At 44.5% G+C, this 245835-nt stretch overlaps 34 protein-coding genes and 1 non-coding gene across 57 annotated transcripts in view; 23 read left to right on the plus strand and 12 right to left on the minus strand.

The window, feature by feature from the left end:
* Positions 1 to 682: 682 nt before the first annotated feature.
* On the minus strand, positions 683 to 6870 carry anxa4 (annexin A4). The gene is made up of 13 exons (XM_086135691.1): positions 6764 to 6870; positions 5158 to 5208; positions 4687 to 4774; positions 4173 to 4267; positions 3357 to 3470; positions 3114 to 3204; positions 2947 to 3026; positions 2731 to 2787; positions 2560 to 2653; positions 2001 to 2096; positions 1864 to 1922; positions 1675 to 1797; positions 683 to 931 (listed from the first exon to the last, which is right to left on the minus strand). The coding sequence occupies exons 2-13, from the start codon at positions 5164 to 5166 to the stop codon at positions 875 to 877; spliced, it is 963 nt and encodes a 320-aa protein (XP_085991817.1). The 5' UTR covers positions 5167 to 5208; positions 6764 to 6870; the 3' UTR covers positions 683 to 874.
* Positions 6063 to 37679, plus strand: aak1b (AP2 associated kinase 1b). Of its 4 annotated transcripts, XR_015103570.1 has the most exons (22): positions 6930 to 8236; positions 10569 to 10687; positions 11360 to 11468; positions 11903 to 12045; positions 12302 to 12423; positions 12536 to 12617; positions 13477 to 13609; positions 13774 to 13877; positions 14137 to 14219; positions 14347 to 14507; positions 14750 to 14871; positions 14961 to 15305; positions 15461 to 15588; positions 15672 to 15844; positions 15915 to 16004; positions 16096 to 16191; positions 16537 to 16644; positions 16739 to 16909; positions 17692 to 17799; positions 22614 to 23159; positions 30455 to 30512; positions 37634 to 37679. XR_015103570.1 is itself a non-coding variant. In XM_086135680.1 (21 exons), the coding sequence occupies exons 3-21, from the start codon at positions 10631 to 10633 to the stop codon at positions 23150 to 23152; spliced, it is 2874 nt and encodes a 957-aa protein (XP_085991806.1). In that variant the 5' UTR covers positions 6063 to 6157; positions 8079 to 8236; positions 10569 to 10630; the 3' UTR covers positions 23153 to 23929. The 4 variants fall into 4 exon arrangements, 3 of the variants coding, with proteins under 3 accessions (XP_085991806.1, XP_085991804.1, XP_085991807.1); XM_086135680.1 differs by lacking the exons at positions 30455 to 30512; positions 37634 to 37679 and adding an exon at positions 6063 to 6157 and having other exon boundaries at positions 8079 to 8236; positions 22614 to 23929; XM_086135678.1 differs by lacking the exons at positions 30455 to 30512; positions 37634 to 37679 and having other exon boundaries at positions 22614 to 23929.
* On the minus strand, positions 25025 to 35918 carry antxr1b (ANTXR cell adhesion molecule 1b). The gene is made up of 18 exons (XM_086135695.1): positions 35626 to 35918; positions 33972 to 34043; positions 33831 to 33902; positions 33668 to 33749; positions 33540 to 33573; positions 33049 to 33128; positions 32253 to 32321; positions 32095 to 32175; positions 31941 to 32001; positions 31604 to 31702; positions 30433 to 30502; positions 30222 to 30300; positions 29542 to 29637; positions 29210 to 29254; positions 28822 to 28914; positions 27367 to 27531; positions 27088 to 27168; positions 25025 to 26247 (listed from the first exon to the last, which is right to left on the minus strand). Exons 1-18 carry the CDS (start codon positions 35778 to 35780, stop codon positions 25930 to 25932), a joined length of 1752 nt encoding a protein of 583 aa, XP_085991821.1. The 5' UTR covers positions 35781 to 35918; the 3' UTR covers positions 25025 to 25929.
* Positions 35904 to 49692, plus strand: LOC147191559 (bone morphogenetic protein 1-like). 4 transcript variants are annotated; one of them, XM_086135682.1, is made up of 22 exons: positions 35904 to 37420; positions 37634 to 37683; positions 39246 to 39340; positions 41048 to 41146; positions 41372 to 41518; positions 41588 to 41705; positions 41819 to 41997; positions 42086 to 42191; positions 42994 to 43118; positions 43217 to 43332; positions 44081 to 44183; positions 44266 to 44382; positions 44462 to 44607; positions 44916 to 45111; positions 45204 to 45329; positions 45843 to 46006; positions 46083 to 46263; positions 46451 to 46576; positions 46943 to 47070; positions 47167 to 47380; positions 47500 to 47750; positions 48733 to 49692. In XM_086135682.1, exons 1-22 carry the CDS (start codon positions 37385 to 37387, stop codon positions 48865 to 48867), a joined length of 2958 nt encoding a protein of 985 aa, XP_085991808.1. In that variant the 5' UTR covers positions 35904 to 37384; the 3' UTR covers positions 48868 to 49692. The 4 variants fall into 4 exon arrangements, with proteins under 4 accessions (XP_085991808.1, XP_085991809.1, XP_085991810.1 ...); XM_086135683.1 differs by having other exon boundaries at positions 45846 to 46006; XM_086135684.1 differs by lacking the exons at positions 35904 to 37420; positions 37634 to 37683 and having other exon boundaries at positions 39196 to 39340; positions 47461 to 47750.
* trnag-ucc (transfer RNA glycine (anticodon UCC)) lies at positions 45640 to 45711 on the plus strand. The gene has a single exon. It is a non-coding gene; the product is annotated as a tRNA-Gly (tRNA).
* Positions 49693 to 49814: 122 nt separating the features above from the next.
* On the minus strand, positions 49815 to 53629 carry trim69 (tripartite motif containing 69). Its single transcript, XM_086135686.1, has 6 exons — positions 52820 to 53629; positions 52635 to 52730; positions 51546 to 51779; positions 51028 to 51050; positions 50836 to 50951; positions 49815 to 50516 (listed from the first exon to the last, which is right to left on the minus strand). The coding sequence occupies exons 1-6, from the start codon at positions 53450 to 53452 to the stop codon at positions 49972 to 49974; spliced, it is 1647 nt and encodes a 548-aa protein (XP_085991812.1). The 5' UTR covers positions 53453 to 53629; the 3' UTR covers positions 49815 to 49971.
* Positions 53630 to 54521: 892 nt separating this feature from the next.
* LOC147191562 (calsenilin-like) lies at positions 54522 to 64704 on the plus strand. Of its 2 annotated transcripts, none has more exons than XM_086135693.1 (9): positions 54522 to 57709; positions 58948 to 59116; positions 62195 to 62319; positions 62868 to 62937; positions 63076 to 63146; positions 63217 to 63324; positions 63707 to 63811; positions 63878 to 63940; positions 64014 to 64704. In XM_086135693.1, exons 1-9 carry the CDS (start codon positions 57704 to 57706, stop codon positions 64059 to 64061), a joined length of 765 nt encoding a protein of 254 aa, XP_085991819.1. In that variant the 5' UTR covers positions 54522 to 57703; the 3' UTR covers positions 64062 to 64704. The 2 variants fall into 2 exon arrangements, with proteins under 2 accessions (XP_085991819.1, XP_085991818.1); XM_086135692.1 differs by having other exon boundaries at positions 54529 to 57709; positions 58948 to 59119.
* Positions 64705 to 65846: 1142 nt separating this feature from the next.
* Positions 65847 to 67446, plus strand: LOC147191563 (uncharacterized). The gene is made up of 2 exons (XM_086135694.1): positions 65847 to 66032; positions 66947 to 67446. Exons 1-2 carry the CDS (start codon positions 65847 to 65849, stop codon positions 67406 to 67408), a joined length of 648 nt encoding a protein of 215 aa, XP_085991820.1. The 3' UTR covers positions 67409 to 67446.
* A 709-nt stretch (positions 67447 to 68155) lies between these two features.
* LOC147191564 (uncharacterized) lies at positions 68156 to 71719 on the minus strand. The gene is made up of 2 exons (XM_086135687.1): positions 71499 to 71719; positions 68156 to 71411 (listed from the first exon to the last, which is right to left on the minus strand). The coding sequence occupies exons 1-2, from the start codon at positions 71513 to 71515 to the stop codon at positions 69911 to 69913; spliced, it is 1518 nt and encodes a 505-aa protein (XP_085991813.1). The 5' UTR covers positions 71516 to 71719; the 3' UTR covers positions 68156 to 69910.
* Positions 71720 to 72252: 533 nt separating this feature from the next.
* On the plus strand, positions 72253 to 78323 carry LOC147191565 (protein phosphatase PTC7 homolog). The gene is made up of 6 exons (XM_086135459.1): positions 72253 to 72747; positions 74006 to 74185; positions 74594 to 74792; positions 75036 to 75159; positions 75244 to 75373; positions 75659 to 78323. Exons 1-6 carry the CDS (start codon positions 72546 to 72548, stop codon positions 75715 to 75717), a joined length of 894 nt encoding a protein of 297 aa, XP_085991585.1. The 5' UTR covers positions 72253 to 72545; the 3' UTR covers positions 75718 to 78323.
* Positions 78324 to 78742: 419 nt separating this feature from the next.
* On the plus strand, positions 78743 to 85282 carry LOC147191566 (TBC1 domain family member 10A-like). Of its 5 annotated transcripts, none has more exons than XM_086134379.1 (10): positions 78743 to 78846; positions 79344 to 79520; positions 79991 to 80090; positions 80307 to 80414; positions 80611 to 80717; positions 80908 to 81022; positions 81284 to 81349; positions 81944 to 82133; positions 82229 to 82383; positions 82481 to 84555. In XM_086134379.1, exons 3-10 carry the CDS (start codon positions 80046 to 80048, stop codon positions 82862 to 82864), a joined length of 1170 nt encoding a protein of 389 aa, XP_085990505.1. In that variant the 5' UTR covers positions 78743 to 78846; positions 79344 to 79520; positions 79991 to 80045; the 3' UTR covers positions 82865 to 84555. The 5 variants fall into 5 exon arrangements, with proteins under 5 accessions (XP_085990505.1, XP_085990503.1, XP_085990504.1 ...); XM_086134377.1 differs by adding an exon at positions 84635 to 85282 and having other exon boundaries at positions 78751 to 79520; positions 82481 to 82804; XM_086134378.1 differs by adding an exon at positions 84635 to 85282 and having other exon boundaries at positions 78751 to 79520; positions 82481 to 82780.
* A 9130-nt stretch (positions 85283 to 94412) lies between these two features.
* On the plus strand, positions 94413 to 96813 carry LOC147191567 (apelin receptor B-like). Its single transcript, XM_086134383.1, has one exon. The coding sequence runs from the start codon at positions 94492 to 94494 to the stop codon at positions 95566 to 95568; it is 1077 nt and encodes a 358-aa protein (XP_085990509.1). The 5' UTR covers positions 94413 to 94491; the 3' UTR covers positions 95569 to 96813.
* A 2701-nt stretch (positions 96814 to 99514) lies between these two features.
* On the plus strand, positions 99515 to 101747 carry nfkbil1 (nuclear factor of kappa light polypeptide gene enhancer in B-cells inhibitor-like 1). The gene is made up of 4 exons (XM_086134382.1): positions 99515 to 100300; positions 100572 to 100684; positions 100862 to 100976; positions 101076 to 101747. The coding sequence occupies exons 1-4, from the start codon at positions 100027 to 100029 to the stop codon at positions 101648 to 101650; spliced, it is 1077 nt and encodes a 358-aa protein (XP_085990508.1). The 5' UTR covers positions 99515 to 100026; the 3' UTR covers positions 101651 to 101747.
* Positions 101748 to 101956: 209 nt separating this feature from the next.
* On the plus strand, positions 101957 to 110101 carry atp6v0a2a (ATPase H+ transporting V0 subunit a2a). The gene is made up of 21 exons (XM_086134704.1): positions 101957 to 102079; positions 102422 to 103084; positions 104117 to 104195; positions 104271 to 104368; positions 104758 to 104895; positions 104998 to 105095; positions 105197 to 105323; positions 105447 to 105529; positions 105599 to 105692; positions 105767 to 105979; positions 106069 to 106219; positions 106427 to 106566; positions 106643 to 106800; positions 107450 to 107540; positions 107620 to 107738; positions 107827 to 108037; positions 108166 to 108285; positions 108395 to 108511; positions 108685 to 108802; positions 108952 to 109123; positions 109253 to 110101. Exons 2-21 carry the CDS (start codon positions 102974 to 102976, stop codon positions 109353 to 109355), a joined length of 2541 nt encoding a protein of 846 aa, XP_085990830.1. The 5' UTR covers positions 101957 to 102079; positions 102422 to 102973; the 3' UTR covers positions 109356 to 110101.
* A 560-nt stretch (positions 110102 to 110661) lies between these two features.
* Positions 110662 to 119432, plus strand: osbp2a (oxysterol binding protein 2a). The gene is made up of 14 exons (XM_086134705.1): positions 110662 to 110969; positions 111658 to 111863; positions 114262 to 114515; positions 114618 to 114786; positions 114850 to 114958; positions 115036 to 115102; positions 115195 to 115332; positions 115418 to 115663; positions 115826 to 115946; positions 116030 to 116133; positions 116233 to 116328; positions 116407 to 116591; positions 116679 to 116899; positions 117538 to 119432. Exons 1-14 carry the CDS (start codon positions 110809 to 110811, stop codon positions 117678 to 117680), a joined length of 2220 nt encoding a protein of 739 aa, XP_085990831.1. The 5' UTR covers positions 110662 to 110808; the 3' UTR covers positions 117681 to 119432.
* A 1012-nt stretch (positions 119433 to 120444) lies between these two features.
* On the plus strand, positions 120445 to 126913 carry slc35e4 (solute carrier family 35 member E4). Its single transcript, XM_086135511.1, has 3 exons — positions 120445 to 120714; positions 121685 to 122295; positions 123006 to 126913. The coding sequence occupies exons 2-3, from the start codon at positions 121704 to 121706 to the stop codon at positions 123494 to 123496; spliced, it is 1083 nt and encodes a 360-aa protein (XP_085991637.1). The 5' UTR covers positions 120445 to 120714; positions 121685 to 121703; the 3' UTR covers positions 123497 to 126913.
* A 1343-nt stretch (positions 126914 to 128256) lies between these two features.
* On the plus strand, positions 128257 to 131305 carry LOC147191572 (smoothelin-like protein 1). Its single transcript, XM_086135904.1, has 7 exons — positions 128257 to 128510; positions 129012 to 129087; positions 129741 to 129872; positions 129960 to 129990; positions 130533 to 130647; positions 130720 to 130871; positions 130975 to 131305. Exons 1-7 carry the CDS (start codon positions 128415 to 128417, stop codon positions 131120 to 131122), a joined length of 750 nt encoding a protein of 249 aa, XP_085992030.1. The 5' UTR covers positions 128257 to 128414; the 3' UTR covers positions 131123 to 131305.
* On the minus strand, positions 130355 to 133829 carry LOC147191573 (uncharacterized). The gene is made up of 4 exons (XM_086135905.1): positions 133713 to 133829; positions 133229 to 133391; positions 131824 to 132592; positions 130355 to 131095 (listed from the first exon to the last, which is right to left on the minus strand). The coding sequence occupies exon 3, from the start codon at positions 132571 to 132573 to the stop codon at positions 132034 to 132036; it is 540 nt and encodes a 179-aa protein (XP_085992031.1). The 5' UTR covers positions 132574 to 132592; positions 133229 to 133391; positions 133713 to 133829; the 3' UTR covers positions 130355 to 131095; positions 131824 to 132033.
* On the plus strand, positions 133536 to 135216 carry LOC147191574 (smoothelin-like protein 1). The gene is given in 5 exon segments (XM_086135613.1): positions 133536 to 133563; positions 134616 to 134743; positions 134817 to 134968; positions 135074 to 135181; positions 135183 to 135216. Coding segments are annotated over 5 exon segments (450 nt in total).
* On the minus strand, positions 134956 to 137329 carry LOC147191575 (putative CENPB DNA-binding domain-containing protein 1). Its single transcript, XM_086135966.1, has 2 exons — positions 135942 to 137329; positions 134956 to 135189 (listed from the first exon to the last, which is right to left on the minus strand). Exon 1 carries the CDS (start codon positions 137095 to 137097, stop codon positions 136135 to 136137), a length of 963 nt encoding a protein of 320 aa, XP_085992092.1. The 5' UTR covers positions 137098 to 137329; the 3' UTR covers positions 134956 to 135189; positions 135942 to 136134.
* A 2627-nt stretch (positions 137330 to 139956) lies between these two features.
* Positions 139957 to 147605, plus strand: inpp5ja (inositol polyphosphate-5-phosphatase Ja). Its single transcript, XM_086135799.1, has 13 exons — positions 139957 to 140180; positions 141140 to 141622; positions 142593 to 142700; positions 142807 to 142915; positions 143539 to 143655; positions 144134 to 144309; positions 144388 to 144499; positions 144869 to 144978; positions 145084 to 145294; positions 145649 to 145786; positions 145854 to 145919; positions 145987 to 146091; positions 146504 to 147605. Exons 2-13 carry the CDS (start codon positions 141144 to 141146, stop codon positions 146969 to 146971), a joined length of 2199 nt encoding a protein of 732 aa, XP_085991925.1. The 5' UTR covers positions 139957 to 140180; positions 141140 to 141143; the 3' UTR covers positions 146972 to 147605.
* A 1125-nt stretch (positions 147606 to 148730) lies between these two features.
* On the plus strand, positions 148731 to 156370 carry mat2aa (methionine adenosyltransferase 2Aa). Its single transcript, XM_086135050.1, has 9 exons — positions 148731 to 149081; positions 150471 to 150548; positions 151193 to 151315; positions 152399 to 152511; positions 152577 to 152720; positions 152983 to 153201; positions 153837 to 154019; positions 154092 to 154225; positions 154308 to 156370. The coding sequence occupies exons 1-9, from the start codon at positions 148988 to 148990 to the stop codon at positions 154408 to 154410; spliced, it is 1191 nt and encodes a 396-aa protein (XP_085991176.1). The 5' UTR covers positions 148731 to 148987; the 3' UTR covers positions 154411 to 156370.
* A 163-nt stretch (positions 156371 to 156533) lies between these two features.
* On the minus strand, positions 156534 to 159875 carry sftpba (surfactant protein Ba). Of its 2 annotated transcripts, none has more exons than XM_086135052.1 (10): positions 159732 to 159875; positions 159591 to 159646; positions 159283 to 159357; positions 158449 to 158577; positions 158256 to 158366; positions 158099 to 158179; positions 157754 to 157934; positions 157275 to 157333; positions 156922 to 156989; positions 156534 to 156829 (listed from the first exon to the last, which is right to left on the minus strand). In XM_086135052.1, exons 1-9 carry the CDS (start codon positions 159781 to 159783, stop codon positions 156933 to 156935), a joined length of 801 nt encoding a protein of 266 aa, XP_085991178.1. In that variant the 5' UTR covers positions 159784 to 159875; the 3' UTR covers positions 156534 to 156829; positions 156922 to 156932. The 2 variants fall into 2 exon arrangements, with proteins under 2 accessions (XP_085991178.1, XP_085991177.1); XM_086135051.1 differs by having other exon boundaries at positions 157754 to 157937.
* Positions 159876 to 163629: 3754 nt separating this feature from the next.
* On the plus strand, positions 163630 to 170375 carry mpx (myeloid-specific peroxidase). Its single transcript, XM_086135344.1, has 17 exons — positions 163630 to 163794; positions 163902 to 163967; positions 164048 to 164132; positions 165217 to 165392; positions 165474 to 165606; positions 165927 to 166056; positions 166135 to 166341; positions 166421 to 166781; positions 167238 to 167398; positions 167482 to 167740; positions 167826 to 167996; positions 168119 to 168356; positions 168461 to 168678; positions 168856 to 168902; positions 168992 to 169039; positions 169270 to 169296; positions 169941 to 170375. The coding sequence occupies exons 2-17, from the start codon at positions 163904 to 163906 to the stop codon at positions 169959 to 169961; spliced, it is 2346 nt and encodes a 781-aa protein (XP_085991470.1). The 5' UTR covers positions 163630 to 163794; positions 163902 to 163903; the 3' UTR covers positions 169962 to 170375.
* A 4821-nt stretch (positions 170376 to 175196) lies between these two features.
* On the plus strand, positions 175197 to 179893 carry loxa (lysyl oxidase a). Its single transcript, XM_086135806.1, has 7 exons — positions 175197 to 176031; positions 176953 to 177061; positions 177440 to 177571; positions 178588 to 178744; positions 179061 to 179156; positions 179242 to 179357; positions 179433 to 179893. Exons 1-7 carry the CDS (start codon positions 175419 to 175421, stop codon positions 179437 to 179439), a joined length of 1230 nt encoding a protein of 409 aa, XP_085991932.1. The 5' UTR covers positions 175197 to 175418; the 3' UTR covers positions 179440 to 179893.
* Positions 179894 to 180620: 727 nt separating this feature from the next.
* Positions 180621 to 184739, plus strand: snx24 (sorting nexin 24). Its single transcript, XM_086134501.1, has 7 exons — positions 180621 to 180918; positions 181700 to 181783; positions 182440 to 182544; positions 182974 to 183068; positions 183190 to 183219; positions 183318 to 183382; positions 183468 to 184739. The coding sequence occupies exons 1-7, from the start codon at positions 180769 to 180771 to the stop codon at positions 183536 to 183538; spliced, it is 600 nt and encodes a 199-aa protein (XP_085990627.1). The 5' UTR covers positions 180621 to 180768; the 3' UTR covers positions 183539 to 184739.
* ggcx (gamma-glutamyl carboxylase) lies at positions 184733 to 190452 on the minus strand. The gene is made up of 15 exons (XM_086134490.1): positions 190253 to 190452; positions 189837 to 190040; positions 189576 to 189734; positions 189266 to 189431; positions 189128 to 189206; positions 188953 to 189059; positions 188719 to 188882; positions 188145 to 188440; positions 187814 to 187945; positions 187416 to 187567; positions 187118 to 187287; positions 186894 to 187024; positions 186647 to 186794; positions 185944 to 186148; positions 184733 to 185650 (listed from the first exon to the last, which is right to left on the minus strand). Exons 1-15 carry the CDS (start codon positions 190275 to 190277, stop codon positions 185491 to 185493), a joined length of 2298 nt encoding a protein of 765 aa, XP_085990616.1. The 5' UTR covers positions 190278 to 190452; the 3' UTR covers positions 184733 to 185490.
* gmcl1 (germ cell-less, spermatogenesis associated) lies at positions 188845 to 196298 on the plus strand. Of its 3 annotated transcripts, none has more exons than XM_086134497.1 (15): positions 188845 to 188984; positions 191690 to 191860; positions 191951 to 192070; positions 192277 to 192373; positions 192594 to 192691; positions 192792 to 192904; positions 193057 to 193122; positions 193304 to 193388; positions 193494 to 193584; positions 193664 to 193804; positions 193898 to 193967; positions 194032 to 194107; positions 194369 to 194514; positions 195021 to 195108; positions 195178 to 196298. In XM_086134497.1, exons 2-15 carry the CDS (start codon positions 191696 to 191698, stop codon positions 195316 to 195318), a joined length of 1497 nt encoding a protein of 498 aa, XP_085990623.1. In that variant the 5' UTR covers positions 188845 to 188984; positions 191690 to 191695; the 3' UTR covers positions 195319 to 196298. The 3 variants fall into 3 exon arrangements, with proteins under 3 accessions (XP_085990623.1, XP_085990622.1, XP_085990620.1); XM_086134496.1 differs by lacking the exon at positions 188845 to 188984 and adding an exon at positions 190535 to 190628; XM_086134494.1 differs by lacking the exon at positions 188845 to 188984 and adding an exon at positions 190743 to 191293.
* Positions 196299 to 197067: 769 nt separating this feature from the next.
* Positions 197068 to 198148, minus strand: timcc (TIM double twin CX3C motif chaperone). The gene is made up of 3 exons (XM_086134503.1): positions 197886 to 198148; positions 197677 to 197817; positions 197068 to 197491 (listed from the first exon to the last, which is right to left on the minus strand). Exons 1-3 carry the CDS (start codon positions 197970 to 197972, stop codon positions 197303 to 197305), a joined length of 417 nt encoding a protein of 138 aa, XP_085990629.1. The 5' UTR covers positions 197973 to 198148; the 3' UTR covers positions 197068 to 197302.
* Positions 198149 to 198159: 11 nt separating this feature from the next.
* Positions 198160 to 203412, plus strand: pcyox1 (prenylcysteine oxidase 1). Its single transcript, XM_086134493.1, has 7 exons — positions 198160 to 198620; positions 198897 to 199026; positions 199251 to 199457; positions 199615 to 199789; positions 199865 to 200076; positions 200144 to 200296; positions 200992 to 203412. The coding sequence occupies exons 2-7, from the start codon at positions 198897 to 198899 to the stop codon at positions 201660 to 201662; spliced, it is 1548 nt and encodes a 515-aa protein (XP_085990619.1). The 5' UTR covers positions 198160 to 198620; the 3' UTR covers positions 201663 to 203412.
* Positions 203413 to 203592: 180 nt separating this feature from the next.
* Positions 203593 to 218418, plus strand: LOC147191586 (uncharacterized). The gene is made up of 15 exons (XM_086134502.1): positions 203593 to 203733; positions 203836 to 203886; positions 203978 to 204004; positions 204340 to 204390; positions 204497 to 204532; positions 204616 to 204636; positions 204716 to 204754; positions 206170 to 206205; positions 206319 to 206360; positions 206440 to 206478; positions 206553 to 206603; positions 207148 to 207177; positions 208073 to 210186; positions 213240 to 213396; positions 217441 to 218418. Exons 1-13 carry the CDS (start codon positions 203679 to 203681, stop codon positions 208084 to 208086), a joined length of 492 nt encoding a protein of 163 aa, XP_085990628.1. The 5' UTR covers positions 203593 to 203678; the 3' UTR covers positions 208087 to 210186; positions 213240 to 213396; positions 217441 to 218418.
* slc20a1b (solute carrier family 20 member 1b) lies at positions 208463 to 217892 on the minus strand. 2 transcript variants are annotated; one of them, XM_086134492.1, is made up of 10 exons: positions 217544 to 217892; positions 216911 to 217051; positions 216370 to 216455; positions 216136 to 216232; positions 213221 to 213340; positions 211664 to 211936; positions 210929 to 211493; positions 210663 to 210848; positions 210082 to 210166; positions 208463 to 209989 (listed from the first exon to the last, which is right to left on the minus strand). In XM_086134492.1, the coding sequence occupies exons 1-10, from the start codon at positions 217890 to 217892 to the stop codon at positions 209825 to 209827; spliced, it is 2067 nt and encodes a 688-aa protein (XP_085990618.1). In that variant the 3' UTR covers positions 208463 to 209824. The 2 variants fall into 2 exon arrangements, with proteins under 2 accessions (XP_085990618.1, XP_085990617.1); XM_086134491.1 differs by having other exon boundaries at positions 208463 to 210166.
* Positions 218419 to 220847: 2429 nt separating the features above from the next.
* stard7 (StAR related lipid transfer domain containing 7) lies at positions 220848 to 224992 on the plus strand. 3 transcript variants are annotated; one of them, XM_086134500.1, is made up of 9 exons: positions 220884 to 220928; positions 221302 to 221720; positions 222038 to 222201; positions 222283 to 222332; positions 222835 to 222945; positions 223231 to 223313; positions 223462 to 223561; positions 223672 to 223756; positions 224052 to 224992. In XM_086134500.1, the coding sequence occupies exons 2-9, from the start codon at positions 221488 to 221490 to the stop codon at positions 224231 to 224233; spliced, it is 1008 nt and encodes a 335-aa protein (XP_085990626.1). In that variant the 5' UTR covers positions 220884 to 220928; positions 221302 to 221487; the 3' UTR covers positions 224234 to 224992. The 3 variants fall into 3 exon arrangements, with proteins under 3 accessions (XP_085990624.1, XP_085990625.1, XP_085990626.1); XM_086134498.1 differs by having other exon boundaries at positions 220848 to 221720; XM_086134499.1 differs by having other exon boundaries at positions 220848 to 221720; positions 222835 to 222921.
* A 9334-nt stretch (positions 224993 to 234326) lies between these two features.
* On the minus strand, positions 234327 to 238822 carry drg1 (developmentally regulated GTP binding protein 1). The gene is made up of 9 exons (XM_086134929.1): positions 238635 to 238822; positions 237477 to 237600; positions 237137 to 237312; positions 236975 to 237044; positions 236441 to 236610; positions 236011 to 236141; positions 235435 to 235602; positions 235206 to 235328; positions 234327 to 234704 (listed from the first exon to the last, which is right to left on the minus strand). The coding sequence occupies exons 1-9, from the start codon at positions 238671 to 238673 to the stop codon at positions 234605 to 234607; spliced, it is 1101 nt and encodes a 366-aa protein (XP_085991055.1). The 5' UTR covers positions 238674 to 238822; the 3' UTR covers positions 234327 to 234604.
* Positions 238823 to 239308: 486 nt separating this feature from the next.
* kcnn2 (potassium calcium-activated channel subfamily N member 2) overlaps positions 239309 to 245835 on the minus strand; it is a 23159-nt gene continuing 16632 nt past the window's right edge. For 3 of the 6 annotated variants that reach the window (XM_086134927.1, XM_086134925.1, XM_086134928.1), the window contains 2 exons: positions 243303 to 243372; positions 239309 to 242250 (listed from right to left, as the gene is read on the minus strand). In XM_086134927.1, the coding sequence (XP_085991053.1) occupies positions 241975 to 242250; positions 243303 to 243372 (346 nt within the window). In that variant the 3' untranslated portion in view covers positions 239309 to 241974. The remainder of the gene's footprint in view (positions 242251 to 243302; positions 243373 to 245835) is intronic. The other 3 variants (XM_086134924.1, XR_015103494.1, XR_015103493.1) reach the window with 3 other exon arrangements.

The raw sequence follows: 245835 nt of genomic DNA on the forward strand, positions 1-245835 counted from the left end.
TGTTGTCTTCTACTGTGATCAAAACAATGTGCCCCCTAGCGGATAATCCACGAATTGCATTTAATTTAAAATATTCATTCTGTGTCTTGAATGCATTTTTTTAACTTTTCAATGATCCCACGGGCCGGATTGAACCTCCTTGGGGCTGGTTCCGGCCCGCGGGCCGTATGTTTGACGCCCCTGATTTAGCATATTGTTGTCTTTCATGCCAACACTTCTATGATGCACTTTGCAACGTTATTCACTCTCAAGGCTGCAGATGAACCACGTTTTCTTTGCGGCCTCAATAACGTGACATTGAAGATAGCTATAATTGCTTCCAACTTTTCAGAGTTGTGCTGGTGCCCCACAGTGGCCGAAGCGGCAACGACGACACCGCGCTTCCCCAACAACCTCTGGCTGAGACTGGCGTTTGAGGAAAAGGGACCTCCTCCTTAACTTGATTAGATTAGACGTTACCGTCTAAAATTGCAGCACGGATCCGGTTAATGTAATTGAGGGGGCTGACTCAACGCATAAAGAACGGCTTCAATTAAACAAATGGACTTCGGTGGGCGGTAACAAGACAAGAGCCCGATACCATTCATCTTTTGTGTCAGTAAAGACGAGGAGGCACGTATTAGAACTATTATCGCACGTAAATCCTTAAAGACGGGATCGATAAGAAAAACACAGGCATGTGTTAAAGGACACTGGTCTTTGGTTTAATCGGTCATAGAGACAGTAAAACAAGGCACTGTGGTCAGTTGCAGTTGAGAAATGTAAAATCCAGAGAAGATCAGGAAGAGTGAGGGTCATCCACACACAGGAAGGCTGATGACGTACTCCGCACAACAACACGTGGATGGCTGATCTCTCTCCGTGGTGTTTCTTTTTAGTCTCCTCCACACAGTTCCAGAAGGATTTTGCGGTAGTCACCTGATGTATCTCCCTAAGGAAAGGAAGGAAACCAATGAAGAGGAGGGGAACTGCAGTCCGTACCATCTATTAAAGACATAAAGGTAACACGATTTCCATAATCTGCCAATTAAAAAGGGGACATATAGAAACTTTTCATGCTTGCATACAAATAGTTAGGTCTCTGAAATTTTTTTACGAAGTATCTCCGCTACATGCCCCAATTGCACAGATCTGCATCCTAATTAACACATCTATAAGTTGTAATGTGAAGAAGTGAAGTGCTGCTCCTACATGCGAAAATGCTTTGTATGTCTTGACGGGCACTTACTTATTTTTTTTCGACGCTCTGAGTTTCGCTTGTTTAAGCGGAGAGGCGGCCTTGGCGGAAGCCGCTAACCTTGTAGCAACTACCAAAAACGCCGGTCGTCATGGGAACAAAAGCCAAACTCACCGTCTTGGCTAAGGCTTTGACAGTCATCGGTTCTGTGACCAAACTTGTAACTCTGTTCATATTTCAAATGAATATTTCCATTGAAATGTATTGAAATTCTATTCATCCGTTCGTGTCTCCGAAAACAGCGCGTAAATCTTTCCCGGTGTTTTGAAAAAAAACCAAGTCGTACTGTATTGCAAAGTACAAGTACTTCAGTTGTAAATGACATTTGGACTCAAATGGATGGATGGATAGAAAGTCATGGATAGCTAGACTTCATTCCAGCATTAGTGCATTGCTGAGTGAGTGATTGATAGGTTGACTGATCGATTGACAATTACCTGAATGAACGAGTGTAGAGACTTGCCATACATCTTCAGGAATTGCGCCTTGATGTCCAACATGTCGATCTCGGCCCTTGACACCATGATCCTCATGAGCACGGTGTCTGTGGTGCCCAGACCCTGCCCACACGCACTCGATGTCAGCTTGAATTTTTAATGTTCCGAACCCAAGCACGGGGTATTCACCTTCATTGATTTGTACAGACGCTCCGCAAAGAAGGCATGCTTGTTCTTCATGCATTTTACTGGAGAAGACAACACAAAGTCAACATTTGGGCCTGCCATCAACACCTATCGCATTGTTAGCGGTGGAACCGACTCACCTATGGCCAGGAAGACATCCGCCAGGGAACCTGACATTTCCCTCTTGATGCTATCCTCAATGTCTCTCCCGGATATTTTGTTGTACTCTCCGAACACTGAGAATTTTTTTTTTTAAATTGAGTTCAATTTCACAGGCCATACCTAAACCTGATGACCACCAAATTTGTTGTATCAAGAAATCACATAAATAGAATCTGTCCGACAAAGTGAAATAGGCTACAAGATCTCAAGAAACAAACGCATCATGCCATGAGCCAAAGAAATTCAAGAAGAAATTTGAAAAACATGGAACTATTATCAACCTGGAAAGGTTAAAAAGCTTCAGCAAACTGGGAAGAGTGGCACGCATTCCCGGGAGTGGTTGACCAGGTAAAATTACTTCAAGAGTGTGACGACGACTCGTCCAGGAGGTCACACGAACGTAGATCAACATCCAAAAAACTCTAGGCCTCGCTGGACCCAGGTCAGGTCAGTGTTCATGACTCATCCAGAAGAAATATGGTGGCCAAAAATGGCTACCATGAGAGAGTTTAGCATTTTGCATTTCCTTGTGAATACCTCGTAACAAATGCTTCTGGTTCCTGACGCAAAGCACAGTCAGGAATTTCACCTCGTCCGTGCCCCATCGAGCTTCCCCTGCCTCGTAGATATCCTGCAAGCGCAGCGTTGATCCATTGACGACTTCCATTTTTAAAACAGTTTTGTCTGCAGATCTCAACAAATCCTTGCCTTGGCGTCCTGCACAACCTGGCCCTCGTCCACTGCGTCGCTTTCGTTACGTCCGGCCTGCGTGAGTCACAACAATACGTTCATTTGAAAACAAAACATTTGTCTCATTGAATTTGGTTGGTTTGGTAGGCGGGTAGCACGCTGAGCGACAACGAGCACTCTCGAAAATGGGTGGGTGAATTGAATGGATGGTTTAGTATGTCGGGAATATCTTACTGTGAGCAAAGAGATCAAAACCCTCTGGAACATTCCCGACGTGTCTCCGCGCACGTCATCCTCCAGGTCCTTCCCGTATTCTGCCAGGACACAGATAAGACAAACAACAAGGCCATTATGCAGGGGGAAAAAAAATGATGGCCGTTGATGGGAAAATTGCCCCTTACGCGTCTTGTAAGTTGCATTGATGGTTTTGATCTCAGCATTAGACCTGGAAGCCAGAATATCGATGAGGCACGCTTCCTCTGTTCCAGCCCCCTATAGTCATACCACATACAATATGCGATGACAGCCGCAGAACATGTTTTAAAAAAAATCGAGGCCTATGACAATAGCATCCGATCACATTCATTTCAGTCCAATCTTTTTCATGTTGTTAGCAGCACCAAACTTCCCAAAGCAACTCTGACCTTCATGGCGGTCATCAGCTCGTGGGCGTCATAAACAGGCGCCAGCATGAGAAGACCCAGCACCACGTTCCGGAAGTTCCCGCTCAGCTCGGAAGACAGCTCGTCAGCCAGGTCCTGAGGAGGTGGGAGACCCTCCAGTTCAAAACACTACCGGGAATAATTCTGCTTTGTCTGGCTGCAAATCGGTAATTGTCGATGTGGTGGGGTCGGGGTAGAAATAGGCAGTCCACTAAGATTGACTTGTTTATTTCTTTTCAAATTTGATGAATGAGTAAGCACGACGAGGCCCGAGAAATTTGTTTCCAATTTTCCACAATGTGTCCACTTCAAATCTGGAATCAATTTGAACAACACTGATCTGGCGGGGGACATGCAGTGTCATCGCAGTATGATTTTCACTTCCTTGATCTTTCCCAGCGCCACAGTCTGATGATCATGTCATAATCAATGTGGCAAACATCAGCATTCTTCTCATTTCGTTAAGATACGATCTCAGTGAGTGTGTAACACACTTGGCGGCCGTCTACTTTTTATCGATTCTATCGCATAGCGCGATCGTCCGCCTTGCAGATGACAAAAGGTCTCGCTATTCACGTTCCTGTTTTTGTATCCGTTTCTGTTTTCTTTGCAGTAATGATTAACAATCACGTGAGCAGCGCCATGGCAACAAAGCCCAAGTCTGCCTTTGCACTCAGAAAAAAAAATCACAACAAGTGAGATACGTCGACATCTGTTTTCCAACTCTGCAGCTGCCTCCTTTTCTTTCTTTGTATAATTAAGATGGTGGGGGTCGGGGGGGATTTTGTTCACTCTCACCTTGCCCACCGCCTGTTTGAAGGCCTCCTTGATGCGCTGCCTCTGGGCGATGGTGCGATGTGCTAATATCTCAGTGATAACAGCCTCATCGGTGCCTGCGAGACATTTTTTTCCCCCCGCATTAAAAATAAGACTGATCATTTTCAGTTGCTCCGCGTGAGGCATCCGTCTCGTGATTTGGTCACAAAAATCAGGGAAAAGCAAGTTAGCCTCCACACAGAAAGCATCTGTTTGGCATCGAGTCAGGGGAGGATGATTCAGCTTGCTAACAAAATCAACATTCCCATTCATAAAGTCGTCGACAGAAACTTGATCGTGGCTGCTATACAGGCCTGAATGCTTTGCTGCAATACATAGCTGTCAAAACGCACGCACAGAAAATGAGTCAAAGCACTCTACGACATCAGCATGAACCGGTCATGAAGAAAACCTGAGCAAGATGGAATTTCTTACTTTCCCCAAGAGTAGGAGGAGGAGTTTGTTTTTCCATGGACACGCTATTTTGTGAACTCACCAGTTCCCTTCATGGCCTCGCGAAGTTTCTGGGCGTCTGCCTCTGGGTGGAACCCAGACGCCTCCTTTACTGTTCCACGGTTTCCAATCTAGTTGTTTAAAAAAAAAAAGAACTCGGTAAAGAACAGTGAGGGAAAACTGATGTAGGAGAGTGTGGCAATGCGGAAACCAGTTGGACAAATTACTTTTCTGGAATCTTTTGAAGTCGCTTTCTGTAGGAGTTTTCTAACGTCAAAATATGCAGAAAAACATTTGACAAACTGTTTTTTCGGGAAACTTTGTCCACAATTTGAGGTTAACGTGCACATGACATGTTATTGCATCTGTTATGCACTTTAAAAAAAAAAAAAAAGGTGATTGACGCAGGCTTTTTTTTGTATTGTTTGCAACGAAGAAAAGCACCATAATTGTACTTCAGCGTTTAGCCCTATCCGACACAAAATCCGTAAAGGTGAACTAAAGGTAGACTTACCGCTGCCATTTTGAGATGTATGGAGATCTCGTTAGCGGAGTGAAGAGAAAGCTGCAAAATAATATGGCCCAGTTAATAACATGAAAGCTGTAGCATCATTTTTTTTTTTATTGTTCATGGTGACCCTCATTAACCCCCATCTCAGTAATGCATGGGCTTCATCCTCCCATGGAGACGCTCACTCATACATATTTGCCTGTTGCCGAGGTCTCCCAAATCCAGGCTAATCCCATTAAGAGGTTTTGTTTTTTGTTTTTGAACACACCTGTAATTAAATCAACCGCGCTGCACAGCTCAGTTTCCTGCCTGCGTGGACATTGAAAGGGCCACGTGATGTCCTCCCATACTCCCTCTTGTTGTCGGCCATTGTAGATTTCATTCAGTTTCTTTTACCCATCCATTTTTTTAAAATTCAACATTTTATTTAATGGATACTTTTACTGATCATACTGTCTCTAGTCTGTACAATCGCAGGGCATAGTTTAATTTGAATGTGATTTTCGTGTTTTTTAATTATTTTATTGATGACAATCCCTCCAAACAGTGACAGACATAATTGAACTTAGTCGCTATTTTTGAATTAAATTACATTTATTAATTTAAACTTGTTAATTAGATGTTCATAACTGATTCCATCAAGGGGAAATTAAACAAGACAAACATTAGGTGATCAAACATTGCAACTCCTAAAATGAAGTTCTGCTGTGTACAGAACAGATGGACTCGGGGGGTGCCTCTGGGGTGTATTGGCGCCATTGAGTGTCGTCATCACAAATTTGACTCCTTTGAGTGTGTAAATACACACATGGGTGTGTGATTGCTGTCCTACGACTACCACTATTACTACAGTACCGTTGTTCAATTTATTCCCATTGTTCATCCATATTTTAAAACACTTGTCTTCATTTAGGGTCATATGTGAGCTGGAGCACATTCGCAGATGATTTTCAACTTGGGGCCCAAGGTGGGGTACATCCTGGTGATTGCAAGGCACATATAGGTAAACGCAAAGTCTTCAATTAACCTCACATGCATGTTTTGGGAATATGGGAGGAATAATCATACATTTTATTTATAAGCGCCTTTCAAAACACTGAAGGACACCAAAGCACGCAGAGAACATGTTAACTTAACACAGGAAGGCCGGAGCTGAACCCACAACCTCAGAACGAGGGAGGCTGGCCTGCTAACCACTTTGGTGCTGCTTCTTATTTCAACCATGCATTCTTTCAGCCCTAAACAAGCCTGCATGACTCGATGATTTTATGGTGTAGAATTCTGTAGCACCGCTTATGTAATAACGATGCAGTTACGGTATAAGAATTGAGCAACAGGATTGGAAAATGTGATGTGTGCACAAACCAAACTATCTTACTTCCGAACTCCGAGAGGCATTGCTCAATTCAATCGATTTGAAGTAGCGGCATGTTGGCCGAGATTTTAAAAAGCAACCGTTACCTTTCATTAAATTGGGCACACCCAGAAGGGATCGAGTGTCCCAACCGTGCCGCAGTTTCAACTCTATTGCGTCAAATTCAAACACCGTAAAAAAAGTGTTCTATATTGCTCGAAACATATCTCGTCGCAAACAGAACAAAACCCCTACCTGTGCCGGTGACCGTGCAATCTGTACGTAAACCAAAAGACAGCGTAAACCAGGAAACTGGAGGGTTTTATCACTCAGCTGGCCGCAAGTCCCACCTACTCTGGTATTGCCTTTATTTATTTATTTTTTATTTTTTGCAGGAGCATTCATGTTATGCTGATGCGTTCAGGTACCGCTGCAAAACGGGAAATCGTGCTTTTCAACTTTCGCAATTTCGAAAGAGCGACAAACGCTTCTTTCGAAAGACGTATTCAATCCTTTCTGGGAATAGTAATCTCTCGACACTGTTGCATTCAAGACTTTAATTGCATTTGGTCATTTACATTACTTCGACGTAACACAAAGCTCTGCTAGCATTGCTGCTGTTTTGCTACCAGTCTATATTAATTTTAATTCATTCGATTGAAGTATAAACGGTTTTATTACCCTGCGTGTAATTGAGCGATAATCAAACAAGCTGACGAGGGCGTAAACCATTTATCACTGGTGTTTTTTGGTCTCACCCACTGGCGTGAACGTCGCTATGACCACGTACTCAACGAGGGAGGAGAATCGGCAGCTGCGTTTGCTGCACTACATTACCCACAATCCCGCGCTATGAACTGCAACAGCTAGGGATGTTGCGATATGCTTGGCAGCCAGAGAACGCTGTGGTTGCAGAGATCGGAGCAGAGGGCTGACCAAAAGAAAAAAAAAAAACTCCGGCCGCTCTTTACTCATTTTTAGGGACGTGTCACGTTTGGAGCTTTATTCAAAATCGTGTGTTTGACGAGGATCTGTTCGCGAAGTAACACCCCAAAAATCAGTTAGATCCTCAGCTGATCTGATTAAATGGCTACCCGCGCGGATACGTGCCACCGAACGGCCGCACAGCTCGACTGAGGATGGAAATATTGGTCGAGCAAGGCTGTTTTCCAGCGCACTCGAAGCCCCTCAACGTGAGAGGATAATCGGTTAACCTTAAACACGAAATGTCATAGCGCGTGAGGAGCTAGCAGTTAGCTAGCTGCGACGAGAGATGGAAGAGAACGCTGATGTTTTCGTCGGATAAAACGAGCTAAATAGCTACAAAAAGGGAATTGGTGTGCGTTACCCGGAGGATGCTACTATAGCCTCCCCGCTGGTACCTAATTCAATTACATAACAGCTAGGCGCAACCGTGTACGTCGTGCCAATTTTCATTTTGCCTCCACAAATCTATGATTTGGCGTCAGTGACACTTGATTTCCGCGTTTGGATGCTGCAAATAGAAACAACGACAAAGCATCCCCAGTAAGCCCCAAATCTGTTATCCTGTCGTTTTTGACGCCATGAGGAAGTTTTTCGATTCCCGTCGGGAATTGGTCAGCTCCGGACCGGGTTCCGGAGGAGGTGGCAGCAGCTCCGGGTCCAGCCACGCCGGGGGGAACTTCATCGGGCGAGCCTTCGCTGTGGGCCGCCACCAAGTCACCGTGGAGGAGATCATAGCCGAAGGTGAAGGGGTGTGTGTATGAGAAGGGGGGGGGGGGGGGGGGTATTTGTTGTCACTTGTCTGGTGTGTTGTCAGTGTTTACCAACCTTCAGTCGAGCCATGAGCCGAGGCACACATTTAACTTTTCAAAAATCACATTGCACATCCATGCCCTGTACTGCAAACATTGTGAATAGTGGAATACATTTCCCGAGCTCGAGAAAGCCTTTAAAATATCCCCCTAGCCTTATTATCCAGCAATTAAATAATCTTAATGCTTTCAAATTGGAACTGATAAAACCATGAAATCAACATTTCAAAATGGTGCACTATTTTGACCACTTTAATGTGTCTCTTGTTGTTGTCTCTCCCGTTCGTCTGCATGCTCCTTGTCACTGAGAAAAGGTTCAAACATTTGGTAGTTATAATGAAAACCATTCGACTCTCGCCTCCCCTTTTCCACTCCACTGAGATAACTTCACCTCTTTGTAGCCATTCATTCGGTATCGGTAGTTGTCGTATTCCCAGGACTTTATCCGACTAGTATAGATATTGTGCATGTTAAATTGCTCCATGTACAGCACTTTGTATGCAGCGATGGCTGTTTGAAAGTGCTCTATAAATACTGTTGACTTGACTTGACTTGACATCACTCACTAAACACAGCATTTAAGTACACGTGTCTAATTTGACAGTGGGACATTTATAGTCTACTAAAGTGGTTTGGACTGGTCGCCAGAATAACAACTCACAACGAGCCGAGATTCATCCATAGAAGTGCGAACAACGAACGCAATGTGATGGAACTAGTATTTGATGATTACACGTTTTTAATAACCGTGCTCCACCGAGGTTTTATTTGTTTCTAGAATTGCACCGCGGGCTGAATCTAATGCTTGGGGGGGCTGTAGCTTCCTTCCCCCTGCTGTATTAGATCGAGTGGCTCAAAACTGACTCCCTATGGTTTCCCTTTTGAGGTAAATGACCCAAGAAGCGAGCTCCATCATCGATTGCGAGAATGAAATGAAATTAAAAACTGACTGGTAAGATAATTTCATTTTGTGCGACTGAGGTGGGAGGATAAGACAACATAAAATCCACTTTGCCTGCTTATGAGATTAAGACAGTATAAACATCTATTTTCCATGTAAATTGCGCTCCCTGTGCCCTCATTAAATGGAGAGAGCCGCTACGAAAGCAGTGTCGGAAATATCACTGAGTCGATGCTTTGTTTTGATTGCTACTGTCAAAGACAATGCTCTGTTAATTGTTAACAGGTTGCATACTGAGAGGTGTTTTTCCTACTTGATAAATGAGATCATTAAAATCATCTTTGAAAAGTATTGGCTTGTCAATAAAGTCATATTTGATAGGGAGTAAGATTTTTTTTTCTGCATGCTCTTGTGCTGGATTCCATCCAAGGCTTCTCATACTGATGTTCTAAAACCTTTTAAACCATCATCCAATTTGAAAATTGCTCTTCGATGTAGGAATTTTGTAATAAGGTGTACTTAAATAACGATTCACTTAAAATTTATGGCACATAAAAGTTTCAACAAATTGTACATGAATAATGTCAAAACAAACAGTTTTAAACGATAAGTGTGAGAGTCTTGAATTCAAGCGAAATACAACTGAAACTGCATGATCTCGCCAGCCACTAGAGGGAGACTGCATACGCCTCTTGGTACTTATACCACACTTTGAGAAGCTTCGTCATACTGATCCCTGTGGATTGTGCATATTTTTAGCCCCGCGTTTATTCCCTTGCAGAGTATTGCTCTAACTGCCTGGTAATGCGTCCATGCATCAAATAACAGGAAACTTGTCGAGTGTTCCATTTGGCATATGGGATACATGGGCCATTACCCTGCTGCTATGGCATAAAGTTACAGTCGTGTGAAGCTTCACAACAGCTCTTGAGTCGGTTCTTTCTCGGAGGTGCAGAGGTACCTCATGTTGTGGCTGAACTTACTTTACATTTGGCTGTATGGGAATGTCACGCAGTTTTCAGGCACCGCACTGTTGTATAATTCAATATTGCACGCCGAGGTAAGCGCGAAACATCAGCCTGAAATCGAAGACAAGCCATCCAGCCCGAACGCCGCAAAGTGAATTTGCGGCCTGAGCTGCAGCAGATGGTAAGGCCGCCATGTCGGCCTGTACAGTATATCAACCCTGCAGCAAAGACATGACTAATGCATAACACTGTAAGGGCCTCAGCCATTTGTTCTGAGTCCCGACCATGTTCATTGAGAGTATTTGAACGCGCTTTGTATGCCTTGATCAATGCCGCATCCAGTTCACACGCCTTGAAAATTGACGGCCGCTATTGTTGTGCGCGTGTCTTCACAGGTGGCTTTGCAATCGTGTTCCTGGTGAAAACAAACCAGGGCGTGCGCTGCGCCCTCAAGAGGATGTACGTCAACAATGAGTACGACCTGCAGGTGTGCAAATGCGAGATTCAGATCATGGTGAGTCGATGAAAATTGATGGGAAAAATCTTCTGTTGAAACATGCGAAAGTCTGTCAACATGCACACGCACTCACATAACACGCCTGTGAGTACGGTAAATTAATTGACTTGGTAGTATGCTGCTGGTGTTTTCTCAGTTTTGTTGCTTTTGTACCACCCTCCTCCCCCCCCGACTGATTTTAATATTCACGCAAATTTTGACCTGACTGTTCTCTTGTCACCCGTAAGCTGTTTCGGCTGAGAAACACGACACCGAGCTGAAAGTTTGGAGTCCCCGTCTGACATGTTTTATCTGCCGGGCTCCACCCTGCAGTGTTTTCTTTTAAAAACCAACATTGACTCACATTCTCTGTGGGCGACGTTATCTCAACATTCTGCCTCATTCCTTTTCTCTGCACATTGCGACGCTCACTTTGTTAGTGTACTGGGGCTGCACACGTGCATTTAGTCTAGACTGCCTCAGCTGGAGTGTTGGTAGTTTACACCTTTCCTCACCGTGCATTAAAAAAAAAAAGTACACAACCCTGTAAGTGTCCTGTGAATAGCCTTGCAATCCACGCTCACTCATTGCTTCCAAACTTTCTTGTTGGTGATAATTGGCATGTCTCGCGCAAAGTTCCTGTGGGCTGACGTTGCTCTATTTGTGTCGCGGCTTTTTGCGATTTCGCAGAAGGACCTCGTGGGCCACAAGAATATTGTGAGCTATCTGGACTCCAGCATCACAGCCATGGGGTCAAGGGACGTGTGGGAGGTCTTTATACTGATGGACTACTGCAAGGGTAAGTGCCAATGCATAGTCTGACTTTTGTTACCATGACGACAAGAGGCAGAGCGCTAGGAGGTGGCTACCTGTTGAGGCTTGTATTAAAAATAAAAAAGGTGAGCGTGACGTAAATGCGTGTGAGCCCCCCACGGCTTTTGCTTGTCTTTTCACCGATGAAGGCAGCAATTCCCCAACAAGCCTCCGAATTACACTTGTCAAATAGGGTCGCGGATCTGTGCATGTGGCGCATGGAGCGGACACATCGCCAAACACGAATAAATCTGGTTTGGTAGAAGGTGCCGGGGGAACCTAATGAAGCGTGAAGAGGATATTTTATCAGCATGACCCACTTGAACACGCTTTTAAATCACCAGAAAAGAGTTATCTATCTATCTATGCAGAGCTATAGATAATATATGCGTTTGCATCTTGCATATGATTATTTTGCAGGCGGCCAGGTTGTTAATTTGATGAATCAAAGGCTGCAGACGGGCTTCACAGAGACGGAGGTGCTTCAGATCTTTTGCGACACCTGCGACGCCGTGTCTCGCCTGCACCAGCGCAAGACACCTATCGTCCACCGAGACCTTAAGGTGACACATTCACAAGAAAATGGTTGCAATATGTCCAAACATACTCGCTTTTTGCACTTTCTATTTTGGTGTTCCTATTACAACACCAAGAATGTGTCGCAAAGATGAACTGAATTCTAATTGACACCATGTGAAGTTGAGTTTTTTTTTTTTTTTTTCCTTTCATTACGCAAAGTGCCAGAGAAGGTCCGTCGCTGAACCACTTTGGCGGTTGCCTCTAAGTGTCCCTGTCAAGTGTCATCTCTTATGCGTATAGGTGGAGAACATCCTCCTGCACGACAAAGGTCATTACGTGCTCTGTGACTTTGGCAGCGCCACTAACAAGTCCCTGAGTCCACAGACTGAAGGCGTGGCCGCTGTGGAGGAAGAGATTAAAAAGTGAGCGTGTGTGTCTGTGTTCATGATTATTTTTCGGGTCATGTAACTGGGACTTAATGTTGTATGATTTTTGTAAGGTTCACTACATATTTTTTCTGTTTTGCCCCCCCAGATACACCACTTTGTCATATCGCGCACCTGAGATGGTGAACCTCTACAACAACAAAATCATCACCACCAAAGCGGATATCTGGGTCGGTAAAGATAGCACGCATCACGGTGACAAATGACAATGATTTGGCAAGGAGACGTCAAACCTGAAAATATGCCGCACAAAGATTTGCAATCAGTAATATTGGCGTAACATTAACGATTGTCGTGCCCGACCATTGTCCAAGCTGATCGGGAAAGAAAAATATTTAGCACACTACAAACAGACTAATCGGTCAAAATATCTGCGAGACACCCAAGAATTGGGCTGCTGTTTACTTCAAACAACACACACCACCCGATGATCAGGATAATCGTTAAGAGACATCCAACAATCAGGCTTTTTTTTGACAGATTGGAAAATAGAGGGTAAAAAAGCTTTAATGAGGCCTGGTTATCTGTTTGTGTGTGCACCGCTTTAGATTCAGAGATGCTTAGTTGCATCATTTCCTCGATGAAAGATTGCCCTGGTTACATTGTGTCACTCATAGGGGAGCCATGCATTCAAAGCAGCCACCGGATAATCTATTATTAGACATCTGTGCATTGGACCTGGAATTTCTCCCCCTTCTGGACACCCAAGGGTGTGTTACGGAATAGCTTCGCTTATTAAACAGCAGAGGCTTTCTGCTCTGCCGTCGTAAAACAATTCAACGTTGCAGCCTGCGTTTCGGTCAACACGAATGAATTTATTGAAACGCAATTCATCCAAATTGTGCTTTGAGAACGATTGTGATCGATGACACGCGTTGGATATATTTAACAAGCTAACAGCCTCTCGTCCGGTGTTTGCTGTGTGCTGGGCTGTGGTGTTTTGATCGCTCCTCTCGTCTGGATTTGGTGATTTTTTAATTTTTTTTTTTTTTGGTGTGACGGGGCGTGCATGTGGTGTTCCTTTTCCAGGCGCTGGGCTGTTTGCTCTACAAGTTGTGCTTCTTCACTCTGCCCTTTGGTGAAAGCCAGGTGGCCATATGCGATGGCAGTTTCACCATTCCGGACAACTCCCGCTACTCTTACGATCTCCACTGCCTCATTCGTTAGTCTCTCTTAACACTTTTTTATGATGCAACAGTTGCTATGCAATTTGTGCTCTCACAAAGCCACGGTCTTCTGACTCAGTAGCTTCTCTCTCTCTCTCTCTTTGTTTATTTATGTATCTATTTATTTGGGGGCGTGACCCTCTGTGTTGTGTTTTTGCAGGCTACATGCTGGAGCCTGACCCGGACAAAAGGCCAGATATCTACCAGGTGTCCTACTTTGCCTTCAAACTGGCGCAGCGTACTTGTCCTGTTCAGAATCTAAAGGTCTGTAATGATTTTCCTTTTCGTTCCGCCATCTATGATTGATTTTCACATGCTTTTTACTAAGCGTGACCCACGAAAGCAGATAATTCGGTTACAACATAATGAAAGGGTACCAATCCAGTCACATGATAACATTGCTGTATGTGTACTAAAGGTAAACTGTCAACTGGCTGCATTGCCTGTTCCCCCCCCCCCCCCCCCCCCCCGCTTTGTTGTGATTGAAAAGTTTAATAAAATCCCTTCTCCACTCTGCTTCAAGAATTCTGCAATTCCTTCCAAACTTCCCGAGCCAATCAAAGCGAGCGAAGCTGCTGCAGCCAAGAAAAGTCAGGCCAAGCCCAGGTAGATCTCACCTTCTTGGATTACCGTTTAAAATGTGCTAATATTTGTAACGGACACCGGCTTAATAATTGTAAGGTCCCTGTCATGACATACAATCAGGCTAACTAACCCCCATCTTTGTCGCCAGACTGACCGACCCGATCCCAACCACTGAAACGTCCATCACCCCTCGCCAGAGGCCCAAAGCAGCTCACACTCAGGCCACTGCCGGCATCCTTCCCATTCAGCCCGCTGCCCTTACCCCTCGCAAGCGGGCTAATCTCTCCGGTGGGACAGCTCAGCCTGTTGGTATGTGGCGGAACTCCTCCTTTCTCCTCCTACTCGTTACAGAGCAGTGGAATAAAAATGCGTGCCAAGACTGCGGTCCCTCAAGTCCATTGTGCGCCGTTCTCAATTGAAACAGATCAAAAACACATGTCAGAAGATGGGATTAAAGGCAGTCGTATTAGAAATGAGATTCTCTTGACTGGTGCCCTTATGTGCTACTTGGGTTGCGTTGGGAGATAGAAATCACTTCATATCTCCCGTAGGAGTCAGCTTGGACCTCTCGCAGCCAGCTGCGGCCCTGCAGTCGCAGAAGGCGCAGACCTGTGCTTTGCCTCTCATCCAATCACAAAACAACTCCAGCCAGGCTGCAGTGGCACAGAAGCAGGTACTGCACACACAGATGGGGGACCCTTCGCTGAGGTGTTTCCCTGACGACGCGTGTAATTTACTTTTATTTGTCTTTGTACCGTGCAGCTTGCTCCAGCAGCGGAAGGCACAGCCGCTGCCGCCGTAGCGGCACCTGTTTCCAAAGCAGATGTCCAAGCGCAGCCGCCGTCGGCCCAGCAAATGGCTCCGCCTCCGTCCGCGACCGCTGCCACCTCGCAGCAGGCGGCGCAGTGTCCGTCCAGTCCGGCCGCACCTCAGCGCCCCGCTCGGCGCAAGCTGCCCGTCCAGGCTCAGACGCCCGCAGCTCAGCCGCAGCCCGGCAAATCAGTCGCCGGTCACTCAGCTGCCGAGCAACCGCAGCAAACAAGTCAACCTTCGACCATCCAGGCTCAGTTGCCTGCTACGGAAGTCAGGGAAAAAGCAGCCGAGACGGTAAGAAATACAGTCGACAACACCTCAGACAGCCAAGTTGTCTGAGGTGGGATAAGAATATTGCCTTGCATCAATGCTGTCGCGGAGCTCTAACGCAAACAAAGGACTCCCTTATGTGACTGAGCGCTTCTAAGAGACTGTCTCTCTCAAATCAGACTCCTCCTGCTTCCCCAAAGACAGCAGAGGTGCAAAGCCACAAACGTGTCCCAAGTGACTTCACAGCGAGCACCACCAACGGAGCCAATGAAGACTCCTCACAGGCAGCAGAAGAAGACACCGTCCAGTAAGTTACTGTCATCTCAAATCCTGAAAACTGAACGACATCAAACTCCCTCACCCAATCAGTTGTCGATGTTCTGTTTCTAGTCCTCAAGTTGGCTCCATCCAGCCTCATGGCGACCTCGTCCTGGACCAAAAGAACGTCCCCGCCTCCAGCGGCGACATCACTGCGGCGCCTGTCTGGAACCCGTTCGACGACAATGACGGCTTCTCTGGCTTTACCGCCGATGAAGTCAAACCCAAGGACGCAAAGCCTAGCGGTAAATCATGCGTACTGACTTGAAAGAGGCTTTCTTGAGTCGTTAAAATCTGGATGACAATGGTTTGCAGACCCGCCCTCAGAGTGTGAAACGCCGTGTGGGGAGCTGATACCAGGCTTGCAGGCTTCAGACGGAGAAAATGCAGAACAAGACTCACAAGGTGCCCGTTGCACAAATACATACAAATCCATTTGGCTTCTTTTTAGGATTAAAAAAAAAAAAGAAGTGAAAAATAAATCTTTCTGTCGTAGCTGAACGACCGTCAGCCATCACTGACACTGAATCGGGAGCATCACTGTTGGTCGTCCCAGATCCATTCCATACACTTGAACTGTCCAATGCGCCAGGTAAACGTGCTTTTATGCATTCGGAACACTTTAGTCATGGTACAAAATATACTCCAAAATTACTAATAAAATATATTCGAACTATATATAAGATGATCAGGATCCTTTGAAAAATATCAGATTCCTCCCGCCCTCCAGCAACAAAATAATCCTCACGTTTTGCCAATTGCCAGCAGTAGATTAGTTTCATACTCCACAGTGATGCATTCTAAAGTCATGTGATGGAGTGAAAAAGAAAAAGATATTAACCCCCCCAAAGAAAAGGTGACCATCGTGTTTAGGGGTGAGTTGATTAAGATTTGGAGCAACACACGTCTCGTTTTTGAATTCCTTGTTTTCCCTCAGAGAAGCTCATCGAGGGACTCAAATCTCCAGACGTGTCTTCGCTCATGCTTCCCGACCTGCTGTCTTTGTCTGATCCTTTTGGCAGTTCTGTGGAAGACTCTGAGAAAGGTAACTTGCAATTATCCATCCGGTCCCAATGAGGTCATGATAACCGTTTGGGGAAAAATGGCGAACCGCTGTGCATGGTTCCGCCTTCACTCAGATCACATCATGGCAGACGCCTCTCTGCTGGGCTGTTCCCTGATATCCGGTCCGTCCGCGCCTCCGGCAGCCGCAAGCAGCGCCGCCTCCTCGGTGTCCTCCGCCTCCGCTGCGTCTGCTTTGGACGAATTTGGTCTGCTGTCTGGAGACTCCGCGCAGCCCAAAACATCAGGTGGGTGTGTAAAATTTCCCGAGTGGGCACTGAAGAGTCCTACTTATGAGCACAGAAAGATACATGGATGACAGATCGTCATGCAGTGGAACCTCCCAATTGGTCTAATTTGAAATTCAACCCAGATTTTTTATGAGTGACAAAGAAAATATGGATTTCAAAATCTCATCGTGCGTGACCCCGATAAATCTCCTGAGACATCGCCACAGCGACCAGACAAGAAGCGGAATCGTCGGAGTGGTTCAAGCGCAGCTGGCCTTTAGTCGTCGGCCCGCTGAACGAAAGCGTTTGACTGTCGCCGTCTGAGGCGACTGTGAATCAGAGCAGAAGTGTCTGTCGGGCCACCTGCTGCGTGATGCTAAATCAATGCGCTGGAGGCGCTGTGACACGGTAACGACTCATCAAGCAGCCTTTGTGCGCTCGTCCCTGCGGTCGCTGCTAATTTGAAATTGCTGTGGGCGCCGTGGAAGGAGAGGCGCTAATCGCCGTAGAGTGCACCAATAGCTCGAGTAAACAACCTTCATGGATGATTGAGCAAATAGATAATCCACTGCGTGAATGCAATCTGCTTTTTATGTGAAGCTTAACGCCTGCATTTTGGCATTGCCAGTGGAACGGTGATTCTATCAAAATTTTTCGAATGCCTCGGGGAAACTATCCATCCATCCCTAGTCGGGAAAAGCCTGAGTTCATCGAAGGCATTTTCTGTTCTGTCAATTTTTCCACATCAACGTGGCTTTTGATTGCCTGAGGTGACCACTTTTTTTTTTTTTTTGCTGCAGATTCGTCCCTCCTCATCTCAGACTTCGAGCCGCAGCAAAGCAGCGCTGAGGCTGCCACGGAGGACGAGTTTGACCCCATCCCCGTGACCGGCCGAAAGAACTCCCAAGGTACATTTCTAAAAAGGGGTTGCTGTACCTCAAGTTGGGAAGGGTTACAGGATCAGCTGCATGCGCTTTTCTCACATAGTTGCCTAAGAATGTTTAAAAAAAAAAATTAAAAAAGCATCAGCGCTTTAAAAAGCTCAATTCTGCTTTCTCTTTCTCTCTCCTCCGTCCTCCACCCTCTCTGCCTTTCCCTCCCCAACTTGTTTGCCCCGACCGCCCGCCCGACACCCTCCCCACCGTGTCTCTTTGGGCCAGTTTCAGGAGGCCACTCGCGCAGTAACAGTGGCGGCTCTGAATCCAGCCTGCCCAGCTTGGCCCGCTCCCTTCTGCTGGTGGACCAGCTCATCGACTTGTAGGCCGTAACCCGGCTACCCCCCAACCCCACACACCCGCCGCTATTCTATAGATGCCGTAACACTGAATTCCAGTCGAGCCATGGCTCACTTACGGCTGCCATTTTCATTCTAGCGCGTGCTCCGTCCCTCGCCATCCGCTCATTTCCCATCCCATCCCTGCCCGGCCACTTAAGTGGCTTTGCCAACTCACCATTCTCTCATCTTTTTCCTCTCCATCTCCATATCTTCACCCTTTTTCAATCTTAACCCTTTGAATATTACATGATGTCTGATAGCGAAAACAATAGCTCATTGTCGTCACGTACAATAAGCCTCGTGCTAAGTGGTCGTAGTTCATTGTGCACAAGTGACTTTGTCGTCGTTTGCCTTGATCGGATTCCCCTCCCGCCCTGTTTTATTTGTATATATATATTTTTAAGAGGTTAAAATTCATGTTTTCCCCCAAAAAGGCATACATATCTATGACAAGAGAGAAATGGGAACTGTCGATTTCTTTTGCCCTTCTAAAGAATGAATGATACTTAACCGCCATATTTCCACAAAGGAGAAGCAATAAATTGTCAGAAGGCAACATCGGAGATCAAGTCTTCAGAAACGAGCCTTGTTTAGCACCTTAGCTTGTCTGTCAAGCATCCAGACTGAAAGAAAAGTCACTTCTTTACATCTGCAGCTTTATAATCGCAGCTGTCACTCAAACCAGGCACCAACTCACCCCCCCAGGGAGATAGAATTGAGATTTTCTCATCGTACAGTTCACAAATAAATGAAAGCCACGCCACAGTTTTTGCGAACATGAATTAAACTACACAATTTAAGAGTTTTGTGTGATGAAATGATAACTTTATTTCTCGGTTCATTTTCATTGTGGCTCTAATATTCATTTTCGTAATTAACTGACTTCATGAAATAGCCATTTTGTTCTATAAAAATATCGGTGCCCTGTTGGAACATGTTATCCTTCCAGCTGCTTCGAAATTAGCCATAGCCACATATCCTGCATTTGTAAAGCTCCCGAGGGGGGGCCGGGGGAGGGGGGGGGAATCTAAACTTTAGTGTGCCATCAAATGATATGTGAACCACAGTGGAAATGTGAAAAAAAAAAGACGACAAAAAAAATTCCCTAGATGACGCTATAGTCTGTGATTATCATCTTTAGTTTCAAAATTAGCAATAGATTGCTCGAAAATGGTCAATGCGGTTTAGCAGTGTGCCATATCAACTCTAAGACGCATGTTTCTGCTTTTGCATCAGTGGGTGAATAACCGTAGAACCGTAGTGCATAAATGGGGCAACTATTAATATTCAGGAAATTTTCACACATTCTCCTGAGAATTTAGTAGGAAATGATTCAAAAAAAAGGTTGGCACTGTATTGTATGTTTAAGACTGGACTGGTTTTCTTATTTTTTTTAATATTATACAGTATAATCCCCCCCCCCCCCAGTCTACAACAGTACTGTCCATTGTGCGAGATTGGGTAAACATGCCGTTTTGACGCCTTTTTCGTTACCCTGACAACCGGGAGCGGCGCCAGACGTGACAAAGCGAATGACTCGTTAGTGTTGCCGTTTGAAATTTTTCGACCGGAAGTGACCTATGTGATCCCTGTAGTGACGACAGCTGCCCCCTACCCTTAAGAAATCCACAAGCAACAAATCTGACTTTTTGCGGCGAAAACTCTCCACAACAGGGGGATGGCCAGATCGCCCTTCTGCATCCAGACTGTAAAGGAATGGCTCTCACCCAAAACCACCGCTTGCTCATTCAAATTTCTCCATGTCCCCTTTCGCAAAGTCTGTTTAATCTCAATGCGTCGTTGGACTTGACTTGGAAATGCGGTGCCCAAATTTTCTTGCACCAATCCTACCAAATGCTCGGGAGAACAGGCCAGACATTTAACACTTCTTCTCATCCATTCCCATTTTCTTGAGCTCATTCAAACGCATTTCTGACATCCCTCCCAATTAGTGTAAATACAGTAGTCAACCCCTCCCCATTGTACAGAACGAAGTCACTGTCATATAGATTTCCTGTTGATATATACATATATGATATATATGACTTTGTTTCCTGTCCATAAATGTTAATATGAATAGAGTGGTAGAGAATGAATGTAAGAAATGAATAGTAGTCTCAAAAATATCTAGAATGACATATATCCGTCAGATAATATTGAAAGAATATATGAATATTTCATTCCTCTTTGTGGACTGTGTGTGCGTGCGTGTGTGTGTGTGTGTGTGTGTGTGTGTGTGTGTGTGTGTGTGTGTGTGTGTGTGTGTGTGTGTGTGTGTGTGTGTGTGAGTGTGTGTGTGTGTGTGCGTGGATGGGGCTGGGGGTGCTGTTTTGTGTTTCTCTAATAATATGATATGATATGTTAGCTGTGGGAATCCTGTTCAGTCCCTGCTCCTCTTCCTTTGTACAAACGTTTTTGTGTGTTTACATGGACTGATATGAAGGACTATATTTTTATTCCAAAAAAAACAAAACAAAAACGTTTTATTGCCAGGTCGGGGGTCTTTTCTTTCTGTGTGTGCGTGTGCGCGTGCGTGCTTCTTGTTTCATTCCATCTGCCGAGCGGAAAAAAAAAACGTGCTTTTTAGGGGGTAATGTTTAGCTTCGCTTTGTCAATTTTTGTTGTTTTGGAAAAGCATGGCAGTGTCATTGAGTGTTTGTGTTGGTGTCCTGTGTGTGTGTGCGTGTGTGAGTTCCGGTACCCGTGTTTCTGCAAATAATTTGAGGGTTACTCTCCTGGAAGCACAGTGTTGTCTCAGGTGGAACACTACTCTGAGTCACATGACTTTGTTGGTCAAAACGCACTCCAAGGGGGAAAATGTCTGGAAGGCAAAAGTAGCATTATATCTGGGGAACCAAACGGCCACCGTGACAATTCTAAAAACATGTTAAAGCTTCATCCCTCACCGACTTATGATTTGGGGAAATTCCCCCCCAGTATGACTTTATCAAAATGCACACCCTGGAATGATCCCAAAATGGCCGCTTCAAACCAAAATGGCAGACTTGGTGTTCAGGATCTTTGAGACGTCCTGTTATTATGGACATTTTGGGGGTCCCTTTATGGACCACAGGCTGTAGGTTACCCAAAGGTTGCGCTTTATGGACGAAGGTATTGGAACATGTGGCCATACAGAAAGCAGGCACATAGTAGCAATGTTTTGCTAACTGCAACCTTCTTGCTGAATTAAGTCTGCACGCGCACAGGATAGAAGACGGAATAGTCCATTCCATGAGAATGGAGGGGGGGGGGCTGTCAAAACGACCATGATCGTTTGAATCATTTCGACGTTTATTCAAACATGACAAAAAAATGTTTCAAATAGAAGACAACTGTCCATTTTTATGAGGGACTTGGCGCCCCAGGCCATTGCCTTGTTTTCGCCTGCTTAGCCTCTGTCAAGAAGTCAAAAACAGAACCCCCCCCCCCCAAAAAAAAACTATAGTTGGTCTCCTTATGGCACTTGCGCCAAACTGTTCCCACAAAGTTGGAAGCATATCATTCTCCACAATGTCTCGGTATTAGTTGAAGAACCATTTTCCTCCATATTTGACAAATGTATTTCAAGAACTAAAATGTGTTGTCCTGCCTCAAGTTGTTCAATCCAAACAGCAGAGACTTCTTTGTTGCCCTCCATCTTGTCGAGAGTGCAGTCATTTCGTAGTTTGAACCTATGCAACTCCCGAGCTTGGCGCTAAAAGCACGCAAGCGACAAGCAGGCAGTGCGATCCACATTGAAGTAGAATCAGCTGATGTTTTCCTCCAGCCTCCTTGCTTGTGTTCATGGCCCACAAACCCACACCAATCAGAGCTGTGCTATCTTTTCTTGTGCTCCTTCTATTTTTTGTGACATCATTCGAAAGGGATGGCCAAATAAAATGCAAATGTGAACGTCCGCTTGCAGGCTGGTGATTGATTAACACTCATTTGTCATTATTCTTTTTGATGTCAATGTTTTGGAATACCGCCATTGGCTGGCAACGCGTTCAGGGTGTCCCCCGCCTAATGACAGCAGTCACAGACAGATAGTGGATGGACAGATATATTGTACATGTCACAGTCAAATGAACATTTTATTTATTTTTTGTTATGGTCTACAAAACATACTTAGTAAATTCCAAATGTTGTACTTATTTGCAAATTGTGAAAAATGTTTCTCATAAAATATGTGCCGGGCTTCAAATTAATGTTTGGGAAATATTGTTTTAATGCGCAAATTAACATTTATTTTATCCAGAGAGCTGATACTTTCTAATCAGGTAAGAATAAACGTTAAGGGTACTTAAAGTGACAGTCCTCTTTTTTGTTTCTTTTTATTTTGTTGCTGTTTTTTTTTTTTTTTTGGGTGTATGTGTTTTGAGTCATTCTTCTGTGTCTCTTCAATGTGTAGGCAAATGAAAAAGGTGGCAACTCTCCAGCTTACTTGTCCATTATTTTGATACACAGACCACCAGGTGGCGCTGTCCACTAACACGCAAGGTGACGCAGGTGGGACATTGGCGTCTGCTCTGGTCACCAAAGAGACGCAGGAGAAAGCAGCTGAATGTATGATTCCCCCGGAGAAGTGCAGCGGAACCTCTGCCAGCCCGGGAGCAAAACCTGCCACCGCGCAGAATCAACCCCCTGCCAGCCCCCCCACGCCCGACATCTTCCTGCTGGCCCCTTTTAAAAACAAGACGGCGGCAAGTAACACCTTCTTTGCCCCCGAGCTACCCGAGTCGTCACCCGACGTTTTCCTCCAGGCGCCGTTCGGCAAGAGGAGGGAGCACGCGGAGGCCGGCCGACGGCACCGCCCGAGCCGGCCGACGCCTCTGCCGCAGCAGCCAGTGGCGGTGCTCCGCGTGGTGTCCCGGGTGGGACGGCAGGCCGCTGTAGGCTCGGTAGCCGTGGGGCCGCTGCACTCTTGGTCCATCGGGGGGCGGAGTCTGGACGACCCGTTTAGCGTGGCGCCGTTTCGCCCCAGGTGCTCCCAACACAGACCTTGATTAGCAGGTCAGTAGGTAGGATTTTGTACAAAATTACTGCACTGGAATTAGTCCAAAGGTGACATATTTTGTGGTTTCTTCTTCTGGTTTTTGCCATTACACAGATGAAGGAAAACCCACTCACGTTTAGTGCTTAGTCCCCACCCTTTTTTGGGTTAGTTTTTTTTTAATATATATTTTTTTAAGTTTTATGTGTCATTCGTCAGCAAAATGGCGTCCGTCACTGACATATCTTCTGTCTGTAGAGATGGAATGCCCACCTCTGGACATACTGTACTGTATAAGTGTTACTGTATAAATCTCACCAAAGGGTGAATATGGACAGTAGTTTAGGGAGGTTTTAGTGGCTTTAAAGTATGTAGCGGTACCTGCCTAAAGTATATGTCGGCGTCTTCGTTGTGGCCGTGAAGCTTGCACACCAAAGGAAGTTGTCAACATAAATGTAATAATCCAAAAATCACGCACGTTTTGGGAGGAGTTTAAAGCACTGCCTACAATTTCTACTTTTGTCGAGTCTTGTAAAATGATCCAAACTGGAAATTCTTCAAGGGTTTCAGGCTCATCCCAGCTGCTTTAGAATTGCTTGACTTAACTTTGAACCTCTCGCTACAACCACTGAAACCTATCACGTCTTTGACAAGCAAAGGTTAGTCACGTACTAAAGTTATGTAATGTACTTTGTCTATGTAATATCTGCTTCACGGTAGTTTCCAAAGTGACTGTTACACTTTGTGTTCGATTAAAAGGGACATTTTTGGGGGGGGTTTACGCACCCACGCTTCCAATGTCAGTTTGTTATTCTGTTAGCCATCCAAGTCACCAATTTCTAGTTTCCCTTGTGGTCGTGAGGACAAGATAAAAGATAAAATATGTGCGGGGGTGGGGGGGGGGGGGGGGGGACATAAAAATAAAGCCCAAGCTGCTGCTGTTTTCATGAGCACTTACGTAAAAAGCCAATAAATGAAGACAAACCCCGCTTAATCTTCCATTTGAAAAGCTAAAAAAGAAGATGTGGAACAACTGTGAAAGATGATCTGCCCCATTTGAGTCAAGTGCACGTCAAGTGTCACGCACTCAATGTTTCATTTTTGAGCGGTGTCGACAGCAAATGGAAACATTTGGACTGGAGTTCGGTCGTGAGCGGTGTCGCGCAGTAATGCGTTACGAGTAGCGTTTCATGGAGAGTGAAGGCGTGAGCGAGACTAATTGCAAAGTGTCGGGTGGTAAACCGGTGGGAAACTCAACAACACGTTTGACTTTGTGGCAATGGGAGCCCACCAAATTCAACGTGACCAAAAGTGAGTCTTGCCTCGCAGTCAAAATGGCTACTTTGGACATTTCAAAACAAATGACCGTGTTTTCCCGCACTATAAGGTTAGAATTTGGATTGTGGTGACTTTTTAGGAAAAGCCATTGAGACAAAGCGTTCTGACACTGACCCCAAAAAAAGAAATGGTTTCCCTGACAGCTTTTGGAGACTTCAAACTACTGGTCGTTATGTCACATCTTTCCTAAATCGGAAATAACTTCTCCCGTTCAGTACCCAAAGCTAATACATTCTAATTTGGTTTGTTTTGAAATCCAACTCTTGGCAAATGTCGTATTAGCTTGCTGATCACCAACTTTGAGACAGAAAGGGAGCAAGCAGGTCAGAGAAGCTGCTCTTTCTGAAGCCATCCGTCACAACTTCCAGACCCTGCATCGAATTCAGCCTCCCTGCGATTTTTTTCTTTTCCAGACGGACAAACCGCAAAAATCTTGTGACGTCAAACTCCCGTGTATTTATTTATTTAATTGTGCCGTTAATGGCAGCTTGGGAGATTGATGCCCTGCTTCTCTCGTGCATCGAGTCAAATGAAAATGCTCCAATGGTTATTCGTCATTAACGCCTTTTATTTTGTTGTAGTTTCCACACAAAAATATATAGATTGTCACATCAAATATTACTACTGTATTAGGGGATTCCATTTAGATATTTACACCTGAGAGTTCCCCTTTGTAGAACACACGTTTAAACAACAACTAAAAATGGGATTATTATGGAACACATTTCTAACCGTTCAAAAAGACTTAATGATCATTCCCCTCTCATAGTAGCTGTCTTGATTATTTGAACCACTCAGACCTATTAGGGGCTAACTCCATTGCCATTTTTTTAAGTGAAGCGCAGAACTGATTAAGAAAAGGTCTATCTTTCAAAAGAATCATTCTAAATCAAGTTTGTTTTTTTTTCGATTGGGCCAGACCATATTTGCACTCAGCACCTTTCCTGATCCATAAGCGCAACACTGGGCCAACTCCTAAGATGGCAACACCCTTGAAACGAGGGTTCACCTCAGTCTTTGTGTCGTGAAATGTGGGAAAGGCAACTTTCACAACAGCAAAACCACTCTACTGTTTTTGCTTTTCATTACACGGCAATGCAAAACAAGATCATCTTTCACTGTACAAAGCATTGACAGAGGAAAAGACTGAACTGTAATAAGTAATAATCTGTAATAATTACACTGCAATATACTTAGTCTAGTCTGGGGGTAGACAAGTCCGGTCCTAGAGAGCCGCTGTCCTGCCAGTTTTTGAAGTTTCCCTCCTTCACGCACCCGATTCAAAAGATCAGGTTCGTTATCAAGCCTCTACGGCGCTTGCCTACCCCTGCTCTCGTCTAATATCGTGAAAAACAATTCATTGCACATAGGCCCATGTGAAAAAAAAAAAATACAAATGTTTTCCCTGTTCAGAAGAACGTGTGCTCAGGTTTCCATCTGACTCGGGATGCATCAGTAGTCCTCGTGGCTGGGGCGTGGCGGTGGGCGGGACGGAGGCGGGGCTCTACACGGTGGCAAACCCTGAGGCGCAGGCGGCGCGCAGACTGAGGACAGAGTTCTGCAGGGAGGGGGCGTGTAGGAGGGCGGCGGAGGCGACTGGGGCAGCGCGGGAAGGGTAGTGGTGGGCGAGGGGGGCAAGTCCAAAACGTCGGCAGACGGGCGACGTTGGGTGCTGTAGGGCAGCGTATAGATATGCATGGAGGGGTGCTTGTAGATGGGGTAGCGGGGGGCGGCGTAGGATTTGCTTCGTGTGAAGTTGATACACTTGCCCTTGAATAAGAACAGTGGCACGATTAGAAATATATCTTGGTTGCCGAAGCGAAGTCAGAAATATGATACTGGCAGCATCTGCTGGCCTTTGGACACATCACGGACCGTCATGTAAAATGCCCCAGTGAGTGATGATCACAGATGAACAAAACATTCCTGCCAGAGCTGGAGGAGCCACTTGTTTAATGACTTCTACAGACCAAAGTACTCCTGAGGAAAATCATGAAGCTATTGTTTTAAAAAATATATATATATATTATTATTAATAACAAGCTCTATATTAATTATCTGTTAGTGGATTCCAAGAGTCACAGTCTGCTGATTAAAGAGAATGCAGCTGACACTCTTCATTTGAAGGCTTTTCATTGTCCACGTTGGATTTGTTTGGATCCCCCAAACTAAATTTCCCACTGCGAAATGAATCTAATTTATTGGCAACTGAGATTGAGGGGAATTCACTTTTTTTTGTTCACATTCTTAGTTGTTATGCAAGTGTAAAAAAATGTTATGTAAATAGTGACGTGGAACAAAAACAATTTTAGTCTGAGGCTGGATTTAAATTACATTGCCTAATTCTAATTTAACGCCATTTACAGGGTTCCCCCCAAATCTGTGAGTGATTAACGCACTCTTCTCCCTTGCCATCAAATACGTTTGTAATTGCTTATAGAATCCGGAAGATGGTAGCAAATCACTGCATGAAGCTCCTCAAGTCACTTCAACAGCAGTTTGGCCAAATTGTATGAATTAAAGGAAATCAGCTACAGAGATTCCAATTGAAAATATTTGTATTTTATTTCTTTATTTGTTTTTTTTTTGTTTTTTTACATAATGCCTCACCTTGTCTCCAGGATGAGGTCGCATGACAGACACTCTGTCATATCCTCTTCTCAGGAAAACCCAGAGAGCATCCAGTTTGCCCTGTACAACGATGACACACATGACAGTAAACTGACTGAGGAGTGCGTTGTTTGTTTTTTTAAATCCGGATGCCTCACGGCAAATTGACTGTTGGAGACGAAAACACAAAAAAATGTTCTCGGTTCATGTCTGCTCATTGAATCGTATATTTAATCTCGGGAATGCGCATTTGACAACAGACTGAGATAATGGGAGCACCTTGATGGGAGAATACCACTTCTGGGGGTGAACGGGTCTTTTCACGTGGTAGCGCGGCCGCGATGGAGGTGGCTCGGGTTCCTCCTCGGGTATCACAACTCGAGCGTTCTTGGCTTTTTCCAGCTTTGCGCCCTCCTCGGTGGAGCCCTTATCACCCCAACGGACCTGAAATTAAGACGCGTCAAACTGTTGGCTCAGCGGAAGCTAGCGATCGTGACCTCGACAAGTCAAAGTCAAATTGACCTTGAGTGTCCATTCCGCAAATCTAGTCCTGTACCGCTGCCACGGACAAGTCATGAAATCTTCAACCTGGCGGCAAGGGATTTCAAACAAAGACGTGCATAGTTTCCATCGCTCTGGTTGCGAGATCCCCCGAGAGTTCACCCCCCTCGTGTGCTTTTCCGTTATCTCCTTGACTTTCATCATGGACGACAGATGTGAATCGTGAACCCACCTAACCTCTTGGCCACGTTCGTTTGTGTGGTTCAAGCACTCGGCAATCAAGTGAAAGCCTTGCTGTCGGTTGTGATAAAGCACAGCAACGCATTCGGTCGGACTGCATTTTTGTGACCTCGCCGCGAACGTGCTTCAGCTCCCTTTTAACCAGGAAGAGTCTGTAAATGCTGACAGATGCTGTGGCTGAGCGAAAATGAAATTAATTTCAGAGTGCAACGTTTGTTTAATAAGTCGTGGCTTTTCATACCATTCGTGTTATGCAAATACGCCATCTAGTGGCTGTGAGCGGCATACAGATGACATCAGAGCACTCCAAAAATAGTATGTTGATTAATGTTCTGGCAATGTTGTGACATTTTGGCATCTCTGTCAATAAACGCGCCTTTCCCTTCAATATTTTGGAGCCCATGCACGTTTGGATGAACGCACATGTCACGGGCGAGGCTGATTTTGTGCTATCGTCTTTAAAACAAGTGCGATTTCTCTGGAAACTGCGTGAATGCCGAGGAGCTGACGTTGAACTGTGTAAATGTTGAAATGGAGAATATAGCACGAACACAATGAGAGCAGCAAGAAAGTATGAAGAGTTCGGGAAAGAGCAGATGCCAGGAATGAGCTGAACAGTTGGAATGAGTTGAGATATCTTTAAAAAGAAGAAGAAGAAAAGAAGTACATTTGCAAAAATGTTTCCATTAATTTGGGATTTATTCCAAGGAAAATGTGGAAAAAGTAATCTTGGAGCGTGTGGGGAAGAAAATGTCCCAATACGTTCTGAGCAAGTGGAACATTTTGACGTCGGACTGTTTTGAATCGGTTGCGAAATTTGGAAGGACATTTGCAGTGCGGGTCATTTCGTAAACTGGCTACGTTCATTGTGGAAAGTGGTCATGGAAAAATTGGAATTCTGTGAAATGTTTTGAGTGCAGAGGCAAGTTCTTTAATGTGGGTCTCGACAATGCGACATGAATACTTTGCTTTCACGATCGCCGTTTCGTATACCTCCATCCTTTTAATGCCTCCGACTCCTCGGCCTCCGTAGTATGAGGCATCCACGGTGGGCCATCTTCTCTTGTGAAAATCGTCCTCGTCGTCCTAGACCAGAGGGAAACCTTTCATACAGAGTCCACGACTGCACAATTCCAGCATCGCAACACAGCAAGTTCGAATTTTGTAATGTCCAACACGGCCTCAAAACCAGCCTCGTATTTGCCTCCTCAGGTAAAAAAAAAAAACAGGAATCCATTTTCTACCCGTTATTGTGTTGTCGTTTTTTTTCTTCTTCGGGAACCTCCCATTGAATATTGCACGTGTGTGATGAATTAAGCAAGCGTGCAATTGTGCTCTCACAAGTACACGCACGGATTCTTTTTTTTTTTTAATTACTTACAGAAAAGTCCTCTTCTGTCGGTGGTGGAGGTAACTCATGAATGACCTGCATGTCAATGAGAACAGAGTGAAATATGTATTAGTTTTTTTTTCAGCAACGGTCCAAAGATGTAATGTTGTTGCATGTCATAAAATTGGGGGTCCCCAGTTTAGGACAGAGTTCCATTCCTTCAGCAGCAACATAACGCGCGAGTCGGAAACGAGCTGTACTCTTTTGACTAACCTAAGCAAACATTGGTAGTCTAGTTCGGATTCCAGTAAATATTTCTATTCGCGTGACAACACTTGTCGGCCGCAAGTATAAGAAGTACGTCCATGAGTACATCATCTTACCACAGTGCAGCACAGAGGCCAGAACCACCAGAGCAGAAGAAAGATGAGCAGGAGCAGCAGGATGAGGAGAGCGATGGCCACAAAGGTGCCATCCGACTGGCCAAGAATAATATATTTGCATCATTCAGTGTATCGACATGTCTACACATCCTCTACCCCTTTATGTCCGTGAGGAGGAGTCAATGGGATGTTCTGGACACAGTCCGAACCCCCATCTCCCCCCAGCAAAAACTGGAGAATGCGTCTGTTTTCAACCAGAAACCATTAGGGGGGGTTGTCATCAAATCATGTGTAGAATGAATTGCAGAAATGGACACAAAGGATTCGACCTGCTGTCTGCGATTGATGATGAAAATATATTTCTTCATTCCAATTGGCGCCCACGGTGACAGCTCAGCTGGCCTGAGCTTCGAGGGGGGGCCGAATTTAATTTCCGAGGTATTGGCGGTAAAGCGAGGCACTTTTTTAAGGGGCGTGTGCACGAAAGTTAACTTTGAAATCACACTTTGGATTGTTTTCTAGGTCAAACTTGTCGGTTGAAATGCGGTAACATAAAGCAGGAGGTGTATAGTATGTGTGACAGATGTTTTTCATCTCATGATCAGCGGAAGTAAAATGGAACAGAACCCCCCCTCCTCACCCATTGGACTTTTCTTTCTTCTCGTCTTCAACATACTCACACAAGTGACGGCGGTAATTGTAACGGAGCTGGATATGAAACTCAGGCCGTTGTTCATGCTGACGTGAAGCGTGGCGGCCCTGCAGAGAAAAGCGAACGCATGAATTAAGACCAATGACATTTTGCCAACAACGTTGGCCAGATAATGAGCGTACACCTGTAGTTCCTTATGCATTGTGCCCTTTATCTTGGATTTTGTACATTTCACTTACGTTCCTTCTTTGTCCAAAACAGGAGCTGGGCACAGCAGGTAGGTGTCTCTCACCACCAGAGGTCTTTTCACTACGCAATGGTAAGTACAATGTGCGTTAAATATCTATATATTTCCTCTCATTTGCTGTAAAAGCGGATTTTGCTTGAATTTGACGTATTTAAACCCCGAATTGCAAATATCGTACCAACTTTGCGAACGTTGGAGTGATACGTTTGTGAAATGATGAAACCATCACGGGGTTCAAGACTTAGCGCTTTCCTGCACTTCCTCACTTGCAAGTGAGAAACGAGGCCAATGAGCAGGCCTGCGGTTTATTTACACTGGCCAAGAAGGCGAGCGTCAAACGTGTGTGCAAAGACGCCGCTCCACCTCGATGGGATCCGCTTTCCGTACTCGGACATCTGAGAAGGTTTGAGCTTTATACCAGCTGATCCTAAGCAGAGTGAGGGGATGCCGATGTGGTCTTCTTTTTTTGGGGGGGGGGGGTGGTTGGAATCATATCATGGGCCAAAACAGCGGAGTGGCTTCAATTTCCGTCACAACGAATATTTGGGCTGCTGAATGCTATTTTAAAACGGATTTGATGGACGCAATTTTAGCATAATCACTCAACGTCACGGACAATTTTTTTTTTTGGGATGTTATCTACGTACTTGGGTGTTTCCTCTGCCTCTGTCCGTTGTTTACAACCACAGCAACAGGATGCAGTACGCCCATGAAAGAGTCTTTTCGGGTATTTTATTTCCCCTGTTAAGTTGATTCACACTCACGTCTGCAGAATAAATGGGCAGCGTGAGACTTGAATGTGCCTCGCCAAACTTCTGGGAAATCTATCTGCCTCTTCTTAAAGTTTTTTTTTTTTTTTTAAACCAGCCACTTTACCCGACAACTATGCTGGGAACTAGGGCTTGGTTTGGCTCGTCATGGCGGGGATTTATATAAGACCCGCTTCATGGCGTCTTAATTCATGAGGGTTTTTTTTTTTCTTCACACTGGAAATTTTAGCTACTCCGAGCCAAACCATTTTTGCGATTTTATGTATAGCCTACGCCCGCAGCCTTGAGGCTCATTAAATGTTTCTGACCCCTAATAGGCAATCAAAATATTAGACACGCCCCCAAGATGCCTTTCCATATATGTCAGTTGGAGTATTTTGAGCGGGTACTTACTCAAAGTCACTGTGTCATTGATGCGGAAGCTGCAGAGGACTTTCTGAACGTCACGGGCATGAAAGAAACCGTTTCCCCGGATCACCACCTGGAACGATTCTGACGTAGCACCGAAGTGATTCACTCGCTTAACGGGTACAAGTGTCATCACCCTGTTCAAAGGGGTCATGTTTTCATCATGCGGCAATTCCGTTGGCGGCAATTTGGTCCGTCTCCAACATGCAACCTCGCGTAGAACAGGCAAGATTAACAATACAAATGCACTCTATGGAGAGCCAGACGACGGGAACAATATTATTGGCGAATCACGGAATCATAAAAATAAGTGGGGCACTACCTCCTGCGCAGATGTTCGAGGGCTCGACGGCCAGAATCTCAATGCACGACCTTTTCAGGATCTAGAGCCATATTAAAACATCAAACCACACAATAAGACACTTAACCACGAGTACGTTCGCCCGAATGGGAGCGCGCGGCGCATGATATCATACGGAGTCAATGATCACATGCAGCGTGTGAAAACCGTCCGTCACGGGGAAGACGTGGTCCTCGCTGTCGGCGATGGTTGACAGCTGCGGAGAGATTGTTGTCATCACCTTTGTGTGACACTTCTCTTTTTTCGCACGTCACATGAGCCGACTAGGTTCACCTGGGTCTCATTGAAGTCCTTCACTCCCACGCAGTAAACGGTGGCACCCAACTGCCGCGCTCTGCTCGCCTGAGTTTAAGGACAATAAACAACAAGTATGGGTGGACCTTAAAGGTCAGGTCACTGAAAAGTGCAGCTGGAGCGTCTCTTTGGGGATGGAACACATCTGTTGGGATTGTCACCACACAGACGTGGTCGCAAGCCAATAGCGAGTTACACCCGTACGGATGATCGCGCTGAATTTGAGCATGTCTCACCCTTGACACCGGTGGAATGTTCTGACACACCCAAAGTGAAATCTGTCCACGCGTTATACCGGACTACCGTATTTTCCGCACTGTGAGGCGCACCTAAAAGCATTCCGTTTTCTCAAAAGCCGACAGTGCGCCTTATAATCCGATATATATGGATCAATATTCTGATTTCTTGGCCGTAGGATTTTAAATGTTCTGTAAAGCGCTTTGTTACGGCTGCAGCGGTTGTGAAAGCTCGATATAAATAAAGCGGTATTGTATTCCTTTAGCGCAGCTCCATCTAGTGGATGCATAACGCAACCGCAGCCACTACTGTAACTTCTATTTTGTGCGGCTTATAATGCGGTGTGCCCTATGTACTGTATGAAAACAATTTTAAAATCGGCCATTCATTGAAGGTGCACCTTATACTCCCAAGCGCCTTATAGTGCGGAAAATACAGTGCATTCTTATCATGTACTGAAACGTGTGTGTGTGTTTCAGTTGTGTAATGTGAGTTTCAGAAGTGTTTGGGCGAGGTTAAGATGTCAGAAGGTTCTTGCCTCTCTTTGAGCCAGGTCGAATTGATTTTCCCTCAATTCGCCATCCGTCAAAGCAATTATGACGCTGGCTGTGCGGTAGCCTGATGGCAGAAAGAAAGCGGAAATGAGCACAGCAATCAAAGCATACTTGTAGAGCCTAAAAATGAAAAGTATTCAATCTGTGTGAATGTAACAACGTGTATTTGTTGTCACTCATACAAATGTTGACTGTAAAAGTAACTTGAATACCGGGGTTGGCAAAACGTGCGGATGACAAAAGTGTTGTGACTTAAAAGAAATTTGAGATACGTTGCCGCTGTAACGCAAGGAGTTCCCATATATGCTACATACGCTCGTTTATCAGCATGACAAAAACAGGCAGCTGTGGTTGCAGGTCGCTTTCGCTGCGGCTGATGGTTCCGCCAGATGGCTGAACTAAGTTGCAATGGATGGATTGATGCAAGGACTCCGCAGGAAAAGTACATGATTCACTGTGAAAAAGTCAAACTCACCATCCCCTGTGCCGTAGTAAATTTGCTCACTGGCCTGCACGGGAAATCAACGGGAATGCATTTCAACCGATCTAAAATTTGATAGTTTTCAGGATTGTTTTAGCTGGAGGAGAAAACAGAGGACTCACCTTGGACAAACCGAGGTGCATGTAGGTGTCCCCACCCGGCTGGACCATGCTGAGCTTCTCCAAGCCAGCTCGTATTTGCTCTCTGGATGAAGAATACAAATAATCAAATCAAGACAGAAGCCAAATGAAAATCCCAAATGAAGTGTGCCGATGCGGCCGGCACCTGTCTTCTGTCAGCGCCATGAGAATTCGTCCTTCTGTCGAAAAGACGATAAAAGACATCCGTAGCTGAGGACTGACAGTAAAAAAGAGATGGTTAGCCGCCTTTAGTTGAAACCGGCCGAACAAAGTCTGCGCAGCCCACCTGATAAACTTGTACGCCAGGTTGTCCACAAAGTAATAAATTTCATTCCAGTAATGTTGCACACTGCCAGATCTGAAAATGGAAAACCGACATTTTCACGAGTGAATATGGAATCGAGCAAAGAGTAAAAAAGAGAAATAATTACGCCGGCACAAATTATGAGCGTTCGCATTCCGAACGATCCGTTTTGAACAGGGAAGGTTCGCGGAAGCTAATGAACACCCACGTTTGAACGTTTTTCAAAGTGTGGGTCCACCCAAGAAAACCCCACTGAGACTACGGGTGCCTCGCAGCTTTTATTCATGAGGTTTTTTTGGGGGGTTTTTTGAGTGATAAATTCAAGTTTGAGACCAGATCCCAATTTTCCAGAAACTGAAAACACAAGACTTGAAGAATCAAGCGAGTGAATCAAGAGAAGGCTCTGCGAGCCTCTTTCCGCTTCTGCTTTCATTTATCTTCCTGCGTTGTGAGTCCCCGGCGCCGGCGCAGCCAGACGCTCTTTGGAACAGCTGGCTCTCATGGAGAAAGGGTTCGCTGGGACCGAGACGACGGCCGCAGCTGCCATCAGTGACGCGTGGCTGCAGTTTGACGAGGCAAATGCATCGTGTTTGATGATCAAATGAGCATCTTGGATTCTCATTGCTCCGCGCTTTCTAAGACACCCCCCCCCCCCAAAAAAAATGCTGTCGACTGATTTGCGAGACGCGCGTGCACGAACGGCAACGTTTATCGACTGGACCGAGGAGTGTTTGTTTGACATGGAGGCATTTATTTGAAATGGGGCATTTAATGCTCGCGCAACGGGAGGTACAAGCCACGTAAGATTTTCAACACCGGATTTTGGTGTGGACCGCTCACATAAGGATTTGCAATCACAAATATTAAACGGTTAACATTTTGATTGTTGGCCAGACCGTTTTCCCAATGGATCTGAAGAGGGGGGAGGGGGGGGGGATCTTCATATCTTTACACACCCGACACCGCAAGATCACCATCGCTCAGGATAATCTTTTCGGGGCATCTGACGATCTGGCCTTTTCTGAATTTAACCCAAAGGGGGAGGAGCAGCTCCAATTTGGTGCGATTGTTGGTCAATATGGACTTTACTTCAAGGTGGCGCGAGACATGTTGCCCGTTGGTTGATCAGCAATTGTGTCGGAATTATTTGAGGCCGCCATTTCGATGCAGAGAATGTGTCGGACGTCAAACAACAGAAGTGAAGATGCGGCGAAGCTCTGGCGGGATTCAGCGTGACAACCGTTTGGATTCGCCCCGACTTGACTTGCTTGACCGTTCCACGGACGTTGAAACCGAATACACCCGTCAGCTCTGCCTTTTACGCCAGAAAGTAAACGCGATCTTTCTCAAACATACGGCCGCACGTTGTTCCAAACATCCATACCAAAGTTAAAAAATTAACGCGGGAATATTTTTTCACATTGACTTTGCCGTCTAAATCTCAATCCAATGTACCGTTCAATGCGTCGTATTTTGTTCTGGCTTTTCATAACACAAATTCTCCTCTACGAAGTAGAACGTGACACCTGTTCAGTGCTTGAATTGTCACAAACTAGCAGACGAGGAGCATCCGAATGTCCCGTCTTCTCCGGCATTGTTTTCCATCTCATCAAGACGTAAAGACAAAAGCACTCACTTGTCTAAAACAAAGTACAGGTCAAATCCTCCGTAGCAGGACGACCCAGCTTCTCTCCCATCGTAGCTCTGTCCCGCAGTGCCGACCACAAGCGCCACCACAACAATACCCACTTCCACGCCAAGCAGGACCTGCCTGCACCAGCGCCGGGACATTCCTCAGAATTTGGAGAAGAAGAAAAAAAAAAAGCCTCGTCCTGTGTATCACTTTAGGAGGATGTAAACATGAGTGCGCTCCCAAGGTTTTGTCCCTCAACTTCAATCAGCGGCAAGCGCGGACGCAACCCGTCATGCTGTAAAAGTATGAAAGCGTCTGGAGGCAGGCTCCCATCTCCTCAGCAACAGATGTGAGCAGGACGAAGGGGGAGTGACTCGCCCATCCTCCCTTCTCTCCCGCACACGATCCTGTCAACATGAGTGCCATAACCTCACGCCACCTTACATAATGCATAACAGTAACACACATTTCATCTCGTAAGAATAAAACACGGCACTTCCTTGTATTTCAATTGACTGTTTTATATTTGGAGCCTCCATGTTATTTTCTTCCACGTTTATTTGTAGGGCGGCCCGGTGGGGCGACTGGTTAGCGCGTTGGCCTCACGGTGCAGAGGTGCAGGGTTTGATTCCTGCCTTCCTGTGTGGAGTTTGCATGTTCTCCGTGTGCCTGCGTGGGTTTTCTCCGGGTACTCCGTTTCCTCCTACGTTCTAAAAGCATGCATGGCAAGTTAGTGGCACGCTAAATTGTCCGTAGGTATGAGTGTGAGCACGGATGGTTGTTCGTCTCTGTGTGCTTTGCGATTGGCTGGCAACCAGTTCAGGGTGTAACCCACCTACTGCCCGAAGACAGCTGCAATAGACTTAAGCACACCCCGCGACCCTTGTGAGAGTAAGTGGATCAAAAAATGGATGTATAGAAGTTTAGCCTGTTGCTATTCATACTACAGGATAAATCATGGCTTCCTGCGAGTATATTGGCGTTTAAATGCCCATATTTTGTCATGTAAAATTGGAGGGTTCCCTCAATCAATGTTCTGAGACACTGGGGAAATACACATTATTTTAATTTTGTTCAGCAAGATGTCTCAACTCATCCTTAGTCTTTAGTGCCACTCAGTGGTGAAAATGTAAATTGCAATTCATCACACCTGACGGTGTACCGTATTCACACCCAAAAAAAATGTCCTTTGGTGCGTAGGTTCGAGCAAAAAGACCCCCCCCCCCCCCCCCTCCGGTTCATATTCATCACTCTACTTTTTGTAAGTGAACTCTATTCTGTTCACAAATCGACACGTATGACGATCTCTTTGGGCAGAACCAAAAGCGCAAACCCGGAAATTGAGAAGTATATAATTCCTACGTGCTCCCTTCTTTCTCTGGATTTTTCTGCTGTTATTACAGCTGCAAAATATTTTGGAATGTCAAGAGCAGGTCATTCGGTGCACGTTTTGCGTCGCTATTTTTTTCCCCTCATCACAGCGTCGCCGAATGCGTGCAGGAACCCGCAGGAGAGTGTGATCTGCATGCAAACCCGCCGACCACTATAATCAATAAGATATCACGAGTCCTAATCGTTACATCGTGCATTTTCCACGATGTGTCAATTCATTTTTAATCGGCGTACGGGCTGTCAGTTGCTTGCTTTTGACCCCTGAGGATTAGCCAAATAATTTTAATGCTCTATCCAAATCGCCATGTCAGCAACCAGCTGGCGGAACATTTTCTAATTGCTGATGGAAAACCACCCGAAACAATTATAAATGTTATCGAAACAGACGTTCAAACTCCCACTTAAGGTAATCTTCCCACCAAATTGACCATGGACACGTTTAAAAACAAGTTTGACGCAACCTTGGTTCACGTTCATTTTCAACACGGTATTTTATGTTGAAGGGTGGGAGCACATTTTCTGCTGGTTATATTTATTTTAGGATCATTTATCATACCCGCTAACTCTTAATCACAAATAACCAATGTTTAATTTAATGACCTGTGTTTTTTGTTTATAGGTACGCCGTGGCTGTTCATCGTCTGAAACTGTCTTCCCCCCCCCAACAAGGTAAAAAAAAAAAAAAAGCAAACTAAGCTACAGATATGAAATCGCTTTTTTTTTTTAAATTACTCGGTCAGCACCGGGGAAAATCCATAAAAAGTGCCTACACAGCAAGTAGAAGATGAAAAACTGATGTTGTGTCTTCCGCAGCTCAATATCTGTTTACATCTGTAGTCCTTGTTCCAAGAGTTGCGGAAAAACAGATGTTAGTGATCGCTTTGGAACCAGAGTATATTTGCTTTCGAATCGGACCGTTTTGCTTCTACATTAAGCTAACAGTGATTTTGTATTTCTTCGTTGGATTTTTTTTTTCCTCTCGTGAGTGACTTTGTGGTGAACTTTATGCAACGTATTTGAACATTGCTTTGTTCGAATCGTGCATTTCAGTTTCAAGATAGCTCTGCCGTGAATTTATGTGCACATTTTAAAATTAGAATGGCTGAATTAAAGCAAAATTTTACCCTTCCGGTCAAAGTTAGTGAAAGCCCAATTATCTTGTGTCTCTCGAAGATTCCCCCCCTCCCCCCATGTTGTTGAATGTGATATGCTCAGAAAATTGTCTGGCCTATAATTGTGAGCTGTTTTGGGGGGTTCTTTTCCACTCGTGACTTCCTTTAATTTGAAAGACACAGCACAGCTCTTCTCTCCGGTAGTTGCCTGGAGACTGGAGGTCACTGAGGCCAAGCTGAAGCAGTGGCGGGGCGCCTGTAAAATGCCTCTGACTTCAAAAGTACACTGCTGAGTCGACATTAATTTACACTCACCATTTGCATGAGTGAATTCACTGAGAGAAAGAAAATGGCCCATTCTATTCTTTTTTTTTTTTTTTTCTTCCATTGAGACTTTCCACCACCTCGGCACACACTGCAAATGCGACATGAAATATGTTTCCATCTCAATTGTGTTTGTCAGGCATCCTGAACGGGTGATTAGTTTTACTTTTATTGAAATTATTTTCACACTTCCAGAAGGTTTAAAATTTTACTTTTAATGCCTGGATGGTTAAGACACCATCTCTCGAATTATAACAACTAACATTTTGGACAAACCGGCAGCCTGAATTGAGAAAAACAGTTCATTATTTTCCAAATCGTGAAAAGAATTCATCATTGTGCTTTAGTCATGATTCTTTCGCCTTTGTGTCCCTAAACAGTATGTCCTTAGAAAAATTTTACTGACACCAAATTTTGATTATTCAGATTTTATTCAGTATTTTGCTCATATCATTGCCATTCAACACTTTTTTGTTTGTTGTTACTCTGCTTACATGTCATCTGACAGTAGGTGACATCAGATGCGTGTTTGGCAATGAAGGGTGGCATGTGTGTGTATGTGCGCACGAGCATGCACTCGGTCCTGAATGTCCACTAATCTCTGCAGCCGCATGGAGATCTGAAAGAGGATAAAAAAAAGTAGCTCTTAAAAAAAAAAAACTAAATAAATCACATTGTCGAGGAACTCTTGCCGTGAATTTTCCCCCTTTAGCAATCTACTTTTTGTTTGAATTCCGCTTGAGTTTTTCCTTTTTAAATAATGCTCTTTGCTTTTGCATACCTTTTTTTGTTCAGTTTGCGGGTCTCTCATACGGCCGATGGGGACGACCTGGAAGCAAAACTTCAGTACGTGGACGATGAGATTGATTACAAGGATCCCTGCAAAGCCGGTAAAAGCATTTGATCTCCTCTTTCAGTTTCATATGTATTTTTACTTGTGTATTTATTTATTGCAACAAGGTTGACGGTTCATAGTTGTATCCATCTACTCAGGCATTGAGTCATTTAAGACCAACTCTTTGAATTGAAAATTGAATAATATTAAGTATTCAATCATTTTTCTAGTTGTAAAAACATGATCGACTTTACCTCCATTCGGTACACCTTCGGATTCTATTGAGATTCTCTATAAGTGCTGCCGCACATATTTTAGCCTTTAGAAAGAAGGTAATGCTCCGTTTTGATTGACGCTTTAAGTATGCATGGGTGTTCATTCATAAGGCTGGGCGATACGGCCCAGAAATCATTTTGCGGTTTCAATTGCACCCCTTCACGGTAATTGAATATATCACGATGCAGCATGATGGTTAAAAATATTCTTCATGAACAATAATAAACCATTTCATTTTATTAATTGCGTCGTCCTAAAGTGATCAGATAAATAACAATGACGGCGCGAATATTAATCGGGATAACATTCGTCATGCAAATCTCAAATCAGAATTAAGTTAGCGCTCCCCGGTGCAAAATAGTGCAAATAAAAAGAATGCAGCTGATATTTGAAACGAAAACGGTCGGCAATAGGCTTTCCGTTTAGTTTCCCGGTATACATTCAAATATCTGTGTCGTCGCAGCAGTATTTACATAAAACTCACATCAATGATGACTACGAAGTTGTCACTAATAGTCAGTGAATTGTCAACAAGTTAAAGCACCACAAGAAATGTTTATGGTCTCATGGGCCGAGTAATTAATTGGTCAATTATGGAGTCTCAAGTTGTTTTGGGGTTCCTTTCCACTCGTGACTTCCTGTCAAAGCCAACACACACCAGCACTCTTCTCCACAGTAGTTGCCAGGAGACTGGAGGTCGTTGAGGCCACACTGGAGCAGCGGTGGGTGCCTCTGGCTTCAAGGGGTGGGGCTCACACGGCAGGATTGAAGGGGTAGGGGGGGGGGGCATTTGCACATAACATTTGCATGAGTGAATTCCTTAAATAAAAAGGTCCATTATGTCTTTTCATTGTGACGTTCCACCTTTCCAAAGGTTGTTAGCGCACACTGCAAAATGGACTATTGGTATTCCTCAAGCAACATGACGTCTTTATTCTTCAGGATGTGCGGTCACATGAGTGGAAATAAATGTTAATCACACAGAGTGCACTTATGACACTCAGGGAGACGTGTGCAACTTGATAGATCCAATATAAGAGCTGGATAGAAAAATTCTGCCTTTACTAAAATGATACGACGCAAATTGTGGGTAACCTTCAGAAAAGCGTGTCCAGAGTATCCACTTACTCGGCTCCAGAGAGCCCCGTGTGTGTTTTAAGAGAGAGTTACAGTAGGTAAGGGGTGAACATGCATTTTTCATGTAGCGCTCACTTAAATTGTATTTAGAAAAATGACACGATAATGTAAATTGTATGGACAATGTTCTCTCGCTACTTTACGGTTTGGTTATTGAGGATGCACACCATTGCAGATTTTTATTTTTATTTTTTCGAACTTCCCCTGTAAGAAAATACGGTTGTGATTAAAGGGCATCACCTCACCTAGTGCTGTTCCTAATATTTTGCCTCAAAGACATGGAATGTGTCCATTGAAGGGTCTGTTATGTGTGGCTGTGATATACATTTTCCCACCTGCCCTTTTGAAGCTGCCTTTTTGGGAGACATTGCCTTGGACGAAGAAGAACTCCTCATATTCAAAGATGCTCTCAGAACAGAAAGCGCCCGACTAAATAACGCCGCATCAGGTATCGCGACACTGCACATTTGTTGGTTGGATGTGATGTAATGTCATGAGCGAGTACCGGTACTTGGTATCGGTCAGCACTGAATTCTCAAGTATGGTACTCGGTCTGATCAAAGTGATATCGGTGCATTCCTAATAATATTTTATGGTGGACCACAATATCGTTTCTAGTTGTGTTGCCGATCCCTTTCACGATGTCTTAACATCTCCACTCTCATCGCCATAGTCGGAAGTAAGCGAGCAGCAGTTAGGCAAAGCTCCCGTCAGCATCCCAGCGGACGGAGGAGGAGGAGGAGGAGGGCGGCCACTTCCAGATCTGAGCGGATTTGGCCCGACAGCCTCATCCCGTATGTGATCAGCGGTAATTTCAGCGGTAGGTTCCGCCTGACGATGACCGCCACATCTTGAAGCAGTCAAACTCTGATTCATAGTTTCTTTGCAGGTAGTCAGCGAGCCATTTTCCGCCAGGCCATGCGTCACTGGGAGAAGCACACTTGTGTAACGTTCATGGAGAGGACGACTGAGGAGAGCTACATTGTTTTCACATACAGACCTTGCGGGTGAAGTGGATGACTTCTTATTTATCAGAGTGAAAAGCGGGGCATTTTGGGGAGGGCGGGGTTTAATGGAGATGCTGGGGCACTGAACAGTGTCTCCCCCCCCCCCCCTGCAGGTGTTGCTCTTATGTGGGAAGAAGAGGCGGTGGTCCCCAGGCCATCTCTATCGGGAAAAACTGTGATAAGTTTGGCATCGTGGTGCACGAACTTGGCCATGTGATCGGTTTCTGGCACGAACACACAAGACCAGACCGGGACGAGCATGTGAGCATCAACAGGGACAACATTCAACAAGGTATTGAATCACGAGTTGAGTGCAATAAAAGGGAACCTGACCATCTCGACGTTCCCACAATGTCCGCTGACGGTCTGTCCATCAACAGGGCAGGAATACAATTTCCTGAAAATGGAACCTGGCGAGGTTGACTCACTCGGTGAGCTGTATGACTTTGGCAGTGTCATGCATTACGCCAAGAATACGTTCTCAAGGTTTGCACAACATTCTGCTGAAAGTTGCATCGATGCGGCGGTTCTCACACTTTTTACACCAAGTACCACCTCCAAAATCTTGAGCTCCCTCGCGCGCTAACATTGTGGGCCAACTTTCAAAGACGGTAGCGTAGTCGGCCTAGGTGTTCATCATATTTGCTTTGTTGTAAGCGACTGTAACATGCACATTTGAACATCAACAGTGAACCTTGAATGTAGTTCAACTCACTAATCAACAACCCCCCCACCCCCTCCCCACCAAAAAAAGGAATGGCAGCATAATGTACACCAGTTGACCGTTATAGCCACTAGCTTCACTTTGTCTAATGTACAGTATTTATCTTCATGGCCAATTTTCACTTCTGTTCATGTCTATCAAGTACGTTTATTTATTTTTTTCCCCCCTCCCTGTTGCTTTCCTGTCTTTTTTTTTGGGGGGGGGGGGTAATGACTCATGGAGGCAAGCCAGGTTGCATAAAAGCACCGCATTGCAGGCTTTGTTGAATAATTTGAGCTGGACTGGCCGTTTGTACTCCTGGCATTCAGGCGCGCGCTCCGCTGATTAGGCGACCAAAAGCCCCCCACCCCATTCAGAGCGCTGTGTTTGCACATGCCTGCCATTCGCGGGTGTATCACCATGGGAACCGCACGTGTGAGCCCTGAACCCACTGAGAGATGATCAAAAGATTATCAATAACTCAACCAGGGCCTCTGCATGTTAAAACACGGATCGCTTTTTTTGGTTTAAACTCTGTTAATTACTCACTTTGTTGTTATTATTTATTCTATTTGATTGACACAGAAGGGTTTTCTTGGACACAATTCTGCCCCGTTATGATGTTAATGGAGTGCGACCCTCTATTGGACAGCGGCTCAAACTTAGCAAAGGAGACATTACACAAGCACGAAAACTCTACAAATGCGCAAGTGAGATGCATTTTGTTGTGCTTTTAAAAAAAGAAAAAATGCAAAAGAATCTCATTTTTGATATTCCCGCAACTTGAATAATGTTATGCTGATGACAGGATGTGGAGAGACTTTGCAAGACAGCGCCGGAAACTTCTCCTCCCCTGATTTCCCCAACGGCTACTCGGCATATGTTCATTGTGTGTGGAGGATCTCGGTCACACCTGGAGAAAAGGTTAGAACAATGATGACAATTTTAGTTCACGGCATTTGGTACATGCGCACAATCGAATGAGATCTAAAACAAAAGCTGCAGTGACAGCTGTTGGATGGAAGTTGGTGAATGTGAAGAAAAATGCCTTCATTCTGTCTTGAACTTTCAGTTCAGAATAAGAATTTGTTGTTGTTGTTTATTGAACATAAAACATATACAGTAATAATTTGACAGAAAAGAAGGTAGATAAAATAGTAAAAAGAAAGAAATCAGTCTTCATTCAACACAGTTATTATGTTCAAGGGAGTAGGAAGAAGTAAAAAACTTATCTAGTCCTACCCCGTTATATGTTTATATCTAATAAATCATTTTTATATCAATCAGAAAAGTAAGAAGAAAGAAGTCTCCATTAAGGCTCATACTTTACCCTTAACCGTGATATTTTTACAACTTTTGGTTTGTATCGGGATTATATACATCCACACCCTGGCACTCTTGTCAATTTTCTCTTGTATTCATAATGGATATTTCAATACCTTTCTCTATTTATCAACTTAGTTCTGATTTATCATTATTATTAATTTGAATCTTAATTGTCATCGCACAGTTTTCTTCAGATTTCCATGACCCGACTTGGGTTATTTTTTTTTCGAGTGAATCAAGCATGAATGTGTAATTGTATTTACTTCCGCAAGAGGGCGTCGATACAGTCCAAAAAAAAGTGACCGGCACAGTATTGCAGCCGCCGACGCTGCTATTTCTCTTTCAGATCTTTCTAAATTTCACTACCATGGATGTCTTCGAGAGTCCCTCGTGCTGGTACGACTACGTGGAGGTTCGAGACGGCTTCTGGAAAAAAGCTCCACCGAAAGGTTTCTAACTGTGAAGAAGCCTCTGAATAAACTTGTGATTCCTGACTCGCTTTCGGGAAGGTCACGTCATATCCTCCGTCAGGTCGTTTCTGCGGAAACGCAGTACCAGATGTGATCGTCTCAAGTGACAGTCGACTCTGGATTGAATTTAGGAGCAGCAGTAGCTGGGTGGGAAAAGGCTTCTCGGCCATCTATGAAGGTACAGCGCACGTGATGTCGCCACACCCGTGTCAAATCTTGTGTGAGGTTGAAATGTCACGTGCCATCTTTCCGTGCAGCCGTCTGTGGCGGGGAGGTGGTGCGGGACAGCGGCCAGATTCAGTCCCCCAACTACCCCGATGATTACCACTCCAACAAAATGTGTGTGTGGAAAGTCACGGTGGCAGAGGGTTATGAAGTGGGGCTCGCCTTTCAGTCGTTTGAGGTAAAAGATGCACTTTTCTCCCACTAGTGAGGCCCTTGAAATGAAAAGATGAATACACAACATGAGATCGCCATTTCAGATAGGATTCCCGCGTGTTTGTGCATTACTAAGGTTTTTGTAACAGGAGGCCACATTTTTGTGCGAGCAAATGTATCGGAGCAGATCGACGTAGAAATCGAAAAGAGTTCAATTCTTTTTTGGAAAAGTTCCACTTCTTGCCCCGATGAACTATTTGCCGGGATGTTTTACGCGGTAGCCTACCTCGGGTTACGCAATGTCTCCTTTCCGAATGTTGATGTTGGCCGCAGCTTGAGACTCACGACGGCTGCGCCTACGACTATGTGGAAGTGAGGGACGGAGGCTCGGCACGCAGCCCGCTGCTCGGCCGCTTCTGCGGCTGCGACAAACCAGACGACATCAAAAGCAGCACCAACCAACTCTGGCTCAAGTTTGCTTCAGACGTCTCGGTCAATAAGGCCGGGTTCTCTGCCACGTTCTTTAAAGGTCTGTGTCCCACATGCCAATCATTGCTACTTCTTTCTTCCCCCCCCCCCCTTGCAAAAACTACAACCTATTCCCCGCTCTTCGCTTTTCAGAGATGGATGAGTGTTCCCAACCTGATAATGGCGGCTGTGAACAGCACTGCCTGAACACTCTGGGCAGCTACAGATGCGCCTGCGATCCTGGATATGAACTGGCCACAGACAGGTCAAGCTGCGAGAGTGAGCACTCCACTCTGAAAAATCTCAGCATGACGCCAAACATTCAAATAATGAAAATCTAGCACAGAGAGACCATGCGCGTCTGCAGCATTATTTAGATGGCGCGGAGTCTACTGTTCCTAAAAAGGTCTGGTTGTTCACCCCCCCCCTTAGGTCAGTATAGCTGACAAAATGGCGGAATCTCAAGATATAGTAGTTAGGACAAAAACAAGAGCATGCACGTGTTGCTTTCTGTCGCGTGTAGACCGTTTGCTAGGTGGCGTTTTGGGGCTTCGAGTCACATATGGAATAGAAAGCGGATGTTCAACAAGCGTTGGTGGTATAGTGGTTAGCATAGCTGCCTTCCAAGCAGTTGACCCGGGTTCGATTCCCGGCCAACGCAAGACCGTTTCAAATTTTCAGTCGTGTGGTGTTTAGCAAGCAAAAGCACAAAATGTGCAATTTTACGTGAGGCGGGGTGTCACTCATTTTTAAATGTAAAAGCAAAAAAAAAGAAACATTTCCTTCCATCAGCAGCAGCCTGCGGCGGCTTTCTCAGCGAAATGAACGGCTCCCTCACCACCCCCGGGTGGCCTAAGGAATATCCGCCCAACAAAAACTGCGTGTGGCAGCTGGTGGCACCCATCCAGTACCGCATCACTCTCGTGTTTGACGTGTTTGAGACCGAAGGCAACGATGTCAGTATAAAAGCCTTTCGCGGCGTGACAACCCGTCACGGCTTTCCAAGCCTAAATTAAAATTTGCCGCCATCAGGTTTGCAAATACGATTACGTGGAGGTGCGCAGCGGCGCCGGCGCCAACTCCGAGCTTCACGGGAAATTCTGCGGAGCGGAGAAACCCGAGGTCATCGCCTCGCTGCACAACAACCTGAGGGTGGAGTTCAAGTCTGACAATACCGTCTCCAAGAGGGGATTCAAGGCTCACTTTTTCTCTGGTAGCGTGACAACTTTGATGGACGAACTGTGACGAGATGTAGGATTGATTTTTTTTAACCCGCCAATTGGATTGCCTCTTTATAATTTTACGGCACATAACGCTGCCTTGTGATTTTCCGCCCTCTGTTTATTTTGCACGTTTTCATCCTGGCGCGCCGAGCCTTTGTGCCCGTCCGTGTTTTGCAGATATGGACGAGTGCTCGCAAGAAAACGGCGGTTGCCAGCATGAATGTGTGAACACCATGGGAAGCTACAGATGTCAGTGCCGCAGTGGCTACATGCTGCACGACAACAAGCGCGACTGCAAGGAAGGTGCGTGCGCGTGGCGCCGCGATCCACTGGGGTGTTCTTTTGACCACCCCCTCGAAAAAAAAAGAGCGCTGGTTTACTTTCGCGTGAACCCTTTCATGCACCGTGTAACCTGATGACATGAAAAGCTGTCCACTGTATCGGTTTTATTTTACACATGATGTCGAATGACCGTAACATCTTCTATTGTAAAAATCTGTGCTTTTTTTTTTTTTTAAAGCTGTGGACGAAACGAAACAAAAACAATTCCTTCGACATCTGGCAAACACAAATGCTGCCAAGTACAGGAGAAGAGGAAACGAAGCAGCTGCCAAATGACGCAGTTGACATTGCGGTTGTTGTGAAATGTGTTCTCTTGTCTTTTTCCAGCGGGCTGCGATCTCGCGCTAAACGGCGCGTCGGGCACAGTCAGCAGCCCCAACTGGCCTGAGAAATATCCCAGCAAGAAGGCCTGCACTTGGACTCTGTCCACCACTCCGGGCCATCGGATCAGACTCGTAAGGAAAAAAAACAAAAAAAAAACAACCTGCTGTACGGGGTCACGGTGTTTTCTGAGCACGCTGTGCTTTTTTTTTTTTTTTTTTCACTCTCAGGCCTTTAACGACATCGACATGGAGGCTCATCTGGAGTGTGCTTACGACCATTTGGAAATCTTTGACGGGAGCAATGTCCGTGCCCCGAGACTGGTTCGCGTCTGCGGTACCGGGAAGCCTTCTCCCGTCATCTCCAGTGACAACGCCTTGTTCTTGCGTTTCTTCTCGGACAACTCGGTGCAGAAGAGAGGCTTTCTTGCCTCCTATACAGCAGGTGATAAAATTCCATCAAATGTCGTCTGATTGCTTCACAAAAGGAGGATTGATTCTTTCTTCTTTTTTTTTTTCTTCAAGGCTCCTCTTTTTCACTCTCTAATTTTGTGGTCGCTCCAGAATGCGGAGGAAACCTTAGCGCTGAGGTCAAGACAAAAGATTTGTACTCTCATGCACAGTTTGGAGACAACAACTATCCGGGCGGCTCCGACTGTTTGTGGGTCGTCTCCGCCGAGAAGGGTTACGGAGTGGAGCTTCTCTTTCAAGTGTTTGAAATCGAGGAGGAGCCCGACTGCGGCTACGATTATGTGGAGCTCTACGACGGGGCTGACATCAAGTCCCCGAGGCTGGGCCGGTTCTGCGGATCGGGGGTAAACGAATGCTCAAAATAGCAAGCATACCCCTGTCCACAACCAACCGCTGTATCTTTTCAAATAGTTTCCTTCGCTGTCGATGTACAGTTTAAAGAGTCGACGCCGTGCCTCGAATTGATGCATACGGAGTGACGCGGCAGAACGTGACTAAAATGGACCATTGCGGGGGAAAATAATTGGTCACTCTTTGCCGTTCACCAACCGATTGAGGGCTGCACATCTACCGACATGCCGCAGAAACAAAAATTTAAGTAGTCTGGTACAATCAGGGCTGTACGAATTGAATTGGGACTGATCCGTAAATTCCAACTCGATTCTTCGATTCAAATTGAGGTGGCAAACAGGAAGCAGAATTGCAATTGCAGGAAGCACAATCGAAATTAAAGTCTTCAACAGTGAAACTTTACGGAATCAACCTAATTACATGAATTTCATACAAATATTATTGTAAGGACTTTAAGTAAATAATTATCGTTGAAGTGTCGTCAGTTTTTTTCATTCACATTGAAAGCCCACTCAGATAAAACAGATCATTAAAATTGTAAACACGTTGAAATTGTTTGATAAGACGGTAGAACGACGCTTGCTTGATCGAGGTCGCCGAAAATGGCCGAGCCCAAACATTTTGTTTGGAAAATTGTCCCGCTCTCACTGACACGAGACGAGAATGACTTTTCTCTGAAGCGCATTGAATTCACTTCCCGAAATTCAATTTCAGTTCAACATCGTGTAGGCTGGAGTCACTTGAAATTCAGTCCATTTCTATCACGGAGTCCCGCTTTTTCCATGCACACTCCACCAAGCCCCCCCCCTCTCCCCGTTGGGAGACCTCCTTCAAATAAACACATTGTACTGCGTCCACTGTGGACTCCAGTAAATCGACTTCCCCTGCCGCCATACGTGACCGCACATTTCTTCAAATTCTCACGTTGATGCGTGTGTGTGTGTGTGTGTATTTTTTTTTTTTCTTCCTCCTCAGGCCCCGGAGGAGATCTACTCCGCTGGGGATTCCCTGGTGGTAAAATTTCACTCGGATGACAGCATTGGTAAAAAAGGTTTTCACCTGCACTACACAAGCACCAAATTTCAGGACACTCTACACGTGAGCAAGTGACTCTACGAAAGCCAAAAACTTGCTCCACTTAAACATTTTGTCCGCCGCTCCCATTCCGGCGGCGAGGAGCAGACATGTGGAATCGCACCCCAACACCCGCGAATGTACCACTTAAGTCTGTTCGAGTGAAGCAAGATGACATATTTTACTCCGTGTGTTACAGCTTTCAGATAAACGCTAAGGACTAGTTTTCAACAAGGATTTGGGACTTTTTATTTTTTATTTTTTATTTTTGCCTCACACAGCCTGTAACGACCTTTTTTTGTGGCCTGGTGAAGATTTAAAATGCAGACGTCGTGGAAAAACAGCGGTTCTTTTTACATGAGATCCAGTGCAAGAGCTGTCTCGTGCTTGGTAACTCGTATAAGAAATTGATTGTCTGTATGACGCAAGGCACTTTTAGCGCCGACGTTCAGTAAATATCCTCGAGTTGGGATGAATTGCGTTGGAGCGTTTTGGGTTGAGCAAAAGCGCTTTCGGCAGTGTCGGCGAATGTGGTTGATGTTATTCATTCTGTGCCGCGTCGCATTGTGTCTGAGGTCACATGATCACGTTTGATCAATGCAGTTGAGTTGCTTTGAGTGTTTCTGCACATCGAGTTTGTGGGGCTGGGGGGCAATGTTAGTCCCGCTATTTGCTTTACTTGCACTAAAATGATAACCCGCAATTTTCCTGTGTCACCTTCTTCACTTCATTGCCAGTTGCGATTTTGTTTCAAGCTCGTAATCGGAACATTGTGTGACGTAGCTACCGACGGAAAATGTGGTAGTTTGTTGTTCGTATAATAATAATAATAATAAATCTGACATTTTCCAAAATGACAAACGGTATCCCGTACTGTTTTTTTGTTCACATACTTTTTAAATGTTTTTTCCCCCCCGAGTACCACGTTGATGCATCGCTAAAACAATAAACCCAACAATCCAATAAAACCACTCACGTTTTGGAGATGAAAATATTTATTTGATGTATCGCAAACACATCCGTGCCTCGTAGAGCCAGTCTACGAGCGTTTTTTTTTTTTTTTTTTTTTTAACGGTCCAAATTCACGGTAGTGTCTCATTCCGTACTAAAGAAACAAAACCCCAAAACTTGACAGTAAGTTTAAATCTTTGGCAAGAAAACTTTCAGAGGCTCATTCTCGTGCACTTTGTCCAGAAAGCCCAAGTTGAAGTACGGAAAGAGCGTCTCGCTGAAGATCTCCCTGAAGGTGTACAGATGCGTCATGGTCTCTGCATTGTAAAAGGACACCAGACCTCTCTTGTAGTCCAGGTACACCCCGATCCTGGCCAGCGGCTCCTCCAGGGACAGAACGGTGGGCGGGGACGTTCCCGCCATGTACTGTACGCCGTAGGAGAGCGAGAGGGTCCAAAAGCCGTTCGCCGGAAGAGCTTTGATGACTCCTTTTCTGGGGACCGATTCCCGGGCCACGCCCAGGGTCCACACGGTGCTGCTGTAGACTTCGATCTCCCAGTAGTGCCGCCCGTGGGTGAAACCTTGGCTCCCGAGCAGCGACAGGGCGGCGTTGAACCTGTGCGGGTTGTCCTCCACGGCGTGGTTGAAGGTCTGGTAGCGGACGCAGGTCAGTGACGAGCTGAGGCTGAGCCAAGGGTTGGCCGTGCTGGAGTTAAAGGTAATGACCGCGGGGACTAAAAGGAGATGTCACACGGCAAAAGCGTTTCACGGAGATGAATATGTTTGATCGCCCATCCGTCCATTTCCGACATAGCGCTTCTCCTCGTTAGGGTTGCGGTTGGCATGGAGACTATCCCAGCCGACTTCGGAAGATGCTAAAATTGTCCAGGGGGCAGGAATGGGAATTGTCTGTCCTGCGATTGACTGGCAGCTGTCAGATGAGATGGGCTCAGCCTAATGAGTACAAGCGCGATGGAAAATGGACGGATGGATGCAGCTTTCCCGCCGCTTTCAGTGCTCGTTGCCAGTTGTCAAGGGTTTTGATTCTCCTACCTGGGTAAATGCTGCCTTTCATGGATTTCCACACTCGATACTGCAGAGGCCCCGCAAATCGGCCTTCGCACAGACTGGGAGGTACAAAAGCCGGCTTCTCAAACTTCAGCGAGGGTCTGCCAACAAAAGCAAAGCGGCGCGATGAACGCAAATCCCCGGCAGCACTTGAACGCAAGTCTTTCTCGCTCTCACCTCTGCAGCAAAAGTTTGATGCTCTGAAATGAGAGAGGAGGAGGAGGAGAGAAAGGTGATTACTTTTCTTGTATACGACATGACAGAAGGCTTTCCCCCCCCCCCCCCACATTACATCGTCTGCCCTCACGCACTTAATCCCACCCACTGAGAGCTCCCCGCGACTTGGGGGGGGGGGGGGGGTCCCGCGGCCGTCAGTGGCTCAACAAAACTCCCTATGCCCCCCTTGATCCACAAGTGAGCTCACTGGCCTACATCCTGTCCAGCAGAGACTCCTTTGTTATCGGGACGCGGGAACGACTCGACCCTTGAAATGTGTCCGCGCCGCAGAGTTTGGCTTCCTTCAGACCGTACGCAGACTCGACAGGAAAGGCAAAACAGTCCCACCCAGTTCAGTTTCATGTTTTATGTCTGATGTACTTCAAAATGAAGACCTCAGCGTTTTCCCCTCCATAATCACCTCCAGAGAGCTGGCTCAATACAAACGACCCAGCCGGGGGAATTCCATTTGACTTTACCCGCAGCAGAATGAAGGGATCCTGCTCCCTCAGCTTGTCTTCTATCTCTTGGAGCGCTCTCTGCAGACGGGAGATCTCCACGCACAGTAGGGCCTTGTGCTCGTCCAGGCGGATCAGCTCGCGGCGCTCCTCCGTCTTCAGCTTGACCTGTAGCATCTTCTCCTCCTGGTAGAGGAACTGGTGCAGGTCGCTGAACTGCGCCTCGATGCGTTGCTTCAGGTCAGCCGTGTGCTCCTGCGGCGAGGTGGCAAGTCACACACGTTGACCCCCGTGTTGCTGAATCTCATGCAAGTTACGTAACCAACGTATTCAAAACCCCGCCGATGCGCTGCGTCGGAAAAGTTCCAAGAAAGATATAGTGTATTTCAAACCTCGCTTTCTACTTGTGCGCCATTTACAGCTGATTTATTTCGCATCCTGTAAAAGAGGTTCCTCAGCACAGAGAGAGGCGCATGGTCAAAGTATGTTGAGGTATGAGATAGGCGTGCACAAAGTTCCTTTAAAAGAAACTGCAAGATCTCCACTTGCGGATGAGGTCAATTTGTAATGAGAAACACCGTCAGTCAACCGGGACGCCTAACGAGGCGCAATGCGGTCTTCCAAATACAGTAAACGAGACTTGCCCAGCATGAAACTGAAGATCTGCCCGTTTTTACGCATATGCCCCTCCCCACAAAAAAAAAGGGTTTGATTAATTTTCCCTCCAATCTGGGCCAGATGATCAAGCGGCCTGTTTACAAAGAAATTGCTTCATGCACCGTGCAAGGAGATTAATGGTTGCTTCGCCATGGCGGCGCACCTGCTAACAATCCCCTGAGCATCTGACACTTCCTGCCGGAAAATAGCATTGTGTGATTTTCAATGACAGCGCCGCAGAGGAGCCTAAAATGTTTCCTTTCAGGTTGAAGGCGTGGCGGAAAAGTCTGGCAAGTGCATTGGCCTCCAAAGGCTTTACTTTGAAGGGGAACACTTGGAGTGTGTATGTTTTTTGTGACACCAGTCCTCGGAACTTTTCTGGCACACCTTTTATATGTACCGGAATGTGACAAGCACGTACCATCATCATGTTCAGGAGTGCTGTCCTCTCACCTTAAGATTTTTGACTTCGTCCTCAGCTTCCCTGTCGCACTGCATGGCCGTGTTGAGCTCGGCTTTGAGGGAATCCATGGAGCTGTTCAGAGATACCTAATTGGATCAGGAAAGAAGAACCCTTGACTACCTTTGCACCGGGACCAAAGAAATCAGCGTTTTATTTTCGGTTCGGGTGGGCTCACCCTGTACTTGAGCTCTGCGTCTTGCACGCACATCATGGTGTGGTTCCTGTGCTCCTGGGAGATTCCACACACAAGACACACCAGCTCTTGATCCTCCTCGCAGTAAAGCTTCAGCTCCTCCCGGTGCCGGCTGCAGCGCGGAGCCGGAGACGGAGCCGGAGCGGGCGCCTTCTCCTCCGCGGCCGCGTCGGGTGACCCGGTCCCGCCGCCGCTCTCCTCCAACCCCTGACAGTAGCTCTCCACAATGTTGGCCACGATGCGGTTGGGCCTGTAGCTCTGCCCGGGGAACACCTTCCTGCATTGGGGACAGGAGCCCGATTCTCCTTGGCTGCGGCCCCTCGGCCCGGTCCAGTAGCCCTCGATGCAGCCCTGGCAGAAGGTGTGATCGCAGGGCAGCGAGACGGGCTGTTTGAAGAGATCCAAGCAGATGGAGCAGGTCAGGTCTCTGCTGATTCTGTGCGCGGAATTTTTGATGGCGGGAGAGTGGCGCTTCTCCATGGCCGTCGGCACGCCAAAGTCTCCTTCCTTAGCCTTCCAGCTCTTCCTCTCTTGCTTGGCCCCTTGATTGAGCTTCTCCACATTCTGCAGGTAAGCAGACTGGATTTTCTTGACTTCTTTCTGGTTCTTGCTCATGTCTCTGCCTTCGGTTGCTGAGCGCGCACACACTGCTGGACTTGTTCTGTCTGTGGCCTCCTTCCTGTTGACGGTGGAGAAGTGCGTGTGACTGGAGGGAGGGAGGGGTGAGGGGGGGAGCAGCAGCAGCCTCTCACATCCGTTGATAGTGAGGGAAATCTCCTCCTCCTCCTCCTCCCCGCTAACCGCCTCCTCTCTCCAGACAGTCACAACACATCTCAGGCAGGAAACAAAGGCGGGATACAGGACTTGAGCCGCATGTTTGTTTTAACCGCGTCTGGGCAGCGGCTGCGACAAAACTCCAAGCCGCAGCCCTCTTAATCGTCAGCGGGGGGGGGGGGGGGGGGGGTAAATCCCCTTCATGTGCCACTGAGGGCATTTCAAGATGAATCGAGTGGAAGCACGGAGCAATCTTTTGAGATTGCCATCAGTTTGTGCATAAAAGCGCGACAAGTACAAACAGGTTCTCGCCCAACTGAACGGCCGCATGGACATTCCCTCTCGACTTTGTCCGCGTTTCTATCACATGTTTACGTTCTTTAAGGGGCTCAAAACATCTGCGCAACAACCATCTTTCTGCACTGGTTTATTACTCACGGACGCGTAATGACGGGCCGCTGGAGGAAAATTGGCAGTCCGCCTGTATGTGTAAGAAGTAGCTCAATTCCCATCCAGTCTTTGTGCGTGGGAGTATTGTAGGGCGGCAACAATATTGTTTACTGGGAGCCAACTGGTCATTAAATGTGTCACAAGAAAAGGTTTATTTGCAGTTTTTGACCTCGACAAGTTACGTGAGACAAATGAGGGCACACCTCCTTGCAAAAGGCCATGGTGAGTTTGTTCCATCAAACGTGTTTCCCCGTCATCACGCGCTCGAGTAAATCAGAAAAATCACCCATCTGTGACAGATGGTCTTAAATCGGACCGCAAATCGTCTCGGTAGACGTGGGAAAATTTCCGACCATGATAACAATTCATCCATCCAGGCCCTGAGGATGTAAAACAATCTTCACACATACAGCATTTTGTGCTCCTTCCAGATCATTCGACATTGTTTTCTATCCACAGCAAAATTTTCCAGTTGTTCTTTGGAACACCCTGGTGCAAGGTCTGTGTTTTGTGAACGGTGTGAACGTTACTTTGCGCAGGTTAGACCCGGTCCGGTGTTGGTATTTTCGCAGATGAGTGGCGAGGTCTGCGCCGCTGTGGGAGTGATCACAACCAACGTCAATGCGGCACACTAGTTGCACACTGACAGTCTCGGCATCGGCGAAGCACGCACAGGGTGGTTCAAAACATCAGCGTCGTGAAGAGGGCACTTGGAGAACTTGAAGGCTTTTTGAGATGTTTGCTTAACCCTTTGGTTCCAGCAGATGGCGCTGTGCTTGTTCTTCTTTCACCCTTGAAGCGAGAAAGTAGCAAAATAGCACCAAGCAACATTTACAGTATGCCTTTAACTTTTTTCGAGATCCAACCTTTTGATATAAAAACGGAATATTTTATTGAAAACTCTCTGGCACTGAAAGGTCTCTTTTCATCCAATTTGTTTTATATTTAACTCAATCATATTTTCATGTATATTTTTTTAATTCTGACACAATGGTTACATGGACAACATTCCTGTTGACTTTCCTTCCCCTTTCTCTCCTACTCTTAAGTTACCAAGGGAACAACATAGTATGCGGTATGCCATTGTTTCTTTATTTGGCTTGATTCGTCCTAGAAACAAGTGGCAACACAAACAGGTGGTGACCAGGAAGAAGAATCTGAGCAATTCTTTTGACTGACTATGTGTGGCTGTGTCTGCTCATGTTTTCTAATATATACTCGTATATGGGCTATTTGTCGTGCAGTTTAGTCGACTAGTCGGAAAAGAATTTGGGGCATTTGCTGCCGCCATCTTGCTCAGTGTGCTGTTTTCTTTCTCCGTAACCCACATCAGTATACGGTCTTTTTTTTAAAATGTTTTAAATGAGGATGGATAGCGAGCACAGAGGTCTGAGCACATCCTCTCAAGGCTGAGGTTCACCCTGATGCTGCGTCTGTTTTCTCCAGATACTACGGCTCCATCCCGTTTTCCCAAATCCTGCGTCCAAGACTGAATGAAAACATTAGATTGTCCATCGCCGTTTGTCACGTCCAACCTACATGCCATCCATTGTTAGTCTAGACTTTGCGATCTACAGAAGTGTGCAATTGGCTAATTAAAATAAAATCTGCTGTATAGGATGTGAAGTGCCGCACACAGTTAATTATCCCATAACCTTCTGAGGTGCCTGATAAAGTGTGTGTGTGTGTGTGTGTTTTCGGAGGGGGAATAGCAAATTCTGTTCATGTTAATTAAATGAGTGGACAGATTATGGCTGTAGAGTTAATTAAAGATTGTGCATTAGTATTCCCGTGCACCGCACAGGTCATTTTTGTGGTGTTACTTTTTTATATATTTTCTAGCATTTTTGTTTTGAACCAAATTTTGAGCTCAAAGAAGACTCGTCAAGAACTAATATGACAAGCAAAAATGTCTCCGTTACGGATACAGAGTACGTTGAGAGTGGGAACGCAGAGCTCTGAAGTAAACATTGTCTGGATGCCTGAAAAGAAAGAATACCCTCCCCCCACCGGTGTTCAGAAGAATGAAAATAACACCGCGTCATTTTTTGTTTCATAAAATCCTATATTCCCATGATCTCATAAATGAACGATATTACGTCTTAATCCAAAAAAGAGGGAGGACTTTTTCTCTCAATGGATGGTAATTATGGGGCAAGGGTATTATTTTTTTTGTTGTCCAACTTGGGATCCTCCCTGTTATTTGTACAGTATGTGTTTTGACTCAAAACAAAATGCTTGTTTTGAAATACCACTTCTTCATGGTTATATGAGAAAAAAAACGTTTGTGGCACAACCACTGAGAGTGCAAATGTGTTTTCTAGCTCTGTGTGTGTGTGTGTGTTGGGGGGGAATGCAACATTCATGCAGGGAAGGAGAAAATAAAAGCAGCGCTGTCACACGCACGTCTGCGCCCGGGCACATCCACTGTTAAACTCGGAAATTGGAGGCGCTCTGGAACTTGCGAGGCTAAAAATATCTCCGACGTTTGCATTGGGGAGGCAGACCGCCGTATTGCATATTTGGAATGTGCTAGTGAAGACATCATTGGCTCGCTGTGTATTAAAATGGCAGGAAAGTGCTTTCATATTGTCAAGACCGTGAATAGAACATTTTGTTGCAAATTAATTTGTGACTTTGTTGTCGTTGAGCTTTCACTTTTTGGGCACACGGCATGTGTCATGTCTGTCTGTTTTGTTTTTGTTTTCAGCGCCCGCTGGAGTGGAGGGCGTTTCCCTCCAGCAGGCGCACCTGTTCCGGGTTGACCAATTTAAGGACTGCCAAGCTGCCTCGTCTCTTGTTGGCCGATTGACCTCGCTCGCTGTTGTGCTTCAAGTGTTCGACCGCTCGGTATCTTTTATAGTGGCTCTCGTTTTGTCAAAGAACTTTGTATTTTCATGATTCCTTTTTATTGATCTTTGGACTTGTGATTGGTTTGTGTATTCTTGGTGTTCTCTTGTACCTTGCCTTTGCAAGCGCTTCTTGTTTTACGCATTGGTTTTGTTTTCCTGACTGCATGTGACCAATGATTTCAGTTTGTACTTTGTTTTTTTTGGGGGGGGGGGCAGTTTGTCTGAGCCTGCATTTCTGGAATCCAAAACATTATTCGGTTTGGTTCAGAACCTGGCTGCATCAGGGTCAGTCACCACAAAAAATATCCCAATTGAGCAACTTTTTATTTTTTTAATTGCCTTAAAATAAATCGCATTTTGGGGAATTTTCCTTTCAGTGTGTTTCTTTGAATTAACTATAACTTTCACAAGCAGGAGAAACTTTTATATTTTCTTGGCAAACATACTGTACCTGCATTGCTTGCAGATGTATTGTCTTTTATTTATTTTATTTTTTAATTTCCTTGGAGAGGCAGGACTGAGCTCCGACCTAATCTAATCGGATTTCATAACATACTGTATGTCTGCACGTAAACATCCCACAACACCCCTCCTCTTCCTCTTCCTGCGCAGCTTCCATCAATTTTTATCTGATGTTGAAGTCAGGTGAGTGAGCAGATGTGCTGCTCCTCCTCCTCCAACTACTAACTCCTCGCATCTCTCGCTCTCTTTCTTTTGCGTTTGCATTCAGCTGCAGCTCACCGAGGGGAATCTGGAGAACATCACAACAGCTAAGAGGCAAACGGGCACCATGCAGGTACTGTACACTGACTTTTCATTCACATTCATTTCAATGAATATGTTTAAGTTTATCCAGATGTTGAATACTGAATCTTTTTTTTTCTTCCCTGTGGTTGTTTCACAATCATCTGCACACGAGACTGATCTTTAATGAATAATTCGTCAATCAAATCACTTTTGCCTCGCATATTTTGATGATAATTTTCAAACCCAGGAAAGAAATGCGGGCTAAGAAAAAAAATATATATATATATATACATACATGTTTCTGTAAGAGGACTCCTGTGAATTCATCTTAAAATGAAGTCATCTTTTTGGCGTATCATGCAACACGTCACGTTTGCGTCCAGATGAATGTGTTTTTTGGCAGTTTTCAATGCTTTTTGTGCCCTTGCGATAGCTTCTATAAATGGTCTAATCTTTTATTGATGCAATTTTAAGGAGTGTGAATAATTGAGCGACGCCACGCATGTGTGCGCGCTACGCCGTCCTCTTTTCTTAGTCAAACAGAAGGGACAGCCTAGCGCCCCCACACTGTACGGCATTTTTAATTCATGTGCATTAAAAAATATAATAATACTTGGGTTGCATTCACGAGCATCTTTTCCAAAGAAAGGAGTTGCCAATCTAGTTTAGCTTAGTAAACCAAATAAAACTCTGTCAGGTACGATGACTTCTTGCCCAAGATAGAAATGCTAACATAAAAAAGAAAAATGGTCTCAACTCTCTCAAAATTCCGACACAATGTTCGCAGTGGCTCTGTTATCACTGAAATATTCATCTGGCTGCACAGTCGCCTGAATGTGCTCCAGTGTCGGATGACATGAGGAAAATGACAAGAAAAGGTGTTATTTTTAGAAGCACTCTGGACACAGAAATATTAGCCATCCACATCATCATCGGCTCAATTTGTAAGCGATGTCTCAACATTATGCTGGCTAGAATCTACTTTTCAGGATCAGGAAACCCCGTTTAAACTTCACTTGTGGCTCTTAAATGTCATTTGGATTTGCGGATGGGAGTCCATGACACATCCACATCAAACGTGTCTGAAGGTGGTGTTTGTGGTTGGACCCCCCCCCCCCCAAAAAAAATACATGTTAAAACAAAGTTGTGCATGGAGGATCATTCAGCACAGCAAAGGGGGGGGGGTGACTAATAGCGGGAGATTAATGTGGAACAGACATGTCTGAAGTGAAACCATAATTAAAGTCTCACGCAGTCTTTGCTACGTCTATTTGTGTCTCCTTGAAGGCAGAAGACAAGGAAGTGGATGGCGGTCTACTGCCTGATGGGAAAGAGGCGAGCCCGGCCGGACAGGCCGAGGGCTCCAAGTGGCAGAGACCCAAATTTTCACGAAAATCTCTCATGAAGTGCTGTCTGGTCAAGTGGATCATCGCGAGCACCACTCAACAGGGACCAGGTAGTCTTCCCCCCCACAATTTAAGTCGCAAATCATCTCTCTACATTGATACGAATAGAAGTGCAAATGATCTATGCCAATGCCCCCCAAACCCCCTCGCCCTCCCAAAAAAAGTACCTACCCGCGAGCCACCCAAAATGTCTCTGTGACATACTTTCAAAATACTGATTTCAGCAGCACAAGAAATGGGCTGCGTAAAGTGTACTATAATTATTCATCTTGATGGTATTATGACAAAAGCACAGACATATCTTACTAAGACGCCTGGAAATGGTTTTAATGGATGGGGAAATAAAATCATAAGGAGTCTCCTTTAAATAACTTAAAAATAAAATTACTGACCTTTTCCACGTCAAACAGCGTTGTGTTTTTGTGGCTTCATATTTCCTCCATGGCATGTTGGCCATTTTTTTTGTCATGTCGTGTAGTTGCAAAGCAAACTAGTTGGAAGTAAATGTGACTTCATATCGTTCTGTACTCGGAAGATGATATTTTGTCCCTTCACTGGAGCATACACAATCTGACATATGAGCGTGGGGTTTATTCTTAGTGTTTCACCGGTACGCAGACATTTTTCTTAATTATTGACAGTGGCCTTCTGTGGAGTCTGCTGTGCACTCGACGGGCAGGAGGAGCGTCTGTTTCTGCATGTCTAAGCATTAGCGAAGCGCCAGAACCCATCACTTGAACTGACGTGCGCACACACAGCACTTGCTGAGTGGCAAATACTGAAAAGAAAAAAAAACATCTGGACTGGTTAAATGCCCAACTTAAGCATTTGTAACTATCTGATCGCCATCTACTGGTCAACAGGCAAAACTCCAACAGCAAATGACATTTCAAATTAATAGCCTTCAATGGCTGAAGTGTGAGAATGTCCAACTGGACACTTTTTATGCCAGCAAATGGGAGGTGTTTGTGGTGGGTGTTGTTTTTTTTGTTTTGTTTTTTCATAAACTGTAACTTCTCCAACATCTTTGAGTCATAAGATGACAGACTTTCAAAGCGACCTCACAATCTCACTGTTATGTGTCATTGTTGTGATACTGGATTATTTATTTGGACATTTAAATGTCTGCTTTATTCAGATGGACAGATAGATACAATAAGAATATTTACGGATTCTTATAAAAACGCGGAGGTGAAAAGTAGAGCAAGTCAAAGGAACAGCTCGTGATCCAAAGCATATCACATCATGTGTCAAACATGGTCGAATCAGTCAAAAGTGGGCCAATAAGTGAGCAAATCGGCATATGATCAAAAATGCCATCGTACCACTTTTGTCATTGTCCAAATACTTGTGAACGGCACTCGGGCTGACGGTAGGGAATCCTCCAAGCCACAGGAAAGTACTTTCCACAGCCAACAAAATGCCCTGTCCTACATCTGTTCCCCCCACCCCCCATCAAAGACCGATAAGTTACCTCTTCACAATTGATTCGCCCTCTGCTACTTAAACGGAGGCCATTATGTTATGCCGAGTCAGCAGTTGTCCACCACACCTACCTTTTGTTGCCCCGTTAGCACGCCGACAAACACACACACACACACACACACACACACAAAAACAAATGCTACGATTGCTACGAGCACATGGATGGAAGGCGGAATGTTCAGGGCATCCCCGACGACGTGCCCGCTTTGCGTATCTGCAGTACTTTAAACAAGGCGCCGTTTAGCGGGCCCGTTAAATGTGCTTTAAGCTCAGCGGTATCGACAGGCGGGCTCCCTCACTCTTAAGTGCTGTTCGGATATCCCCTGCATCAGCGGATATGTGTTGTTGTTGTTTTTTTTTTTTTTTTTTTATTACAACTTTGCATCCTTGAAATGACCAAGCAAATAGAGACGGGCAAGCTGAAACGATCAAACCTCCCAAACAAGCACGCACACACACACACACGTAGGTGAGAGGAGATAGTGGTGGGTCGCCACCACGAGCAATGGAGGCCGGTTGTGGATCATGTGAGGGGATCGATGCTTGTCAACATCATCCGGCAGCATGTGGTGGAATTCTACTTCAACTTTGCGTCTTTTTGCTGGGATTGTCTCCGAGTCTGACTCCTAACTGCTGATGTTTACGTTCAGTTTTGTTTTTGTGTGAGATGCCATGATGGGATTGGATGGCATGGAAATTATTGCCGTGGTCGTTGTTGTGGGGATGTTTTATTTTGTGCTCAGACAGTTTGGGATGTGTGAGCCTTTGTTGCAGGAAGGTAAGACACGCTGACTGTTCGGTTCACCAGTGAAGATGATGCTGTCATCTTCCAAAGAACTATTAAAAATATATATATATATATTGCATGTTATGTTTATTATCGTGGCTCTGATTTGCTTTTGGTAAAGCTGCCGCAACTGTTGCTCGAAACGGCTCTCATTTTTATGTAATGAAGTCCGATATCATGTTAAAGTTCTCCCGCAGTAGCAAACGACATGTATATGAATGTGTTATTCCTTTATTTTCATCGTCTCTATCTCTCCCCTGGTCTTGTCTCTTCCCACTGTGCATTTGTGTTGCGCTCTTTGTCAAGATGGTGAGTATGTTTATTGTTTACACATTACACATATTTTGGCACAATTCTCACTTTTCATGGTGGACATTTTGAATTCTGAATAACTCACAATGCAGACATTTACAAAAAAAAATATTGTTGTCTGGGGTATGTAGTTGTAAAGATAAAATGTCACGGAATTTTTTTTGGGGGGGGGGGGGGTTGTTTGCCACTTCAAGTGTCGGGTATCCTAAGTGAGAATGATCCACACTACTTGCAACTAAATAATAAACTGCATCCAAAGTGTCCAAAATGAAAGTCGAGTAAAAACTGCTCGGAATAGTCGCTTATTCCTTTAGCATCAGATGCTATGAGCTGTTTTCCCAGCTTTTATTTTTACATCTTATTTTGTATTTCCCACACACTTTCCTCACATCGTCTTCCCTACCTTATGTTTTGCATCCGGATGGAAAGCATTACAATCTTTTGCCTTCCATTTCTCTGTGGTAGATCATGTTTTTTCCTGTTATTGCCGTGTCTTCACATCCCCCTTTTGGCTTTTTTTTATTTCTTCCCTTCCCTCTGGCAGATAGCATCGACAGTGACCTCGAGCTCTCCATGGTACGTCATCAACCCGAGGGTCTTGAGCAGCTCCAGGCGCAGACCCAGTTCACCAGGAAGGAGCTTCAGTCCCTTTACAGGGGCTTCAAAAATGTAATCAAAGGTTTCTTCTCTTTTCTGCATGTGCACTACAATGCTGAGCTTGACCTCTCACGTGATTTATGCCGTCCACGGTGCGTGCTAATGCATGTGGAGAGTTGCAGGTTTTTAGTGCACTTTAAATGAATTAAACTGTAATTCACGTGGAGACAAAGACGACAAGTCAGCTTTGCCAAAATACATTAAGGATCCGTGTCATGAGTTGTGGTCAGGAACCATTGCTGTAAGCAAAACCACGTTGCTTATACAGTGGAATATCTAATGCCCGACGCAATCTGTACCGAGACACCTGCATTTTTTTTGGAGTGAGTTTAGCACTCAAAGTTGCCACAAGATGGCGCCAAAGCCCCGGCTTCCTATTAAGTATGTTGAAGTAATATGACAAGCGAGAGACGAACATCTTTGTAAGCCTTTAAAAGCTACGGTAGGTTTACCCTGTGCTTTTAGCGGAGATTCGACACACATTACAAGAAAATTTGAATATTTATCTTCCCACTTGTGTATTTCCCTTATTGTTAATCATTTCTGTTTCCACAAAAAAGGAATGTCCCAGTGGGCTTGTGGATGAAGAAACATTCAAGACCATTTACTCACAGTTCTTTCCTCAAGGAGGTAAACGTGATGATAAATGTCAGTTTTGACTCACATCATCAGCAATGGTTTATTGATTGGTTTGCATTATATTGAGAGCTGGCTGGTTTTCTATTGTATTAAAATGTGCAACCTTCTCTTGCCTGCCTCCTTTCTCAGATGCCACCATGTACGCACATTTCTTGTTCAACGCCTTCGACATGGACAGAAGCGGCGCCATCCGATTCGAGGCAAGTTTCGCGCCCTCTTTTTATTTACAATTTCGAAGACATTTATGAGCTAAACAAACTACTTTCGCAGGACTTTGTGCTGGGCTTGTCCGTGCTGCTTCGAGGTTCGGTGACGGAGAAGCTGCGCTGGGCCTTCAATCTCTATGATATCAACAAGGACGGCTACATCACTAAGGAGGTTGATGCAACTTCTAACCTGTGTGAGAAATGTGGAGCTAAGACACGGTCACTCAATTCCAGCATTGGGAATATATGAATTATTGTATCTAGGATTATATATTAAAACGTCTACACACTGCCACCGTAAATGTGACATGAAAAAGAATGTCAAGAAAAGCCGACTGGAACAGCGCGCCCTCTGCTGTCCACAGGCTGCATCTGCAAGTGACACAATTTTTTAAATTATTATTTTTTTGCTTCCAAATGACATCATTCTGATATATGATGCATTTCTTTTCAATGCCAAAATGTAAAGGCAGTGTTCTAGCTCCATGGAGAAACCCTTTCAAACGAGACGGTTATGATTTTTTTGAGTCACGTTTCAATTGTTTTTCTTGCAGGACATGTTGGCAATCATGACATCCATTTATGACATGATGGGCAGGTACACCTTACCGAGTGTACGAGAAGATTCCCCATATGAGCATGTGGAGAAATTCTTCCAGGTACGCTGGACTGTTTGGTCGAATCCTTGTTTGGAATGAATACACGTAAACGAACATTTTTTCCAGAAAATGGATCGGAATCGTGATGGAGTGGTGACCATGGATGAATTCATAGACATCTGCCAGAAGGTAAACACACAATACCAGTCAGCGTATGCAGCGTTGTGTATTACACCTCGTTGGCGTTTTGTCGTTGTAACAGGATGAGAGTATCATGTCTTCCATGCAACTCTTTGAAAACGTCATCTAGCTTCAGGAGGAGGAACTGGAAACATCTTGGGGATCACCGTAGGTCCCCCCCCCCCCCCCCCCATATATTGGCCGTAGTAGCTGCAGAGAATACTAGGTGCCAATTAGAAGTCAGGTGTTTTTAGGGCAGGAGAGCTTTACTTTTTTCAATTTTATCTTTGACAACTAAATGACACTTCTAATTCATGACATCACATATGTCCCTATGATTGACTGGCAACCAGTCTGAGGTGTTAATCTAGCAGTGTAAGAATATGTGGTCAAGCTGAACAAGAAGGCACACTCAGTGATTACCTTACTTATATTCATTTGTTTGTTTTGTATGTGTGGCTTACAAATTATTTCCTGCAATTGTGACTTCATTACTGCATGAGGGTAGTTTAGTGAGTCGGTAAATACAAATTCAGGTTACATCACCATTGTAGGAACAGAACCCCATCGTAAACGAACCCATGTACTGGTTAGTTTGAGAGGAGTTTTTACCCGGTTGGGGGGGGGGGTTTCTTCGTCACATTGCCGTCTGGTGCCATCTACCTCTTGCATTTAATATGGATGTAATCAAAGATTTTTTTTTTGTTTCTTTGTTTTTGCACCGATTTGTTGTGATGCATCTCAAGCTGCATAAATAAATGTGTGTAGACTTATCTGAGATCAAATCACTCTCTTCCCTAGTACACCACACAGAGTCGTATGTTCATTTTTACAATCAAGTAATTAGAGCTAAAAATGAATACAACCGATCTTTATGCAGTCTTTGCTGTGACAAAGGAGCTTCACATGATGGCAGGAACAAGTGTGTGTCTGTCGCCAGTTTCCCCTCAGAGGCAAGATGATAGATATTAAGCAGCACTGCCAATAAAAGGGGTGGTGGGGGCACAGTTTGGTGTTTCATTGAACAGAAATGTCTGTTAACAATCAACTCTGTTGTTTTACATTCTGTGTGCGGCAAAACATGCCGTGCAAACGCGGCTCCGATTCATGAAGTCATGGTTGTCTGCTGTGTTCTGTAAGATGAATCATAGGCCCTGAAGCCACTCAAGACTTCCTTGTGATTATGAAGACGGAGCATATCAAACAACCAGCAAGTGGTCTTTTTTCAGTGGGTGGATATAGAGTAGGAAAGCTAGCTAGCTAATTTAATGAGCAACACTTACATAATTTTGTACAAAGTTTTCCATTGTAATCAGTGTGCATGTCCCCCCCCCCCCCCCCCCCCGAGTTTCCTTGGGAAAGGTTTTGTCCTTGAACAACTTAACGAAGACCACATTTTACTGTCTGCTCTTGGGAAATCAATAGGTAATTGTGGAACATGGGGCACGGTTCAAGGGTGTTTATGGTATATAGTACATTGTTTTGTCAAGTGAAAAGGAATGTTTTCTAAGTCACACAACAGAAGTACCAAATTCACTTTACAGGGCCTTTTTAATCCTAATGGTCATATAAGATAAGATATCCTTTATTTGTCCCACACTGGGGAAATTTACAGCCTCCAGCAGCAAGAATGTAGGCAGAAAGAAGAAGAAAAAACAAACAAACACCGTTCAATTAAGTGCGATATAAATACAAAATGGATAAATCGCAGTGCTTTTCCACATCATTTAATTATTATTAGTATTATTGTTGCTATTTTTTATTCAGCAGCCTAAAAAAAATGTATTTTTTATGTAATATGATATGTAATTATCAGCTAGCCTTAGTGCTAACAACGTGTCAGTCTATGTTGTTGATCACAAACGTGTGCGGTGTTGCACCATCCCCTGTCTGCATATGTGCTGAATAATGGCACATGGCCGTGGGAGGTCAGCAAAAATCATTCAACCTGTACTGTATTATTCCTCTTTGGCCAATAGAAACACGAGGGGGGTGGGGCATAGCTCCTGTCGGTGTCGAATTAATTATGAAAGAGCAACTTTCTGGATCGAATGGATTGCCCCATCAGCATCACATCCTCAGTGTGGGACCCCACGGAAAGGTAAACACACTGTTGCTCTTTGATGGTTCTTATTTTGTGTGAGGAACATTGGCAATTTTTGCAAAGTGTAGACAAAGTAAATATATTGTAATTGTGTCTTCATATTTAGGTCTTATTTTAATTTATTTATGAAACTACTACTAAATACTTAAATCAATCTCATTTATTTTGACTTATTTTCATATGTACTTGCCACATCAGTCTAAAGATTTTATTTTATAAAGTTATGTTTCAAAAAAAAAAAATTTTTTTATTATTCAAGCTCCTACCCCACAAACTACACCTTCACTAAATAATGCTGATTTATTTTTTTCGCACATACTTTTTGAATTTTTTTTTTGCATTTTATTTTGTTAACAAACTACTACTACAATCCAATACATCTTTATATAGCACATTCACAACAGCTGCAGCTGTAACAAAGCACTTTACAGAACATCCATCCATCCATTTTCTAATCCGTTTATCCTCACAAGGGTTCCGGTGTGCTGGAGCCTATCGCAGCTGTTAAACACTTAGCGCATCAGACCCCAAAGTATTATTTGAACTGTAGTATTCTATTATACTTGCCACAGTAGCAAAATAAGCTATTTTTCATGCTTTATTTTTTTATATAACACAAAATTCTTGCTACATCTACTCACTGAAACTTTTATGTACCCGGCACTTAGAACAGTACTACAGTGATCAATGCATGTTTGCGGTGTAATGAAATACGTGTAATGGCAAAACAGCATTCTTAAAACTAATATTCTATATCATGTAGAATTTAGGATTGCCTCTCTTTGATATTGTTTTGGTGTTATGGACACGGTGGTACATATCATCAGCAATAATGATTGCACTGTTTAATTATGTCAGTTCTATTACACACCGTATAGAAAATAATCATTTTGATCCTTGTGTGATTGCAGGACCTCCAGGCTGTGATGACAGGCCAGCAGAAGCTTGTGCCACTGTGGCTCTTGTTGTTGCTCGTAGTAGCGCTGTGTCCAGGTGCGCAGTACACATACAGCAAGCGTGGCGGTGGTACACATAAGAGCGGAAAGAGCAACAAGGTACCTGCTTCTAAGGGTCACGGCCTCCCCAAGCCCGGCCTCAAGGGGGCGGGGGCGGCGGCGGCCGGCATGCTGGGGGGCACGGGCACCGGATACGGGCTGGGCTTCCTCGGGAGGCCCAAGTACGGTTCCAGGGGGCACGCCGGCCAAAAGACGGAATCCAGCGGGCGCTATGACGGCCATGGCCAAACGTTTCGCAATCAGTCGAGATGGAGGGCTTTTCTGAAGGCGGCGGCGCCTGCGCACTTGAGTAACTCCTTACTTTTGCTGGGACATGCGCTCACCTTCCTCACAGGGCTTTGCATGGGCGCACTTTGACTCGTGGAAATGGAAATAGAATAAATGTTTGCAAGTGATATTCCCTTTCGATTCACGTTGTATACTTATTTAAGAATACTGAATCCCGTGAGGCCCATACTTGTCGTTTCATGGAACACCACCAAACCAAACCGCCATAAAAAGTCTAAACAATGATGATGATTGCATCTAAATTTACTCGCAAATTAATTTCGTCTGTCACGGTCTGTTTAGTTGAACACAAAGCGCTTCTTCTGTTTGTCTGTATGGGTGGCAACAGGTGGTTAAACAAGATCTGCCAAAACCTCCCCCTCCCACCCCCCCAAGGTTTTTAATTACCTTTTATTAATAGTTTGAATATAGAGTAGTGTAACCATGATCCCAAATCTATTAAATGTCACGAGATAATTCCCGCAAGTACAGTAAATCGGCTTAGTGTTCAATAAATCAGGTCGAGAGTTTACATTAAGCACATCTGTGAGAAAATTAAGATCATGATTGTAGTGAAATGCTTTTTGTGATATTTCTGATTTTATTGATGTTTCGGGAGATTTCTTTTGCCACTGGATGACTTAACGTCACTCTATGACTCATCCAAATTTGGTGGTGACCACACACGTCATACATTTTGAACACAACTGTCGGCACGACCATTTTCCGAACCATGTGTGATTAATTTAGCATCATGGCTCACTTTTAAGAACCCGATCATTCTTAAAATGTTTGAGAAAGTAGTCATAAGGCAGATAAGTGAGTCAGAGAGAGGGATTTTGGACACAGAATTTATTTGATTACATACACATTGATGGCAAATTATAGTACATCATAGTGGTAGGATCTATCAGCTGCTGGCAAAAAAAAAAGATTGATGCAATCGAATTGAATGACGTAGTTTCAGAATGTCACAATTGGAAAGGAGAAGTGCACTTGTTTTCCATACGGGAAAGACAAACGTGTTGGGGAGTTGGGGGGGTCAAACCCTCATTTAATTTCTATTTTGAATCACCGAAACTGAATGATTTGTGAGTTCATACAAGTTAAAAAGACATAAACAAAACTCACTTCACAAGTTACTTAAGAATAAATCATTACTGGAAAAAAAGTTGTGAGATTATATGACAATGGTCTCTCTGGAGCTATGTTAATGAATGCATCAGTCCAAACACAAAAAAGTCGATGGAGTGATTTAAACAGAGTACAAAGCAGATACTGTATGTGTAAAATAACAGCGATGCAAAGGAACCATACCAATCCAAGTCAAATGACAGGTGCAGACTCCCAAAAAAAGCATTGCGTCAGTTTTTCCGTCGAGTTCAACCGTGAAACCTTGAAGCGCTGATGTACATCAAATGACAATTAGCTGTTGTGGAAGTTATTGTGAGCAAAAACGTCTGACAACAGAATTGAGATATTTGCATGTAGGAAATTAACATCATGGGGGTTTTTTTTCTTTTTTTCGGTCCAACCAAATATCAATCTCTGTGTTGCCCCCTCAATTTAATCTTCCAGGGTCCTCCGAATTGCCCGTGTAATTTAAACTTATATTACAACTCTAAAACTTTTTTTCATCACTGTTTTTCATCATATTATTGTTTTGACTGAATCACACCAGGGAAAACGTTTGCATCAAAATGCCCGTCGACAGCTGGCACACACTCTTTACACAACACCCCCGCCAAACCTGATTGCGCTCAATATCTAAAGCCCGGTTTGCATTGTTATACGAGTGATACTATCATCATGAATTGCAATATAAGCGCAAATTTAAAAACGTACTGTATGTATTCAGTGATCAACAACATGGAGTGCAAATCAAAAAACAAGTGCATGTTAGACTAACTACTTCTTCGGGTTTTAACCCTTTTTCAGCAAGATGCATGAGACATGGGACTCCGTCACCCTTGTGTTAGTTTGATGCACCTACCCGTATGTATGAATGTGTATATGAACACACACACTACTCAAAAAAAGTTAGGAACGTGTGTGAAATCTCAACATCCAAGGTTTTGAATACACATGTGCCATTTTCTAACAAGGAGTTGAATAGCCAAGTTCCAAACGGGTGTTTTCTTTCAGTCTCTCTGTTATGTCGGATCTCTTGGCGAGGACCTGCTAATCAAATCTTCTGTGCCGTCTTGGTTTAACCATGCCAACGGGTGCGAAGGGGCTGTATCAAGACGACTGTTTAAATACCAATTCTGGTTGAACCAGGACATGGGTTGTCCATTCAAAGATCAAAACACTGTTCAGCTCCATGTTAGAGAACAACAAGTGGTGTAAAAAGTATTGAAACCATTGGATCAAAGCTTAGAGACGCTCAAAATGAGTTCACCTCTAAAGTTCGAAGTTCATTTTTGAAAGCTTCGTATCACTATGTTTTTATGAGTAGTATATTCTGTGATTGACTAAATAATGAGCCAAAAGGTGCAAAATTCATGGAGGTTACCGAGTACGTATATAGGGTACACTTTAACAGCATTACTGTATGAACACGTGCAGCTATAATGGAGGGCCTAATTGTTCTTACTGGAACAGGAACACGCTGAACAGCAGCATGAAGAGCGACGGGAAAAACTGCGCTGTTACCCCGACGCTCGGCGGGCCGCTGCGACCTGTCTGGACCTGATGCTCGGCCTTGCGTTCCTCCAGGAAGCGCTCGGAGTAGACCATGTAATTCTCCACGCAGCGCCGGGCCTTCATTTGTTCCACCAGGGACGGATAGCCGATCTCCTCAATACCAACTGTGTCGTCATCTTGGATACCCCCAGAGGAGTTGGTCTTCTGCTCCTTGAGAAGATCCGTTCTGTTCATACATCGGGCCATGAATGCGTCGTAGGTCTCGGCTCTGGGTGGCGGCTTGTAGACGTAATCGCGGCCAAAGTCCTTCTCGTCGGTGGATCGTGAGCCGTAGCGGCGGTACATGTAGTTGTTATAGTAATGCTCTTCCTCAGGGTTGCGGAAAGAGAAGTGCGGTCGGGGGAAGCGCCCCAGTCCATATCCCACCGCCATTCCCGCCACGGCGCCTACGCCCGCTGCCAGCATGGCCTTCTTGGCGAACCCCGTAGATTTGGGTTTGTAACCCATACTCTGCACAGAACGGGAGAAGGGAGACCCTCCCATTCCGGTACCGCCGTATCCGTAAGCGCCCCCGCCAATGTGGGGACTCAAAATCCTGTTATTTGGGTTTCCTTGGGGGTAGCCGAATGATCCACCACGGCCTGGGTAACCACCTCCAGCTGGATACTGGTAGGGGTTTCTGTTGGGATAGCCCCCTGCAGCTGGGTATCCTCCCGCAACTGGGTAGCCACCCCTGTTAGGATAGCCCCCTCCGGCTGGGTAGCTTCCGCCGGCCGGGTAGCTCCCTCCAGCCGGGTAACCACCCCTGTTTGGGTAGCCGCCTCCAGCAGCCGGGTTCGGATTTGGATAATTCCTTCCAGGATTTTGGTTCGGATAACCTCCAGCAGCCGGGTACTGGTTAGGGTATCCTTGGTTGGTACCGCCTCTGCTTGGATTCTGGTTGGGGTATCCACCAGCAGCTGGGTTACGGCCTGCAGGGTTCTGGTTTGGATAACCGCCAGCAGCTGGATTACGGCCTGCAGGGTTCTGGTTTGGATAACCGCCAGCAGGATTCTGATTGGGGTACCCGCCAGCAGCTGGATAACGACCTGCTGGGTTCTGGTTTGGATGACTACCACCCGCTGGATATCCACCAGGATTGGTTCTGCCAGGATTCTGGTTGGGGTAACTTCCGCCTCCTGGATTACTTGACGGGTTTCTATTTCCTGCTCCAGGATAATTTCCACCAGAGGGGTATGGATTGGTGTTCCGGTTGGAAGTGCTTCCCGGATTCGAGCTGGATGGTTTGGATTGCGATCCCCGGTTCCCCGAAGTGGAAGATCTCCGGCCGCTGCTGCTGCTGCTGCTGCTGCCCCCTCCTCTTCTGGCCCATGTGGAGTCAGTTTTTAGCAGACATATGAGGAGGAAAGACAGCAAAACCACCTCACGCCATCTCTTCATCATGGCCCTAAGAATAAAATAGACAGAATCATTGATTTTAAATGAAATAAACTCAAATAGCAACAACAACGACGGGGAACAACTGAAGAATTACATCATATTCCATTCCATTAATTGGTCATCCGGCAGAGAGCTTTCCACCCGATGGTTTAGCAATCGGGATTTAATGTCCTCTCATCATATGGTCTACTAAAATAAATAAACACGTCGAGATTTACAAGCGTGAACGGAAAGATTTGTTTTTCCTTGAAAATGGTCAACAGGCAACTTGGCCGTTAGCAATTAACCAGTAGAATAAAACAAATGAATAACGGAATAGACTTTGTCGACTTGTCCCTAACGGAGCTATAAAACATTAGTATTGAGTGTACCCGAATAATGTCCCACCGAGTGTTAGCGGCTATATTCCGTTATTCGTCGTTAGATTGGAAGACTACGCCTTGTTGTCGTCCGTGTACAGTATTCTCCTTGGCACCGTTCTGAGCTGTGAGGGTTGGGTCTTTGGCTGCAGAGAGTGCACTCGTTTTTTCACACACCCCAGACCGTACACAGGAATTGAGGCCGGATATAATAAGTTATTAGAAACACGATTCTGCTTGGTTGTACTATTTGCGTGAAATTGTTCTAATGTAATTCTGTGATTAATACAATGTGAACATTTTGGAAGGTCGTTTCTTTTAATGTTTTATTTTATTTGCCATTGTGACGCCCAGTTTACAAAACAAGCGCATCTGTTACGCATGTGCAGTTTCAGGACCCAAAGCTGGGCGGGACCGACGAGCGGCTCTCTCGTTGGTTAATGTGACCATAGCTGTGGCGTCATCACGTAAACTGCAAAGATACCCGGATGAACTCGCGATACACCGTGGAAACATGTCGAAAAGGAGAGTACCTAGTGGGGGAACCGCGGACACGAAACCAGCTACAAAGCACCAAAGTCGCGGTGTTCATTGCTAATTTTAAGTAAAGATAGGAGGCTATTTTAGAAAGTCCTTGAAGCAGAGCCCTCTGGTCTGCATGGGTGGCTAAAACCGCCCTAATCCGAACAATAGACCGAGCGCGACGAATCGAGAAAAGCGACGGCGTGAGAGTGCTTAAACCGGGACAGGGGTGCTGTGTCGGCTTCTCGTTGGGTTGGGGGATGTTATCCGTACTGTCTTATGGCAGACTGGTAGCCCGGGCTGTCCTCGGCGGACTCTCTCAGACGGACGGGCACGACTACAGCCTCGTTACCGCCAGCTATGGCTTCGGTAAGGACTTTCGGAAGGGGATTCTTAAGAAAGGGATGTGCTATGGGGACGACGCCTGCTTTATCGCGAGGAACAAGAGCGCAGACGTTTTGGGTAAGATTCACTCCTCGATCGTGCACACGCTCAACCACCCTGCAGGCTCCGGTTATACCTCGTTGACCTTCAGTGGTCTGTCCACTCCTGCACGTGGACTGACCTCACGATGAAAACACAACAGCCTCCACCCCCTCCGGTCACAATCGCTGAACGTTATCTCCTAGCTGTTAGTTCACAACATTTGTTTCTTTCATGAGCATACATTCACTTTGTGAAAAGGACATACAACGGCGTCATTTAATTGTTATCACCTGTTCTGGAGCGGTTTTTACGCCGGATACCAAACGACCTTTCACCTAGATACTTTCCGACAATAAAACGACGCAAGATAATTTACTAAATCGAGTGGGTGAGTATATATAAACTCATTAGAAGACCCCTGGTGATGAAATAAAGACAAATTCGAAGCCGTGAGAGAAAACAAGGTCAGAATGGTCGAGGATGGAGGCGGCCATTTTGCCCACAGCGACTTTAGCGCCGCTTAGCTCTGCTCGAATTGACTTTTGTTCACGGCTGTGTCTAATAAGCGAGCCTGCTCTTTTAAAAATGCCTTTCCTGTAAACATCGAGGCGTTTGTTCTAATTTCACGGTGTTTTAATGTACAAGACAACAAACACGCAAAGCCTGCTTGCAAACGTGTCTTGAAAATTGTTCGCTCTTTATTAAACATGTACTTATTAGGTGAGAAGTGCATAAATTCCGTAACTTGTGTGCAATTCAACCCTTTTCTGGTCATGAAAGGTGCTGTTAAACATGAAAGCAAATGATGTCACAACATTCAAAGAGCGCTTACATAAAATATTACAAAACATGTGAATGGTTTGCATCAGTCAGTCTCCGGGGCGAAACAATGGTTACATACCCGCCTTTGTGATGTGAAGGTCAGCTTTAGATATTCAATTTGTCACTTGTTTAGATGCTTTTATAACCTAGAGTCAACTCCTCTACACGCCCCACTACTCTTGAACATCTTTTCTGCACTTACATGCATTTTATTGTTCATGTTCTCTTTGTTCTGAAATCATCTCCCCAAAATAATACCCTGGCTTCATCTCCATGTCCTGTCCCGAACGCTTGCCTTTACGGGTTTACTGTTTACCTGACAATAACTGCTCTCCATCATTCACATAAATTCAAACTTTGTGACATATCTGAAAGGCCAAAAAAAAAGTCGTAACGCCTGTCAATACCCAGCATCATGTTGCCCTCTTTGAAGATAGGTGTGCCAAATGTAACTTCCTGTTTCTCTTAACAGGCGTAGCGGATGGTGTGGGTGGCTGGCGGGACTACGGCGTAGACCCATCTCAGTTTTCCGCCACGCTGATGAGAACGTGCGAGCGGCTAGTGAAGGAGGGCCGCTTCACTCCCAGCAATCCAGTGGGCATCCTGACGTCTGGCTACTATGAGCTCCTGCAGAACAAGGTTCCGCTTTTAGGTGAGCCGCCACAAAGTTACGATCCGCCTCAACACATACACACATAACTTGGCTACAGCAGAGTTTCAGACTTTGAGGAATGCAATGAAATGAAAAGCTTTAATGGAGGTGTGTAAGATGAGACCGTCTCTTGGGCTCAGAGCTCCATAGGGTGAAGAAAGTAAGTCAATATTGCAGGAGGAGGCAAATTCAACACCCGGGTCATAATGGACCCTCCCTCTTGTCACCGCGTTTGTCAAATAAGCGGTGACAAATGGTGTTGTGTAATGTGGACTTGGACTCTACAGCTGAAAGTTGCTACGAATTTCGCCTCCCAAGGCGACAGTCGCCCAGGAGAATAAATAATAACTGAACACCCCAAGGTCCTGGGAAAGAGCATGCCGTCACGCCACACTGCTGATTTCGTAGGGAGCAGCACCGCCTGCATCGTGGTGCTGGATCGACGGAGTCACCAGCTCCACACGTGTAACCTCGGCGACTCGGGCTTCCTGGTGGTGCGCGGAGGCGAGGTGGTGCACCGTTCAGACGAGCAGCAGCACTACTTCAACACGCCCTTCCAGCTTTCTATCGCCCCGCCGGGGGCCGAGGGCGTCGTGCTCAGTGACAGGTGGGTGCCGGTAACCCGTCCTGCATTGCGAAAATGGGTTTTTGACCAGGCGCATTTCAAAATAACCCCTCAACAAAGAAGCTCTGTAAATTAATCTGCGGCCGTTACGCCAGCAAGACTCTCTGCAAGCTACCATGTGCAACGGTTAAGAGTTAACAAACACCGCGTCCAAGCGACCTTTTTCTCAATGGTGAATTGCAAGAGCTCCAGTTTTGCATCATTTTTTTTTTAAACCCCTTTCAGTCCAGAAGCCGCTGACAGCTCCTCCTTTGACGTGCAGCTCGGCGACATCATCCTCACCGCCACGGACGGCCTCTTTGACAACATGCCCGACTACATGATTCTTCAGGAGCTCAAGAAGCTCAAGGTGTGACTTTATTTTACGTCAGCATTCAACACACTGTACGGATAACACCCCCGCCCCTCTTTCATGTTTTGCCCTCCTATTCAGACCACAAACTATGACAGCGTTTTGCAGACTGCGCAGAGTATCGCAAAGCAAGCTCACAACCTGGCCTACGATCCCAACTACATGTCGCCGTTTGCACAGTTTGCGTGTGACAATGGCCTGAATGTAAGAGGTAAGTGTTCACCTCAGACAACGGGGAACGAAAATTTTATGCAGGAGTTGCTTGGCAACAAACATCATGTTGAGTTGATTCAATCAATGATAGTCTCCTCTTTCTCGTCGATCGGTGGCGAAAGCAAAGGCCCCGAGTGTGGAATCGAGTGCCCGAGTAGAGAAATTGAAGCATTGCATCAGTTGGCCGCTGTTGATGTCACATGACCACTGCACCACCGCAAGTGCCGGAAATGTAACCCGGCTGCTTACTCGGTACGCTATCTGTCTCGTGTTTATTCTGCAGGAGGAAAGCCGGATGACATCACGGTGCTGCTGTCCATCGTGGCCGAATATTCAGACTAGGGAGTGTGCGTGCTGGAATGTGTATTTGTGTGCGGTGGGAGTGCGTGGCGCTTGTGTGCGGGGCTCGCTAACCCCCTCCCTCTCCCGTCCGCCTGAATCTTCCTCCGTCCTGCGGGCCCGCCCGTCACAACGCCCGCTCGTCCACCCGTGTCCATTTTGTTTTTGTTTCTTCCTCTGTTTGGTTCGAGCGTCAAAGGGGGAAGCGGGCAGCTAGCATAGTTCCATGTTGATCATGTCGCAGGAGTAGCGCGACGCGGCACATACGGCGTCTCAATTGCACATCGTTGAGTAAGAAGCAACATAGGACGAGGAGCAAGACAGGCTTAGTGGGTTTTTGAGAAAAGAATCTACAGTTGGGCCCGAAGGTATTTTTGTCGCTCCATTTGAGTCCGATGACAGAGGAGTATGCTTTGGGAAAGTGAATGGCGGATGAGATAAGTAGTCCTTAAAATCGCTCAGAGGGCACGAAACAGAGCCCACAAGACTCAGTTGAGCCAACATACAAATGTTATTGAGGTTTGGGGCCGAGGGAAGGATGTGCCTCATTCCGGTTGTAAATTGTTCTTTTTTGGGACCGTCTCGTCTACTTTTGGTTTTAATTTTGTTGGATTTACTGTTGTGAGCGATGCGTTTGATTAATCCCCACACTTCCACTTGCTGAGACGAACATTTGCCGAGATAGGAAAGGGAGTAAGTGTGCGTGTGTCTTGAGTACGACTGTCATGTTTTGATGTTACGAGAAATGCTTTTAGCATCTGTTAATGCTCGCGGTTGCAAACGTTGGTCATGTGTGAGGATAAAAAGATGTACAGTATATATATTTTTAAAATTGTGATATTTGAAAGCGTCTGCCCTGATGAAATGCTGTATTTCCTCCGATTGTGGTTCACTTGATGAACTCTTGGGGTGAGACCTTCATTTGTGCACATGCGTATGTAATAAAACCGTCCCAAAATTTAGCAATTCATCCTTTTTGTTGGACAGTAATTGTTCTGACATCGCCACCTTATGGGACTACACTTTACTGACGTTATTTAAAGTGAGGTGTTTATTTTTTCAAGTGCATGAGGGAACTATTTGAGGAAATGCGGTATGTGTATGGTTGATGATAGTGTTTTTTTTTAAACTTTGTATCGTGTCCTGTTAGCAGTTATTGTTCATTTTGCTGCTGTTTGTGTGTGTGTGTGTGTGTGTGTGTGTGTGTGACGTGAGTATATGAGCTGATTTACATGTAACATGTTCACCGTGATTGTAAAGAGTGCTTGTGTGCGTGCAGCGTTTAATCCCCTTACGTCAATAATCCCGAGACGCGTGTCCTACTGTTGCGCTCGTGGCAAGATGCCCTTCAGCAAACACTACTCTGGACAAAATGTCTTGACTTTTTCATAGTGGGCGCACCAAAGACATTTGACTTTTCTGTATTCATCCGTACGCCTTGTGGTTGCAATGCACATAATGCAGCAATACTGTACACTATTTGTGCTCGGAATATTGTGTGATGGCAAGATGGGTCTCTGAAGAGAGTTTTTGTCCTTTTTTTTCGTCACAATGTCGTTGATGAATTTGTCTTTCTTACGTGTGATTGTCTGTAGCACCCGTGCATGACAGGTTTCGCAAGCCAAAGATGGAAAGCCATATATAGAATGCATATTAGGGAACCCTGCTCTGTACTGTAGGCTCTTCTGTAAGCAATGTGTTGGTAGAGACCAATAGACCAATAATGTCACCGCTTTATGTATGTATTATAAATGTCGTAGGAGCTGTACTTTTGGGGGCGGGGGTGGAAGGGTTCATGGAAAAAGTCTTCACATAATAGTTGAGTACGCTGCGGAACAATTTGAAAAAAAAATCTGTTGAGTTAGATTTTTATGCTGATTAAAACTCAAATTGGCATGCTGATTCCAAAATTAAATCTTTTTTTTTCTCTTTCGCTACAGTTTACCATTCAGGGAAGCAACATGTTCTGATTAGCTGGAATAAAACTGTAGCAAGAACTGGTCATTTTGTGACTCATCTACAGTACAGCTATATGGCAACTTGTTTGTGTGTGTGTGTGGCTCCCAATAGGTCAGTACTGTAAGTCAAACCTAACTAAAAAAAAATGTTGTTCCCCCGTGTTATTTGTCACTGGTGTTCTCTTTGCATGGTTTCTGTCAATCTTCGAGTTTGTCTTTATAATGCATATGTTCTGGAAATATGTAACGTATATGCAGACCACGGCAAAACTGCTGTGAAATTAAGCGCGTGACTCAAAAGGAAGAGCACAGTTTCAGCCTTAACACCTGTCATCAAGAGGCCTTCCATGTCTTTGCAAGCTTGTCTCGTCCATGTTGTCCAGTGTTAGTTCAATACAGTCTGCGTACGCCGATGGGTGGGCGGGGTGGGGAGGTCTGCCCCCCACCCCGATGTGTGTTCTTCCCTTCAGAGCAAAGGTGCTTCTGCCATCTCCAGGATTGGCATGATTGTCCTTTTTCCAACAAGCGATATTTGTATGGGTGAATGAACGGTACATCCATGTCTGTCACAGTATAACAATGCAAGTCTATGTAAATGTTTTCAAAAATGTACAATATTTAAATAAAGTCTATAGTATTTATATAAAAAAATTGGAGTTGATTCATTCTTACTCATTACATTATTAGCTCTCAATGTATACATTTAAATTCAATTTGCACAAAAACACCCAAGAGGTTACAATCTGTCTCACGTCTGGCCAATCCCGTAAGGCTTAATTGGTCATGTCCCACTGACACAGGAAGGACAGTGAGCTGGAACCTGATGGAAAATTTCCACGAAATGAATAAATGTTTGGGTGATGAATTATTTTCCATGCACATTTGACCTTTTGTTCAATCTCATACCCTGAATACAAATGACCTGGTCAACCTGTGCCTTCTAAAAATCGAACGTGGCAAGAATGAATGGATTCAACGGTACCACGTGACTTTTATTATTGCAATACATCTACGATCCACAGGGGGCAGGCATGCTTGCCCTAGCAAAAAAAGTGGTCTTCGTAGAAGACACCTGGGAACCGTTGTAGTCCGTAAATTGGTCCGTCTTTGGTAGCGTTTGGTAATAATACCAACGACTGTTTCCTCTCCGTTCTTCGTTTTCCAAAGTTTACAGGCAAGTTTAAAACGCGCGCGTGTGAGCGTGTAAACCTACAGTGTGGCTTTCAGCGTAATAGGGGGCGTTAGAGAGCTGTTTTCTTTTTTTTGTACTCCCAACTATACGAACGTGCTAGTCTGCATTCCTGCTCAAAGTAGCAGAGAGTTAGCGACGGCGTCATACAGCTGGCAGGTGCGTGTGATATGTGCACGTTGGTTCCGAGTCCGCACACCCCTTATAACTTCAGTGAGCTCTATTAATGAATTCGTTGAGGGATAATGACGCTAAATGCACAATTTGACTTAAGTATGGCGGACTTAATAGCATAAAGCGAAGACGCATCCGCCCGCCCCCCTAGCAACCGTAGCGAGTTAGCATAAGCCCGTGACTGTGGTTGAGATACAGTACATGGAGGTTTACGCGAGTACAAAACAAGGCCAGGGCGTTTAAGTTATTACCGACCGAGGCGGTTTGCCTGCGAAGATAGATGTTGGCTAAATGGCAAAACCCGACAGGGACGATGGAGAGCTTGAGTTTCAGGGTAGCGTGGAGCAGCTGACAAGCAACGGGAGCACTCGGTCGTTTGGCTCCGATGCAGTCACACTGGACTCCGACGGCACTGAAACGTCTGGGGAGAAAGAGGTGGACAAGTACGGATTCACAGGTGGAGCCCAGCAGTCTCGAGGACTCCAGTAAGTCTGAACACAAAGCCACTGTTCTGTTTTGTGAATGGTAAAAGGTGGATAGGCAGGTTAATTGTACCTTGCAGGCACAATAGATACACTTAATCTAATGAGATTTAAGACAATAACTGCATTAAAATATTCACTCACAGAGACAGTACTGCAGTTTTCAATAACTACATGTCATTGTAATATGTTAAGGTGAGATTTTTTTTTTGTGGCACCATAGTGAAGTAAAACATTATTAGTGAAAGGGAACTAGGGCAAAAGTTCTCCCACATTATCCTGTTTTCAGGAAACTTAGCTGCTGATCATGACAAATTGCTCTGGCGTTTCATCCCTGGAACCATTTCCTGTATGAAAGAATAAAGACGAGATCAGTCAAATCCCATGTCACAGCCTTCCCCATTTATATGTGCCAGAATACTGTGAGAACTGGTGAGAAAGTAGCTCATTATAATTTTAGTTTTACTTCACAGTGCAGAAGAAATCCCCACGGAGGTGCTGAGGCAGCGGGAGGCCAAATGGCTTGAGATGCTCAACAGCTGGGACAAGTGGATGGCTAAAAAGCACAAGAAGGTCTTTGCTTGCCTGATATTTGCTTTATTTCTCATGATACAAAACAAAACCTTTTTTTTCCTCAAGCAACAACTTGCAACCTCCAACCAAATAATAGAACAAGGCAAAATGCTTTCAACACTTAATATGAATAGAAGTGCTTCTTGGGGAATAGACCCCCTTTTTCAACACCGTGTAAACGTTTAGCCCGTTCAAAATAGACGTCAACCCCCACAGGTGAAAGCGCGCTGTCAGAAGGGGATCCCGCCATCGTTGCGTGGTCGCGCCTGGCTCTACCTCACGGGAGGAAAAGTGAAGGAGGAGCAAAACCGGGGCAAGTTCCAGGTCAGCTTTTCATTTCTTGGTTTGTGCAACTGGAAGCGCTTTGAGTGTTAATTCCACAGGTCTAACAATGCATTTCACTGGGGATGCCCAAAAATGTGTATATTAGCAATGAAAAAGTCAATTTTCGATAACATTCCCTTTAGTGTTTTGACCCTTTTTTTAAAAAATGCGTAATGTGACAAAATTGTGTGTTTAGGAACTGGACAGCCAACCCGGAGATCCCAAATGGGTGGATGTCATCGAGCGAGACCTCCACCGACAGTTTCCCTTCCACGAAATGTTTTCAGCCAGGGGGGGACACGGGTAAGCGCCGTCCGGCTGTCTGTCTCCATAATTCAACAGACCAACCAAAAATTCAACAGATGCTAATAAACTTTGAATATGCGCTTGACATGAAAAATGGGGGGGGGGGGGGGGTGAAAAAATAATTGACAATTTGACAGGATGAATAAAACATCAATTTGTCGAACTATTCGTTCTTCCACATATGCAGGCAGCAAGACTTGTTCCGCGTGCTGAAGGCGTACACGCTGCACCGTCCCGAGGAGGGCTACTGTCAGGCTCAGGCTCCCATCGCCGCCGTGCTCCTCATGCACATGCCCGCAGAGGTAAAAAAAGACTCAATCGGCCTGCCGATTAAATCTGCCATTTTGTAACATCTCCCAAAAAATGACGATGCTTTTGATTTGTTTTTTTCCCTTCATGGATTGTAATCATTTACAGCAGTTAAACACAAGTAACAATGGTCTTATTCTTGACTATGCCGAAATCAACGCTCTAACCTGATATCCTTACACAGAGTGGCTTAAAAGCGTTGACATTTGAGGCTGACTTGACAAAAACATATTTTGAAAGTTGTTGTGTCCTAGGATGCGTTCTGGGTCCTTGTACAGATTTGTGAGAAGTACCTTCCTGGATACTACAGTTCAGGACTGGTAAGATGCACGCTCCTTATCCTTGATATTTTTCTTTTATCTATAAAGTCTAGATGTAATTCACAGTGGCTTTCCTTGCATTTCCTACTCTTTGCCGTGTCTGTCCGTTGAAGGGACACTGATGCGCCCACCACCGAATATAGCGTAATGAGATAAAGAGATTAAGGAAAAGAACAAAATGGGTTGCTCCTCTCTTTGTAGCCGTCCACTTAAAGGGGAAGTCAACTCAAATGAAAGAAGCAACTCATGGGGCGGCCATTTTGTTGTTGATTGAAAATGACATTACCAGTACAATTGCTCATGTGACGACCAGTTGCGCCTCAGCTTTGCGAATGTCACAGCACCAAACTGCCAAAAACAGCAGAGCCATGATTGGCCGCTACCTGAGCTACTGTGATGTCATTTTCCGCTGACAGCAAGTGGCAAAATGGCCTCCCCTTGAGATGGATCAAAGCGGATGGATTTTGCGGCTTCATCCATATTCCACAAACGCAACCTTAATCGGAATGCTGTATTTAGATGAGTGGGGCCACAAAGAACTTTTTTTTTTTGTCTCGACCTCCATGTCAATGTGTCAACGTCGTCCCCCCGCAGGAGGCCATCCAGCTGGACGGAGAGATCCTGTACGCTCTGCTGCGGCGGGTGTCTCCCGTTGCGCACCGTCACCTCAAGCAACACAAGCTGGAGCCCATCTTGTACATGACCGAGTGGTTCATGTGCGCTTTCTCCCGCACGCTGCCCTGGGCTTCCGTGCTTCGCGTGTGGGACATGTTCCTTTGCGAGGGTGCGACATATAGACCTAGATTGAATGAGACGCATAGTGATGCCCTTTCCCCAGCCGTATCTTCTTTCCTAGTAATTGGTTCCTCTTTCTCTCAGGAGTTAAGATCCTGTTCCGTGTGGGCCTGGTCCTGCTCAAATGCATGCTGGGATCTCAAGAGAAGGTGAGGGCCTGCCCGGGTCTTTACGAAACGATGGAGCGGCTCCGGGCCATACCGCCACAATACATGCAGGAGCGTTTCCTGGTGCAAGAGGTGAGCATCATTCTGCCTCGTGGCCCCCCACGATAGTATTTCATTATTTTGTCATTAAAAGGTGCCATCATAATCAAATGTATACACTGTCATACAGACCATAGAGCTGTCCGTATCGGAGAAAGACATCGAGAAAGAGCACCTGGCGCAGCTGCGGCGCTGGAGAGACACCCACGGCGACCTCCACTACAGATCCCCTCCCAGGATGCACGGCGCAAAGGCCGTCATGGCCGCCGAGCCGCCGGACCGACAGGATTTGAGGCAGCGGCCCACCATCGTCGTGGAGTCTCCCTCGGAGGTCGACGGCGCCAAGGACACTCGCAAGGCCAAAAGGGAGAAGCGGAAGAAGAGCACTCTGCCGCCGCAGGCGACGGATAAAACGCCGCCGTCTCTCGAGGTACCATCGCCTCTCCTGCAGCCAGTGAGTACGCACGCGTCCAGAGAGAGCGTGAGCAGTGGCGAGCACGACACGTATTTGTAGCACGGCGCCAGTCATTCCATAGCAGAGATGATCGAGATTTCATTGAAATGGGTGATTCTTAAAATGTGTAGAATTTCAAAACACTTGACATATTTGTAGAATACCTTTGGGAAAGTCAAGAGTGTGGGACATCGGCGGAAGGCCGCTTGAGCATTTATTCAATCTCCTTGATGTCCAGTTGAAGGTCCAGATTACTCGTATGTGGTTTGTCCTCACTATTAGGTGTGTCAGTGAAGCGCTCTCGTAGAATGACTTTGCAGTAACCTTTTTCCACTACTACCTTCCCCCGACCCCGTGACATTTCTCAAGTGCAGCGCGAGATGTCGACGAGTAGAAGTTTATCATCATTATCGACAATCATTGACAGTACGAGTCACGGACAGGTCCGTGCGCTTTTGCTTTGCTCGGAAAATGTGTTGTTGGATAGTGTGCCGACTCGTGAGGACACAATGGCTGAGCTAGTACCTGGACCCGAAGTTGGATGTCAAGGATCCTGAATGAATTTTCAAATGGCTTTATGAAAGACGCTGGAGCATTTATTTATGGTCGTACTAGCAGTGGGAAAGAGTCATTCCTCCAGTGTGCTGTCTTACTCATGAGGACCTTAAACTTAATCGAATACAAATGTGTAATCTCCCAAATGAACTGAAGGTGGCGATGATGAATTGCTTGCACTTTTAACAGGGTTTTTTTTGTTTTGTTTTTTTCCCCCTGTGAGGTAAGTCAGTGAGAGGCTGGAGCAGCTCTTTGGTGACTTAACATGCTAACTGACTTGAATTAGCTCGTGCTGTTATTTAATGCAAAGGGGCGATTTGATCGTGTCCGAGCAGAAAAAAATAGAATTACTCACCAGCCACAATATTAGGTGCATCATCTAATAAGATCCACAATGCTAGTTTTTTGAAGAAATAATTACCTCTATAAAGGCAATACTGTAATGCCAATTTTGTATGCCGGTGGGGGTGATCATGAGATTGTGCATTTGTACCTAATGTTGTGTCTAGTTGTCGGCCATGTCACATGACACAACAATGCCAGCAAATCTTATTTTTCCGACTTTGAAAGCCTCGGTGTCAGTCCCCGAACAACTGTTGTTGTACCTTTTATGAGTGCAAAACACCTTCACACTACTTTGACGCCGCCTCCTTTAATGAAGGAAAACTGTTCAAGGACATTGTTGTGCCACGAAGCCAAAGATTTTTACGTTGGGTGTGTTGTATCTGTCAGACCGGGAGTGCAGGAGTGTTTATTCATGTTGGGAATGAAATGAGTAGGAATGCAAAATCAGGCATGCTGGGCAGAAAGACTTTGCTGATTATTACTGGGAGGGGGGGCGTGATGAATAAATAAACACTCCACCAAGCAGCCGCATCGGGAGGTTGTTGTTGTCGGTGTCACGCAACAGTTTACAGCCCCCTTTTCTGAGCCAGATATAAAATGATGTGTATTTTTGTGGAATTGTAACACAAATGCAGTCCAATTAATGAACAACTTTTAAACAATGGCATGTATGCTCAAACTCAATATTTTGTTTGCCCCTTTTAGGGGGAAGAGCAGTGATTACAATCGGAGGTGAAACATATTTGATGATTGCCACGATATAAGAAATTTATTTTACAAAGCGTCATGCGTGTTTTTTTTTTGTCTGCAGTCAACTTTATAAAAGGGATACCGTGGTGGATATGACATTTCCAATGTGTCGTCTGTGTTTCTTTGAGTCATTATTGAGTATGTTAGAATTCATCCATCCGCATTTTTTTTTTTTTACAGCACTTGTCCTCATTGGAGCCAAGGGTGAAATTCAACTGATGGCGAACCACTCGCAAGGCACACAGACAAACAAACATAAGATAAGATAAGAAAACCTTTATTTTGTCTCACAATGGAGACATTCCCAATTCACACCAACCAAATTATGAAAGGGAGAAAGTAGAAGAACAAAAAGTATACGAGTCCAGAACATTCACGAGCAGTCACGCTTCTGGACAATTGAGAGTCGTCAGCGAACACACCAAGCGTGTTTTTGAAATGTGAGAGGAAGCCGCAAACTGCACGCGGGAAGAAGGCTTGCGCCGCGATTCCTAAACCTGACCCTCAGAATTGTGAGGCAGACATGCCGGCCACTTGAATTCAGCTGGAAAAGCATTGGATTGTCTATAGATGGCGCTACTTAGCTGCTGCTGAACAAGACAACTGACTCATGAATAAGGCTTACAAACTTGCATAATACCATCATGGACCACTTGAATCAAGCTGCGGCTTTGTAAATAGTGTACAAACGGGGTCAAGTCCATCCATGCACGTTTACCCCCCCCCCCCCCCCCCCCGAGTGATTTGATTGTGCAGACTGTCCACTGTCCCTACACAATGACTCCCATTGAATACTGAATAAAGACAATAAAAACGAGAGAAAAATTGCACTCGCAAATGAGCTGGGTCAAAGTTCAAGAAATACAGAACCCCCCCTGTGTTGGTTCACATTCACCCCGCTGCCTTCCCGCACCCTCGCAGCAGCAGCACACGTCCTCGGACACCTGTTTCTCCGGCTCTTTCAGCTCGCACAGGAATTAGCATCTCAAATGGGGGGTGTAAAAAAACTTCTTTTTACACTTGCGGCATCTTATCGTGTCAATGCATGAACTAAGTGACTCACCTTCAGTAATTCTTCTTTCTATAGGCTACTACGTGTCATCAAACGGTGAGTATACCATTTGGTGATTTGAAAAATGGACGGCTTAATTTGTATAAAAAATGTGTAATAAATTTTGTAAAAAAAAAAAATGCACAAGGAATATTTGAAGAAACATTTTTAAGGTTTTAGAGTGGTGACAGTTTGAGCCTGGCCCGATAACCACCAAGCCGAGGGAGGTTTTAGCAATTGCGGTTATAGCGTAAATACTGTAGCGAAAGCAAAGCTGTTTGCGAGCATTATTGGAATCAACAATGTTAGCATTTGTGTTTTAGGTCATCATTTGCTCGAGATCGCCAAAACAGACATATGAGTCCTAAATTTGCTTGCGATTTCATACTACGGTATTTGATCTCTGTTTGACATGATGTTAGAATGTCGTGGTGACCTTGTTGGATGTTTGTCATGCTTGTAGATGTGCCAGTTTGAAATAGCACCGCACGCAATTTTTTTTAAATTTACAGTTTCTCATATTTTAACAATCTAATTAAACTTCTTAACAACCCCAATAATTCATGTTTTTTGTTTTTTAGCTCAGGGTGGACAGCCAATATTGGAGAGGCGGTGACCATATGTGTGAAGTGTCTGGAAGATTAAAGTCTGCGCATGGTGAGCTGTAAAGCTTGTCTCAAGCTTTTTGGTAACTAAGTTGCACTGTTTATCCCCTCGGTGCCCTCTCTCTGCCCCCGACCCAAAAGTGGATTAGAGCCATGTTGAATTGTAAACTTGGTCTTCTTTTTTTTTTTTCGTGAAGAACAAAAACCTGAGCTCGCTGACAGTTTCGGCTGTCCCTTCAAGCCTTCGCCTGAGCTGTCACTCCTTCCTTGTGACATGTCTAAACAAACCCCAAAAACCCCAAAAAAACAGCTGACCGTGTTGGGAATCCTTCAAAATAAGACTCCCCGACCCGGTCAAAGCTGCGAACCAGGTTAGGATACTTTGTATTGGTCTTTTTTTTTTTCTTTTTCTTTCGAACAGGGGTGTGTCGCCGTTTTATGTCCACTGTACACAGTGGTTTACACAAATTAAGAATGTGACTTAAAACATCGCCTGCGCACACGATCAAGGTTTTACCATGGCTATGGATTGAGCCTGCAATGGAGAGTCGCGCTCTTACGCCGCGCGTTTCCTTATAGTACTTTTCCATGTTTGGTCAGAAAACACAAATTGAAGGGAGAGTTAGTTGCACGTGTTGGACAGGAAGTGGAGTGGCAGCGAAGGTCAGCGGTGCCACAGATGCTCTTTCAATGCGCACCGATCAGGAAGCGCGCGTGTCCTCTAATGGTTTTCCTCAGGATAACGGTAGCCGGCCGTGCGTATCGTGAACGTCAGCTTTCTTTCTTTTATGAAGATTTGTGGTAGGATATGAAACGTCATTGCCAGGATCTCCCTCCTTTTATATGAATGATTGCTTTTTTTTTTTTTTTTTTTTTCTGCTTGGCACAGTCCGCAAAGTTATTGTTCTTGTTGAGGCTCCTTGAAATGGTCATCAGCATGAGGAAAGCATGCGTGCCACGTTCGTGGCCCATCGTAAAGTTGTAAAAAGTGTGATGATGCCATTCATTTCCATCGGGGCTGCATGTTGGCCTTTTGAGCGCTTTTTTTTTTTAAACCATTTTAGCTGTTAATGCAAATGTAATGAAGCATCCTGAAGAGTGTGGATTTGTCAAATATTTAAATACAAAGCAGGGGGAAAAAAGATTTTGTTTTAGCACTGCAAAAACAGTCTAGTCCAAAAGAATCCAATTGGGGTCAAAAATGTACCTTGGGTCAATTTGACTCAACTTTCTGGGTTGACTTTTTTTCCCCAAAATGTGGGTCAAATTTGACCAAAGTGATGGATTTGTCCATTTCTGACCCAAATAGCTGATGATTTTTTTTCCTCATTGGAAGGGAGGAAAAAAAGGAAATAGCATTAATCTGTTCCATTGTCAAACTGTTGCCACCATCAAACTTTTATTTACTTTACAGGAAATATCCGAAATAATGAAAACATACTTTTGCAGTTGCGGGGGGAAACTGCCCATGTCTTTGGACCCTTTCAACATTTCTACCTCTCTCACAAGTGTGCGTGTATAACACACACACATACATATGCTGATTGCAAGTGGAAAAATAAGTTAACCATAAAACAAAATGTGCCACCTTCACTTTTAATAACAAGTAACAGCGAGTGTGATGACATGCTCAACGAAAGTATTGAGACAATGTTTGCTTTTTGGAATACTTGCGAAAAAGCAAAAACCAAGGGCCAGATTCCACTTGAGTTCGTATCCAAGGGGAACCTTTTTTGTCGGGAAGGTAACGTTCAGAATGGTTAGCTTTGTTTTCTACTTGTGTGACACTTGAGAATGTTAAAATGTTGCTTGTAAATACAGATTGACCCAGATTGTGTTTCTATTCGTTCCAATGAGGAAAAAAAGAAGTTTGTTCATATTCATGAAGTATCCAGTCTGTCATTTATTTCTTTATTTATTGCACATGCAACATTTTATTTTATTTTATTTATCACTTTTCGTGATTGTGTGTGCGTGTTTATCTCTTCGTTTGGGCGCTTGCAAGCTATTGCACTTAATCTTGCGCTGATCTGAAGCCACTTCCTGCAATTGTTGGGTCACATCCCCACTGTCTCCTCTCTTCCCGTCCATCCAATCCCCTCCCTCCCATTTGTGATGAGGAAATGGGGGACTTGGAGAGGATACGGAGAGGGCCGAATTCACCTCAGGGTAAAAATGGATCCGGCGGATAGCGTCTAATCCGCAAAGCACGCGCAGATACTTCAAAACTTGACTGGCTGAGATGTCAAGCAGAGGGAGCAAATCACGAAAGCTGGTGTAAAATTGGCGCGACTCGGCTTGAGCCTCTTTTGAGCGAGGGGGGGGGATGCGGCGAGATCTACAAGACCTTGCCTCCGAAATTCCGTTCACACTTTGCGATGTGCGTAATCGGAGGGGCATAACAGGTGCAAACTGCACTAAGCTTTCAAACTTCATAGGCAATGTGTGCGCCGGTATGTCATTAGCGCAATATCCTCTCTGAATAGCCGGAGCTAACTGCGGGCGCAAATGAAGAGGTAATTAAGTGCGCTGTCGGCGGGCCCACTTCATTCTTTCTGGATTCAGCCCAGAGAGGAATGGGGGGGGGGGAGACTAAAAAATAAAAACAAAAATGGCAAAAGTCCTGTTCCAGTCCTGATAAACACCGATCCTGAAGTGGGTGTGGCAGTCTGCCTTGTGGCCTGTAAAGATAACGGTGCCATTAGGCAACCAAAATAAGAGATGGAGGCTTTTTGCAGTTACCTTTAACCATTTATCAACCAGGCAATTGTCCGGGGGGGTGCAGCATTTGTCATTTAAATTCCAATCCTGTATTTTCCCAGCTAAAATAAAGTTAGTTTATTAACTGAAATGTATTCATTGCGTATTAAAACTACACGATCACATATTGTATTTTATCAGATAAATACAATAAAACAGAATTCTATCTATTGAAAACATGACAGTGGCCCTCAACCACCAAAAATAAATTATAATAATAAAATGACAAAGTTTTGCATCATATAGTAAACTAGTTTGACACTTTTTTTGTGTGTGTGTGTGTGTGCCAAAAGCAAGGGATGTACGTGTCATCGCAAGCTGACTTCATGGCCTTCTAATTGAAACTAATGACAAAAGCACATGCAAAGTCAAGACCTCTGGGTTTGAGGTTACAATAGCTTATTGTGTTTCAGACGGCGTTACACACTTTGTGTGTGGGTGTTGCGTTGTGTTTGTGTTGGGTGCAGGGCTGCGTTTGAGTGCACGTGCGTTCCCATGTGTGAGCCTTGAAACCAAACTCGCTTCGAGTTTTAAGTTTAGACGTCCGCCAAGGTCCATAAAACGGTTTATGTTACGTATGGAGTCGCAAACTCGAAAGCTTCCTAAATCCTGGAGAGCATTTAGATAATTCACACGTTTTTTTGGGGAGGGGGGGGGTTGTTTGTCACACTTTCCCACAGGGATAATGTCATGGCTTGCAGAAGGTACCATATATACTGCATAAGTTATTTTTTTTATTTTTTTAATTTGGTACACAGAATCCTACTTGCACTGCACTAAGTCTCTAGGGAACAAAATACAGTGGAAGCTCCCTAACGTATTAAACTTCCTCAATTACTTTTTCCCCATGTGAAATACAGTATCTCGACTTTGACGTGGTTCGGATCGCTGCTAGTTAGCTAAAGTTGAAAAATGCTTTTGGTTTTGTCTGTTCTAGCCTGTATTGTTTTGCATTAAACATTTCGCATTCATGCCTCTTTTTCTGCAGGTTGTACGTGATTCTCCTTTGCCTCGGCTCCCCGCTTTTTTGTTTGGGACAGGAAGTGAGCGCCAACCGCAAACACCGACCCAACACGTCACCTGTGTAAACAAGCTCAATGGATACATGTTGCTTCTGAATGCAACTTTTGTCACGTAAGTTCACGTCAGACCTATTTATACGTTTTTGCGCGAGCACTTATCGGGAGCTTCCATCCCCTCGTACTTATATCGGATAAACATTTCATCTGGGCTACTTCTGGTTTAGGAGACAACAAGTGGAAAAGCAGGAAGGTTGCTATCAACACAGTCTCCCGGCCAACCGCCAAACAGAAGCTGGACCACCATGACTACCCCCAACTCCCCGCAGCCAGTAAGGTGAGCAGCTCATCAGGAAAAGCTGCCACGGCTCAGCTGTGGATGTCTCCTCTGGGTTACGTGGTTCAGAAGGTCAGACAAACACCCCATGCAACATGTGCTTGATGACCTCGAAGGAAGTCCACAGTGAAGACATTGTTCCATTGTAGACAATAGTAGGTGAATCGGAGTTCGACTTGGGTCATCAAAATTCAATACCTGCTGTGTCAATTTGAGACAATGGATTCGGCTTTTAATTTATATCTTTTTTTGTTTGTTTGTTTTAAGTGTTAAGGCACCAAAAGTGAGGGGGTTTTTTTTCAATTAATCAAGCAAACCTTTCCCGGAATTCGGTATACTTGAATGCCTCGTCACTTTGCGCTTCATGTTTTGTGGGTTGAGTGCTTTGCGGGTTTTTCCAAAATACAATATTCCTAAAAAAATTCATCAAAAAATCCGTCCATCCATTTTCTGAACCGCTTTATCCTCACAAGAGCTGATGGGCTGCGCATCATCGCAGCCTCACCCAGAACCTTCCCGTGTTATGCTTTGCGCTGTTATTGAGTTATTGAGAGAGTGATGGATTAGTTATGCTCGCACTTAAGGTAGACGTACTGCAGCCATGCGTTTGTCTTTGAGGGCTAATTTATTGGACCTAGCAAAAGGTGTGGACATCTCCTACCCGTGAGGCTTTTGTGTCTTAACAAGCTTGTGTCAACTACCTGATTTTTTTTTGGGGGGGGGGGCAGTTAAAGTAAATGAAGGTGGAGAACAGCCAAAATGTCTGGCAGTACTAAATTACTAGTGCTTGAAGTGTCGGTTTTGGCAGCATTCATGTAGTTTGGTGCCTGATGAAAGCAAGTATTTGTCACTATGCACTCGGTCTGCTTTTGCACTTATAAGCTAGCAACTGAAACACTGAACTCCTGTAGAATTAATTGAAATGTCAGAAAATGTCAAGCGCAAGACTGAGAAAAGCCAGAAAAGCCGAATTATAAGAATAACACAATGCCAATTGTGGCACTATTTCTAATGGGAAATAAAGATGCTAGCATACCAGCAGTTGGAATCCTAACAGCTAATGCTAATATCCAGATAGCAATCAGAGTATAAAAAAAAGCACGAAGGCCAATTGACAAGGCTTATGAATCCATCAACTCATTGACCATTTGTCCAAATGTGCATGTCTGCCACTGCATTTTAAAACGGCACCAATTCGACTTGTCAACGGCTTAACATGCACATCAAACAACTGCTACAATCGCCAACCTACCTCCCAGCGCACCCCCCCCCCCCCCCCCCCCACTGTTTAGGCGTCACAAGTATCACGTCACAAGTATCACCAAAAAAGTGGCCCTCCAACACGCAAGGTACCTTTGATAAAACATCAAAGGTATTCGCTTGGCCGCAGGCAAACTCGCACAGCGGGGTGTGTTTTTGCCTCTCATCTCCTTCTGCTGTCTTTTCTTAACTTGTTGCCCATAATGTAGAAGATGGACAAGGTTGAAAGGTGGAAAGAAGTCCTCAGTGTGGCCTAACTGGCAAACGTAGTAGTGTGTGGTTTACAGCGCAAGGCCACACAGGAGGACAGCAGCACGAAAAAAAAAAACTATTATTGGGCACAGGTGGACAAGTAAGTCAAAATAACATGTCAAGTGGGGGCAAGTAGGACTGTAGTTTGTTATAGTTTGTTAGTCAGTCAGCAAGCAAATTTCTGGTTCACCAAAGCTGACGCAAGACAAATGGGACATGCCTTTTTTTTTTTTAATTAATATTTCTACAACTCAGATCATTTTATGAGCAAGCAGGACAATTCCTCGACCGTTCCATTCTTGATTCCGGGGCAGGGAAAGCGATTTTGTCATGACTCAACAACAATCGGAAAAGAAATATCTCTTAAAGTTCTCCATTGTGACTCCAGGAACAAAACAAGTGCATCAATTCATCTATTAAAAGTTTTTTAAAAGGAAATGAGCACCATATTTGTTAGTGCTTGTTCATCCGTTAGCTACTATTTTTACGTCATGGAGGATGCTAAATGGACCGTAGCAGTTTTGATTCTGCAGCATATGGGATCTTTTTTGTCGTAACTCAAGTGGCAAAAATAACAAATTCCTCTACCAAATTTAAAAAAATAAAAATAAAAAAGTAGCGCGATATTTATGTTTTTGTGCTTCTATTTGTTTTTGTTAGCATGCTAGTTAGCATGTTGCAAATAGACACCTGGAACACTTCATTTTTTTTATTGTAGAGCGGAGATAGATAGTAGAGCTGGACGAAATGATTTAATTTGGTATGTTAATCAAATATGGGTTGAAAATTTGATATGCTATACAGTACGAGTATTTGTGTTGAAAATTTGATATGCTATACAGTACGAGTATTTGTAATGAGTTACGAGCTTGATTATCGACTGCATTAAACTCGTCAGTCTATAGTTGCCAAACTTGGAATTCTGTTTCATCCTGCTAACAAACAACAAATCAATACCTACCTAAATAATGTTCTTCTTTTCCTGCTGTTGACATCCCTGCCCAACTCTTGGCTAAAAATAGCACGCGGTGCCACCAAAGGACAGATGGGAAGTTCTTTTTGATTTATTTAAGTTTTTTCCTGCTTTTGCCAGGATGGACAAACAAGCAGGATAGGACACCAGTTGGGTGGGGTTTGATATACACAATTAAAGGCATAAAGTTAATACCTCAAGTGTGCGTCACAATTTAAAAATATATATTGAATTTTTTTTTTTAGCTCCCGGGAGAGCGAAAGCCGGTTAAGGCAACGGAGATGAGAGCAGAGGCCTCATAATGAGAGGAAGGTGAGCGCAGTGGGGAAGGACGAGTGGCTGTGCAGAGGAGGGGAAGGGATCAGCGCTAAGGGTTGGACATTGTTGAGTGATACAGTAGTTGTGTCTAAAAGTCACCGGGTCGGCGCCACTGCTGCCCACCCCCGTGTGCCGAGTTGTGGACTGAGAGGGCCCATCTGGGACAGCACAACAGACATGAATACAGAAGGGGGGGGGGGGTTGCCACGTCTTGGAAAATGGGGACTAAAAAGACAACAGATTGAAGATGACCTTTTCATCTTATTGCAGATTTCAGCGTTTTAACTCTCATTCTCCTCAAGGAGCCCATCATGTGATGTAATTAGCGTTAATGTGGCCTTTTTGTGATTAATTGAAGGTCTGGTTGACTTGCCACCATGTTGGTTCGCGGCCGTGCACGTTGGAGCATGTCCACAAGCTGTCGTAAGATTGAAAAAAAAAAAAAAAAGAAAGAAGAAGCAGCAGCCACAGTATTTTGGCCTTGAGCTGCAGAGTGCTCAGGTACCCGAACGACTCTTCGATTGATATTGAAATCAATAGTGGAACTTGTCATGCCTGGGCATGACTTGCGGCTGACTGTCTAAACATGTCCACATGTCTACTTTCGTTGGCTCGAGGCAAAATAACACAAAATCTTTTCAACACCAGCTTTCACTTTACAGTTTACATAAATCCTTTGTTCATCCCCGTTGTGCAAGAGAGAGATTTTTTTTTTTTGTGTGTGTGTGCTGACACCATCCAAATAATCCTGCACTCAAACATTTATTATAATAATTACGCTTATCCTTTCATTTAAATATATATTGTTTTAATTTAAACTGATTTAAATTCCTAAAAAAATTATAATATACATTTTGTATTATTCACATTGCTGCATTACAGCATGTGAAGCAATTTATATACTGTATATATTTTAAACCTCATGATCTATGAACTATAATATAATAATCATTATCAATATCAATCATTCGTTCTAATCGGTTATCTTTGCAATCAGCCAATGGATCAGCAATATATTTCATGTCCATTCTTTTATTTTAAAAGGGCATTATTTCAACTTTACAGTGCAGAAAACGTACAAGCAAACTCATGACGCAGTTTATGTTTTTGTCCGTAGCGTGTCGGAAAATGTGCCAATGTGTTGATCCGTGTTTTACAAAATGGAAGCAAGGTTAGTTTATTTTCCCGAGTTGTCTCTATTTTGAGAGACATCGTAGATTCGATGATGTCCTGCCATTTGCCATGTTTCAGTGAGTTACAAATGAGCGGGCGTGTTTGTTTTCACTGAGAGTGGGAAGTTGTGTTGTGCTGGGAGGATGGGGAAAGGAGGCGGGTGCATGATGGGGAGGGTTTATGCTTTGCAGGGGTAGTGGGGGGGCGGGCGGTCGGTTGCGCCGTATATAAGAGCGGGCGGATCACGCAGGCAGCAAGTCACACTCCCACCAGCCCCGAGTCGAAAGCCATGGAGCCCACCGCGAACCCGTACGACGACTACGACTACGACTACGAGGAGTTGGAGAACTCCACCATGTGCGACTACTCGGAGTGGACGCCGTCCTACTCGGTCATCCCCGTGCTCTACATGCTCATCTTCATCCTGGGCCTGTCGGGCAACGGCGTGGTCATCTTCACGGTGTGGCGGGCGCAAGGGAAGCGGCGGGCGGCCGACGTCTACATCGGCAACCTGGCCCTGGCCGACCTGACCTTTGTGGTGACGCTTCCCCTCTGGGCGGTGTACACGGCCATGGGCTACCACTGGCCCTTCGGGGTGGCCCTGTGCAAGATCAGCAGCTACGTGGTGCTCCTCAACATGTACGCCAGCGTCTTCCTCCTCACCTGCATGAGCTTCGACCGCTACCTGGCCATCGTGCACTCGCTGTCCAGCAGCCAGCTGCGCACCCGCGGCCACATGCGCGCCTCCCTGGCCGCCATCTGGATGCTGTCGGGAATCCTGGCCGCACCCACCCTGGTCTTCCGCACCACCCGGCACGACCCGGGCAGCAACCGCACGTCCTGCGCCATGGACTTCGGCCTGGTGGTGAGCAACAAGCATCAGGAGAACCTGTGGATCGCCGGCCTGAGCATTTCATCCTCCGCCCTGGGCTTCCTGCTGCCCTTCCTGGCCATGATGGTGTGCTACGGCTTCATCGGCTGCACCGTCACGCGCCACTTCAACACGCTGCGCAAGGAGGACCAGCGCAAACGGCGCCTCCTGAAGATCATCACCACACTGGTGGTGGTCTTCGCCGCCTGCTGGATCCCCTTCCACGTGGTGAAAAGCGCGGACGCCCTCTCCTACCTGGACCTGTTCCCGGCCACCTGCGCCTTCCTGCGCTTCCTCCTGCTGGCCCACCCGTACGCCACCTGCCTGGCGTACGTCAACAGCTGCCTCAACCCCTTTCTCTACGCCTTCTTCGACCTGCGTTTCAGGTCGCAGTGCCTCTGCCTGCTCCACCTCAAGAAGTCCCTGCACGCCAGCCCCGCCGGCTCCTTGTCCTCCCAGAAGACGGAGGCCCAGTCTCTGGCCACCAAGGTCTAGCGCGCCTGGAGGACTCTGTCACTGCTCGGTGCTTATTTACGGGTTCCCGACCCTTGGTGGGACTACTGACTTGAAGAACTTTTAAGGGACCAATTGTGAAGTAGACGTGTGGAATGTATCTCCAAAAAGCTTCTCTTTTTTTTTTTCGTGGTCTTGGACTCAAGTCCCTACAACCGAAGAATGAAAAGTCACACTTTTGTTCTTATTCTTTCAGAGGTGGCAAAAGTACTCACAGAGATACTTGTGTGTGTGTGGGAAAAAAAACTCTGACAGACTCTGAAATGTAAAAAGATGAATTCTGACATTTTTCGCTGTGACATTTGGATAGATAACACTTCGTGATCAGGTCCCCTGGTGTTAGCTAGCTAGCGTTTTATGCTATCAAAACAAAGTGCTCCCATTGCCTTGCTAATGAAGAGACTAACAAAAAAATTGTCAAACATGGCGTCTTACTCATGTTTTTTCAGATTTGACATCGCATTCAGCCTTGAGGATTCTTGCATCTGACAACAGACAATTCTCTTAAATAAGGCCACGGGTGGGGAATAGCTTGCTTCTCCAAACAAGTCACTGTCATTAATGCTCCCTGGTTCCACCATGTTGCCGCATTCCTCTTTTCCACCAGTCAAGATCTCAAATGCAGTTACCGTAACCTCTCTTCCTTTACAACTTTTTTTTTTTAACATCGTTTTGTCATTCCCTGCGGCTGAAAAAAAACTATTTTTGACTAAGTAAGGAGTACAAAGAACTATAGTACATGTAAAAAGCCCTTGGGAGAAGTAGGGATACTTAAAGTACAGTAACCTAGTATGTATACTTCTGTATACTTCAATCCTGCGCAACACTGTATTTCTTATTCGTAAGTACTTGAGGTGGGACAAACCGGCAAGATGTCAGTGTCTGTGGCATTTTCAGCCTGCGGTGTGTGTGTGTGTGTGTGTGTGTGTCGCTATGAGGTGTCAGGCGCTGATAAGCATGGTAAGGAGAGACGGGAGGTCTTGAGATGCAAGGAGGGGGTCTAGACAGACGGACAGATGGCAGCTGACAAATGTTTTCAGACTCCCTGGGCTCTGAGCCCAATTAAAAGGTGACTCGTAGTGACAGGCAGTGTGTGTGTGTGGGGGGGGGGGTGTTGTGTTGTCAGACACAATGCGTTTGTTCCTGACAAAAACATGAATTTGTGAAAAAAAATGTATTTACATTTGTGATTCTTGCCTATGATTTGTAATAAAAAAAATGAACGAAGATCCTCTATTGTGTTGAGTCTCACTCCACTCGCTTTGTTTTTTTTTTTTTTGCTGGAATGTATTTTCTCCCCTCGGATGAATGTTTGCTTCTTCCTGAGGACGCGTTTGTGAGGGGAGGCGGCGGCCCTTCCATTGTGTCGTGCACTGGAGTTCCAAATCAAAGTATATGTCGACAGGAAATGCATGTTGGACTTTAGTTTCCTCCTGGTTTCTGCTCCTCTTGCGTGAACAATCAATTGTGGCTCATGTCCGAGATCAATTTCAATCATCTGACATCAATTTAACGAACAATGACTAAAACATGTAAAGGGACAGTTTTTGGTGATCTCAGTGGGAATGTTAATGAATGTGGACGGTATTGAGCTTCTTAGCGGCATAATCGGGGAGACAGAAGGAGCGGCCTAATCCAGGTGGACTGGTTTTCATGGGGAGGGGACTCTGTCTGTCTGATTAGGCGTCTAATAGCGAGATACTGTACGTTGGAATCAATTGAAATCACTTGTCTATCCATCCTCAAGAGTTCAATGAACAGACAAACTTCTCAGTCATCTTTGTACATCGAGTACAAGATGAACGCATTCCCCAGTGGACTCATCAGCTTTTATTGGCAAGGCCGTTTCAGCTCCATTTCACTCCAGACGCCGCGCGAAAGTATCCCTGGCTTTTCGGCATCAAAGCCATATCCTGCTGCGTAACATAACCTGCAAAGATTATTTTCACTGAGGATTTTTATGACGCTTGTGTGCTCACGTTACGTTTAGACTAAAAAACTTTTCATGGCGCGTGGACACTGTAGAGTTGCCATTTGGGCACTTTGATGCTCTTTTACTGCAGACCACCGTTTAAAAATATTTTTGTTTTTTTTGTGCAAATGTTTTCATTTTTCTGTGAAAACAAGCACTGGAAAAATAAGTCCTGGAGAGCAGAAACAACGCGTTGAGAAGCTAAAACCTTTGCTCCACTCCTTCATGAGAGATCCTTGAATTTGCGCTGTGTTTATCACCTTGAATATAATGTTGACACAATTTTAAGATTTCACGTTCGACTTGGGACCAGTGTGCGGGCTCCCGATCGATCGCGATCGACTGGTTGGGCACCACTGCACAAGCGGTACATAGCTCCCTCTTGTGGTAGACGAAAGAATAACTGCCTTAGAATTGTTTTTAATATATATAATTTTAAAGTTTTGAGGTACATTTTTTTCATATTTATTTACATTTATTCATACATGTCAACTGAAGAAAAAAGTAGTTTTCGAGTTAAGCCCAATGTTAATGTTCAAACTGTGCATGATGTCTCTTGGTTTTTCGCTATTGACAATAAAACTCATGTTTTTGATAAAGATGACACTACTGCATTTTAATGTTGGTCATAATGGTGGTGCTGTCTTGAGAAAATGAAAATTATTTTTAAATGGTCGCCTACTTGGTATAAAAGGTTTAAGAACCATTGGTTTAGGTCGTACATTTGGTTGATTGGCGTGCCAGTCCCCATGCAGTATGTACATATACACTTTTTTTTGAATGATATGAAATAAATCAATTACTGCACATTATTTTGTGGACCACCAAGTTAGGTTGGTGTTCACCAGGTGTCCGGGGACCCCAGTTTGAGAGCCAGCGCCCAAACCAAAGGGGGGGTAGGGGGTAGGGGGGTAATTTGCTTATCAATGGGTGGCCTTACTTTTGTTTACTTTCTAGTCAGGCCTGCTGTGCGTGGCGAGCGCGTGTCCCTGCTCCCAAAGCCAATAAAGTGACTCGCGCAGAAAATAGACACAGGAAACATGCAGCATTTCTCCCCTGCTCCTTGACAATGGAGGATAAGCCCAACCAGCCCCGAAGCCCCGGCGAGGCCTGAGGATGACATTGGTTGAGCGTCTTTGTGGCGGGGGATTGCATGAGCCAGGAAAGACAAAGGGCGGGTCAGCAAGTCAGGGTTCCTGATCAGGGATATCCTCTCTTTCAAGGCCCTTTTGCAGGCAATCTTGAAGGACGCGAGTCTTGTTTTTGCAACAAAATACGAAGCGTGAGAAAACACCTCAAGTGACTAATCAGAGGTCTCTTTCTCCCTGCTTCTCAAAGGCTCCATCGTTAACGGCGACACGTCGCTTCCGAAGTTGGGAAGGAGACCGGCTTTTCGAGAGAGACTCCGGATCTTGGTCTTAATGCCAGTGTCTCAATAAGCACAAAGCGTCCCTTCATCCCTTCATCTCCGGCCTTCTCTTCAGGTCTGAAAAAGAGGCTCTGTGACCTACGGCATGCCCGAGATGCTGAAGAGGCTCACAGCTGCACTCGCTTGGTTGGTGGCAGGTAAAGAAAGCCGTGCACAGTGATACCCAACATACAAAAGATAAGTCAGTCAGTGATTGCTGACCACCGTAGCTGCGGAAATGATCCAATTCCGTTAAATTGCTCCGAAAATGACTTTCTTTATGACAAAGTAGCTTTGTTCATCGATCTTTGCCAGTGATATATAGTGACCGGCAGAACAGTTAAATGGCAGCAGGTGCCAATAACGCAATTGTTGCCACGACTGTTCTTTTTTTCATATTTGGTGTTTTTCAAAACAGGAGACAATACAGAAGCAGTCGGTTGACTTCTTAACGTGATGGCTTCCTGACAGGTGGCATTTTGAAAGGAGCCTGGGGCGCACAAGAAACCCACAGAGAGAGCGGGGGGGATGATGCATACTGAGTAAGTCGTGTGGAATCTCGCACATGTTTATAAACACCGTGGAACTAATTGCATGTGGTCACTGTGTATTTCGTGCAGGCATAATGTCAGCGTATTCCCTAGAAAATGGAGAGTGGGGAATGGCATTGGAATGAGTAAATAATCGTGGTATGTTGCGTAGCATTAGATAGATAGATAGTGTGTGTGCTTTTTTTAAATTTACGTTGAAACAGCGCCGTATACTGGACATGAAATATATTATTTTATTATTATTATTTATATGCGGCGCTGCAGTGAAAAAGTCAATGCTGACATCTAGCGGCAAGAGCACACAGTGTCCGGAACATATGTTTGCACACTCCAGTTTGTAGCCGGAATTTAATTGAAGACGTACTGACGTCATTGGTGCAGATCACTTCCGTTATCTCTCCCTCCGCCACCGGAAAACCTGCGACCAACTGCCGCTGTCACAAAATGCGCCGGCCGTCAATAGGCAAGTCCGATCGTTTATTTAATCGAATAAATTGAGAACATTCGATATGCTGACGAGAGCACAGAAGCGGATGTGGAAGTATGTCGAGGAGGGCAGCCTCTTCAAACTCAAGACATACCTGCGGAAGCACCGGGACTTAGACGTCAACTTCTCTCAGGGCAAGAGGCAAAGGAGCCCGCTGCAGCTCGCATGTAGCCTGGGGGACGACGCCGTAGTGCGGCTGCTGCTCGACCACGGAGCCGATGTGCTCCGGGCCGACAAGAAAGGAGACACGGCGCTACACGTCGCCGTCAACAGGGCTCTTAAACGCGGAAAAACTGGTGGGTTGGACACGAACTAGCTACCATGAAGTCGCTGTGGATGTGTTTGTTGTTATTAAGCCAGCCGGACTTCAGGACAAGGCACTAAACTCAGAACAAAATGGGACAACCAATCCTAAACCCCTCTGACTGCTTTGATTGAAAAATAAGGAGTTACTGCACAATAATATTCCTCTCCAATGCTTGCTTGTTTCATCGCGGTTTGCATCTGCAGCAACTGATGCAAAGTACTTCTCATCACCGATATCGATTGTTCTTGTTCTTCCTGCAGCTTATGACGACCTGGTTGTGCCTCTCAGAAAGAGTTGCCCGGAAGCCATGGACGCCTCAAACATGGCAGGTGTGACGCCCCAGGACCTGCTGATTGGCTTCAAACACCCCGAGGTAGCATCCGGTTTACATTTAGTAGAGGAATTACTCCTACAGTACAAATGAATACATGAACAGCATTTAGCGTTTCTTCTTCGATTGTCGTGTTTTTAAGATTGCGAGAAGCCAAAAAGGGAAATCCCAATAAAATTTCCATGAATTGCCCAGCTCTAATATGATGCATTGTTGCAGCCTTTTGGACAAGGCGCAAGTGGCCCATCTCGAGCTGACACTGAGAGAGACTGGATGGAGAAGCTGTTTGGCGAATGTGAGGATGAGTTCTGCGAAACCTTTGGAGTTTATGATGGTAAAATCCACGTCTGTCTGTCTAGCTATTGAGCTAATCACTATCATTTATAATTTTTTGTTTTTATTTTTTCTAATTTTCACATGTCCCCTTTTACAGCGGATGACTTCCTTCCTGTCGATGAAGACGAGGAGGACTACGGTGACTGGGCCGATCGCATCAGAAGAGAATATTTTTCCAAGAAGCACGCGGAAGCTCAGAGAATGGCCGCCTCGTCGTTTAGCGGGAGGACTAAGAAGAATAAGCGAGAAGAGGAGGAGCAGAGCTACAAGGAGCTGCACGCCAGGCTGCAGAAGGAACACGAAGAGTATTTGTCTCGCGCCGCCCGCAAAGAGGAGGAAACTCGGCAGGGTAAGAAACGGCACTATGAGCAGATGTGCGCGGCCACGTTTCACGGCGGCGGCGCCCAGCTGCTGAGCTACGGCGACATCCCCTGGCCGGCGCCGCGCGGCACCGTTCAGGAGATGGCGGACGTCATGCTGCACGGCGTGGACCGCAAGGACACGGCTGGCTTCCGCAAGGCTCTGCGCAAGCAACAGGCGCTGTGGCATCCCGACAAATTCGCTCAGAGGTGCGAAGCTCGGCTGGACGGGAAGGACAAGCAGCGCATCTTGGACACGGTGACTGCTCTGTCGCAAGAACTCAATAGACTGGCTCAAAGCCTGAAGCCATGACTTGAGATTTTCGGGTGCTCAATTCCAGCTCCTGCAGAATTTATAGTCATCACTTCTTTCCTCGAAATATTTCTTTCATTAAAACTTGAACAATGCACATGGAATGCGTCTGAGTCTTTATTTATACAGTCGAACGCAATTTATACACAATTCATATGACCCATAACCTGTGCAGGAGAAAAAAAATATTTTCGAGAGAAGAAAAAGTAACTGATGAGGTTTGCGCAAGCGTACACACCATCACAACTGGCTGTCCTCACATTGCAAAACCATGAGTCGTTAATCCTGGTGTTCCATTGGCAACTTTGTACTTTAACCTTTCACACTCGCAGTGGATTTTTATTTGGTAAATTAAAAGGAGTTCTTAAGGTAAACGTGGACAAAGGAGGTCTGACACAAAGGATGGAACCAGCAGACAGTGACGGAATGGTGAGTTGGTTGCCAGGTTTTTAAACGGACCCGCTTTTTCCAGCAACCATAATGTGTCGAAAACGGTACAAATACTGTACCGTAAAAACGCGTTGTTGTCATGCATTTGCGTTAACTGTTTGATTTTATCGGCTTATTGCAATTTACTCATACAATTTACGAATTTGTTCTTCGAGATACAAAATAATCAAACTGGTCCGACTGAATTGAAAACCATCCGATTTCGCTCATTTATACGTTTTGTCATCACATGAATAATGCCAAAAGAATAATTCGTGTTTTTAATGAATCATTTTAATAAAAAGTCATTCTATCTCTCATTCGGATTTTTCGTGTTTACAGAGTCGGGAAGGACCTTTTCCTCCATGGTGATGGGGGCGGGATACATTGGATCTGGCAACCCAGCCCGGACTCAATCTGTTGTCAATTGGCGAGCCGAGGCGGTGCGAATGAAGAAAGGCCAGCGCTCATTTCCCACCCGTGACGCGCTTTTAACCTGCGTGGAGCTGCTAGCTACAACGAGAACTGGATTATTTCTCTTTTAGACCGCCGGTGGTAGGTACCGTTTGTACAAGGCGGTGCTGCGCTTTGCGCTCGGTGTCTTGAAAGCGTCAAGTGACAGGTGTCGAAAGGTATCGAGGATGAAGCCCATCTCGACGCATCTGAGAAGCTTTTGTCTTCGTTTTCGGCCTTTTTTGTCCTTTTAACAGCCCACCTGATTTTGGAAAGGATAACTCGACGGACCTGCAAGGGGTGCTGCAGCATGAGGATAATCCCAATTCATAATTAATCCTCGTAATAATTGGCGAAGGGCTGCAGAATCGCGCGATGCTGCGTGCTGCATTGAGTTTTGTTCCATAAAGACACAATCGGTGACAAGCGCCACGTTTCAAGATGGTGTTTCGGAGTGAAGAGATGTGCTTGGCCCAGTTGTTTTTGCAATCCGGTTCGGAGTACGACTGCATCAGTGAGCTCGGTGAGCTGGGCCTGGTCGAGTTCCGAGATGTAAGTATTCACAACAATTAAAATACATCATATGTATTTTTAGTGTTTTATTATTTTTTGCGGGCTTCCTCGCGTGCATCGAAAGTGAACCTGCATTGTTGTAGAGTAGACCAAGGTCTCCCCATCAGGCATCTGCTAAATCAATGATTCGCAGCTATTGTGCAGCACCACATTTGTGCCACGATATATCATCAGGTGTGCGGTGGGGAAATGATCGCATTTAACATAATTGTTCCGAAAAAAAATATTAATTTACTCAAAATAATATATTTTTATTCAGCAAGCTATGCCGGTGACATTTATTGACAGGCAATTAAATGACCTTCCAGAAGATGCGGTGAAACTGTCTGTCCACTTGTCATTCATACAGCAGAATTTGTTACTAAACATGCAACAGTGAGTAACAAATTTTTGTTTTAAGTATACAAGTGTAATTTGTTCCCTGACCACATTCGTAACTAGCATAAAGTATTTGTATCACAAATAATCACCCTCTTTGAGTGCATTGGCAATCCTATTCATCCAATCCAACCCTTTGTGTTTTGTCGATTGTGCGTTTTAGCCACTAGGGGGCAGTCTAATGAAGACATACGTGAAGAGTTTAACAAAATGGCTCGGCAAGCAGCGGTATTATCGTCGATCTTAGCACAGGATAATAAATATTGTCTGTCTACATGGGTTGCTGCACTGTTTGTTGTCCTCAAGGTCATGTTGAATATGAGTTCTGAATTTGGTCAACGTAGCCTTACAAAGGTCTTTAAAAATGTCTTCCATTTGACTTCCTTACGATCAAAATGGAACATTCTTATTTTAATGCAGACGTTTTATTGTATCTCGTTAGCTGAATCTCAGGGTAAAAGATTCACCATCCATCCATTTTCTGTACTGCTAATCCTCAAAGGGTACTGAGAAACAGAAGATGGTGTTGATGTGCATTTCTTTTTCTTTTTGCACTTTCTATACAAAAATCCAACTGTGCTGTTAACTGAGCTCTCCCCCAACGATCACCATGAACTTTGTTGATGATTTCAGCTCAATCCAAGCGTCAGCTCCTTCCAGCGACGCTTTGTCAGCGAGATCAAAAGATGCGAGGAGATGGAGAGGATTCTGGGTAAAGGCAGCTCCCTTGGGATGATACTTCACGTACGACATCGGCAAAACCAAACCCGTTCTCTATTGCGGCCAGGTTATCTTTTAAGGGAGATCCAAAAGGCTAAGATTGCCGTTCCTGAGGACGACGAGAGCCCGCTTGCTCCTCCGCCGAGACAAGTCCTGGAGATCATGGTAAGTGTTGACAGCCGATGTGCTACCTGAGGTATCAATCCCTCCATCCAGATTGTTGGGGTAATCATTTTAAAAATTTCACTCGCCTTTTCTGAGCCTTTTTACTCATTCACTCCCAAAGACGTTTTTAAACGTCTTTTCAGACTAGGTCTAGAATTGGCTGGAACTGAATGAGTTAAATCAGGGGTTCTCAAACATTTCGGGTACAAGGATGCCTTTTTTAGACGGGGTGTTTTTTGCAGACCCTGCAAGATTACAGTGCATTCGGCGGTGTGTTCCCAACCGTTTACTTGAGCGACAGAAGTCCCAGTTGCCATCACCTCATGAACAAATTGCAAAGAAATCAGGATTCCCCCAAACCGTATGGACTGCTTTGTTGTCATTTTCAGGAGCAGCTTCAGAGGCTGGAGATGGAGCTCAGCGAGGTGGCGAGGAACAAAGAGAAGCTGCGCAGGAACCTGCTGGAGCTCATCGAGTACACCCACATGCTGAAGATCACGCGCGCCTTCATCCACAGCCGCTCCAGAGTGAGTGTCTTTCAGCTCGCTTGCGTCACTTCCGCAAATACGTTAGAGCATCCCTCATCACGGATAAATATGTTGTCGTGTCCCCTTTCATGTGGTAATTAGCACGAGGCTCTTGGTCCCCAATATGAAGAATTCCCCACCATGGAGACAGACTCGGTGTCGGGCTACACTGGCATGCAAAGACTCGGAGCCAAGCTTGGGTGAGCCGCCATCACGCGCTGTGTAGGAGCACACTGCGTGTACTCGAATGGACATAACTTTATCGTGACTTGGCTCCACGTGATTGTGCGCCCGCTTGTAGATTCATCTCCGGTCTCATCCAGCGGGTGAAAGTGGAGGCCTTTGAGCGCATGCTCTGGAGGGTGTGCAAGGGCTACACCATCCTCAGCTACGCGGAAGTGGATGAGAACCTCGCTGACCTCGACACGGTGAGCTAATTTCAAACGCTTGCGTTCTATTTTCGCTTGTCCTCTGTCGGGTGGCGGGTGAGCTGTGAAGAAATCACGTGCCGGTTGCCGAGCCAATCATGGGCGCGCTTGGTGTCGTTTTAGGGTGAGATAAGCAAGAGCGTTGTGTTCCTCATCTCCTTCTGGGGCGACCAGATTGGACAGAAGGTTCAAAAAATCTGCGATTGGTGAGTTCTTCGTCGCCGCAAGTTCCTCGCTTTCAGCCGGTGATGTATTGAGCTCACCGTTCTCCTCAGCTACCACTGTCATCTCTATCCTCACCCCGAAAACGACGAAGAGAGGGCGGACATGTTGGACAGCTTACGCACGCGCATCCAAGACCTCAACAACGTAGAGCGGCTCAGACCGATCGTGGTGGTTTTGTCATCGAACGCGATAAGGCGAGAGCTCCTGTTCCCCCGCAGGTTTTGCATCGCACCGAGGACTACCTGAAGCAGGTGCTCCAGAGGGCCGCGGAGTCGGCGTACGCTTGGGTCGTGCAGGTGAAAAAGATGAAGGCCATCTACCACATCCTCAACCTGTGCAGTTTCGACGTCACCAACAAGTGTTTGATCGCCGAGGTGTGGTGTCCTGTCAGTGACCTGGCTAACCTGCGGGGGGCGCTAGAGGAAGGCTCGGTAAGGAAGGCGCAACATTTTGCTTTGACAAAAGTCGGTGTTTGGTTTCAGGATACGTGTTCCATCATGTTTTATATTCTCCCCCTCAGCGAAAAGGCGACGCAACTGTTCCATCGTTTGTGAACCGCATCCCGAGCACCGACACCCCTCCCACCTTAGTCCGAACCAACAAGTTCACGTGTGGATTTCAAAGCATCGTGGAGGCCTACGGGGTGGGGGACTATCGTGAGGTGAGCCCAGGTAAGCGCCGCGTGGGTCATGCTGGTTCTCAGACTTTTGAGTCCAGGGACCCCTTCCGGGGGGGGGGGGGGAGAAATTTCAAAATAAAAGGAACTCCTTGATTTGTTGTAGCACCGTTATACGGGTATGCACTTTTCAAAATGGTACAACATAATTTGGGTGAGATTATTTTGTGGTGTTGTTTTTTTTTTCTTTTTTAAATTGCAGCACCCTACACCATCATCACGTTCCCCTTCCTGTTCGCCGTCATGTTTGGCGACTTGGGCCACGGCACGGTGATGAGCTTCTTTGCGCTCTGGATGGTGCTGACAGAAAAAAAGCAGATGAGGAAACGCTCCGGTAATGAGGTGAGCATTTCCAGTGCATCACATGATGACGCCCCGCCCCCTCAAAAGATTCCACTAACAGAAATGACCTCTGCAGATATGGGCAACCTTCTTCAACGGGCGCTACATTATTCTCATGATGGGGCTCTTCTCCGTCTACACCGGCCTCATTTACAACGATTGTTTCTCCAAATCTCTCAACATCTTCGGCTCGGGTTGGAGCGTCAAGGCCATGTTCACCAGTCAGCAGTGGACGTATGTTATTCATCACGGGGTTGCAAAAGTCCCTTCACTGGGAACTCGGGGACATCTGACATAGTATGGGAAGTGAAATTGCCATTTGGCCTCGAACTGAAAACTCGAACCACATTTCATGCACGTTTTGTTGAGATGATACAGAACATTTCAAAGAGGCCTCAAGACTGCATGTGAACCCACCTCATGATCACTTTATAATTTATATTCGTATTTAGACCATAGAAGAAATGTTTGTGAAAATCAACATCATAGTTTAATTATGATTTAATATGGAAGTATAAAAAGAATGATTTTTTTTTCACGGCAGTATTTTTATACATTTTGTACGTTTATGTATTTGCTGTACATTTCGAATTTTCATAATGTCATTCACCAGTGGTCTCAAACTCACGGCCCGGGAGCCCTTTGTGGCCCGCAGGGTGATAGTTTTCGGTCCCCTTTTTACACATCAAAGTATTATGCTAGTGTGGCTCATTACGGCATTCACTTGATTGATTACGTGGAGATTTTTTGTGTATTTACTGTATATATAATTGATCAATAGTTTTAGAGTAAAACATTTACAACAAATTTAACTCCCATATAATCCCAGGACATGTGTCCATGCTTTGAGCCTAATGGGAATGGCCTGTTTTGTACGTTACAGGAACAAAACACTTCAAACAAACACTTTGCTCACGTTGGACCCCAACGTTAGCGGAGTGTTCTCGGGCCCGTACCCGTTTGGCATCGATCCTGTGAGTAAATGCACTCAGCGCTTATACAATTAGTCAAATGATGTGTCATCACTTTTCTTTTTTTTTTTTAACTCAACAGATATGGAGCATGGCGGTTAACCGGCTGTCCTTCCTTAATTCGTATAAAATGAAGATGTCTGTGATCATTGGAGTCATCCACATGAGTTTTGGTGTGGTTTTGAGTGTTTTTAACCACTTGTGAGTCGCCACAGTTATACACCAAAATGATGATTGCACAGAAGCAATACCTTAGCTCATCATCAATACGTTCTTCCTTTCGCCTTAGGCACTTCCAGCAGAAGTATGACGTCTATCTGCTGTTTCTCCCCGAACTGCTCTTCCTGCTTTGTCTCTTCGGCTACCTGGTCTTCATGATCGTTTACAAGTGGTTGGCCTTCTCGGCGCGGGACTCCAGTCAAGCTCCCAGCATCCTCATCCACTTCATTAACATGTTTGTCATGCAGGGCAAGGACGTCGCTCCTCTCTACTCGGGACAGGTAACGCCACGCCGCGAAGGACTGTCAACCTTAAAAATATATACAGTATATAATTATATATATATATATATATATATATATATATATATATATCCACCCTCCCCCCCAAATTCCCTTCTGTTTCCCAGATGGGGCTGCAGATTTTCCTGCTCGCGATCGCCATGCTGTGTGCCCCCATGCTGTTGTTAGGAAAACCTCTGTTCCTCTATTGGATGCATCGCGGAGGGAAAGGGCTCCGCAGGCGCAGAGTAGGTCTTCCCTTGGCATCAGGGACCGATTTAATAAGACCTGATATCCGAGGATCTCTGACCACAAAGATTCCATGTGTCCGAAAGTAACATTGTTTACGTCCGCAAGGGCTACGAGAGGGTGAGGCGCGTTAGCGAGGATGACGGTTCGGCAGCGGCAGCTTACGAGGACGATGAAGAGGAGGGACTGGATGAGATGACCCACAGGGACCTTCGTCCTAGAGAGGTGAGAGAAATACCAGTTTACCGTTGGAACACATTTTCGTGCTTTTTTTGTACTATTTTGTGCATTTATATCTGTGTTTGATTCGGGGTCAAAAGTAACTCCTTCCATTTTGACAGATGTATTGCCAACTTTCCCTCAAGAGTAACTTGTTTCCGTTGGCATTTGTGCAACAGTTTGACTTTGCCGACGTGCTCCTGCATCAGGCCATCCACACTATCGAGTATTGCCTGGGCTGCATCTCCAACACCGCTTCGTACCTGCGACTCTGGGCACTCAGCTTGGCACACGCGCGTAAGAGTAGCGCAGTTTGACACACTCGCAATCTATCGCGATGTACTGATATCCGATTCCAAGCGAAAGAAAATGCTCACTTTTGATCCATACTGTCAGGTGGTGTTCATTTAACAGCATGGCCGGTTGTTGTCGTAATGCGCTTGCAGAGCTGTCAGAGGTGTTGTGGGACATGGTGATGCGCCTGGGCCTGCGGATCACAACCAGAGTCGGCGTGGTGTTTTTAGTGCCTGTGTTTGGCGCCTTCGCGCTGCTCACCGTGTCCATTCTGCTAGTCATGGAAGGCTTGTCAGCCTTCCTGCACGCTCTCCGCCTGCACTGGTGAGCTAACGTCATCACCACCCTATGAAACCACATCTTGCCCTCGATTTATTGTAATTGGTTTTCACCATTTGGCAAAAATTGCACGTGAACCGAATGCTAATATGACCGTGTTACGTTTATCTTCAGGGTGGAGTTTCAGAACAAATTCTACCACGGGACAGGTGTCAAGTTTGTACCCTTTGACTTCTCGCTGCTGCCCTCTGTTTTCGAGCACGATGGCCTCCTCTAAATTGTTGAATAGGCAAGCGGAATTGGTAAGGATGCCGCATACACTGGGACAGTTCTCACTGTGAAAATGACAAGGAACCCTCAAGACGATTCACTCTCGTAGCAACCTTTTTTTTCCCCCACCATGATGATTTGAAACAAACACAAAAAAAAAAAATCTACCTGCTCTGCTGACTGCCTTACTTCTCCACCCAGCAAAAATCACAGGTTGTACATTTGTTGATGATTTTAAAAATACAGTTGTGATATCGGGCAACTCTCCAAGGCACGCCGGTGATTTTAAATTACGTTGTGCTGTGGATTATCGAAATTGGATTGAAAACCAACTATTATACAGCACAGTGTACAGTTAATAAACAGTTTCAGGATCACAATATAGTTCCATAACGCTTTACTAGTGATTTGGGTGATTTTAGGTGGGTTTTTGCTCCCCGGAATTTCATCAAACAAATGAAAAGTTCTCGAGCAAAATAAGCACTTTTCAGAAATGATTGTATACACTTTTTTCTTGTTTATGATTGTGACGATGCCAAATTCAAACAATGTATTGGCTATTTGAATATTCAGTCATTTATTTAAATGTAACCTTCTCTGTCATATGTAGAAAAAAATGCAACCAATGCTTCTTGTATATGTTGATATGGTTAATCATGGTATTTATTTAAACAACTATCTGTATGAGAGTCTTGATATTTTGCCATTTTGATGTGTTAAATAAAGCTTTCAAGACTCGCAAGCAATTAGAAACGGTAACGCATTTTATTTCATTAACACGGAGCTATAATCGGGCATACGAGTGCATTCGACACAAGTAAATTCTCACAACATCCTGGCCACCAAGTCACATATATTACATATAAATATTAATGAGGGTTTCCATTTTTATGCGCTATATTCGTGCCGTATTCTGACAACGCGGTCGCAAACGAATTGGCCTCATTTGCGTTGCAATCTACTATCCCGACTGTAGAAGTTTAAATTAATTGAAAGGGGGGAGTATCAATTAAACCGAAGTATATTTAATCTCGTTTTACATTCAAATAGCGAATTCATTTCCTATTTCAGTCTCTTTATTTACTTCTTTTGTCCTCAAACGTTGCCATACACCTGCCGCCGCCACTATATGGCAACGTCGTGAGCTCTTTATTACAACGTTCGTCGTCAAAGTAAAAGTGATTAGAAGACAGGAGTGTGTGCTTTCACACCGGGCATCAATGCAAGTTACTGCCGTATCTTCACAACCGGCGTTAGACACCCCGCCCTCCCCAACCCCCACGCCCCCTCTCGGGGGACTTGGTTGGCGCCGGGAGGAATCTTTTGACAGTTCGTGCAGTAGCCGTCCAGCTGCAGGCTAGCCGCGGTTAGCATCCGGTTAGCTTCGCTGCACAGCACAGCTGGTCTCATCTGGACGGGGAGGCTAACGGCTCCGGGCGGCGTTTTCCTCCGAGGAGCCCATGGATGAGCTGGTGAGGAGTTTGCCCTCCCCGAGTCTGCCGGGGATCCAGCTGTCCCGTCTGGACACGCACAAGGGCTGGCTGTTTAAATGGACCAACTACTTGAAGGGATACCAGAGGCGATGGTTCGTCCTCAGCAACGGCCTGCTGTCCTATTACAGGTACCGTAAAAAGAAACGGGCATGGGCTATGATTAAGGTCGTTATTCCTTTCATGGCCGGAAATTGGGCTTCTTCGAAAAAAAATAAGTGTATACATATTTTTAACGTATTTAGAAAATCCAAACTGATATTAAAACAACCAAACACAATAAATGATTACTGATTATTGCTCAATGTTAAATTGTGTCACTAAGTGTTAAACCCTTCAAATATTTATGATTAAAGTTCAAATAATTCTAATTAATTTCATTAAATTGATTATTCGACAGGCTTAGATATCCACATACATTTCTCTTTTTTTTTTTTTAAATTATGGAATCTTGGAATTTATCCAACAGGCAACAAAAGAGTATTCGGAATTACATTGCACGGCGGAAGATATTCACTCAACACATGATCGAGACAGTACAGTTGTATTTGTACAGTTTGCGCAAAGTGGGAGGGACGATAGAAATGAGTCTTTGATTAATTTTGTTGAAACCAACATGCGCATTCTATGAAACATCTGCTGATTCATCCTGAGGAGATGTTGAAGACAAAACATTTTTTGGGGGTCAAAATATGATGTTGGTCATAATTTTAAGAGGGTGAAGATATTGATTGTGCATGTCATATGTATACCATAATACATACATTGTCCAGGAAGTTAGCAAATATCTTCTTTTGTTCTTTTTTGCCCACCCTCCAGAACGCAGGCAGAGATGGGGCACACCTGCCGAGGCACCATTCCTCTGGCAGCCGCTCACATCGAGCTGGGTGACGCGTGCCACTTGCTGATAACCAACGGAGGCCGTAGCTACCACCTGAAGGCCACCTCTGAAGCAGAGTGTCAGCACTGGTTGTCGACCCTGCAGCAAGCTAAAGTCAATGCCAATGCTCTCATTCATCACTCGGGTAAGGCTTGCACTCTGTTATGTTTCAACGCATTGATGGTGCTGTTTAATGTGTATGGATTAGACAAGGCTATTATCCCTCCGCCATCTGCACCACCCACCCTGGCTCCTGTGCCAGCTCCATTTGAGTGAGAGGCGGTATAGGGGTAATTTAGAATGGATTTATTTTAAGTTGTTGTCTAAGTTTAAGTCTTGTTTTTGTTTTGTTTTTTCCAATAAGCAGTATGTGCTTGGGCAAGAATAAGGCAGAAGATGTCAATGAACCGCTCATATTTATTACATTTACTCCAATGAACTGAACTCCTGGGCCGATGAGCGCTTTTCTCATGACTCAAAATCTGACTGACTTTAGCCACAATGTGAATACAAAAAGAAAAAAAACAGCCTGCAAGCATTCTGTGTGTTGTTTGCTGGACACAAGAGGGAAGTGTTGTTCAAGAAGGACCGGTCAAGGGCGTTTTAAAGTGATGTGGAGCGCTGCAAAGCCTGACGTCATCATGCCGTCCTTCACTCCACCGACACTATCATTAATTTTTTTATTTTTTAAAAGCCATCATTAATTTCCTGATGGCATGTTTGACCCCCGCGTGTAATGGAGTGTCTTAAAATGAATTGAATACACGTCTGCAATTGGGGACTGAGTGCCACGTGACGAAAGCACTCCCGCACATGTACCTCCCCCCTCCCCTCCCCTCCCCTCTGTGTTGTGCTCCGCTATGACGTCAGCAAGAATGAATGAATGACCTTGCTTTAGGCTCCACCTCCCCTTCAGGAAGCACAAGAGGTTAAAAAACAAAAAAATAAACCAAATGAGAGAGAGAGCAGGAAGATTTTCATTCAAAATATTGTTTTGCACACAAGCAGGCAGAAAGGGCGGGATGAGTGCAGACCAATGAAAGTGACCTTGTAAGTAACCGGTTCATTGCTTCGCGCTCGGACAAGATTAAGACTTTAAAATAGAAGCTTTAGGCATCCGCGTTTGTTTCTATGCGTGTCGCACGGCTGCTTTTAGTTTCCTCTGATGGGCATTTGAAGACGGTAGTTAGCGAGCACTTGTCATTTATTCAAAGCTGGAGTTTTTGTGCTTGAGTTGCTCTTTGCATATTCTGTTGATGACATTTTCTACGTGAATATTTTACTTGAACATTTTAGGGTTACTTGGGTCAGAGTTATTTGATGCAACAACTTCGACAAATTGTCCTCTTTTGTACTGATTCCTTAATGCTCCCACTTCCTCTGGCCATGTTAGCATTTGGGCTTCAATCAAGTAATCACGTTGTCTATGAATGGCAAAACCCTTTAATAAGGTTATTTGTGTCCCCTAAAAGTGAATTTCAGCCTTCATAGCGGCTCTGGACGCCAGCGGAAGGATTCCAATATAAAAACATAAATGTTTAACTACTGTAGATTTACGACTCAGGTCACAAGAAAAGGCAGCGACGTGACCACTTTCCAGGAATAAATGAATTTATACACATATTGGATTTGTGGATATTGTAGGAGTGAAGAGATGCCAACTGGGCTGCGGTTATGCTCCAGCAAACTTTCAGCTTGTTAGAGAGTCCAACTTTGATTCCGTCTTCCCACGCGTGTCCATAGTGATGCTCCATCTGTCATTGGTGGGTGTGCTTGCATTCATGAGTCACCAAAAGACAACCAGAAACATCTCCCAACTGTCCAGCGTACTTGTATCTCCAAATCATATGTATTTCCAGATCCACTCCACCTTTACTGCTCGGTGTGTGCTGGCCGGAGAGCAAAAGGTGCTCCACCGTATAAATAACAGCCATTATTGAGATTATTTCTTTCCTGCTTTATATGGGTCATCAAACTACTCCAGACATTCGAAGGGTTTTTCCAACCTCTCCCTGATAACATTTCCCATCCTAAGATTTTGTTCATGTGCTTTGCCCAGGCTGAAAGTCCAGCCCACATGCCCTGCTTTTAAAATCCCTGTGACTGATGGCGAGTCTCAGAAAAAAAAGGGGTGGCGGCAAATTGGACTGCGTCACCCCCCCCCCCACCCCATTACTAAATATAGCCAAGCCTTCTGACTACACAGGCTTATGTTTCCAGGGCAACCATGCTCATTCACAGCTTCCCCTTCGCGTAAAAGGATGCAGTGTATGGGAGGGGCTGTGTCGAGTTTTCACCCGCACGCCTGTGCCAAGGCATTCGCTCCAACTTTAGCAAAATGAGATGGAATAGAGGAACTTGGGTATCCACCTGTTGCCTCCGTCTTGACACCATCAGAGACGCCTTGTTCTTCTGTCTGTTAGCTCACCTTTGACCCTTTTAATGAAAGTAGAAGTGCAATTTTTCCAGAACCTAATGAGGACAAACACTGTAGAGAATAGATGGATGAAATCCGCGTGTTTCTCTTTGGTGTCACTGAGCAGATGACTCGGGAGATGAAGAAGGTCCTAGCCCGCATGATGCTAGGTTCTTAAGCCAAGGCGCGCTGAAGACGTTAGCCAGCAAGCTGGATGATCTTCGCACCTGTAACGAGCTGATCGGAAAGCATGGCGCCGCCCTTCAGCGCTCCCTCAGCGAATTCGAGGATCTCCGCGGGTGCGTCGACGGCGCAGATAAACTGAAGACGGTTAACGAGCGAGCCGCCCTATTCCGCATCACCTCCAATGCTATGATCAATGTGAGTGTGTGAGCCGGCAGCCGTCCTCGTTAGCTTCTGCTCTCCGAGATGGGGGTGGGGGAGATTCGTCGTCTTAAGTTCTGTGTTGTGTTCTCACCTCAGGCTTGTCGTGACTTCCTGGATGTAGCACAGTCTCACAACCGGAGGTGGCAGAAAACCCTGCAGCATGAGCAAGAGCAGCGTCACTATCTGGAGACCACCATTGAACAGCTAGCCAGACAGCACAACAGCCTGGAGACGGCCTGGAGGGAGAAGCCCACCTCGTACACAGGTGAGACGCACCGCCGTCAATACATTACGACTCGGGAGAAATAGCTTTTCGTTGCTGATGCAGGTGTGCAGAGATCTCGCGAGGTGGACGAGAGTGACGAGAACGATGAATTCTTTGACGCCATGGAAGACGCGCCATCATTCATAACAGTGAATGCAGAAACCAAGCACAGGTGTAGATTTTGTGTGGATACGAAACGAATCGTTCTGTCTTTCAGTCGTTCTTCGCCAAGACAATTCTTTCCCTCAGGCGCTCCGGGAGTAGTCAGAGTATGATGAGTGGCGGAGTCCCCAGTGACTGGACCCACAACGAGAACGTAGGTCCCTTTACACACTTCCTTCCTCTTCTGTCTGACACACAGCAGCGAAGACAACGAAATGACAGCCCCCTTGTTGCAATTTCTCTCAGGACACCTCGGACTCAAACCACATGCAGCTACGCAGAACAAGACGCAGCCGCATTCCAGACAAACCCAATTATTCCCTCAACCTGTGGAGCATCATGAAGAACTGTATTGGGAAAGACTTATCAAAGATTCCCATGCCTGTAAATGTGCCTCAAACTGTTTCGAACCACAATTGGAATTCGATTCCACTTGATCGCCGTCTCCCGTCTTCCCGATCGGCGGCAGGTCAACTTCAACGAGCCGCTGTCGATGCTGCAGCGTCTGACCGAGGATGTGGAGTACAGCGAGCTCCTTGACCGGGCGGCTCGCTGCGATTCCTCCCTGGAACAGATGTGCCTGGTGGCCGCCTTCTCCGTCTCCTCCTACTCCACCACCACCCATCGCACGTCCAAACCCTTCAACCCTCTTCTGGGGGAGACCTACGAGCTGGACCGACTGCAGGAATACGGATACCGCTCCATCTGTGAGCAGGTGTGTCAAAGTTATGATTATTATCATCTGGCAGTGATTACGTATTCTGGAGACTTTTTTTGCTCCAGAAATGATGGTTTTCCTCATTCCAAAAAAAAAATCATTTTAAGTATTTTAAAGTGGGTCGTTAGTTTTCAATCACCCTGTATGGTGTACTCCCAGGTGAGTCATCATCCACCAGCTGCTGCCCACCACGTCGCCTCCCAGCGAGGGTGGACGCTATGGCAACACATCACTATTGACAGCAAGTTCCGCGGGAAGTACATCTCTGTCATGCCACTAGGTAAGAAGCATAAGCGGCGTGTGTTTTCATGCTTTCCTAATTTAGTTTCGGGTGATATCTGCATGTCCTTCCATCCAAAATAGGAAAGATTCACCTGCAGTTCCATTCGAGCGGGAACCATTACGTGTGGAGCAAAGTGACCTCAACGGTTCATAATATTATCGTGGGGAAACTCTGGATTGATCAGGTCGGGTTTTCACCTCATTTTGTTCATTTTGGGCACATTCGGGGAATTAATCATTCAAACTAAGACACTTGAATGCTTTGTTTGCTTTGTTTCTGACAGTCCGGGGACATCGACATTGTAAACAGCACCACCAAGGACACCTGCCATCTCAAATTCTCGCCCTACAGCTACTTCTCCAGAGATGTCCCGCGAAAAGTATGATGGCAGCCCCGTTCCTCCGGTAAGACTCGCAAATGTGCGCATAGCTGTAACGGCAAGTGATTTCTTTTCCAGGTGACAGGCATGGTGGAGGACATTGAGGGCACAGCGCATTACATCCTATCAGGGACATGGGATGAAAAGATGGAAAGTGCCAAAATAGTAGACAGCAGTCAAGGAAGTGGAGGCTCCGAAGGCAAACAAAAGACAGTTTATCAGACTCTTCAGCCAAAACTGCTTTGGAAGAAATACCCTCTCCCGTACGCCCTTTCAAACTCCTTCCCACCTTTCTCTGCAATGACCGAATGCGCCATTGCTCACTTCCATCTTCCCTTTCACTTCCTCAGGGACAATGCAGAGAACATGCATTATTTCTCCTCCTTGGCTTTGACTCTGAATGAGCCAGAGGAGGGAGTGGCGCCCACCGACAGCCGCATGCGTCCGGACCAGCGGCTGATGGAGGCCGGGCTGTGGGATGAAGCAAACACACAGAAGCAGCGTCTCGAGGAGTGTCAGAGGCTAGAGAGGAAGAGGAGGGAAGTCCAAACCATGCAAGCCATGGAGGAAGGTGAGTCCATTCAATATTTTCGATGATACATTACATTGTTCTAAAAACCGAATTATACAATTCAGCGTTGTTTTGTTTATGCTAGAACAGCTTTAACTCTCCTCAGAGTTATACTGCCCCCCAGTGGCCATGTCGCCTACACCAAACGAATCTGCCTTTAATTAATCATGATGCACAAACGGTTTAATTCTTTGGCCTCCATTTAATTAAAACGATATGTTTTTTAAGATGATTTTGTGATTAATATAAAAAAGTTTTGCATTTTTTACATACAGTACATATTTTAACTTTATTCTGGATATATCATTCTAAGCTAATCTGCTAATGACCTGACCCTTCTGCTTTAAAAATCAAGAGTGGCCCTCCTCCATTGAATGCATCTAATACGCAGCTGTTGTGAAAGCGCTGTATGAATAATGAATAAAGATGTATTGTGAATTTAGCGGCAGTCAAAGCACATGTCGGCAACGACTAACATTTTAGGTGCTTAGCATTAGCACATTAGCATAGTTTCTGTTAACCATAGAGTTCTGTTCTGTGTAAATAGCGTGGTTGGGTATTTTCCAATATGTGTTTTAGGCCATCTAAAATGCAACAACATCAGTTCAATACAATCCATGATCTATCTATGTGTGCAGGGCAAGAGGTGGATGTGTACCAGCCCCTGTGGTTCGAGAAGAGAACAGATGAAACAACAAGAGAAAGCAGCTACGTCTACAGGGGAGGCTACTGGGAGGCCAAAGAGCGGCAGGACTGGAGGATGTGCCCTGAAATCTTCTAGAACAAATGGAACCAGTGGCTGACACTTAGACATGGTGGACTAACGTATATGGTCAGATCATATGTCAGCCAAAACATACTTGTTGCTGTTCTCGAGATTGGAAGGACACGCTTCTTGATACTTGCGTCTTCTGACAACACCCTACTTCATTTACATGATTGAATTCTGAAATTGCCTAGATGGGAGAAAGCTCCTTTCCAAGTAAATGTTTTGGCAACAATAAAAGCTATTGTTAGGATGTAGGCTACGTTGACATAGTTAGCATTTAAACATGAATGAACTAGTAAAGTGAGGTCTTCATTGTTCCTAGAGAACAGTCATCATCCATTATATGAAATGTATGCAATCTGACTTTTAAATCGTAGATTAAGTGGAAGGGTTGAAATTTCATTGAGACCGTATGTTGCTTTAATTACGTTTTCACTGAAGGACATAATGGATTGAGCCTAGATAATCGGGAGTTTGACCGCAACAAATTTGTGGGCCTTGTTGGACCTGTCACAAATGAGTTATAAGAGTGCTTGTGCCATGTAATTACCGTTTAGAGATGTCTGCAATAAGTCAACTGCACTCTTACTTCAAAAAATAGGCTCAGGCAGCAAAATGTGCTTTTAAGATGCACAAAAAAAAAACAACCTTATACTGTATTCTGAATGCCAATTTATTTATATATAAACATCCTATTTATTAAGGATCAATAATGCTACAAAGCAGCACAAGTACCGAAGGCTTTGGGCGCAACTCCGCTTTAGTATGGACATTTAAAAATAATAATCAGTTTATTGTTCACATATATGAGTCGCTGGTTGACTTTTTTGCCTGCCTTTCGGAAAAATATAGTAGAAGTAGAATGATGTCGTTCAAAATGATTGTGAAAGGGTTTCCATATTTACTTGACTCTCCTGTTTAACATTACGTCAAGAAAATACACTACTGTATAAATATGAGATGTTTGGTTCGGTTATACTTTTGAGTTTTTCGGCTGTGCGTTGTTCGGATAAAGCACAACAGTGAAGTTTACACCCAAGTTACCCAAATACCAAGCTTTTGACACACTACATGTACAGTAGCTATGCATGTTTATTTGGGGGCGCGGGCGCGCTTGACTTGAACACCTGTTTAAAAAGTGGTGTGAAGCTCTTTCAAATAACTGTGAGTGGGACTCTTACTGGAACATGTGAACTCACCATTTGTGCCCGACGACCTTGAAAATGTTACCTTTTTTTTTTTTCGAGCTCAAATAAAAACCCAACGCTGGGGTAGTGTTTACTGTCCATGCCGGTACTCACTACTGTCAGTGTTCAAGGGGCCATACATTGACAACTGTATGATTGACATGCTTTGATATACAGTTAATTATGAGCAACATTTTTTTTCCTGTTTGTCTGCTTAATTATATGGAATGGAAAGTTTGTATGCCTTTTTATGCCAGAACTGTTTTTTTTTTAAATCTCTGCAACAGGGCAGTTTATAGTATCTAAACACTTGCAGAAACTGAATGCAAGTGAGAGGGCAGTCCAGAAAGTTCAGTCATAATAGTTGTGTATGGTAATTAGGGAGTGGCTTCGCACCGAGCAACTAATTCCATGGGTGTGACTATAAAGATGTGCAAGTGAATCAACACTGTCTCAGATGAATGTTAGTCATCAGAACTGTAGTGGAGTCGGTGTGCAGCAGGTTAGTGCAAAGGGCGTAGGCCCTGGGAAAAGACAGTGTGTATAAAATGTATTGAAAATAAATTTCTAAATATTATGTCTGTACATAGTGAATGATTGTCCAAATGCACCTAATACAGTGGTCAGTGAGTGTGTTCATACGTATCAATCGGTGCATTTTTGTGAGAATTAATGTTTGAAACACCTAAACCTTTTGTTATATAATTTTTCAGCAGGGAATCAATTGTTCATTAGGGCGGCACAATGACCCTGCTATTTCAAAACATTTACTTTAGCCAAGGCACATTAAAAAATGTCACATCACACCATGAAAAAAGAGTACTGTATAGTAAACGAAAACAGACCTTGTTTCAGTTCACAAATGGTCTGAGTGTGAATTCATATTTGGTTGGATATACTCATTAATTGTGCCTTCTGCCATCCAATGTAAAAAGTTAGCCAGCATAGATAGCTAAAGAAAAAGACACATTACTTGCAATATATAAATGTGAAACTAAACAGTCACTCCAAACATAGGCTGTTTGGAGACTAAAATTATCCCTTGTTCCTTTCACATGACATTATAAAACAAACCCTTTCCTGTCCTTTGTCCAAGGCAAAGGGATTGAAGAAACAGGGTTGATGGTTTCAAATGTGTTTTTCTCCTTCTTTACTCTACCACCATCGTTTGTTTTCAGTGTCAGTTGAAATGAAAACGTAAAGTATGGGAGATTGCTTGGAACTAAGAAAGAAGTTGCTTGTCAACAGGTAAATTGCTTCCACAATAGACGTGGCGGATCGTTCAGTCAGATCACAGACAAGACTTCCTAACTGACTTTTGGTGTGCTGTGGAGTTTACATTAAATGATGATTAATGTTCTTATAAATTACGGTAAATGCATAAGAATATAGAGACAAATACTTATTTATGCCGATTCATACTTTTGAAGTTATTTAAAAAAAAAAACAATATTAAAAATCTTTGCTGCGCACTAATGTAGAGGGGCCATGTCTTGAGTTTCCCTTTGGCCTTCAAATGACTGCTGTACATACATGGCTCCAAAATGGTGCGCTGGCACTTTAATTGGAAAGAAAAACACGCAGTGCAGGTGACGTTTTTCGAGACCGCCTTGATGCGGTGAGGTTGCGATGTTGTCAATCCGACACTCTACTTTCAATGAGCTCGCCAAAGGGCAAACCAATGAGCAGCGAATGTTGTATGATTTGAGGGAAATGCGCCGCAACGTGAGCGGAGCGCAGTCGACGTCACGAAAGTGAAAGGCTAAGATGCTTTTGATAGACTGCTAGCTACCCACGAACGAACGTTAGCATGACAACACGACCGAGGGGAGACCGGCTCTTTGAAAAGGTCAAATAAGGTAAGCGTTTAGAGTTGTATTAAAACAAACTACTGTTGTCCTTAATATAGATATTTTTGCGTTGAACACGAAGCTATATCAAACCACGCTAATTTGAAACGGCGGGATGAAATGGTTCGCTGTTAGCTAGTTGACGCATAAAAGACAGCGATCGGCTGATCGGCTTTGTAAAAATATTCAGGAAGATGACTCGAAGCTTTTGTGGCAATAAACTTGGAGATGCATTGTGGTTAACTTTACGGTGAATCTTGACGCGTCTACTTTGGCATTTCTATATTCATTCACCCATTACGTCATCTGCATTTTTTTTCCGCTCAGGCGTGTGTCACAGGCAGTGTTTGGTTCGGTCGGCAAGCAAGTTAGCGCTACATTTCCAGTCTTCTCTGGTTCTTGTGCTTTTCCAATTTTTTTTTTTTTTTTTTGGGTGCGATGTACCGCAGTTTATTTGTACCCTGGCAGGTCGTTTCTACGTCATCAAAATAGAAGCACGTGGACAGAGGCGGAAGAGAGGAGTGCCGTAAGATTCAGCAATTTCAGCATTGTCGTAATTTTCTTAAAAACTAATTTTGAAGTTCCCAAGTGTCTTCATACCTTATCTTTTGCCACCCTGAATGTAACCAGGACCATGAATCTTAGTTGAACAAATGAGCGGTGCTGTTTTGAACATTTTTAATGTGGCTTTGAACCTGTTAGAGTAGAGACAGATACAATGTTGTCAGGTTTAAAAGTGTCATTTTGTTACATGCTTGATTGACCTCGAAATGCTTGTGTTCAGAACGTCTTGCACACAATGGAAGCACAGAGAACCAGGGGTCAATTTGAGGTGAAGGGACCCAATATCACATGGTACCTGAACATCTCTGACATTACTCTATGATGGCCCTGAAACTTCCACAGCAGAGAAAGAGTTAAAAGTCAATTTTCCATAGTCCGTCCGCTTTAACGTGTTGTATCGACACTTCCTCAACAGTGAACACGATGATCGCATCATGATCCACGCTGATGGCTTCTCCAAGTACGATGCGAGCGCGCAACCGGGAGGCAATAGCAGACCCCCAGCAGAGATGTTCCATCTGCTCTCTGCAATCATTGTTTGGCTCGTGACCGGCACCACCATCTCCAGCCTCAACAAATGGATCTTTGCCGTGTACAACTTCAGGTACCCCCTGCTGTTGTCCGCTCTGCACATGCTGACAGCCATCGTGGTGGACTACGGCTTGATCAAACTGCGAGTGATCAGCCACACAGGGGCGGTGGAGCAAGAGTTGACCCCTGGGGCTAAGTGTAAAGTCTTCTTGCTGAGTCTTACGTTTTGCGCCAGCATCGCCTTCGGCAACATGGGTCTGAACTATGTGCAACTGTCCTTCGCGCAAATGATCTACACCACCACGCCACTCTTCACTCTGGCGATCTCCACGCTGATCCTGGGCAAGCAGCATCACATCCTCAAGTACACGGCCATGATGCCCATCTGCCTGGGGGCCTCTTTCAGTATCATGGGGGAGGTCCAGTATGACCAGACGGGCTGCTTGTTTGTCATCGCCGCCACCATGTTTAGGGGCGTCAAGTCCATTCAACAGAGTAAGTTGTACTTGGATCTTTTTTTTCACCTGTCTCAAGCTATTCTGGCCCAGAAAAGGATTAGACTTGGGCCAGTGCATTCTCTAATCTGGCCCACCAAGCATTTACCCGTACATTACCAGTGGGATAATATTTGTTGCATTGATTTAGATCGTTTATCCTCAAAAGAATTGTCTTTGGCAGTGCGTTTCACACTATGTAAGTTAGTCATTTTGCTCTGTGTGTAACTTCCCTACAAAATAAAACATTGGCAGAACAAATTGTTTCTGCAAATACGCTGTACAAGGTAACAACTGTGGTGCGACATTCAGGCTTTTTCTGTGTTTTATTGAAAGAAGTTCCAGCAGCAAAGTGGTGGGACTGGGACACATTGCTCTGTGGAATTAATGTCATGCGGAGTGATCATTCCTTCACTAAATGAAGCCAATGTTCCTATTCATCTCAAGTTCTTTTCCCGAGGAGAAGAAACAATTGCCGCAGGCTAAACCTAAAGTAGTTTTTTCTTTTTCCAACAGGAGTGTCGTCTGTGAGTAGATTAGTGCCTGTGACATGGTTAAGTAAGAGCTAGAAAAAAAAAAGTGGACGGCCGCACAATTACATGATTGTCATCGTTTCCTGCTCATATATGGGCAAATTTCATGAAAAACTGTGGAAAAACAAGCACGCTTCACTGTGTCGTCTGACCAAGATGAACCTTGGTTTCCCGTCAGGCATTCTCCTCCAGGAGGAGAAGATCAACTCGGTGTTCCTGCTCTACCTGATGTCCATCCCCAGCTTCCTCATCCTGGCCGTGGCGGCGCTGGCGCTGGAGAACTGGGCCCTACTGGAGTCGCCGCTGCACTACGACCGGCGCCTGTGGGTCTTTATCCTGCTCAGCTGCCTCGGCTCGGTCCTGTACAACCTGGCCAGCAGCTGCGTCATCACCCTCACGTCGGCCGTCACCCTCCACATCCTGGGCAACCTGAGCGTGGTGGGCAACCTCCTGCTCTCCCAGCTGCTCTTCGGCAACGAGCTGTCCTCGCTGAGCTGCGCTGGCATCGCCCTCACTCTGTCGGGCATGCTCATCTATCAGAACTCCGAGTTCATCGTCAGCTACATGGACACGCGCAGAGTCAAAATGGCGGATTCACCAGGTGAGAACAACACGGATTCCACCGACATGAGGTATCGCCAGCAGAGAACAGAGCACAAGACAGACTGAACTGCAGGGAGTTCTGGTTGAAGGGGAACTCGAGTCAACAACAAAAATATGTTCCATGCGCTTCACTAGTCTCAACTCGGCATTCTGATTAAACTTGCTATTGTGCAATATGAATAGAGCAGCAAAATCCACCCGTTTTTTTAATTTTTTTTATCTATCTCAGTTGGCATCCAATTTGTCCCTTGCTGTTGGCTGAAAATGGCAATCGTGGCTCACCTGTTTTCTGGGTTTGGTCATGTGACATTGGCAAGCTGAGCCCGGAGTCATTTTCAGGCGATGGCGAGTGGCAGCGCAAGGCAAAATGGCCGCCTTGTGAGATGGATAAAAACGGTGTTTTGAAGAACCCCCCCCCCCCCACACACACACAAATTCTGCTTCATTCATTTTCCACAAATGCAATATTGGGCCGAATGCCGTGGTTAGACTAGCGGGGCCCCCAAATGGAACATATTGTCAGCTCAATTTTGGACTTCCTCTTGAAATAGTCGAGAGCGGCCGGCCTTACGAAGTGATCCTCACTGATGATGATGATGATGATGTGCCATGGCACAGGAATCCCTCACCACTTCAAGGGATAGGGACAGAGTCCCTACTGCAAGTAGTCAACACCCACCCCCACCCCAAATGCCTTTAATTTTAAACTTGAATTGGATTAAATTGATCACCCAAGTTCTTAGTCACTTGATTTTGTGTATCAGATGATACACAAACACATAGGTTTGAATTAAGATGCACAATGTTGGAAAAAACATCAACGCGATATGGATGTTGACTATAGCGATAGAAATTATTGTGATATTGAACACGTACCGAAAAAAATTTAATGTTTTTTTTTCCCACGCAGGGAAAATGAGCAAGCTCAATGTGTTCTTTGATAATGCATTGTAATTCCCCCTCGATAATGTCCGAACTATTTGGTGATGATGCGCATTTAAGTTTGCGTCCGACTGGTCCAATTCAGATAAAAGCAACACGTTTACAGAACGTACGATGCAACGCTGCTGCAAGATTTTCCCGGTGAATCACTGATGTTGCCCCCCACTCCTAAAAAAAAAAAAAAAGAATTCTGAATTGGTGATGGATTACTGTCCTCAACCGTCATCCGCATTGTGCCAATTCTACTGTCCTGTGGAGACCAGAAGCGGTGGCCTTTTTTTGTTTGTTTGTTTGTTTTTTTGTTATTTTTAAATCATGCAGAATGACCACTCCTGTACGTACTCTTCTGTTTGAATCGCACTCCAACATGGCCTACAGGTGGTGTGTTAAAAGCATGTAGGCGCACTTGGGCTGTTTGGAAACCTCTTGGGTTACATGAACTCGTCACCTAAAAACTCCACTGTGAAATAGGGACGTAACGATTAATGCCAACGCACATTTAGGTTAGTTACCATGTGCAATTTGAATGACGTGTTATGACCTCAGCGGTTGTATTTTATGTCCTACAGACCCCCCCCCCCCCCCACACACACACACACACACACAATTTAGCAGTCCAAAGAGAAAATCTACAAAAGTATGTTACAACCAGATATACCACATACTGCAGCGGTTATCACTCCCATAAATCAGTCATGCCGACCAATATTTTTTTTCAACATCTCGGTCAAGAAACATTGCTTGTTGCCCACTTCAACAGCGTTGTGAATGACATGATGCTTTGCGCCGCTAAGCCCATAGGGGCGCATGGCAATAAAATGATCGGCCAATCCAACTTTTTAAAATTTCGCCAACCTCCACACAGCTTAGTGATATTATGGAGGCGATAATCGTTACATCCCTACGGTGAAGCAGACGTTGACGTTTGAAGAAACACTGTGTATTATGGCACTGTTACACAATTTTCTGGTTTTTAAATCTTTAATGAGGGCGGACTATGATTTTGGCAGTTTCACAGAAGCGCACAATGCCTAAACTGGAGATCTGGAGAGAATACTGTTTAAAAAAAAAAAGTGGTGATAGTGTAACAGCCAGTCACTATATGACGCGGACCTAAATAGATGAACAAAGACGCTTGATTTGTCAATGGGGAATGATAACTTACAGAGCGATTGAGTCAAGCCGGATGATTTTCTCTAACCCAGGCATTGGGAAAAACAAGTGTCAATCAAAAAGAGAGAGAAGATGGAGCTGCCCTCAAAGCCTCCATCTTGAATCCCAGCCAATGTCACTTTGACCACAGAGGACTTTGTGCTTCATATTCTGACACACGTTTTCTAAACTGTACCTCTGCTGGACAATGCCTCTCTAAATATGGTTTACTGACATTTTATTTAATGTGTCTTAAAAAATATTTATGTATTTATTTGTCAACAATAAGAGCAGTCACTGGCTTTGAGGTGTCTTGCAAAGGTTTGTGTTGTTGGACGTGCGGCTTTGCCCGAAGGCAAAGGCCTCAGGACGATGGTGTAGATTTCCTCCTCCTTCACATGGAAACGTGGGTGGGTGTATGTATGTGGGTGTGGGTGTATGTGCGTGCGAAACGGTAACGTTTGTTGAAGCGTTTTCCTTGCACTGCGGTGTCAAACTGGTTTCACGCCAAAGGGACGCCAAAGCCATTCTTGAGGTGGAAATACAATTTATTTCGGTCGTTCAATCCGAAAAAGTGAAACTCGTATTTTACGCATACGGAGTGAAATATTTATTCCTTTTGCGTTATTTTACTATAACGTACAACTAATGAAAACCCAAAACCCAACATCTTGAGAAATGTAACGAATTTGAACTTGGATTATGTTGCTTTTCATCAACAGTTTCAGAGGCACAATGTTCACTTGATGCATCTGGAAAGTGCTGAGTGCAGCCAAGGACTGCCCCTTATATTGCAGTTGAATGGAGCTTCACTGGAAATAGAAGGTCGCAATTGGACTTTTGAGAAAAGTATTTTCAAATGTGTTGATTGAATCTGTAAAATATGAGTTTCACTCCCCCCCCCCAATGAACTCTCCCCATCTCCTAATTGTATACGGTTCGGCCGTTGAACATGCCTCATCCATCCCTGGACTGTTGAAGTTGTACTCTCAAATTTGATAGATGGTTTGACACTATCGGAATACCTCAAGCCGCTTTGGTTGCACGCCACCCGGAAGCAAAAAAAAAAAAAAAATGAAAGTCCAATTGATAAGTGACATGTTACAAGCACGCCTGTTCATCTTTGCGCTTAACACTAATAGTGCACTGATAAACTTCAGAGCTGCTGATTGGATGTACTTGTTGTTTGATTATTATTGACATGATGGTTTTTTTTTTTTATTATTGTCCCGAATGGCGGGTTGACCATTGAGGCATTCTTGAAAAGAATTTGCCGTTTTGTTTGGAGGCAAATGTGTGTTAGAGCGGGGAGGGGGCGGGGGGGGGGGGGGTGACATGCAAACAGAATCTGCTGTTTTGTCATTCGAAATAAAAGGACTGGTACAAGTATTTACATTTGAATTGCTCGTTGCTCTTGTGGGTGTGAGACCTAATGTCACCCCTTTTCTTTTTTTTTTTGTATGTGAGCCCGTTCCACAATGTTCAGCATTGTTTTAAGATTTAGTGGAGAGGTAATGTTATGGACTGGAACAAGTTTAATACACATGAAGTTGTCTCAATCTGCATTTTAAACATAATAAGCCACAAATTTGGACCGGTAACACTGGAATGTTCCGAAAGTAGAACACTTAGCCTGGAAACGAGATTCAAAAGGCAAACCAAACTGCACGTGCATGAAATTTTTTTTTTTTTTCTGATGCCCGCGCAAAAAAGTTTGAATAATGCCGAAAAATGGTCATGGTATTCATAAGGCCAAAACATTTTTGTGACATGGGTGAGTGTCTACCTTCTTACTGCAATTCATTGCTGCTAACCATTGATGCTCATTTAATAGTGCCTTGCTGTTCTTTCTCCGGTAGATGTCGCCAAAGAGTGAGTCATCTATTTTGGGTGCGTATCGTATTTTTATGGTGGTGTCTCAGGGATTTGTCGTTCTGTCCAGATTCTTTTTTTTTTTTGTTTGTTTTTAGCTGCGTAAACTGATCACAGGATAATATTGACTAAATATCGCATCAAGAAAAGGCACTGTCGTTTGGTGTTCAACAGAAATGTGTACAGCACTTGGAGTTGCGTTTTTACGTATGAAAAATTCCTTCTAAGTAATTTTGAAACAAATTAATGGGGTGGCCGCCGCGCAATTTTGAACGCAGGAAAAAAAAAACACGCGTGAACTCATAATTGCACATTGAATGTAATCTTTGAGAAGGGGTCCGCCGTATTAATGAAATGGTGACATTAATTTAAAAAAAAGAAAGAATTTTTTAACCATTTGTCAGTTTTAAAAATCAATCGTGGCCCTTGAGCATCAAGGGTTAACTGACCTGACCTGGCTCTCTCGTCCGAGGCAGTCTTTCTTATTACGTCACCATTTGGGTTTGATAAAGTTGAAAGTGTTTTCAACAGGCAGGATCCAGAGGAGTTGGACACTGAGGCCGATGGCCCTTGGTATGCTTCTCCTTACTTCTAACCCTCGTGGTTGATTCGTGGAAGCGGGTTCCTTCCCCAATATGTATCCCGTTGAAGAGCAATGCTCAGGTCAGAAGGAAGCGATGACTGAAAGCCATCCAAAGAAGACCTCGAGAACAGGTGAGAGCCTCCCGCAAGGATTTCTCTGCTTGAGTAGCATTATTCCCGCACTCATTGCTTTATTAGGGCTTTCCCTGCACTGCCTTATCTGATGCCTGCGCTCTCCCTGCTCTATTACTATATTTGTACGTGTTTTTCCAAACACTGGGCCAGCACTGCAGTGACGCTGTGAGGCCACTTCTGCGTGTTTCCTCTCAGTTTACATTCTTCGGACTAACACTTGGCTGAAGGCACACGGGAATGTCCTACTTGTGTCTTCGTGCCATTTCTTTCACACGTGAGAAGAAGACTGTAAGCCTCGGCGATGGAGCCAACGCCTCAACCTGAACACGGAGCGACTGTGAAGGTGACCAGCGAGCAGCTTGCTGCGATTGACGATGAGGACGTCCTCAACAAGATGGTGAGCCCATATGTGTGCTCTTCTAGTGCAGGCCAAAACATTAGGCACACCTGTATTAACTGACCCCCGATTCAAGAGCTCCGCCAAAAAAATCCGCTTTTACAAAAACGATAGGACGTTGCGGTGGTGTAGACGTGTACTCCGTCGTGCTTGAAGTGTTTTCGTCTTATGTAACTTCATAATCAAAACATCTCAAGTTGAGGCAGTGGCACTGTGCCCACATCAAGGAGCATATTGTTCAATTAATTATTCGATGTGATTATTAATAATGAATGCTTTTCATTCATGCGAAGATACTGATCATGTTCAAGGAACAGTCCAGCGGGGATGGCCCATCCAACCCCCCCCCCCCCCCCCCCCCCCCCCGAAACTCACTTTATGTATATTTTTGATCAGGAATGTTTGCTTGCATTTTTAGTTTTTATCCATTTGTTTGGGAGAAAGCCATCAATAACTAACTACTCTCAAAACATCCCTTTGGATTGAAATTTATTTTTTAAGTTGGACAATGCTGGAGAATTTGAAGAGAGGCGACTCATCCGTGCTGCGTTGAGGGACCTGCTGAAGAAGAAGCGAGGTGAGTTCCAGTCTGGTAAATGTCCAGAAGTGTAAAAAAGTGTTTGCCCCTTCCTTAATTCTCTGTTTTTGTTTGTCACATTTAAATGTTTCCCATTCCATTCTGCTGAATTGCTGTAATTCAGCAACGCTGTACGGTTTTCGAGCATGAACGACCTTTAAAACGTTCAGAAGTTGACTCGCTGATGTGTTTTCAATCATTCCCATGATGCAGAAGCCAAATATGCTTCAGCCTCAGGTCCCAAACTGATAGCGAGATATTCTCCCTCAGCATTTTCCGTGAAAGTTCATAGCTGCAGCAATGACAGCAAGTCATCCAGATTGTGGAGTAGCAAAGCAACCCCAGACACTCACACTTGAAACGAGCATTGTTTCCTCATTGTATGTTCTTTTTCTGAAATGCTGTGTTACATTTATGCCACATATTAGACACATGCTTTCAATCCATCATCTCATAAGTCTTGAGAATCATACAGAATGTGTTTTGCCAGAGTAAGATGAGCTTTCCGTGTTCTTTTTTGGTAACCACCCTGGGCGTCATTATTGTATCATGAACACCGACATGGAAACTATGCAAAGAAATAAGAATTTTACAAATCCTTCTTTCATGGCACGAATGATAAACATGATTCAACGTCGGGGATTCTTTGTCAGACAAACGGGAGCAGGAGCGAGGGTCCCGTCAGCAGGACTTGAGGCAGCAGGGCCTGAGCAAAGAACCTGCGCCAGGGGGTGGAGTCCCGGGCGCAGCGAGGGCACCCGTCAACCAGCAGCCTACAACAAACAGTGACTCATATGCTCCTAGTATTACTGCATTCAAAGTTTTGCAATATTCACTTGATTCTATGCTTTTTTTTTGTTTGTTTGTGTTAGGTCGACCAGCCTACTCCATGACAGCAGGCGGGTGAGAACATTTTTTTGCAAATAAAATCGCACCTGACTCGTCGTGCTATTTTCTTTGAGAACACCAAAAAAATGTATCATTTACTTAAAACACTTTTGGCCAGTAATTGAGGTATGGCATCTATTTGAGCAATTATGCTTTTGTTTTCGGGGGGGGGGGGGGGGGGGGGGGGGGTTGATTAAAAAAAAAACACCCTTGACAATTACTTGGTGCACGGGATCTACGATGATGGAGGTCACTGTTTGAGGGAAAACAGTAGCCACGATTGTTTTATAGTTATCTTTCTCTCAAAATATACACTATTTTCAGACAAATACCTTGGAGATTAATTGGCAGACAGCATCATTTTGAGGAGAGGCCACGATTTGAATTGAATCATTTATTTCATATATTCCAAAAAAAAAAACCACTAAATATTTTCCGCTCATGAAAACAACGTGAAACCACATAGAAAAAGTGTTATGTTAATGTCTACAAGTTAGTACTTTAAATTTCAACTTATTAGATGTGTGTACTCTACTATCCTCACTTCTCCTCCTCAGTCAAGCCAGTCCTGCTCAAGCCACCCAGAAATGCCCCCCCTCTGCAGTCCCCAACGCTAAAAACGTCAAACAGATGCTTCTGGACTGGTGCAAGGCCAAAACGGAGCCATATGAGGTCATCACGGCCCCAGTGTGACTTGCTGATCCGCTCTGTCTTTTGTCATCACAAATGTGCACGCTCTTTTAGGGAGTGGACATCCACAACTTCTCCTCCAGCTGGAAGGATGGCATCGCCTTCTGCGCTTTGGTGCACCGCTTCTTCCCCGAAGCTTTTGAGTATTCCACCCTGAACCCTAACAAGGCCAAGGACAACTTCCAGCTGGCGTTCAGTACCGCAGAGTGAGCCCTTCTTTCTCGTGTCAGCGTATTGTGCGAATGTCCGGCTTGCTTTTTTGCACCCTCTGATTTTACGGCTCGGGTGTCGATGCTTCTCTGTCTGCAGGAGGCTGGCCGGCTGTCCCCCACTGCTGGACCCCGAAGACTTGGTCCGGATGAAGGAGCCCGACTGGAAGTGCGTTTACACGTACATCCAAGAGTTCTACCGCTGCCTGGTTGAAAAGGGCCTGGTCAAAACCAAAAAGAGGGCTTAGTCTCTTGGCTGGACATTCGCATTCAAACAAAGTCAAGTAGACACACTCGGTTTGCCGTGAAGAAATGGAAGGCATAGCTTTGGAACGTGATCATTAATGGACCCTTGATCAGGTACATCCACACAGACTGAGAGTGCAAAATCTGCCTTTACAAACAATAAAATGCAGTTTGGATTGACACGATCGGAGAAGTATTCCCTGACTTGTCGCAGTGATCCATTGTGATGACACATTTTCAATTACAAAGGTTCATTTTCCAATTCAAGTAGTCCCTTTTATTCATGTTGTGGTCAGTGACAGATATATCCAAAAGACAATAGATTTGTCAATATATTGACGTTAAATATTTTTACTTTATTAAAATGGATTAACGATTGAATTTGAAGGGCCACCTCCTCTAAGTGTGTGTTATTTGCATTTTCTTGATTGAAAGAAGGGCAAAAATGTGTTAAGATCAGAAAATGCATTGTTGGGGATCGGGGAAATCAAGGATTTTAATTGAAAGCTATTATCACCCTGCCTTCGTATTATTGTTTCTTGGGGAGAATGTTGAATTGAAGTTTTAGGTCAAATTAGGCCCGATTGTTTTGCTGTATGTTTGTACCCTCAAAATGCAAATGTACCCATCATAGTTGAGTTGTCATGATAAAAAATATATTTGTATGAAAAAGACTTAGGCTATAACGCTAAATATTGCTTACCTTTACTCCTACGGTTAACACGTACACACGTTGTGAGTATGCGATAGGAGAAAGCTGGAACTTGCTGGAGCGGTTGCAAGAGAGAGATCATGAAGAAACCGGGCAGGCTAAAGAAGGCGCTGGAGGAGTTAAAGAAGCCGATGAGGTCGAGTTTAGGATCTGTTTGAGTTCTCGCTACTTTTTGTCGGAGATCAAGGCCGCAGGAGCTAACTAAGCAGTTGATGACGATATTTCAGGATCCTGCACAGGATCCAGTGGGGGATCTGGTGCAGGCCTCTCTAGCATCTTGAGGAGCCGCTCGAGGTTTGACTGGAAGGAGATCCTCTTAACCTCCTCCCAAATCTCCTTGTAGCACCGCAGGTTATCCATGACCCCCTTGGAGACTCTTGCGTACCTGGCCGCGTCTGCGTCCTCAGCCTTGAATTTAGCCAAGCCTTCCTCTATCAGCAGGAAACCAGCCGCCAGGCTCTTGCACGTGAACTTTTTGGCCTCCAGTAGCCCGCTTTTCTGCCTGCTTGTTATGGGCGATTTCATGTGCGGAGATGCCTTCACGTGCTCCAGGATGCGATCTTGAGCCTTAATGATAGTCACGACAGTAGAGCGACTTAAGTGCAGCGCGCGGCCGATGTTTGTCGGCCTTTCTCCCCGTTTTGATCGCTTCACTACGTCTAACTTGACATCCATGGTGATGGCTTTCCTTTTCTTTGAAGTGTGGCGGCCGGAAGGCTCCGCCTTGACCTTAGGAGGCATTACGTCACCTAGAAAGTCACTATAGAAAAAACAACAACAATGTATCAGCACAGCAAACCAAAATGGCCAACGTTGCAAAGTGGGTGCCGTAAGTTTCTCTTGAGTCACAAAGCGTGAACGTACTCCAAGTCGTTTCTACAACACCGACATAACTTTTGTATGAACATAAAACGCTAGGTCAGAGGTTTCAAACGCAAGGCCCGGGAGCCTGAGCCGTCCCGCCACATCATTTTATGTGGCCCGCGAAAGCAAATCGTGTGTCAACTTCGTCAAATTGGCAAAATTGTCATGCGTAATAAATAACATGGAGATTTTTTTACAATAATTTCGTTAGCCTGTTTACGCTCACTTGAAAAATAACAGAACAAACTATGATAGTTGAGTGATTTTCAAAACTAGCAATCCATCCGTTTGTTGTGTAAAAGTAATAATACGATGAGACGATTAAACATTGATTTGGCTTTACTGACATAACGGCCCGCCGAGCGAAGACGTAACTACAAAGTAGACTGTGACAAAAATAAGTTGGACACCACTGCCTATGTCATGCCGTATAGCGTATATACATGTTTGAACAGCAGTTCTGTGCCATAATTAGGTTATAGCAAAACAAAACCAAAAAAAACGGTTTGAAAGGAAGAGACTAATTACTTACCTTTACTTGGTGGTTTTGGCACGCGGCCGATATTCGTCGGCGTTTCGATGGCTTCACCGTATTTAGCTTCAAATCCAAGGTGATGGCTTTTATTTTCTTTGAAGTGTGACTGCCGGAAGACTCCGCCTTGCCCTTTGGAGGCATTGCGTCACATTCAAAGTCACTAAAGAAGGGGAATAAAACAAGTATTTATAACCGCAGCAAACCAAAAGTCATAACGTGACGAGGTATTCCGAAGTCATTCTTACGACACCAACGTAACTTTTGTACGAACATAACGTATCGAGATCACGCCGTATATACGCGCATGAACAACACTTCGGTGCCAAAATTAGGTAACAGTAAAACGAAAAAAGTGAAGTTACACACTACATTTTTGAATGAATACGTCTATGCCGTGAATTATAAAACATCGATCCATCCATTACCTGATCCGTTTATCCTCACAATGAAAAAAACATGCAAAGATGATCATTCCTCTTACCTTTACTCTGCTGATGGTTTGGGTCGTCTGCTGTCTGACGACTTTCTGTTAAATGTTATTTAACCGAGTTCTGTCAATGTAACACCGTCGTCATTTTTGCTCGTCATACATCGTAATGTCCAAAAATGGCATACGCTGACGCATTAGTGAATATTGCATAACCAAACTTACAGTATGAAAAACGATTACATAAAAACGTTTGACTACATTTACTCCCGTGTTACAGTATGAAAAACGATTACATAAAAACTTGACATTTACTCCTGTGTTTGGCCTTTACGGATCCTCATTTGGTGTTGGCAATTACTTGCTTACACGGCATCCATTGTGATGGAGGTCGCTGTTTAACGGGAAACAGTAGTCACTATTGTATTTTTTTTTTAATCAAAAACACGCTTTTGAGATGAACTAGCAGACAGCATCATTTAGAGAAGACGCCACGATTTAAGGAAGTGAATCATTTATTTCAAAAACCAAAACGTAGAATTTTCCAAACATGAAAACAATGTGAAACCACATAGAGAAAATGTCATGTTAACATCCACAAATAAGTAGCACTTCAAATTTAAACTCTTCTTTTGAGCATTGAGGGAGTCCTCGCTTTATGACGGCATTCTAGTCTTAAGGGGGTGACATAACCTGGATTTCTATCCAAGTCTGAACATGCTGTACAGTCTGCTACTGCATAAGAATAGATTAAAGAGTCATATTTAAAGTCAATTCTGGTCTGAAAATTACTTTTGAGTATAAAACTAACACAATCCAGTGAAAAATGCCACATATGGACGGCTTTTATTGTATTAACTGTGAGCGGCGTATTCTTTTGCCATGGTAAAGCGAGGAGAACCTGAATTTGCTGTGTTATTAGAGGTGTACTCTACTATCCTCACTTCTCCTCCTCAGTAAAGCCAGTCCTGCTCAAGCCACCCAGAAATGCCCCCCCCCCCCCCCCCCCCTCTGCAGTCCCCAACGCTAAAAACGTCAAACAGATGCTTCTGGACTGGTGCAAGGCCAAAACGGAGCCATATGAGGTCATCACGGCCCCAGTGTTAACTTACTGATCCGCTCTGTCTTTTGTCATCACAAATGTGCACGCTCTTTTAGGGAGTGGACATCCACAACTTCTCCTCCAGCTGGAAGGATGGCATCGCCTTCTGCGCTTTGGTGCACCGCTTCTTCCCCGAAGCTTTTGCATATTCCGCCCTGAACTCTAACAAGGCCAAGGACAACTTCCAGCTGGCGTTCAGTACTGCAGAGTGACCCCTCCTTTCTCGTGTCAGCGTGTTGTGGCCCAAATGTCTGTGTAGCTTTTTGCACCCTCTGATTTTACGGCTCGGGTGTCGATGCTTCTCTGTCTGCAGGAGGCCGGCCGGCTGTCCCCCACTGCTGGACCCCGAAGACTTGGTCCGGATGAAGGAGCTCGACTGGAGGTATGTTTACACGTACATCCAAGAGTTCTACTGCTTCCTAAAAAGGCCTGGTCAAAACCAAAAAGAGGGCTTAGTCTCTTGTCTATCATGCGTATTCATAACTGAGTCGGTGCTGAGAACTGAAGCGGATTTACATGGGACAGGAGAAGAGAACCAATCCTTTTTTTTTCATCAGTAGACACTACAGCTCCTTTTTTACTTTCAAACTTAGCAGTCGTGTGGGATATCATGCATGTCTTGAGCATGATGTCTCTGATCAATTGGGGGAAAAAACAGATTCTCTCCTCTTTCATCTATAACTGCTTCAAAGAACAAGGCGTATGCAGGGATAGTGGTTACCATTGCATCGCTGTCCATGTCATGTGTTTAAAAAGCTTTGTTACAGCTACAGCTCTTGCAAAAGCACGATATAAATAAAAATGTATTATATAATTATAGTTGGTATTGGGCACGTAAAATGTACTTTCAGTTTGTTTCTTTTAAGCACTATCGTTTTGTTTTTTTTGTTAAAAATGTTTTTCAATTGTAGTTTTTGTTTTCATTGACTGAAATAACCTCGGCTGAAGCTCATTTTACAGCGCGTAACCAGCTATTGTTTTGTTTCACATCACAATCAAGCCAATCTCTGTGTTGTCCACAAACAAGGATTTGCCACCAAAAATATTGAACAAATTGACATTTTAGGTCAAATTAGGCCAGAATGTGTTGCAGTATGTTTGTACCCTCGTAATTCAGTTGTAATGACCAAAAATATTTGTATGAAAAAGTCTTAGGCCATAACTCTAATTAAATTGCTTACCTTTACTCCTACGGCTGGCAGGCACACACGTTACGTGTATGTAATTGGAGAAAGCTGGAACTTGCGGGTGAGGTTGCAAGAGAGAGAGATAATAGAGAAATTGGGCAGGCTAAAGAAGGTGCTGGAGATACTGGGGGAGGTAAAAAAAAAAAAAATCAAACGAGGTCGAGTACAGGAGCTGTTTCAGTTCTCTCTACTTTTTAGGAGATGCAGAGGGTTCAGGATCCGACTCAGGATCCGGCACGGGATCCAGTGGGGGATCTGGTACAGGTCTCGCTACCATCTTGAAGAAGCGCTCGAGGTTTGACTGGAAGGAGGCTCTCTTCTCCTCCTCCCAAATCTCGTTGTAGCACCGCAGGTTATCCATGACCCCCTTGGAGACCCTTGCGTACCTTGCCGCGTCTGCGTCCTCAGCCTTGAATTTAGCCAAGCCTTCCTCTATCAGCAAGAAACCAGTCGCTAAGCTCTTGCACGTGAACTTTTTGGCCACTGGGGTCGGGGTGTCCTGCTCTTCCTGATTCGGGTCTGCCTCCGCCTTCGTGTTTAACGGGAGCTTCAAGAACAACCCCTCGCCCAACAGTTGTTGCGCACAGCAATTATTCACCCCCTCCCTGATAATCTCCGCCAAGGCGGTGGGGAAATCACTCGCTGCTTCGTTCTCACTACTACTCCCGGCTTCCCCTTCCACTTTAAGGTTATGCAAATTAGCGCGAGCTTTGAATCGCATAAACCAACCTCGACTGGCCACGAACGTTTTTCCCTCACTGCCTTCCCCCATTTGACTTTTCAGCATCTCGAATAGACGCTTCGCCTCTTGCTGGATCAACGCGAGGTTCACGGGGAGACGCCGCTTTTGCTGGTCCTCCAGCCAAAGCACCAGTCGTCTTTCCATCTCTATCATTAGCCCGCTGTTCTGCTTGCTTATTATGGTCGATTTCATGTGCGGAGATGCCTTCACGTGCTCCAGGATGCGATCTTGATCCTTAATGATAGTCGCGACAGTAGAGCGGCTTAAGTCGAGCGCGCGGCCGATGTTCGTCGGCGTTTCTCCCTGTTTCGATCGCTTCACTATGTCTAACTTGACATCCATGGTGATGGCTTTCCTTTTCTTTGAAGTGTGTCCGCCGGAAGGCTCCGCCTTGACTTTAGGAGGCATTACGTCACCTAGAAAGTCACTATAGAAAAAAAACAACTATGTATAAGCGCAGCAAACCAAAATGGCGAACGGTGCAAAGTGAGTGCCGTAAGTTTCTCTTGAGCAACAACGCGGCGACGTATTCCGAGGTCGTTCCTACGACACCGACGTAACTTGTACGAACATAATTTACGCTACGTCACAGATTTCAAACGCAAAACTCGGGGGGCCACATCCGTCCAACACTTAATTTTATATGCCCCGCGAAAGCAAATCGTGTGTCAACTTCCATCATCCTTGCTCAAATTTGTCCCGAGATGTCAAATTTTAGTGCTTAATAAATAACATTGAGATTTTTCAATTGTTTTGTTAACCTGTTTACACCCAGTTGAACAAACTATTATAGTTGACTGATTTTCGAAACGAGTAACCCATCCATTTGTTGTGTACAAGTAATAATACGATGAGACGATTTAACATTTATTTGGTTTGACTGACATAACGGCCCTCCGAGGGTAGACGTAACTCTAAAGTAGACCGAGACAAAAATAAGTTCGATACCACTGCCTATGTCATGCCGTATATACATGTTTGAACAGCATTTCTGTTCTATAATTCGGTAATAGTCAAACGAAAAACTGTTCGAAAAGAAGAGACTAGTTCCTGACCTTGACTTGGTGTTTTTAGCTCCTAACGAGTGCCGCGTAACGACTTACGATTTTCTGGACGTAAAACAACGTGTTTTCTATACACTTTAACGACGTTAATGCTTTTGCAAAGTCATAATAATAGCAAATAGTTGTATGAAAAACTCTTCTCGAATATAAATGAAAGTTTGAGACTCGTCCCTCAATGTATTCTTACGCCACTACACAATCCAATTCGGTGTTTTCGGACTTTTCTACGCATCCATCCGTCTTCATCATTAAACCTGGCCCAGCTGAAGTTACACACTACATATTTGCATGAGTAGGTCTATTGCCTTGAATTACAAAACATCTGATGCGTTTATCCCCACGATCAAATAAAAAAAACAACAACAAGAAAATATAATAATTCTTCTTGCCTTTACTCTGCTGATGGTCTGGCTCCTCTTACCGTTACTCTTCTGATGGTTTGGCTCGTCTGCTGCCTGACTGCGGTCTGTTAAATGCTCTTAAATCGAGTTCTGTTATTACAACACCGACGTAATTTTTGCACGTAATACAGCGTAATGTCAAAAACTGACATACGCTGACGCATTAGTAAATATTGCATAACCAAAGTTCCAGTATGAAAAACGATGACATAAAATGTATTACCTATATTTTCTCCGTCTTTGTTCTGTACTGTACCCTCGCGACGTAACCTCGTTCCGAGTTACGTACCCACGACACCGACGTAACTTGTACGTAACACAGGACTCTATATCACTAACCTACGATCACGCTGTTGTAAAGTTATGATTACATTTAATAGTTTCCGAAAAAAATAATGTACCCTTCATATGAAACAATCAAACAAAACAAGTTGCAAATTGAAATATTTCTGGTCTTTGCTGAGTTGGTTTATGCACTGCAGTGCCGTGTAACGACTTCACCTCTACGCGACGTTATGATTTACGTCAAGGGTTATATGTACAGTATATATGAATAAATCTTCAAACGTCACTCGTAAAAATAAAAACAGTTAGTGTGGACCAGAACTGAAACCTACAAAACATGACACCATTGCATCATCCTGATAACTGTTTCGAATATTTTCACTGCTGTAATCTTTTCAGACGATGCAATAAGAATATTGTTCAAAATAAGTAGATTGTGTGTGAGTACAATATGGCAACATTAAATAAGTCGTTTATTACCCTTGTGCATTTTTTAATTCATTGGGACTACATTTTTTTCCATTGGGGTAAAAAAAAAAGTTGCATATTAACCGAGCTATCACACACTATGAAAAAATACCCTTGGATACCTGCAATTGAGAGTCCCCCATTAATTCAACGAATATCAAAGTAGTACCTCGTGTAAGTGTGTTAAACAAATGAAGGCAGGTCCCATGCCCTCGGGCATTTTCATCATTTATTAACACAGCCATCATTTGGGTCCCTATTAGACGAGTTGCAGTTATTTCAGTGACCACTAAGTGACAGCAGGCTCCAATGAATCTCTACTTTTTTTTTTTTTAACCCCAATTCATATTGTGTGAAAGAGCCACACACCAAGCTCTGTGACTTTCTTCTGCCAAAATTCTCAAAGGATAAAGTATTACAACTTTCTTAATATCTGCTTTTCAAATTCAGGTTAAAACCCAGAGATTACAACCATAAGATTTTTACATTCCACGTCCAGACTGCAAATGAGTTGTGGATGCGTGGAGCCACCATTGGCGAATTGAACCGTTTAATTGTGACGTCACCATTTGGCAAAATTCAAACCTCCCAGGTACAGCTTTGGAAATTAACAAGCATTTCTTTTGTACAGTGTATTTTTAAATATTGAATTTTGTCCCTCCTGTGTTCTAAGTTAATGTCATTGATTTTATTTGGAGTAAGCTGTATGTTTCTTCAATTTTCAGAACTCGTCTCTTTTAACGATTTTTTTGAACAACAAATCAACAATAATAACAATGCTAATACTAATTCTAAAATTAATCAACTTATTGCCTGTTCTTTTTTAAATTTAAATAGTAGCTGTTATATATTATTTGTAGAATACTGACATCTGGTTTCCAGTTCCGATTACTCCATTTTTTTTCTCAGTCATCATGTGTGTAAGATTAAAGTAGATTTAGTGGGAAAAGGATGATCTCTCCTGTATATGAGATGCATGCGTCACCGGGAGAGTGAGAGAGCAAGAGAGGTACAACGAGTTGGGGGGTGGGGGGGGGGGGGCTGACGTGCAAGCTGCTGTGTCCAGCTGCACGGTGCAACATTAAGTCGGATCAGCTCCATCATCACCACCATCATCAGTCAACATGCACAAAATCACGTGACCGCCTCCTATCCTGACAGCCGGGTGGCCCCACCACCATCACATCTCTCTTTGTGGTCCGGTCCTCCGTCCTCCCATAAGGAATTTATGAGCAGTGCTCGGCGCGTCACCTTGCAGCAGAACGCATGAAAGGTAGGACAAATATGATGAATCATTTTTTCCATTTCAACATCACTGTCTCACGAGACTCAATTTGGAGTTGTATTTTAAATTCTTCCTTTGCAGGGATAACGGTGCCGTGTTGATGCTGGATTTGAGCCTTTGTGGATGCTAATTTACATCTCATGAATAATTTAAAGGGTGCTCGGGTAAACAACAGAGTGGCGGTGGGTTTTGATGGTTGGAGGGTAATGGTGAGTCCTACCTTTTGACCTGTCTGAGCTCAGCTACATTGCATCTGTCCTCCATTGCCAAAAGGAGGTCAGACTCTAATTAACATTGCTTAAAATAAAAAAAAAACAGGTCCAAACTTAGTTCTTCAGCCCCCATTTGCAGACTCATGATGGCATCATCAGTGGATGTCTGGGGGATCGCTTGGTGGTGTCATGTAGAAAAAAAAAAAACTAAAAGAATTGGACACTACAAGGAAGTACGATTGGAATAGTGGTTTGCATGTCTGTCTCATAGTTCTCAGATTCTTGGTTTGAGTCTCAGATCAGGGTTTGCATATTTGCCCCCATGCTTGCGTAGGTTTTCCCTGGGTACCCCGACGTCCTCCCACATAAGACTCTAAATTGTCCTTAGGGTTGGCATATGTCGCGTTGCACCTGATCTACTTCACAATTTAGACGGGAAGCGGGCCACTTGAGATCTTGTCCCAGTCAGTCGGTGCAGAATCCAAACAGCGACAACCTCAAATTCAGTCACTTGGCCTCTTCTCCAAGCGGGGAGAGGAGGGAGTGAGAGAAGAGAAACGGCAGTAAAACAAGCCTATGTGTGGTTTAACTAAATGCAAGGTGAATAAATATAAAAATAAGTCTTCAAGTCGGGATCTGACCTGCTCAATGCAGGTTCTCCTCTTTTGTGCAGTTAAAACCAAAAAGGCAGCTCTTGGTGTTTCCCAGCATTTATTGTATGTTGTTTTTTTGCAGGTCAATGGATCACACGAGGCAGAAACCACCCACAGCACTCTCACGTGTGCAACCCGGACCCTGTGGGCAAACCACACCGGGTCCAGGTCCACCTCGACGACCACCGGTCATTGGACAATCGGCGTCTGTGCAAGACAACCACCCTGCACTAAACCCTCATGCGGCGAGAGACCAAATGCAAATCAAGTCCGGTTCACCCCCCGTGATGCTGACCAACATAAGTCGACCGAGACCCACAGCCCTCGGGACTAAACCTCCTCCTAGACCCACCAGGATCCCTCCCAAGGATATAGATTTGATGCCTGTCTGCATCCCGGGACCTCAGAGTGCCAACACGCTGCCTCGTTCCCCGACAGAGTCCTCGGTGTCTCCTCACAATCCACAAGCCTCCCTGAGCCCCAAATCAAGTCTCAATCCTCCACCTCCCGTCAGTACAATACAAGGGCAGAGTGACAAGAACGCTGGTGATCACAATGACTTCAGGTGAGACTACGACCATTGACGTCTTTATTGACATGTTTGTCTGCTCAGAACTGTCCATCTGGCCATTGTGTAGAGGTCTCAATGTTGTGTTCGAAGCAGCTGCAGTACGCAAGGTAATATGTGCGCGCGAAGGCGTCATATGAATCAAAGCGGCTCTTTCCTCTAAAAGCTTCTTGCTCAGAGAGAGAGAGTGACAGAGCTGCAATCAATTCACTTGGCAGTCTTCCCATTGGCTGCATTACCCATAAACAGAAGCAGCACCTTTTTAATACAATGCGACTTGCTTTCGAAGGAGGACAACGTAGCAGCCTCATGGCCTGAAAATGGCTGCGGCAGTCGATATAAAAAAATCTACACACCCCTTGGTAGGTTTACTGATTTTACTGATACTGGGCCAGTCTCAAGATGTTCTTTTTATTTTAATGTTTAATATTAAATGTTTAGTGTTGTATCGACTTAAATTGATCATTGAATCTCCATAACATGTCCAAAAAAAAAAGAAAAGTAACAACATCAAAGTAATATTGTCTTCAAGGCTTGCGTAACACAGTATAAAGGCACTAAATATGAACTAATCATTGAAACTTGTGATCATTGAAAAAGTGATCAGCTTCTTTGTTCTGCATCAAGTATCTCAAATGCTTTTGTCTCACTCTCTGTAATGATGCCCCCAAATTATTTTGAACTTTTGTGTTTTATTTTGGGAAGTGTCAAGCGCTGGATGAGGTAAATCAAGTCTCCATTAAAGTGAAGCTCACCACCTGCCACTGCTCTTACCTATAGTATATCTATTCTGGCTTTGTGTTATATGTACGACATGTACTGAGAACACTTTTTTTTTTCCCCATCACTGAAGTAAAAAGAGGGATTAATACCGCTTAACCTCGATCTCTCAATCCAGCCACACTTTGAGCTCGAGCTGCCACGTTTACAATGATCGAAAGCTAACGTGGCGCGTTCACTCTCACAGAGTCCACATCGCCACATGGAACGTGGGCTCGGCCGTCCCACCGGATGATGTCAGCGCTCTGTTTGAGCCCAATGTGGCGGATGGGAGCGTTGACTTGTTTGTCATTGGGTAAGCAGGGGTGACTATGCCAGGGTGCCCACTCGCCCATCTGTCCCTCTTCAGAATTATCTTTTTTTTTTTTTTTGCTTCGATTTTCAATTCTCACACTGTGCAGGCTCCAGGAGGTGAATTCCATGATCAACAAGCGGCTGAAGGATGCTCTTTTCTCAGACCAGTGGAGTGAGCTCTGCATGGACACGCTCAGTCCCTTTGGATACGTCCTGGTTGGTCATGGCTCATCTGATTTACTGTATTTTATAATAATTTAAAAAAAGAATCACTTTGAGAAAAAAAAATTCTTACAAAGGCCCAGCGGTCATAGTTTTAACATGAATCTAACAAAACCTATGGCGGTGCCTTGAGGTACTCCAAAAAAATAACACAACAAGAATATAATGTGTTTTTTTAATAAGCAAAATACGGCTATAATATTTTTAAAAAAATAGAATATTCAGAATTAAACCGTTTTTGCCAAAGTTTTTGCCTCAATTCCACGGACATTATGTTGCCCCTTGTTTGTACGCCTTGGCCACATGAGGGCAGTAGAATACAGGCATGCAGGAATACATGCACATGAAGAAGCTGGTCAAACTCCCGAGTAAGCCACCGGAATATTAGTCATTCTTTGCAGAGGATAAAGAATGTATTAATGTGAGTATTGTTTTTTTTTTCCTGTCTAAGTGCGTTACTCCGCTGTTTGTGTTTATGTATCCATTACTTAAAGGTGTATATCACTGTGACACCGATGCTATTTGTTAGTCTGTCAATTTCAAACAAACAAGAAAATCTCGTTTTTGTGAATCATTGTGTATTGCTCGTGAATTTGTGTAGCTGTTTTTGTCTGCAGGTGGCATCGCAGCGGATGCAGGGCGTGCTGCTGCTGGTCTTCTCCAAATTTGTCCATCTTCCATTCCTCCGAGGCGTACAGACACAGAGCACTCGTACAGGACTCGGCGGGTGTTGGGTACGCACGAGCCACACGCTGCTCTTGAATTTACGTCCTTGCGCAATTTGCCATCGCGCGCTTGCGTCTGCACGGTGAAACGAGCAGGCTTTGAAAAGTGGCGCATGCCAGCAGGTGTTTGCGAGTGTGGATATGTCAGAGTGTGACCTTCCGCACAGCGTCGATGTCGGCGTCACACCAGCGTGATGCTGCAGTCTCCTTCGTTTTTAGGTCAGTGCTGCAGCAGGCGTCTGGCTCGCTGCTTTGAAAATAAGAGCACCTAAAGGGCGCAGACTGACGCCACGGTTGTGGTGTTCAGTCAAGAATGAATTTGGAACATGGCATCATTTACATATTATAACAATGCACAGTACACTGTGTCAATTGACACGCCACTTGAACACACAAAATTAGCGTCAACCCGAACAATATGTTAATGAAGTTGCGTTGTTGTTTTTCCTGCTATTGCAGAGGCGTTTCTTCTGTGCGCTCTCTGCAGGGCAACAAAGGTGGCGTTAGCGTAAGGATGACCGTGTTTGGACACCCCGTGTGCTTCCTCAACTGTCACTTGCCCGCTCACATGAGGAACCTGGAGCAGAGGATGGAAGACTTTGAGAGCATCCTGCAGCAGCAGCAGTTCGAAGGAGGGGCCGCCACCGGGGTGCTGGATCACGAGTGGGTGCCTTTTGTTCGTGCACCAGAAAACAGCAGAGAATATGTGAATGCTTGACGTAATATCTTCTGTTTCCCTAGCGTTTTGTTTTGGTTCGGAGATCTAAATTTCCGAATTGAAGATTATGACATCCATGTGGTGAAATGTGCAATTGACAGCAATAAGCTCCCTCTACTGTGGGAGCGAGATCAGGTGAGGCTCATCATCATCATCATCATCATCATCATCAGTTATTCCCATTCACACGCAAATACTTCCCGCTTTTCCCATCAACGTAGCGCGTACGTAGCATTCACGGATGTGCTTTTTCCCACGGAGATACGTCACACAAACCGAGATAGGAGTGCCATTCAAACACTCCTCTCTGCCGATAAAACGCCATTGCCAATTCGCAGACACCGAAAGTGATGTGGATGTTTAACAGCTCGAAGCCACTTTTGTTTACTATCTTCCAAACTGCTGCTTGGCAGTCCGGTCTGCCAGCAGGAATTTGCGTTGGGTCAAGAGTGAAGCAGCAGATGGCACGAATGGGATTTTTTTTTTCTTTTGTCTTATGTCCAGCTCAACATTGCCAAAAGCACAGAATCCATCCTGGAAGGCTTCTTGGAGGGTCCGCTCAAATTCCCGCCGACGTATAAGTTTGATGTGGGCACACACACCTATGACACAAGGTCTGCCCATCATCATTTTCGTATTTTTAGCCTTTGCTCTTTCATTTCGTGACATTTGTGCAGAGAACCTAACCACCGTTTTTAACATTTCCACATGTGGTTCAGCGCTAAAAAGAGGAAGCCCGCATGGACCGATCGTATCCTCTGGCGCCTCCGCCGCACCGGCTCCCCCGTTCCTACCCACAATGCAGCACTTCAGAGGGGTCTGACCTCCTGGCTGGGCGGCGCAACCAAAGTGACGCAGCACGCTTACAAGAGTCACATGGCCTTCACCATCAGTGATCACAAGCCAGTGTCGGCCATGTTTTCCCTGCAGGTGATATTAATATGTTACATATTTGAAGACTGCAATCACATGTTGCTATGAAGTGTGGTTGATTCGAATTCGCTTGCTTCATTGAATTTCACTAAGTACTTTTTTTTTCCTCCCTTTAAAACACAATGTTGATGTTCATCCTGTGCATAATGATAGTATTGAAGATACTTTTTAGGAATCAAACCTCAGTGCTGTTTTCAATGAACACCGAGGCCCACTACGCTATTGCATTTTCACACTGGTCATGATGGTGGTACTTAAGAGATCCAAACGTGTTTTTTTTTTCTTTCATAAAGGTCTTATGGTTTTGTTTGACTTTATTTATTAATCATTGGCATATCGTCTTTGTCATAGTTCCCATTCAGGGTGGACATGCCTCTGGTGGAGATGCAGGCCAACAAGGAATGGTTCAAAGTCTCCGATGCCACCGTCAAGTTCACTTTTGCATCCAGCTATCATCGCAGCTCTTGGGACTGGGTAGCAATATATAAGGTAGCGTCAAAAACATTTTGATCTGATGGCCTGCGTCGTCGCTGACGCCATTTATGTCTGTCCGCAGGTTGGATTCAGACACTACAAAGATTACCAAGCGTATGTGTGGGCCAAGGGGGAGCATTCAGGGCAGGTGGGACACATTGTGATATTCATATTTCTGGGATCAGGGATCATTTCTGCCCCCACCCTTTTTCCAGGTGTCTTTTTCAGAGGAGGATTTGCCAAGAGATGATTGTGAATACATCCTTGGATTCTACAGTAATAATATGAACAGCATTGTTGGATTGTCGACAAACATCCAGGTATATTGTATTGCTGTTACCTAAACATATACATGACAACGGATGCCTTTTCTTAAGAAGTCAACCCCCCAAATTTTCTTTACAATATGTTCTACGTAGCCCGGACAAAAATAATGCTCTCCCTAGAAAAAGAATTTGACCAAAGGGACATGTTGAACCAAGGCGTGTCCTCTCATTAGCATCGCAGATGTCTTCAAACCTGTAATACAGTCAGTCGGCCTGTTTAAAGAGTGATAAGTAGTCACCATACTGTTTGGTAAAATGGCGTGTACCACACTAAACAAAGACCATTGGAAGCAAATGAGAGATTTGTTCTCGATTAGACAGAATATTATCGGCAAGAATATTGTTTTGGCATTGGTATGTTTTGACAGGCCATCAGTGTATTAACGTCCGTTCTCTTCCTGGACAGATCAAGCTTCCAATCCACAGCCCATCAGCACACCGCTCCGACAGCTCTGAGATAAGCTCGGAAGACGACAGCACCTTAGTCTTGCTGGTTCCAAATTCCCGCAGCCCGAGCCCCAAACCCTTGAAGCATCATCACTGCCGCCACCGTCGCAGCCGCAGCCCCGCCGTCCCTGCTCTCTCGTCCAATCCCCTCCCTTCCCTGCAAGGTCTCAGCCTGTGTCCTCTACCCAAAGAGACGGGTAGCCGCTCACCCGGTTCCACCTCTAAAAAGGAACGACTGTTTTCCACTGGCTCTCTGTCGTCTCCGTCCGTCAGCCCTCTCAGTCCCCGGAGCCCCCTGTCTCCGGGCAGTGGGGTCACGGCACCGGAGGCCCTGATTGCTGCCATGTTAGGGGAGCATAGGCCTGCTCAGGTAAGCCCCATGGAGCTCAGACAGCTTGGACATGTAGGGAGAAACAATCCTTCATAGAGGAGATGATGACTAAGGTATGTTATGTGTGAGCAACCCTGAAATTCTGTATTTTCAAAGCATCTGTGTTTATCTGGGAGTCACATCTCTCTGACAAGTGCTTTAATGTGTAGAAACACATATTGAATGTGAAGCTAAACATGCTGGCAAGGCAAAATCAATCCGGTGTATTTGATATGTGTGCTGGAAAACGTGCATTTGGAATTAGAAGAGGGTTTCAAATCGAACCATCGTCCGTATTCATGCCAAATTTAACATTAAATGAATTGAACAACATCAGCGGTATAGAAAATGGATGGCTGGAATTGCAACTTGGAAAGAAACTATTAGATCGGGGGTGGGCTAAGTATGGCACGCTCACCAAATGCAGCTTACGCTGTTACTTTCATCAGGCCCACCAAGCAGTGACAAAAAGTAGACACATTTTTAGACTACATCTAACTCTTGGTCGAGGTGATGTCATGAGAATTTGGTGTATTTGACCAAGGTTAGGTACCATCCCACAATGGCGCCAACGCCCTATCACGCCCAATTCGACCCCGGTTCGTTTTTTGTGTGTGGTTCCCTTGAAAAATCATCTGTTTACATTCTTCTTGCTTGTGTGCGTTTGCTAATAAAGACTAAAAAAACATAACACACTCTCAGCTCTATGATCTCGGGGTTAACACGTCTACCTCACGGTTCAGAGGTTCAAATCTCAGCCGCGGGTTTTGTCCAGGTACTCTGACTTCTTTTCACGTGTCAAACATGCCTGTCAGCTGTTGTCCACTTGTGTGAATGATTGTGTGCCCCGTTGTTTACAAGTTGTGTATACCAGATACAAACGGGACACGTTGCAAAAAGCGAGCCAGTACCGTAACTTGGACTTTTGTTACCAGCAGCAGCAGACGGTAAACAACCTGCTGACACCTCGAATCTATAAAGAACATCTAGTTGAGGTTGACAGGGACACATGAGGCTTATCGTGTTTTTTCTTTTTTAAATCAAGAGAAGGCGACACTATTTGGATTAGCGAGGCTTTGTAATTGCCAAAGCAGACAGGCAGAAAGGCAGGCAAGATAAACCTCAGTGGATGAAAAAAGGGAGCAATGACATCGCCATATGAAAAAGTGTTAGTTATGACTAGCTATGAGGTTTATTTGGTTCTGTTCTGTAAAGGTTGTCCTGTACAATAAATGTACGAAAAGCATAGTGTCGGTTAATCTGTGTAAAATTATACAAAAATGAGGTGTAGATCTTGAAGTTTTGCTTTTTCGCCACTATCTTTGACATATGCATCTTTAACAAAACACCAGAGAAGGAAGTCGAGCAGTGTTTTCTGGCGAACCAGGTGTCCAGGGAATCGGGCAATTCTGACTAAAATATCCTAACAGCAGAATACTCCAAAAGTCACAATACATGTAATTATTTTCATTGAGACAGGTGCAAGGTCATAATTTGACGCCTTAGCAATTTGTGTAAGCATATTCTATTTGTTCAATTCAAATTCCAGTTGACATAGCAGCTTTGCTCACTGATGAAAGCAATGAACTCTGTTCATTCGAAGCCGCGGAAAATCTATATTAAGGAGGGCCGCACTGGACCCTCAGTATCAACAAAAATACAATTCAGCAGATGCTTCGGCAAGTGATAAAGCGTTTCCCATATAGACTTTAGGTTACTGAGCATCATCATCTTCCACAACCTGAAGTGGACAGCCTTTCTGTCACTGTTGGCCCCAGAGCTGTTTACACACGCACACCCATCTGCACCACATGGTAGCACTTGCAACTTAATAGGCTGCACTCCACATAGGCCACTCCTGCCTCCACACATGAAAGAACCCAAGCAGTCCAACCAGTTTTGAGATCAGCAGCAGCGGCGGGTCGCCTGAAGCATTACGCCGGGCGTTAGTTTATTTTTATCGTGAGTCCGAGCGGTATACGCAGACTGATCGAGGCCGCGTGTTATCCCCCATCTTCCCATATTGCGAGGAGGCTATCCGAACGCCTAGCTTGTTGGCTAACTGTGTTCAAGATGAACGGCGAGCTGAACGGTTTCCATAACAACTCATTCGTCGACGACGACTGCTTCCTCTTCACGTCCGAATCCGTCGGAGAAGGACACCCTGGTGAGTTTGATTATTATTTTTACAATGGATGGACGGACAGTGTGAGTACCGAAATTACACGCACTACAAATGCTAGTTTGACAGCACCTCCTCCGAGGTCATGTGGCGTGTCTCCTTTGTGAGGTACGGAGTTTTTGTGGTCCTTTTCATGTGTTCGCAATATTTAGGAAGACTTCTTTTGACTTCACCTCCCCCCCACACACACTCAGACACACACTTTCTTTTATGTAACTATCATAGCGGCGGCAACATAGAAGTTAGCTAGCTACTTAGACACGAAAGCTAAATGTCAATAAAGAACACGTCGTTTAATAGAATACATTTTAAGTTTAGCCGGGCTAATTTGTATGATTGTCTGAGAATGCGGCGGTATATTTGGAAGGAATACACATTCGGTTGAATTTTAAGGGATTTATTAGCTTTAATATCGACATCATGCACCGCCTAATTCTATTCTCGCCAGTCCAAGTCAGTATCCGTTAGCTTCCTGCTCTATTCACAATGGCAGGAGAACAACGGCAGTTTTGCCGTTTATTTGTTTTGCATTTGTGTGAAATTTCATTTGTCGAATAATGTCTTCTAATTAGTATTATACATATCATTTATTTATTTATTGTTAATTATTATATTGTTGTACCTATTGAATTTCTTGCGTTATGTTTTGAGTATGATCTAATGTACGGCTTTGTGTTAGAACTGTGGTTCTTGTTAAAGTGTTCTACAAAAAAGCTGGAGTTAGGAATTTACAATACCCCAGGAATAATAATAACAACAATGTCAAATTTGAAAAATAAATAAAAATTGCCGTGAATATAAAATGAGTTTTCAAAATTATGATAAACCAATCTGTTTTCTCCACTCGCAAACTTGTGTGGTCATGTACTGGAGATGTGCTGACGTCACACCCACTCAGCTGTCAATGAAATACCATTTCTATGACCTGGAAAGATGAATGCTAATTTGTCGAAACTCCCACTTGGACATCTCACTTGCAATGAAGTAACTTTGTCTTGACTTGTTTTCAAGACTGGAATGCGTCCGTTGACTTTAAAAATGTGTAGTCAGAAGTGGTTTAACCTGTCCCATAATAACTACCGGTACATGAATCGGCATGAAGGAGGCAATAATGATTCTGTGTTGCATCATCTGAAGAGGTGTTCCCAATTTTTTGGGTGAACACACGGAAAGCACAGTGACTTTCTGGATGAAGCAGGGAAGTTGTTTACCACAGCAACAAACATATTGGTAAATAGACGTTAAAACAGAACATTATGATGTTTCAAATAAGTTGTTGTGCCCAGTGGAATTTTTTTACCTACATAACAAGACTGCTTTGATTTAATACTTTTCGTTGACAATATCTTAAATCCATTTTTGTCCTTCTTACAGATAAGATTTGTGACCAAATTAGTGATGCTGTTTTGGATGCGCACCTCACCCAAGACCCAGATGCCAAAGTAGCATGTGGTAAGTTCTCTCTCCCCCAACCACTTCATATTACAACTTTATTCTCATGATAATTTTATTCTCATGACTTGTTTTGTCTTGTAAGATTTAATGTTTAATTTTCATTTAAATTCTAACATTATTCTCATAATAACAATAATATATTTAAAATTTGTTCTTATAGAATTTCAACAGTTTTCACACTTCTTTGTTCTCATAGAAAGACAAAAAAATTCCTGTCATATTATGATTCTCATTGTATTTTCCCCCAATGTTGCCCTTCCTTCTGAAACTAATTGCTTTAATCCCAAAAATAAACCTCACTCGTAATTCTGAAGCTCTCAGGACATTATGAAGGCGCTCTCTACTAAATTACATTGGATGATTTAATGAGCTGTGTCTTCATATCAAGAGCACGGAACATGTCCTGCAGCCCCCCCCCCCCCCCCCCCCGTTTTTCCAATACACAATCCTATTTACTTCTTCACTCAAGTTTTTAATGCGGGGAAAATGTTTTCAGTTCCAAGCCCTTCTTTAAGATGTGCATCCCAGACAAGTTTAACATTCAACGTGTTTTACATTTCTTGAATGCACGGACTGCTTGTGTGTTGTACTCGAGGATGTTTCACACTTAAGATTTAAGTTAATCCCTCTCACCCGAACAGAGACGGTCGCTAAAACGGGGATGATCCTGCTGGCTGGGGAGATCACCTCCAGGGCTGTGGTAGACTACCAGAAGATTGTGCGAGAGACAATCAAGCATATCGGCTATGACGATTCTTCCAAAGGTAAACTTCCAAACCCTAACAAAACAAACCTTATGCAATCTGCTGATCATCTCCAGTCTTGGAGTTAGTGCAAAAGCACAGATATTTGTTCAAAACATTCAGTTATGCAACATGTTTTCATGGTGTTGCTTCACACTTTTGACATGCAGGACAGTGCAAGTCTAATTTCCATATTTCTGTGATAAGTAGCCTGGCCTGGGTATTTATTTACTCAACCGCAGGTGTGACTTCAGGACTCGCAAATATATAGAGTAGGAAGTGGAAAGTCAGAAGTATAAAATTATTGTGTAATGATACACTTTTGACTTAATACCCGCAATACGTTTGGTATGTGAACCTGTTGCTTTAGCAGCATTACCAAGACAAATCTTATTGGCCCACTTCCCTCCGCTGTGCAGGAAACAAGAGTGTTGTTTACATTCGGATCTCTGTTGTCATTTTTGCTAGTGTCTTTTTTTGGGGAAAAATAGCTGCCGGAGGGTTTGGAAAAGTCACTAAATATAGCATCCACACATAGTCATCTATTTTGTCCTGACACCAAACAAGTTTGAAACGTTTTTTTTTGTCATAGCCTTAACTTGGGGTCAACTTCCACAGAAATAGTAGGTCTATTTTCTTACTTCATAAATTAAATTAATGATGTAAAAATAAGTTTTTCCTCTTTTCCCTCTGGTTGTTGAACACGTTCACATAATCAAAACAGCCGTCAAACTGCATCGCGAGGCTCCTCCATGTCTGTTGTCTACGGGTAGCAGTGAACCTGCTGCAGCGCTTTGATAGTCTTATCATGTAGAGTTAGGCAGGTGAGGCATGCAACTTTGGTCCAATATTTGCGGCCTAGAAGCACATACCACAGGTCAGGTTTAAAACACACGTCGAGCGTACTTACTTAGTTTCTTTGGGAGGAAGAAAAAAAATGAAAAGCAGTCCATGTAGTGGGGTATGTGCTTTGAGCTATGGAAGCCACACAAAAAAACGATTGCACTGACAAATAAACAATACAATTGATTAACTGAGATTGCGGCGCCAAGTAAATCCACGACTGACTGTCCAGTATGATTGAGGCCTGATTGTCCACTGCAGGCTTTGACTACAAGACCTGCAACGTTCTGGTGGCTTTAGAGCAGCAGTCGTCCGACATCGCTCAAGGCGTTCACCTGGACCGCAAAGAGGAGGACGTGGGCGCCGGCGACCAGGTCTGACGGCACACCGGTCTGGACTTCCACCGTTCATGTAACTGATCTCATGACGACTCCCACAGGGTCTGATGTTCGGCTATGCCAGCGATGAAACGGAGGAATGCATGCCTCTTACCATCGTCCTGGCCCACAAGCTCAACGCCAAGATGGCCGAGTTACGCCGCGACGGAACGCTCCCGTGGCTCCGACCAGATTCCAAAACTCAGGTCACATACGAACCATATGTTCAGTTTCTGTCAACCCAGTCAAGCGAGGCAAACTCATTTTCATCAAAGGCCGCATAAGAAGTTACGGTTTCCTGAAAATCACAATGTATAATGACCTCATTATTTTATTGCCAACTGTGCCACCCTGGCCACATTTTTGCTGAGCTCTGTGTATCTGATTTAAAGGGTTATATCAAATATGGTGGGCCTTGATTTTACCATCGTGCTTTGTTTATTGACTGTCGCAATGTTTTCCTGACAGGTCACAGTCCAGTACAGACAGGACCGCGGCGCCGTGGTTCCGCTCCGCGTCCACACCATTGTCATTTCCGTGCAGCACGACGAACTCGTTGGTCTGGAGGAGATGCGTCACAGTCTAAAGGAGCAGGTGGTCAAAGCGGTGGTCCCTCCTGGCTATCTGGACGATAATACCATCTATCATCTTCAGCCCAGTGGTCGCTTCGTCATTGGTGGGCCGCAGGTAAGAAATGAGATGCGCAATCTTCTGTGGACCTTGCAAATCAGTCAAAATAGCTGGGATTGAGAGGTTTGCTCCACTGAAAACGGCTGGGATTGAATGAGTTAATCTCAAGGTTCCATGCCTTCAAAATGTTAATTTTCTCTTATGTGCATTAAGAAAAAAAATAACGATGGCCAGCAGATGGCAGCATTGGACGTCTCTTGGAAGTGCTCACCTGTATGCTCCTGCTGGCAACTAGTTCAGGGTGTAGTTTGTTCAGATGATTGTGGCATCACAAAAGCCAAATTATTAGCATCAGAGTCACTGTTGTGAATGGAATATGTTTTTCCACAACAATATTTGTTTGGTTTTTTTCACATTCAAAATAGGTGATTTCGTTGAAACCAACCCATATGAGTGTATGTGTGTTGCTAAGAGAGAGAGGGAGGGAGGAAGGAAGAGAGACTTATAAGAACAAAAGCAGGTCTCTCCATCCTTAATTGTCTAAACAACCCCAATTGACTAATCATAAACACGTCTGCTGCACACCAGCAGGGATCGCTGGTGTGTGTGTGTGTGTGTGTTTGTGCGCTTGAGCAAAGGCCCACTGGGGCAATTTTAAAAAATATATATACAACTCCGTTTGCCGCCCTCAGGGTGACGCTGGTCTGACTGGGCGCAAAATCATCGTTGACACTTACGGCGGCTGGGGCGCCCACGGAGGCGGCGCTTTTTCGGGCAAGGACTACACCAAGGTGGACCGCTCCGCCGCCTACGCTGCTCGCTGGGTTGCCAAGTCACTCGTGAAAGCGGGACTGTGCAGGCGTGTTCTGGTCCAGGTGAGAGTGAAGCACATCGGAGTGCATCCAGGCAGATCGTGGCTAAACACTGGCTGAAACCCGGTGGCGTAGGTGTCCTACGCCATTGGGGTGGCGCATCCGCTCTCCGTCTCCATTTTCCACTACGGGACGTCCCAGAAGAATGAGAGTGAGCTGCTGGACATCGTGAGGAAGAATTTCGACCTACGTCCAGGAGTCATCGTGAGGTATCCATGCAGATTTCTTGACTTTTGGTGGCACATTTTCCTTTCGGTGACTAGCTTATGTTTGTGTTCCTTCCTATGGCAGGGAGTTGGACCTAAAGAAGCCCATCTACCAGCGCACTGCAGCTTACGGTCACTTTGGCCGTGCTCTCTTTTCATGGGAGGTTCCCAAGGAGCTCAAATACTAACTCCCCTACCCTACCGCTACCCGCCTTGCTCATTTCATGTAGCGCGTGTTCGTCTCTTTCCCATCCTACTGTTCCTCTGCACAAAATAGCCCCCATCACTGCCACGTCTGTTACACTATGTACTTTGGTATTGGGCCATTTTGTCAGCTTGCTCAACCCCGTTTAAGAGCCGCCGCATTTGTCTTGAGACGACTTTCTGCCCAAGGCAACCAAACGCACAACCGTCGTCGTTTCTTTGTCCGTGCTGTCCCTTCACGCCATTTTCTTTCTGACGTTTTTACAGAGAAGTCAGAAGCTGCTACTGACCGTTTTGGCTGTGTTGGGGCTTCACGTAAACTTCACTCCATTTTTAAAACGTAATTTTATTTTGTCACTCGAAATGTCAAGCGGTCGTTCTAAACGAGGTTAAGTGTTCTGGATGTCATTTCAGCGTAGCCAAGCCCATTTACAGCAAGGGGGGCTTCACTTGCTCATGTGGCACTGCCCCCTACTTGAAGCATAGAATGTCATTTGATTGTCGTGGGACCGAAATTGTTGCCAACGGCAGCCATGAAGGTCTGTTGAGTTCCTGCTTGTCGTTGATTCACACGTAATAGGTGCCCGTTGTTTTGAAATGCTGACGCAACGTGATCAGATTTAACTCATTGAATTTGCGACACTCTCCTCACCCTTTGCGCCTAATTAAATGTGACCTGCACTCCTATGTACAAGCAAGTTACGGCCGAAGTATTATTTACTCATGTTTTTTTTTTAAACGGTCAATCAGATGTATTCCTCTAAACCAATGTTCACGCATTGCTCGTCACTTTGTTCGTTCCAAAGATTTGTTGAAGCACAAGATCTTCCTTTTTCTTTCCGCCCAATTGAAATTGATTGCATTTTAAAAATGCTCCTGACCCTCGCCAAAGGAGATTGTGACGATAAGCTGCTTACTCACCTATGCCTTTTACACAGAATGTAGTGATTGTGGCGATGACCAGGAAAAACCACCTGGTAATTTCCCGCCTTTGGGGGTAGTAATAATAATAATAATAATAGATTTTATTTATAACCGCCTTTCAAGACACCCAAGGACACTTTACAATAACAAAAAACACAAAACAATACGGGTTGAGCAGCAGCAGCCAAAACGCGCCAGCGTTCACTCAACCCGAAAGTCAGAACCGAGGTGCGGCCAGATTTGTGAGACGCGGAATAGCCGAAAGCCTGAAAAAGCATGATGCTCTCCCTTCACAATTAAAGCTGCCCAAGAATTAGTTCGCACGTCCCACCAGATGCTGATGTCATCAGGCCTCGATTTGGTTTCATGCAAGATTTAGACAATGGTGGTCATATTCCATCTTGCTGGGTTCGATGTAAAAGGTACAGGTGAGCAATGCATCTATTGAAGTGAAATGCCGCATTGTGAAATTTCTCTGCATCTGGCTGCCTGTGTTATGCCTGGCCCACTTTGTTCCCCAGTTCGTACCTTCTCGATCCAGGCTGGAACAGGCAGTGTAGTGTGAAGGGAGCTTTGGCAAGGCGCTTCGGTCTCTGACACCCCCGTGTGGTCCCTGGAGTGTACTACAGACACATTTTAGGAGCGCCACGGATGTGTGTGGCCAAAGAATGTGTGAGCCGAATCATCAGGTAAAATGACTTGCGAGTGACGTAACGTTGTTTCAAACCACAAGATGGGAGAGTCCTTAATTGGCTGGTGTTGTACAGAGAAACCAGCCTGTTTACACGGGACCTCATGCAGGTTCTCCCTTCCTAAATTATTCTGTAAAGAACTTTGTTGCTCTGTGTATGTTCGCTAATTATTAAGTGCCTTTTCTCATTGTCTGCATTGCCGAACACCCCCGCCCCCTTTTTTTCCCTTTGTTGCACACTGTGTCACCCAGGAGTCTAACCTGCTGTTGAGCTTCTCCCTCAAGCTCTTAAAAATAAACAGCATGCTTTGCTCATGCATTTTGGATTATGTGTCGCATCTTTTTTAGAGAATTGTACCTCAGTCCATTTATCCGTCTGTTGTCGGTCGCGCTCGACTGTGAGGCAGATGTGTTCCTTTTTGCACAACCCGTTTACGATTTTGAACAACTACAAAGGCATATTCTAGAACAAAATCACAACTCAAACCAGAATTATATGACTGATGGTTTTTTTTGTTTTTTTTTACTCAACAATTGATGTAAACAATTACAACTTTGGATAAAATGTTACGAGTACAAAATCTGTAGTTCATGACCTTATCTGAGCCACGCGCTCCCAGACCAATCCACAGAGAGTGAGTGAGAAAAGCACGCACACAATGCCTTGAGGTTTCTGTTCAGAACCTGTAAAGCATAGCAGGAATATCAGGAGTCAAGAGACAGAAGCCATTTGTAGTTTCTTTAACCGCAACACCTGGCTCAGACACGTGATGACTCTCAATTCCAGCCTGGCACACACACACACACACACACAGTTAGGGCACGATGGTTTTTTTTGCATGCCGTTATCAAAGATTTTTAAAGCTTTAGTCACATCTACCTGACAAGTCTTCAAAGAGTGTTGTAGCTGAGGGGTTTCCAGGCAAATCTTTGACAGTAGAACAGAGTCTACACGGAGTGGAAATAGTATTAACACTAGAAAGTTGTCATTCTCATCCCTTAATCAAAAAACAAAAACCAGGACATTTCCAATTGACAATGCAGAAAATGCACAAACAGAATATGAGCCAGGTCCGTCAAATCGGCAAAAATATGGATCATGGCATTCCAAAGTATAAACGGATAAATGCCAATGTTTTCGATTAATTCAACACAAACATAACTCTGCTTTCTTAGTGTACTACAGATTATCAGAAAAAAAAGCACACATATGATGAACTATTTTTAACTTACCCCACATTTCAGAGAGGTTGGTAGGTCCCTGCACCTGTAGGTTGCCAAAGTGCAGGGGTCTGGGGGTGAGGGTTGGGGGGGGGGGCATATGTATGGTCAGTGGTTCGCTCCAAACATCCATCTAGTATATTTTATATGCTTTCCATTAATATATATTTTTTTAATTTCCATGAGCCTCAATCCTACGCCTCAAACCTGGTTAAACTAGAACTTGAAGGTAAGGTTGTTGTTTTTTTCCTTTATGGGGCAGAACGCTTTTGCTATCATCCGATAATTGCCATGCTGTTTTTTCGATGACTCATACATAAGCATTGTGCCACTTGAGAGCAATCAATCGGAACTTTGTCACTCAAAAAGCTCTGTCTGGACTGTGATAAAATTTGTTTGATGTCTCTTATTGAATCAACCTTTTGTTTTTGTTTTTTCTTCCAGGTTACACAACAATGTTTTCAGATTTTGTGTGTGTCGGCGTGACTGACCAACGGGAGGACCCTCCTGACTTTTGCACAGGCGGATGAGTGTGCAGATGGCCTTCGGGGTGGCAAAGCTTAGGAGGGCGTCCAGCAGCGTCTTGCTGAACGTGCCAATGACAAACTGGCACTGATTACGGTAGGAGATGGGCATGATGTGACAGACGTCCTTCATCAGCTCCACCACGGCCTTCTAGGAAACCGCTAACACAATTAGACTGGATGCTTTCATATCTTCCTGAACCTAATTTTCCAGTCGTATATGTCAAACAATCACAGAATTAACTCCAAATAGAAATTACAAGATAAAACCCGAAATACAATCCGACCATCTGGTTGGTGCTGCTGATCTACCTCAGTCCTCTCTTTGGGCAGCAAGTCATCCAGTGTCTTGATGAAAAAAATGCAGAATGAGCATGGCGACGTTGGCTTCACCTAACAAAACAGGAGATATTAAATGATAGTCACCGTCATTGATCTTTTTGAAAAGCGCGCCGTCTCATTGACTGACATTTGCCTGCAATGGAGCAAGCTGGAGCGCCTCGTTGAGCAAAGAGCCCAACGTTTTCTGCTGGTCGTCTGAGCCGCACAGCCCAGTGATTTTGCAGATGTCCCGGGGACTCTGCAGGCAGACACGTGGGAATTTAAAATAATTTGATATAAGCACGCGTGTATTAAAATTGTATCAAGGCCCAGCAACGTACTGCTATGACAGTGATCAAGCTGATGGCCACTGGAAGGATCTTGTCCACCTCCTCCTTGCATAATGCAGCCACGCCGGCTTTCCCGGGCAGATGGTCACACAGCTGGCCGATGCCAAGCATGATTTTTTTCTAGAAGAAGCATGATTTACTCACCTCAATATTCAATTCACAACAGATTCTAGAACAACATAATCTACGAAGCTACTTATTGGTGCACAGACACAGGCTAAACAATCCTTGACGCGTTTGCCTAATTTGCTCATGACAAAAACGTCGGCGAAACGCCCAAAAAAAAAGTCCACAGCTTTTCTTCTCTCTGTGGTAAGACTGGAAGTCTTCTTCATTTTTTTAATTTTATGTGCCACCTTTCTGCGTAGTTCCGATCAAATTGGTAATGTAGTTCTGACACGTAATGCTAACGATGCTATGGTGTCAATAGCACTTCGATTAAATATGTTGTGTCTTCTATTATTTTGTCATTTTATGTCAACTGTTATGTAAAGCGCTTTGTTACAACTGTGGCTATAAAAAAAAAAAAAAGAAGCTGGATTGGATTGTAAATGAAACGAGACTCCCTTCAGCTCTTTTGACGCCATTTTCAAGAGGCCAACAGAATCATTGTCCAGTGCGCCCTTGCGCCTGAGCCACATATAGTTTAAGATAAACCGTATTCACTCTGTCATTCCAAACTATTACCATCACTGCGCTCTTGCTGATTACGAATGTGTGCCAAGCAACATTCCAGGAATTTGCTGTGAAGAAAAAAAAAACCGTGCGATAGCATTGTGCCCAATCGGGGCCGATAAGGAAGGTCTGATAAGCGAATGTGTTCACCTGGAGGTCTGCGTTGGAAAGCAGGTCGACAAAGAGGTTGATTATTTTTGTGCAGTCCTCACAGGGACTCCCAGCCTGAGCACAAAGTCACAGAAGAAATTAATACACGCCAGCAACTTGTGTGCCCATGCACACTGTATGTATCAACACAAAGATTTGTTTTTTTTAATGGGAAGAAAGGAAACAATCATCGATAGATGTCTTCAGTTGACACGTTACATGTTCAAAGGGAGTTGGAAGTGTGAATTGTTCACAGGTTAGATATACGTGAATTTATGATTTTAATGCAGACGGACAAAGAGACTTACTGTCGTCAGCGCATCCGGTCCGTTATTCAAGAAGCCATCACTCTCCAGGGTCAGAGCTGCGGAGAAGAATCACTCATAAAATCATGCGAAAAAATTCTGAATGTTATATTTGTATTAAATATCGGATTTCAAAACTCTCACCGCAACCTTGTAGACCAGTGAAGAGAAACAACGCAAACGTGATTGAGTTCATCCTCTCTTGAATTTGGCTATGAGTGGGTCAATGGCGTCCCGAAACTCAGATATGTGCAAAGAGGCTCAAAATGCAGCTTTTATTTGACCGCGACCGCCTAACACCGCCTGCCCCAACCCTACTTGCGGGGCGGGGGGGGGGGGGGGGTGTAACATTAGTATTTGCGGCGTAGGGAACGGTCATATTTCAGTTCTTCACAGGTGTGAATGGTGGAAACGGATATACATAAGAGTTGTTATCGTTTTATAAAATCACTGCAGTGTGACCGAAAAGTCTCGGCTCAGAATTATGACAAATAAAGCATATATCGTATTTTCCGCACTATAAGACGCTTCGGAGTATAAGGCGCACCTCCAATGAATGGCCTATTTTAAAACTGTTTTCATATATAGGGCGCACCAGCACATAAAGCGCATAGAAGCTACAGTACTGGCTGCGGTTGCGTTATGCATCCACCAGATGGAGCTATGCTAAAGGGAATACAATACAATGCAGCTTTTATTTATATTGAGCTTTCACCAGTCGCTGTAACGAAGCGCTTTACAGAATATTTCAAATACTACATCCAAGAAATCAGAATATTGATCCATATCGAAGGCGCATCGGATTATGAAGCGCACTGTCGGCTTTTGAGAAAATTCAATGCTTTTAGGTGCACCGTACAATGTGGAAAATACGGTACTCAATTTTTAAAATAACACAAAACAATCCTCTTGCTTGGTGACCTCTAACTCCCGTTAACATCCAAGAAATTAAACTGTCATCTCTAAAGCATCTATAGAATCGTTTTGCCATTTTAGTTGACCTTTTATCCACTATTAAGCTCTTTGACATAAATAGGTGAGGTCAGAAGCTTCGAAACTTTGCGAAACCCTTTCAACATACAACAATACGTTCAAATTTCAGATTTGGTTATTTACACTAACCTGCACATGTAGATAGTGTATATAACCCAAATCAATTCCCCACAATATGTTAAGGTCAACATCTCAACAGCAGCCTGGTATGCGCCGCAAAATGGTCGGACGCGCAGTTTTAAGATATCACGTTGGTAAATTTGCAAAGGAATTACCTGGCAGAATAGCACGTTTGTCTAACACATATTTCCAGTTAGATGATGATGAAAGACCAGGGTCATCCTTAGGGCCACCAGATGTTTTTTTTTTCTTTCTTTTTTCCTGGCGCAGCCTATCCAGCTGACTTCAGGCAGGAGGCCTGGCAAATGGCTGCATTACAAAAATGATCCATATACTGTATGTGTACGTGTACCGTGAGTCGCCTTTTTACATTTATGTTTGGATTTAATAATATCTTTTCATCGCACACCACTGAAAAAGAAAATGATTACTGATTAATGAAGTCATCAGTTTCCCGCTTGTATGCCAGCATAGATTTACTTTCACCACAAAATCACTGAGCCATTAAGCCTTCTGGTGTTTCATTCATTAATGTCTAACCAGCTGTGACGATGAGACTTGATAACTTGATATTGTTCTTCTTCCTTATTATGTTCAGGAAAAGGAACCAATGAATCCAATAAACAATTTCAGGAGGGAACTAATGATTCTCAGAAATGCTGAACAACGTCCAAAGGTGCTCTTTTCCCAGATCTGCCGAGTGAACTTTGAGCCGCCGGGTCACTTGGCGCCGATTTTCTTTTTTCACTTTTTGACAGTCAAAGCCGTCAGACTTTGCTTCTGTTTCCCAAGAAGGGCATATGAGATGCCTCGCTTAACAAAACCACTGGCGAAATGATATAGCTTGCACCATTCCTCAAGGTTGACCAACAACCTTTCGACCAGTACCGCGCATTTCTGCTTTTCGAGGGCCCTTCAACGGGAACTTAAGTGACTTCATGCAACTGTTTGAGATGTTGCAAACAACAATGGGGACAATGTTACAGCTTACTTATTTGAGTTATTTCGAGACATCTTGCTTCTAGCGCGGACGCCAGTAATGGAGGGTGACGAGAAAAATTTGCTATTTTGGGAAACTTTATTAAGTGACATTCATAGATCGACTACACAGATGGTGCCAAGATTTCGACTTTTTATCTTGTCGAATTTTGATCACCCGAGATTCCCTGTTTTAGGAAATTTGAATATTGCATTTTAAAACAATTGCCCTATGTTATTATTCTGAAAAAATGATGTGCTAGAGAGAAAAAAAAGCAAAGGCAGATCAAAACCTACGCAAAAAAAAAAAATCTACAAGTTTATTTGCATTTCTGATTAAAGGAAACATGGTGTAAATTTGCAACATGTGCAGATATGCAAACATGGCCTAGATTTAAAATGATGTATATTTTCATATTTGTTTGTTTTCTATATGGTGTAGCACAAAGGGAGAAAAAAAAAACCACACCAGACAATTAGAAGCACTGCTATACTGTAGTTTTCCTGTTACACAATTCACCGGGTACTTAATTTCCCCCCCACCCCCCAAAGAATAAAATGATGATAATTCTAAATGACAAGTGCTATGCCAATATTTTCCCATTTTTACAGAAATAAAAACATTTCATTTTCCTCCTAACCTGATGGCACGATAAACTGTCCACTGTAGTAACCGCTCCCTCAAAGGGTTAAATACTTTCCAAATTGAAAAAAAACAAACACCCTTTGTGTTTTGACATGTTCTTGTGTCATTTCCAGCTCGAACCTCGCCACGAAACAAAACGTGTACGCATCTCAACTTTAAATCTGTGCAATTCATCAAATACATTGCGATCTTTGTATCCAAGTCCCACCACTCACGTTCCCGTTTGTATGACCTTACAGCTCGAAAGTAAGACACGCGCAGGCATTCAGAATTCCATCGAGTTCCATTTGCGCACAGTTAGAGTGGCAGCTTCCCACAACTGCAATCTTGATTCGTCGTCAGATTATTTCTCCTTTATGGTGCATTTGTTTTGACAAGCAGCATTCAACTGCTGTCCGCAAGTCACTTTTTATGGCGATTCGCCTATCAAGTTTGTTTTATGTTGCCCGGGTGAGGTCATGTGATGAGAAGTGCAACAAAGACATAACTAAACCCTTTTCTGTTCATGTTGGGCTGTTCGTAAATATACTCCGGTGTCTGCAGCACCACTGATTTTGATCACTTACCAGTTTGACAGTCAGTACTTTTGTCACTGTCTGACTGGCACCGGTGATGAGAACGCTCTAATGGAATGAATGTAATTACACACCCATCCGCTCCTTGTCTTGTCTTTGTTGCACGCCACCGTCGAGTTGCAAAGTAACTTTTAAATAGAAACGTATTTGCTTTGGCAAGAAGGGCAGAGCCGCGATCCAAGTCGAGAACATCGAAAATGTTGGGCACAAGTAAGAGCCATCGGATCAGCTTGACCCAAATAAAATTGAACAGATGATGCAAACTTTTTTGGGGGAGTCCAAATTAGGGCTGAACAAGTCATCGAATAAAAATTGACATTGCAATAGAATGCAATTTTCAATTTTGAGGTGAAAAAAAACCTGCTTTGTTTTAGTTGGCTCTATTTCTCATATATATGTCGATTTTATTTAGTTGTATGGTGTTCACATCAGGGGGCACACGGCACAATAGCGCTTAACGGTGTGCCGCGGAAAAATTCCACTTCATTTGTCCGGATTTTTTTAATTTTTTTTCAGCCTTTCGTGCACCCTGTAACCTGATAACGTTATAAGCTGTCCACTGTAGTAACCGCTGTCCCTGAGAGGGTTAATATCAACATTTTCATAATCAGTCAGCCCTCGTTCAAATGACAACACGCTCCCACACAATAAGGGAGCATGCCATTAATATAATCTTAATGAGTTCGAGAATAGTTATAATTTAACTTTCGGGGTGATCTAAACTCGTTTTATCAAGTGGCGTTTGGATGACTACAACAAGGGAACGGGGAAAACAGGTCTGTTTCCTGCCAATGGCCTCACAGAACAGTTCAAAGGGGCGAGGCCTTCGCATGCCACCAAATAAAAACAAATGGCCTGCATCACTGCCATGATGACATTCACACGCTTCTGACAGGTAAGCCCGTTGCCTCTTGCATTGACTGTCATCGTCTGCTGTACTTGTCTTTCGGGAATTGACAAACTGATCTGACAGTTCAGTTTTTTTTCGGGATTTTCTTACAGAAATGATTTTTCCTGTCTTCCTCATACTGGGCATCTGCTTGGTGCCGGCACACTTGAAATCAACCGGTAGATGGAATGTTTTCTACATTTACAGAGCGTGTCAAATTCGGGATGTTTCTGACTTTTTTTTCCCCCCTTCTCCGTAGAATATCTGGGTAGTCCTTTACTTCAACAATGCTTTGAGGAAGCCAAGAAGATTGTTGATGATGCCTACACATACTCTCGAGCAGAGTAAGTCCTCCTTTTTTTTTTTATTTCTGCTCCCCTCCGAACTGGAACTTGTAGGAGGGAGCACATAACTCCACTTCACATGCTCCCTGTGCATCTTCGAGTTCATTTTAAGATGATTTGGCTTACATTCAAACGGGTAGTCCGAATTCAACTTTATACGACATACTAAATGCTTGGTATTCACCCTGACTGCTTTTTAAAGCGCTCTATAAATAAACTTGAGTTGCGAAACGACAGCAATTCAACCCTTTGTAGATACTTATCTCTTCAAATAAATATACAGTCGATTAAAGTCAGTTCTGTAAGTTTTATAATCATCTAAATGAGAATGTTTTCATGTCATCGTCTCAGCTAACGTGTTCTTGTGTTTCTGATGTGTGGCTGAATATGTTCAAATGGGTTAACTAAATGAACAGCATCTGTTACGAAGTAACTAACTATTGACTGAGTTTTTTTTTTGGGGGGGGGGGGGTCAAAATGTGAACCAAATAAACATGAGCTAAATGCTCTGTTCAACCTTCTTTTTGTGCTAAGCTAGCTCACTCAGATTAGTTGTCATATTTCAAGGACCGGTAGTCATATTACCTAACGAGTCATCATCCTGGCGCGTCACCTAACTCAACGCAGTCCAGCTCACATTGTTCAATAGATTTTTGTGGAATCAAGTTAATAAACATTGGTTTAATCACCTTGTGTAAAAAAAACAAGTAAACCATGAAATAACACCCGGGTAGATTTTTGTTTTCCGCCAACCTACCATGCCGGTTTTTGAAATGTGGGAGGAAAATGGAGCGCCCTGGGAAAATCCACTCAGACGCAGGGGGAACATGCAAACAAACACAGGAAGGCCGAAGTCCGGATTCTAACCCAGGACCTCTGCACTGTGAGGCAGATGTACTAACCAACCGCCCACCGAGCCGCTCGAAACCAACTAAGGAATATTTATATAAATACATGTATTTTCTCAAACATCCCCAAGTAAAAAATATGAGCGTCTTGCGGGAGGTTGGCGTAAGGGACGGACGGACCTTCCACTCGGACATTTTAAGTTGAATCCACCTTGGTGCCTTGTTGTCACTTTCAGGAGTCTGAGGCGAGTGCGAAAGGAAGTGGTGAGTCCTCACGACGCTCTGCGTCTGCTGAAGCAGCCTCGCGGGTACACGCGCAATTCCGTGAGGGCCGCGGACTACATGGCGCAGACCCTGCACCTGTTGCAGGAAAGGGTGCACCGCATCCACAAGCGCTCCCTCAATGCAACAGGTCAGTTTCTCCGTTCCAGGGTGGGGGTGATGTGAAGGTTTCCCTCTCGCTGAATGTTGCTACTGTGGGTCGTCATCGCAGATTTGCTCTCGGCGGAGGATCTGGAGAGTCTCAGCATGATCACAGGATGTGCCGCTCAAGTCAGGCCTCCGCCCTGTAGCAGCACGCAAAACCTCGACAAGTATCGCACCGCTACGAGCGTCTGCAACAACCGGTGAGCTTCTTCATTATGGTTTCGTGTCTCTTCACTTTGTCCCCGTTGAGATTTTTCAAATGCTAAAGAGAGACACTTTGCTGAAATACACCACGTTTAATCATTTGACAACATGAGGCAGATAAATGGATGTCGTTACACGCACACACAAAAAAAAATCATATTGATCCTTTTTTTTTTAAACCTCTCAGAAAACCACAAAAGGTGTTGAAACTCCACCGTTGTTTGTGTAAAATGTTGGGCCACGTAGAGCTGAATGTATACACTTCCGTTGAGGTTACACAAGCTGGATTTGTAAAGACAAACCATCTACTGTGTAGACAAAACCCCCGCCTGGGTGCCTCCAACACCCCCTTCACCCGCTGGCTTCCTGCCCAGTACGACGACGGCATCTCGGAGCCCAAAGGGTGGCAGCCCAACCGAACGTTCAACAACTTCGTGCTTCCCCTGGTATTCACTCGGAAACTGGACTCTCGCTCCTTTCCGATGAGCTGCACGAAAAGCCAATGACCTGCTCCGCGCCCCCAGGTCCGCCAGGTGTCGAATAATATCCTGAGCACGACGGACGCCGGCGTGGTCAGCGACAGGGAGTTCTCTCACATGGTGACCTTGTTCGGACAGTGGAACGACCATGACGTCACCTTCACGCCCTTCTCGCCCAGCATCCGCTCTTTCAGCAATGGGATAAACTGCGACGAGAGCTGCGAGCGCACCGAGCCGTGCATCCCGATCCCGGTCGGTCCCTGAAACTCAAACCGATTGGCTAGAAACGAATTCATTGTCCGTAACGTTTGGTGTCTGTCTCCATTCCAAGATTCCTCCCGGTGACCCACGCTTGCCCACCGGTCCCGACAGCTGCATCCCCTCCTTCAGATCGGCCCCCGCTTGCGGAACGGGATTCTCGGCCTACAATTTTGGAGGAGTACCCAATAAGCGGGAGCAGATCAACGCGCTGACCGCCTTCCTGGATCTGGGCCAGGTGTACGGCTCCGAGACCAAGCTCGCCCTCAGCCTCCGTGACCTCAACAGCGAGGGACTCCTGCGCATCAATACCGAATTCAGAGACAACGGACGGGAGCTGCTGCCCTTTCACCCTCTGCCGGTCAACATGTGCGCCACCCGCAGGCGCACCACCAATGACAGCAATGCCAGAGAGGTTCCCTGTTTTATTGCAGGTCAGTCAAAGAAATGGCCTCTAGTTTATTTGATTTATTTTTGTACGTATTCATTATTTTGTATTCTGAATGGCGGCACGGTGGTCGACTGATTAGCACGTCGGCCTCACAGTGCAGAGGCGCACGGTTTGATTTCTGTTTGGGCCTTCTTGTGTGGGGTTGTCACGTTTGCATGCGTGGGTTTTCTCCGGGTACTCCGTTTTCCTCCCACATTTGGAAAACATGCATGGCAGACTAATGGAGCATTCGAAGATGTCCCGACATGCGAGTGTGAGCGCGGATGGTTGTTCGTCTATCTGTGCCTTGCGATTGGCTGGCAACCAGTTCAGGGTGTCCCCGCATATTGCCCGAAGACGGCTAGGATAGAAGAAACTTAACTAAATGGAATGAATGGATGAAGTAAGCGCTGATAAATGTTGCACTCACGCAATCAAATGAATCATTTCATGTCTTCAGGCGACGTTCGCGTCGATGAGAACGTCGCTCTGACCACCATTCACACAATGTTCATGCGCGAACACAACCGTCTCGCCCGTGCCCTGAAGACACTGAACCGCCATTGGGACAGCGAGACGCTCTACCAAGAGGCGCGCAAGATCATGGGCGCTTACACGCAGGTCAGATTCATTTAGGATTCGTCCCCCCTTTGGAGGTTTTCTTCTGCAAAGTGTAAATCCTTAACTCATCCCACGGGTCTTAGGTGTTTGTATTTCGCGACTATCTGCCGCACATTGTGGGCGACGATGCCATGCGCAGGCTGCTGGGGCCTTATCCCGGCTACAACCCTGACGTGGACCCGAGGATCTCCAACGTCTTCGCCACGGCAGCCTACCGCTTTGCTCACTTGGCCATCCAGCCCGTCTTAGCCCGCCTGGGCCCAGACTACAGAGAAGACCCTCAGTTCCCCAGCATCCCCTTATTCAAAGCCTTCTTCACCCCCTGGAGAATCATATTTGAGGGTGAGCATCACTCTCTATGTGTGTACTCTCTCTGGAGACACAGTGCTATGGAATCTGAAGACCACCCATTGTTATGTGCCTCCAGGTGGCATTGACTCACTGGTGCGAGGTCTCCTGGGCCGCCCCGCGAAACTCAACACTCAGGACCACATGATGGTGAATGCTCTCAGGGAGAGGCTCTTTGAGTTCGTGCATCACCTGGCTCTGGACCTGGGCTCCCTCAACATGCAGAGGGGGCGTGATCACGGCTTACCCGGTAGGTCACATGTCCTGACCTCCGTGAGTTCCTCTTCTTTTGATTCATCCGTCATTATCACCCCGTCAATCACAGATGACGACTTCCTCACACCTTCCCTTTCGATGTTTACCTCTTCTAAGGTTACAACGCATGGCGCAAATTCTGTAACCTGTCCGAGCCCCGGAACCAGGCCGAGCTCGCTCAGGTCCTGAACAACCGGGACCTGGCCCGCAGGTTGCTGCAACTCTACGGCACGCCCGCCAACATAGACGTGTGGTTGGGGGGCGTGGCTGAGCCCTTTGTCCCTGGCGGCCGCGTGGGGCCTCTGTTTGCCTGCATCATCGCCACCCAGTTCCAAAAAATCCGCGAGGGTGACAGGTCAGCCTCATACCTCAATCGATACCGGATACTTTGTAGACAGACAGACGGCTAGATCGATCACACTTCCTATTAGCTAATGAAGCTCTTGCCCAACTCGAAAGGCTGTGGTACGAGAACCCCGGCGTCTTCACGGCGAGGCAGAAAGCCGCCCTGTCCAGCACTACCCTGTCCGGCATCATCTGCGACAACACAGGCATCAAGGCCGTCCCCAGAGATGCCTTCAGTATTCTATCGAGGAGAAACCTGCTTGTACGCTGCAACACTGTGCGACGCCTCAACCTGCAGCCGTGGAGAGAGAGGAGCTGTACAGATTTCTTAGGTGAGAAAATTCAGACGACAGCGTCACATTTCTTCCCCCCCCGCCCCCTCCCACCCTCAAATTTTGATGCTGTTGGTGCTGACATAGAAATGATAACGTTTTAAAATGAATATGGAACATGAATTCTCAATTCATACTGCCTGGATCTCCATGTGATGTGATGTTTTTATTTTGCAGAAAACGGTAGCTGCCCTGATCTCCCACTCGAACCCAGAGATGAAAAAGTCAGTGCTCCCTTTATTCTTCCACAATAGATACAACTTGTAAGTCTAGTGTCAAAAGGCTCAACTTGATTGTGTTTCTTGACATCCAGAAACAATTTCCAAATGAGGAGTTTCCACAGGATGAGCTGGATAACGAGGTAGCTATCACACCGACGACGGGACTTCAAGCACTCGATTCATTTTTTCTAAAAATTGAAAGTAGCAATAGCAGCACAATAGTGAGGAATAGCAGTGTAGCATGCTGGAGTGGCTACATTTAAATCCAGTCCAAAAGCAATTTGGCGTATCGAATTATGGCACGTTTAATGACATTTGTGAGAATAAAAACTAAACTTGATTATGTCTTTCTTGACATGCATTCCACAAGCTTCCAGAGGAAGACCCGGATGATGAGGTACATATATCTTGTAAATTTTGTTCTCTACTTACATGTACATTTCAAGTGACATATATCCTATGTGGCGGTGATGACACAAAAGTAAATGGTAACATTAAAATAATACAATAATAAATTGGCTTGCGTTGATTTAAACGATGCCCCGCAAACGCCACATGGTGGCGACAAAGCATTATTTTGTTATGAGACAGGGCGATGGCGAAGCTCCTCCCACACTCAGTTCCTTGGCATCAAGTTGCTAAAAGATGGCGCCAAAGCCAAAGTTTTAGACATGACAAGGTGAAAGGAAGAATTCAAATGTACACAAATGGCCATCATGAAGCCAAAACCAAAGTTGTCAAATTCTGGTCCTCGAGGGCCACCAGCTTGCATGTTTTAGATGTTTCCCTTCTCGGTCACGCCTGAGTCAAATGATCAGCACATAAGCAAGCTCTACAGGAGCCAGACAACAATCTCGATCATTTGAATTTGCTGTGTTGGATGAGGGACACCTCTAAAACTAGAGAATAGTGAGTGGCCCATGAGGACCGGAGTTTGACGCCGGTGGCCTCAGTCATCGAATGGAAGATGAACAGCGTCATCTGCAGGACCAAGGAGGGGTAAATAGACCTTATTTGGTCTCGTTTTGTTTCCCTCGGCAGTTTCCAATCTTGCCTGAATGAGCCCCAGCCACTCGGCCTCATCCTAACCCAGCCTCTGTCCGCCCTCATCGTCCATTTGTGCCAATCCAGTCAAATGTCCACTTGAAGTTGTCTCCAACGAACAGAACCATCACCGCCATCTTTCTCTGGAAATGAACACTGCCGGCGTGGAGTCAGCGCCAGCATCACTCTCTTCTGGCCAACTGACACCAGGACTTTTTTGTTGTCCTCCCTCAAACTGCTGACAATGATACGCGCAGCAAAATTTGTGAGACATAGTCTCCTTTCTGTTACAACATGCGATTTGTCTTTTTTGTTTGTTTCTATTGTGATGATTATTTATGTAATGAAGCATAGGCATGCGCAAAGGCTTTTTAGTATGAATCCCACTCATCTGTTTGTGTTCTGCACTGAATAAAAACTGAAGTAAAAACAGTTGTGGCCAAGTGTTCTTAATTTGAGGTCATCAAGTCAGGTTTTATGAACGCTTAAAATGAAAGACATGAGACTACCAGAAATTGAATCAAGACCATGCTGGGGACATGTAAAAACAAACAAAAAAATGAAATGAAACCTGTTGAAATATATTGATCATTTATTCTGTACACGATATTTCAGATTTTGGTGTGCAAATGGAAGTGACGGCTCTCTAAAGTAGGTAAGACTGGAATCTTACATCATGCAATAATGTTCCTTGTCCTGGAGATAGCACTATCTGTTCTACATTTTCCCCCTTCCAAATTTCGACAGCAGTCGCATTTTGCTCAATTTCTATTTCCATTTTTGTCTTTGTGAAACCTTATGTACTCATACTTGTTCCAGACATATTGTGAATGCGCCATGATTGAATTTTGTGATTCACTTTATCACCAACAAGATTTTTGACAACTTCATTGAACTATTTTTGGGCCTGGGAATGTTTTGACAAAGATGATGGCACTCAATATTTAGAGAGTATTAGGAATGAGATTAGAACATATTTCCTGTTGCATTCTGGGAAATGTAGGATACCGGTATTTAGCGAATGAATGAATGAATGTCAGACCAGAACAGAACTGCTGTCCATTTGGACCTCAAGGATCGTCTGTGATGCATTCAAGAATGTTCTCCAACCCTCAGAACTTATAAGTACATAAGTTACAGACGTGCTAGCGCGAAATTTTATCACTGAGCAGACGATGGAAAAATGAGATCTCCCACCACATTCCTCCACTTGTGAGAGGAACTGAGACATTGGAATTTTCTTTTACAAATCTATAAATCTGCATGACAGTGTGAGGCAAGTACTGTACATGTAACGTGTGCCGGTTTGCACTTTCACTCCTCCTCCCCCCATGGTTTTAAAAGAGTGCCACGTAGTCCTAGCAGACTGTGTGTGTGCGTGTGCGTGTGTGCGCGTGTGCGTGTGTGTGTGTGTGTGCGTGTGTGTGTGTGTAAGTGCATGCGGTGCAGGCCCCTGACAGAGTGCTCCTAGAGTAATGGAAACCCAGTATTTATGAAACGGGAGGAAATATTTGAATTATCTGCGTCTGTTAGAGAACTTTGAGCTTGGCCGAAATGTATTTCAGTGGGCTTAGTTTTTGCTAAACAAATGAAAAATAGATAGGGGGAAGGGGGGTAAAACCCCCCATTTAAAGGAAATGAAAATGTAAAGAGATAATACAGTGGAACCTCTGAAGGGGCAGCACGATGGAAAGTGGTTAGCATGTTTGTCTCCCACATCAAAGGTTTGGGGTTCAAATCTCAAATCTGGCCTTCCTGTGTTTGTGTTTTTGCATGTTCTCCAGAGGCTGTGTGAGTTATACTCCAGCTTCCTCCCGCGATCCAAAAATCACTTGCAATATAATGTGTCGAAATATGACATTTAGACATCCTAGGAGATATTTTAGCAAGAATCATAGAAATTTATGCAGAAGGTTTGCTTCCACCGACCACGGGGAAAAAAAAAGCCGAATCTGGCTCTGGTGGACTTTAGTTTGATGCTCGTGCCTGTACATTTGTAATTGTATGACCTTAGGGGAATTCATTTGTGGAGGTTCCACTGTACTGTTGTTTACTAGTGTTTTAGGAAGTAAGATTGCAATGAAGAAATCCGTGCTAAATGTATGAATGAACATATTTATAAAAGGGAAATCCAAAATTGCACGTTTGCTGCACTATCTGGCTTTCAAGTGTGATACCCTTAAAAAAGTCAACTCAATCAAATTCCTCTCTATGCACACTTTATTTTATTTTATTTTATTTTTTTCCAGATGTTGACCAAGTGAGGACACTTTAAATTGATGGTGAATTTAGCATCATGAGAAAATGGAGAACCCCTCTCCAGCTCGACTTTAATCACGTCGAATGTAAGAGGCCCTTTTTCCGATTTTTTCATTGTTCCTTGTTAGTTTTCTTTGAAAAGCCACAATGAGCACAACAACATTTAGAAGGAACAATGACTATTTCTCAAAAACATCAACATGCTTGCAATTTGAATGAGCTTCATAGCAGGCTTCTTACCAAACATTTGCTAGATCATTCATAAAACATCAGAAGGAAAGTGGCCCTAGGCAACAGCCGTGTGGAACACCGCAGGATATTTTTACTATTTAAAAAAAAAAAAGCTCCCTGTGTTCTGCCAGTTATAATTCATCAGAGGCATGAGTTGATTCAAATTCCTGCAGCTCAACGGAACAGCCAAAAATGTGGACCTGAGGTGGATTCCAGCAACAAAAGAACTTGGCTAATTGCTTACAGATGTGTGAGGGAATGAGGGGAGAAGAGAAAGTTCTGTGAATCATGAGCAAAAAAATATATATAAAAAATATCAGTGACCCACTACAGCTGGATCGGCCTCAGTCCGTCTCGCTCAGCCATGTTATTCACTTTCACAGGATGCACCATCAAAGAAATGAAACAGTAAAGCAGCATGGCAGTGAAGGTCATCGGAATATTTACTTTAAGTGGAGTTGTTTTTTTTTCTCCACAATTTCCAAAGACATGTATAATTATGAAGCATAACCTTATATTTATCTTGTGTGTGCGCAGTCCAAGAGGTTCTGCAGGGAAGAAATCTTTTTGGGATGTTTCTGTGACTCCAGTTGGCTTCCATCCAGGACCACAGCTTGCACGGGATGGACCAACAGCCTCACGTGATGGCAAATGGTAATGTCTGTCCCGTCTGTTATCTGAGACGTGCAAGTCTGGCTCTGAATAATCTAGCACTCACTCCTAGCTACCATTAACCCTTGATAGGGAACACACTGAAATGCTCTGATTATCTGAGTACAGTGGAACATCAAGTTACGAAACCGTTTATAACCTGAAACATTCATAAATTGAGGTATCCGTATCCGCGGCACTCAGAATCTTTCTGCCTGCGCCCTGTGCAATGCATATCAGAGGACAAACGGTGTGGCAACACACGTAGGCAGACAATACAACAGAGCTTGCAGTCATGTACTATATTATTTATCCTCTGTCAAGAATGACTAAAGGCCACTTCATATTTTCCCCGTCCAAGTGTCCACAGGGTACAGGTTGGACAATCTGATGTAAATGTTGTTATCCACCACTGGGCGTGAGGCTCCACACAGACCCAAAACTTGAGTTATTATAAATCCCATTTGCTCTTTGACTTACTGCGGCGTTTCACTGTGCTACTTGAACAGATTAGCCCTGTAAATATTGAACGAGTTTAGCATTTACAATTGTCGGCCTGACCAATTTGCAATCAGAATGGGAGGGGGGAAAGCTCCATCTTAACACATTTCTGACCACGGGATGATGCCTCCACATCATCTCTGGGGGACAGTCAAGAATTTGCTATCATTGAATTGAGATGGCAAAAACATAGCTATCCAATCGCTGCTAAGATCAGCTAGCAAACGGTTATAGCATGTATGACTTTTCTCCAGTTGTCCTCAAAAGCAAAAGTAAAAAAAAAAAAAAGACACACCACAGAAGTTTGAACATTTGGGAGAAAGAATGTCACTGTCAATGCTGTGGCAATCTAGTTTTTAAGAGTGCATGGGGACAATGGGGACATCACAGTTGACGCAAGCTTGGCTGCCAATGGGAGAGCAGCGAGCGAATATGCTAATCGCTTGCAGGTGTCATCACGGTCTCAACTCTTCAGTTTGACTTCAGTGCTCACTTGTGGCTCAAATCTGACTCGACCCAGTGATCACAGTTAAATGGCACCCTATCAAAGCCTTTGCATCCATATACTAACCAATGACCACGTGTCAAGAAAGCTACTTTTCTTGTGAATACATGGAGAACACTATCAGCGCTTCCAAGACTTTTTTTTGGCATTGTTGGAAACACGGAGCAAGCAGAGACCGGAATTAGCAGGCATGACGTTGAACTGGTGGCCACACAGTCACAAGTACATCTGAGGATGGGAAGGATGCACGTTGGGTCAAAATGTCAACACTGCAGCTGTAGTTTGTGGTGATTTGTGAGGGGCTGCATGAAACCAAATTCGCAGTAGCTGAGCCGAAGTCAGCCTGCGGTAGCTTGTATAGATTCTTTTTTTCCTACACAGAGGAAAATTAGAGGCTTTAATGTTTCCCAAACTTAGCATTATAGCTCTGGCATTAACAGCCAAGGCTGTTATTTCATAGGATTTTAGCAAATGTAGTGTGGTTTAACTGGCATCCTGATTTTGAGCTGTGTGTCCATGGCAATGCTAAGCTAATGTCCGCCGGGACATGGCCGAACCCAATTGCATTTGGAGGGACTCTCTCCCTTGCTAACATGGCCGCCACGTATGTCCATGCACCGCATTTAATGGGAAATCCGCCCCTGACAACATGGCCGCCACATTGGCACATTTCTTAGCCTGCTTTAGTCCACTTTATATCTGTTTGGTAAATGGGAAATGGGCTTTCATTTGTATAGGCTTTCCCCTAACAACCTACTCAAAGCGCTTTAGCACTGACTCCTCAAACGTTTGTCTTTTTTTTTCCAGTGTACCTGCCTTGCTGGTGACCAAGTGACCAGCACACCTCCGCATCCCATACACTTCTGCAGAGATTGAGAAAAAGTAAGAAGCATTTTGACGAAGTATAAGATACCGTTTTTCACGTAACAAGACTAGGTCAATTTAATTTTGCTTTGTGTTGCAAGCCAAAATTTGTCACACGAAATGCTCTCGTTTTACTGTTTTACAAGATAGTATGTTTTGTCGTGCAAAAATGACAAAGAAGACTAGTTTCAAAGACAAGCAGGCCAAGCGGGGTCAGAAAGACTTCACGTACTCAGTTGTTATATGACTAGTAAAAGACTTGCGTAACCATCCCATAATGCCAACTCACAACTCCGCCTCCTCCTTCTCATCCCAAAGTGCATGTGCAGGCTGCAGGAGTGGAGAGATGTGGCTTTCACACTTTCCCTCGCCTAGTGCGTGCTCTCCGGGTCAGCTTCGCAAGTGACATGTTGGATTTGTAAATTAAAACTAAGACAAGTGCCAGGGTCGCGAGTGAGTCCAACATGGGATTACGCATTGGCATGCCGCTTTACGCATTCGCCTGCGTCTATTTATTTGTCTTGACCCTTCGAGGTGCGCGTTGCCAGAGGCACCCGGCGTCCCCCCAAGGGAATAACCCCGGAGCCGCTCCCAGGCAGACACTCCAGTGGTCTCACAACGGCAACATTTTCAGCATTTTAAGCCACGGCGCCGAGTACCAACCGGCGCGGCGTCGCGGCGCGCCGCAGGAGCAAGTGCAGCGCAGACCGATCACCATCATCAGCGACGCCAAGCAGCGGGCACCGGACACCCCGCAGCAGCTCCACGCTGCCCGACCGGGCTCCGAGGCGCTCCCTCCTGCGCGCCAGCGGCTGGTAAGAGGCAGGCAGCACCAACGTGTCCAGATCCCGGTCCAGGACCACCCGAGCGAGCGGAGTAACGGCACTCAGGCCAAGGTGACCGTGAGCCCTCCTCAGCCCAGGAGGGAGGACGTGATGGTCGCTGACGACCCCTACGACCCCTCCAAGTCCTACGATATGGATCCCGACAACCCCTATTACAATCACTACGACGTGTACGAGAGACCCAGGTCCAGATCGTCCAGACCGGGATATGGCACAAGGTACCATCAGTACGGTAAGAGTGAGGGTTCGGTTCTGTGGACATCATTCGGACAGTCTATAAATACATCTTTGGCTCACCGGACACGTCATTAGATACTCCTGTGCAATCCAATAACTTCCCATACAGTGTGTGTGTGTGTGTGTGTGTGTGTGTGTGTGTGTGTGTGTGTGTGTGTATATATATATATAGATAGATATGATAAATCTTAAATAGTAATTTTATTCAATAATAAATGTTTAAAATAAGATGACAATAAAATAAGTAAAAGTCAATAATAAATGTGGACACTGTATGTATTACTGTAATATATTATTTAAAAAATAACATCGTAATAATGAATGAAAAAACTACGTTAATAAAATCAAACGTAAATGTTAAACATGTTAAAAAAATGTCTTGAATACCAAAATCTGAGTAAGAAAACATTTTACTCAGTAAAAATAAGTCTAATAGCTATGAAATAATTACATACTGTATTTTTAAATAAATAAAATAATGCATATAAAAACTAAATTAATCGAATAAAATACACAATAATAAATATGGAAATCTAATTCGATTCAATATCGTGAAATTAATGACACTAAAGAAAGAAAATACAACACTGTATAACAAAGATACCAAGAAACAGTTGGCAGACCTCTGACAAGGCTCAACACCTGTATCCGGTAGGGGGCAGTAATGTACCACTTGTTGACTAGAATTTCACAATCATAACTGCTTTCATATTCATAAGGCGGATAAATTACTACAAACAGCTCTTACTGCAACCACAATAATGTACATATTATGTCATTGTCTTGTAATCTTATCTTTGTAAAGGCAGCTCTTTTATTGGTGCTTATGAATGTTGTGGTTGGTAAGCTACATCATGCCCTGTACTGTTATCTTAAAAAATGTATCTCGCTTTAAATCATGATGTCTTTATTGCAGGTCTTCCAGACTTGGTGCTTGACCCATACTACATTCAGACCGCTGCTTACGTGCAGAGCACCCCCATGTACAACCTCAGATGCGCATCTGAGGAGAACTGTTTGTCAAGGTAAGCTGTTAAGTTTTTGAGCCGTGGGTGGTTTTGCAATAAAACAAAACAACACGGCAGTTAGTATGATTCAGAGTCAGAGCAATGACTTTAAAGTGCTTGTGGCCATGCTCTGCCGCTTCGCGACTGTGAGAGGCGGTAAAATGAGCCGAATCCTGCCAGTGGCGGGCCTGCAGGGGCGGATTGGAGAAAATGTAATCATAGTTTGCCTAAGGAAAAGAAGCCGGTATGGTAAACACATCAGCAAACCCAAACAACCACGTGCCTGCGTGCTATTTTCCACCCACCATTTAAGCTCAGGCTGTTTTCCCTCAGAGGCTACACCTCAGGTCAGGATACCGTCGTTGGAAAAACACTAATCTTCTCTCTTGTCTGCAGCACGGCCTACTTGGCCCGAGACTATGACACCCGAATGCTGCTGCGCTTCCCCCAGAGAGTCAAGAACCAGGGCACGGCTGACTTTCGGCCCAGCAGGCCGCGCTACTCCTGGGAATGGCACAGTTGTCACCAGTGGGTATTCAGACACATTGTCGCGGCTCATCACTACACTGAATACAGGAGCTGGTTCTTTCCAGTTTATTCAATGGACATACAGCAAAGTATAACGCCATACAATAAAAGAGTAGAAAAAAGCAGATCAGACCAAAAATAGCTTAATTAGAAGGTTTGCTACAATAGGGTTATGACTGACCTTCTAGTCAATGCACAATGTCCAGTCTTTTGGAGTCAATTCACACACCAGGCAGTAGGACAGAGTCTTTCTTAAGATTGATAGCACAAAGGTAACATGAGCGAACTTCACGTGACCTATTCATTTCCAACCCAGACACAGACATTGTAAAACTAACAGCCATAATGAGCCCTTTTCCCTAATGGAAAATTAACTGGCTTCTCGATTCCACCAACAACAAAAAAAAATGACCTCATTCTAAAGTAATGTGTGGAGGGGGGGGAAAAAGCTCAAGTGTCTGTAGAAATCCTTGTAAATGATGAGCATGTGGCCGTGCTCCAAAACAACTGGTAATGTATGACCTGTCGAATTTTTGGGGTTCAAAAGTCAGCTGATCTCGACATTGAACAAACCCATTTCAGAGGTACTTTATGTTACCAGATTTGAATTGTGGTCACAACATTATGTATACCCGTACAATTACATTTTATTTTATTATTGTAGATAAGATTACATTCTGTTTGAGCTTTTTTATTTTCATGAACATTAGTTTTTTTTAAAAACTTTAAGTACAGTGCATTTTTTCAGTACAGTTCAGTTGTATTTAACTTGTAGCTACAGCAAAAATACATCTGCTATAAATCTCAAAATATTTTAAAAATGTTTAAGTCAATTTTTAGAGTAGCTCATTTTCAATATTAGTTTAATTTTTATTTTAGTCCACTTGTTTTTCTTTTTTGGGAAATGGGGGCATGAACACTTCCACCTACTGCACTACTGTGTTTTAATGTTGGTCATTACAGTGTTGTATGTACCGTGAACAAATGTGTAATAACATGGTGGTGTGGACCCAAAGGCACTTTCACAGCATGGATGAGTTCAGTCGCTACGAGCTGCTGGACTCCACCACGCAGCGGTCGGTCGCCGAGGGCCACAAAGTCAGCTTCTGCCTGGAAGACACGTCCTGCGACTACGGCTACTACAGGCGCTACGCTTGTACCTCACACACTCAGGTGCTGATAATAAGCTAATGCAAAGGTGGGCAAAGTATGGCCTGCGCCGAGCATTTACATTCTCAAGAGTCCTATAACTATTTTTTTTGATTGATGAGCATGATGAACACTGTTGCTAACCAAAACAGCAGCACACGCCAATGCACCTGAACAGATTAATCAATGAGTGGTCTTATTGCATGGTGTATACGAGTTCAGTGATTGTTTTATTTTTTTCCTTCAGAATTCTTTAGAGTTGCTTCCATAAAACGTACATAACTGTATGATAAGTAATTGTTTATCCAGATCATTCATACTGGTCCTGCCCATTATGCAGGGCCTGAGTCCAGGATGTTACGACACCTACAATGCAGACATCGACTGCCAGTGGATTGACATCACGGATGTGAAACCGGGGAATTACGTTCTCAAGGTGTGTCACGTGGAAATGTCACCAAAGATGCATTTACTGCATCCTCTTCGCCATTGTTATCATCTTCGTCTTTTTTTGTCCGCAGGTCAGCGTGAATCCTTCCTATCAGGTGCCAGAGGAAGACTACACCAACAACATCGTGCGTTGTGAAGTCCGCTACACGGGCAACTACGCTTACCTGTCTGGTTGTCACCTGGCAACGTACGAACCGACTTTCCATATCTTACATATGATCTTGTAAGTATCGTCTTAATGTGATTCAATGTTACTTTTCAGGTATTAATGGAGGAGAATCGTTCACAGCATCTCAGTTGTGAAGCTGACATTGAGGATGACTGCATATGAACATCTTTACAACACAAGGAGTCCTTGTTTGACACCGTTTGATACTCCTAGTTTATATAGTTTAGGTATAAGTAGAAATGGTTTTCATTGCATGCCACGTCCCTTCAGTAATGGTTTTCTTAAGATTTTGGATGTTACTTTTCCTTCCCTTCTTACAGGCTTTTTATTTTATCTTTTATTATTTACTTTTAATCTTTCTTTTCTTCCCTGTGAAGTATCATAATAAAAATCATTAACATCTTTAAAATAACAGATTACAAATAATTCAATTACTGTACATGACATATTTTTAATTTACGATAAAATTGTACAAGATGTGTTGTTTTTTTAATGGCGAAATTTTGTCATTACTAATCTTTTTTGAATAAATGTTTGTGGTAATGTATCATTTGCAAGAAAGATCCATTTGAAGTGACTTGCCTGTCTTTCTCTGTGTGTATGTGTTTTCTGTATGTTGGGAAATGCTTTTCTGTCTCCACCTTTCATCTGTCTTGGAAGCTTTAACCTGTATTATTACAATACATTATTACAATACAGGTTAAAGACAAAATGTTATACAATACTATTGTATGACATGTTGTCTCATTAATGTAAACCATATTCTCTTCTAGTGTGGTGTAATATAATATTGGCAAATTGCATCATAGTTTGAAATCCATCCACCCATCATCCAACTCTTTTTTTTAATCACAAATATATCTCATATTCTTGTTCATTGTGGTTCAATGTGTGTACCGTAGTACTGTAACCTCGTATCAACAAAACAGAGGAAAAATCTCTTTTTCTCCTAACCGCCATTAGAGGACGCTAACGAGAACTATCTTGTGAGAAAAAGTATTGAAACGTGAGCTTTTAGAGTCCTTCAATGCGCACTTATTTCCTTGTGGACTTCTGGCGTCATCCGTCCGTCCTACAATCAAGGCAGTCGTCAATAATAATAATAATAACAATAATAATAATAGTAATAATAATAACAGAGCATTTCACACACAATGACACAATCTCACTGTTTTAATTAATAGATTTTATATTTGTTACTTAGTCTTAATGTACATTATTTAAGACAAGTGCCCGGATGTGTTCCCGCTTCCCCGACGAAAAGCGGCCAACACGTGAGGCATTGTGGGATATTTTCTGTCGTTTAAGACTCGAAGCCCTTCACCGTGTCCCGACGAGGCGAGCGAGCTAGCACGCGAGTACGAACTCGCGTACTTGTTTTTACATGGCTATTTAGCGAGTTGCCAAATTGGACGCAACCTTTAACTGTATGTACGCGTGTACGCGCGAGAGTGTGTTGCTCTATTTAATGTTGTTTGCTCAGGACCTAAGTTGTACACTAGTTGTCGTGATGCATCCTATCAGCGTGTCGATTCCGTCTTTTCGTTTAGAAAACAACCACATCGAGAGGGGCTACACGGTGAGCTTATTTTTTTGTGTGTTAATTGTGATTATGTGTTCTCTTCGAAACGAAATGTATCCATTTTTCTTGATAGTTTTTTTTCTGTACCGCACATTGTCAGTGCTTTGTCTTCTGTTTCATTGACGTTACAACAACGACCATCCGTACTGTGTGACATTCCAAAGGTTCAAGCGGAAAGACGCTAGTAAGTTATTGGTAGAAACGTTCTAATGTCGCTTACGAACAGGGTCAACTACGTTTCCCAGAATGCCGTATAACATTCATTAAGCGCTCTGTAATTAACTCCAAAATGGAGGGACATTCCCTTATGTTCACTGGTACTTTTGATATATTTAATCACGGCTGACAACATTGATCAGATGTTTTCTATTCCAATTCATCATCATTTTTCATGACTTTGTGCGCGTGTGTGTGTGTGTGTGCGCGCGCGCGTGTGTGTGTGTGTGTGTGTTTTAAGTCAGGCAGCCATATTGCTGCCTAAAAATGGTTAGACCCCAACCCCAGTTTTCACTGAGTAAGTCTATGAGACCAGATCCTTTCGACGGCATTTTTTTCAAGGTTTTGTGACGATTAGTATTGTGCGTATGTTGCATATAGAGTAACTTTTCCTTTTCATGGGCAGCAGAGAAGAGTGGGACGAATGGGAGGAAGTTTAACCGTCATCGCCACATGTTTCCTCCTGATAATCACTGACACATCAGCCGTCATTCTAGTTTGAGGAGAAGTGGGTCAGGATGCAAACATTCCTTTTTTTTTCATGGTCGTTCCTCTCTTTCAGATGTTTAGAATTGACGTGCTGACAAGCGGAAGGCAACATGCTGTTGAGAAACGCTACAGTGAATTCCACACCTTGCATAAAATGGTGAGCCGATTCAGCATCACAGGCTTCTGAAGTGGTATGATGTCATCAAGCAAACTGGGAAACGTTTACTCAACAGATATGACAATTTGGGTGGAATGCACAGGCTTTCTTATTTCTGTTCATTTGTGTGGAGTATAGCTAATTACAACTAAAAGGCTAAAATGGGGGTCATGGAGAATGACATAAGCTGTTGATGATATGTGACAATGGGGTCGTACCATTTTGGATGGCGGAGCGTACACAGGAACTCTCACCCGCACAAAAATCTGCTCATCACTTTGTTTGCACTCTCAGCCATAAGTACTTCCTCTTCCCACTTTTGATTTCAAACAGGGCCTCTCATTCGAACATTTGCATCATCTTTCCCCCCTGGCCTAGTTTCATTCCGAAAATAGCTGGCAAGAAGGTTGCAATAATATTACGACAGTTTATTTATAGGCCTCATTACAGATAGAATGAATCAATCAGCAGAGGAAGATGCAAAAAAAAAGGGGGGGGGCTTAATTAGATATGCATTTTGTATTTTTTTAATCAAAGACAATGAAATAAATTCAACGTCCTTTTATAGTTAGTAAAACATGTAAAAAGTCTAAAATGGAGGCAGCGAATGAGAATATTTTATGCAGTTGATTGAAATGTTTTTTTTTTCTTTCCAGCTAAAGAAAAGCATAAAACCGCCTGAGATCCCCTCCAAGCATGTGAGGAACTGGGTTCCCAAAGTGCTGGAGCAGAGGAGACAAGGGCTAGAGCTCTACCTGCAGGTACTTGCCACTACTACACCTCCTTATCCGCCATTTTTTATTTAAGTTCTCAACATGAGACCAAAATGAACTGACATGATGGGGCCTAACTTTACAACTAGGATATAGAGAACAATTCAAGACGCAGTGTTTTCTTCATGCTGCTTATTGGCACTCCCAGTTGATGTTTCAACATATCACAAAGAGAATCGCATGTAATTTGTACATTCTACTCACTTACCGTCCGTTACTTACTGTGTGCTTTTTTTTTCTCTGCAATATTGTACGGTGATGGTTTTGTTTGTTCATTTAAAAAATATATATTGATGAATAATGTTTGAATAACTTTTATGGTGTATAAAATACCGTCAGGGCTTGGTGGATTGGGTTCATTTGAAGTTGCCATGCAGTGTAACAATGCAGTGTTTTTTTTTTCCTCTGTCTTGCAAGACTATAATTATGGAGAATGAGGTTCTTCCAAAGATATTCTTGGACTTCCTCAATATCCGCCATTTCCCGTCCCTGCCAAAGACGGACAGCTGTGGGTACGTAGAGACTGAATTCAAACAACAAAATAAATGCTTGTTTTTGTGGCTATCGGCGCATAGTTAATTTTCTGTCCACTAGGAGGCTTTGTGTCTAACCCTCCATTTTGACTTATTTTAGGTCTTTGGATACAGACTCAGTGGAATCGAGGTGCGTCAGTTCTGTTATCTTGTTCAAAAGAAATTAATAGTTAGTCACTCAAATTAATTAAAAAAATGTAATTGCTGGTTCGTTTGTGTGACTTCCAGTAAACTTTCACATCAGCCTATCATGGTGTTTCTGAACGACCCCTACCTGCTGCCGGATGCACACGGTGAGTTCAGTTTCCACCATATAACTTGTATTTAATCCCTGTTTTTAAGTGCTCCTCCTCCTCCCTTTTGCTTTATGGCTTTTAGATGCATTTTCAAACATCGTGATTGAAGGCGTCGTCCATGGAGTTTTCTATGCTGATCTCCAGCCCAGGTAGAGCCAAAAAAGGGGATGGGGGGGGGGGGGGCGGGGGGATCTCCCTGGAAGCAAGTCTGAGAGAAGCTAAACCTCATTTACTTCGTCCTAAAGATAAAATGGAGTCCTTAATCTTTTTTTTTTCTTTCCGAGACTTTAATCTCATCGTAAATGTGAGGCATTCGAAGCAGATAAATGAAGTTAATCAAGAGGTTTTAAGTGACTTAAGCAGCAAACTAGGCATCTGCAGTCTTTTTTTTAATCATGTCTTATACTGTGACATTTGTATTCATAATCAAGTGTAGAAGTTTGAGAAAAAGAGGCCGATTACAGGAGGGGGCATTTATTTGACTAACATAAAATAATGAGGGATGCAAGCTGCTCTGAGGAGCCACATGAGAAATGAGGCGTTGAAGGCCTCCCGGGGAAAAAAAATATGCAGAGTGGGGAGGTGCCACTCCCTTGAAAAGACCAGCGCCTGGGTCACAGAGGACTCAAAAGGGACATTGGGTTCATTTTCAACCCTGAAAACTGACCTTACTTTGCTTTGATTTTGTACTTGCACCTGTGAGATTTATTTAAAATGATTTTTGACAAGGAAAAAAATGTTTATTGTAACACTTAAACCTTAGTAGCCAGTATGTGACACTAGTACCAGTAATGTCCCAGGTATACAAAGAATGAAGGCGGGTGTTAGTATCAAATTTTGTGCAATATGAAATCAAACACTTTGTCGCACGTGCGCGTCTCAGTGAATTGTAACACCGCAATCCACTTCAAAAAGTGAACTACTTTTTCTGAAGGCCAATTCCTACCTACCGGTAATTTCTATACGACAAATCTGTTTGGGATTGTTTCACATGTCATTTCTTGAGATGGTCAAATTGTTTTCCTTGTGCTATCTTTCACATACAATGAATTTCACTTTTTTGAATTGAACTTGAGATGAAATATTCCAATTGAGCTGCTCCTTTATGTCGTTATATGTACAATGAACCGATGTCCTGGAAATAGTCAATGTTATGAACGCGTCGACACAGCAGTTTTTATAAGACCTCATCTTCAACATGTACTGAATAACCATCGAACTAACTCCTCCTGGTAGAAGTGCACTCTCCCGTACGTATTATTGTATTGTTTGTGCTCTGATGTGTGAAGAGTCCCATTGTGTGGTAGGATGGATGAAACTGAGTAATTTATGATTAAAACCACACTGTTACTGACAGGATTTTTTTTAATTATTCTTATAAAAGTGACTAAAAAGGCTTGACAAAGTATTACTCACAGTATGGAGGTTTGCAGTTGTATACCATCAATACCGTATTTCCTCATGTAGCGATCTCTGCTCTCAAAAATGCCATGCTTCCATTTCATCAGTCCATCTATTTTCTGTCGTGCTCCATTGGGGCGTGCAGGTTATCCTTCACGGAACCTAACATGTAGATTTTTGTAATGTGGGAGGAAGCTAAGGTGCCTGCAGAAAACCTTTGTATGATTAGAAACCCAGATCTCCCGAGTGTGAAGCACACTTGCTAACCACTAGGTAACCGTGCTGCCTCGTTCTGACCCATTTACACGAATACAATTTGTCTCATCATATTAGTTACATATACCAATATAAATCCAAAATCATATTGTGTTGTCTGTTTGAAGGAAATATGGTAATCAACCTTTTAAAATGTAGCTGATCTTGAATCACAACAAAGTAATTGTCGTTGAGCAACAACAGAAATGAATGAGCATTCGCATCCAACTCACTTCAAAAGTACATCCGGTCCCATTTCAGGCAAGGTAAACAGCATCATCTTTTAGTGTTAGATTACACGTTTGGCAAAAATACTGACTTTTCCTAGTTTGGAAGTCATCTGAAATGACAAATGCTTGTACAAAAGTGTCCATTGTGAATTTTGCTGTGGGTGTGTGTTTCCCATAGTAACAGTCCAGTAGTACCAACAAATTCAACAGTAACATCTTTTAGAGTTCTCCGTGACCGGCTTCATCTTTAAGCCGCTCGTCGTGGTTTCCTTCGGCCTCGGGTTCCTTCATGTTGGCGAATGCCACTTCTTGCGTCAGCTGCTCAAGCGGAGGCAGACCCACCGCCAGGTTTCGCACTGCGATGGCGGTCATCAAGAATCTAAAAGAAAAGGAAACGTGAACGCAGAATGGTTAAAGACTCAGGGTGCACACATTCTGACAATTAGGCTGAATTTGAGCATTAAAAAAAACCCCGCAAAGGCCTGATCTTCAGATGTCTTTTAAAAGATATCCTGTTTTTTCTTCTTCTTCTACTCTGCAGTAGTAGTCTTTCTTTCTTTTTTTTTGTATTTACCAGCAGTCTGAATGGTCCAGTGATAAGTTTCTGCCTCCTACTGGTAAGTCCTTGTATTACAACAGACATCTCATTTGTGTGTACCCCGCTTGACTCACCCTCGTCGTATGGCGTAGTACTTTCTGACCGTAAAGCGCTCAAGTCGTTCCAGCACGCCGGCCTCTCTGCGTTTCTTCACTTCCTTAATTCGCCGCTGCCTCTTAAGGAAGAGCCTCACGACGGGGTCGGTTGCGTTGACTTCAGAGCCGTCGTCGTCGCCAGTCGACATGAGAGGCTGCAGCTCGGGCGGAAGAGGTTCTGTTTCTGTTCAGGTTAGACGCAAATTCAAATCTGTGTGCATGTTTTCCTTTCACTTGTGTTGCTTATCCTTGAGGTATACTCCAGAAACACAAAATATGTAATGGGGTTGACTAAAGACGCAAAATTATCAGGAGGTGGCAATGTCAGTAATGTTATTCATGTTTGTTATCCATCCATCCATTTTCAACACTACTTCTCCTGAACAGGGTCGCGGAGCCTATCCTAGCTGACTTCGGGGCGGAAGGCGGATTATAGACTCTGAACTGGTTGCCAGTCAGTCGCAGGCACATAGACATCCAACCTTCCACACAGTCACTGAGTGGGGACTGATCTCACGCTTCCCGCATACAAGTCAGACAAGTGTACCACTACGCCGGTCAGCGACATGGTTATGTTCAATTAAATAGATTTTGAGGGGTTACAATTTGTGTTAACAGAAAAGTAATCATAATAGTTGAAAACGGCTGGATGGATGTTCGGCACAGTCGCTTTGACTTCCACCTGTCCCATTGCGAATGCGCTCCTGGAGGTCCAGCAGTTTGGTGAAGTTCTGCTGCAACGCCGCCTCAGTTGTGTTAACGTAGATGTACATGTAGCAAGATGGCTCCTCCGACACTGTGTACACTCTGTGGTATGCCCCCGCAGGAACCTGCACCATACAACATTTGATTGTGTTCAACAGCCAAATGTACAGTCAAGAAATTTTATGGGTTAAATTATTTTTTTTGTTGTTTGTTCAGTTTTTAACCTGTATGTTCTCTCCAGCCTGCAGAGAATAGTTCTTCTTCTCCTCCACGATCTCCACATTGAGGCTACCCTGCAATAAGTGGATGCTGGTGTTGCCCAGATCTTCACTTACAAAGTTCTCCAAGTGGAGACCTGCAAGGTAATCGGCATGGAGTAAGTGCACTTACATACATACGCACATGCGTGTAGCAACAGTTCAGTCACTAGACGGGGAGATGGTGTAACCTGGGAAGTCGGCGATGAAGACAATCTCGGTCTGGTTGTCCAAAGTGCTCTCAATCTCCTGGAACTTGGTTCTCCACGGCGAGAGGTCAACCAGCAGGGGCATCAGCCACCCGTTGGGTCGGAACGGTGACCAGTCGGCCCTGACGATGTCCACGCGTGGGTCGAAGATCCTTGGAGGAGGTCGGAGTGACGATTCAGTGCGAGCGCAAACACAAGATCATCATGGCTGCAGGAAATGATCCCATCTCAAAAGTATTGTTTCTTAATTACAAATGAAGCTTGAGGTGTGGCGCGTTACCTTTGCTGGAAGCGTTCATTGATGGACACCCAGATGTCAAAGTAGATCTGAGGCTCTGAAATGTTGTAGCGAGGCAGGAGGTCACTGAGGCACGTGGCGTACTGCTTCAGCATGTCGCCGTGGTCCTTCCAGCGCCGGCTTTGTGTGAACACCTGACATGCAGAGTGGAAATATTTTAAAACATAGACCTAGTAAGGTTTGGAAAATAGTTGATCATTTAATATATTTCCTTTTTGTTTTGGATTTCACCATATTATGCAATTGTCCCTATAATAATAATAATAATAATAATAATACATTTTATTTATAAGCGCCTTTCAAGACACCCAAGGACACTTTACAATAACCATTATGTCTAATAAGTGTTAAGTAATATGCTAATGTTGACACTAACTCACCCCTGGGTTGAGGTATCCCACCTCTCCCGTTTTGCCGTCCTTGTATGTGATCTTGACATGCTGGTGGCTACGGGAGTGAACCATCATGTCCCACGAGTATCCGTACAAGCCGTTGGTCCAGTTGTTGTAACCCTGACGGACAAAAAGCAAACCATGAGGACATCGGAGACACGGAACGATGATCCATTTTATCAGCCGGCCTGTGACCTCGCTGACCGTCATTGCTCAACCGTGAGTAACGATCAGGTTTTGTTGACAGTAAACTGAAGCTCCCGAAACCTGACGCAACAACGGACTAACTATGCTGCTAATGCAAAAAAAGTGCTTGTACCTGTGTGATGAAGTGGGAGTAAGGTAGGAAAAACTGCTCCAGTATGTAGGCCAAAGTAAAAACGGCCGCCAACTTGTGTTTAAATCGTAGTTTAGGAGATTTTGAGGCGGTCGGCGTCGGCCGGCCTCCCCTGCCAGGGGCCTTATTGTAAACGCAGGAGGAGCTGGGCTGGGGGCCCGCCGAAGTGAGCGGGAGGACGCCCCCGAGGCATGCTGGGAAGTGGCCGAAGAACCTCCTCGGCCACTCGGCGTAGCAGAAGAGCGGACTTGTCGCCAACATTGCGTACGGGAACATGCCTGTGGAAGGTGAGCGTGAAGGTAACGTCACACAATGTCAAGCATCGCGGGAAGCAAACTCGTCTTATGGCAATACCTTGACAAACAAACTGCTTACAGATGATTTCATATCCAAGAAAAGCACCAGAAGTGCACATGCAGCTCAATGCACATGCACAAGATGCTCCGTAGCTCCCGCTAACAACCCAGGCTAACATTAGCGCCTCTCTGACATATAACCAAATGAAACTATAATCGATTGATTTGCGGTCACAATAGTCGTAGACAGACGAGCTCACCGATGCTGAAGAGCTGAGAGTTCATGCAGTGGAAGTAGGTGACGAAGACCATCACGTAAGGCCGCGTGGCGTCGAAAAACAGCAGGAAGCCGGCGCTCAAGTCCAGCATGAGGCCTCCCCCGTGGACCACCAGCAAATTCACCAACTCCACGGGAAGAATCGCCCTGCAATAGGATCGGTGCGATGAGTTGCAGTGAGCTGGGACTTCAGCGGCACGTTCTAAACACAACCTACTTGAAGGGATCAAACAGCCAGTGGTGCGCCAGGTATGACATGGAGTATCCCTCCACCCAATCGGCATCCAGCTTTTTCACGCCAGCGATGAAGTAGACTATGAATATCTATGAAGAGACAACGCCATTAGATCATTTGAAACATGTATGAAGATGAATGGCCACAGTGCTCAAACCTGCGTCCTCAGCAGGGTGTAGTTCCATAGCGGCACATGTGCGTTTCTGATGGAAGGTCTCCTCAAGCCGTCGAGTGACCTAACAAGTAGCAACATAAACGTAAAAATCTTCCCAGTTTGTGTAAAGCGACCACTCACCAGTATCTGTTGCCATCCATAAGTGTGAGTTGGAATCCAATCAGGCCATAGAGGTAGGAGTGGTTATTCCATGCCGTTTTGTCCAGGAAAAAGATATACCAGTACGTCGAGATGAACATTAAACAGGACAAACGGTACAAACAGCCCAGCATGATGCCCAACGCACCTTGAGCGAGAGAGACAGGTTAATTTAACCATAAAAAAACTGCTATGTCTAGTAACGGTGCCACCCCCACAGAGATTGTACCCTAAAGCGAAAAAGGGGCGCACTGGCGAGGGATGAAGGGAGGGAATGAAATGTACAACGCACCGAGGAACATCACCAGATAGACCAGATACATCCAGTCCATGGGAAGAGGCTTCAGGAAATTGAAAAGTGGAAAGCGACACACGGGAGCACCGTCCAGGTACTTGTAGTCCACGTGACTGAGGCCACGCTCCTGTGTGATATCCACGGCCATCAGCAGACCTGCACGCACGCACGCACACGAGCGAGTGCGATCGTGAAGTTGTTCATCTCGATTCAGGAGGTGATTTTTTTCCCATAGCAATTTTCAGAATTGATAGTCACCAAACAAACAGCGGAAAATGCCCAGGGATGCAGGGTCCGTTGGCCGGTTCAGAAGCGCTACCAGGCTGGACCAGGAGGTCAAGTCTTCCTTCTTGAAGCCGAAGAGCTGCTCCATCTTACTTTGGGATGCAGCTCGGTCTCTTTTCTTAAGAGCTGCAGCGGTTTTTGCAGTTTTTTGCTGTCCATCGCTGCCCACTACAGCACCTATGTTATTACAGTCAAGTCAAAACAACCTTATTGGAAGACCTCCACACGCATTATACAGGTCTTACGTGAGTTTGTATTTGGATTAAAGTCGTATAATCACCCATGCTTTCGGGTACCAACTTTTAGGTTTAAATACAAGTTGATTTGTTATTCTCCTTGTTTAGTACATTGATTAAAACTACAACACATAGCCAAGCTAACAATTTCACCTGCACTCGCGTCTCTGGCTTCCATGGTTCAAAATGTTGAATAAAAGTAGCAGTGAGGTCGGGACAGGGTCTCAGGAAAAAAAAAATCTCGGTCTCCTGTCCTGGCCTCCGTTGGAGGTTTCCTGCCCAGTGGAGTCAACAAGACAAACCAACTTACGTGTCACAGACAGTCCCACGCAGGCTCAAAAAGCCTGCTGACCAGGGGGCGGTAACAAAATGTTGTCGGAGAGAACCTCGTCATCTATTGGCTGTTTTTTTCTGCAAACCGCGCCCATAAATTTAGTTTTAAAACGTCATATCCTGGTAGCGTAAATTAGTTTTTAGACGATTGCTAGCAAAAAAACAATATACAGGACAGGATTTTCGTTCAAATAAGGTTGGTTTTACCTATTTATTTGTTTTATTTACAATTTCTTGCCAGGTCTTTCGATGTAAAACAAACATGCCTTGTAAAACACGATGCCAAATATTGATCGTCTGGGCACTTTGAACTCAAGCGGAGAACACAAGTTCATTCAAGACAGTATGATCGTGCCGAATTTGTCTCTAATTTTAAGTACAGACACGAGATCTTGGGCCGTTTTGTAATTGGACCTGCTGAAACACTAAAGCGATGGATGTAATGTACTTGTTCTAAACATCCCTTTTTTTTGCTACAAGTGTGTCTCCCTGAGATGACACTTGGGGCGCTATTGAGCGTGGCAGCCTCGCGTGACGCTTCTAATGCACGCGTATGCAACGAGAGAAGAAGAGAGAACGCGAACACAGCAATAGAATCTCGGTGTCGTTAGACTTTTGCACACGTCTCAGTTTACATTTATAAAAAAATTTTGTGGGGGGAGCAACATGTAAATGGTTTGTCGGCTTTTGTGAATGCGTTGCTTGTGACGGCCGACGCTGTCGTCGTTGGAGACTTTGTTTTCTACGGTAATTCGTAAAGCAAGCCCATCCTCAGCTGTCTGGGTGAGGTGGTAAACAGACGTGGTTTTTGTTTTAAAGCCCACGTCAAACCTCCCCGACCGGGTCCGTGCTCGTCAAAAGGTAAAGCCACATGTTCGTGCTGAATGTGGTAAATCAAACATCATATAGATGTACAGTTACTTGTAAGAGAGCAGCCTTTTAGCCGACTGCAGCATGGATAAGTGGTGTTCAGTCCTTGTAGGTTATGCGCGTAGAACCTGCGTACTGTTGTCATAGTAATGTACTTGATTTGATACAGGGAAAATGTTGTTGGTGTCCGTTTTGAAGGAAGTGATTGGAAGTACCGCCGTGTTGATTCAACAATTAGCTAATCAACTTATTAAATAACCTTATTGGACTAAAATCAAGATCTTGTGTTAAATGAGTAAAATGTAAGATGGAAGCGTTGTACTAAAAATCACAAATGTTCATTTTGTGATGTGGACTTAACTGTGTTTGTTTATCCTGGTTGTGCAGGCAAAGATGGGGAATATCGGAAGCAGATTTCATTCCTCGAAAGGACCAGAGGAAACCGGCGAAAGCAGCCGCAAACACGGGTGCGAATGGAAGAGGAAACGGAACACACAGTGTGACTGCGAGGATGACAAGGAGGATGACGATGCCATTCTAGATACACCGCGCAGGCAAGTCACCAGGATCAAATTCAGTGAATCAGCAAGTTATCCTCATATGCCATGTTGCATTGCATTTTTGTTCTCTTAAATCTTGAACAGGAAGAAACTGAAAAGCACCTCCAATTACATTTATCAAACGTTGTTCCTCAATGGAGAAAATAGCGACATTCGAATCTGTGCACTGGGGAAAGAGTGGAACCTTCACAAACTGTACCTTTGCCAGGTACAGGCTAATTTTCATGTACCTTTGAAGGATGGATTTACACCGTAGGTCAAAGTGCCAAGTCTTTAACTCTTGCATCAGATTTTTTTTTTCTTTTATGCTTTTTTCTGATGGATATCCCAATTGTGTCACTTGAACCATGTGGTGTAAATCCAGCCTACTGTCACCTTTTATCTTAACTCTTTCCTTCTTTTGGTACCTGCCAGTCGGGTTATTTCTCCAGCATGTTCAGCGGCTCCTGGAAGGAGTCCAACATGATGGAAATCAACCTAGAGATACCTGACCAGAACATTGACATAGAAGGTGAGAAACTGACCGGAGCGGTACAAATACCAGTCCAGATGCAGTGGTGTAAAACAAACCGCAATGAGATATAGTTCCATATTTACATAAGACATTGCTTGATAGCATAAGACTCATAACTGGCTAAGCTTCTTGAGCTCTCACACTCACTTCTTTATAAATTACATTGTATTGGTTGTGTGTCATTCTGATAAAGATATTCTGTTTTGTGTGCATTTAGCTCTGCAAGTAGTCTTTGGATCCTTGTACCGCGACGACGTGCTCATCAAGCCCAGTGGGGTTGTCAGTATCCTTGCAGCCGCTTGTATGCTACAGCTGGTCAGTCAACGGAATTCCTGCTCAGCTAAACTAGTGCTACTGTGGTATGACGTGACCGTGAGATGAAGCCAGTCTTTATTTTATTTTTTTGTGATGGTAGGATGGTTTGATCCAGCAGTGCGGTGAGACCATGAAGGAAAATATCAGTGCAAAGACGGTGTGCAGCTTCTATGCATCCTCTTGCATCTACGGTTTGGACTCCGTCATGAAAAAGTCAGTGCTTGCATTCCCCCACAGCTCTAAAAATCTGACCTCAAGGACTTGTTAAATAGTGCAAGTTTTTGAATATTGTTGTCAAAAGAGTTGTGCTACAGAATTCCCCGAATGCTCTTTCTTGCTCATGGTCAGTGTGTGTCTATGTGCAGATGTCTGGAGTGGCTCCTAAACAACCTCATGACGCACCAAAATGTGGACTTGATGAAAGAAATTGGGTATGTGGTCTTAAGTGAAGCAGTTATTACAGTGGATCCCACGAAAAGCGAAAACCAATGTGTATAATTGACACCCACTGAAATACATTCATTCTTCTGCCGCGTGCCATTCTTAACATTGAAAATGTATGTCGGGAAATGAGGAACCCAGATGATAAATGACATACTTTCGTTTGTCCAGAACGGAGATGATGGAGCAGCTCATCCAGTCGTCTGACCTGTTCGTCATGCAGGTGGAGATGGATGTCTACACTGCTCTGAAGAAGGTATGATGTAAGAATGTGCGTGTGCGTGTAAAATTTGCTTTTGTGCTTCACTCATTTGATGAACCGCGTTATTGATTGACTTGGTTTACTTTGTCTCTTCATCAGTGGATGTTCCTGCAGCTCAACCCCATGTGGGACGGACCCATAAAGCAGCTTCTTGCCGACGCCGACGCTTGGCTGTGCAAGCGCAGGACCGGTACTGCATAGAATGCAAAACACTATCATTTTATGCATATTTTTAACACCATTGTTTGTGGTTGGCATTTACTTGACAGACCTGTGTGAGAGAGAGCCCTTCCTAAGCACAGAGGAGGGGGCCACCTTTTGCTCCGTGTTCAAATACGTGCGTCTTCAGTATATCGTCAACGACCTCGCTTCGGCCCGCATCCTGGAGCGGGACAACATTTTACCTCCAGGTAGACATCATTTCATTAACAATAGCGCAAGCAAATCCCGAGATTTTGCACAAAGCCGTCACCCCGCATTGTTTCATTTACCCCCTCTTCCAGATTGGTTGACTGCGGTGTACAAAACGCAGTGGTTTGCCATGTTGCGGACAGAATTTGACAATGATAACGGGTAAGAAGAATTTGACTGTGATAAATGTGTACTAAAATATATATATTCATTAATGCTTTATTAGTCCGCAGGAAGCCAACAAAGAGGATTTTGAGTTAAGCAGCATGAGGTGTGGCAGGAAACTGACCAAAGATGGAGATGTGAGTTGAGACATAATTGCGATGACTTGATGATGATTTTAATGCATATATTCTCTTTGTAATTGCATTTTTCTCCAGGTACTCCACTTTCCCCTCACATTTTAGACACATACGTGTTAGGTCAATTGCAGAGATGCCTAATGTGCCAAAACTGTGATCGGTGTTTCCCAAACTCCCAACACCATATACTTACCCGGTTAGGGTCGATTAAAAGGATGGACGATGGATATTTATTATTTTTTTTGTTGTTGTTATCCTCAGTACTGCTGGCGATGGACCGGTTTCAATTTCGGTTTCGACCTGCTTGTGACCTACACCAACCGCTTCATCATCTTCAAAAGGAACACGCTAAGTCAGCCGTGTGGGGGCGCCGTGAGCTTGCAGCCACGACGACATCTGGCATACAGGTGTGCAGGGGCCACCCTCACTTCTTGTTGTGGCTCAAGAGTTGACACAGCTTAGTAGTTTTTCAAGTTGTGTTTATTTATGAACGAGGATAGTGAGCTGGTTTTGTTTTAAGGTCGTTTTCTCAATAGTAACTGAAATTTATTTGGGGTTACAGTAATTGGAAGCACTTTAAATTGTAACAGTTGTGTGCCGACTCCCATTTAACATTAGTATGAATGTGATTGGTTTATTTTTAAACAGACACGTTCCCTGATCTAAGAGGCTGTGCACACAACTTGTGCAACTGCATTATCTCTGTATTTTTACTTCTTGAAAATATTTTTATTTCAATTAATTCTACAGGTAGCGGCACTTTAATGGAGGAAAAAAGTTATATATTACAAAAACCTGCCATTTGCACAGGGGTGTGTAGACTTTTCATATCCAGTGTACTTAGTGCGGGTAGGTTGATACCTACCAACAGATATCCCTATACTCACAATTTCTGCTGCTATTGTCTGTGCAGGTTACGCTTGGCCTCCTTTGACAATCTTGGCAAGCTGGTGTGCAGCCGCTCTACCGGTTACCAGCTTCTCACACTCGAGAAGGACCAGGTCAGTAAGGGTGGTCCTTCCTCACGGGAAGTGTGTCCAAAGTGTCTTAACTCATGCCCCACCTCTCAGGAGTACGTGGTGATGAACCTGGACAGCCGCCTATTGTCCTTCCCGCTCTATGTGTGCTGCAACTTCTTGTACACATCGCCATACGCCGACCACCGGCCGGACCCCTCGGAGCATGAGGGAAGCGCCCGCAGCATCTCCTGATCAGCACGCGGTTGCCAACACCCATTCTTGTGGTAACGTGGGCACTATTTATACACTCCGCCGGCACCTTCCACATCACGAATGAATCACCTGTAAGGCAGCGTGGGGGGAATACGTCACTGATGATGTGTCACTTGGAGGCTGGTGGAATGAGACGACATACCTCAACATGGAAACTTTCCATTTGTGGACACTTAATGTTGATGACAGTGGTCCACAAACCAGTCACCTCACTTCTTTGATGGGACTGTCCTACAGACTTCTGGAAGTCAGAAGACGGGGACTTTCCACTTTACCATCTCGGCATCGTAAAGCCGGAATTTCTGGAATTTGTTTTGTACACCTGCAGGTAAAATGCATAAGCGACAGCACCTGTATTAATAAGAGTCACCATTACTATTTGCTTTGGAAGGTTTGGTGTTAGTGGGCACCATGTACAACTCTGCAGCTTCTTGTTTTCACCTTGTGACTACATCGAAACTATTTCAACCAAAATTGAAATAGTCGTCACCACTCTTAAGTTACCGGTACTTATATCAAGAAATCGAATGATGATGTACTCTAAAATGGGCCAACAGTCTCGCTTCTTTTGCCACAACAGTCCACTTGTTTTCTTACGGTTTCACCTTTGACTCACCAAAAGTTAAACACTTCTATTGCATATTTACGCACGCACACATCCAAGTCTTTTTTTTTTCTTTTGTGCTGGGTTTTGGGGTTTGCTCTGTTGACCGCTTAAGTAATTACATTATCGCCAATATTTTTCTGCATTTCTCCACCTGCCTATCCGTTAACCGAGATTGCCTCATAATGCCAAGAAAGGCAAGGCACTCGTGCTGTAGTGGCAACCCTTGTTTTTATTCCACATTTATTCATATATTTTTTTACTTTTTTTTTTTTTTTAATGTATACAAGATGTTAATTGCCAATAAAACTGCCCAATGATGTGGGCTGTGGTGCTATTATGTCATCGAAATGTACATCTTGCTTTTGTATTTATTTACACTGGTTGACTTTTAAGTTGCTCTGTCCAAACAGTTTTGACAATTAGGGAAAAAATGGGAGTTAGAACTAATCTGTCCTGGGGCAAATTTGCTTTTTCTGTACAGGCACTGTTCTTGTAACATTTTTTTCAGTCATACACCTAATGTATTCTAATAACACGACTTAGCTGACAGACATGGAATGGAGTGGGAACAGGAGGGTGATCAATCAGTTGGAGTGACAGTGGGGGTTTTTTTGTTTTGTTTTTATGACTTGTACAGATCATATTTTACTGAGCCAACTTGTCTATGTTGATGACAATTTTCTGTTTTGCCATCACAAAAAAAAGTCTAGCGTTAATCCTCGCTGAACTGATTGTTTTAACACAGAAAGTTACTGATTTTGTGGAATCAAACTCCAGTGGTTCCGTTTGTATTATGTGGTCTCATAATATTGGTACACGGATGTTTTATGATCTGTAAAGGGAGGCCCACTTAATTATACTTTGAAACTATGCTTACTGTTGCCATGGCAACAACACCGTAATTTCTCTTGTGCCAGTGTTATCCCAAAACGAAAAATAATTACCATCGTATATATCTGATATTTCGGCCTGTTTTAATTACTGTTAGGACCCAAAACAAACAAAAAACATACCATCTTTAATCAAATGAAGGAAGGACCAGTTGTACGGCGTTGTCTTTACCTCATGTATTATGTTGGTTATTTTTTTTGCCCTGTTCCACAAGAGATGCAGTCAAAAGGTAGTCGTGATCTGGACCATGTTTAATTGTTTTACAGAAACAAACCCCACCACCATCTAAGGTAGGCTGTACTTGTATTAAAAATGACAAACTTAAATATGACAGTTCAACACCTTGTGCATCATTCCAACTGTATACGGCATACTGCACTGTTTGGATGCCATGTCTCCTGCTTTTTTTCACTTTCACTTCATAGTCACTGCTCCGAATGGGCTCAGTCGTTGATATCTGTTGTCTCATTGGGATATAGAGTCCAGGTTCTCCTGGATTCTACGAGTCATGCTGGGGATCAGGTTCATGTGGTCGTCAACGCAGCTGCCCACGCATCGCTCCATCAGCGACCGAACGGCGGGCTCCTTGGCACCCGAGTCAAACAGATCCTTCGCTTTGTCATTGCAGTGCATTGTGCATCTGGCCAGCCGGTCCTGATGGTGAGAAAAAAAAAACTTTTAATAGCAATTTATTGTGTGCACAGGAAACGGCAAGGGAAGAACGTGGAAATTATTCACAGGAAGAATCTCGATTCAAACCCAGATCCTCAGAACTGTGAGGCAGACATGCTAATTTTGAGTTTAATTGTGGAAAAAATAATGCTCCATCTATTCCTCACCTGAAACTTCTCTAGCTCGTTGGTGACGATGCCCTGGGCTTTGGCCAGAGGAGCGTGACACTTGTCGATGCACTGATGCACCTGAGTCATGGAGTCCGTGGATCGATCGCAGCAGTCCGCGCTGCACTTGAACATGCGAGCCTGCCAGCACGAACACACCTCGTTAGTAACTACACACGTGACTAAGTGTGCACGAGCAGAAGCCCTACCTGCATTTTGCGGATGTGATTCCTTTCCAGGCGTTGGACCATTTCCTCCACCACAGCCTGAACGCGTGCTTGGTGAGCCTCCGCCATGTCCTCTCGTCAATATTTTTTTCAAGACAATGTTTGTATTAATACGGCGTATGCGCCTAATGCGTGGGAGTATTCCGAAATTATTTTTACTTAACTATAAGATAAGGCACTAAGGTCACCTCGATTCAAGCATGGTTGAAGATGATCAGGCAGTTTCGTCACTTCCGCTCTGCATTTTGCCAGAGACCACCTTTTCCGTCTTTTTTTTTCTTTTTTGGTCAGATTATTTTCAAAAATCTAAAAAGCCCCTAATTATTATACAATCATTTTTATCACCAGAGGAACAATATACAAACAATTTTGGTTGTGCTTTCGATCTGTAACAACTGAAAATGAACGTCAAGCGCATATATGAAAATAAAATATATATTGTACATTATATCACCATATTAGTACGCGATTCTATCAGACAATTTTAAGTGTAAATCTAACTAAGTACTGATATGACGATTAAAGTTAATACAACGACATTATCGGCTTCGGAATATTAAAAAGAAAACTAGAATGAATTATTTTGAAACTTTGAGAAAACGTAACCGGAATGTCGTTTCATGTTTTTTTTTTTCAATTGTTCAAACCAATAGCATTTACGAGTCTCGCTTCAATGCAAGCTTTGTGGTCATAGTTTGTTGAAGTCATCTGTCTTGTGTAAGTGTTGAAATAAATAATCTTGGTAATAGTCGGCTTGTTTATTATGTCGAAAAGTTAGAGTAACGCTAAAGACAACCGGAGACTTGTCGAGTTTTTTTTTTTAATTTGGCAGTCCTCGTACAAAATATTTCTCCCTTTGCTTGACTCTGTATGAAACGTGAAATGAACACACCCTCCACCTAGCTTGTTTTGATATGAACGAGGACATGTTAGACTTCGAGCCATGACTGATAAAACACAAGTCAGTGACTGGCATGCTTGATGTTGTTTCAGATGATCTTCAAACGCACCATGAGCGTTGGGACCCGCAGCCTGAGAGCCTTCTTTCTCTTGACAATATGCCACAGTGTCAGAAGATGTTTGGCCTCCGCTCCGGAGCTGCACCAGCCACCCACAAACATTGGTGAGATTTTATGAAAAGTTTCTAATCTTGAGAAGTCGTTCTGGTGAGCTTCTTTCATTTAACATGGGGAAGCATTTACTTTGAGACACAGTGTGGTTGTCTATCACCACGGGTTTTTTAGTAGGAAATTGAAATTAATTTGTGTGTTTCTTGCAAATAGTACTCCATATTGCATGGACGGCCGTATACCGTTGATTGACGGTCTTGACATTTTTCCGGTCCAGCTGTGGTTGGCGCTGGAATCGGTGGCACGGCCGCCGCGTTCTACCTGAGGCAGGAGTTCGGACCCACGGTCAAAATAGACGTATTTGAACCCGGAGATGTCGGCGGGCGACTGGCAACCGCCCGAATGGCAAATCAGGAATATGAGACGGGAGGTGTCGTTATCCATCCCCTCAACCTCCACATGAAGCACTTCGTTGACAAATTAGGTAATGGTGTCGGCACACGAGGAGCATTTCCTTGAGAGGTTTCGCTGAGGAATTTTGCAAATATTCAATTGGATGTTTTCCAAATTCCTAAATCACGGCTACTGAAGAAGTTTTGATGTAAAAATGTTGAATTTTCTCTTCACCAATCTATCGTCAGGCATCTCCACGCGTCAGGATGTCCCGTCGAAAAAGGCAGTCTTCAATGGCAGCGAGCTCACTTTTGAGGAGAGCGACTGGTTCATCGTCAACTTCTTGCGAATGCTGTGGCGCTACGGCCTCAACTATCTGTTCATGCAGATGTGGGTGGAGAGTGTTATGGATAAATTTATGAGGTGAGGGCAGGGGGGAGACGGTGAATCCAATACATTTTCTCACAGCACGTTTAAAAGAGTTTCCTGAGTCAACAGGATCTACCAGTACCAGCAGTACGGTTACTCCTTCACCAGCGTGGAGAGGCTCCTGCACGCCATGGGCGGCGATGATTTCCTCAGTCTGATGAATCACTCGCTAGAGGAAACCATGCGAGCCGAAGGATTCACGCAGGTTTTCCTCAACGATGTGGTGTCTCCCTTCACGCGCCAGACCTACGGCCAAAGTGTCCGTATCAACGGCCTCGCAGGTATGGAATCTCACGCCTCGCCGCACACTCAAGTACTTTTGCTGACACGTTTGTGTCGTCCTGCCAGGGGCTCTGTCACTGGCGTGGGCTGACTCAGGCCTGTGGGCGGTGGATGGAGGTAACAAAAGAGTTTGCTCCGGGCTTCTTTACCACAGCAAGAGTGAACTCATCCCAGCCAGAGTGACCAACGTTTCGTTCAAAGTCCGCCCATCCAAGACAGGTACCCTTCAGTAGTCATTCACATGGGATAAGGAGCTCAATATTTGACACCTACCCCCCCCCCCCCCAAAAAAAAAATAATGCTTGTAACTGCCTATAATGGCCAGCACCAAATCTTCTCCTATAATGTTTCACAAGATGGGAGAATACAGAAAGAGGGATCTTCGACCATTCCTCTGCACAATCTCTCTAAATTATCAAGCAACCTGGGTCCACCCCTTTGCACTCTCCCTTCAGCCCCCGCGACCGGTTTTCAACACCCGGGATTTGTTGCCAGTCAGTCGCAGGGCACACACAGATAAACAACCACTCGCGCCCACACTTACACTCAGGGACATTTTTGTGTTCCATTAACCTGCCACAGAAGGTTTTTGGAATGTGGGAGGAAATTGGAGTACCCGGAGAAAACCCACACAGGCCCGGGGAGAACATGCACACTCCACACAGTAAAGGCCGGAATCGACCCCTGCACCTCTGCACTGTGAGGCGGACACGCTAACCAGTCGCCCATTTAAATCTGCTATATTTTTTCGCTCCCACATACCACTAGAGGGAGCCTACACATTCCAAATTTTGAGACTCACAGGCCCAAGTGAGGATCAACTGTTTAAAAATGCATGCATACCCAACGATGTCCGTTGAAGCCATTCAAAAGTAAACTTTGCACTCATCTCACATTTGTTTTGTTGTTTGCAGGGCCCTCCACCGGCTTCTATGAGGTCACTTATTTTGGGGACACGGGTGCGGGGCACTCGATGTATGACATTGTTGTCATAGCAACCCCACTTCACCAGGGCAAGTCTGACATCTCCTTCTCGGGTCTGTCCTCACCAGTGGTGTCCCAGTTCCCCGGCATCTACCACCAGGTGTTCTCCACTCTGGTCCACGGCGTGCTCAACACGTCCTACCTCGGAGTCACTCGGCCCGCCTCGGAGTTCACGGTGTCCGAAGTTCTCACCGCCGATTCCAAAGACAACATCATGTACAGTTTGATGTCCGTCGACCCGGTCCACGCCCCGGCCGGCTACAACCGACCCCCCGCCAGCCACAGCAAAGTGTGGAAAGTGTTTTCTCCTCGAGCGCTCGACCAAGAGGACCTCCGCCGTTTGTTCCTCTCATGGGATTCGGTATCGCAGACTCCGTGGCTCGCCTACCCCACTTACCGCCCCCCTCAGCGTCAGACGCCGCCGTTCATCCTCCACAACAGGCTCTACTACCTCAGCGCCGTCGAGTGGGCGGCCAGCTCCATGGAGATGAGCGCCATCTCGGCCAGGAACGCGGCGCTGCTGGCGCACCACCGCTGGCACGAGCAGATGGGCCGGATCGACCAAGAGGACCTGCACACGCGCTTGCGGGGGGAGCTCTGAAGAACATGGCTTTGGGCCTAAAATGTCAGGTATCCGGGCACTATCAGGGTCAGGCTCTTATTTTCGATGAATAAAATTATTTGGATGTGAGGATTTGAACAAAAACATGTCTCGTTATCGCTTCCAGTTGAACTGATCCACACAGCGTAGGCAAAGTCTCGTGCCGTTCTCTCATTCATTCAGTCCAATCTTCAAATCACCCGGCCCATCTGTTCGCTTTAAAAAAATCCAACGAATGCAAAAGTTTGCTCGTTTTTGTCGCGTCACGATGGCCTCGCTCTCGTTTCAAGTCAGCCGTGCAACACCGGAACGCACGTTTCGCGGAAGAAATGAAGCGCCGAGCCTCACTTGCTTCTCAGAACGTGACCTTTTCTCCGCACCAACAGGCGTGACCACATTGCGCGGGGCTGACTTGCAGCGATGAGGCACATGGCACTGCCAAGCTTTTGATGTGTCGGCAACATACCTTATGTGTGTCATAGTGGTGACGCTTAATTGGGTTGGCCTGCAAAAAAAAACAAGATTAGAATCGCGCGATCCGACACGAGAGTTGTTTTCGAGATTCTGCCTTGGATGCACAGTTTTGATTGACAGCTATTTAATTTCACGTTTATCGTTGTGGTTGTTGCTTATATTGGTGTTCAAGTTCTTCGACATGACTACTACATCGAGACGTTCATTTCTACTACAGTCGCTCTTGGAATGGATGGCTTAGGTGTCGCCGTGTACTGCAAGATAATTGCCCTTACAGGGTACGACGTTAATAGCGGCCTGATGGCCCGGGCCAGTTCGACAAGAATCGCTATCTCGATTTAACGAATAGTACTTAAGAATAGAAAATGGAAAATCCGCACTAACTCTTAAGATGTCGTGACCCGAGGTCACATGACACTGGAATTAAGTGAGACACTGAAAAGAGCATCGTTTTTAACTTGAATTTAAAACTAGCTACACTTTACTGGCCTGTCTTGATTCTTTCGTATTACTTTTTCCGATAATAAAGGATGCTAGCAAATCGGGGGACTGTATTTTACACAATTTGTACAGGGAAAAAGAATCCTTAGGATGTATTGGGGGTGGGGGCGGCATATTGTACACGGGTGTGCGTTCACGAGATTTTTACGGTATATGTACGTTTCGTCATTGAAACTTGGTGTGCTATTATGAATCTACCACCCGTAGCGGTTCTGACATCCCACTCCATCTTGGCTCATGTTGGCTTCATGTCAGAGTGGGCCTTATTTTCCCTTTTGGCCTTAATTTAGCTTCCCTCTTGATGTGTCAGTAAATATGTTTGTGAATGATAACGCCCTCCCTCTGACCGACCTCAACAGACTAGCATTGAGGTGTTTTTTTTTTTTGGCAATCAAATTGGGTAAATGATGCCATTTTGGTTTTGAAAGACCCGCTAATACTATTTAGGAGAATAACCATCCTGGTGTAACTCCAATCTCACGACCAGGGCCCCTCAGAAGGAAGAAAAATGTTTGCAATAATTGCACACGTCCTATATTGTGCTTTTGTATTTATGTATCATATTACCGATGATATTTCTCAGTCAACCATTTTCCAAAGCACTTTAATTGACAGAATCCAGAAGACGGCAAACAGTCATGAGCACAACTAAAAGGTTTTAATTTTTTTTTTACAACACTGTTTACAATTCATCTATTTGATGTTTAGTAAAAATCTAAATCCATCAAATTAAGTCTGAAATTGTAATAAGAAAATAAACATTGTTTTCACTGATCACCATCGTCGTTGCCCACTTTGTTTTAATCCCCCCCACCCCCCTCATCAAGGCCCATGTGATCAAAATCCGAACAATGGGCGTTCATTGAGCATCTGAATAAGGATGAGTCTGTTGTGCTGATGTGACTCAGGTAGTGAGGGGGGGTCCGGGCGGGGGGGAAAACAATGGTACCAGAATCCAAGCGGGACATGTGACGGGCCCTCAAGAGGACATATAAGAGCGTCGATGCTGTTTGTCAACACATACGAGCGGAAACAGCAAAGATGAGATTTCCGATGCCACTTCTTGCCGTCCTTGCTGTGGCATCTTTGCAGTCCGGTAAGACGCCGCCAACCTTTCACGGGAATTTCACAAGCTTGGATCACCGGTTGGGCACTTTGTATTTGAATTGCGTTCACGTCTTTTGCGTTTGCCTTGTAGCTTTCTCGGCTTCGCTGCGATCTGCTGAGGAGGCCCGAAGGGGTCATGACGGTGAGTTGGTATGATGATTTAAAAAAAAAAAATCGAGGCTGATTGTAATGAAGTTGAACACATGTTGACCTTTTTTTTTTTTTTTTTGCAGATGCGCTGACAGAACTGCGGAAAATAGGTGACGTACATTTCATATTTGACATGTCAGTGAGTTGCCTTTTTTTATTTATAGCCCTTCATTTGCTGCTTCTATTGTCAAATGTGCCACAGGATGATGATGTTTTCAATAATAACCATTTTTCAAAAAAATAGTACACAGTGATATAATCTGAAGTGCAACATTAATCTGTTGTCCCTGTTGTAAAATACTTGAAGTTATTGCAGCAAATATACAACAATGACATTATGCCTTGTGGTCTTCATAACTGCATTGCTAATTATAATAACGCTAACGCACATATAAAGCAAAATATCGGGTGTTAATGTCTTATTTTTCTCTGTGCGTGTGTTCAGATCAGCTGGAGTTTGAGGCTGCTCAGAAAAACGACGCCGTTCAGTTGAACAGTACGATTCTAGAAAAATCGGATTCATTATTATTATTATTATTATTGTAACATAAACATGTACTGCCCTGTGACTTTGTCGAATTCAAGCGGCGTCTGTCTTCTAGTTACAGAGAAGCAAGGTGAAGACGAGCTCTACCTCGGTAAGTGCAGCCGCCAACGTCGCTTGACGGGCTCGTCCGGGTTTGTGTCATAACGTCGTGCTTTGTGTTAACTCTCCGAACAGAGGCGGCTACGGATGAATCTGGTATCTATTCGAATATTAGCACGTGACTAATAAGTAGTGTGCGTATGTCTAATAAGTGTCACCGATGATGTTTCCGCAGTGGAAGTGCATCGTGAGGATTCAGTCCGTGATGCGGCAGGCAAGTGCAGCTCCAAAATAATCGTGTACTGCGCATGTGAATCGTACATAAATCGCCACCGTCTCTACGGCAAGAACATACGCAGGCGAGAATGGCAATTCTATACAAATAGGCAGCACGGTATGAAGCAAAACAATTCTACGTGCATCAATAAGAAGTCTTTCCGCAGATGTGAACGGCAGTTGTACCATGAAAGAGACGTTTGTTTCCAGAAGCCACAATACAATCCGTCTTTTATCTATTTTGCGGCTTTCACCGCAGCTGCAGCGCCGTGACTAGGCGACTTATGTATGAATAATAATAAATACAAGCTACTATAATGTGAAGGTAGGAAGCCAAAACCGTAGGGATCCTCTACAAAACCAAGGAAGTGCTAAATAAGAGATCTTTGTACACATTATACACTTATTTATTATTACCATATATGACCTACTGTGTGGAAATATGGGGAAATGCCTGCAAAACAAACACACTCCCTATTCTCAACCTACAAAAAAAAGCAATTCCAATTATTAATAGATCAAAATATACGGAACCCACAAATCCACTATTTATCAAATTAAATACGATGAAATTTTATGACCTGGTTGACTTTAAAATCGCCCAATTAATGTACAAAGCACACAATAACCTGCTCTGCCAAAACATTCAGATGTTTTTCGAAATTCGAGAAAGCAGCTATGATTTAAGAGGTACCAACTTATTCAAAAAACTCAAAACAAGAACAAACATCAAGCAAAGAAGTGTATCTATCAAAGGTGTTAATCTGTGGAATAATCTCGAAACGGACCTGAAAATGAGTAAATCGCTTGCTGAGTTCAAGAACAACTTCAAAAAAATAGTACAAACAACCTACATCAATCAGAGTTAAATTGATAAATTCAAAACATTAAATATAATGAGAAATCAGAACTAAGTTGATAAATAGAGAAAGGTATATAAATATCCATTATGAATACAAGAGAAAATTGACACAAGAGTGTCAGGGTGTGGAAGTATATAATCCCGATACAAACCAAAAGTTGTAAAAATATCACGGTTAAGGGTAAAGTATGAGCCTTAATGGAGACTTCTTTCTTCTTACTTTTCTGATTGATATAAAAATGATTTATTAGATATAAACACATAACGGGGTAGGACTAGATAAGTTTTTTACTTCTTCCTTCTCCCTTGAACATAATAACTGTGTTGAATGAAGATTGATTTCTTTCTTTTTACTTTTTTTATCTACCTTATTTTCTGTCAAATTATTACTGTATATATGTTTTATGTTCAATAAACAAACAAACAAACAAACAAGGTCAAGAAAAGCGGCGAAAACAGTCGGCAGCATCGTCTCTGACAACGGCACGGCAACAATTTTTATAAGCGCCCGTACGATTCCACTGAGTGTCCCCGTGCGTTTATTTCCACAGGGGAGGTGCGAGGTGAGACTTTGAGCGACGCAGCAGGTGAGTGCAACACGTGCCGGGATGCTACGCACACACATTAAGTCCTCATTACATAACAGCACCCTAATTTCCCCCCCCCCCCCCCGCCCCCACCTCCCCTGTTCCATCTGCAGTGGGAGGACGAAGCTCTTCTGACGCGGCAGCTGCCGAGAAGGGTAAGAGGGGCCCTGTAGGTGGCGCCGAAGTCGAGCACGGGTGTGAAATACGACATGACCTTGTTGTGTCTCGGCGCAGGTGCGAACTGTCGACCCTCGGAGGAGATGGCGGCAGATGGTGGGAAGCGCACACTCGACTCGAGTATAAACGGTCCTTAGAAATGATGTCATGTCATTGTTGTCGCCCTTCAGAGCAACGGCAGCCTACACCCGCGCGGCCAGAGGGCACTTCAGATAAGCGAGGTGAAAGTGCCAAGAAAATGTTGGCACACCGCCAATAGAATTCAATCGTCACACACTGTCAGTTGTATTCGCGCGAGAGCTCTCCCATTACAACGCGAAGCCAGCCCACACGTGCAAGTACAAAACATCCGTTCGACACCATGCCTACGCAACGTGGCGCAGCACACAAAACATGACGTACCATAACATAACATCATATGGCGCACGAATAAGTACAAAAAACACGGCATACAAAATAACGCGATGTAATCTGACACATAAAGTTCTGTAGCGCAATACAACACCACACTTCACACTACGGCACGGCATGACCTGATACTACACTCTATTACATAACACAAAACGGCGTAACGCAAGACGTGACGCCACGCTATCAAACAAAACAAAATACCCGCGTTGTCATCCAGTGTAAGAATTTTTGACATTTTTGTCCCCCGTCATCAAAAACCACGCGCACACGATTTGAGTCAAAACACCATGACGACCCACCGCTTGTGGAGGTGTACCTAATATTGTGGCCTTTTCCCCCCTCATATTTGTGCAGAAGACGGCAAGGATTCAACCAAGGAACAAGGTATACACACACACACACACAGTGTCTATATCATGTTAAGTGTGTTTGTAAAATAGTTTATTTCAAATGTCAAACTTTCCCCAAATTAAAAAAATTCCCACCAAGTGTTGTCCTGATGTCAAAATCCGACACTAAATCTGCATAAAGTACCTCGTTACCAATACTATTGCAAAAATCGAAATAAATTGAACACGTAGCTTAGCTTTAGAAGAGTTGCAGGTGCAAAGCCAAGGAATGCGTATGCTCTGGCCTTTTTTTTTAAATTTAAATAACGGTTGAATCATCTCACTGTGCAATCGCGGCCTGTCCCGTTGACCCATCCCGACGTATCAACGTAGCCTTTGTGCACGCGTGCATGCAGTAAACGTGCCTGTCTGTCCGAGAGAGAATGTGAGCTTATGCAATGCAGCACATTTTGGGACAAACTGGACACAGCCAGTCTGGGTCAGCTGAAAATAGTCCAAAGCCTTTTATAGACCTTGGCTGAGACCTGAACATTTACACATACCACACTTGTGGGTATTCATCTTTTTTTTTTAAACAATTTGCTGACTGAAAAGTGCCAAAAACAAGTGGGAATGCTGCAGATCTTTGGACAGGCTTGGAAATGTAGGGCACAAATCAGGACAGTTCTTTTTTTTGAAGGCCACCCCGCTCCTTATTGTTCTGGATTTAGCCTGCATCTATTTTTGCTTGTGCTACTTTACGCAGTGTTTAGTGAATGAATGGCGTTGTTGAAGCCGGCAGAGACAACTAGTCAACACGTTAGTGCACCTGTTTGAATAAAACCTGCCGAGTGAGTTGTGAGTCTACAGGAAGCTGAATGTGAGTCATCGTAATAATGGTCGGTTCCCTTTTTTTTTGTGTGTGTGTGTGCTCTTTTCCCACCTAATAGAAGAACTCCAGTGAGAGCATGCACCCCATTTGGATGGGAGCAATTTTACAACGGGGCAACGCCAACCCAATTAAATACTAATTAAAAAAAAAAAAAACTCAAAACACTATAGTGTCTTCTCGGCTTTGTAAAAGGGACACGGCAATTTACGGACAACTTCATTACAAGTTCCAGAAACCGTGTGAAGTTTGACTGGGGAATTTTTGTAAATATTTTAAGTTGGACATGTCATTATACACATTTAGGCCAATTAGCTGTTCATTTCTGGTAAGTACTGTATACACGTTCTTGGGCTTAGATTCAAACCCGGAACCGTGCTCACCACTTGATCGCTGTGCTGTAATTTTCCGATTTCTAATCCATCTAAGGTGTAAAAAAAAAAATCCACAGTTAGAACTCAGCTTTTATTGAACAACGTAGACACATCATTGCTTCTTCAATTAGATTTTTTTTATCATCCCTATTGTGGCTCAGTGTGTTCATATGTATTTTAAAAAAAAAAAAAAGAAAAAAAATCTTTGGTACCTAAAGAGCAAATGAAACACTTTAAGGCAACTAGAGCATGTACAGGTGTGAAATGCATTTAAAGTTTACGGGCAGAATGATCAAAACGCAAATTACCAGTGGAATGCAACACATCTGTCCTCAAATCCACCACACATTATTCGATTGCGGTAGAGAAAGGGTGGGGGTTAAACCAGCAGTTGGACACCCGCGAGTAAATGTAACAAAAGATTGATCTCATCAAGCTAAAACTACATTCTTCTTTGACATCCAATTCAAGTAACGATATTGTTCAGTGTTTCAATAGCTGCACGATGTTTCCCAAAGCGCGTTTATTCGGCAAAGTGACCCAATTACTTTCCGCACCTCGCTTTTTATTGGCTCGCGGCATATTCTTAACATTGAACATGGTCACACGCGCAAGAAAAACGGTCCAAGTCACACGAACCGTTTGCTTTGTCGCCTAGAACACAAAGCGGGAATTGTTAGGTTGCGTCATATGTTTCAACATTTTTCGTACTTGACCTTCCTCGGGTTTGAGCGTAAATGAAAAGTGAAGAGTGTCGTTCAAAGTGTTTCTTCGTGGACACCCTCGCGGCTTTGATGCACGATTTGCTTTTCGCTCCGGTCTATCGTTACCGATATGATGAATCAAATGTTTCTCGGTGATTAGCAGCCCCTCAACTGGGATTTTTAATTGTACGTAATGTCATGAATACATCAGTCTCGCTTTTCCAAGTATGCCTGAAGCCTGATCAAAAATAAGTCGGATTGAATCACGCTCACGCAACAGTGACGCGCTTTTCTGCTTTTGCGGCGATGCCAACCTCCAGCTCATTGTTGAAACAGAAAACTTACATCTGCAAGTCTAATACTGCATTTTAATTGTTCTTTTCCTAACTTTTTTTAACAGTTAAAACAGAACTGCAAAGTACAAAAAAAAAGTATGAGAAAATCGAGTTGTTGCCTTTGACAGAATAAGATATGAAAAAGCGGGTGAGAACAAAAATGCTAGAGTTTCCTCTCAATGGGAGGCTCAGCTGGAATCAAGCAACATATTATGGTCTGTTACATGATGCAGCCATGAACCAAAAGGCCTCTACCACAAGTCCCGTTAAACAGAGTTGGGTTTTTTTTCATCCTTTTCCGTTGGCTTGAGGTAAGCGATATATGAACCTTGTATACCTCCGGTGGGCGCCGGAGCGGTCGTCGTTTTTTTCCTCTTCTTCCCGGCAGGGGACCGAATGCTCACAGGGTGCCGTTGAAGGCGTAGATGAAGATGGCCATGATTGCGGCGCTGATCAGGCCCGAGATGGGCACGGTGACGAACCAGGCCATGAAAATGTTGCGAAAGAGACGCCAGTCCACCGCCTTCCTGGAGCGCAGCCAGCCCACGGCGACCACAGAGCCCACCTGACACAAGAAAAATTCCCCTTGAGTCTAGCCGACTTCCTGTTGACTGGAGCCGACCACACTTGACGACATCCAGCGGGAGCGCAGCCTACCTTGCAGTGGGTGGTGGAGACGGGCAGGCCGATGTTGGACGCCACCACCACGGTCAGAGCCGAGGCCAACTCGATGGTGAAACCGCTGTGGACGCGAGGGAAGAGGTAAACAAAACGAGGCCTTTTAGATGCGTGTCCTAACATTCCGTTCAATAGGGGATATGGAGGCCACACGGGGTGGGGAAATGTTCAAGGAAAAAAATATATAGATTTTTGTCCTATCCATTCACTTTACTGAATTTCATCAATTGTTATATGCACAATTATTCATATTGTTGAAATTCCCATTTTCAATGACAGCCAACCAATTATTTTTTCAAGACTGAGATGTATCACCTTTTTTTAATAATTTAGTTTAAATGATTGACATTTTAAAAAAATTATTAAGCTCAACCTAGGCAAATTAATAGAAAAAATATATTGATGAATCAATCAACTTTTGTCGGAAATAGTCAAAGTGACATTGCACAACTACCATTTTTTTGGACTTTGGATAAATGCAATCCTCCAGACTAGAGAAGGTACTGTAACCCCCCCCCCCCCCCGATGTCTCATGTTGGTAGAAGGGAGGCGGAGGTTACCTTGAGGGGGTGATGGGAGTGAGGTCCCGGCCCATAGTCTGGATCACTCTGCGGCCCCAGACCCACAGGCCAATGCAGATGCCCAGACCCCCGTAGAGCAGCAGCCACGTGGGCGTGGCTTTAGTGGACATCACGTCGCCGGTGATGTAAACCAGCCAAAGCGCCACCAATGGTCCGATAGCGTTGCTGCACGACCCCAAATGGGAAAAGTCAGCACCGGCGTCTTCGATGCAACGCGTCAACCCCGCGACAAACCGATGCCGTACCTGACGTCGTTCCCTCCGTGCGCGAAGGACCCGAAGCAGGCGGTGAGAATTTGGAGGAACTGAAAGAGCGTGGACACTTCGGGTTTGTCCGCGTCCAGTCCGTCCTCGTCCAGGGAGCTCTGGGTGCTGCCCGCGTCCTCCTTGCCCATCTCCAGCGCCACGTCGTCCTCACCGAGGCTTTCGGGCGCGGCGTGCTCGGCCACGGCGTTGCAGTAGCTGGTGTAGCTGTCCATGCGGATGCGCTTCCTGTCCTGGCCCTGCACTGGGGCCTTTTCCCCATCCTGGCCGTCGCCGTCCTTGTGCTTGAAGTCGGCGTGCATGCCGATGATGGCCATGGTGTAGGACGTGTAGCTGTTGTTGCGGCGGATGGGCCGGTCGCCGCTCTCGCCCATGCAGTCGCCCACCTTGGCCAGGTGGAGCTTGTGCAGCAGGTCTTTGTAGAGGCCCGAGTCCTTGTGGACCGTGTGGTACTGACTGTAGCCGTTGCTCGGGACCTGTGCCGGCTGGTTGTTGAACTGGACCTGATGCGGTCCAGTGGCAGAACCGTTGCTGTGCTGCTTGGGGACTGGAGCGCAAGACACAAAGGTCCACTCTGAGACATTCATTTGGGGGCGGGGTTTCGTGTAAAGTTTTGTGCGCCCCTTTTAGTCTGACTTTTGAAGCATATTTTTACAGTTCTCCAGGGTCTTTGAAGTCCCACTAACCCCCCCCCCAACAAAAAAACCCTCCACTTACCACCATTTGCATTGTTACACTCCGTCTCAGTTTCGTCTGACTCCCCCACGTCAAAGGCCACCTTGCGCTCTTTGACGGCGTCTCCCTCGTCGCCGTCGCCGATGTCGAACGCCACGCGGCGCTCCTCGGTAGGGGGCGGGGCCGCGGGGCTTTGATCGGCGGCTGGCGGCGATGCCTCCTTGTCAGTGTGTTTGAGGATGGGACAGTGGGGCTCCCTCAGCTCGGTCTTCCGCATGAGGGGGCTCTCAGAGGGGCTGGAAGACTTGATATCGCCTAGTAAGGGGAGGAGAGTTGGGAGTGAGACCTTGCTTGGGACTCGTCCAAACATCCACAACTCAGCGAGGCGTCGGGTTCCTTTCACATTAGTACATAACCATGTGAGGGGGGAGGGGGGGGGGACTGTAAACTGTTCAAGGATCAGATGACCAGATGTGTATTTACACTACCGCTTCCAGCTTCCCTTCTGAAAGCCGTCTTGTGTCTCACATGACATTGGCGGATAGCGCGATACGGTATGGCGAGAGTGGAGAAAATGTGCTCAAGGGCAACATGTTTATTTTTTTCCGTCTTTGATGAATCCGCGAGGCGAGGTCATTCGTATTGGAGGTGCGTGTGTATAAAATATGTTCTGTTATTAAGCACTTGAATGTCAATACAAAAAGGAATAGAAGCTACTTATTGAGTAATTCAATTAAGTCATTCCAAAAACTTCAGTAATTTCTACAAGAGATTATTATACCAATATTTTTAATAATACAATAAATCAATTCCATTTAACTCATTCACTCCCAAAGACGTTTTTAAACGTCTTTCCAGACTTGGATGCTACAGCTTCTTGTTGACTTTGAAACTTGGCTTGTAGCCGACGTGTGCGCATTTTGAGCATGACGTCTGTGATCCACTGGTTAAAGGACACTTTGATTCTGTCCTCTTTCATCTCAAACACAAAGCGCGTGACGGAAAAGTGTCTGTGTTTTATGTTATGCGTTTATTATTATTTTACTTTGTTAACTGATTTGTTAAGCGCTTTGTTACAGCTGCCGCTGCACTATATAAATCAGCATGTATTGTATTGTTAGTCTAGAATTGGCTGGTACTGAATGAGTTAATGAGCTAAATTTAAAAAAGAAAATTGGTGCGATGCAAAAAAAAATATTACAAGATTGTGGACAAGTAGTAGGTCAGATGAAACCCGGGAGCTGCCAGTCTGTGTGTGGATGCAGCCTGCCACTATTCCGCGTGTGTTGTTGAACTATGCATGCGGCCGCCACGTGTCATCCAAAACCGGCTGTGGCCTGGCAGTCGGTCGGTCACAAACGCGCATTACAAATGTGGTGTCAACACTTGAACAGTCAACAACATTTGGTTTTTTTAAAGACACGTTAGATCAGTACGATCTCCACCCGCCTCGCAGTTGACATGAAAAAACAGTAACGCGATGAAAAAGTAAACTGTCCCAGTGGCTATCGCTTGAACCAGCTAAGAGCTTTCAACGCCGGGGTCAGCGAGGAAACCATTTTCGTGATTCGGCAGACAGGGCGGGCGACTTCCACTTACGCTCAATCTTCTTCTTCAGGCGCGGGCACACGACGAACCACACCGCCACGGCCGTCAGCAGCGCGCAGCCCAGCGAGATGAGCAGGATGCCCCACCAGGGGAGGTTGTGGAACCCCAGCACTGGAGGACCACCGGGCGCACACGAGACGCACAAAATGGAGGAGGAAAAAAAAAAGGCAAGTTTTTAAACGGGCAGCGGGCGCCACCTTCCTTTGTGGGCAGCTCGCACGTTTGTTGGTGTGACGTTCAACAGGGATGGCCACCTGACTGCATTCTGTAGTGGACACTCGAGGCGATATGTGACGCCATTTACGTTCGGGGCAGGCACCACTTGGCTAGGCACAATCTCCTCCGTGAACGTCATAAAGATAAGCGCTCCAAAAACTGTTCACTCAATTAGCGTGCGCATCCACTAGCGTGTTTATCATCACATAATGCGTCGTCGATACGGAACGATTCCGATCTGAGCCGCGGCGGTGTCGCATTGACACGTCGCCACGTGCCCTCGCCGTGCTCTGTATGTCAATATTAACCCATTGGCAGCGTTCTGTCGCTGGAGTCCAACACGCGTACCCCCTTGATGTGAACACTTATGTAACATCTTAAAAAAAAAAGATCAACAACGTTAGCATGAGGCCTAAGAAGAGCAGAGTGCTGAGGAGTTCCTTCAAAGGTGACATTTGCACAGGGAGTGAGAAGGAAGGGGGAGTCGGAGCAAGAAGAGCACTTTGATGCCAACGCTGCAGCAAGGGCTGGTGCAGCGCGCGGGCACAAAGTAATGACTTCAACCTCCAAAAAAAAGACCTTATTGGTGGATTTAAAGAAAAAAAAAAAAAAGCTTAGCACAAGAAAAGCAAACAGAAATAGAGCGAGGTCAAGCGATAAAGCGTTTGAGGGCAGAGTCCGCAGTGGATCTCTGCGCCGGTCACGTCGCAGCATGAGACCGCAGAAGCACCTCGCTGCTGTTTATTCAGTTATGTAAGCGAGCCACGCGCCCTTCGGGGGGGGGCGTGGCCCGAGGAGACTAACCAGAGGGGTACGGCTCGGCCGACAGCTGAGCTCGCCGCCCTTAACGCGGCTCATGACATGTTCGCAAATAGCTGTCTTGAAAAATAAAGTGGGTTTGGGGGCTAGACGTTCTTCACGCCTGCGTGTGTGTCATCGTGACTCATTTGCAGGCATCCGGCAAAACAGTCCGACTGCAGCCATTAGGTGGAATTGACGGGACTGTGCAGGAAATGGAATTTTGACCACAGTGGCGTTCCACACCCATCCCCGAAAACCTCCGCACACTGTGGGCCACGTTGCCCAATTGCATGGAGTGTTTCTCTCCACCCCCCCCCCTTTCAGTCAGCCACCAACTTTAATTACACAAGTGACAGCGAGAGTGATAATTCACCGACGCGTGGGTGACTTGACCGATTGTTTGCCGCTTTAGCGCGGGGGGAGGGGGGGGGTGTTTTGAGTTCAATATTAGAGCCTCAAAAATAAATACACCAATTACATAAAATCAAATAGCTTAAGGGGAAGTTGATGATCTGGTTCTAGGAACTGGACGAAAAAAAAAAAAATTCTGTTGCTGCCCAGTGTCACCACAGCACCAAACGCAGAGGGGCGTTTGTTTTTCCAGAGTACCTCAGGCAGAAAAATCCCTGTTCAGCTCAACACATTGAGCTCCCCCAACCAATGGAGGCTGGCGCGAGGGTCAAATTGTCCCCTCACAATGACACTGACCCAGACACGCACTCGGCTCTGTCTGGCGTGCAAACAAGAGGATTTGTTGACCGCCGTTTGCGCCGTCAATCGAAATGAGTTTGTTTGCGGGGTAGAGTTCTCGTTCATGAACAAGGCCTCGAGATATATTTAGTGAAGTCCTCCTTGAGCTTACTTATGGACAGCTGACCCCCCCGCCCCCCTCCCAGTTTCTTCCGCCATGCCCTGCGACAGCTTTGCTGACTTGGTCTGTGCCACTGGCGTGTGTATATTAAGTGCTGGAATGTGATCCGGCATGTTTGGTATCCTACGGCACCACTCCGATACCATCTGAAGACGCCCCCCGAGTCCTATCACAGGAAACCAAAGTGTACTATCCTTCCTTGGCTTACAACCACTAGTGGAGAACACAACTGCTGCCCGCTTCAATATACAATCGCCGCTTCCTCGCCAAGTGGCAAAATGTCTGACCGACGATGCAATAGGCATTTGTTGATGTGTCTAAAATGCATTCGCCCACCTTTTTTTTTTAAACCCAAGTACAAGGACAATTGTACAGAATGCGCCTGGCTAAGCAGGCTCGTGGGTTACGACGGAACCCACAAGTGATCGCCTCTCAGTGCGCTGATGTGTACGTGCACATCAGCGCACCATATCTGGTCCTACTCTGGCCTGTAGCCACCATTTAATGGCCCAGGCCAGCTAACATCTTGTTAGGCCCTGCAGAGAGAAGAACACAAAAGGAGCAAAAGTTGCTCGTTTAATCAACGTGTTTCTTGACGTTCAAAAGGGGCAACATGTATTCAGAGACGGTGACGTATCAACTCGTAGACTACAAGCGCCGGTACAAATAGAAGCAATGACAACAGCCTCGTTACTTCTCTTTTCCTCTTCGTGTCCGAAAGGCCACAGACAGTGACGTCAAGGCTAAGTGAATTCTTATTTCCATCTGCCCGCTGCGCTCCGCTTTTAACATTTTCATTCCGCCCACGACCCCGCTTCAGACCATTGGCAACCGAGAAAGCCCCGGGGGGAAAAAAAATTAAATTTCAAATAAACACATTTATAAGGATCAACAGGCTGGTGGAGTCTGGAATATGCGTGGGCACCCCGCAGTCTGCGTGAAGGGGGGCGGGGGGTTATTTTAAGCTGCGTCTAAGGACAAACACGGAGAGAAATGTCAACGAGACGGTGACACTCACTCGGAGCCCCAGTGAACATGATGGAGAACAGGTTGATTCCCATGGTTATGGCGTAAAACACAGGCAGGGCCTTCAACCCATTCGGCACCGGGTCTTTCTGCCAGGAGAGAAAAATCGCATTTAGGAAAACCACAACCAGCCGCTTGCGGTTGCAGTTCAATCACGTCCAGGGAAAAAAAACAAAAACAAAACTTCATTCCTACATCACGCCGGGATCTCATTTTAAAAACTTACCTTGTGCAAGATGAACACGCGCACAAAGTAGAAAACCACAGCAGACGTTATACCGGACAGAAGGGGACTCAGAAACCAAGACCCAACTGCAAATAAACCAAACGGGCCAGTTAGAACCTCAGTCGCAATATATCAAAAACAAAGTCTCTACATGTTTGGCAACAATGTGTCCTTTCAATCCATTCTTCCCCATCGGAATCTGGAGCGATTCAGTGGCTCAACTTGTTAGGAAGCAACTGCCGCCCATCAGGTTACAAACAGGAAACGCTTGCTCAGTATCTCCGGTTACGACAGTTACCGCCAGCATTAGTAATTAGACCCCGCGGCGTCTGTGTGGAGGGGATGGGCTTAAAACCGTCTTTGGATGGACACAATAAGGATTTGGCGACAACTCCTGCCGTGCGTGAGAGCCGTAACGGTCAGGTTCGACACCAAAAACGCCCAGTTACAGTAGCCTATTATCCTAACAAAGCAGCCAGAAGCCATTCGAAGTCACACCGACGCTCTCGAAAAGCTTGCTCGTGAGTCACGCGTGACTTACCGATACGGAGAAGCTGGAGCCACCTGACTCCCTGCTGGCCTCGGGCTACTAACGAGAAGCCGATGGTAGCGCCGACGATGCAGTGTGTTCCGGAGATGGGCAGCTTGAGGAATGAAGCAGCCAGCTGCCACACGGCAGAACCTGAAGACAATTGAGACAGCTTTTATTTTTTTTTTATATCCACGAAAGAACATTTGCTAAGTTCAGTTATATTTAACTTTGAAGTGCATTTTTGCTGTATTTGAATGCAGTGTAAACGTTCAAACGGTCCATAACAGAGTGGCTGACAATAACATTAAATACACTTTTTGGAAGAAAAAAAAACTGCCACGTTTATTATAAACACCATCTACTAAGCTTCTTCATTTTAATGTTGGTCATTATTGAGGTACGTGGAAAGCCAATTATTTTAGGGAGCACTTTGTGTGTAATGTTTTGAGCATACAAGGTCAGACAAAAAAAAAAAAAAAAGAATCTGTGGCTATATTATGTTAACAGTGATGGTAACATTTTATGATGTTTATTTCCAGGTGGTTTGCCGGCAGCTTGCATAATCCAAGGGAGCCAATCTGCACTTTGTTGACACGGTTCAGTGAGCCTTTGTTTCATCAAAGACGAGGTGCACATACTCACCAAACATGGCACTGATGGATCCGGCCATCAACACCTGCTCGGAACCGTTGTACATGCCCACGTCGATGATGCCCTTGCGGATGGTTTCGCTGACCTTTGCGCCGAGGAGCACCGAGCCCAGCGTCTCAAAGATGGTGGCCAGGATGCAAGCTTGTTTTAGGGTGACCACGCCAGAGCCCACCGCGGTGCCAAATGAGTTGGCGACATCATTGGCGCCCACAGAGAAGGCCAAGATGAAAGCGATGATGAAGCCGATGATCAGCAGCCATAGGTAACCCGTCAGGGGGCCATGCGTCGCTACCGTAGTGGCTACCACCATCGCAGTCACGGTTGCCGTTGTCGAAACCATTGTTTTTTTAAATGCTATAATAAGCAAACAGTAATTATTAGAGGTATGAAGAAATAAATATTTTTTCTTGAAGGTCCACCAGTTTTACTGGGACAGGCAAGAAAGGAGAGGTATAGAGTGCCTATTTATGGGGCTTATTGCTATCCTATAATTATACTAAACAGGCAGCAGTTTCTTTGGGTCTGAGCTCGTGCGCGGTGTGACGAGGTGGCCATTGTGCAACTGTAAGAGTAGCAGATGAGCAGGGAACATCCTGAAAGAACAGAGAAATTTGCTTTAGATCCGCAATTCCTAACTAGTGTCCCATTGAAAGATGGGGTATAACATCGGAAATTACCCTTAATTGGCCCAAAGCATTCGCGACACATACGGCATTGTTGTTGTTGTTCATCCATCGATGCAATTGATGTATAGTGACAGGCAGAACAATTAAATACTCTTCCACTGGATGATAGAACGTACAATTAACCCGTATCCATCTCTTGTAATTCAAATACCTGAATAAATAGCTTTGTGTTCAACTAAACTCCCCCGAAATACCTTTGTGGGTGGACTGAGAGGAACTCAATATTACAGTTTTTGTGTGTGTGTGGTAATGGTTGTGTGTTGTAACGTTTTTTTCAAATATGTGCTCACTTTAACACGGAGCAGTTTAAAACTCTTCGTGTGCGTGTATAAAAAGCTTAAAGATGTCTAAATGTTAAAAAACTACTTCCGCTCGCCACCAAAATTTCACATGCGCATGTTCATCTCTCCCCACGTTCACCTTTGTAAATATCAACGCAATCGCCCACATATTTTGGATTTCATGGCCATTTAGCAGAGATGTACACGTGTACATGTTAGATCACGTTTGGCCGTCGATTATGCCACATTAAGCTTTTTTTGTTTATTTTTTACTGCCTGCGTTTTAGACGGTCCCGAAGACATGCAAAGTGCCGCAGGGTGGCCATTTTCGCTTCAAGGCGCCGCACAAACCGGCTTTTTAAGTGTGTATATACATATATAAAGCTCACAATCCCACCCTAGTCGACTCGGGGCGTTCAACTAAACCGACGGCTTTGCGTGTGGCCGGTGAAAAGGGAGAGTATGGACCGAGGCTTTTTTTTTTAAATCACGCTCACGTGTCGTCTTCCATTCATAAGCCCTCGCCATCTTCACCGCACCGGCTCAACACTTGAGGCCGTTTAATCTCCAACCTCTACACACACGTTATGTAAATTGTCACAGTCTTGATTATTTGCATTTCTGCGCAATACCGCGTAATTAAATATATATATAGACATACGGAAGTGGCTGTCGCTAAATAGGCCCGAGCCGCATTCAGGACCTGCGAAGTGCCGGACAGATGGCCACTACTGCTCGTAGCCCAACGACCACTTTCATTGTGTCGTAAAAATGAGTAATACGTACAACTCGATTTAAACATTCCTCCGAATGGTATCTTGGCTACCTCTGTAGTGGTCAAACAACAAACAAATTCGGGTTTTTTTGGTCGACGCGGCGTTCCGGTAGTAGTAGCAGGACTAACAGTTTTCATTGAAGCTAACGTGTCAGCAAAGTCATTCGCCAGGCTACGACGGATGCTAACATTTAGCGAAGACCCACAATAAACTCGTTGACAAGGGGGCGAAAAACAGGTTCCGCACTTTTAATCGCCACCACAAAAAAAAAAAACACTTACCGCACTTCCAGTTGTCAAATCTCGTTTGAAGAATATCTTGTAGCTATTTAGGATGGCGCGCGCGCCCACCGGAACGTTGCGATAGCGCCAGGGAGTGACCGCGTAGAATTCAAAATGCGGTCACCGAAGAAGGCCTCTTACGAGCGAATAAAATAAATAAATAAATAGAGCCTTGGTGCGCGTCGCAAATTGACACGAATAGACAGCAGTCTATTTTTTTTTTTCAGAACCGTCTCGATTTCACCAGGCTTCCCCACCGCGTGTGTGAGCTCGCTGTTGCCGGTGAACGGGCGGGTGGGGGGGAGTTTTATCCTTGACTTGTCCCGCCCCTCCACACGACATCACCACGCTACCGTCACCAAGCCGACAGTAGGACTCTTCTTTCACAATCAAACAGGCACTTTACTCGAAAAAAGTACTCACACTTTGCACTTCAGAAAAAAAACAACTCTGAAAAGAGTTGTTGAGTGATGGGCAACCACATTCAGTGTAGCCCATTGATCTATTTTCCCAAAAATGTATTCATACCTTACAAATTATTCAAAATGGTGTAACTTTTTTTTACAAGCTCATTTCTTTTTAGAAAAATGCGCTCATCAATTGGGATGGATACTAGAAAAAAAAAGTTTAAAAAAAAAAACATTGGAAAAAAACTATTTGAAGTTAAGTTACAAGCACCATTCACTATTTATTTTAATATTATTTAAATAGTCTAATGACATGCTGTAGAATATATTTTACTTCCATGCGTATTCACACTTTGACCGCCAGATAAATGATTTGGACAAATGACGCCACCTGCCGCTAAATATGATCTGTTCCCTCCCGACAGATTTCGCCGACTATCAATTCATTCATGTTCTCCTGTTAATCGCGTTCATTCATTTGATTCGAGACGTCCATGATTGTGATTGAACCATTCTGTGCTTTCCATTAAGATGTCTTTTTTTTATTTTTGTACAACTCATGTTGCCCAAAATATAATAAAACATTAATTACAAAAAACGTTTATTGTGACTGTCATGTACTGCTTAACAATGCCGAATTGAAAAGAAATATGTTCGATCTTTAATGAACGCAAAAAAGCATGGAGTCTTTCCCATAAAATTAAATGTTATGTGTATGGGATTTTGTTATTATTAGTAAGTCAATTAATGAAATTTTATTTGACCAAACGCACATGCTTGTACTCAGACAAACTCCCATTTTGACAAATCACAATCGCCTTACTGTTTAGTCCTGTCCAATCAGCACACATGTTAGAAGGTTGTGTCTTTCAACTTCCGGGTAGGCGTGTCTCCGGACGATGGGAAGAGGAGGTCAAATGAGCTAAGGATGCCAAACGTGCAACAGTGCGCGTCGCTAAGATATTATCACATTTAGAATATTTTAACCTTGTAATTGAGGCTCTTATAATATGTACAAGTGCAGGTAGTAGCACGTTTAATTCAGACCAACCTAAACTCGTTAAAGTGTGCAAAAGTCGTGCTAACGTTAGCTGACGCTAAATGTCGCGTGTTCGCTGAGCGATAATGTAATGGACATTTGCGACCTTAAATCTGCCCCAATACTTTTATTGTTAACAATCGCCCCGTGCTTATAGGTTGAAACTTTGACTCGCAACTGCGCTAGCCTAGTTTTGGAGGATTTATCCTGTGCTGGGAGCTCGCGCCACGGTCGTAGCAAGTCATGTTTCACTCTGTGCCCCGCCGTGTCTCCACCGAGGTCAGTGTTAGGACACTCAGGCTTCCGGGTGTCAGATCGTTCCGGCGGGTTTTGGAGGAGGACGACGGCCGAGGCTCGGCACAGTGGCTGGGCAGAGCTGTGGGCCTGCTCCTATCCACGCTCCACCGAGTGGGCGTCCTCGCCGGAGAGACCGCCACGAGATCGGGAAACAGAGGCAAAGGTTTGATGTCCATATTCGCGGACCACTGCGGCTTCGTCACCGGCCAGAGACTGCGGCGTGCGTGTCGGATCGCCGAGCTGTACTCCAACTTATACTCTGAGCGGACCCGATGGACCCTGGTGGGCAGCTTATGGCGCAGGTTCCAGAGCAAGCATCCCTCCCCGGGCAAGCTGATCGCGGCCCTTGCAGGGGTCTTCATGTGGGACAATGAGAAGATTCAAGATGAGGAAATGTACAGGTTTGGAGGCTTTTACTACATACAACCAATGGAAACTCTTTAGGTCACATATGATGAAATCGTGATCGCCCACCAAAACTTGTTTTCATTGTGTATGAACTCGGGTATTAAAAAAAAAAAGAACAAATTTGCATACATACAAATAAGTAAAATGCGCAAGTTTACATTTGAAACAAAACGTGTCACTGTCATGTTTATAAAAGTAGCAGGTATCAATTCTGCATCTGGGTTGTAAGATTCGTCTGCCTTGCTGAGTTTGCATATTGGCGGTACAAATCGCAACTTTGCAATTCTGCAATATTTGTACATTTGTGCAGATGTGGGCTGGAGCTGCAGGCCCTCGAGGCCATCAAGAGTCTCAACGCACACGCAGGTGCGGCGAGTAGTCGAGCGCAGCCCGGCTGGGAAGTCGTAATGGAGAAGAAGGACTTCCGCGTGTGGAAGCGACCAATCCCCGACAGTCACCTGTACGAGTACAGAGGTCAGCGATGACTAAAGTGGCTCGCGATGCATGTGTGCCGTTTGCGCCGTCAACATTCGTTTCTCTTGTGTTTTATTGCAGTGTTGGGCTCATACACTGACGTCACACCAAGGCAGTTCTTCAATGTGCAGGTACAAAAGTCTTTTTGTATGATCTCATGCGGGTTTGAAATGGCCTAATGCTCTGACCCGAGGTCCGTGTTAGACATACTCGTTTGCACAATAATGTAGCACAGATAAGGGGACAAAACAGTATTTGGATACCCAATTTATCAGTCAGTTTTTTTATTGACATTAATCTGAATTTTTTTTAACCCTTTCATGCACCCTGTAACTTGATAACATGTTGAGCTGTCCGCTATAGTAATCCCTGAAAGGGTTAATAATGTATGCCTTTATTATTGGACAGTATTTAAGACAGAAAGCATGTTTGTTGTGTTTTCGTAAACATGTTTAATATGCCAGAGCAGTGCAATTCCAGCGATCTACCGTATATTATGTATGCCATGTCATTTTTGGAGTCACCTCTTGCACAATCTGTTTGTCACCAAGGCAATGTTAACATCGTGTTGGTATGTTATGTAATATAAATAGATCCACACTTGACTGACCGTTGCTTTGTCTTTGGCCAAAGTTGGACACAGAGTACAGGAAGAAGTGGGACAGTCTGGTCATCAAACTGGAAGTGGTGGACCGGGACGTCAACACCGGCTCGGAAGTGGTACACTGGGCTACTCACTTTCCCGTTAGTTCCCCTTCACCTTCTTCTCTATTTACTTTCTAAATATATCTCCTCACTCGGTAACTCGCACAGTGTGGTCGTGGCACGAGAAAGAACCCCTGCCAAAAAATACCCTTCAGTTGTGTTTCACTTTTAAGTTCATATGCAAAAGGTTTTGGTGCAATAACTATGAAAACACTATTTTAGTATCGGTACATAAAAAAAAAGAGCATTTACATTTTGAAAATCACTGTACGGATTATAAACCACAAATATCTTTTTAAAATGAGGCCAACTCTTCCTCCACAGTATCCAATGTATTCCAGGGACTACGTGTATGTCCGACGCTATGAGGTCAACTTGGAAAGCAACTTAATGATCCTCGTGTCTAGGTAAGAAACAATTTCTAAAAGATATCCTTTATTTGTCCCGCAATGGGGAAATTACAATAAAGGCCACATTATTATTATTACCGCATTTTCTGCACTCAAAGGCACTATCCATTTGATTGATTTATTGTTTTGTCACTGCGCCCATTAGAGCCGTGCAGCACCCCGGTGTTCCTGAGTCTCAGGATTATGTGAGAGTTCACTCCTATCAATCCAAGATGGTCATCCGTCCCCACAAGTCCTTCGACGAGGTTCGAGTCAACCCTGCTCATTTTGCGTCCTGCTAAAAACGTTGATATTTTCACGTGGCAGAATCCAAAGTCAACTGTCTAAACTACTTCTCGATTGACGATGTCGACAGAATGGATTTGACTACTTGCTCACGTACAGTGACGACCCTCAGACCGCCTTCCCTCGTTACTGTGTCAACTGGATGGTGTCAAGTGGTGAGCATCTTTATCTCACATCTGTTGTGTTGATGGTATAAAAGTGTCATTTAAAAATGCTTTTTCTACTTAAGGAGTCTGTGTCATGCTATTTTCAGCTTTCCACAGTTAACTATTGGCATTGGTATAAATATACTGTGTACTCTATGATTGCGTATGGCACGATGGTGGTCTAAATTCTTGGTGAAATTGTCGTTATTTTGGTGGCTATTTTTCTAACCCAGAAATAAGACGCTTAGCACATAAAAAAAAAAAAAAAAAAAAAAGACAAATGTGTCTTATCATGAACTGCCAGGCATGCCGGACTTCCTGGAGAAGCTCCACACGGCCGCATTGAAAGCCAAGAACTTAGAGGTAGGCATCCACGACTACGCCGCTGTCATCAAGTCCAACGACAACGTGGGGCGCCAGCAGAACCAGGAGCGCCTCAGCGCAGAGAAGAAACACGCCGGCGGTCCCGGCCAGATCTTCGCTTGACATGGACGAGCACTAGGATGACTTTGCAGATAAAACCCTCCAATGCCTGCTTTGCGGGCACCATGTGTGTGAAGTTTGTTTGTTTTTTTGGGTAGATGAAGTGTCAAAAAGGGGACATTGGCCAGTGTATGATGTGTGGTCCTTCTGACATGAGATGCTCTGGCCCAACATTTGTTGCTGGGCCTTTAATGACATGGTAGTGGACATCCTTTTTGCAGTTTTTCCCAATAGAGTAGAGATTTCTGTACTGATACATGAAGGCCTCAATGGGAGAACACTGGTCTACCCCCCCCCCCCCCAACCTTCTTCTTCATATAACTCAGTGTTGCTTTTCGTGCTTCTACGTCCACACACTAAGAGGGCTTTAAAAACGTGCTAAACCAGTCCTTCCGCAGCAGGGGCGCAGTGTCTTTGAAACAACCATGGAAATCCTCACGTCCAATGGAACACGTGTACTTGATCGTCCTTGTTTGAGGGGGAAAAACAGCACTTCCGCAATTCGTTCACGTGTCACTTAACAAGCAGGAAAGGTGGGATGGAAGTGAACTTCAAGACAAAAAGGTTGGCCCATTTCAACTTAATTTTTTTTAGTTGAACTAAGATTTCACACTGTGCTTTTCCACATGATGACTTCATCTCTGGAACGAAATGAGAGGCGCAAGTCATGTAATACTCCGTAGTTCTGCTGTGTTCGTCCTGTGATGAATGTACAAATAACGCACCGCTTTGAAATAATTAATAAAACGTTTTTACAGCCTGGCAATGGGTCGGAAAATACCTGCATTATTCAGAGGCTTTTTTTTTTTTAAATTCAAGTAGCATCGACATTGCTGTGTTTGTGTGATATCGCGCGCAGAGATGCCTCCTGTTGTTTACTAACCCCTCAGTGTGGCGTTTTGAAATTGGGTGAAGAATTTTCCCCACTTGTGTGCAAAGTCCAACGATCACTTATCAATATATCTATCCATCTATCTATCTGTCTATCAAGTATCTGTCTATCTATCCTCCCGTCGATCCATCTATGCATCTATCTTGAGCCAAAAAAAAACCCGTGTATAGTAAGGCGTTTTGGATGAATTTTTTAGCCGAAAAAAAAAAAACGAACATGAAAAGTAAGGTGTTTTTTTGCCGGAAAAAAAACGACCATGTATAGTAAGGTGTTTTTGACCGAAAAAAACGACCATGTATATAGTAAGGCGTTTTTAGCCGAAAAAAACAACCACGTACAGTAAGGCGTTTTTGGCCGAAAAAAACGACCATGTATAGTAAGGCGTTTTTGGACGAAATTTTTAACCGAAAAAAACGACCATGTATAGTAAGGCGTTTTTAGCCGAAAAAAACGACCACGTATAGTAAGCCGTTTTTAGCCGAAAAAAAACGACCATGTATAGTAAGGAGTTTTTGACCGAAAAAAACCGACCATGTATAGTAAGGCGTTTTTGGACGATATTTTTAGCCGAAAAAAACGACCATGTATATATAGTAAGGCGTTTTTAGCCGAAAAAAGACCGACCATGTATAGTAAGGCGTTTTTAGTCTAAAAAAAACGACCATGTATAGTAAGGTGTTTTTAGCCGACAAAAACGACCATATAGTAAGGCGTTTTTCGCCGGAAAAAACCCCCACCATGTATAAAGGCGTTTTTGGATGAAATTTTTAGCCCCAAAATGACCATGTATAGTAAGGCGTTTTTGGATGAAATTTTTGCTGAAAAAACGACCATGTATAGTAAGGCGTTTTTACCCGAAAAAACCCCCGAACATGTATAGTAAGGCGTTTTTGGACGAAATTTTTAGCCGAAAAAAACGACCATGTATATATAGTAAGGCGTTTTTGGATGAAATTTTTAGCCGAAAAAAATATAGTAAGGCGTTTTTAGCCGAACAAAACGACCATGTATAGTAAGGCGTTTTTGACCGAAAAAACGACCATGTATAGTAAGCCGTTTTTGGACGAAATTTTTAGCCAATAAAAACGACCATGTATAGTAAGGCGTTTTTAGCCGAAAAAAACGACCACGTATAGTAAGGCGTTTTTAGCCGAAAAAACGACCATGTATAGTAAGGTGTTTTTGACCGAAAAAAACGACCATGTATAGTAAGGCGTTTTTGGCCGAAATTTTTTGCCGAAAAAACGACCATGTATATAGTAAGGCGTTTTTGGCCGAAAAAAAACGACCATGTATAGTAAGGCGTTTTTGGACGAAATTTTTAACCGAAAAAAACGACCATGTATAGTAAGGCGTTTTTAGCCGAAAAAAAACGACCATGTATAGTAAGGCGTTTTTGACCGAAAAAAACCGACCATGTATAGTAAGGCGTTTTTGGACGAAAAAAACGACCATGTATAGTAAGGCGTTTTTAGCCGAAAAAACCCCGACTGTTTTGTAAGGCGTTTTTAGCCGAAAAAAGCCTTTTTTTCGGCTCAAAAACGCCTTACTATACTATGTCGTTTTTTTCGACTCAAAAACGCCTTACTATACTATGTCGTTTTTTTCGGCTCAAAAACACCTTACTATACTATGTCGTTTTTTTCGGGCCAAAAACGCCTTACTATACTATGTCTTTTTTTTCGGCTCAAAAACGCCTTACTATACTATGTCTTTTTTTTCGGCTCAAAAACGCCTTACTATACTATGTGTTTTTTTTCGGCTCAAAAACGCCTTACTATACTATGTCGTTTTTTTCGGCTCAAAAACGCCTTACTATATATACTATGTCGTTTTTTTTGGGCCAAAAACGCCTTACTATATACTATGTCGTTTTTTTCGGGCCAAAAACGCCTTACTATACTATGTCGTTTTTTTCGGCTCAAAAACGCCTTACTATACTATGTCGTTTTTTTTCGGCTCAAAAACGCCTTACTATACTATGTTGTTTTTTTCGGGCCAAAAACGCCTTACTATACTATGTCAGGGATCAAACACTCAACCTCTGGTATGGCAATCCATCACGCTACCACTGAGCCAAAGCACCACAAAGAACAGTGGAGTTGTGTTTTTTTATTAATCATGGTCGTTTCTTTCGGCTAAGCGTTACATTGTCGTTTTTTTTCAGCTAAAAACGCCTTACTATACTATGTCATTTTTTTCGGCCTAAAAACGCCTTACTATACTATGTCGTTTTTTTCGGCTCAAAAACGCCTTACTATACTATGTCGTTTTTTTCGACTCAAAAACGCCTTACTATACTATGTCGTTTTTTTCGGGTCCAAAAACGCCTTACTATACTATGTCGTTTTTTTCGGGCCAAAAACGCCTTACTATACTGTCGTTTTTTTCGGCTCAAAAACGCCTTACTATACTGTCGTTTTTTTCGGGTCCAAAAACGCCTTACTATATACTATGTCGTTTTTTTTCCGGCTCAAAAACGCCTTACTATACTATGTCGTTTTTTTTCGGCTCAAAAACACCTTACTATACTATGTCGTTTTTTTCGGCTCAAAAACGCCTTACTATACTGTCGTTTTTTTCGGGCCAAAAACGCCTTACTATACTATGTCGTTTTTTTCGGCTCAAAAACGCCTTACTATATACTATGTCGTTTTATTCGGCTCAAAAACGCCTTACTATAATGTCGTTTTATTCGGCTCAAAAACGCCTTACTATATATACTGTCGTTTTTTTCGGGCCAAAAACGCCTTACTATACTATGTCGTTTTTTTTCGGCTCAAAAACGCCTTACTACATACTATGTCGTTTTTTTCGGACCAAAAACGCCTTACTATACTATGTCGTTTTTTTTCGGGCCAAAAACACCTTACTATACTATGTCGTTTTTTTCGGCTAAAAACGCCTTACTATACATGGTCGTTTTTTTCGGCAAAAACGCCTTACTATACATGGTCGTTTTTTTCGGCTAAAAATTTGGTCCAAAAACGCCTTACTATACATGGTCGTTTTTTTCGTTCAAAAACGCCTTACTATACATGGTGACTGTGATTTTTTTTGGATACACCTGCATTGCAGTTTTTGTTAAATAAACAGTTTTTGGACAGTATATTTTTGTATTTTATTGATTGTGTTGTTACACGTGCATTTTGTCAACATACTTGCAGGTTCATAAAGGACATGTACCATGCTCATTTCCCAAATGAGGAATTTCTGTTATCAGGACAAATTGGACAGCGCAAACACGAGTCCGTACTAGAGAATATTTACTGTATACAGTTAAACTAAGAAAAACAGACATTACCTGCAACACAGTATGGCGGTAGCAATGGTGAAGTCGCTCTCGATCCTCGACATGACCGCGCAACAGAAAAGCACTTTCTATTAACTCAACGTGTAAACACTTGAACTCGACAAAACTTCAATCAAATAACAATACACAACGCAATGTGGACTCACAATGAATCGCGGAACTAATCAAGCACACCACAGACTAGAAATATAAAAACAAAGTAAAATGTTCTTCTAAAAATTATACATGATACCCTCAATGAAATGCGACTTACCAAAGCGACTTGTTCGTAGCTCTGTCTGAGCTACGGCGTGAAGCTGGCGCCATACTGTGCGCTGTTGCGTCACTTCCGTCATAATTTAATAAACTTCCTGTATCATTCCGTTATCGATAGATAGATGGATGGATAGATAAACTAGATAGCTCTATCCATACATCAATCGAATCTATCGCGATAGAGAGAGAGATATATATGTATGTATGCACAGTACTCTCTTTCACCTTGTTCATGACCAGGAGTGATTAGCCTTTAGTTTGTCCAAAACAGCTGCCCTAGTGCATCTTAATGGGATAATGTGCGCAAAGCTTGTATTCCCTGTCTGGAGTCTGGAATAAAGGTCAAGACAGGCAGAACACGCACTGACTTCAAGCATTGTGCGCTTTAATAATGGTAATAGTCTCCCATTGTGACAGAAGAGAGACATGAAAACACTATTGCGATTTTCCAAGTTTCTGTGGCAATGTTAAAAATGTACTTTACCCTATGAAAGATAGTAAGGCTGAAGTTTGATTGACACCATCCGAGTGTAATTTGCAGCCGACTGCACTGCGTCAAAATAACACCTCTTCGTAATATTTTGACTCTCATTTGCCTGCGGGTTGTACATCGCCATAGTCATAAATATTTGTACATCTCTGTCAGTATCAATCTAATACCGAATATCCAATATGCTAATATTCATACCGATAGATTATGTATAGCTTGCATGAGTGTTTATAATAATGCTCTGGTTTAATGTGGTAATTCATATTGTATTCTGTCCATTAGAATGCACCAAGGACAAAAAAACAACAACAACTGTCCATTCCATGTGAACTCCCTTCATACTCGGGCTCTCCATTCAAAATCTATGTTTTACGAGGTCAAAATAGTGCTGCGAAAAAGAAGTCATGAAAATAGACACCGGCATCTTAAATAAAAGCAGATTAATTATGTATTCATGAAGCTCCAAGTGTGCTTCATACACATCCAACAAATTGTGTGTAATCTAACAAGTGAAGTACAGTAATAACATTGGATCATCTCCATAAGCGCACACGTTGCCTTGTACGTCTCATTAGGCAACGTGTAGTGGCTTTGATTGATGGATCTGCTAACAGCGTTCATAAAACGACCTCTCCCGGTTTCTCATATTATACGTATGGTCGAGGCACTTACTCTAATTGAGACAGTTCACAAATCTGCCGTGTTGTCTCTGGGCCCCATAGTCATCATTTAAAGACACGGGATGTTTGGATGATATTTATTACAATACACAATAGGCAAATGAAACAGTCTTGGAATTCGAAAATGGCCTAAGGTGGTGTAAAGAAGAACATCAAGAGGTTCTTTTTGGATGCGGCAAGTGCTCGCAAGGCTCCAAAGTGCTTGGCACAACCATGGACAGAGACCCACTGCATGGTTAGATCAAGCACAATGGTGCCCTGGGCAGGCAAATGATTCAAAGGGAGGAAGAAAAACAGCCCATCATCTCAACAGGAGCTCACGGAGAGAGAAACAAGAGTAAATATTGGCAACAGCTTGAGTTAGGTTTGAAGATAAAAGAAAAGTAAAATATGATGACATCTTCAAGGTGACGTTCAAGTGTGAATGGAGAAGACAAACTCTGTCCGAAAAATAGACCAATGGAATTGAGAAGAAAAAAAAACCACTTCGTAGTTACAGATATATTGATGTTTTAATGTAAGTTCCGAAAGGTTACCTTGGTTCCATTTTGAGTCACACACAAGAAAGTGAAGAAAGACAATCATTACTAAAACATTGTTTTTGCTTTTTTTGGGTGACTGCTATTGTTTTCAGTACATGCATACCAATATTCCAATTGTATACTTGATTTTAATGATCTACAATCAAGTGAGAATTTCATTCATTCTATTTCTCATTGATGCACCAAAAACACGTTCAGGGGTCAAAAAGTGACCAGGTGTATCTGTTGGGCACAAAAATTGCAATAAACTTAAAATTATTTAAAAACAAATCCAAATATAATGAAACTGAGAAAATAACAATCATAGCTATTTTTTTTCCAATACAAAATATTTCATCAAGTCAACTTAGCCACCACAATGGTCACTGTGCCCCCCCCCCCCTGTATGCATCACCAATGGTTAAAAAAGAGATTGAAACGTTTTTTAAAACTAGTAATTTTGACTGACAACTTCTTGTGAGGATGGCAAAAAAATATAAATGTTGTTAGGTTCTGAATCATTTCGGGCTGCAGAATATTTTTTAAAAAGGGAAAAAGCTTGGACTTCGGTTGCAGCTCACTGCGGTTAAAAAAAAAAAAAGCGGGGCTCCACCCTTCTTGCGGACAAACTGCGTCAAACCCCACCCACGCCCCATCCGTCGCCTCTTGGCGGTCATGGCGACTTTGCCGGAAAAAAAAAAAATCGTGGAAAAATCGGATATTTTTTTTGCCCCTTAAATTGGTTCCCAAGCCCGTCAATTGACTTCCACGTTAGACAAGCGAGGTCGCGAAGATGTCGGCGTCAGACATTTTCCTTTGCTAACTTTGTTAAACGACAATCTTGTTACCTTCCATTGAGTGTTTCTCTTCTCCTGCAGGGACCTTTTGGCGAAACGATCCGAAACCTTGTGATGGTGGTGACCCAATGATAAAAATGGAAGGACTTTGGCGATGATATGGAGGGATGGATGATGTTTTCATGGATGATTGTGAGACTGAACTATGAATCCTTACCAAGTGGCTTTCCAGGTCCTGTAAAAATGAGGGATTCATTACAAAACAAAACAACAACAAAAAAAAGAACGACTTTTTACACCCATCGTGTGTGTGTGGGGGGGGGGGGCCCACCTTTTTCCATTGGGAGGACGCTCGTGAAGGTGACCACCGCCGCCGCCGTGCTGCTGGCAATTGTTGAGAAGATGTTTCCAGGTTGCTTGACTGGAGCCAGACTGTCCCGACTGCGTCCTCAGCACCCTTCAAGTCACCATCGCTTTCGCGCCCCTCCTTCCAAGCTAAAGGAGGGGTCAGCGATGTTCTCCTCTCGGGATAGGTGCGCTGCCAAGGGGTGCTGCTACACTCTACCATTGGACATGAGATGATGATGATGATGATTGGGGGGGGGGCTGTTTTTTTTTTTGTTTTTTTTTTTTGAGGAGGGTTCCAATTCCGCATTTCATAAATATTAATGCAGAGGCCTCCCTCCGCGCCAGCCCTCCCTAAATGGTTAGTTTCTTTAATTTTGTTAGTGAGGGTGGGGGGGGGGGGTGGGGGTGGTAGGAGTGCTTTATTCACTAAATGGCTTTTATTAGTGGCTGGTCTTCAACTCTTTCATTAGCTAAAGTGCTGCTATAATTTACAGGGGAGGGGGAGAGAAACGGCGGGCTGGCGGAGCGGGTGAGGCGGGGGGGGGGGTGTATTGGAGGCCGCGCCTGATCGGCGAGGATGCCGGCCGGCCGGCCGACTGGAAAGTCCTTCAAATGCTTGGATTCATACTTGCTAAAGAAAACAGGAGCCATTATTGAACCGAATTGGGCCAACATCTATAAGCACGTTTCGAAAGGCCGCAGCACGGTGGGCAACTGGTGAGCATGTTCGGCTCACGGTTGAGGAGTCGTGGGTTCAAATCTGGCCTCCAGCCATGCATTCACGTGAGTGTGAATGGTTGTTTGTCAATGTGTGCCCTGTGAAAGGCCGGCAAGCAGTTCAGGGTGTACTTTTTGTACAAGGGGGGGGGGCTGGGATAGGCTCCAACACACCCTAGTGAGGAGCAGAGCTGTCATAGTTTGGGATTTTTCATCATAGTTTTGAAATGCTCTGTTCTTGGTGAGTTTGTAGGAGTGTTTTTTTTTTTTCTCAGACAGGCTTGCTGCTGAGGCCATCATTTCAATCGGGTGTGTTGGGAGTTGGGACACATCGAAAGCACGCAGGACAGCGGCCCTCGAGGACCGATTTAGACAATTGACGTATCTCTGAACAGAAGCGTGCATTTTTCACATTCTCGTGTCTTCAGTAAGTGTACTGCATGCTCTACTGGGTTGAGATCTGGTCAAAACGATTTGTTTTTTCAAACTAGTTGCTGCCTAAAATGGCTTCTATTTGGGGAAACTTTTTCAATGATAGCTGCGAGTCTTTGCTGATATTTCAAATCCAATGTGGTGATAGAAAAGTAGTACGATTCATTTTAGACCGAACTGTATCACAATTTAAAGTACTGTACACGACTTCAGGCGCCGTCTGACGGCTCCGGCGTAGTCCGAAGAGATCTCCGTGTTTCTTAACACTGTAGGATATTAGCCTTCTAATCGTCGATACGCTGGCACAGTCCATTGTGAAGCAAGAAATGGCCACTCCTCTTCTTGCACCACATCGCCACGATGCAAAGCACGCCCCGACTCTGATGAAACGCTTTTCCACGCATGTGCGTGCGCCCAATGGCGTCTTGTTAGTTGTGAACATCTGCTGCATGATGTCCCCAAACTGCGTCGGGAGTGAATGAACTGATTAACCTGAGTGGCTGTCCAGACCGGCGAGGGAGAGAAAGGGGGTGTGTAGCGATGGAGGGGCCACCGGGCTGAATAAGTGCCTTCATCAATGTCCCGTAAATCACCGAGCTGGACAGGCCTTTAAAATGAGAATCCTACCCGCACCCCCACCCACCCGTTTTCCCTGAGCCAAACTCGAGTGGTTGTGATGATGCGGCGAGGCCTTTGCATTACAAGCAAACGCTCATATATAATCGACTGCGATAGCGCATTGGGTTCGCTGATGCAACATTTTTCCATTTCCAAAAGGAGAGCTGAATAAAAGAGTAGCGGACTTGGAGTCCAAAGACACATGCCACCTTTTATGAATGGCCGCCAAATAAACTTCAGCTAGTAAGCCTTTGCTGACATCAGACGCATATCTTTTTAAGTTGGGAAAAGGGTATGAAGGTATTTCCAAGACATGAAAGAGCTGGATGACCTCTTCCCCCCTCTTGCCCAAAAGACAAGAAAACTGGTCGGGGGTGGCGGGGGGGCAACAAGCTGACAGTAAGGCATTGCAGGAGTTTCTGGCAATTACTGGATGTTTACTGACAGCAATCTCCTATTTACTTCATGTGTCTCTGCTTTAGGGTAAAGTGGCAAGAGGCTAGCCCTATCACATAAAAATAAAAAATTGGGGCCATAATTCCAAAAGAACACCTACAGTGAAGCCTCATACTTTGGGGCTGCTTTTCTTCAGCTGGAACTTAGGGGGCAGGAATTAAGAATAGTTAAGAGTCACTATTAGCAAAAAAATCTTAGCAAAACATGTCAGGGAAAGCCTACTAGAACACCAGAACTTTATTTGGGGTTAAACCAAGGCACTTTTGGGCGGAGGTTGTGTGCTGACTTCTATTTAACCCGAGTTTAATGTTAATTGGTTCATTCTGACCACAGGCACATCCGCAGTTATGAGGTGCACACGATGTCAGTTATATTTACTTACCGTCTCAATTTTTGTTACAATTACATTGGGCAGGATATTGGTCACAATAAATGGTAAAATATTTCATTCTAAAATTCTGGAAATTGGAAAGACGTGTATAGACTTTTTATTATCAATGGGTGGGTAGCTGGGTAGGTAGGTAGGGTTTGAAAAATAGGCGTGCTAGGTAGATGTGGTTGAAGAAATAAGAGTCAATTTCTTTCGAAGTTGTGACTTTTTTTTTTAATTGTTTGATATTTTGTTTCCATTTCAATGCAAGCATGAACCAATATTCAATATGAACTAATCATGGTGTTTAAGTGTCTCCATGTGACATGTACATCCATGTCATCCATTTTAAAATAAGACAATAGTGACACGCATATGACACAGAAGCTGGATTGTGTCTGCCTTTGTGATACTGGAGCCATGCACTTGATGCCACACAGATTTTTTTCCATTATATATATATATATATTCTCTTCTTCCCTGTATTACTTCTTCACCAACTGGATAACATCCTCGTCTTCCATCACGTGGTCCTTGCCCACCTTTTGAGGGTTGTGTTTGACAGACGATCCCCACACGAGCGCGCTGGAAAGAAGTTGATCGCAACAAATGAATCACGTGGGAGGGATACAAGAAGTAAACGACAGCAAACGACAGCCCTCAGTGGCACAAAAGACTCTCTTCTAATGTGCTGCGACACCGCTTGGCCTCCGCCGCCTCCCCGGAGGGTCGCTAATGCTCGGCAGCACTCATGTATTGACTGATGGACGACCCCGGCGCTCCCATTTGGAGACGGACCCCCGATCCAAAACGCTCGCAGTTAATATGTCTCTGCAGTATCTGCGCATAAAGTGGCCGGCGGCTCTAACTGGTTAAATGAACTCTTTTAGAGGACGGTGATTCCTGGTTAGTGGTTACTAGATCATGCCTATATTTCACATAGAGCTTTGATACCTTTTTTTTTTTTATAAATAGGATGAAAAGAGACAATTAGACTAAATCTTGCTAACGATGCACGAAAATCCTAATTTCACCAAAACCTCAAACAGCACTGATAAAAAGACAATGGAGTGCTCCAAAACTCACTATTTTAATTCCTTGATGAGGTTCTTGTGAATCTTCAAGCAGAAGTCCTCCACAGCAGTGTGTTGGTCGGGCAGGACGACGGGAGACGTGTAATCGGGGAGCTGGCCTTTGGGTTTGGTGTAGCTGCGCCAAGTCAACACATCATCACATCTCAGGTCAGGCAAGATGAAACGATGTGAAAAAAAAATTACATCTATACACGATCCGCAGTCTTCTGGCGCAGACTTACATCCGCACGAGCTTGAGGTAGTCCCACATTTTCTCCAGCAGGTCATCGAAATTCCAGCGGTGGTGGGCCGAAATGGGCACGCAGTGCGGCACCTTGTAGATGACGTCGAGCTCCTCGATGGAGATCTGGTCAATTTTGTTCAGCACGTAAATGCAAGGGATGTAGACGCTGTTGGGAGCGCAGACAACCGTCACTCTGGGCCGAGCATACTGATGACTGATCAGAATTGTGTCCAAAAAAACTAAACACACATTTTTGCCTGGCCTTTTGGTCTTGTGATTGGATCTAAAAAAACATTTCAACCACAAAGATGTTCACAATTTGTAAAAAAATAAAATAAAATCAAAATAATAATAAAATTCTTAACCCACACATGATAACTATACATATAATTGCAGAATGGCCTATGGTGGACCGTGTGTTCTCCACCCTCTTATAAAAGATTAGACCTGAATCCCTTTAGGACAATGTCCAACGCGCACGGCCACCGTCAATGAAGCGAGACATCTGCCGAGTGGCCACGCCCCACAAGGGAACGGCAAAAGAAAGCCGGCGGCGGCAAGCCGTCCGTCTCACCGATTTCCCTCCACCACGTCGATGAGGTCATCCGCCGTGGCATCGCTGCGGAGGGTGATGTCGGCATTGTGGATCTTGTACTCGGACAGGATGGTCTTCACCGTGTCGCCGTCGAGCTCGCTTTGCGCACACTGGAGAGCAGAGCACGCACACACACGCACACACTGTACCGTGCTGCATAGAAGAAAATGCTATTCATCATCACTCTCTGAAAATTATGGCCCATAATACCTCTTTTTTTTCTTTCTTTCAAAAATCACAAAAACCTGAACGAAATTCTAACTAGATTATGTTAATGATTTCAGTTCATGTAGATATGAACAGAGAAGAATGATTTAGGGCATTGTTCTAAGAAGCTGTCGACATGCAAGATCAATTTAAATGTCCACTCGAGAGCGAGATTGATAAATACACCGAAGTGGACACTTACAGTGGCGGTAAAGTTGATGCCGCCTTTGTCCTTCTTCTTGAAGCCGATGTTGGGCGGCTGCTTGTTCAATCGGATGCCAAAGCCCTCCAGCTCGTGTTCTATTAGCCTCTTGTGCAAGAGAGGCTTCAGCACGTCGAGCACGATCAGGATGAGGTTGCAAGTTCGAGCCACTGGTGCAGAGAGTGGGGGAAACAGTGATGCAGGAAAGCGTACGCATCAAGCTTAACTTGTACCGCTGATGGTGTTTGAACTATCAACCGGAAAGAAAAAAAAAGATGCCAGACTGCAGCAGTTGCAACGAATGGCCATCTTGTCTCGTGTGGTCTTACGGATTGTCACGTGAGTAGACTACTAGAACGGCATCTGAACTCATCTAGGAGCTGCAAGCGAACGATAGTTAACACAAACCACCCGGGCGGCTATACCTGCAAGCAAACTAAAAACTAAAACAATTCATATTAATAAAATACACTGCCATAATGTCTCATCATTTATCTGACACGCTGTGCGAACAAGTTGGTGTTTTGGTGTTACCTGCAATAACTTGTCTGCCTCTGCCTTTGCCATCTTTGGCCCCTTCAATGATTCCAGGGAGATCCAGAAGCTTTCAGGTAACAGAGCGACAAACTCAAAATAAAATCACCCATTGAAAACTGTCCACAGCTGCTCAACAGTTTTATTTGTCTTTTCATGTACCTGGATTTTGGCCCCTTTGTAGCGAATGACTCCCGGTACCGTCGTGAGAGTGGTGAACTCGTAGGCGGCGACCTCAGAGTAGACCCCCGCCAGGTTGCTCAGCAATGTCGACTTCCCCACTGAGGGAAAACCCACAAAGCCAACGCGGGCGTCGCCAGTTTTGGCGACGTCAAAACCTGAAAATAGAGACATAACATCAGAAAGTGAGAGTGACCACGTGGATATTCTAAATGTTGTCAACTATGTTGAATTGGATCCATTTAATGTTTTTTTTTTTTAAAATCCTGTCCCTACTTCAGTCATATGTGATTAAACGCCATATCAATTCCATACTCGTTACCTTCTCCCGTGCCGCCACCGCTGCCTCCCTTTGGCGTGATGAGCTCCCGCCTTAGTTTGGCCAGACGTGCTTTGAGCAGGCCCAAGTGGTGAGCGGTGGCCTTGTTCCGCTGCGTCCTGGCCATCTACAACAAAGCATAGCAAGAATAGAAGCGCCAGCCGCCGTGAGGTCTCTAATGCCTGACAACAGTGGAACAAGCATAAGATTAGCATTAATATAAATTTCCAGAAAAGACTTAAATTGCTGGTCTTAAATTGTCGTCTTTGAATAAACAATATCTTAGAATCACACATTATTTTACATGGTGTTATTTTTTTTATTGTATTGTTATTTATGTCATTATGTCTATTTGCGTTGAATTGTATGCTAATGTTCTACTGGTCTGGCCCACATTGAAGGGGAAAGCTTACAGTTTGAGATTTACATTTTGGAACACCAGTCTTGGATTTTTTCTTTTTCTGACGAGATTAGTTAGATCGCAATGCGGGACGCCATGCTGTTTTCCATTTGATTGGTTTCTATTTGCAGCCTCGATGTGTTTGTCCTACATTACTATAATACTGATTTCATGATTTTACTACTGCGTTGTATATAATTATTTGGGGGGCACCTTGGTGTCAGTAAACTACGATGAAGTGAAGGCAGGAGCTTCGTCTAGATAGGCCGTACCCCGTCAAATCGGAACATAATTGCTTTGCCACCATCTCGTGGCATTGACAGGAAATGTTGAAACTTGGTGGAGGAAGGGCAATTACTGGTAAGATATTTGCTATCCGCAGTATGACTCGGTTCGTAACCGCCGTAGAACTCATTGCCAATGTACGAACAACTTGAGTTGAGTAGAAGGTATGTTTGTTAAAAGCTCTATTTGTTGTTATTTGGAGTATTCAACCAAAGTAGCAGATCCCGCTAACGGTGCAGCATTGAGCAAACAATTGACAGGTAGAATACATTAAAATGAAAGATAACGCTAAAACTTAACGATTAACGTTAACAGGCAGAGGGAAAAGACAAAAGGCTGTCGTTAAAGAGCGACGTCATGAAACATACGGAACATCTGTGTGAGCGCGGCTAAATTCTGCTAGCATTCCAAGCTAGCCGTTAGCTACAACGGGACTCTGTTGATTCCGCGAGTGCCACGTTTCCTTCCACGATTACCTCATTTTCAATCTCTGCTATTTTGGCGAGTATGCTCATGATGACCGACGTTTGTGTCACAGTCCCGTGTTCACGATAAACGTCGGAGAAATGACAAGCGAACGCGACTACACTTTAAAAAGGTGTGCGACTAGCGCTTTGCTACCACGCCGGTGTCAGCGTGCACTTCCTGGCGCAAAATCTCGCGAGAATTACAGAGACTGTCCGTTTTCAGACCTGCGTTTTGACTCGCAGGATGACCATATATTTCGTTTTAATGTGATACTACAACCAATAAGTCAAATCACGATACATATTTAGTCTAAGGGCCGGAAAAAAAAATATTATTAAAGAAAAAAATTGAAACGGGCGCCAACGGTGGTCGACTGATTAGCATCACAGTGAAGAGGTCCAGGGTTTTATTCCTGTCCAAGCATTCAGAATCGACCGCCATTCACACTGGCACTGAAAGGGAACTGAATCCACGCTGCCAGCAAAGAAGCCAAGCAAGAGTACCACTACACTATTATTGACTCTATTGAATGAGTGCATACAAAAATACACCTATTTCTGTAATATACATTCAGATTTGTCTTATAAGTCATATATTTCCTCTCCCGACAGCTGTCATGGCATTAGCAGATGTGATAATAATGTGTTGCGTTGTGTGAATTGAAATCAAACGCAAACCAAAATTGGTTATCAGCCACGTTTATCATTTCTGCTCTTGAATACACCTCAGCGAAACCATTTCCTGTAAAAATAAATGCAATTTGAATGACGATGTCATTGGAAAAACAAAAACAGGTCCATAATTACATTCTGTAAAGAACCTCGCAGATTTCACATTTCATACTCAATAAATATGTATGTACTCCATTCTGATGAGTCTAACACCACATGCTTGGTATGCTGAATCTGTTTGTGCCCAGATCCCTGTTGCTGTTCATTACACTGTAGTAGCTGTGCTTGTCCTCATCAAAATATACAAAAATAGTACTTTTCTATAAGGTAGATACGGTATTCAGCAAGTTACTTCTGCATCACCTGTCGTCTAGCTGAGCGTGAGGAGCACACGAAGGAAGAAGGAGGAGGACGTGGAAGTGAAACACAGCAAGACAAGACAAGATTCATTATTACCGAGTTTGTGACATCTGTACTGTATAGATATGTAACTTTAGCTCGTGTAACAAAAACGGGGCGGGGTAGGGGGCTTCAGGGGGACTTTGTTTCCATTCATCCACCCTTGCCATCACTCAAAATCTTCTTTCATTAGAATCACCAAACATCAGTCATGAATGAAGTGCATTGATTAATAAAATTTTGTGCAGTCAGAGACAAATGCATTCACTTTGGCGGGAGGATTTTGACGAACGACTGCTGTACATGTGCACTAATAACAGGACCACGTTTGTGAATTTCTTCCTCTCTTTCGATCAAAGTCTGCAAAGGCCCAGTTGTCAGTTGTCACTAATGTTACGCTTCACGTCACAATCAGGATGTGATTTGCCATGCATACATTTTTCCACCCTGACCGTTGTCTGATCAGATAAGGGGGGGGGGGGGGGAATCACCCTTAACACAACACACACGACAGGATAGTCCTGTCATTTATCTGTGAATCGGGCCATTACGGACTTTGATCACACCGGTGGAGAAATGCGTCAATTTGCTCCGATTGTCCATATGCGTGTACCTCACTTTGCGTATTAAAAATCAGTATGTGAAAACTCACTTTAATTTGCACACTTCTACCTTCTTCCCAAAACTCATTTTTGTGCATCCAGATCAGTACTTTTTACCCCAAAAGTTATCTCAATGAATAGCAACCGCTTCGCTTTTACTCGGTGGTTCAGTGATATTTGATCAAATATTTACGTGGGAACATGCTCATATTCATGGATAGATATCAAGAAAGTGCAAGATAAATGCACCAAAACCATCAGTGGGAATCGGCGTGAAATAATTTGATCATACAAAGGAAGGAAGGAAATGAAATACGGTTCATCCATCTGCAACACGGCTCGGGGTCGCGTTGGGCGTCAGCCACCGTGGCGCTCTTTTGCTTATTTGCTTGTCATCACTTGGAACGCGCTCCCCTCGGTTTCCATTCTGTATTTCTGGAAACGTCGTCAGAGAATCTTATTATTGCGTGGATTGTGTTATTGCGTGCCGCACCCCATCCGAACATGATCACAATAAAACGCCCCAGTGTGGTTAATTATGCTCCTGGTGTAATTGGGGCTGCGTGTGAAGTCATATTAATTCCACCATTTTCTGTGCCTATGCTGTATTGTCGATTGTATAAAGTTCGGTGAATATCCATGTACTGCTATATGCACCAAATACACTCGATTCACTGAAGGAATCATGAAGGAAACCACACAGCCCAAATTACAGCATTGGATGTTCTTAAGATCTCCATCGTGTTGAGAGACTAACAAGTTGATCGACTACGCGCCCGGTTGCAGATGAATACACCACTAACAAATTGTGAAAGGTCATTTTTCAAGACCGAAATGAATCAAAAAAACTCAAGTCTCAGGTCTTCGCTGTCACAGGAGTGACTGGCCAACCTGGCTTTACGCGCCGCGGAAAAATAATTTATTACTGGTGAGGGAAGACGTGTCAGAAGTAGTTCAGAGTTGCGAGAAAAGAAACAAGATATTTGGTTAAAATTGGACAACGTACCTGTATATTTCATCTCTTTTGACATATGTCGTTCTCAGTACAGTGAACCCCCACAAATACTTGCTTTGGCCTGAGTATTACAAAACAAAAAAACAGCAAATAGGTGAGTTTTTCGGCAGATAACGGAAGATACATTGCCTCAAACCAACCGTGAATACCGGTAGGTTCATTAGAGAGTGCCGATCTGCGAATTTGCAGGAGTTCTCTGTACTCGGCCTTATATTTAAGACTTAAGACTTTGGTGGGCAGATACAATCGAGGAGTTGGCTCTGGGTATGACTCCACTTCTGCACGCCTCCGTTCTACAGGCCCACTGATGTCGATGCCGTACGTAAAAGATGACGCTTGCTTGGATTTGCCTCCCGCTGTAACTTCGGTGACAGTCCGGCTCAAACTTTCCCGCCCAATATCATTTTCCAGCGAGAAGCACTATTTTAGTGCAGTAGTTTCCCACTTGATGACAGGCCTCGACTGAGGGAAGCGCCATGCCAACACTGAGGTAATAGAAAGCAAAACATTAAAAAAAAAGAAAAAAACTGCATGTATCCACTACGATTGGATTCTGTCATCAGAATTGGGATAATACTTATTGAAGCCATAAGGCTTTAAGATTAATGCAACTTGGCCATATGATGGCAAAAGTCTTGAATGGAGGCTTTCCCTTGGGACCCTAGCTGCTCTCGGAGGAGGTGGGCGGCGCCGCGGAGGCCGAGCGCCGCCGCGCCGCCAACTGCGAGCGTTCGGGGCTGTGTTTGTCGTAAGGCTGCAGCTGCACCTCCAGGAAGTCCCTGTGCTGCTGGCTGATCACCTGGCTGATGAGCGCGGGCAGAGCCTGCAGGTTGCTCAGCAGAGTCTCGAGCTTGGTCTCCAGCAAGGCGATCCTCTTCTCCATGTCCTCTCCCCGCTCGTTCAAGTCCGACACCATGTCATACATGATGTTCTGAGTCTGGGACAAGGCAGAGGAAAACACAGCATGAGCCTCACGCGCTGCTTTTCCCGTTCCTCACTCGCTTTGCGCTTTATGAACGAGACTTCAAGGCAGCTGGCGGAACACGGATTTCAGAAAAGGAAGGGAAATAAGAATATGCATTGAAAAAACAAACAAGCAAAGAATGAGCACTTCACTGCTGACAAGAGAAAGCACTTCGCGGGAGGAGGACAAAGAATGGTAGCAAGGAGCCGGAAAGAAAGACCGACTTTTTTTTTTCTTCTAATGCAGAATACAGGATCTGTCTTAGCTCAACAAAGGTTGGGAAACACTCCTCTGGAGACACAAGTGAATGAGTTCTTTTGAAAATAAAAAATAGGGGCGGAAAAGTCCTATATAAAGCGAAGCTCATAAAGTGAGGCGATGCATATGGTACCGCGAGGGGCCGCTTGCATCTACACTGCCCTCTTGCGGCGACGCACACTTACTACAAAGGGGCCAGCAACCAGCTGCTGTGTGCAATAAAAGCCATCTTGCAGCTTTTTATTTTTATATAGCGTGATCCATCGCCAAATATTACTTTTCATGACACGCTGGCCCTGATCCAGTTTGACTGCAGCGTTCTTTTGAATGTCAAACACTCTCCCCTCTTTTGCTATCTACGCGCGTGCGCGCGTATATACGTGTGAATCATCTGAACACAGAAAGTCTTTCTCCCAAGTTACTGGCTCTGCTGTGTCAGGTTGGCCCACCGCCCGGTTCTTGCCTTAAAGTTTCTGTTTAGCGCAACTGGAGAGAAACTTTTTTTTCTTCCTTCGTAGAACCCCCCCCCCCCCCCCCCCACCCCCACACACACACAAGGGGGCTGTATTGTCAAAACATATGGTGGAAGAAAAGACAAGAAGGTGAGTACAGACAACCGCGATCGTGAAACGCCTGTCTGTTCATTTGACACCTGTAGACTTTCATTGAGGCGTCACAACAACAATCACGCGCACACATAGGCAGAGAAGCCGAGTCTTCCCTCATGGGCAATGCGGCAGAGAACCGTTACAGTCCATGTGGCTTACCTTGGCAAGGTCCACTAGCGAGTTTGCTTGGTCATTCAGCTTGCGTTGCTCCATTTTAACACTTCTCAATCTGAACACAAGACCATCCACAGGCCAGTGAATGAACGCTGCCATTAGTAGTGGGGCGGGATTAGCTTTTGTGCACACACAAGGGCATACGCACGCAGCACGGTCCCGGGACATGCATAAGGATGTGTGTGTGTGTATGTGTGTGTGGAGAGGTACAGAGTGAGAGAGAGAGAGAGAGAATGCAGGGGTCACCGTGTTTGGTTGGCGCTGCATGCAAGTGGGAAGGAGCGCTACTGTATGGCTTGTCACTTCATGAATGCAAAATGAGAGCACAGCTATGCAGTGGACTCAAAATGGATCTGATATTTGACTTCATTTCAATATGCGTTCCCAAAACAAATCATACCAATGTTCGGAGAAAAAATAAGTAATTTTTGCTACGTGTTATATTGTAATTCTATGACTTCACCCAAACGCGTATTCCTAATGGCAGAACTTTAACTTTTAAGTCACCTGACCTGTATAATTTTGTTGTTCTACTTCTTCCTTTCATAACTTTGCTGTGAATCGGGAATTTCTCCATAGCGAGACTAATAAAGGTTTTCTTATCTTATCTTAATTCGCTGTTGTCCTTTCAGTGACCTTACACAACAAGCCGTTTCGTTTTGACCACGTGTGCTTTTGGGGGGGAAAAATGCTCCATAAATAAACCAAAAGATGAATTTAATGCACTCATGGGATCAGTCAGTTCTGTAAACAACTACAAGGGAACTAAATGAGCTGATGTTTATTCGCCTGTTCAAATTGGAGATTGACACACACGACCAGCAGAGGGCGCCAAAGGTGGCAATTAAAAAAAAAAAGCCCCGACACCAAAACACCCCATATGGAAGCGAAAGGTCTCACGATAAATCAAACGTGTAGCAGACAATATGTAACGTTGACATGCATCCTCTGTTACACAAATCGGACGGCAGCTGATTCGACTGACTCGTGGGATGACCAATAGCGTGAAAATTGTGTGTGTGTGTGGGGGGCGGGGGGGGGGGGGGGGTAAGCGTGCGGAGTCCTCCTCGCCTTGCCTTTTATTCCCGGTGCGTCCGGTCACTTCAGTCAATGCGCCGGTGCACCGGAACGGCCTCTCTAAATCTGCCTGCTATCCTTTGCGACATTGTGGCGGCAACGCCAAGCCGCGGCGTGTCAGTCCCGGTTAGTGCCGTGCTGTTATTTATTTATTTCAGCTTTTAGCGTAGCCCCTCTTCATTATTTTGTCTGGCGGATAAAAGGACGACGTGGACATTTGCGCCACAAGAGTCATATTTTTATCTTAACTGACAGTTTTACGGCGTGTGTCACTGGGCCGCGCAAATGATGGGTGGCTGGCTTTGGCCTGACCTTCCTCTGGGGTCAGGTTCCTCCTCACATATCTCGCGAGTAAAAGGCACACGGAGGCACTGCACTGACGTTGCTCTCGCCTTGACTCCCACATTAACCTTGGGAACAGGGAGGGACGGCGCCTCTAAAGGAATCGATACAATGAAACCTCCAAAGTCGAATGGCTATGAGATCGTACAATTAAGATTTTCAACACCATTTTGGACATGCGGAAACGTCGGCGTATCCGGTTTTTCATGCAAGCGAGACGAGCCGCTTTGATTGGTGGCGAGTCAAATCGGCTGTGTTCACGCCCACAGCGGCGCAAGCTACCTCTTGCTAAAATGACCAACACCAGGTGTAACACGCTTCGTTACAGGTTATCATTATTGGTGAATGAAAGAGTTAACGCACTATTCAAAGAGCCCCAAGGTTTCAAACTTAAAATTCCAGAGAGGCAAATGAATGACAGCTGCCGCGATCGTCGTTGCGAGTATGTCATCCGACAAAGAAATCGAGGAAATGTAGGCTGCAAATGTAGGAGCAGGCCAAACAATGGTTGCACACACCGAAAGATGACCCCTGAGCCCTGATCCGGCTGACAAAGCTGTTCAACGAAAACCCAGGAGATGTCGTGGAAAAGATGTGGCACTAGCTAGCCGTAGAGCTCGAGTCGTCATCCTTTGGTACATGAAAGCACAGTTGATTGGAGTTTAATCAGTGGCTTTCTGATTAAAGATCAAATTGTCATCACACCCATGCAGAAATGGAAAAGGCACCATCCCTCACCGATAATTGAAATTCACTGGACGAGCATCTGAAGAAAAAAAAAAAAAAAAGCAGTTTGACTGCAACACCAAATGTGCGATCGAAAAAAAAAAAGAAGCCCCAAAGCGTGGCATGAATTTCACTTATCGAATGAGGCGGTGTCATTGTTTTTGGTCATACTATCGGGTTCGAGGACAAGCTCTCGTTAAGCATGCACACAACAGGTCTGGATCCAAATGTGAGGCGAACACTTACTTTCGAGCTCTATTGCATTGAGTGTGGACGACAAACAGGAAAAAAAAAAAAGAGAAACATGAAGTAGACAAATGAATTATTGCAACATCATCAAGACATATATTCAGATGGCAAAAATAATCAGTTT

Source organism: Hippocampus guttulatus, chromosome 17 (assembly GCF_054856545.1).
Source record: "Hippocampus guttulatus isolate MCC_2025c chromosome 17, RoL_Hgut_1.0, whole genome shotgun sequence".
NCBI classification, from domain to species: domain Eukaryota; kingdom Metazoa; phylum Chordata; class Actinopteri; order Syngnathiformes; family Syngnathidae; genus Hippocampus; species Hippocampus guttulatus.

Excerpts from the sequence above, each read along its gene's own strand:
- anxa4 (XM_086135691.1), bottom strand. Across the intron at positions 3,205-3,356 it reads AGCTGATGACCGCCATGAAG|GGGGCTGGAACAGAGGAAGC; the intron begins GTCAGAGTTGCT and ends GTATGACTATAG. Across the intron at positions 2,654-2,730 it reads AGGTTGTGCAGGACGCCAAG|GATATCTACGAGGCAGGGGA; the intron begins GCAAGGATTTGT and ends CTGCGCTTGCAG.
- aak1b (XM_086135678.1), top strand. The coding sequence starts at position 8,074 with ATGAGGAAGTTTTTCGATTCCCGTCGGGAATTGGTCAGCTCCGGACCG. Across the intron at positions 15,589-15,671 it reads GCAGAAGAAGACACCGTCCA|TCCTCAAGTTGGCTCCATCC; the intron begins GTAAGTTACTGT and ends TTCTGTTTCTAG. Across the intron at positions 15,845-15,914 it reads CAAGGACGCAAAGCCTAGCG|ACCCGCCCTCAGAGTGTGAA; the intron begins GTAAATCATGCG and ends AATGGTTTGCAG.
- antxr1b (XM_086135695.1), bottom strand. The coding sequence starts at position 35,780 with ATGTCCCGGCGCTGGTGCAGGCAGGTCCTGCTTGGCGTGGAAGTGGGT. Across the intron at positions 34,044-35,625 it reads CTGTACTTTGTTTTAGACAA|ATCTGGCAGTGTGCAACATT; the intron begins GTGAGTGCTTTT and ends TTCCATTTTCAG. Across the intron at positions 32,322-33,048 it reads TCGACCTGGCTCAAAGAGAG|GCGAGCAGAGCGCGGCAGTT; the intron begins GCAAGAACCTTC and ends CCTTAAACTCAG.
- LOC147191559 (XM_086135682.1), top strand. The coding sequence starts at position 37,385 with ATGTTATCGAAACAGACGTTCAAACTCCCACTTAAG. Across the intron at positions 47,071-47,166 it reads CGGGCCATCGGATCAGACTC|GCCTTTAACGACATCGACAT; the intron begins GTAAGGAAAAAA and ends TTTCACTCTCAG. Across the intron at positions 47,381-47,499 it reads TCTTGCCTCCTATACAGCAG|AATGCGGAGGAAACCTTAGC; the intron begins GTGATAAAATTC and ends TGGTCGCTCCAG.
- trim69 (XM_086135686.1), bottom strand. The coding sequence starts at position 53,452 with ATGAGCAAGAACCAGAAAGAAGTCAAGAAAATCCAGTCTGCTTACCTG. Across the intron at positions 52,731-52,819 it reads ACGCAGAGCTCAAGTACAGG|GTATCTCTGAACAGCTCCAT; the intron begins GTGAGCCCACCC and ends TGATCCAATTAG. Across the intron at positions 51,051-51,545 it reads ATCCCTTCATTCTGCTGCGG|AGCATCAAACTTTTGCTGCA; the intron begins GTAAAGTCAAAT and ends CTCTCATTTCAG.
- LOC147191562 (XM_086135692.1), top strand. Across the intron at positions 62,320-62,867 it reads TTTACAGGGGCTTCAAAAAT|GAATGTCCCAGTGGGCTTGT; the intron begins GTAATCAAAGGT and ends TCCACAAAAAAG. Across the intron at positions 63,812-63,877 it reads ATGTGGAGAAATTCTTCCAG|AAAATGGATCGGAATCGTGA; the intron begins GTACGCTGGACT and ends CATTTTTTCCAG.
- LOC147191563 (XM_086135694.1), top strand. The coding sequence starts at position 65,847 with ATGGCCGTGGGAGGTCAGCAAAAATCATTCAACCTGTACTGTATTATT. Across the intron at positions 66,033-66,946 it reads GTGTGGGACCCCACGGAAAG|GACCTCCAGGCTGTGATGAC; the intron begins GTAAACACACTG and ends GTGTGATTGCAG.
- LOC147191565 (XM_086135459.1), top strand. The coding sequence starts at position 72,546 with ATGTTATCCGTACTGTCTTATGGCAGACTGGTAGCCCGGGCTGTCCTC. Across the intron at positions 75,160-75,243 it reads AGGAGCTCAAGAAGCTCAAG|ACCACAAACTATGACAGCGT; the intron begins GTGTGACTTTAT and ends CCTCCTATTCAG. Across the intron at positions 75,374-75,658 it reads CAATGGCCTGAATGTAAGAG|GAGGAAAGCCGGATGACATC; the intron begins GTAAGTGTTCAC and ends TTTATTCTGCAG.
- LOC147191566 (XM_086134376.1), top strand. The coding sequence starts at position 79,327 with ATGGCAAAACCCGACAGGGACGATGGAGAGCTTGAGTTTCAGGGTAGC. Across the intron at positions 81,350-81,943 it reads GATACTACAGTTCAGGACTG|GAGGCCATCCAGCTGGACGG; the intron begins GTAAGATGCACG and ends GTCCCCCCGCAG. Across the intron at positions 82,384-82,480 it reads AGCGTTTCCTGGTGCAAGAG|ACCATAGAGCTGTCCGTATC; the intron begins GTGAGCATCATT and ends ACTGTCATACAG.
- LOC147191567 (XM_086134383.1), top strand. The coding sequence starts at position 94,492 with ATGGAGCCCACCGCGAACCCGTACGACGACTACGACTACGACTACGAG.
- nfkbil1 (XM_086134382.1), top strand. The coding sequence starts at position 100,027 with ATGCTGACGAGAGCACAGAAGCGGATGTGGAAGTATGTCGAGGAGGGC. Across the intron at positions 100,685-100,861 it reads TTGGCTTCAAACACCCCGAG|CCTTTTGGACAAGGCGCAAG; the intron begins GTAGCATCCGGT and ends GCATTGTTGCAG. Across the intron at positions 100,977-101,075 it reads AACCTTTGGAGTTTATGATG|CGGATGACTTCCTTCCTGTC; the intron begins GTAAAATCCACG and ends CCCCTTTTACAG.
- atp6v0a2a (XM_086134704.1), top strand. The coding sequence starts at position 102,974 with ATGGTGTTTCGGAGTGAAGAGATGTGCTTGGCCCAGTTGTTTTTGCAA. Across the intron at positions 105,693-105,766 it reads GCATCCAAGACCTCAACAAC|GTTTTGCATCGCACCGAGGA; the intron begins GTAGAGCGGCTC and ends GTTCCCCCGCAG. Across the intron at positions 106,567-106,642 it reads GGAAACGCTCCGGTAATGAG|ATATGGGCAACCTTCTTCAA; the intron begins GTGAGCATTTCC and ends TGACCTCTGCAG.
- osbp2a (XM_086134705.1), top strand. The coding sequence starts at position 110,809 with ATGGATGAGCTGGTGAGGAGTTTGCCCTCCCCGAGTCTGCCGGGGATC. Across the intron at positions 116,592-116,678 it reads TGGAAGAAATACCCTCTCCC|GGACAATGCAGAGAACATGC; the intron begins GTACGCCCTTTC and ends TCACTTCCTCAG. Across the intron at positions 116,900-117,537 it reads CATGCAAGCCATGGAGGAAG|GGCAAGAGGTGGATGTGTAC; the intron begins GTGAGTCCATTC and ends CTATGTGTGCAG.
- slc35e4 (XM_086135511.1), top strand. The coding sequence starts at position 121,704 with ATGATCCACGCTGATGGCTTCTCCAAGTACGATGCGAGCGCGCAACCG. Across the intron at positions 122,296-123,005 it reads CGTCAAGTCCATTCAACAGA|GCATTCTCCTCCAGGAGGAG; the intron begins GTAAGTTGTACT and ends GTTTCCCGTCAG.
- LOC147191572 (XM_086135904.1), top strand. The coding sequence starts at position 128,415 with ATGGAGCCAACGCCTCAACCTGAACACGGAGCGACTGTGAAGGTGACC. Across the intron at positions 128,511-129,011 it reads AGGACGTCCTCAACAAGATG|TTGGACAATGCTGGAGAATT; the intron begins GTGAGCCCATAT and ends TTATTTTTTAAG. Across the intron at positions 130,648-130,719 it reads CCAAAACGGAGCCATATGAG|GGAGTGGACATCCACAACTT; the intron begins GTCATCACGGCC and ends ACGCTCTTTTAG.
- LOC147191573 (XM_086135905.1), bottom strand. The coding sequence starts at position 132,573 with ATGCCTCCTAAGGTCAAGGCGGAGCCTTCCGGCCGCCACACTTCAAAG.
- LOC147191575 (XM_086135966.1), bottom strand. The coding sequence starts at position 137,097 with ATGCCTCCTAAAGTCAAGGCGGAGCCTTCCGGCGGACACACTTCAAAG.
- inpp5ja (XM_086135799.1), top strand. The coding sequence starts at position 141,144 with ATGGATCACACGAGGCAGAAACCACCCACAGCACTCTCACGTGTGCAA. Across the intron at positions 142,916-143,538 it reads GTCCCTTTGGATACGTCCTG|GTGGCATCGCAGCGGATGCA; the intron begins GTTGGTCATGGC and ends TTTTGTCTGCAG. Across the intron at positions 145,295-145,648 it reads CGGCCATGTTTTCCCTGCAG|TTCCCATTCAGGGTGGACAT; the intron begins GTGATATTAATA and ends TCTTTGTCATAG.
- mat2aa (XM_086135050.1), top strand. The coding sequence starts at position 148,988 with ATGAACGGCGAGCTGAACGGTTTCCATAACAACTCATTCGTCGACGAC. Across the intron at positions 150,549-151,192 it reads AGATGCCAAAGTAGCATGTG|AGACGGTCGCTAAAACGGGG; the intron begins GTAAGTTCTCTC and ends TCACCCGAACAG. Across the intron at positions 154,226-154,307 it reads CGTCCAGGAGTCATCGTGAG|GGAGTTGGACCTAAAGAAGC; the intron begins GTATCCATGCAG and ends TTCCTATGGCAG.
- sftpba (XM_086135051.1), bottom strand. The coding sequence starts at position 159,783 with ATGAACTCAATCACGTTTGCGTTGTTTCTCTTCACTGGTCTACAAGGT. Across the intron at positions 159,358-159,590 it reads GACCGGATGCGCTGACGACA|GCTGGGAGTCCCTGTGAGGA; the intron begins GTAAGTCTCTTT and ends CTTTGTGCTCAG. Across the intron at positions 157,334-157,753 it reads TCAGGAGGGTCCTCCCGTTG|ACCCCTGCACTTTGGCAACC; the intron begins GTCAGTCACGCC and ends CCTCACCCCCAG.
- mpx (XM_086135344.1), top strand. The coding sequence starts at position 163,904 with ATGATTTTTCCTGTCTTCCTCATACTGGGCATCTGCTTGGTGCCGGCA. Across the intron at positions 165,393-165,473 it reads GCGCTCCCTCAATGCAACAG|ATTTGCTCTCGGCGGAGGAT; the intron begins GTCAGTTTCTCC and ends TCGTCATCGCAG. Across the intron at positions 168,903-168,991 it reads TCGAACCCAGAGATGAAAAA|AAACAATTTCCAAATGAGGA; the intron begins GTCAGTGCTCCC and ends CTTGACATCCAG.
- loxa (XM_086135806.1), top strand. The coding sequence starts at position 175,419 with ATGGGATTACGCATTGGCATGCCGCTTTACGCATTCGCCTGCGTCTAT. Across the intron at positions 177,062-177,439 it reads GAGGAGAACTGTTTGTCAAG|CACGGCCTACTTGGCCCGAG; the intron begins GTAAGCTGTTAA and ends TCTTGTCTGCAG. Across the intron at positions 179,157-179,241 it reads CGGGGAATTACGTTCTCAAG|GTCAGCGTGAATCCTTCCTA; the intron begins GTGTGTCACGTG and ends TTTTGTCCGCAG.
- snx24 (XM_086134501.1), top strand. The coding sequence starts at position 180,769 with ATGTACGCGTGTACGCGCGAGAGTGTGTTGCTCTATTTAATGTTGTTT. Across the intron at positions 181,784-182,439 it reads TCCACACCTTGCATAAAATG|CTAAAGAAAAGCATAAAACC; the intron begins GTGAGCCGATTC and ends TTTTCTTTCCAG. Across the intron at positions 183,069-183,189 it reads CCAAAGACGGACAGCTGTGG|GTCTTTGGATACAGACTCAG; the intron begins GTACGTAGAGAC and ends GACTTATTTTAG.
- ggcx (XM_086134490.1), bottom strand. The coding sequence starts at position 190,277 with ATGGAAGCCAGAGACGCGAGTGCAG. Across the intron at positions 190,041-190,252 it reads AGCCAGAGACGCGAGTGCAG|GTGCTGTAGTGGGCAGCGAT; the intron begins GTGAAATTGTTA and ends GTAATAACATAG. Across the intron at positions 187,946-188,144 it reads ACTCCCACTTCATCACACAG|GGTTACAACAACTGGACCAA; the intron begins GTACAAGCACTT and ends TTTGTCCGTCAG.
- gmcl1 (XM_086134497.1), top strand. The coding sequence starts at position 191,696 with ATGGGGAATATCGGAAGCAGATTTCATTCCTCGAAAGGACCAGAGGAA. Across the intron at positions 193,123-193,303 it reads GACTTGATGAAAGAAATTGG|AACGGAGATGATGGAGCAGC; the intron begins GTATGTGGTCTT and ends TCGTTTGTCCAG. Across the intron at positions 194,108-194,368 it reads AACTGACCAAAGATGGAGAT|TACTGCTGGCGATGGACCGG; the intron begins GTGAGTTGAGAC and ends TGTTATCCTCAG.
- timcc (XM_086134503.1), bottom strand. The coding sequence starts at position 197,972 with ATGGCGGAGGCTCACCAAGCACGCGTTCAGGCTGTGGTGGAGGAAATG. Across the intron at positions 197,818-197,885 it reads ATCACATCCGCAAAATGCAG|GCTCGCATGTTCAAGTGCAG; the intron begins GTAGGGCTTCTG and ends TCGTGCTGGCAG. Across the intron at positions 197,492-197,676 it reads ACGAGCTAGAGAAGTTTCAG|GACCGGCTGGCCAGATGCAC; the intron begins GTGAGGAATAGA and ends TCTCACCATCAG.
- pcyox1 (XM_086134493.1), top strand. The coding sequence starts at position 198,897 with ATGATCTTCAAACGCACCATGAGCGTTGGGACCCGCAGCCTGAGAGCC. Across the intron at positions 199,027-199,250 it reads CCAGCCACCCACAAACATTG|CTGTGGTTGGCGCTGGAATC; the intron begins GTGAGATTTTAT and ends TTTCCGGTCCAG. Across the intron at positions 200,077-200,143 it reads CCGTATCAACGGCCTCGCAG|GGGCTCTGTCACTGGCGTGG; the intron begins GTATGGAATCTC and ends TCGTCCTGCCAG.
- LOC147191586 (XM_086134502.1), top strand. The coding sequence starts at position 203,679 with ATGAGATTTCCGATGCCACTTCTTGCCGTCCTTGCTGTGGCATCTTTG. Across the intron at positions 203,887-203,977 it reads GGCCCGAAGGGGTCATGACG|ATGCGCTGACAGAACTGCGG; the intron begins GTGAGTTGGTAT and ends TTTTTTTTGCAG. Across the intron at positions 204,637-204,715 it reads GGCGGCTACGGATGAATCTG|TGGAAGTGCATCGTGAGGAT; the intron begins GTATCTATTCGA and ends ATGTTTCCGCAG.
- slc20a1b (XM_086134491.1), bottom strand. The coding sequence starts at position 217,892 with ATGGTTTCGACAACGGCAACCGTGACTGCGATGGTGGTAGCCACTACG. Across the intron at positions 217,052-217,543 it reads ATCCATCAGTGCCATGTTTG|GTTCTGCCGTGTGGCAGCTG; the intron begins GTGAGTATGTGC and ends AATTGTCTTCAG. Across the intron at positions 210,849-210,928 it reads CACGGAGGGAACGACGTCAG|CAACGCTATCGGACCATTGG; the intron begins GTACGGCATCGG and ends GGGGTCGTGCAG.
- stard7 (XM_086134498.1), top strand. The coding sequence starts at position 221,266 with ATGTTTCACTCTGTGCCCCGCCGTGTCTCCACCGAGGTCAGTGTTAGG. Across the intron at positions 222,202-222,282 it reads TCACCTGTACGAGTACAGAG|TGTTGGGCTCATACACTGAC; the intron begins GTCAGCGATGAC and ends GTTTTATTGCAG. Across the intron at positions 222,946-223,230 it reads ACTGGGCTACTCACTTTCCC|TATCCAATGTATTCCAGGGA; the intron begins GTTAGTTCCCCT and ends CTTCCTCCACAG.
- drg1 (XM_086134929.1), bottom strand. The coding sequence starts at position 238,673 with ATGAGCATACTCGCCAAAATAGCAGAGATTGAAAATGAG. Across the intron at positions 235,603-236,010 it reads GACGTGGTGGAGGGAAATCG|CGTCTACATCCCTTGCATTT; the intron begins GTGAGACGGACG and ends CGCTCCCAACAG. Across the intron at positions 234,705-235,205 it reads CTCATCAAGGAATTAAAATA|CGCGCTCGTGTGGGGATCGT; the intron begins GTGAGTTTTGGA and ends ACTTCTTTCCAG.